This window comes from Hyperoodon ampullatus (genome assembly GCF_949752795.1).
Source record: "Hyperoodon ampullatus genome assembly, chromosome: 3".
Lineage (NCBI taxonomy): Eukaryota > Metazoa > Chordata > Mammalia > Artiodactyla > Ziphiidae > Hyperoodon > Hyperoodon ampullatus.
Genome location: NC_136916.1, coordinates 32,196,621 through 32,484,978, shown reverse-complemented (window position 1 = coordinate 32,484,978; position 288,358 = coordinate 32,196,621). Strand labels below are relative to the sequence as shown.

General features: G+C 49.1%; 2 protein-coding genes across 5 annotated transcripts; both read left to right on the top strand.

The window, feature by feature from the left end:
- Window positions 1-152,963: 152,963 nt before the first annotated feature.
- On the top strand, window positions 152,964-257,131 carry RASGRF1 (Ras protein specific guanine nucleotide releasing factor 1; the record flags this gene model as incomplete). Of its 4 annotated transcripts, none has more annotated exons than XM_079701087.1 (27): window positions 152,964-153,254; window positions 171,404-171,510; window positions 180,053-180,200; window positions 187,347-187,439; window positions 189,972-190,225; window positions 197,925-198,004; window positions 200,538-200,731; window positions 201,215-201,324; window positions 205,299-205,417; window positions 207,215-207,375; window positions 211,342-211,405; window positions 213,466-213,602; window positions 215,121-215,203; window positions 221,616-221,864; window positions 224,632-225,005; window positions 227,435-227,560; window positions 229,199-229,369; window positions 229,938-230,044; window positions 230,466-230,578; window positions 232,872-232,932; window positions 236,699-236,802; window positions 238,304-238,388; window positions 241,729-241,926; window positions 246,102-246,181; window positions 252,324-252,441; window positions 254,294-254,362; window positions 257,039-257,131. In XM_079701087.1, the coding sequence occupies 27 exons, from the start codon at window positions 152,979-152,981 to the stop codon at window positions 257,129-257,131; spliced, it is 3,774 nt and encodes a 1,257-aa protein (XP_079557213.1). The 4 variants fall into 4 exon arrangements, with proteins under 4 accessions (XP_079557213.1, XP_079557214.1, XP_079557216.1 ...); XM_079701088.1 differs by having other exon boundaries at window positions 152,979-153,254; window positions 229,091-229,369; XM_079701090.1 differs by having other exon boundaries at window positions 152,979-153,254; window positions 227,372-227,560.
- An 11,165-nt stretch (window positions 257,132-268,296) lies between these two features.
- Window positions 268,297-288,097, top strand: CTSH (cathepsin H; the record flags this gene model as incomplete). The annotated part of the gene is made up of 12 exons (XM_079700651.1): window positions 268,297-268,387; window positions 271,940-271,971; window positions 272,651-272,756; window positions 274,308-274,378; window positions 274,958-275,062; window positions 277,626-277,712; window positions 278,462-278,517; window positions 280,325-280,406; window positions 281,745-281,813; window positions 284,339-284,445; window positions 286,262-286,387; window positions 287,178-288,097. The coding sequence occupies 12 exons, from the start codon at window positions 268,297-268,299 to the stop codon at window positions 287,251-287,253; spliced, it is 1,008 nt and encodes a 335-aa protein (XP_079556777.1). The 3' UTR covers window positions 287,254-288,097.
- Window positions 288,098-288,358: the final 261 nt, after the last annotated feature.

Below are 288,358 nucleotides of genomic sequence, written 5' to 3'. Positions count from 1 at the left end.
GGTAGGGAACAAAAGAGAAAAGGAAAGCAGGGAAGAAGATGGACTATCTGGGAGATGTTTCTCTCCCTTCACTTGGAATCAGTGGCCACCTCCTCCGCTGAGCCCAGGCTTGTCCCCAGTCAGCACTGCCCTGGCCCCTAAGGAGAGAGCAGGATGGAGGCTACAGCCTTCATCTTGTTTCTCCTCTATTTTCTTGACTGCTTCTAATATATATAAACCTGGCATGTTGTGGATCTTTATAAGTTGTTTTAAATTCTTTGTGGAACAAAACAGAATATAGAATATAATCAATGAACATTTATTAGATTGGAAAATGATGGCTTATTAGATTGATCCATATGACGTTACTGTTTCTGTAGGTAAAAAAATGGTCAAACCATCATCAGTTTCACATGGTCCAACCTGATATTTACAGTGCTTATCTAAATATATTTTAGTGCTGTAATTGCTCCATAATCCAAGCTCTGGAGGATGCACCAGTCATGGTGGAAGGATTACAGGATAGAGAAGCAGGAGATCTGGATTCTAACCTCAGCTCTGCTACTAGGTAGCTGAGTAATTGAGGGCAAGCATCGTCTTTTCAAATGAATAGAACTCCAATTCTGCCTCACAAGATTGTTATAAGGATCAAAGGGCAGGCTATATGTGAACACTATCTACAAAGTCCTCTGAAGAGCCAAGGGGTTATTATGTTGAATTAAACTCATCCAGAATCCTACCTCTAAGCCCTCCCAGCACCCTGTAGAGTGCCACTAATGTCATTACCAGTCCTCTTTCTCTTCCAATCACCTGCTGCCTCCTTTCCTGCCTCCACCACCCAACCACAATTCAAAGTTTGCTGAGTCTTTCCACATTCATGATCTCTTTGACCACCCTCCCCTCACACTTCTACAAGGGAAGCTTTATTATCCTAATTTTACAGATACAGAGTCTGAAGTTCAGACATGTTAAGTAATTTTGCCCAAGAGCACACGTTTGTAAGTGGTACAGCTTTGATTCAAACTCTGTTCCTTTGAGCCCAAGTTCAGAGCTCTTTCACAGTGAGAATTCTGCTCGGACACATCTCCTGACTACTGCAGCCGGGAGTGGAGTTTAAGAACACAGCTCTACCATTGGGTGGTTGTATAAACTGGGCCAAGTTACTCAGCCTCTCTTGCCTCAGTTTTCTCATCTGTAAAATGGGGATAATCACAGACACATTTGTGGTGTGCTATAACAATAAAATAACTCAGGTAGAGCTCCTAGCACAGGGCCTTGGCACATGGAAAACGCTCAATAAATGTTAAAATTTGAAGAAATTTGGGTACACCTTTCCAAATCCAGGAGGCCACCCCGTTCAGCTGTAGTATTTGCGGAAGCTTGGGGGCTATCTTTATACTCCGCCTCTTCCTTCTGCAGTCACGGGAAGCAGTTAGAAGCGGATCAGAAACTGAGTTCCACGTTTGCTCTTGCGATTCGAAAATCCTTTCTCCCAGCTCTAGGGGCGGGGTTAGGTAGTCGCCCTCAGAGGCAAGCCGCGGTGGCCTGGGGCGAAGGAGACAGGATGCCCTGTGCTCACCGGGCGCCGCGCGCAGCCCTTTTGGGCTCTGTCCGAGGTGCTGAACGCCGCGGGCTCCGGGCGCGCGGGCAGTGCGTGAGGGAGTCCACTGTTGCCAGTGTCTGTGAGCATCTTCGTGGAGAAGGCAGAGCACAGGGGTCAGGTGAAACCAGGACGGTAAGTGCTTCTCCCATCATTTCTCTAAAATGCTTAGATTCATACTCTTTACCATTTCTTGCACATTTTCCGGCTCATAACCTCTCACCTCCCGTTCATCATAGGTTTCTGCAGTAATGTGGACTTTGCTCCCCCTTCAATCCCTGCAGAAATTCAGACGCCTGTCTCCAGCCACGATCCACAACCATTTCCTACAAAAATTCATCCCCCTATGCATCTCATCCCCGCGCGTCAATGCAAAAAAAATTTTTTTAAGGAATTTTTTTAACCATCTTTCACTCCTATCTCCCACAATTTCCTGTGATAAAAGCAGACTCTCTCCTACCAACCTCCCACTCATGCGTGTGGCTAAACTGTGCAGACTTACTTCTTAGGAGCTGAAGGTCCCACCCAGGTGACCAGTGGAAACCCCGGGAGGGCGCTTACCTGGTGGGGACGCTCACCAAGCGAGGCCACCTGGGTCCAGGTCACGGGTCCTGTCATTACTCCAAAAGCAAAGTCAGAGGGCGCCCCGCACCCTTGCCTGAGGCTGTGGGTTGGCTTGCCAGGCTGAACCAGCGCCGGGAGCTGGGGTTACCTGGGGCCTCGCAGGTCCTGTTGAGTGACTTGCCCAGAACTTCTTTAAGGTTTATAAATAAAACTTCTGCGTCAGTTCCTTCAAACCACTCCTTGTTCCTCCAAGTTTCAGTGGGAACAAGGGAGGTTTTTTTTTAAAGAGGAAGAAAGAAGCATGAAAGAAAGATAAGAATTGTCCCCCGTTGTGGTTTGCAGATCTCCTGCGCAACCCCGGTCCTCCAGCTCTTTCTTCGGCTCAACTGGCTGCCGAGGCTCTGCTGCCCGCTGGCGCCTGAGAGCATCTCTCCAGCCGCGACGCGAGCCGTTTGTGTGGGTGTGTGTGCTGGGGCGGAAGGAGGAAGGAGGGGGCAGCGGGGGTGGGGATGTGCCTACCTGCAGCTGCGGGCAGAGGCGCCGGCCACCCCGCCCCCTCATCTCCAGCTCTTGAGGGATTAGACTCGCTTAACAACTTAACTTGAGCCTCTAGGAGCCCCAGAGGGTGGGTGCAGATGGGACATGGCGACCCTTGGATCAGGCGAAGTGAGGGGACGCTCCCAAAGTCTGATACTGCAGATCCCAGACCGGGGTAGGGATTTGAACTTCTGTCTCCTTTGCTCTTTCCGCGGCTCTGCCTTCCTTCATAAAACGCCCTCGGATCTCAGGATGTCTGTCCACAGTGTGGGAAGGAGAGGGAGAGAAAAGGGGGCGAGTGAGACTGTAAGACCTGGGAGGAATCTGATTATCACAGACAAATCTTTGGATTCCATTCCAACTCCATCCTTTAGCCCACCTCCTGCTTGTTCCTAGGACTTCCCGGGGAGCCATTCACCAACAATATTTGCTCCCTTTCTAACAGAAGTAATTCGTGGCTTGTATAGAATTCAAAGCACGTGGCATTATATTTAGAAAGCAGCTGCCCCCCCCTCCGCCTAGCTGGTCACCTCCTTCCGTTATTAGTCCCATTCCCCCAAGGTAACCTGCATTTTCAAACCACAAACCCACTGATATATATTATCTATCTATATCTGTATCTGTCTGTCTATACACACACACAAAGTTCTATTTTTCCTTTACAAAAAAGGTCCTACTTCTTGAGTCAATTTTAGTCATTTACATTTTCCTAGAAAATTGTCCATCTCACAATTTCAAGTTCACAGGCACAAAGCTACAACTAGTATTACCTTATAGTGTTTGCTTTTCTCTAAAATTATACCCCCTTTTCATTCTTAATATTGTTGATTTGTATTTTCTCCCTCCCCATGCCAATTTTTTTTCTTACCAAACTTGCCAGAGGGTTATCGATTTTATCGATCTTAAAAATATAAATATTGTTCTGTAATTTGCCTTTGCCACTTAATGTTTCCATAGTGTTACCTATGGAAGTGTTTTCATGTGGCACCCATTATTTGTTAAGTACTGAATAATATAGGGGGGTCTTTCTCTGTAAAGCAGTTACAAGGTTTTGTGTACTCAAATCTGTAAGTTTTATCTTTCATGGCTTCTAGATTTCCTACCTTGCTTAAGGAGACCCAGAATCGCAAGAATAATTGCTTAAATGTTCTAGTAACTTAGAACTTTTTTGTTATTGTTGTTGTTGATGATGATATTGTTGGTTAGATTATCAATTCATCTGGAAATTAGATTCATGCATAAGGTAGCGCAAGGATTTGATGAAGGCGAGAAGCCAGCTGTCCCAACACCAAATCTGAATAGTCCATCCTCTTACTGATTCAAGATGCCACCCTTAATTATACCACATATATATTCCCCCAACAAACTTTATGTGGTCAATGTATGTTCTTTTATTAAAATACACTGTTGGATTGGAATTATTTATTTATCTTAGGGCTTTTAGGGGGCATCTATATTAACAAATAAAATTATTTTTTTTCCTTTTTAGGGGATGGTGAGGTTCTCATTCAAATCTGATACAAGGTTATGCTAACTTTCTAGGATGATTTTGAAAGCATCCTGGTTTTTTCCTACACACTGGTATTTTTAAATTATCAAGATATCTATCTGCTCATTGATGATTTAAAGAATGCATCTACAAAGCAATCTGGACTTGATGGATTTTAGAAGGCTAGATCTTTAATTATTCTTTCCAAAGTTATTGGTAAGTAATGGAGTATTCATTTTCTGATTCTTCTTGAGTCAATTTTGGGTCATTTATCTTTGCTTAGAAAAGAAGTCCATCTCATTTACATTTTCAAATTTATTGGCATAAAGTTACAAATAGAACTCCTTTATAATTTTTCATCTCCTCTGAATCTGTTCTTATATCCCCTTTTTCATTCCTGATATTTCATTCCTGCTTTCCCCCTGTTATTTTTGGTGTTTATAGCTAATGTTATTTTGCTGTGGTCAAATTATATGACCTACATAATTTCCACTCTGTGGCCTATGAAATGACCAATTAAAAATACTCAAAGAGCATTTTTCCCTCATAGTCAAGGAAGAAAAAAATGTACTTTCTGTGTTTTTGGATACAAACAACACAAATCCACCTGTAAACTTAATTGCACATTATTACTCTCTATATCTTTATTTTGTACTGCAAGGCAGTAAAGCATGTTGGTTAAGAGCGCAGGCTCTGAAGTCAGACTACCTGGATTTAAATCCTCACTCAGCCACCTACCTGACATGGGATCCCTGGTGAACCACTAAACCGCCCTGTGCCTCAGTTTTCACTTCCATAAAACTGAGTTCATAATAGTATCTACTTCATAGGATGGGGACCAGAGACAGCTGAGTTAATACATGTTCAATGTTTAGTGAAGTTCCTGGTAGGGAGTAAGCACTATATATATCTTAGCTATGTTTGTCTACCTGATCTATTAACGTTTAAATTAAACTGTGAAAGTCTCCCAGGATGCTTGAATTCATTCATTCAGGAAAAATTTACTGAGTTGAGGCTATAGGATGTGACCTGCTTTCCTTTGCATGCTGGAGAGTCAGCTGTGAACAGGAAAGACAAGTTTTCTCCCTTTGTGGAGGAACCTTCTAAAGATTGAGATTTGTCAGCATCTGTGTGTGTGTGTGTGTGTGTGTGGTGTGTATCAGGGCTCTGCCATCCATTTCATACAAGACAATATGAAACAAAGGCCTTTTGCAACCTATTCCAAGTCTGCCTTCTGGTGGTATCTCAGCCACATCCCCAGAGATGCACCTTATATGCTAGACTCACATGATTAATAACAATACAACAAGTCCCCTACATACAAACGAGCTCCATTCTGAGAGCGCATTCGTAAGTCCAACTTGTTCGTACATACAACAAAGTTAGCCTAGGTACCCAACTAACACAATCAGCTATATACCGCTGCTTTTATTTTTGCTTCTGAACATCCACTGTACTCTATACAGCACTGTACAGTAAAGTACACAAAAGCACAACCACTTGTAGAGGATGCACGCACATGACAATGTACTCCAGACTCGTGAATTAACTTACGTGATTGGACATGAGAACACACGTTCACATCTTTTAAAGTTCGCAACTTGAAGGTTCGTATGTAGGGGACTTACTGTAATAATTATTTTTTAAAATAATAATTGCTGGGACTTCCCTGGTGGCGCAGTGGTTAAGAATCCACCTGCCAATGCAGGGGGCACGGGTTCGAGCCCTGGTCCGAGAAGATTCCACATGCCACGGAGCAACTAAGCCTGTGCGCCACAGCTACTGAGCCTGCAAGCCTAGAGCCCATGCTCCGCAACAAAAGCCCTGCTCACCGCAGCTAGAGAAAGCCCGTGTGCAGCAACGAAGACCCAACGCAGCCAAATAAATAAATTTATAAAATAGCAATTGCTAATAATAGCAATAAATGGTTTTGTATGCTTAATATTGTCAATGCCCTCTAATCAAAGACCTCCAGGAACACACCTGTAGTTGAACAAGTTGGATTTATTACCTGTTGCAGCCAGGGGGAAAGCACACCATGGAAAAGCATGGAGCATCTCAGTAAGAAGGTGTTAGAAAGAACGTGTTATAGAATTTGGGCTTTGGTTGGGAGATTTGGGGAGAGTTCCCTCCACTCTTAACAGAAGAGAATCACATTAGATGGTATTCTGATACCACAAAGAAAATTATAAAGTGATCTCTGGTGCCTTAGTTCCCTGTGCACTCTGGGTTTGTTGTTGTTTGTTTTTTATTGATATAATTATATCATTATGTTGTAGCATTATGTTAGTTTCAAGTGTATAACATAATGATTCTATACTTGTATATATTGCGAGATAAATGTCTGGTTAACAGCGTCACCATACATAGTTACAAGATTTTCTGTGTATGTGGTGAAAACTTTTGAGATTGACTGTCTCAGCAACTTTCAGTTATACAATATAGTGTTATTAACTATAGTCCCCATGCTGTACATTACATCTCCATGACTTACTTCTTTTATAGCTGGGAGTTTGTATTTTTTAACCCCCTTCTCCCATTTCACCCACACCCCCATGCCCTCCCCACTTCTGGTAACCACCAATCTGGTCTCTGTATCCATGAGTATGCCCTCTCTTTTTGTTTTTGTTTTCTTAAATTTATTTATATTTTATTTATTTATTTTTGGCTGCATTGGTGAGCGCGGGCTTTCTCTAGTTGCAGCAAGCAGGGACTACTCTTCGTTGCAGTGCTCAAGCTTCTCATTGCAGTGGCTTCTCTTGTTGCGCAGCACGGGCTCTAGGTGCGCAGGCTTCAGTAGTTGTGGCTCATGGGCTCTAGAGCACAGACTCAGTAGTTGTGGCGCATGGGCTTAGTTGCTCAGCGGCATGTGGGATCTTCTCGGACCAGGGCTCGAACCCGTGTGCCCTGCATTGGCAAGCGGATTCTTAACCACTGTGCCACTAGGGAAGTCCCTGCTCCCTGTTTTTAAGACAAGGAAGTATAGTGTTTATTTCCCATTCTTGAGCAGTTTCCCTGCATAGAGTATCTGTTCAATCAGTCATTGTCCATAGGGAAGAGAATGACAGACTCAGAGATGAGCACTGAGCTCTTTCGCTGGAGCTGCTAACAAGGAGCCTTAAGAATCATTTAATTCCTTGTCACTACACAGTTTGGGAGGCTGAGTACTAGAATGATGAGGTGCTTTCCCAAGATCACACAGCAAATCAATACCAGGACTGCCAGGTCTTGGGAGACCAGCATTGCCGGGATTGGATGTGTTCCAGACTACTATAAAATTTGAAATAACTTTTACTGGATTGTTATTACAAATGCATTACAGGTATATTCTAGAAAATACAGATAAGATACAGACTTATTCTTCCAGTCCTTTTTTTCCACCTCTTAATTTTTTTCAAATCATCGTTTTTATCAGAAAGTTATTATTTTTATTTTAAATTTTTTATTAATTTATTTAGTTTTGGCTGTGTTGGGTCTTCATTTCTGTGCGAGGGCTTTCTCTAGTTGTGGCAAGCAGGGGTCACTCTTCATCGCGGTGCGCGGGCCTCTCACTATCGCGGCCTCTCTTGTTGCGGACCACAGGCTCCAGACGCGCAGGCTCAGCAGTTGTGGCTCACGGGCCTAGCTGCTCCGCGGCATGTGGGATCTTCCCAGACCAGGGCTCGAACCCGTGTCCCCTGCATTGGCAGGCAGATTCTCAACCACTGTGCCACCAGGGAAGCCCTCCACCTCTTAATTTTTTTAAAAAATAGTTTCTTTCAAGTGTTTTTATGGCACATTTAAATCAGTTAGAAATGCTTTTTGCTGCAAGTAACAGAAAGCTCCATCTAAACAGAGGGACTTGTTTTCTTACATAACAAAATGCCTGAAGGTGGGCAGTTGCTACTGATGGTTCAGAGGCTCAAAACTTTCAGGACCAGCAGTGATGCTGGTGGCCTTTCCATTAAGTGTGCTAGAAGGCCGCCGACTATGGCTCCAGCCATAACATCCACATTCCAGACAGGAAAACTGCCAAGAGTAGAGCCAGACACATCTGTCCCTTTTATCAGATGAGCACACCTTCCCCAGTACATCTCACAGCCAACATCTCCTTGAATCTTTGTTAGAAATCAGTCATATGCAAGAGATGTTGGGGAAACAGAAAGCAAGATTGCTATGGTTGGCTTAGACCAAGAAATGTCGCCTTTCTTTGATATGGTCTAATGCCACCCCAATGAAAATAGAATTCTGTTAGCAAGAAAATAAATAGGAAATGGATAATGTGACCATAGCAGTGTCTGTTACTGAAAACTTGGAAAATGCAGATGAGCAATAAAAAGAGACTATATACAATATTTATAATATGTAATATAAGTATAATTTTACAAAGCTAGAATTAAACAGAGTATACTCTATTTATCCTGCATCCTTTCCTTCCTCAAAACATCAGCTATAAAGCTATCAATTTAAATTATATATATTTTCACTCTGAGAACTTATTTCCACATGATTTCATGCTGTTCTTCTACTTCATTGTTAATGGCTACATTATATTTTGATGTATGCTTGAACCATAATTTCTTTATTCAATTCTGCTAAAGATGTGAAGGTTTCACGTAGTCTCTCTTTTTTGTAAATAACGTTGCACTGAAGATCTTTTAGTTAATCTTTTTCAGATTTTAGAATTATTTCCTTAGAGCAAAATATTTAGACTTTACACAAAAAGGTATGCAAAATTTTAATATTTTTCATACAGATTGCAAATGTGTCCCCCAGAAAGATTGTACCAATTTTCATTACCCTTGCTCATTTTTAAATGCATCATCAACCACACTGGATCTCATTTTTATTTTTTTAAGTTTGAATACAAGTCACAGTTAATTTTATTTGACCTGCATAGCATTTTGGAATTTTTCAATTAGTTGCCAACATTTAAAAATGGGAAAATTTCTTATTAAACTTCAGATTTTACTTTTTCTAAAAAAATTTGGAAAATCTGACACTGGGTTTGCTTCCTCGCTTGGCAAAAACGTCTTGGAGGTGACTAATGGATACTTCTTTAGAAAGGATGTGTCCTCTCTGTTCACTGTAGTTCCTGGTCATCCCACTTCACTCATTCTGAGACTGGCCACTCCTGCAGATGCCTGAGTCTTCACATCCTGGACTAGGTAATCTTCCTAGTCCCTGATGGTTCAAGTTCACTTATTCTCTTAACTCTGTCCAGTGGAAGTTGTCACATCTATTGGGCTTTTCCCCACAGCTATATTTTCTCTTTCCAAGATTTTGAATCAGTCTTTCTAGTATGCATCTGTTCTTTTTTGTATCATTTTTTTAAATTAAAATTTTAATTTTGAGGTAATTGTAGATTCACATGCAGTCGTAAGAAAGAACACACAGAGATCCTGGGTGCCCTTCTGGATCTCATTATTATAGAAATGTGCCAGTAGGATCATTTTAAAATGTATCAGTTCATTGTTTTAATTTGTATTTTTTATTACTAGTCAAGTTGATTTTTTTTAATGCTTATTGTCTTTCTGTAAAATTACTCATTATATCTTCTAATCATTTTTCTGTTGGTGTTGGTGATTCACAGTTGATTAGAAAATAGACATAAAGTAAATAAAATTGTTCATAATTTCCCTATCCACAGATAATCACTATTATTCGTCTATTATTCATATGCGTTATATATTTGTTTCTCTCTCTCCCTCTCGCATCTCCCGTCTATCCAACTATTTATCATTCAGTCTATCTATCCACCTACCTAGCTTGTGATTATTTCATTAAAGTTTGAACAGCATTGAATTTCAGCAGTGGTTCTCATGCAGGCTGTCCATTAGAATTTACCTGGAGTATTAAAAAAATAAAAGTATCCATACCTGGGTCCCACCCTCAGAAGTTGTTTACTTGAATGGAGGAGAACACAAGCATGAATTTTTTTTTTTGCGATACGCGGGCCTCTCACTGCTGTGGCCTCTCCCGTTGTGGAGCACAGGCTCCGGACGCGCAGGCTTAGCGGCCATGGCTCACGGGCCCAGCCGCTCCGCGGCATGTAGGGATCTTCCCGGACCGGGGCACGAACCCGTGTCCCCTGCATTGGCAGGCGGACTCTCAACAACTGCTCCACCAGGGAAGCCCGTGAATGGTTTTAAAAGATCTCCAGATGATGTTAATATGGAAGCAGGACTAAGGCTCTCAGATATACCCATTCCTGCAAGACTCCCTAACTCTTTCTGAGAAGCAGGGGTGAAAGTGCACCTGGAGGAGGCACAATGACAATGGTCTGGGTGGCTGGAACCCATCCCCGGCAAGTTGCCTAAAAACCAGATCCCAAAATCTGAATGCATCCACAATTCCCAACTGCCCATTTCCTCCCAACAGAAGGAGTCATTGCCTCCTTGGAACTTCAGTTATTATCCTCTCCCTTTGGGAAGATGAAAGCTGTGGAAAAACCAACAGAGGCACCAAGCTCACAACATTTGTTTCATGCCAAGTTTATGCTGTCACCTCTGTTCTGGTTCTTTAGCTTCACTCTAAAGAAATGGTATTGAATGTATCAGAAAGTGTCACAACATAAATGCTACAGTGTTATGATCAGCATCTTCCTTCCCACCCTCTTCTAAAGTCTCCTACAGAAATTGTTTTTATCTTTTCAGATTTGAAGTGTTTTATAAAAATACTCAGCAAATATTTCAGCAAAAATAAATGTCCCTAAATAGCCACTCTATCCAGCGTAAGTCATGATCACCAGTGTTCCCCTGAAATGCCTAAAATAGAGTCTGTGCTGGCAGTTCCCTCCAAGGAGTGTCCTTGTTTAGCTAACCTAGTTAGAAGCTGTGAGTTTGTGCTTTTGGGTCCTGTGAGAGCCTTGTGTTTTTAAAATAATTTTGTCTGAAAACCCTTCTCATCTCTCAAAGGAGATTCATGATATGCAAATTTCCAGGAACTGGCAGCACTGAGCTGACCTGTTTGTAGAGGTACAGCTCTTGTCTGCAGAACCCCAAGGAAGAGCTGTATTGTTTGTACCAGGAACAGTATCTGAGTAGAAGACCCTTTGGAGCCCCCTCAGCTATGTTTCCTTTGGGTTGTGTTTCTCCGCTGGTGGCGTGGGCAGGTGTGGAGCCCCTTCTCCTGCTTTGACACTTTTGTCAGTCCCTTTAGAGCAACAGATGTGGAGGAAAGTTCCTGCATTTTAATCTGATTCCTGCCATGATTGGGGAGAGAAGTGGGCATGGTCTTCACCTGTTGTGGAGAGAACATACTTGTATCAGAGTGAGGAGAGGGTCCTCACGGCTAACCTCAGAAGTCAACTAAGACAGTGGCAATAAAGCCTATTGGTGCCTGTGATGACAGCAGTGACCAACTCATCCTGATTTGCCCGGGACTTTCACAGTTTCAGCACTGAAAAGGCCATTGTCCCAAGAACCCTCTCAGTCCTGGGCAAACCAGAACAACTGGGACCCTAGGTGGCAGCCCAACGCCACCACTCTTATGATGTGGAAGAGTAGCCCCTGCTGAGTATCATGATGAAATGTTATAAAATTTAAAATTAAAAAACCAAAGATTTCATGTACAGGAGTCAGATGGGTACAGCTATTAACCAAACCCCCATATTCGGGAGAGATGAAGGTAGATCGGCTTCAGTTTCCGGTCTAAAGGGCCAGAGCTAAGACAAAGGACCCCACCCAAAGCAGCCAGCTGCGGAGGGTACTGGGGAGCTGAGGCAAGCACAGAACAGAGCCAGCCAGGATGTGAGTCATGTGAGAGTCAGGGGGAAGAGGGCCAGAGCCATGTTCAGGAGAAGACTCTGGCTGCAGCACAGCAGGCTCACTTTCCTGGTCCAGGAGCCTGCCTAAAAATAGGCAGGCAAAGGACAGATGCCTCAGGCAGCTACTGACTGCTACAGAGACTCTTTGAAGGATGAAGGGTAAAGAAAAATGTTAAATCATGTCCTTCTATACTATAAAAGGAATACATTTATAGTGGAGGAAAATGTGAAAGGTACAGACAAATATAAAGAAGAAAATTAAAATAATACAGAAAGCCACCACTCTGAACAAACCATTTATAATGTTGCCATATATATATATTTTTTTTTTATTGGAATATAGTTGCTTTACACTGCTGTGTCAGTTTCTTCTGTACAGCAAAGTGAATCAGCTATACATATACACATATCCACTCATTTTTGGATTTCCTTCCCATTTAGGTCACCACAGGGCACCGAGTAGTTAGTTCCCTGTGCTATACAGTAGCTATTAAACATAGCAGTGTATATATGTCAATCCCAATCTCCCAGGTCATCCCACCCCACTCCCTTCCCCCTTGGTATGCATACGTTTGTTCTCTACATCTGTGTCTCTGCTTCTGCTTTGCAAGTAAGTTCATCTGTACCATTTTTCTAGATTCCACATATATTCATTAACATGCGATATTTGTTTTTCTCTTTTTGACTTACTTCACTCTGTATGATAGTCTCTAGGTCCATCCACATTTCTGCAAATGACACAATTTCATTCCTTTTTACGATATTGCCATATATGTCTTTCTCCCTAAAAAAGCCAAGAATTTATGTGGTCCAGTGCCAGCAAGTAATCAAAAGCCATTGAGGGCTCCCCTGGTGGTGCAGTGGTCAAGAATCTGCCTGCCAGGGGCTTCCCTGGTGGCACAGTGGTTAAGAATCCGCCTGCCAATGCAGGGGACATGGGTTCGATCCCTGGTCCAGGAAGATCCCACATGCGGCAGAGCAACTAAGCCCGCGAGCCACAACTACTGAGCCCACGTGCCTAGAGCCTGTGCTCCACAACAAGAGAAGCCCCCACAATGAGAAGCCCACGCACCGCAACGAAGAGTAGCCCCCGCTCTCCGCAACTAGAGAAAGCCCACAACGAAGACCCAATGCAGCCAAAAATAAATAAATAAATAAATAAAAAGGATTAGAGAGTTTGGGAAACTTATCCATGCAAGTGGCAGGCCTGGGATTCAGATCTGCTTTACCTGTCTTCAAAGACCCAAGTGCTTTCCACTACCATCCTTTAAGGTATGCATGAGTGTCTAAAGAAATATTGAGTGGACCCTTAGCAAATATTTCTGCCTGAATCTGAGTAGGCGCTGAGGAGACAGCAGAAGCAGACAGCGATGGCAGTGTGCTCCATCGGGCACCTTGGCTCAGGTCCACCCTCCCCCTCGTCCTCCCTTCCTCCCTTTCTCCCCCTGGAGTTCCCTGAGCATCAGCCTGACTCCTTTCCTCTCCCTGCCCTCATCTCTCTCAGGTTCCTGGAGCGCCTGGGACCCCAAGTCCCTTCTCACTGTCCCCTCGTGCTACACCCAAGCACCATGCTCACTACAGGCTCTCCTTCCACCCCGCCTGATTATCTGCCACCCGAAGGACATGCAACCATGACCTTGGCATGTGGAGTCTCCACCGTGTCAATACCTAGGCCATTCAGGCAAAGCAGAGCAAGAATGGGGATGGGGAGAGCACGAGAACTCTGGGTGACACTAGGGCCCTTGCACTTAACGAATGGGGTTGTCAGTGTGTGAGTGTGTATATGTGTGTGTGTACTTTAATGACTGTGAGTTACCGTAGGGGGTATGGCTCCATGTCTGTGGTTCAGTAAATATGAGTGTGGGCATCTATGCAGACAAACACGTACATGTATCTTTCTGCATGCATCTACATGTGTATCGGGGATGCCTTTTTATGAATGTTAGTGTGTATAAGCATATCTGTATTAGTTGTCATGTAGGTGAGAATTAAGCTCTAAGGAGTGTCTTTTGTTTCTGAGAATAAAAAAATACTCTGCAAATATATATCTTATTGCGGGGAGGGGTGGGACTAAGTCTAGGAGCTAAGATTCTTGGGTATGACTGTTTTCCTAGAACAGGATGCCTCAACTTTGGCCTTACTGACGTTTTAGCCCAGGTGTTGTGGGAGCTATCCTGTGCATTGTAGGATGTTTAGCAGCATCCCTGATCTCTTCCCGCTAGATGCCCGTGGCATGCCCATGCTGTGACAACCAATAATGTCTCCAGATTTTGCCAAGCATCCCGTGATACGCAAAACTGTGCCCAGAGAACCACTGTCCTGGACCGGTAGTTCTCATTGCTGGCTGCACATTCAACTCACCTGAGGAGCTTACAAATGCTCAGACTCCACCTCAGGTCACCTAAACCAGGATCCCTGGGAGCTAGGGCCTGAGCAGCAGGAATTTTAGACGCTCCTTGGGACTTCTCTAATGTGATTCTAACATGCAGCCTTGGTGGAGGACCCTTGCCTTAATCCAGTGGTTCTCACGCTTGAGCATGCATCAGAATCACCCCGAGGCTTGTCAAAACACAGCCTGCCCAGCCCACCCTCAGAGTTCCCGATGCAGGTGGCATGGACAAGGCCAGAGAACTTGCATTTCTAACAAGTTCCCCGGATGAGAACCACTACCCTAGAAAAGTGACATTCAGACTTTGGTGTACACAGGGACAACCTGGAGAGCTGATTGAAAATGTCCATCTCTGCGCCCAAATATTCTGACTCTATATATCCTGTGCAGGGCTCAGGAATTAACTTTTTTTTTTTTGCGCAGGCCTCTCCCTGTTGTGGCCTATCCCGTTGCAGAGCACAGGCTCCGGACACACAGGCTCAGCAGCCATGGCTCACGGGCCCAGCTGCTCCGCGGCATGTGGGATCCTCCCGGACCGGGGCACGAACCCACGTCCCCTGCATCAGCAGGCGGACTCTCAACAACTGCGCCACCAGGGAAGCCCTAGGAATTAACTTTTTAACCAGCAGTATCCAAGGTTACTCTGATGCAGGGGTTCTGGAAAAACACTTTGGGAAACTCTGCCACATGTCAGACAGAAATTCAGTGGCAGTGGAAGGTACTGGGCTTGGTCAGTGAGGCCTGTTTTCTGGAAGCAGGCTCAGTAAGGATGGGGGTAAAGTGGCTGAAGCTGGGCTAGGAGAACTATCTCAGCAGCAGGAGCACAGGGACCAGGGATCATCTCTCACTGATTTCTAAACGGGAGGGAAGGGCAATGGCCCAGGTCAAGAATGCAGCACCCGGCCCAAACCCCTCCTACTGAACTACCATATAACCCAGGAACCCCACTCCTGGGCATATACCCTGAGAAAACCATAATTCAAAAATATACATGCACCCCAGTGTTCATTGCAGCACTGTTTACAATAGCCAGGTCATGGAAGTAACCTAAATGTCCATCGACAGATGAATGGATAAAGAAGATGTGGCACATATATACAATGGAATATTACTCAGCCATAAAAAGGAACGAAACTGAGTTATTTGTAGAGACGTGGATGGACCTAGAGACTGTCATACAGAGTGAAGTAAGTCAGAAAGAGAAAAACAAATATCGTATATTAACACATATATGTGGAATCTAGAAAAATGGTACAGATGAACGTATTTGCAAAGCAGAAATAGAGACATAGATGTAGAGAACAAACGTGGACACCAAAGGGGGGAAGTTGGGGTGGGATGAATTGGGAGATTGGGATTAATGTATATATGCCGCTGGGTATGAAATAGGTAACTAGTGAGGACCTACTGTATAGCACAGGGAACCCTACTCAGTGCTCTGTGGTGACCTGGATGGAGGGAAATCCAAAAGGGAGGGGATATGTGTACATATATGGCTGGTTCGCTTTGCGGTGCAGCAGGAGCTAGCACAACATTGTAAAGCAACTATACCCCAATTAAAAACAAACAAAAAAACAGGGAAGTGCTAAGAACTCTAAGAGAAGAACACTTGATGGCTGCTGTCCTGCCCTTCAGATGCTGCCTAATCGATTGAGACCCTCATGACCTCACAGTTCCACCACGGGGGCAGCGCTCCGTGCCCAGGGCAGCCGACATGCCCTCTCCCTGCAAGGCTGCCAGACCCCCTCACTCATCTTCAGAGGCCCTGCATGACCTTCCCTGAGCCTCAACCACCCTGAGGAATTTTCTGGAATCTCCTCATATGCTCCCACTGCACTATTAAGGCATTTTTCTTCTGGAATGGCTTGGTTCCATGTCTTTCTCCTCCACTAGACTGTGAACAGAGACCACCTCTGCTCCTCTCTGTGTCCCCAGGGCCCAGTAGAAGAGGGTCAGCTTGTGCCGACTGCTCTATATGACATGACCTAAGGCAGCGTACACACTTACCCCCATCACCTTCACAAAAGACTCTGGCTGCACCTTGACCTGGAAAGCTCTAGCACTTCACCTGGAGCCCCACACACTGTAGGTATGACTCAGCAATTGAACGAATGGATGTCATCCGCTGATCTGTCACTCTTTCAGTTCTCATCAGAGTACTTACCACTGTGTGAACATGTTCATATTAATTAGCTGTATTATTTTCCTTTCCTTATCGGAATGTAAGCTCCAGGGTAGCAGGACTATTTCCTGCCTTGTTCTGAGCTCTACTTGACACCTATGACAATAAGAATAGCAATTAGAGCAACCTATGGGGCATTGCCTCTTTGTGGTATGACATGGATGAATGAATAAATAAATGAATGAATGAAATGACACATTAGAAAGAGCATTCCTAATTAAAAACTATGCTGAGATAACATCTTTTACACATACTGATGAAAATACAAGAGTTGAATAATACAGGCTGCCGGCAGGGCTATGGAAAACAACTCTCACAGACTGTTGGTAGGGATGAAAAATGACACAGTCCCTGTGAGGGGAACTTGGCAATATCTAGCCAAACTGCATATGTGATTGCCATTTGACCCAGCAAACGCATGTCTAAGAATCGATCAAAAAGATACACTGGCAAATGGAATAAATTACACATGCACGGGCTATTTATTGTAGCACTGTTTTTGCAATAGCAAAAAGGAAAACTGAAACAACACAAATGTCCATCAATAGAGGACTGCTTGAATAAGTTACTGGTTGAATAAGTATGCCATGGGGTTTGATGCCATTGTAGAAATGAATGAGGACAACCGGCGATTCCATTTCTAGGAATCTAGCCAATAGAAATAAAAGTATATGTTCATACAAAGATACATATGTGAATGTTCATAGCAGTGTTATCCATAATAGCCCCAAACTGGAAGCAATCCGAATGCCCATTGACGGGTGAATGGATAAACAAAATGTGGTACAGTCATACAGTGGAACACAATTAGACATTTAGAATGAACAAAGTGCTGACACATTCTGCAGCATGAATGAAGCTCAGAAACATTATGCTAAGTGAAAGAAGTTAGACATAAAAGACCATATGACCACATAAAATATTTAGAAAAAGCTGTTTTAAAGAGAAAAAAAAAAAAAAAGCAGACCAGTGGTTTCCTAGGGCTGGAGCTGTGAGGATTGACTACTGATAGGAACTTTTTGGGGTGATGGAAATGTTCTCAAATGCACCGTGGTTATGGTTGCACAACTCTATAAATTTACTAAAATTATTGAATAATATAATGAGTAGATTTTATGCTATGTAAATTATACCTCAATAAAGCTGTTAAACCAAAATGGTTAAGGAAGACTTCTGTGTTCTACAGTGGAGGGCTCTCCAGGCTACAGTGACAAATTTAAATTTAAGGAAAAAAAAAAAAAAGCACAGGGCTTCCTTGGTGGCGCAGTGGTTGAGAGTCCGCCTGCTGATGCAGGGGAAACGCGTTCGTGCCCCAGTCTGGGAAGATCCCACATTCGGAGCGGCTGGGCCCGTGAGCCATGGCCTCTGAGCCTGCGCGTCCGGAGCCTGTGCTCTGCAATGGGACAGGCCACAACAGTAAGAGGCCCGCGTACCGCAAAAAAAGATAAAATTAGAGTGATGGAAACGGATTAGTGGCTGGCAAGGATTAAGGTGTGCGATGGGGGAGGAGGGAGGTGGGTGTGGTTATAAAGGGCAACATGAGGGATCCTGGTGGTGATGAAAATCCTCTATATTTTGACTGTAAGTGTATCAATATTTTGGTTTTGATATTGTTCTGTAGTTTTGCAAGATATTATTATTAGGGGAAACCACATGTGAATCTACAGTTATCTCAAAATAAAAGGTTTACTGGAAAAAACAATGAAACTGGGGGGGGGGAAACCCCTTTGTATGTAGCAACCCAGAAAAATGCCTGTGATATAATCTGAAGTGACAGGAGCCGATGACAAACTTTCTTGTTTCAGAGTGATGACAATTCTGGAATAAGCATGCTTGTTGGGGGAAAGAGACTGGAAGGCAACGTACGTTGAGTCAGAGGATTGAAATCAACCTGTTATTTATCTGTCTGTGTGTTTGTCTGTCCGAACATTGGTCTCCTTCAGTCCTTCCTGGTTCTCCAGTGGGAGACGGACAAGGAAGAGGGTGGTTGCAGTGTAGGGTGCTGAGTCTGGGGTGGGTCTGTGCACTATGCGTGGAATTATGGGTAATGTTTTCTTCTTATCTCCAAGTTCCAAGCGTGATATAGCTATATTAATTTTTTATGATGGAGGAAGCTATATATTAAAAAAGGAAACCACATGAGCAAAGTAAAGCCCTTCTGCTAGCCATTCCTGGAGAGCTCATAGGGTGCACGGGTTACTGCCCAGTGGTCTGACAGCAGCTCTGGGTTCTAGGGACTCAGCGGGTGGGGTGGGATTTGCTCTGAGCCCTTTGTTGCTGGGGCTTTCCCCTGCATTTCCCTGACACAAGCGCATCCCAGAACCAGATAGCAGGTGGTGGGCCTCACAGGCCAGACACACCTGTTCTAGCCTGTTCTGCCACAAAGCAATAAATCAGAAGGAAATTTCCAGGCAGCAGTGGGGCAGGGACTGTCACAGGAGCTCATGTCTCCGTTCAGCGGTGATGTCCTCACCCAAACATGTTCTGTGATATTGAGATTTATAATAAGAAACATATATTTGGTCTTCCTCTCTGTTTCTGGCACAGAGCCCCTAAAACCTTTGGAATTTCCTAATTGATAAGAGCAATAAAGGTATTTCATGTTCATAACAAAAATATATATATATGCCATGTGACAAAATAAGAAGTATCCATAAAGGAGTTCCCTGGTGGCCTAGTGGTTAGGATTTGGCACTTTCACTGCAGAGGCCCAGGTTCAATCCCTGGTCGGGGAACTAAGATCCCACATGCCATGTGCGCGGCCGAAAAAAGAGAAAGAAATACCCATAAAGCACTTTTGCTACATATCAAAGGATAATTGTCTCAAGGAAACATACTTGTGATTTTATTTGATTTTTGAGCTGAACTAGCTGCTTTTTCCATGGAGCATGATGTTTACTTGCAAAACTGACTAACAGATGAATTACAGTCGATTCAGACTTGACTCTATTGGGTATCTGGCAGACATTGTCCCCAAAATGTACAGTCAGGTGGCACTTTAAGTAAAATAATGGACAAAATTTGATGCCAGTCAAAAAATTTGAACTTCCAAGTGAAAATTAGAATATAAGAAAAGTTATGTCTGCCAGCTTGCTAGAATGTAAAGACATTCTGATGAAATTGGTGATGATATTAACAAATATAAGTTTTTGATATTGTGTAATAAAACGTCATAAAACATTTGGAAAATCTACATAACTTAGTCAACTAATATTTCCCAGATAATTAAGGCATGATGAGACAAAATCAGGTCTGAGTAAAAAAGCCAGTCAAAGTGCAAGAGAGAAAAATGGATTTTAATGTAACAAGTTACAAGAAGCTCACTGATATAATTTCAGATTCCACAGTGCACCTAACATTTAAGAAACCAGTATTTATCAGGTTTCAGTACAGTATCAAAGAGGAATATCCACAAATATCTGAAAAGACTATGAAAATATGCCTTTATTTTCCAACTACGTATCTGTGCAAGGTCAGATTTTCTTCTTGTATTTCAACCAAACAACATATTGTAATCAACCAAATGCAGAAGCAAACACAAGAATTCAGTTCTCTTCTATTAAGAATCCAGTTGTCTTCTATTAACCAGACATTGGAGAAACTTGTAAAAAATGTAAAACAATTCCACTCTTCTTACTAGTTTACATATAGTTATTTTTCCTTAAAAATCATGTCATTTATGTTAACATGTAATAAGTGTTACAATTTTTACATGAATTAATAAGTAAATATTTTAAAGTTGCTCAGTTTTAATACCTAATATAAGTATCAAAAATTTAACTCACATAGGGCTTCCCTGGTGGCGCAGTGGTTGAGAATCCGCCTGCCGATGCAGGGGACACGGGTTCGTGCCCCGGTCCGGGAAGATCCCACATGCCGCGGAGCAGCTGGGCCCGTGAGCCATGGCCGCTGAGCCTGCGCGTCCGGAGCCTGTGCTCCGCAACGGGAGAGGCCACAACAGTGAGAGGCCTGAGTACCGCAAAAAAAAAAAAAAAAATTTAACTCACATAAACCAAAACTTTTGGGGGTCCTTCATATTTTTTGAAAGTGCAAGGGAGTCCTGAGACCAAAAAGTTTGAGAAACCTTGCTTTAAAATGATCTTGATATAGCACAGGGAACTATACTCAATATTTTGTAATAACCTATAAGGGAAAAGAATCTTAAAAGTTTTATATATAAAACTGGATCACTATGCTGTACACCTGAAACTAACACGATATTGTAAGTCAACTATACTTTGGGACTTCCCTGGCAGTCTAGTGGTTGAGACTCTGAGCTTCCAGTGCAGGGGGTGTGGGTTCCATCCCTGGTCTGGGAAACTAAGATCCCACATGCCGTGTGGCCCAGCCAAAAGAAAAAATCAACTATACTCCAATAAATAAATAAATAAATAGTTTTTTTTTTAAAGAATGGCAAAAAAATTAAAAATAAAATAAAATAAAATAAAATGATATTGAACAAAACCAAACAAAAAGGTGTTGAGGGGAAGGAGACTTATATGTATGACAGGAGTGAGTTGAAGTTGGGGACTGGATGCATGGAGATTCTTTTGTACCATTCTCTCTCTTCTTAGTACGCTTCAAATTTCTGTAATTAATTATGTTTTTAAAGAGAGCTTTTCCCTCCCTGGGATGTTGATAACTATACCTGCCCATGCTTTCCTGTGATTTCAGGGCCTGGGAGCCCAGCCAGAGGTAAGAAAATCCTCTGTAAGCAACATGGAGTTCCCAGTGCTTTCCAAGGGTGCCCAAGGACAGGGACCCAGAGGGTGAAGGAAAACAACGTCAGATCAAATGCCCTTACCTGGGGCCAAGACTCCCAGCTCATTGCAGGGGTATCTTTGATGGCCATGCCTAGCGGCCCCCGGGAAATCACAGTGGGAAATGAGAAGGGTCTGAGGTCAATTCTCTGCACCACTAGACATGTGCTGAGGACCACAGACTCCTCTCGGGGCTGCAGTTGGACCAGATGATCTTTGAGAGCCCTTCCAGCTAGAGCACTCTGTGAAAAGCTATTCCTCTTGGTCCCATGAGTTTCCATTCATTTAGTAATTATAAGTGTTGATTGTCTCTCAAGCATCAGGGTCTGCCTCGTACAGGACAAGAATACAAAGCACAGCAGCATCTGTGATTTCAGTGACATCAGAAGACCCAGATGCCCCGGTCACCCTTCCATCTTTGTATTCCCAAAATTCAACTATTAATGTAACACTGCTTTGATTTCTTTCAAAATGACTCACTGACACTTTAACAGGGAGATGAGTCTGACCCTTTCCAAAGATAGAAACCAAAGGGGAGGGCTGTATTAGCAGAGAAGATATTTAATTTTATTTGAGACACATCGATTTTATGGCTCTAGGGGATGTCTTAATGGAAGTGTCCAGTTGGGTATATTGATCGGGAGCTCAGAAGAGCTGTCTGAATTAAGAGGTAGACATTTGAGAATTGACCACATTTACAAAGTAGTGAAGATATGTTTGGGTTCAATCAGAGTCTCAGAGAGGAGAAGAGGCAAGGAGGAAGGCTGAGGAAAAGCACATTCAAGGAGGGACACTTGCAAAGGGAACCAGCAAAGAATGAGCAGAGGGGAGGAGATGGGAGGGAGCCCAGGAAGCAGCAGAGCTTGTGGTCCAGGAAGACAAGGGAAAGAGGGAGGAGGAGGTAGTGCCAAAGGCAAGAGGCCCGGGAAGAATAAAGACAGAGGTGCCTAGTGGATCTGGCAGCAAGGAGGCCACTGGGATCCCATTCCCAAGCAATCTGGGTGGGGCTGTGGGACAGCAACCAGACTGAGATTGAGAAAGGGGGATGGGGAAGAGAGATGATGGGTATAGACAACCCTTAGGAAGTTCGGCTGGCAAAGGAAGTTTGGCTGACACAGCATTCAGCAAGAGTTTTTGCTTATTTATTTAAAAAGGGAGAGACTTGAGCATGTTTTAAAAATCAACACTTTTTAATTTTATTTTATTGATGTATAGTTGCTTTACAATGTTGTATTAGTTTCTGGTGTACAGCAAAGTGATTCAGGTATACATATATATTCTTTTTCAGATTCTTTTCCATTATAGATTATTACAAGATGTTGAATATAGTTCCCTGTGCTATACAGTTGGTCCTTGTTGTTTATCTATTTTATGTACAGTAGTTTGTACCTGCTAATCCCAAACTTCTAATTTATCCCTAACCTCCTTCCCGTGTGGTAACCGTCAGTCTGTTTTCTAGGTCTGTGAGTCTGTTTCTGTTTTGTAAATAAGCTCATCTGTATCATAGTTTAGATTCCACATATAAGTGATATCATATGATATTTGTCTTTCTCTGTCTGGCTTACTTCACTTAGTATGATAATCTCTAGGTCCATCCACGTTGCTGCAAATGGCATTATTTCATTCTTTTTTACAGCTGAGTAATATTCCATTGTATATATGTACCACATCTTCTTTATCCATTCATCTGTCCATGGACATTTAGGTTGCTTCCATGTCTTGGCTATTGTGAATAGTGCTGCTGTAAACACTGGGGTGCATGTATCTTTTTGGATTATGGTTTTCTGCAGATATATGCCCAGGAGTGGGATTGCTGGGTCATATGGTAGTTCTATTTTTAGTTTTTTAAGGAATATCCATACTGTTCTTGGTAGTGGCTCCACAAATTTACATCCCCACCAACAGTGTAGGAGGCTTCCCTTTTCTCCACACCCTCTCCAGAATTTATTATTGAAATCAACATTTTAATTGATTGTATTGATTGGTGGAAAGGAGGCAACACGGAGGGAGAAATTGAAGAGACAGCAAAGATGGTGGATAATCAGAGGCTAAGGGTGGGGTCCAGAGCCCCAAACTGAGAAGTGGCAGGAACACACAGCACCTTCACACAACATGAAAGCATGAGGCATACCCTCCTGTGGACAGAGGGTGCGACTGAGCAATTCCAAGAAACATGAATGACCAACAGAAAACTTCAAATTCAGGCAACAGTGAGATACTGTTTTTCATCAACCAATTTGGCTGTTTACAGATAAGGAAACTGAGGCACAGAAAGGTTCCAATCAAGACGACACAGGTAGCACATAACAGAGCCAGGATTAGAACCCAGGCCTGGCTCCAGAGTCTAAGCTCTCAAACACGATTTGACATCTTTTTTCTAAAAAGAATTACACGTTGCATAAATACGCATTTCTATAAATAAATGTGCGTACATGTATGTGCATGTATAATACATACTCATGCAGAAAAGACTAGATACCATAATATGAAGAGTGATTATCTCTGAGCAATTGGATTATAGCTGGTTCTTTTTCTTTGTTCTTTTCTGCATTTCTAAATCTCCTACAGAGTGTCAATTACTTGTGTTCTAAGAAAAAATAGAAGTTATTTTTAAAAACCAGCCTGGGGAAGAGACTAGGATGATGACATAGATCAGACCCCCATTGTTCAAGTCCAGCCTTCATGTGTAACCTTGCGGGGAGGTAAGGAGGGCAAAGGATGAATGGGTGAGTCAGTCTCTCAGCCACACAGACAGAACCCACAGGTTGTCTCCTTGGTTTTCCTGAAAGTTCCAACTACTGCTTAGATGCTCTTTAATGCTCTGCAAAAGCCTGGAGCATTTTTCCTAGGAATTGTTATCTCCTGTCTCAAGCAAAACTACTGTGACCTGAAGGGACCCTGACATAGGGTCTTCACCTCTCCAATCAGAAGGTCCCTCCAGTTTTCCCCACGACCCCCGGAGGAGGAATCAAGATGCATTCCCTCTGGATATGCTTCTTCCCTCCATCAAGGGCATGCTTCTCAGGCTCTTTGCAGAACCAAGACCAGATGAAAAGCCTCCCCAGGGCTCAGGGCCCTGAGGTCAGGCTTCCAGGCCATGTGGCTCTCCATGACACCACGCAGGTGACCACTCTGTTCCAGCCTTGTGCTCCCAGGAACCACTCCTTCCCCTCCATGGCAGCTCTTCTCCAGAAAGACATCACTTCCTGCCAGCTGACCTCTCCCTGGCTGCAGGCATCATAGAGCTTAAACATTTTATTTACTAGATTGTTGGTTTATTATAAAAGGATATAACTCGGAAACAGCCAGATGGAAGAGATGTAGAGGGCAAGGTACAGGGAAAGGATGCAGAGCTCCCAGTACCTCCACATGTTCACCAACCCAGAAGCTCTCCAAATCCCATCCTTTTGTGTTTTCACGGAGGAGGCGTTGTTACATAGCCATGATGGATTACATCATCGTCCATTGGTGACTGAACTCAATCTCCAGCCCCTCTCCTCTCCCCAGAGTTCAGAGGGGTGGAACTGTTCCACCCCTCTCATCCCATGGTCAGTTCCTCTGATGACCAGCACGCAACCATAGGTGACCTAGGGGCATTTCAAAAGTCAGCTCACTTACATAACAAAAGACACTTTGATCATGCTCAGCCCTTAGGAAATTCCAAAGATTTTAGGAGCTCTGCCAGAAATGGGAAGACCAAATATATATTTCTTTTTTTTTAATTTTTTTTTATTTTGGGCTGCATTGGGTCTTTGTTGCTGCGCGTGGGCTTTCCCTAGTTGCCGTGAGCTGGGGCTACTCTTTGTTGCGGTGCACTGACTTCTCATTGCAGAGGCTTCTCTTGTTGCAGAGCACGGACTCTAGGTGCGCAGGCTTCAGTAGTTGCAGCATACAGCCTCAGTAGTTGCAGCATGCAGGCTCAGTAGTTGTGATTCGCGGGCTCTAGAGCACAGGCTCAGTAGTTGTGGCACACGGGCTTCAGTAGTTGTAGCACGCAGGCTCAGTAGTTGTGGCTCACGGGCTCTAGGTGCGCAGGCTTCAGTAGTTGTAGTGCGTGGACTCAGTAGTTGTGGCACATGGGCTTAGTTGCTCCACAGCATGTGGGATCTTGCCAGACCAGGGGTCAAACCCATGTCCCCTGCATTGGCAGGCGGATTCTTAACCACTGCACCAACAGGGCAGTCCCAAATATACATTTCTTATTATAAATCACAATGTCAAACTTGCACTCTCCATTGGCCCTTGTATTCCTTCCTTCCTTTCTTCATTCAATAAATACTAATCAAGTGTCTACCTGTCCTCAGGGCCTGGTACTGGGTGCTGGGGTACGAGGTGAAAAGACACACAGTCCCGGCCCTCAAGGAGTAAAGACAAGGCAGGGATACAGGTATGTAACTGCAAAGAACCAAGCGACAGAGAAAGCTCCCTGTTTGCATCAGCTCCCACCTCTGCCAGGGAGAGGCAGGCCCTTGACCTGGTCCTGCTGGGGGTCTGGAAAGTCTGGAAACATGGGCAAATGTGCAGAATGTCAAGGACATCACCAGTCTGTCAAGAAAGAAATGATACTGCCTATGTTTCCAGACTTCGTGGAAACTGTAGAAGGCTCACGGGCATCAGCCCATAAAGCAGAGATGGAGGGCAGAGGGTGGGGGGCGGATTGGTGTTGCCATTAAGACCTGGGCGACAGAAGCTGACATGGGCTGGGACTTCCCTGGTGGTCCAGTGGTTAAGACTTCGCCTTCCGATGCAGGGGGTACAAGCTCCATCCCTGGTCGGTGAACTAAGATCCCACATGCCTCGGGACCAAAAAACCAAAACATAAAACAGAAGGAATATTGTAACAAATTCAATAAAGACTTTGAAAATGGTCCACATCAAAACATCTTTAAAAAAAATAAAAAGAAAGACAGAAAAAAATTAACATGTGCCATGCAGAGTGCATTCATGCATTAACGACTTAATTTGATTCCCACAACAGACCCACAAAGGGAGGTGTTTTGTTGGTTTTGGGTTTTGTTTTATTAAAATCCCTACTTTGCAGATGAGGAAGCAGAGTGGTGTCTGGGCTCCAGCTCTGCCAATAGAAGGCAGGAATTTAATGTAGATTATCTCGGCTCTGGCGCGCAGGGGATTAAGTGAGATGAGAGGGCAGCCAGCATCTTGACTGCTGTCAGAAAGGCCACATCTTTCCCAGCGGTTCTCACGCTGCCATGGCGACAGCCAGTTAAAAATAGTTCAGGCACAAGTTGAGGCGTCAATGCGCACTGACACTGGGAAAGCTCCCGTCGGCGGTCTGGAAGGATGAGCGCATTCCCTCCCAGCACGGGGTGCTCCTTACAAAGTGGGGGGTGCACCACATCCTCTGGGCGCTTCCGAGATTTTTTCCTATGGAGATAGAGGTGGACCAGGAACATCCTGCGGGAACGTTGTCAGCGAGTGGATGGAGGGAGCAGGAACTATCGGAACAGCCTCCTCTCGGGCCTCCCTGCCTCCCTCTCCCCCCACGCACCCCTCACACTGTGCAGCTACTGCCCCAGTCACGTGCCTTCCACTAGACTCTTATGGGGGCCTCTGGAGCACCTTTGCTCCCCTTTACCTCACCTGCAGCTACCACAGTGCCTGACTTTCAGTGGGTGTTCCATACATACTTATTGAATAAATACATAAGACCTTGAAAACTACCATTTTTAACTCCTTGTTTTGAGCCATAGTTTAATATTTCTGACTCATGCACTAGCAAGCCCTGACGCGTATGGGTTGGCTAGAATCATACCCAGCACGTCTGGGCCGGGTCTTGACGGCTCATGCAGCTCTACACCCGCATTTCACAGAAATTCAGACAGAGAGACGTGTGCTTAGTTGGACAGCATTCGTCTCTTGAGTCCACCCTCCAGCCCACCCGCCCCGTGCAATGCTTTCTCTTTCCTCATTTTTCTTATTGAGAAAGAGAAATTGACTTTATCTGAGCATTCTCATAGCCAGAATTGTTTTAAAACAATTCTGGCAATGAAGATCATTGTTTTTCAAGAGATGCTTACATCCAGGAGGCCTTCAGATACCTGGAGGAAGAAGGCAAGGGCTGTGTGTTGGCAGCTGCAGACCATTCCAGAATCCTGGGAGAGGCGAGGAAGGAGAGAAGGACCAGCCAGCCCTGTCTGTGCCACAGGACAGGTTATTTGCATAATGAACCCAGTGCATACCTTAGCTCCCAATTCCTCACAGCTCCGAGGAGTGAATGGGTATTATTAGTGTCATCTTATCTAGAACTGGAAAAGACAGACTTTCCAGATGGCTCCCAGGGATCCGACTGTGCTCAAGCACGTTGAAGACACCAGCAAAGGCTGCTGCCCTGTTCAAGCCTGTCAACCATCACAGCCCTTCCTCTAGGAAATAGAGAATCAACCATCCTCTCCCCTGCTGGGCTGGGACCTCTTGCCTTTTCACTCACATCCTCCATTGTTTCTGAACCAAATGGGGTCTGCTTGCCCGGCGCGGCGGACAGCGGGCAGCAAAGGCAATTTGTTGACACCAGGTTGTGGTGAAGGAAAAGACAGTGTTTATTGCAGGGTGCCAAGCAAGGGAGTGGAAGACAAGCCTCAGACCACTCCCACTCGGTCTTTGAGTTAGGGTTTTTTTTTTAAAGGGGAAGAACAAAGAAGCTGGGGTTACTCATATCTTGGGACACTGCTTAATCATCATTTTGGGAGTCAAGGTATCTCTGGCTTGTGATTCTCTGACCAGGTTCACGGCTGGGCGTCCGTTAGCTCATCTTACCCTGGAGAAACAACCTGAGTTTGTACGTTAATGATGTGATCTGTAACAGTAATTTTAGTACATTTACAATGTTATTGACAACAGCAATGGTAGTCATCTGACTATTCAGTTAGCACAGGATTGAGGTCAGAGGGGACAAGAAAAGGAATAAAGTTTTGGATAGAGAGATTAATCATAAACTCGGTAATGGAACTCAGTTTTAGGGGGACTCAGTTTCACCATCAGTAACTCACCCATTTCAATCACCTTGGACTTAGAAGGTGAATGAAAGCCAAATCTTTATCTCCAGGCAACCTTTCTCTCCAAAGTTTCAGGCATTTATATCCCTCTGCCCAAGAGATGTCTCCACTTTGTGGTCCCAGGGCCCAAACAACACAATCAAAGCCAAATGCAGCGTCTACCCCTGAAGCTATTTTCCTCCTTAAGTCCCTGTCTTGGTGGCTGTCACTGTAGCCAGAGCACAAGTGAGTCACCTCCCCCTGCCACACATTCACCCTCAGATCACTGTCCTGTCCATTTCTCTCCACCTCTATGAAACTCACCTGCATAATGACAGCAGCACCCAGAATGGTCTTCCATCTCTCATCGTGGCCTCTACAACACCCACCCAAATCAATTCTCCAAAACTCCACCTGTGTAAACTTTCTGATCCAACTGTGACACTCCCCTGTGTGACAGCGTTCTGGGCTCCCCAAGGATGTGAGATTGAGACCTTGGCCCGGCCCCGGGAGCCCTGTGACCTCTGCCCCCCTCCAGTCTCACCTCCACAGCCCTGCCTGCACAAAGGCATATCCCCTGTGCCCCGGACATTCTCCCTCCTCGCAGACCCCCAAATCCACCATGCTGTCTCTCACAGCACGTCCTCCGCTGCTGCCAGAGCCCTTTGAAGTCTGGGGAGGGGAGAGCTCGGTCTGTTTAAAATATAAAGAAATCCCCATCCAGGGTTTCCAAAATGGCAGCGTATTTTCAATGTTTACAACTAATTCGCTAATGCCTTTGTCACAAAGACCTTATAATGCAATGTAATTGTGCCAGTCAGAGGATAATGAGAATCTTAAAAAAAAATAAATGATACAAATGAACTTATTTACAAAACAGAAACAGACTCACAGACTTAGAGAACAAACTTATGGTTACCAGCGGGGAAGGGTTGGGGGGAGGGATAGTTAGGGAGTATGGGACTGACATGTACACGCCTCTATATTTAAAACAGATAACCAACAAGGACTTCCTGTATAGCACAGGTCACTCTGCTCAATATTCTGTAACAACTAATTGGGAAAAGAATTTGAAAAAGAGTAGATACATGTATATGTATAACTGAATCACTTCCTGGTACACCTAAAGCTAACACAACATTGTTAATCAACTGTACTCCAATATAAAATAAAGAGTTAGGGCCTCCCTGGTGGCACAGTGGTTGAGAGTCCGCCTGCCGATGCAGGGGACACAGGTTCGTGCCCCGGTCCGGGAAGATCCCACATGCCGCGGAGCGGCTGGGCCCGTGAACCATGGCCGCTGAGCCTGCGCGTCCGGAGCCTGTGCTCCGCAACGGGAGAGGCCACAACAGTGAGAGGCCCGCCCCATCTCTCCGGGTCTGCCAGGGCTAAGGGGTTTCCCAGGAAGCAGGACTGTCAGTGGTAAAATCAGGAAAGGCCTGGGCAAAGCAGGACAAGCTGGTCACCGTAAGTATAAAACAGCAGTTGACAGGCGTATGATGGTCTTCTTCCTTCAGAACCATCAGTGTATCTCTGTGGCTGTCTGCCTGATGTTAGATTAAAGGCCACGTTTGAGGCCGTGGAGAGTGGGAAGCCGGACCTCTCGGCCCTGTGCTCCCTGCTGCTACCAACTGGCTGTTCCTTCTGGGCTCAGCTCGCCCCAGTGCTGGCCTGCTGACTGCTCCCTCCCGCGTTCCTTCAGCATCCCCAACACGCCTCCTAGCAGGCGGCGCACTGTGCTGTGGTTTTCTGTGTGCGTGTCAGTTTCCACCTTTAGGCGGTGAGCAAGTTCAGGGCTGGGCTGACCCATAGAAGACCCTCGGTGGGCGATGAACAAACAAGACTGTGCATGGCCCACCAAGCAATCCCATCTGAGATGTCTGCTGGGCCCAGACAACTCACAGGTTTCCTGGGCACCTCCTGTGTGCCAGGCTCGAGCGCAGCCTCAGCCTCAAGGAGCTTAGAACCACGTGTTCTAAAGGCATCCAGGAGAGCAGACAAAGGAAGCTGGCAGTGCTTGTTTCATGCCTGCTTGATGATAAAACACCATCTAATTCCTATGGCACAAGGGATCAGAAGGTTGAAGTGCCCAGGGAGGGCTGCCTGGAATGTGTGTAGATGGCAAAGAAGGCACCTGTACCAGACATAAGTAGCAAGAAGGCAGATGTCTTGTTGTCTAAAAAAAAAAAAAAAAAAAAAAAAAATTTAAAAGAACAGAAATGCCAAGTTACAGGAGAGGTTGCTCCCAGCAGCAAGACATGAAAGCAAGTTCCGATAGCCCCTTCTCCAGAAGGAGGGCTGAGCAACATGACCTCCACAGCTCCTTCCAGATTCTATTATTTAACCTTGGCATTGCCAGCAGGGAGCAAGCCACAGATGCAGGAATTGAGCAGGGGTATTCTGGGTACAGTGCTAGTGCTGACCAAGTGGGTTGGAGCACATGGGAGATAAGTCTGGACGCGTGGACGGAGCTTGAATTGGGACCACCAGACTCCCCTGGACGTGTTTGGTGAAACAGTGAGGAGTTTGGGAGCCGGGGAGCAGCAACACCCTATCTCAGGGGCAGGAACTGCTGCAGGATGTGAATGTCTGCCTGTGTGCCCCCTCTGGTTCCTTCTCTCCTCCTCACACATTTCTCACAGTGGAATTTCAGGGCTTATCACTAACCACAAAGATGGAAATCAATCCAGTCCTTTCCCCCATGGGTCCCCAGCAGTATGACAAAGGAGGCATCAAAGAGCCAGATCAATAGCTGCGAAAGCTCACCTGGAAAAGCATCTTGACTCTGCAGCCACAGTCTGGTTTCCCAATACTTTCCTCTGAATTGGGCTTACCCACTTCAAACTACGGGCACATCCCAACCAGGGCAGAGCCCACTATGGTCAGCAGCATGGAGGGGTGGACCGGGGGGAAACAGGTGCTCGTGTGCAGGGGCGTCAAAGGGGAGGACACTTGGGAGGGGCTGGTGGGCACAATCTCAGGCTCTTTCTCCAATCTCATCAGGTGTATCAGACTCTCCCCTTTGCCCCAGGGAGGAAGAGTAAGAGGCAGGCTGGGAAAGCCTTCAGGGAGCAAGGAGATCACAGCTCACTGTCTCTGGAGGTAGCAGGTGCTGGGTCCCATGTGGGGTCCCCACAGACGTCTTTATGGCTACTGGTGCTCCAGACTCCAGTCTGGTTCTGCCTGTTGGTCTTACCCTCCCACGCATGTGAAGGATGCAGGAGGGAGGCTTTGTTCCATCTGCACAGGCTCTACAGGAACCCAGCAGTTGAGTAGGATTCAGTTATGGATCCAAACAGAGCATTACGTTTAACTCCTACCTTCCCAATGGCAGTCGTAATCAAACGCTGTGACCCATTTCTCTCCAGAAAGCATAGAGAATATCAGAGTCCAACTTGTGACAGGGGCCTTGATGAGAAAGGCATGGGATCATAGTAAACCGAGCTGGGTTTGAATCTTAGACAACTACCAACTTCGAGATGCTGCAGAAGATGTCACTCTCCAAGGTACTGTTTCATCATCAGTACGACGATGATAATATCCCAAGATGCTGTGGGAATTATTGATAATGTGTGAACCTGTCACGTAGAGGTGATTAATAAATAGCAGGTTCTTCCTCACCTGTGTAACAGCCTGTCACTCCAGGCAAACATCATCACCCCTAGCCCTGGGCAGGACTTGACCCAAGTTCTCTGGCCAGATCTCTGCAGCTCCAGCATGGGTTCCAGCATCCAGGCTGTGCTGCCAGATCCTGGGCTGCAAAGTACCTGTGGCCTCATAAGTCTGCAGGATTGAGGCTGCTGCACTCCTTCTGTCTCCTTCCAAATTGGCTCTGGAATGGGGATGGGGTAAGATGTACAGATGGGATCCTCAGAACCTCAGATCCACATGAGGGCCTCAGGGGAGACAAAGGCAGATGCAAGCAAGCAGGGCACTTTATAGCATCACCCTTTAAGCCTGTAACAAGGTAACCAAGCCTATGCCGTAGTGATGATCAGTTCATGCACATCCAGGGATTCCAGCTCCAGCTCTGCCGCCAACCACTGAGCAGGTCCCTGCACCTCCTAGAGCCTTAATCTCCTCATCCACAAAATGGGATGACATGACCTTCCTTGAAGGCGGGTTTCTGTCACCCTGGGTGTGAGCACTTCTTTGTAAGCTGCCAAGATGTATGCAATTGGAAGGGGTGGCGATTATGCAAGTGTCATCGGAGGCACATTTGCTGCTGTGGGAAATGCAGGCGCTGGACCATTTTCTCATCTTTCCACAGGTTGCTAGAATCACAACTTATAATTAATGCACAGTGATACGGCTTGACCCAGTTTCCCAAATTAGAATGTTTCAACTACAACTGATGAAAGATGTGAAATTCTTGTCTTCCTAGAAGAACTAGCTGGATAAACCTCCTTTCCCTGGGCTTCAAGTTTTCTTCAGAGCTAATGAATAAACACACACGTTAAGCAAATGTATAAATTTGCTTATTCAATAAATATCGATTGAGCACCTACTTTGCACCTTTTATTACGCTTAACGCTTTACCTGACTTGTCCATTTAATCCCCACATGAATTCTGTGATGTGGGCACCCTGATGTGAAAATTAGGAAACTAAGGCTCAGAGGGGTTAGGTTACTGGATCAAGGCCGTGCACCTAGAAAGCGACAAAGCACAATTTAACCCAAGTTTTCTTGCCCCCTCGTGCACCTGCTGTTTCATGATACCACGTGGCTTCTCCAGGCCCCTAGGAAGGGGAGTTAAGGTTATGTCTGGTAGGAGGAAGGAGTAGGGATGGACCACAAGTTACGGCTGTTGTGTGCCCCAGTGTCACCACATTAAATATCCCAACCTTTCCTGGGACCCAGCCATTCATCCTGCTTCCCAACTCCAGGCAGGTGGCCCCTGGAATGCACTTGCTGCCCCTGTTCTCCTGGCCGAACTCATCAGCTCTGTACCATTGTGCAGCTGCCTTGTCCTCAACCCTGGTTCTGACTTGTTTCCCTTTCTACCACCCCTGGTCCATCTAGGAATGGGCTGGCACTGAACTAGGCACCCCAATCTCCCTTGGACCCCTTGGGCTGGTGGGCAGCAGCCGGGCAGTACAGGGCATGGAGTCAGACAGAGTGATGCGCTTCTGATGGCTCTCCATTTGAGAAAGTAACTGGTTTCTCTGTGCCTCGGTTTCCTTGTCTGAAAGTTGAGGGTAATCCCTGTCTCACAGGGTTGCTGAGAGTCCTAATGGGATAAGGTAATACATGTGTGGCATACAGTAGGCACTCAGCAAGTGCTATTTCCTTCACCTCCCTGCCCCATACTTGCAAAGTACAGCAAATGGTACATTCTGACTATGCTACTTTTTCCTCTGTGACTTCTTAGTTTTAAATATTTAACTCTCATGTTGGTGAGTAGGGTAAGGTACAAATCTAATTCCTTTTTCAAACTCAATCTTCAGTATTCCAACACGATTTATTAAGTGAGCTTTCCCTTCCATGTTGCTTACTCATCACATATGACAGTCTCTCATATAATTTGGTCTAATTCTTGGCCCTCTTCTGCATAACTTAGATATAATTTTCTCTTTGTAGCTCCACTCCAGCTGTTTTTATTACTTTTTGCTCTAAAATAGATTTTTATAACCAGGCAGATAAATCTTCCCCACCCCTGCTCTCCCATCCCCACCTGAATTATTTATTTTTCTTGGCCATTTATTCTTCCAGCCATACTCTTTTGTCAGGTTCCAAGAGAAGTTTTGGAGCTTTAAATGAGGATTTGCTGGGTACACAGAGGATGTGAGGGCTAGCACTTTGGGGAACTTGTGTCTAAATCCCACAAGCCTTGAAATCTCAAGTGGTCACACACACATACACACATGCACATACACATATATACACACACACACACATACATGCACACACATACACATACACACATGCACACATACGTGCACAATACATGGACATACACACTTACACATATACACACACATACACAGGCAACCCTGTTCCCTGCTTGCCCCTCCAACCCTTACCCACCGATAAGAAGAAGACAGTAAATGACAGCCATCTGGTACCCAATTATGACCCCTTGCCAGGCCTGCCTCGCATTGAAAGGCATAGGGATGAGGCTGGAAATTAGCCCAGTGATGGGCAAGTTCAAGGGAAATCCTAAGAACCTCGGAGTCTAGACCTGCTTTACTAGTTTCCCATTACATTGACCTCTAAGGCATTTGACTAACCCAGTGGATTTCCAGGTGGAGGGCTCCCTACCAGCAGCCCCTGGGAACTTGATAGAAATGTAAATTCTTGGGCCTCACCCCAAGAATTGAATCTGGGTGTGGAGCCCAGCAATCTGTTTTTTTAACAAGCCTCCCCATAACTGAATGCTTGAAATTGAGAGCCACTGGATTAAATAAGCATAGATTTACTCAAAGGCTACCTCTGCTTATTTCTGAGATCTCAGGCATGCTGGTAGCCTGGTCAGCTGCACAGAAGAAACTTTGAAGGATGCTTGCAAATGTAGGAGAGCTGCGACAAAGCCAGATTCGTTGTATCAATAATTGGACCACACGTGACCTACACATGAGCAGGGTCAATATCTTCACAATATTACTCCTGCTTGCCAGGAAAATGCAATTCTCCTTCTGCTCTCTTGCAGGAATCACAAGTATTATGGTTTTCTCTACCCGGTCACAAACATCCTGCATTGAGTTTATTCCAAAGTAGTTACTATATTTTGTTATCGTGAATGGGCTCGCCTTAGCTGCGGATTTTCTAACTGATAATGCCTGGTATTCATCTAGCATCCTGAGCATTCATCGGTAATCACTCATTTTTCTGAGCTCTTTATTTCTAGTTCTTTTTTTTTTTTTTTTTTTTTTTTTTGCGGTAGGCGGGCCTCTCACTGCTGTGGCCTCTCCCGTTGTGGAGCACAGGCTCCGGACGCGCAGGCTCAACGGCCATGGCTCACGGGCCCAGCCGCTCCGCGGCATGTGGGATCTTCCCGGACCGGGGCACGAACCTGTGTCCCCTGCATCAGCAGGCGGACTCTCAACCACTGCGCCACCAGGGAAGCCCCTCTAGTCCTTTTTGACAGCTGGTTTGTCTTTTTCAAGGTGTTTTTTGCATAATAATACTGCCTACTTTGGGCCTAATGTTTATTATTTGCATTTCTGCTTCAGGGTCCCAGCTGGAGGAGTGGACAGATTTGACAAAAGACGGAGGACGGAAGGGCTTTTAGGGGGCCAGACTTGTCCTGGAACACACTTCCCGCCAGGCCACCTACCTGAGCTTAACGTAGCCTTTGGGATTCACCTGGTAAATTCACTTTCGGGTTTCTGGCGTTTTTTTACCTTTGTTTTAATCCAGGTTTTAAATTTTGTTTGCATAGAGTTATACAGACAATTCTGTAATCATTCTTTTACTTTAGCTTTTATGGATCCATTTTTGTATATAACTCTTGGATCCATATGGAATTTCTTTGCATGTGAAGAATAAGGTAATGTTACAGGGAAGAGCAAAATCTGGCTACATGTTCGATCTGTTTCCTTTTACTCCCCGTTGCTTTTGTTCACAAAAAGGATACTGTTTATACATAATGGCCCCCCTTGGGGCACCCTGCCCCTCTGCCTGAATGTTAAACCGAAGTGCCTTTGTTCAGGGAAGCATCCTAACCCTGTCCACCTGTGGACTGCTGCAAGAAAGAAGAAATTAACACATCCTCTTCCGGAGGCTGGCCATTCCCAGGGGATATTTGCAAGACTTATGGTCTTTTTACTTTACTTCCTCAGCCTCTCCCCCTCTCTGATTCTATTAAAGAAACTGGCATCCAGACCCCGATAAGATGGTTTTTCAGAGACACTAATCTGCCATCTTCTCGGTCTGCCGGCTTTCCGAATAAAGTCGTATTCCTTTGCCTCAACCCCTCGTCTCCGATTCATTGGCCTGTCACGCGGCGAGCAGAGCGAGCTTGGTTTTGTAACAGTAATAAATCATTTTTTTGCTTCAGATAACTAACCGGGTTTCCCAATGCGGTTTATTGAATGCCTCATCCGTGCTGATAAATTTAATGATGCCATTTAAATCAAATACTCATTTCCCATACGTGCTTGAATTTATTTTTTGACTCTCTTACATTGATTTCTTGGTCTATTCCTACTCTGAAATGTCTGTGGCCTTAAACAATGGTTTGATATACCTGATAGTATCATAGTCATATGTGTTATTCTTTTTCAGATCTTTCTCTGCTTCCATTCATGTGTTTATTTTACGAGATGAAATTTAGCTTTAATAGATCAAATTCCAAACAAAATTCTATTGGTAATTGGTCTGGGAACACACTGAATTTAGAGATTAAATTCAGGAATTAAAACTATCCTACTGAATAGTCTTCCAAAGAAAAACAAGGGAGGTTTTTCACTTACTAAAATAATTTGTGTAGCTTTTTTTTTTTTCTTTTTTTTTTGCGGTACGCAGGCCTCTCACTGTTGTGGCCTCTCCCGTTGCAGAGCACAGGCTCCCGAAGCACAGGCTCAGCGGCCATGGCTCACGGGCCCAGCTGCTCCGCGGCATGTGGTATCTTCCCGGACCCGGACACGAACCCGTGTCCCCTGCATCGGCAGGTGGACTCTCAACCACTGCGCCACCAGGCAAGCCCTGTGTAGCTTTTAATAGGAATTTAAAGTTTTTAGCATAGGGTTAGGACTACACTGTATTGTATTATATAAGGTTAGGACTGTACTAACATTGATTAGTACATTTGTTCTTAAGTATTTTTATGTTTCTATTGTAAATGGCATCTTTTCTTCCCTTATATTTTCTAACTGGTTATTATTTGTAATATAGTAAAGGTTTGATTTTTGGCATAAACTTTACAACCAGATGCCTCTTCCTTTCTAAGTTTTGTACCTTATGTACCTTATGTACCTAAGTACCTTATGTCTTTCTCATATATGATAGTGGGAGTTCTTGTTTCTGACTTTAACGGGAATGTTTCTGGCTTTTCACATTAAGTTGTGCTAGCTTTTTGGATGGCGGATTATAATATTTTATAATGTTAAGGACATATCCATTAGTATTTATTTTGTTAATTTAAAAAAAAACTGAGGGACTTCCGTGGTGGTCCAGTGTCTAAGACTCCACGCTCCCAATGCAGGGGACCCAGGTTCAATCCCTGGTTGGGGAACTAGATCCCACGTGCCACAACTAAGAGTTCACATGTCGCAACTAAAGATCCCGCATGCTGCAACTAAGACCTGGCACAGTCAAATAAACAATTTTTTTAAAGTGGTCCTAATAACTTCTGCATAAAAATCAAAAAAGGTTAAGATTTTAAATAAGTAAATAAATAAATCAAATTAAAACTGAAATGAAGGTTGCACGATAGCAAATGCATTCTTTAGCATAAAATTTTCTAATATTAAACCATCCTTACATTCTTAAAATTTATCTCTCTTCATGTATCTTTCTTTTAGTGTCTTCTGCTTCTCTTTGCTGATATTTTATTAAGGATTTTTGCATTGGTTGTCATAACTGAGCTTGATCTGTAGATGTTTTTCTTTTTTCTTTGCCTTTTTGTTTCAGGCTTTGGTAAAGTTTTGGGTGAGATTCTCCTGTCTCTGGAAACAGTTTCAGTAGCACTGTGGTTAACTGTTTCTCAAAGGTTTGTAAGAAGTTACCTGTGAAACCTAGGGACTTAGTACTTTTAAAGAGAGTAGCTTTATTATGATTTTATCAATTGAGTTCTGTACCTTAGAACCTTTATTATTTTTTTAACGTCTTTATTGGAGTATAGTTGCTTTACAATGGTGTGTTAGTTTCTGCTGTATAACAGTGAATCAGCTAATACATATACATACATCCCCACCTTAGAACCTTTAAACAGTCATCATAACTCTTTATATTTTCCGTACAGATGGAATTCACCTACGAAACCAGCCTCATCCTTGAGGGGGTGGGATGGTTGAAAGGGGTAGGTCTTAGGTCGCTTTCCCAACTTCTTCCATGGTCTGACTCCTCTTTATTAAATTTTGATGGCATAATTTTTTAAGAAAATTATGCATTTTATCTAGATCTTCTAATGTTTAACCACAGAGGTTGTGCAAAGCACTCTATAATCATTTTTTAAAATTTAAGTTCTTTTTTTCTTAATTCAAATTTTGTTTGAGTTTTCTCCACTTAAAAAAAAATAGGTAAGGCAGTGGTTATTATATTTTATAATTTTTTCAGCAAATCTTCAAGTTATGTTCTTGAACCTCTATCATTTTTTTCTGTCTTCTAAATTGCTTGCTGCTTTTCTCTTCATTAGTGTCTTCCCTCTACTTTCCTTAGGTTAGTTTAATTATGTTTTCTAAATCCTTATATTAATTGCTTAATTTTATTTCATTTCATTCTTTCTTACTTAGTAGTATAGATATGTAAGCTAGTAATATTTTCCAAACACTGCTTTAGCCACATTCTATAGTGTTTAATATGTAGTGTTTATTGTGTCATCACATTTTATTTTTGTGGATATTCTAGAGCAGAACTACCAATAGAAATATAATGTGACATCATCTGTCATTTTACAGTGTACAGTATCCACATTTAAAAAGTAGAAAGAAGAAACAGGTGAAATTATTTTAAATTATAATAATATTATATTATTAAATTATATTAAATTATAATAATTATTAAAATTATTTTAATAATATTTATTTAAGCCAGTATACCCCAAATATTATCATCTAAACATGTAATCAATAAAAATATCAATACATTAATGAGATATTTTACATTCTTTTTTCATGTTAAGTCTTGGAAATCCAGTGTGTTCACACTCACAGCAATTCAGACTAGCCACGTGTCAAGCTCCATGTTTCAATAGCTACGTGGGGCTAGTAGCTACCATATGGAGCTGCACTGCTTCAGAATTTCAGCTTTGGTCTCCTCTACGACAGAGGTGTTTAAGGAAGGGATTAAGACGTAAGCAGAGTTAGGCTTTTTGTTTATGTTTTGTCTTTATAGTTTGATTACACTGGGATCAGGGAATATGATCTATTCGATTGTTGATGGGAAAATATGATATTTTCCATTTTTTGAAACTGGCTGATGTATGTCATATTAATATTAATCATATTTTTAAATAAATGTTCCATAGGTCCTTGCAAAAGAGATGAATTGTCTGTTTTTTGGGTGTAGTGTTCATTTCATTGTTTATGTCTATTATGTAGGGGGAGGTCTACCATGAACCAAGTGATATACGTCTATCTACCATAAAACCACCATGAACTAATGTAACATCTCCTCTTATCATTATTATTATTATTATTATTTGGCTGTGTTGGGTCTTCATTGCTGCACATGGGCTTTCTCTAGTTGCGGCAAGAGGGCTTCTCATTGCAGTGGGTTCTCTTGTTGCAGAGCACAGGCTCTAGGTGCATGGGCTTCAGTAGTTGTGGCTTGCGGGCTCTAGAGTTCAGGCTCAGTAGTGGTGACATACGGACTTAGTTGCTCCGTAGCATGTGGGATCTTCCCAGACCAGGGATTGAACCCATGTCGCCTGCATTTGCAAGCAGATTCTTATACACTCTGCCACAGGGAAGCCCTCCTCTTATTATTTTGTATCTATTCATTTCCCTTTTTTTTTTTGCAACTTCTAAAAAGTTTACACTGATGTTATTTTACTTAGTATTTAAGGATTTCGTTGGAAACCGTAAATTTTATCTGTATGAAATTCCCCCTTTTGTGTTTCTCTTTTTATCTTACACTTTAATTGATGTTAATATACTTCTGCTTTTGTTTGCATTTTCCTGATATGCATTTGTATGCATTTTCCTTTTGTTTGCATTTTACTGATCTGAATTGCTCTTTTAGATGAGTTTTTTTGTAGACAGCATACAGCTGGGTTTTCACTGAGCTGATATATACTGTCCAAGTAACCAGTAAACACAGAGAATATGGTCAGAGAAAAACAAAATAGTTCCTCCACTCCCAGTGAATACAATTTATCCCTAGAAGGAAGATAAGAGCTCTTACGTCTATAGCAGGATCTCAACCTCGGCACTATTGACTTTTGGGTCTGGATGATTCCTTGCGGTGGGGCTGTCCTGTGCACTGTAGGATATTTCACAGCATCCCTGGCTTCTACCCACTAAGTACCAGTAGCACTCCCCCATCCCCACCCCTGGTTGTGACAACCAAGAATGTCTCCAAACATTGCCAAGCGTTTGTTGGAGGACAAAAATCTCCCCTGTTTAGGAAGGGCCCTTCCACACCTAGAAGGGCCGTTCCACACCTTTCTCTCAGGCTTCTCACCCACCTATCCGCACCTGTTCCCTCTAAATACAGGTTTCAGAGTGAGATGTATGGCAGACATGCTGCTTCTCAGCTGTGGAGAAAACCCCGGCTCTGAGTTCTAGAAACTTCCATCTCTGATGACGCCTTTCACATTTGTGGTCAGAGGTTTCAGTCCTTGCCTTACTTGAACATGACCCCTTGATCCTCTGCCGGTGTGCCTCCTCTGTCTCTTTCTTATTAAGTGTGCAGAGCAGGAGGTTACATGTTCGTCTGTACTCCACCATCATCCACAGCCATCTCCCCTCTAGTCCCCAATCTGAGCTCTTTTCCCTGCATGTCTGACAGAGAAATGTCAGGTTTCAGTAAAACAGTAATTAAACCTATAGTCAACTCTGATCAGATGGCATTAAACAGAGGAACACGGAACAAGGAACAATGTTCTCTGAAGGGAGAAATATTTTTACATGAATATTTTGGTATTTGTTAATGTACTGGAATTAATAGAGAGGTGTAGGAGGTGCTGAATAGAAATCCAATTTGTACTGATTATTCCCAAATTAAGATTAGCACAGAAACCTGTCTGGAGTGGGAGGCAAAGTCTGCTGTTCCAAAGAAGAGGTTTTAAAGGTGTAGGTGGGGTGAGTGAGAGAAACTGAATGTAAATGTTCTTGCAAAAAGAATGAGGAAAGAGCCTGCGGATCTCCTGACAGCCAGGGGCATCCCTTTGAGAAGGCCCAGCCCTCAGCCCAGAGATGACCAGCAGGGGCTACTCCCTAATCCTGACCCTTCCAGCATCCCTTAAATTCATTGGGTAGCTTACAGTTTACAAAGAGCTTTTGTATATTTAGCATTTCAAATAAATACACATGATAGCCTAATAAAGGGATTTATTATGGGATTCCTAAATAGATGGAGAGATTTGAATAAGCTATATTAGTTGCATAGAACTATTACTTCATCCCATATATGTCTGTAGAGTGCCTGTTGGGTTTCACATACCAGCTGTGGTGTGGAGATGATTCTTCCACACTCTGCCATCAAAAGGTTGACAGTCTACTGTGGAGACAGAAGTGAAGTACCAATTACAAAGCAGTGTTATCAGCCCCATGATAGAGACCTGATGTCTGTCCAAAGGAAGGGCGCTTAATACTGTTTGGCAGGGAGAGAAGGGAGAGAAGTCAGGGAAGTCTTCTGGGAGGAATTAAGACAGAGCTGAGTGTGAATGGATGAGTAGAAGTTAGCCTAGTGAAGGTGGCAAAGGCATTCCTGGTAGAGCAGTCCACATGAGCAAAGGCACTGAGATCAGAAACAGCATAGTGTGTGCTGGAGGCAAAAGCAGATTCATATTATGGGCGCATCAAGTCCAGGGCAGGCAGTGGCCATGAAGCACCTTGGGTCCTCTCTTCCAAGTCTTGGTATTTCATCAAGTTAGTGATGGGGACCCACTGACCAAACCGTCTTTGCTGAATCACTTTCTGCCCTTGGCTTCTGCACTGGACACTCCTGATTTTCCTCCTCAGTAGCTTCTCTGAGTGGTCTCCTTGTCCTGATCCTTCCCCTTTTCCACCCTCTAAATACGAGCATGCCCCAAGGCTCAGTTTTTGGCCTGTTCCTCTTCTCCATACATACACACTCCCGTAGCTTTCAGTACCATCTCTCTGCGGATGAATCCCAAATTTACATCACTAGCTTCAATCCTTACCTCACAGATCCAGATGCATATATTCAATCGCCTATGCCCCATCTCTACTTGGGTCTCAGAATTAATGTTCAGTTGCATGTAGCAAAGACCCCAAATATCAGTGAATTTAAAAGGATAAAAGCTCAGCTATAAGCCATTTGTGGCCAGCATGGTGGCTCCACAGACATCTAGGACACAAACGTTACTAGATTTCTACTCCAACACACTTAGAGTGTGGTCTTCAACCTCGTGGCACGAGATGGAGCCCCATCCATCGTAACAGAGTTCCAAGCAGCATGATGAAAGAAGGGGTGATGAAGGAGCTGTTGCAGGTCAAATTCCCCAGGCGGCACACTCGGAGACAGTAGCTTGCATACAAGAATTTCATTGGGCTGTACACCTAAGGTCACCCCCTGGGGGTGAGTAACAGAAGTTGGACTGGGCAGAAGGAGAAGTTGGGCTATGATGCATCAGAACAAGACCTCAGTCAATCCTACAGGAAATTCTGCACTCCGAGGGTCCTCAAGAGGTTTCCCAAATGGGGCAAGGGGACCAGATCATTGTATCCCCACTTCAGCCAGTCACCAGATGCAGGCTGCACCAGGAAGGGGCATCACTTGGGATGGGGTGGCTCTCATAGCTAAGGACAATCACTGGAGAAAGGGACTCAGCTGAAAACGGTCAGCACTCACCCTTTCCTTGCAGCTGGGACAACAAGTGCTGCAGTACTGAACATGGGAGAAATCTGGGTGGGAAATGACAGAATCCACTACAGTCCACCCCTTGAGCTACTCAGATCCACTTGCTTTGTATACGTTTTGAGAGGAGCACCTTCAGGATTCCGGTGGGCCTCTTTTCCTGGGGGAAACTTACAAAGAGAAGGCTTTGCCATTGCAGCTTGTCTCAAGGTCATAACTGGTACTCATCAGCTCCTTCCTCTACTACCCCTGTGAGATCCCCCCACTCTGAGGAAGCACCTCTTCTGATCTAGGTGGTTTCCTTTTGTGGGTTACCCTGTGGTCTGAGCTCCTGGTCATTATGCCCTTCTCAGGCTGTAGCTACAACACTTGACCATTTCCCATCAAATTTGGACAGGGGAGACCTAAGAGACGCCCTTGTGGATCACTTTGGTGCCAAATGTATTCTTCTTTGCCCCCTTTGCATGACAGGAGCTCTATTTTCACCTGGTGATGAATCAGTTACCACTGCCAAGACAGTGACTCCTTTTTTGTCCCTGTCAGCATGGAGAGCCCAAAGGGAGCAGGCAGTAGCCATAATTTGAAATGTAATGGAACTCATGTTATCTCCTTTGATGGAATCATTCCCCCCGCCTGCCCCGAGGATCAAGACCTCTAAACCCACTGAGTCCAAAGTTGTGGGAACAGGATGCAGACATTCTGAAAGTGGGTCATGGGACAGGCCCACTCTTCATTCATCTCTTAGTTCCTAGACCTTTATCTTAGGGAATCATTGAAGTCTTTCGAGTAGAGAAATGGCAATTCCAAATCAGCAATGTTGAGGATAGACCGTAAAGGAAAGTATTTAAAGCAGGAAGACCAGTGATGAGGCTGTTAGAATAGTCCAGGCAGGAAATTATGTGGGCCTAATAATGGAATATTATTAGAACTTGACATTTCCTTCAGCAAGAAAGCAAGCACTTAGTATCCAATTAGTGTCTCTGGGTACATCAGGAGGCACACTTTAGGTTAGGAAAGACATTTGTTAAGCTCTCCCTGCACTCATAGAATCAAAACTATTACAGAATCATTCCAAAAATAACCCAGCCAAACCGGTGAACCGTAGCTTGGCTATATGTCAGCTCAATCAGCAGAGACACAGAAATAAGACAGCCAGGCAGGTAGACTGTTTCTCTCAGCCCCACCCAGAGTGGGGACGGGGATTCTTCCCCTAGACCTTGATGTCTGCTTAATTGTCTGTTCCAGAACATTTACCATCATCTACCTGGAAGTCAAGATGTTTACCTATCTGCTTGCCCTGCTCTAGACTGCGATCTCATAGAACAGGAAGTTTTTCCTGCCCTCTTTTGTGCCTATCACAGGCACAAAGAGACAAAGCTCAGTCACTTTTGAATGGAATTGAAAAAGAAAACAAGCTCAGACAGAACAAGCTCAGTCACTTTTGAATGGAATTGAAAAAAAAAACCTTTGCAAGTGAGATGGCTGAACTGCCATCAGTGATCAACAATGTCAACAATAATAACAATGACAGGTAACATTGTGGAGGCCCCTCCTATGGGCCAGGCACACTTCGAAAGGATTTACTTGCATTATCTTATTTAATCCTTCCCAGAACACGATAAAGTAGGTATTATTATCATCCCATTTTCCATAGAAAGAAAATTTGTCAAGAGAGGTGGCGAAGAGAACTCCAGAGAGTCTTGCACTGGCAACTTACAGCTCCTGCCTGAAAATGGCACATGTCCCTCATTCATGATTTGTTGGCCAAAACAGATCACATGGTCCCACTGATTCGCAAGGGAACCCGGAAGTGCAATCTCACAAACAGAGGTCCCAGAAACATCTGAAGACCAGCACTAGTGACAACGACACTATGGAAATGAGATTTCCAGGGCCCCTAAGGGAAAGTTCTGTGAGGTAGGAGAGCAGTAGTTATTGATGCGATTCCCCAGTACAAGTTAGTCTGATTCCAGAGCCCGTGCACCTAACCAAAATCTAGAAGGATACACCAAAATGTCCACAACAGTTATCCCTGGGATAGAACAAATAGGTTACTTTTATTTTCTTCTTTACACTTTCCTGTCTCTTCCAATATTTCTACAATGAATCTGTAGATAATTCATCTACAATGAATTATCAAATTTACTTTGATAATCAGAAAATATGTATCACAGGGAAAATAATATCTGCATAATAAGTATCTTCCCCGGACAAGGTATTCCACTCCCCATCAGCCCTCTTTATTTTTTATTTTTTTAAATAAATTTATTTAATTTATTTATTTTTGGCTGCATTGGGTCTTCGTTGCTGTTGCTGTGCGTGGGCTTTCTCTAGTTGTGGCGAGTGAGGGCTACTCTTTGTTGTGGTGCATGGGCTTCTCATTGCAGTGGCTTCTCTTGTTGCAGAGCACGGGCTGTAGCGTGTGGGCTCAGTAGCTGTGGCTCGCGGGCTCTAGAGCACAGGCTCAGTAGTTGTGGTGCACGGGCTCAGTTGCTCTGCAGCATGTGGGATCTTCCCAGACCAGGGGCTGAACCCGTGTCCCCTGCACTGGCAGGTGGATTCTTAACCACTGCACCACCAGGGAAGCCCCCCATCAGCCCTCTTTAGATGCTATCTCTTCCTTGCTCCTTTTCCTAAAACTCATCCTCAGAAAACATTCTGATTAAGTCCATGACACAAAAGAGGTCCTTATTGGTATTCAGGTTTTACCCATTCTGAGATATTAGCCTTATGCCAAAAGACTTCCTAGATGGTAGCATTTCAGGTACACAATACCACCAGCCTGGATGGAGAGCTGCCTTTTCTAGTATGGAGAATGGAACCATCACAGCATCCCTGAAAACACCCTGCACCAACGGCCATGGATACCAGTTCCAGCCTCATGCCCCCAACCCTGCTACCCAACCTCCAGTCGTATGCTCCTCTGAGAATTTTACAAGTCCCTCTCATGTAGGCATTTATTTTCAAGGAATCAAAGGTGTCATCAGTTTCTCTGTCATCCCTCCTCCACAGCTGCTGCCCTCTTCCCGCAAAGCTTCCAGCACCTCAGCACGGGGTGAATGCACCTGCCCCTAGAAATACAAAACCCACTGCCTGAGCACAGGCACAGCGATTTCAACGGGAGCCCCAGGACCAGAACAGCGTCACCCCACTTGCTTCACCTTGTGACCACCCTCTGTGGTTCTCAGCTTGCCCACTACACGGATGGGTTTGCTCACGCTGTCCTGGACTTTGACAAGGAGCTAGGGCCCCACCCCTTGCTGCTGGTCATGTGACACAGCCATCATCTCCTTCTCTCACTTCCTTCAGAGGCTGAAAGGATGCTTCAGGTAAGCAGCAGTAAAGTACAAACATAAATGTAAGAAACTCCTACAACTCAATAGCAAAATAAATAAATAAATACACAATTAAAAAATGGGTGGGCTTCCCTGGTGGCGCAGTGCTTGAGAGTCCGCCTGCCGATGCAGGGGATACGGGTTCGTGCCCCGGTCCGGGAAGATCCCACATGCCGCGGAGCGGCTGGGCCCGTGAGCCATGGCCGCTGAGCCTGCGCGTCCAGAGTCTGTGCTCCGCAACGGGAGAGGCCACAGCAGTGAGAGGCCCGAGTACCGCAAAAAAAAAAAAAAAAAAAAAAAAAAAATGGGCAATGACTCAAATCAATAAACAGTCTGATGTTCAAGGCCAGCCCACTCAAGTCAACCAGCATCAATAGAGCACCTGCTGTATGCAGAGTCATGAAATGGCCAAGAGTAGCTGCTAGGAGAACTGAAGTGTTCCAGATTTCCCTCCCTCAAAGGAAAAAAATCCAGGCCCTCTGTCTAGACAGCTATCCTCAGAGGCTCTGAAGATACTTTTCCATTTGGAATCTCACCCAGAGAGGCTCTGTGATATTATAGGGCTTGCCTGAAGGTGCACCTGGCAGACTCCAGCTCAAGCGGTTTCCAAGAGGAGCTTAACGAAGACACCACTTTACAGGTTAAAATCATCTCTCATTGCCATGGCAATCCTGCAGGTCATTCAAGAGAAGCACTTAGGGCTGGCGGGGCTCCTGCAGGTCCTGGGACTGGCAGGAACCATGGGCCACGGAGGATGGTAAAGGGGGGCAGACAGAAGATCAGTCAGAAAGGCCGAGGCTGCCCAAATGCCTGTCCTTCTACCAGGAAACAGACCGGAAGTGACTGACATGCAGGACACTCACTGGAATCAATGAACGCTCCAGGGTCGGGAATGTTTGCAGGAGTCATGAAAATACTCCTTATGAGGGGCTGACACAAGGGCTCTCGTAGCAGACCCCTGCATCTGGACACAGCAGAGCATCTAGAACTTCAACCGCAGAACAGGCAACGGGAAACCAGGAGATGCGTCCTCTTGGGTAAGTGTATCATCCCAGAGGGGACTGAGGGCCGGGGGCTGGGGAGCGGTGTGGAAAAGAGGAGTGATAGAGATGAGGAAGGGGTGAGGGAGGACAGCCATCTCCGCCAGGTAAATGCAGGGAACTCAGAGGCCGTCTGGCTCCCAGATCCTTAAGCCTTTCTTTACCGCCAATGGTCCTCAGCATCATGAGTAGAGATAGAGTGAGATTTTGAACTTAGCTCAGAGGCAGAGCTTTCCCGAGGTCTTTCTTTCAGCCTCATTCACCACCCCTTCCCAACTGAGAGCCTTTCCCATCACCATAATAGCTCACATCCCATAATAATCAGTGGAACACTTGATCGAGAAGGATAAGCAAAGTCATCTGCCCCAGTTCAGAAAGCTTTGTCTTCTGGGATCTCCTGGATGATCAGGAGAGTTGCTGAGACTCCTAGCCCTGGGTAATCAGAACTAACAGCTCCTGAACTTGACACAAGGGCCTCTGCTAAGGTATAGATGCTCATCCAGCAGACATACCAATAGGTAAGGTGAACCCCAACATTCTGTCTCCCCTACCTAGCACCAAATGCATAGGCTGCAGAATTCCAAGTGTAACTGTGGCTAATCCTGAAAAGGGTCTACAGAACATTCTGTGATAAGGGGTGCTGCACAAGATGTCATGGAGAATGTGAGCTCAAACAGAATGGTGAGAGTACAATCCTGTGACATAGAAGGGCAGAGGAATACAGGCCAAGCTGGTAGACAGGTTCAAAATAGCGTTGAGTGGGGGCTTCCCTGGTGGCACAGTGGTTGAGAGTCCGCCTGCCAATGCAGGGGACACGGGTTCGTGCCCCAGTCCGGGAAGATCCCACATGCCCCGGAGCAGCTGGGCCCGTGAGCCATGGCCGCTGAGCCTGTGCTCCGCAATGGGAGAGGCCACAGCAGTGAGAGGCCCGCATACCACACACACACAAAAAAATAGCATTGAGTGGAAAACCCAAGAGAGCTCAGTCCAGCTCTGTGCATGCCCCTGCCCCTAGGATGAGCTTCTGCAGCAAAATAGACCTGCTACAGGGCTGGAGGCTGGGACCATGGACAGTGGCCTGGAGGTTGGAAGGACAGGATTCTCCAGAGGACACCAGCTCTTGCTGTCACAATGAGTCAGGCTTGGACACAGAGCATATGGAGAGATGAAGGGATGGGTCCTCTAAGCTTGGTCCCAGAGGACATCTGAGTAGCCCTAGGGGGGCTAAGGTATACTAGGGTATAGGCACGAGGGAAGCCTGGCCACAGACGCAGCTGGTTCTGAAGGTGAATGGCGAGCGCGAGCAGACCCCAGGGGGGGCTCCCGGGGAGGGAACCAAGGTCTGAGGCAGGGTCCATGGCCCAGCCAAGAAACCAAGACAGAAGGCCAGAGCTTGGGAGCTTCACTGCAAGTTTTTAGGAATCCCCCAGATCCACAAAGTGTTCTCTAGATGGGAAAGGGGCCCTGAGCCCACACTGAGATCCCCTCCCAGCACTCAAACAGCTTAAAAGGCCAAGATTTCAGATGGACAGAAGCCTTCAGGATGTATGTGCAGTCCTTGTGGTGGTCGGGATGGGGTACCTTGCCATCTTGTGGGGAGCAGCAGAATTGTACCCCAGCCCCTTCAGGGCCCTGGTAGTGTCCTGTAGCAACAGATGGCACCCTCCGAGGACAGGGGTCCTTAGCTGCAGGGCTGTATTTTGCTCGTGGGGCATATACAGGTTTGAAGCCAGGGGAAAAAAGAGAGATGAGGCTGCACGCCCTGCCCATCCTCCTTCTCTGCCCCTCCCCCACTTGAACGCAGCCCCTCCCCAAATTACTTTTGAACCAGTTGTCTTAGGACCCGTGTTTTAAAGGGGCCAAATTACTAGCATGTGGTGACACCTGCATGCGCAGTCCACCCTGTTCCAGCTGCCTTTGTGCCACTGCGGTGGGTGAGCTGCGGAGCTGAGGCCCAGAGAGATGGGTGGCGTGGAGACACAGCAGCACATCTGGACTCAGAAGGCCAGGATGGCTTCCCCACTCCTTTATAAATGGCCCCTGAGGACCCAGGCCAGTGTCCCAATGGTATACAGTGCCTAACCAGGTTTTTCTTACTACTCTGAAAGGACCACTAAAGCCCACAGCCGAGAACAAGAGGTGGCAACTACCGCACATGTGAAGTCCAGGAACCCCCAGCGCTGGGTCAGTCACCTGGCAGCAAAGCCAACTTAGAGGTACCAGTTTGGCGACCCAGACTATTACCACCCCCAGCCCCTGGGACAGACAGGAGGACAGGAAACGAGGAAAGCAGCTGTGGAGGAGATCCTGCATTTGTGAAGAGAAAGCATTCTGTCTCCCTCTTTCCTGTGAGAGTGGGAAACGGGGTGTGTTTCCTCCCCAAAGGAAAAGGAGGGCGGTCCCAAGAGAACATGTAAATTGGGGGGGCTGTTTTCAAAGGGAAAAGACTAGATTTGGTTCCCTGGTTAGATACCTGCTTGGGCCCCAGACTTCCTCCTCCCCGTGTGACCAGGGCCGGGAGGGACTCTCTGGAGGGAGAGGGTGTAACGGGGCCACAGGCAGGAAGACAGGCCAGGGTCATCCCTTCCGACCACCAAGAGGATGGAAAATGGATCCTGCCTAGTTGTTGCTGGTGGCTTGGCGGTGCTAGCCAGGCAAAGGGACAACTGCTGTGGGTGTGTGAAGCAAACCTCTCTCCTTCCCCATCCAGTCCGAGGGGAAGTGCCAGGATGGTGAGGGCAGGGGCCAGAGGGAGCAGATCTCAGCCCACCCCTCCCCCAACCCAGCCTCCAGCCCTGATCTTAAACCCTTAGCGCTCTCAGTCTCACCAGCTCTGGAGGAAAAGAGAAAGAGCTTTAAATAGATGTGAGGTCCACATTTTCAAGGGAACAGAGCTGAGTTCTTCCTAATTGCAAGTGACTGAACTTTCTGGAAGAAGGCTGAGCCTTCCCTAGTGGAGCCGCTACCCAGAGGGAAAGGCCTTCACCATGACACAGCCAGGGCAGTTCCCAGAAAAAAACAGAGCAATGCATGTCCCGTTCATACCCTGAGGAGTCGCAACTGCTCAATAAACCAGTTATGCTAATACAAACCGGTTGGTTCGGAAGCCAACACCTGGAGGCGGGAGAGTGAGGCACCAGGGACCACAGATCCCAGGGAGCCACGCCAGGAGAGGTCTTGCTCCCAAGGCCAGCTGGAGTCACACTGACAAGGGACAGGAATGCCAGGCTGGGGCTGGATTGGAGTTGGTTCCCACTGAGGAGGGAGGCATAGGGGCCAGTGCGCACAGGTTGGCGTGGCGTTCTCCTGGTGGAAGTTCATTCCAGGAAGGCTGTTGACCACTCTTATGCGCCCCGGTGACCGGTCCTTGCTGTGTAGAAGCCATGGGGAAAGGCCTGGAAGTAGCGGGACATCACACATCATGGTGCCTTTGGTCCAGCCACAGTCGTGGCCTGTGCCCTCCTCTGAGGTCACACAGTCCCAAGGCTGTAGGGTCATTGGCTGCTTGTGACACTCTTTGTCTCCCCAGACTGAGAAGGTCTTGGGCAGGGAGGGCTCTGATTCGTTCCTCTCTCCCCAGCACCCAGCGAAGACCCAGCCCATAGTAGGAACTCAGTCAGTGCTTCTTGAATGAATGGCTGGATGAGTAATAGAATGACTGACTGGATGGATGGATGGATGGATGGATGGATGGATGGATGGACGGACAGATGGATGGATGGATGGACAGATGAATGCATGAATGAACCCACTGGAAAACCCATTGTTTTCCCCTATCATGTTCCCACTATACAAAGGCACCCAGGCCCCAGACTGAGGCCTCAGATAATAGGAGATGTCTCTGTTATGAAATGTCTGTGACCTTCAGTATGACAAACCTAATAACAGGGCTGACTAAAGCAAACTGTGCCCTCTACAATCATCACAAAAAGAGCTTCAAGTGTTCACCCTCTAGTGGCCGATTGCTAGACTGCTCTGCTGCTTAGTTTCTTTTGCTGTGTTCAAGAACAGATTGGGCAGGGCTTTGTCAATTAGGGACATAAGGGGCTCCATTTGGAGGCATTCCACGTTTTTGCTCCTGGAGGGAAAGACCTGGACTTTGCACATCCTATGTCCCCATCAGGGAGCTTCTTGCCAGAACTCAAATTCACTTCCAGCAAGTGTGTATTGAGTATTTGCTGGGGGTGTAATTTATGCATTGGGTGGGGCCTTTGAGGCCTGAAAGGTATTGGAAAGGCAGGGCTGGGGGGCTGGAGTCCCAGAGCAGTCTCCCCAGGCTGCAAGCCCTGAGTGCTGCGGAGAGGTGCCCTCCTACCTGGGCATCTACTGTGGTGCTGAGCCTGGCCTGCCTTTCACAGACCAGGTATGGTAGCTGTATGGTGGGAGGGGGGAGCAGGAAGCTCGAGGCAACCATCCTGAGACTCTGCTCATCTGTGACATCTCTGGTATCTGTAGGTGACGGCTCTAACTATGTGTACACTTTTGCAAAATAGAGCTTCACTGATTTTTCAAAAATTTGATATAGAAAAGTTTGACTCAAAATCCCTTCATGTTAACCCCCCCAAAATTTCAGCAGTACAGGGGTCAAAGAAATAAAAGAAAGGACTGTTAGGTTATTTAAACATAATTTCAGATTGTGACAATCGCTCTTAATTTCGTCGTCGTTGTTGTTGTTCTTAATTGTTTATTATTTACCTGGGTGGGAAAATTTCTAGTCAGTGTTTTGAGTTTAAACATCTTGATCAGAAGTTTCATATTGCCATTTCAGATGTAAAACCTGAATATTAAAAAAATAGATGCAAACTCAAGTTTCTCATTGAGAAACTTGAGGGACTTCCCTGGTGGTCCAGTGGTTAGGACTCTGCCCTTCCACTGCGGCGAGCACGGATTCTATCCCTGGTTGGGGAATTAAGATCCCACATGCCACGTGATGTGGCCAAAAAAGAAAAAGAAGAAAGAAAAAAAAAGAAACTTGATAATATTTTATTTATGTTTTATACAAATCCAATATTTAGTATTTTCTCTAATATTTTATCTTAACCATGTACTCTAAGGAAAATACAACGCTTTTTCACATAGCCCTGCAGATGTCCTCAAATCCCCTCCGTTAACCCCCATGTGCGAGGCAAATGTTACTATGTGTGCCATGCCATGAAAGAATGTTGGAAACCACTGGGATAAAAGGCTGCCTATTCCACCTCAGAAGTGCTAACATTCTTCAAATCCCTGTTAAAAGAATGAAATTCTGGCATAGGCTTGGGTTTTAACAACTCAAAGCTCTTTTCACTGGAAAAATCATATCAGAGGTCAGCTGCCTATTCCACCTCAGAAGTGCTAACATTCTTCAAATCCCTGTTAAAAGTATGAAATTCTGGCATAGGCTTGGGTTTTAACAACCCAAAGCTCTTTTCACTGGAAAAAACATATCAGAGGTCAGGCTCTAGAAAAGTTGTAAAACTTGGCTGCCAGGATTAACATGTGGCAGATTATATTTTCCAAGGATGACTGCAACAATATCTTCCCTCCCACGTGATCTTACTCTATGACTTTGACGTTCCTCCTATAATGAAATGGGGTCTGTGTTTCATCCTGTTAAATCTGGATTTGTGACTACAGTAGAAGCCATGTTGTATGACTTCCAAAGCTAGTTATAGAAAGTGATACATATTCTTCCTGGCAATTTCAATACACTGGTTCTTGGAACTCAGCCACCATGCTGTGAAGAAGCCCAAGCAGCCCCCATGAGGAGGTCACATGTAAGTGTTCCAGGTCAGTTCACAGCTGATCACCAGCACCAACTTGCCAACCACGTGAGTGAGACATCTTGAAAGTGGATCCTTTGGTCCCAGGTGGAGTCACCCCAGCTGACACTGCATGGAGTAGAGATAAGTTATATCCACCCAGCCCTGCCTCAATGGCAGCTTTGTGCACAAAATAAATGATTGCTGTCATTTAAGCCACCAAATTTTACAATTAGTTATACAGAAATAGATAGCTGGCACAATGGAGAAAAAATAATCAGCTAAAATAGGTCAGGGGCTTCCCTGGTGGTGCAGTGGTTGAGAGTCCGCCTGCCGATGCAGGGGACACGGGTTCGTGCCCCGGTCCGGGAGGATCCCACATGCCGCAGAGCAGCTGGGCCCGTGAGCCATGGCCGCTGAGCCTGCGCGTCCGGAGCCTGTGCTCCGCAACGGGAGAGGCCACAACAGTGAGAGGCCCGTGTACCACAAAAAATAAAAAATAAATAAAATAAAATAAAATAAAATAGGTCAGAAGAGGATAAATTAGCAATACTTATAAAAAGCTTTCAAAAATATGTGTACCTTTAAATCCAACCATTCCAGTTTGGGGAATTTCATCCTAAGGAACAAATTTAAAATGTGCTCTAAGATTTAGCTCTAAAAATATTCTTCCTGACTAGAATCCTAAAACAGTAAAAGGACATAGATAAAATCTAAGAAAACCTCAATAACAATGGACTTCAGTTAATGGTAATATATTGATATTGGTTCATTAATTATAACAATGTGTCGTATAACGTAAGACATTAATAATAGGAGAAATTTTGTTTGGGGGGTATGGGAACTCTGTAAAATACTTGAAATTTTTCTGTTAGTCTAAAACTGTTTTAAAATTAAAAGTTTATTTAAAAAAAAAAAACAGCAAAAAGCTGGAAACAACCTAAATGTTCCTTAGAGAATTGGGTACCTCAGTTATGTTACATGTAAGTCTGTTGGTCCAAACCTAATCAATCAGAATCACCTGGGGATTTTAAAGAAAAAAAAATGAGTAGTCCCGTCCCCCCAGTTCCCTTGTTGGTGAATACTAAGATTGTTTCCAGTTTAGGGCTATACAAAGAGTGATGTAATATATTTCTTTAGTCATCAATTCTTAGGTATTATTGCTTTTGATCTTATAAGCTCATTCCTAGAAGTAGGTTGTCCACATCAAAGGTATGCACAGTTTCAACTGCAATAATTGAATAATAATTGTGGATAATTTTCCACAAAACTTGTAGCAATTTACACACACCAGTAATGTATGACTTCCCATTTCTCCACACCCTTGGCAGCCCTGGGTGTTATTAATTTCTTAAGCTTTGTCAATTTGATGTGCAAACACTGATATCTCATTTTATTTCAATTTACATTTCCCTGATGATTAGTGAACTTGAGCAAATGCCTATGTTCCGTTTACATTTCCTCTTTTAGGAATGTCTTCTCTATGTCCTTAATTTTTTCCCCTTCTGAATTATTTATCTTTTTCTTATTATTTGGTAGAAGTTTGTTTTTTAGGGGTTTGTCATAAAAAGTTTTAGGCATTTTTTTCTCAGGCCTTCACTGGTCATCATGGCAGGCACCAACCACCTGTGACTGTATATATTTAAACCCATTTGTTTTTTTCCTTTGGCCGCTGCACACGGCATGTTGGATCTCAGTTCCTGCATCCCCTGCAGTGGAAGCGTGGAGTCTCAACCACTGGACCGTCAGGGAAGTCCCTTAAACCAATTTAAATTTAATTTCATTTAAAATTCATTTCCTGAGTCACACTAGCTTCATCGCAAGGGCCCACTCGCTGTGTATGGCTAGTGAGTACTGTATTGGACAGGGCAGGATAGAACACTTCTGTCACCAGAGAACATTCTACCAGACAGCGCTGGCTCAGACTGCCATTTGTCTTTCATCTTTTCTAGGTGTCTTTGTCTTGGCCATCCCTAATTTGAAATATTTATAGAGTTAAATCTGACAACGTTTTCTTCATGGCTATTAAGTGTATATTTCTTGCTTATGAGAACCAACCCTTTCCCAAGGTTATTTTTTTTTAAACTTCCATTTTTTACTTCTCATATTTTTATACTTTTTCTCATTTAGATCTTTAGCACACAAAGAATTTATTTTCATATAGGGTGAGGTTGTACATCTGGCTTTATTTTCTTCCAGATATGTAGCAATATGATTTGTGAAATAACCCATTCTCTTATCAATGCAAGAGTTTGTTTTTAATGCTCAGTTGTAGAATGTCTGTGTAATCAGACTGTGATTGTTTTTATTTATTTATTTATTTTTGACCCCAATGCACAGCATGTGGGATCTTAGCTCCCCGGCCAGGGATCGGACCCACGCCCCCTCCATTGTAAGCAAGTAGTCTTGACCACTGGACCACCAGAGAAGTCCCTCGTTTTTGTTTATGAATTGGGCTTTGCTCTCATCCCTAGACAGCTCGGTCCCACTGTTGGACAGTGAACACCCAGCTGCCTTTTCATCTAGGTCTATATGGCCAATTAAAGATGGGGAAACTGAGTCCTAGGAATAGCAAGTAAGCAGCTTCAGGTGACAAGAGGAAAGATAAAGGGACAAGGGTGTGATGGTGAGATGCATTTTGAGTGCAGCCGTCTTGCAGGCTGGAGGATGTCACTGTTCCATCTCCATTTCCTGCACATCTGCCACGTGGCTCTTCCACCACCAGTTCCCAGGCTCGGCTGCAGGGAGACAGATGACTTAGACCTGAAGCCCCAGTTCCCTCACCACGTTCCATTCTCACGGGCTCCAAGACCTCCTCCCCGGCTGATACACAGGGCGCTCTCAGCGACCACCCTCTGGGTGCCTCTGGGCACCTTTGGGTCCCTGGCTGCAAAAACGTGCTTGGTACCAGGAAACCGTGCATCAGATTAAAATGAAAGCGCCAGTAGGAGGCTCCCCTCGGAGGAAGAACTGGCTATGGAATTTGCAGGGCCCAGTGGAAAATGAAAATGCAGGGTTCCTTGTTAAAAATTAAGAATTTCAAGTTGGTGACAGCGGAGGGTCTAACCAAGCCTGAGGCCTTTTTTAGCATGGCGCTGCGGAGCCAGCCCTGCTCCTAGGGCATACAGGCCCAGGGAACTGGGCCCCCCACCTAAGCTCCCTCCCCACTCAAATGGAGGCACTCTCATCCGCCTGGCACCAGAGCCCTGACTGCAGAGGTTGGTGGTGCCCCACTCCAGCCACTCCCAAAGCCCCAGACTGTACCCCCCAATTAGGGGCTCTGCTTTAATCCTACTAATTTAGAAACTTCGGCTTCACAGTGAACCCCAGCCTCCGACCCCATCTTCACGACAGCACATCCGAGTGAAAGCCAAGGGTGTGACCTGTGGTTGTGGATACAGCCCCTTGGACCACAGCAAAATGAGTGAGAAGCCGGCTCCAGGCCACAGGAAGCACAGACCCCGGCCTCTGGAATCAGGTAGACCCAGTCCAAATGCATCTCTATCACTTACCGTCTACATAACTCTGAGACTCTGCTAGGGATGCCTAGATCTGCTCCAGGAGCTGCCATAAAGATTAAATGAAGTGAGACCCAGTCCCTGGCACAGAGCAGAGGCTTATGAATAGTCACTTTGAAGGAGAGGCAGTGTAGCCAAGTGGTGAAAGCTCGGCCCCTTACCAGCTGTATGGCGTTAAGTCACGTTCCTAAACATCTCTCTGCCTCAGTTTCCTCAGAAGTAAAGAGATGATTTTTTTTTTTTTTTTTTTTTTGTGGTACGCGGGCTCTCACTGTTGTGGCTTCTTCCATTGCAGAGCACAGGCTCTGGACGCGCAGGCTCAGCGGCCATGGCTCACGGGCACAGCCGCTCCGCGGCACGTGGGATCTTCCCGGACCGAGGCACGAACCCGTGTCCCCTGCATCGGCAGGCGGACTCTCAACCACTGCGCCACCAGGGAAGCCCAAGAGATGATTTTAATAGTACATTCCTCTTTGTGTTATTTTTAAGGATTAAACAAGGTAATGTTAGATGTAGAGAACAAATGTATGGACACCAAGGAGGAAGGGGGGGGATGAATTGGGAGACTGGGATTGACACATATACACTATTGACACTATGTATAAACTAGACAACTAATGAGGACCTGCTGTGTAGCACAGGGAACTCTACTTAATGCTCTGTGGTGACCTAAATGGGAAGGAACTCTAAAAAAGAGGGGATATATGTATACATAGAGCTGATTCACTTTGCTGTACAGCAGAAACTAACACAGCACTGTAAAGCAACTATACTCCAATAAAAATTAATAAAAAATAAATTTTTAAATTATATAAATAAATAGGTTAATGTTTGCCACTCAGGTTAGAACACTGCCTGGCACATAGCAAGAGGTATATGAGTATTTGTATTTATTAGTATTTAGTATTTATTAATGAGATCAAATAAAGAATTGTCTACAGTCGTGTAGGGTTTGGAATTGGCAGAGTTGAGGCGCAGGTCTGCTCCAGCTTTTTCACCGAGGAGCCTAAGCGGGCCCTGTGGGTTCCCCGATCCTGTGCTTGGGTCTTCTGGCCACTTAATGGACCTAATGATTGGGGCCTTTGGGCTGTTGCAAGAATCAGACTTGCCTCTGGCACCAAAATGCTGATAAGCAAGATGCAAATGTTGGCTGCTGTCATGGCGATTCTTTTTCTGGTCGTCAGAATCCCTAACCTCGTGAGGCCCCATAAGGGGCACAGGATCCATTCAGCAACATGAACTGTTAGCCTGCCCTGTGGCTGGCATTGTGCTAAAAGCTAAATATATGGAGGTGAGTTGGAGGCCCTGCCCTCCAGAAGCTCACTTTCTCCTTTTTATGGCAGACAAATAAACACCGGACTTATACTGGACAGAGGGGAGTGTTGCAGGAGATATAGTAGGCTGGGGGGTGGGCATGGTCCCGGGGGCAGGAAAGGCTTCCTAGCAGGGGCATATTTAACTGGAGGCCTAGCTATGCCTCTCACTAGCTATGTGATCTGAGCCAGGGACAGAGACCTCTGTGAGCTTTAGTTTCATCAACTGTAAAGGAGGTAAAGAGTGAATTAAGCAAGATAATGTGCACGCAATGCCTGAGTGGTAAATAATAGATGTTGCTTCCTGCTCTCTTCTCTCCCAGCCGTGAATATCAATGATGACAGAAATGGGAGGGGCTCCTTCCCCCAGATTCAGACCGAGCAAGTTCACCTAGAGGTTGCCATGCGGTGAGGGCTGGAGGCCGGCGGGGCCTGGGATCTGAGCTGTTTAGATCTCCAACCGGGATGAAGGGAATTTCCTGAAGCTGGCTTTGCTGTCCCTCGTTCCTTTTATGAAACACTGGCCTCTTCCTGCATCCATAAAGATGAGGACATTCTTTTGCAGGGATTTAATTTCGGGGCTGCATGCCTGGCCCCTGAGAAAGCCCAGGCTTCCTCCTCCTTTTAAATCTAACCCGGGCAGCTTTGTGCGCTCCAGACAAGACTGCATTCCCCTTAATGCTCCTGGAATCGCTTACTCACACCGAAATCCGCTGCCTCAGGGCTTTTTCCAGCCAGAAATAAGCCTCCTTTTCATGGGCAATCAGGCAGCAGCCTGGAGCAGAGAGGGGGAGGGGGGGCCTGCATGCCCCGTTGGGTCTCTGTAGACAGTGCTGGGCACGGGGCCTTCCGCTCTCCCTGACCCCAGGCGATGAGCCCTGGGGAGGCTCCCAAGCCTGGGGAGAAGACGTGCAGTGACAGAAAAGTTATCTACATCCGCAAAGGGGAAGCTGAGGCTGGGCGTGACCCCAGATCTGCTTGGGTCAATACCTGGGTTTAAACCAGACAGATTTCCTGAATCACCACCCAGAGTCCCCACTCTCTTATGGCTGAGGTCGCCTTCGGTACTTTCCGGGAGCTATGTATCGTGCTGTCCCTGACTCAGTATCTGGGTGCAGGAGGTGAACACACTCAGAAGAGTGGGTCCAAAGGTGGGACACGTCCACCAAACGCCCTCTGCTCCTCTTCTTGGGGAGGTGACACCCAAGCTTGAATCTCTAAAGGTTGCGTTTGGTGGAGGACAGGGTGGGGGGTTGGTGCGGGGATTCATGTTGCCTCTGTGCCCAGCAGGTCTGGGAGGTTTTCCGCCAGCAAATCTTTATTGTGAGCCCACTGTGTGCCCCATATGCCAGATGCCGGGATTCAGGGGGGAATAGGGTCGACAAAGCCCGCCAATCTCTGTAGCACGAGGGGTGGAAGGAGCATGGGCCGTGGATCTGGAAGAGGTGAACTCGGTCCCCACCCTTCCGCTTACTGGCACTGTGTCCTCAGGCAGGTGATCTATTTGGACGGCAGTGTCCTCATCTGCAAAATGTGTGTGACCCTGAAACCTGCCTCTCAGGACTCTCTAGAGGGGTCAACTGACGTTCTGTAAGTGAAAATGTCCATCCGCTCTCTCGCCTGTGGCCGCATCTGTGAACTGAGGTCTGACTTCTGCCGTACGTCCAGGGTCACTCTGGGTAGTACGTGCAGTGGTTACACACCCTGCCCTCACGATCTGACAGTCCTGGGTTCACATTCTGACTCTGCCACCTACTGTGTGACCTGCTGCATGGTACTTAGCCTCTTCGGACCCCTGTATTCCCAACTGTAAACTGGAGATGATAACAGTAGTACCTAGCTCAGACTGTGGGTATGATAATTAAAGGACGTAATTCAAAAGTAAATTTAAAAATTATTAAAATTTAAAAGTAGGGGGCTTTGCCCAGAGATGTTTCCCATCAGCCCTAAAGAAATGTGAGCTATACTTTTAATATTTTTGGGGGGGGCGGGGTTCGCGGGCCTCTCACTGTTGTGGCCTCTCCCGTTGTGGAGCACAGGCTCCGGACGCGCAGGCTCAGCGGCCACGGCTCACCGGCCTAGCCGGTCCGCGGCATGTGGGATCTTCCCGGACCGGGACACGAACCCTTGTCCCCTGCATCGGCAGGCAGACTCTCAACCACTGCGCCACCAGGGAAGCCCTGAGCTATACTTTTAATCGTTAATATTCTTATAATCCAAAGGCTAATCCAAGGTATTTTTCAATGTTGCCACATGTATGTCTTTGGAACGGTGCAAAAAAAAAAAAAATTGGAAACACGCTGCACAAAGACAGAGTTATGAGGAACTGTGGAAACCACCCAACACCTTTGGAGAATTGACTGCAAAGCTAGGTGCTCTGTTTGTATTGTTCTGCGCTCAAGAGTGTCTTGCCAGGTGACCACCAGGTGCTTCCAGCATCCCATGCCATGCAGGAGGATGGGAAGTTCTCAGCCCCCTTTCTACACAGCCCGTTCACTGTCTGGCCAGCCCCTAGCTGGCCTCTTTCTGTCCAAAGGAGGTACTGAGTCTCTGGGCTGTGCTGTCTGCTCCTTCCAGCAGCCTCTGCCCGTCCACCCCACGGCCTCTGGAGCCGTTCTCCATACTCCTGGACCCAGAGTGGAGACCTCCAGGTGCTGAGTCCCCTCTGGTAAAAGAAGAGGGGGCCTCAGCCACCTCTTAGAGCAGGAAGGGCCTGGAGGGGACATTCACTCCGACATTGGCCCCCAGGTTCTACTGAGCTTAAAAAGAAACTGAGACATGATAAAGGTTAAAGATTTCTCTCGAGTCATAACAGGAGTCAAGGTCTCAGCCAGGGCTAGAAGACGGGCCATCGGACGACCAGATTATAGCTATAGATTGGGTCTCCTGGGCACAGCTATTGTGCCGTGCCTGGACTGGTTAAATTAGAATCTCTGCGAGTGGGACCCAGGCATCAATGTCTAGCACCCAAGGCTGTACAGCACTGCATTAGAGTGAAGAGACCCCCCATGTGAACACTAAAGGCCTTGGCTCACATTCTACTCACGCCCAAACCGTATGCCAGAGATTCTGAAGTAATTGACAGCGCATCAGGATCATTCAAGACCCCCAGATGATTCCAACGTGCAGCTACATTTGAGAACCACTGTTTTAATGTAGCATCTTAATGTAACTTTAAAACTCTACTGTACTCTTTAAGGAAGATCATAATACTTCATTGTAGCCAAAAAAAAAAAAAAAAAAAAAACCAAACAAACAAAAAACCGTACCTGTTCAGTCAAGATGCAATCCACTGCGTGTTAATCTGTATTCACCTTCCAGGAAATAGAAGCATTTGTAGTTAAGGGAATATTAATCCCCGATTTTGTCTTTCCAGGAAGGTGTAGTTAGACTTGCTTGCGTGTCACTCGATTAAATCATTTGCCAATTCAACAGGGATTTATTGTTTGCTTTAGTATAAGCAAAGTTTAAAGGATAATTCTGAATCAACAACATAATAAATAACCATCTTTAATATAACAGAAAGAAGATAAATTTAGTTAGTACCATGAAACGTCCTGTGTTAACATATGGTCCTTATAAATTGAGTTTAGTGAGTGTTTGTCATTTGTTGAGGAAAATGTCTGGGATGGGACTTTCTCACGAGTCAGATGGAAATTCCTGCTGTCTCTCTCTTTTTTTTTTTCTAAAGTAAGATTGCGTAAAATTCCAAAGCCTTTTAGCCTCTTTATTACCTCCCAACTATGATGAGGAAGCCTCAGGAATAACCACCCCTAACACTCCACTGCTGTTCTCATGGGGGAGACCCTAAATGCAGTCACAGAGAGCACGTTTTGAATAAGGCAAGTGAAGACCTCCCCGAGAACAAAACCCCAAGGCTGCTCCAGCATCCTCCGCAGGGAGCACTGCCCAGGGCCCCCGATGCCCGCATGGTCCTCCTTCCTCCTCCTAGGATCCCCTGCTGCCCTTGGACATCCAAGCAGGAGCAGCAGGTTTCCCCAACACGCAGGTGATCCTCGGGGCTTCTGGAAGCTGTGAGTGTCAATCACCTACTCTTATCAGTTCTCCGTCCAACACTTAGAGTTACAAAGCTGGCTGGAAAAGTGATAAGGGGATGTGACTGGCTGGCAACAACATTCTGATGAAGTTTTGAGGAACAGGAAGAAAACTGACTTTTGATTTCCAGGTCAAAGCCTCTCCATGCCCCGCTGCTTGGCTCCAGCCTCTCCCCAAGTCTCTCCTTTTGACATTTGGCAAGGCTTTTCTGTTTCTGCACACTCAAATGGAGACATGCAGCCCTGGATCGCTATAGAAAGTCGTGGACTCTTTGCATTTTTCAAAAAAAAAAATTAAATGTTTAAGTTAAAATTTAAAATGAATAAATAAACCAAAGTTAGCAAAGTCTTTACCCAACAGCTCTTGCAGGTCTGAGGCAGGGCACCCAGCATGTTCTCCTCCTCCCGGGCTCTGGGTCTAAGCTCACACCCACATGCCATTCATAAAGTCCCTACTCTGAGTCTCCTCCTCCTGCCAGGATTGGTCCTCCAGAGGTGCTGGCCCCAGGCCAGGACCCATCAGCTGCAAATCTGCTCGAGCTGGATGTGTCCACTGTGCTGTGTGGCCTTGATGGGATGAGGCTAGGGTGGGGTTCGGGTCTAACGGTGAGCTCTGCTGTATCCAAGCTCACTGGCCCATCGTGTCAGATTCTTCCCTCTTGACGGTTGACCATACACACTGATCCGTACACAGACTCTTTGGAAACCAAACACTACTGACATGGCTTCAATTGTGGAGAGGTTAACATGTTTCTCTATGTCAGGATGAAACCAAGAATAACAGCCAGCTTTCAGGAATGGATTTCTACAGAGCAGTGCATTGTGTGAAGTATTGCATTGTATAAAGATCATCAACTTGGGCTTCCCTGGTGGCTCAGTGGTTGAGAGTCCACCTGCCGATGCAGGGGACACGGGTTCGTGCCCCGGTCCGGGAAGATCCCACATGCCGCAGAGCAGCTGGGCCCGTGAGCCATGGCCGCTGAGCCTGCGCGTCCAGAGCCTGTGCTCTGCAACGGGAGAGGCCACAACAGTGAGAGACCCGCATATCACAAAAAAAAAAAAAAAAAAAAGATCATCAACTTGGATCCCAACTGCCTGCCACCCACTTCCTGCTTGTGTGACCTTTAGCAAATGACTGAATCTCTGAGCCTTGGTACCTGATCTCTGAAACAGATAGTACCACCTAACTTCCAGGATTGCTGTGAGAGTTAAATGAGAAGAGGGATGGAAAGTGTGTATGCTTATATTTAGGTTCAAATCCCATGTCAGACGCTTCCTGGTGACGGAGCCTTCAGCAGGTCTCTTAAACTCTCTAAATTTTAGCTTCTTCTTTCTCAAAGTGGGGATTCTAATAGCTACCTCAAAGGGTTGTTCTGAGGATTAAAATAGATATATGGTACAAGGTTAAGAGCATGGCCCTTGTAGTTAATTGGCCTGGATTTAAATCCTGACTTTGTCAGTTACTGACTCTGTGTAAGACACCCAGCCTCTCAGAGCCTCACTTTCCACATCTGCAGAATGGCTGTGACTCTCCTGACAATCCTACCTCAGGGCTGTAGTAAAGGTTAAAAAAACCCTAAGCACAGAGAATTCAACAGAAGTGCAGCTGATATCATTAACAAGATAACACAATCACCGACAGTGACCTTGTCACAGGAGATGCCCACCAGGTGGCAGCTATTTCAACTAATGTCCAAAATGTGCATGGCTTGGGCCACTTGGATGGTTTCTCCAGGGTCAGGCCAGTCAAGTCCTGTCCTGTGGAGCTTCTGTTCCATCTGTGTCCTATAGAGAAGGCACCATATGATGACCCCACAGGGCTTTGGAAACCAGGACCAAGAGATTATACAGTCCCAGCCTTCTGACTCTTGAAGGTGAAGTATCAAGGTCCAGGGCTCAGAAAAACAAATGGAATCAGGGTCTCTGGGCAATGGAACAATAGAGCCAGTCCCAGGACTCGAGGAGGTGAGTTCAAGGAGGCCAGGTGTGTGGGAAGAAGGAAGGCCCTGACCTGTGATGGTCTGAGCTCACTCCAGAGTCCCTAGGGTCAGCCATTTGGGGAACCTAGGACTATACGGTGACAATACACGTGTACCTATGTCGTCCAACTCCCTTGTTTTACACATAGGGAACCAGAGTCCAGGTTGAAACTCAGCCAGAATCCCAAGGATACAGCTCTCTTGTCTTTGAACCTAGATCAGAACATGTATATGGTGCAGATCAGAAGCACGTGTTTGCAGAGAGTGGATAGGAGTCCTGAGCAGTGGGAGGAGGGTGAAACTGGCAACTGACCAACCGCTGGACCCACAGGACCAGGTCAACACCCCCCAAAGACCCAAATTGTGACAGAAGAGAAAATGCAGTGGTTCATTTCTTCTTCCATGAAAGCAGTTGCCCCACTGCAGGGATCCCATAATCCTTATCTTCACAGCAGGTGCCATGGTCTCTGTAACTCTAAACAGGAGCTTGGAAACCAGGAAGGTACTCTGGAATGTTCAAATGTGGTGGTTGTCTAAAAATACAACTCTTTGCCCTCCTCCATGGCCTATCTACAAGCTAATGCTTTGGCAGGTGGAAAGAGCTCAAAGACGCCTCTCCTCTCCTCTTGCTTCCCTCGTCCAAATGATGTTCACAGTTGGATGTGTACATAAATATATATATATATATATATATATAGTCTTATAACCTTTCCATGGGATTCACTTGCATGGGGCTTTTTCATTATCATTCGATTCATCCCACAGGCATTGATGAGACCATTTATTGCCAGGGATGGCTCGAGCCATTGGATGGAGGAGGGGATTCAGTCTCTGAGCTCAAGGAAATGAAAACCCAGGGCTGATACTGACCCACATGCTGAAGAGGGCCATTCACTCTGTCTGGGGGAGACTGAGAAAAGTGACTTTTGACCTCTGCCTAGGAGCAGAGAAGCGGGAATGGATTGAAAGGTGAAGGGAGCAGCTTGTGAAGGTAGGAAGATGTGAAGCAAGGACTTGGTTGGAGACCAGCAAAAAGCCCACTGTGAGGTGATGGTGTAAAATGATGCTGGAGGTATAAGATCAGGGTCAATCACAACACCTTGAACATCCGGTTAAATAGTTTGAGTCCTACCTGGCAGACAACAGGAAGCTCTGGAGTTCTGAGGAAAGTCACATCTGATTCAAGGAAATAAGGGCCAAAGGTTTGGAAAGAGAAGGGCTGCAGAGGGTGGGAAGAGTTGGAATTAACACAGTGGCGGTCGCAATGGTGCCCTTTAAATTTAAACTTAGCACGTTCTTTAAATAACTATATCATGAAAGTAATGATACTTAAATTTGGATAACGCCTACAGTATGTAGGTGTTGCTGGACTCAGCTCATCTTCATATAGTATTTCATTTCATCCTCTCAACAACCCTGAGCAGTGTGTATCTGGGGTGGGCTCCACCCTTCCTGGGGGCAGCAAGGGTCATGGGAAGCTATCAAGGCAACAGAATGTCAAACTCAGAAAACTGTCCCAGGAGAACAAACTCCATTCCAAGGTCCCTTCCAGATGGCAAAGCCACCAAGTGGAAAAGGGGTGACAGTCACAGGGCAACCCTTGTATTATTTACACAGGTCACGGCTATGCCAGAAGGGGAGACCCCAGGCATACACCATGTGCAGGACAGGACACCCATGGGCTGCAGGCTCAGGACAGACCTTTGATTGTCCACCGAAGCTTTGCTCCATTGATCTTATCCCCGCAGCTCCACAACTCACTCCAGTCCGTCTTCCCTGGCTAAGTCATAAGACCATGTACTGCTCTGTCTCAGTTAAGACTTTATCAACACATGGTTTTTATTACTAAAGTGCATCAACACGAGGAAGGGACCCCTAGCCAGAGAGTCTGGAGGGGCTGCGTGTACAACACAGGTTGCCCCCTGGCTCACTCACTCTGTGACCCCAGAACTGAAACACTCTCCAGCCTCCCTCTCCTCCTTTTGTTGTGTTTTCGTGACTTTTTACCAAAAGACATTCTAAAACCACTTATGGACATATCATGGGCGCTCTAAATATATACCCTCTAAAATATACTTTTATGGACATATTTGACTTGAGTTTTCCCACTTCCAATACAATAAATTTTCTTAGGGACTAGTTCTACTCCGAGCATCACCATTTTCTTTTTATAGAATAAAAAACAGATTCAGAGAGTTTAAGCGACTTGCCTAAGACTTCACAGCTTGTCAGAATTGAAGCCAAGGTATTTCTGTCTCCAGAGGTTTCTCCTACATCACCCTCCCTTTCTAAGTGCACAAACAAGTGAATAGGCATCACCTTCAACACTTCTCACAAACATTCCAAGTCACGCATGCCATTTTTTTGGGGGGGGAATTTTAGAATTTTATTTATTTTTTTATACAGCAGGTTTTTATTAGTTATCCATTTTATACATATTAGTGTGTATATGTCAATCCCAATCTCCCAATTCATCCCACCACCATCACCCCCACCCCCCGCTGCCACATTCCCCCCTTGACACATGCCTTTTAAAACAATTTACTGTTCATTAGCCCAGAAACCAAAGGATGGTCATGGTCAAGGAGGCAGGCTTGAGGATGAAGCGAAATAATTGCTGAGCTGCTGCATCACACCGTGCTCATCTTTCATGGGCACCCCTTCCAAGAAGTTCCCCTGCGAATCCCACCTGGTGCTTTCTGTAACTCCTTTGGCCTTGGTTGACTCTCGTGGGTTATGAAATCCCCACCTCCCAGGTCTCCGGCTGGGCGGTCTGTCACAGTCACTTTGCATCTCACATAATCCTTTCCTGCCGGCTGACTGGCTCCACCACAGCCTGTCTGCCCGCCAGGGTTAGTAAGTTCCTTATGGGTGGTGCTGATGGCGACCTGCAACCGGCCAACTCCCTCCCCCCAAAGCTGGAGAGATGTACTTGCCCCACGGTTGGGGGTATAACAGGCTGTGGAAGGAGCGGGCAGCATCAGGACAGGTGGAGGGAAGGAGAATGCTGAGTGCTGGGCCCCTTCCAGAGCAGGCTGCCCTGCCCGGCTGCATTCAGGGGCCACGACCTGTCTCCTCCCCGGTCTCCATCCGGTTGCGCTCACTTCACCCAGTTTAATGCGCTCAGGAATGTGCTCCGTTGAGACACCCAGTGTTTGCTTTGGCCCCTTTGAGCTGAACCGTGCCCCAGGCTCTGCTCATCCACCTGCAGGCTTGCTCGATTCAGTCTTCAGAGAACATCCAGGGGCAACAAGTGACCAACGCCCAGAACAGGGCTCAGTGCCTGCATTTAATATGTTGTGAAGCATGATAAACATCCACCAGGACTGGCCTGAAGAGATGGCACGGACCCCGTCCTGGGAGCCAAGGAAGCCACATGGCTTTGAAGTTGGTTTCAGCTCGGTTCCTCCTGCCTCAGAGCTGGAGGTGGCAGGTCAAGAACCAGCTACTTCCCTCCCTGAATACTGCTCGGTTCTGAGGGACACGGGGAGCATCTGCTCCCTCTGAAGCCCACGTGGCCATCTGAATGCTGGTCTAGGAAGCGCTGTGTGCTGGCTCTGAGCTGGGGTCCTGGGACGCAGCTGAACCAGAGCTCCTGGGCTGGGGAGCACGGAAGGTGGGCAGGCAAAGCAGCACACTCGATGTGATAGAAGAGAGAAATAGGGGCGTGGAAAGGGGGCCCACATTCCCAAATCAAACTTGGGATCTGGTTACAATTTCATCCTAACTCGGGGCCTCAGTATATAAGAAAAGACAAGAAAAAAATTGATTTTGGAAAACCTGGGTCGTCAGCTTGAAAGGGGAACAAAACTCAGAGCCAGTCAAGGAAACTGTGTCCAAGCACAGGCAACTGGACAGAGACTTTGAGCTGGATCTCAGAGGGAGGGTGGGTGGAAGTGGCTGGAGAAGTGGCCCGGCACAGACCGGGAAGTGTCTAGAAGGCCAAGCAGAGGAGAGTGGCCTCTGTCCTGGAAGGTGTGAGGAGCTGTGAAAGGATGTGAAATAGCATCTCACACACCTGTTTGTCCTTTGCTTAGTCTCTGTCTCCCCAACTTGAACGTAAACACCGGGAAGACAGGAACTTTTTCTGTTTTGTTCCTTGCTGCTTCCAACGTGCCTAGAACAGAGACTGGCAGATAGTAGATACTCAATAAATATTTGGTGAATGAATGAATGAGCAGGGAAAGGATTTCTTGAGAGAGGGGCTATTGAGGAAGTTAAGCTTTTGTTAATACTGGTTCTGGTGCCAACACCCTTCTAAAAAAAAAAAGACTCAAATTTGTTGGAGGGAGGCAATTGCTGGGGGGTTAGAAGACCAGGATTCAAGTCCCAGATCTGTCCCTTGCTCTCCAGGAGAAGAAAGAAAGCCAAAGGTACAAGCTGCTTTTCAGAAACCTCCATGCTCAAGACGCCATGTCACTGCCAGCTTACCAGCCACCCTTCGGCAAGCTTCTACACACTTTTTCTCAATGGGTTGCTTCTGAGTCATGGGGAACACTCATAAACGCGTTCTATAAAGACCTCACAGACACATCCCACCTTGTTCTGGGAGCCTCAGGGCTGCCATTGCCCTCACAGCCCACTCCTGTCTCCTCTGCCCACATTCAGAGCTCTGTACACACTGGTCCCCACCCTGATATTTGTCCAAGATATTCTTGCATAAAGCCTACGTCTCAGCCACATCAGAACAGCCAGTGAAACACAAACATGTTCTCAACGTGCCCTTTTCCATACCTCTGTCCATCATGGTTTTCTTCATGCACATTGCCTGTTCTACCCAAATTCAAAGCCGAGCTCAGATGCCTCTGAGATGCCTGCCTGATCCTGACGGTCGGAAGGAAAGCCCTCTGCTCTGTTCTGGCCCAGCCCTGCATTCACTCCTTCTCACTCCCTGTGTAGTTATTGCTCACTACATCTTCTCTTGAGTTTCCCTGAATGTCGAGTGTTCTGTCTGCCATGGTGGATGCTTGCAAAAACTTATCAAAGTGGGTGGTGTTGCACCTTCTAAGATTTCCTTCCCTACAATGACGGCACAGACAGAACGAGGGAGAAAAGGTGAATTTATGAGCCTTCAGCTAATTGGCATTGGCTGGGAGCATGTCCATGAGAAAACCATCAGGCCATCCTCATTTACACAATACTCTTGGGCATCTAAGTTCCACACATGACCTTATTTCCACCCTTGAACTTCTCCCTCTTGGGGTCTCAGTCATTGTTCTGTCCACAAACTTCTCCCACATTCCATAAGTTCCTCCAACATCATGTGATCTCAACATAGTCACACCGGCATGTGTCAAGCCCAGGTCTCCAGCCTCTTGCCGAAAGAGACATCTCCTTCTAATTCAATACAATCTCTGTCTACCAAACACAATGGAACATCAAAAGACTCCTAAACTTGCGTAAGTACATGTGGAATGTCTCTCAAGATATATTTCTTATGCACTCGAATACAATGAGCAGCCAAGAAAATCAGAAAAAATTCCATGCAGCATCAGTAAGAGCAGATGTTGTCAACGCCCCACCCATATCCTCTTGGCGTCACCATTCCTGTACATGCCCGTGGCTGCAAACATCTGCAATGCTCTATCCGAAGGATTTTTCTTGGCTTGCACCAGGGACCAGCTGGACACGCTGGGGAATTAACACCTCTGGGGGGAAAATACCCCAGAGACCTCACCCTCTGGTGGGCAACTCTGAGATACATTCTCCCAGAGGTCTCCAGCAAGACTGAGCCCCAGTTGCCCACGGTAGTAACTTGCTCATACCCTCTGTATTGGTCTCCTTCTCTTCCCTGCCTCACTTCCCCAGTCAGCCTCCTAACTAAACCAATTATACTCAAGTCTTTGTCTAAGCGTGTTCTTTGGAAGATCCCAGCCTAAGACGATCTCCCTGCTGTTTTAAAGCCCTTCTGCCAAGAATATAATATGTGCTTCTCCTCCATGCCCAAGCCCTCATTTCTATCTGGAACCGGCAGGAGAAAGATGGAAGAAATTCTAAAACAAAGGAAGACCCTCAGGGATAGCAGTCCCACATCATCAAATTTTAGAACTATGATGTCTACAGGGATTGGCCAAGTTCAGCTCTGTACTTCTCAAGTGGGGCATCTAAAGATATCCAAGGAGAAGCAAATTGCCCAAAGTCACCCACCAGGTTAATGACAGAGCTGGAACTAAGACTTGAGTCTCTCCATTCTCAATTTCAGGGCTGGATCCTCTATGCCATGTTACTGTGAAAGGGTTTAACCAAGTGGCAAGTCCCTCCCTAGGTCACTGGTTAAGTTCACAGCCAAAGAAAAACAAGTTCTAACATTCCAACTCTCTCCTATGAATCTTGCAAACACTTAAAAGAGAACGTACCTAACCCTTTCCAAGCCCATGTGTCTAGATGACAAAGAGAAGTCAATTCTAGGAGCAATGATCCACACAATTTAGGCCCAGGGAGGGTTTGCTGTCATGGCAGTCATTCAAGCAATAGCCACATCTCCATACCTCTTCTTGGTCTTGTTCAAGGACACCCAGGGCTTACTAGCAGAGAACAGAGATTCTCACTTTCTAGTTGAATGGTCCAATCCGTAAGAAGTGAAAGATGGAGCTCAAAAAAATTGTATTCAAATGCTTACATATTTTCCATAATACACTGCACAAAATAGGGCAGCTGCTGGGACAGCAGAGCCAGAGATCGCATAAGAAAGACTGGCATGGGGACATGGGCTTACGTTTCTAAAAGGCAGCGAAACGCTACTTAGATTGAGTGTGGGTCTGTAATTCCGGAGATCCTCTGCTCAGCTGGGTCACCTCGTGTCCTGTCTGTTTTGTCCTGGCCCCACTGGTGAGGACATATTGGACTTTCACAAAGGGGCAGCTTTCTCCTGCAGCGCATGAGAGCTGCTTTTAGAGCTGTGAACCTATCTGCATCTCAGCAAAATATCTTGATTATGTATCGTGAAGGTGGAGTGTGAGCAGGCCCAAAATACTCCCTGGCCCATGTACACAACAACCCAGGTGTGGAAAGTGGGAATCTTATCATGTCTTCAAATAGCTTTAAAAACAACATATTCTATTAAAAACAATATACTTTGGTTTTCCTTGCTTCTCAGGTTGTCTCCAAATACATTGAAGGCAATCTATTTTAATTTTTATTACATTATTTCTATAAACAAGACATTTTAAAGTGAAAACTGCAAAGTGGATTAAAATGTCCCTACTCTTTGATCCTTCAAGCTCCCCTCTCAGCACCCCCCTCCCAGGCAAGCAACAGAAAATAGAGTAGTCTACGCCCAGAGATGCTTTATTCGGCGTTGCAGATCACAGCCAAAAATAACCCGGAATAACCAAAATGGCCACTAGGAAAAGTTCAGTGAAAGAAACTGAGGTGCATCCATTCTATGTGAAGTGGTATGGATAGTGTCATGGTTCTAAAACATGTCCTCAAATTCTTTGACACGCACTCCAACAAGAGGTGGAGTCCACAGCCTTCCCCTCCAGTCAGGGGATGGTGATCGTGGCTGCCTCGAGGAGGAAAATGAGGAGGAAGGGATGCTGTGTGGCTCCCAGGCTGGGTTAGAAAAGGTCACACAGGGACTTCCCTGGCAGTCCAGTGGTTAAGATTCCACGCTTCCACTGCAAGGGGCGTGAGCTCAATCCCTGGTCAGGGAGCTAAGATCTCGCACGTGGCACAGCATGGGCAAAAAACCAAAAAAAACAAACTCCCCCCAAAAATAAATTAATTAAAGTCTTATTAAAAAAAAAAAAAGAAAAGAAAAGGCCACACAGCTTCTGCCTGTTTCACTTGGGACACTTGCTGTAGGACCCTTGAACCACTATATACGGAGTCAGCTGCCCTGAGGCGGCCGTGTGGAGAACAGGATGCCCCAGAAACCCAGCTGTGTGAGTCTTCCCAGCCCAGGAGCCAGATGTGAGAGCAAAGAAGACTTTGTTCAAGGGAACCCTCACCCCAACTGCCTGATTGACCGCACATGGGAAGCCCGGCTGAGAAAAATCAACATTGTTATTGGTTGAAGACACTGTTTGGGGGATGGGTTGTTACATCACAATCAATAATGGAAACAGAGGTTCCAAAAAGTGTTGGATCTTACTCAAGGTCACATAACTATTAAGGAGGGAAGCCAGAGTTGGAATCTGAACCTGGGTCTTCAGTGTAGGGACATTGACAAGCCTACAGTCTTTTCTGCTACAGCACGAAAGAGTTCATGTTGCTTGGTAAACAGAAGGAAGATGTCGATCTATGACAGAACCCTCCTTGGTTCCTACATGACTTTTCCCAGTGTATCAATATTTGGGACCGGCAAGTATGCAAAGTACAGGAGCACCGCTGAAGGTTGCAGGTTGCTAGGAAAACAGTGCTGGGATGGGATGTCCCTCGTGCCTCTCTTTGCCTCGGGGCTCAGTCCACCACATGGGTTCCTTGGGCGATGTTTCCTGCCCAGGTCTCCCTGGTATTTGTAGATTTTGCTCTTGTCTCCTGACCTCAGAAGGCTCTACCCATCCCTACATTAGGTCAGAAATGCCCGCTCTCCCACAACTGGCTCTACAAGCCAGTCTAAGCTCTATAGACAGAGCTTACATGCCCCGGAGTCCGGCAGTCCCCTGCCTGGTCCAAGACACTCATTCCCCTTACCTGCCTGGCCGTGCAGACATTTGAGCTGGCAACCCTTGACTTATGAACCAAGATATTCTTCAGTATGGAGATGTGTCTGTCTCTACCTAACCCAGGGCATCCTCTACTGGTTCAACCACAGACTAACTCTCAACCCACCTCCTACGTACTGCCGACTGCAGTGTCCCTAAGGAGGCACAAAATAGGAAAAGCTGCAGGGTCTTCTTTTTTTATTATTATTATTAATTTTTATTGGAATGTAGTTGCTTTACAATGCTATGTTAGTTTCTGCTGTACAGCAAAGTGAATCAGTTCTATGTACACATATATCTGCTCTTTTTTGGATTTCTTTCCCATTGAGGTCACCACAGAGCACTGAGTAGAGTTCCCTGTGCTATACAGTAGGTTCTCATCAGTTATCTATTTTATACACAGTATCAATAGTGTATATATGTCAATCCCAATCTCCCAGTTCATCCCACCCCCCCTTCCCCCTTGATATCCATAAGTTTGTTCTCTACGTCTGTGTCTCTATTTCTGCTTTGCAAGTAAGGTCTTCTAATTCTACTTATCAGCACCTGGTTATTAACAGACTCTAGCCTTGGTGAGCTTACTTCCTTCTGTAGATGCCTCAAGACATTTACAGACCGTCTGGTCTTTCTCCTCCAGGTCCACCAGCTGCGTTTACAACGTTGAGATTAACAACCTCTGTCAGGGCCTCTGTGTCTCTTCCATGAGCATTTAGTGCCTCGTGCCCTTCAGTTTACGAGCTGTGCTACCTTCCTAACAGTCAGAGCACCACTCTCCACTCAGTTCATTCTGCAAGTAGCTCTGAGTTGCCCTATTTTTTACTTTATTTTTTAAATTTAATTCTTTATTTCATATTAGAGTAGAGTTGATTTACAATGTTGTGTTAGTTTCAGGTGTACAGCAAAGAGACTCAGTTATACATGTACCTATATCCATTCTTTTTTGGTTTCTTTTCCCACATAGGTTATTACAGAATTTTGAGTAGAGTTCCCTGTGCTAGACAGTAGGTCCTTGTTGGTTATCTATTTTGTATATAGTAGTGTGTATATGGCAATCCCAACAAGTTGGCCTTTGAAAGTAACTATACAACAAGGATGGATATTCGACTTGTGTGCTCCATGTGGTCTAGCTGTGGGGATCGAAGAGCAAGATCGCACTTGCAGAAGGTCTAGAATTAATGGCCTTTCATCCTGGAAAGTGCCCATCCTGAAATGGGAAGTAAAGACTCCATAGTGGGTTAGGAACTGTGGCCTCAAAGAAAGATCTATCTAACTCCTCACTCTTGGTACCTGTGAGTGTGACCTTATTTAGAAACAAGGCCTTTGCAGATGTGATTTTTAAAAATTAATTTATTTATTTATTTTTGGCTACATTGGGTCTTTGTTGCTGCGCACAGTCTTTCTCTAGTTGCAGTGAGCGGGGACTACTCTTCACTGCGGTGCACGGGCTTCTTATTGCGGTGGCTTCTCTTGTTGCGGAGCACGGGCTCTAGGCGCGTGGGCTTCAGTAGTTGTGGCTTGTGGGCTCTAGAGCGCAGGCTCAGTAGTTGTGGTGCATGGGCTTAGTTGGTCCATGACATGTGGGATCTTCCCGGACCAGGGCTTGAACCCGTGTTCCCTGCATTGGCAGACGGATTCTTAACCACTGCGCCCCAGGGAAGCCCCGCAGATGTGATTAAGTTAAGGATCTTGAGATGAGATCATTCTAGGTTAAGGGAAGGGGACCCTAAGCCCAAGGAATAGAGGAATGAGAGGAAGGAGAAGGAGATTTGAGATGCAGGGTGCATGGGGTTGGGTGGCAGGGGAGCCTACATGAAGACAGAGGCAGAGGTTAGAGTGATGCATCTGCAAACCTGAGGAATGTCAAGGATTTCCAGCAGCCACCAGAAGCTAAGAGAGAAGCAAGGAACGGATTTTCTCTCAGAGCCTGCAGAAGGAACTAACCCTGCTGACCCCTTGAATTTGAACCCCAGACCCGTGAGAGAATAAATGTCTATGTTTTCTGCCACCCAGTTTGTAGTCCTTTGTTACAGCAGCCACAGGAGACTAATACAGACTCCAAAGGCAGGTGAGGGAGGAGGTACAATTGCCTCATCTCAGGGGCCACATGGCCATGGGGAATGGAGTAGGGTGGTGAGGGGACCCTGCAGAAAGCCTGCAGGATCGGAGCCAGGCTGGGAGGTCCCTCAAAAAGGGGGGATCCTAAAGAGAGGCATCTTTGCAAGCTCCCACCCGTCTGGGCTTCTCATTCACTCTCTCTTGACTCTCAATAAACCTTCATTAAAGATTAGAGCTCAAGGTCCGCTGGGTAGTAGAAAATTGAGGGAAGGGCCTGAGGAGTAAAGGGGAAACAGAGTCCCTCTCCCCTGAGAGCAGGGTGATGGTAGCAGGAGAATCACTGGAATGGCTGAGCCCCGAAAGGTGGAGCCCATCACGGTCATGGGCATCAGAGGCAGCAAAGGGCAGAGGAAAGAGGGGGCCAGAGTGCCAGGCCTTGACCAATACCACCCTCTGCACAACCAGGGGACCGCACCCTGAGAACCCTCAGAAACAGAGCCCTGGGACTCCTTCGGGGGGTTTTGTCCTAACACCAAAGGCAGTGAGTCTTTATCCTATTTTAATTTGAGTCGTTAAGAGACATGTGACCTTGTTCTGCAATCACAGGCTGGTGAGGCCCGAGACATTCAAGACAGGTGAATATGCCTGCAAAGTTTCCCCAAATAGCCAAGGAATTAGCACCCCCGACATAGCTGTGTGAGAGCAACGAGAGGGCACAGCCTTGTTCTGGGCCGGCCGCTGCTCCTTTACCTCCTCCCCTAATCCTCTCTCCATCCTGCCCTTTCTCCCCACTCTGCCACTTTCCTCCTTTCTCTCCTTCCTCCATTCCTCCCTTTTGCCCTTTCTGTTCTCCTCTGTCCCTTCTGCCTGCCTTCCACACCCTCCATCTCCCCTTCGGCAGGAACCAAGCCCACGGTTTGCATTTACCAGTGGCCCTGAGGCAGCAGGCTGTCTGCAGATGTCCCTGCCAGGGTCCGGTCCCCACCCCCCTGAGGGTATGTGGCTGCTGGTACTAGGTGACCAAGCAGCGTGGCCAGTGCCCATCAGAGAAGCCTCAGAGGACATACGCTCTGAGAAGGGAGGTGCTCTTGAAAAACAGCTCCTCTTATTTAAAAAAAAAAAATGAGGCCATGACATTCACTCATTCATTCATTCAGCCAACGTGGCTAATATAATGTATCGAGCACCTAGGGGTGCCCGCCCAGAGCTGCTGGGGGAGCATACAGTGTAATAAATGCCATAGCGAAACTCTGCACAGGAAGTATGGGAGCGCAGAAGGGAGAAATTCAAGTCTTTGGGGGGAGGGGGGTGGGATCAGGGACAATTTATCGAAGGAGAAGGTGACCATAGAATTCATTGTCCAACCCAAGATACATTTGGACATGGGTCCAACCAGAATTGTCCCAGGCCAACTGGGACACCTGGTCACCTTAGCTCTGAAGACTGTTTGGGGGGGGTCCCCATTTGGAAGATAAGGGTACTGTGCAACAGACAAAGTGAACAACATGACGGTTACAAAAAGTGTGTGGGATTGGGGAGATGCTCGTCATCAGGTGACCTGAAGTGAGGTGGGATTGATGACGGAATGTACTGATAAGACCGGAAAAGTCCATTTAGAGTCAGTCTTTGAAAGGTCTCAGATGCAAAGCCAAGGAGTAGTGCTTTGACTCCTCAGGGATTAAGTATAATGCTCGAAAAATATTATTATTATCACATCAACAGGACACAAAAAAAGATAAAAAAGCATATAATCATACTAATAGATGGTTAAAAAAAGGTATTTTATAAAATCCACTATCTACTACTAATAAAAAAAATACTCTGTGAACTGAGATTAGAATACTTTCATATTATAATAAAATATCTATCCCCAAATACCAATCAATATTAACCTTATCAGAGAAATACTGCAGTTAGAAAATATGATGGGAAAAATATCCTCTACACACTTTCAATATATTTATGTACATAATATACACACATATATGCATGTACATGTATGTATATTTGAAAATAAACTTAACAAGGAATATGTAAGATGTATGAGAAAAAATGCTAACATTCATTGGGAAACATTTAGAAGACTAACAATTAGAATTATAGAGCATTTTCCTGAGACAGAGATAACAGTATAAAGACATCCAGTCCCCAAAAAAATCATAACCAAATTTATAAGATTTTTTTTTTTTTTTTTTTTTTTTTGTGGTACGCGGGCCTCTCACTGTTGTGGCCTCTCCCGTTGCAGAGCACAGGCTCTGGACGCGTAGGCTCAGCGGCCATGGCTCACGGGCCCAGCCGCTCCGCAGCATGTGGGATCTTCCCGGACCGGGGCATGAACCCGTGTCCCCTGCATCGGCAGGCAGACTCTCAACCACTGAGCCACCAGGGAAGCCGTATAAGTTTTTTATTTAAAAATTTTCTGAAACAATAAATGCATGGGAAAAAAAAATGAGGTAACTCTGAAAAAGAAAAGTAAGGAGAGGGAATTGGTCCTACCAAGTATCAATACCCCCTGCAAAGCTACAATACTTAATACAGTGTACTACAGCTGCAAGAAACGACAAATCCATGGAAAGTCCTGAAAAGGCTGACTGTGCATTAAGTGACCAGAGTGAAAATAGGATTTTCTGTTCAACTTCGGTGGGACTTGTGGAAGCTAGAAAATTCCTCAAATGGCATGCAGCTCTCTGCCTCCAAAGGATGGAGACTTGAACTTGACCACTATTTTAGGGCTGCCTGTTTGTTTCCTTCTGGTAAAACTTCCTGAATGATCCTTCAGTAAAGCAAGAACCAAGTCAGTGTTGGGGATTGACTGTGAGAAAAAAAACACCAATAAACTGCTCATCAAATACCCCCCAGCCCTGTGGCCCCTCCCCCAGGTTGCTTGCTGCTGGGTGGGGTCATGTGACAAGCTCTGGCCAATGGGCTTCTAGAGAAAACGACATGTGCTATTTCCAGCCCCAGACAGAGAAGAGCCTGGTGTGACCTTCCAGCTGTCTTCTCCTGCCATAGCAACCAAGGAAACCAACTGTTTAAGATGGTGTCCTCACAAATAAGGATGCCTCTGTCAGAACGCTCCCTGCACGGAGCAGTCTCCCACTAACCCTTCCTGGACATGCAGTGTGATTGAAAAACCAAACTTTGTCTTGATAAGCCACTAAAATACTGGGATTCATTAGTTACTGTGGGATACCCCAGCCTCTCCTGATGAATAAGACCAGTCACCTCGATGTCAACATTTCAAAGCAGTGGTTCTCAACTCAGGCTACACATTAGAATCACCTGGGAACTCTGGGGAAAATGCCAGCTCCCAGACCCCTCTGAGAGCTTCTGACTTTATCGCTCCAGAGCGTGGCTCAGGCAGCAATAGTTTTCAGAGTTTCCCAGACAAGTGTACTGTGCAGCCCCAGTGGAAAACCACTGCTTTCAGTTAAGATGCTAAGCATTCTGTAAGATAAGATCACATGTAGTTCACGGTCAGGTCAGCATCTGCTCTACAGACTTGGTTCTCCCCACGAGCCTGTTTTTCACTATGGATTTCTGCCGCCCTGAGCTTGCATACCGTTGCTGACTTTTTTTTTTTTAATTTATTTTTGGCTGCGTTGGGTCTTTGTTGCTGCGTGCAGGCTTTCTCTAGTTGCGGCGAGCAGGGGCTACTCTTCGTTGTGGTGTGCAGGCTTCTCATTGCAGTGGCTTCTCTTGTTGCGGAGCATGGGCTCTAGGCGCGCAGGCTTCAGTAGCTGTGGCGCATCGTCCTAGTTGTTCCGCAGCATGTGGGATCTTCGCAGATCAGGGCTCGAACCCGTGTCCCCTGCATTGGCAGGCAGATTCTTAACCACTGAACCACCAGGGAAGTTCCCCATTACTGATTCTTGAGAAGCTGTGTGTGTGCTTCTGTGAAGATTTGGTATCCGGCATTCTGAGGCTGAGATCCAGGGGAAAACAGCACCTTTGCCCCATGTTAGAGGCACCTCTATAAATACGAAAGTAGGGCCTGATATGGGAAAATTCAACCTGGAGCATCCAGTCAAGTGTTCTGCACAGAAAGCTATTCAGAACTAAGACCCTCACGGCACTTGGAAGCATGCAGATACTGCGCTGCTGTGTTCTGATGTCATCTTCCTGTTGGGGTCATGAGGGAAGCTGAGACTGAGTGGGGTTTCTGATGCAGTGAGTGAACATTTCTGCTGTCATCAGCCTGGGACCAGGTTTCCGGTAGTGCAGGCAGGCTCACACCCTCTCAGAGAGGTGAAAGTGGCTCCCACTGCATGAGGCAGGCTGAGAGATGGGCAGGGAGACTGTTCTATCAAATCACGACTCTCCCAAATGTTTAGTAAAGTCTCATCAGAAGGCACAGACTGGTTTCTGCACCACTTGGGAAATTAGGGGTCCTGGTCATAATAAACACGTCTCCTCTCCTGTTCCCCACATTCCACAGCCTCGAAGCCCGTGTTCTTCGTAATCCCCCGCGCTCTCCCCAGCATGGGGCTGCCCCGCAGATCTGCAAATACCTAGCCTGCACCTGCTCCCCTCCCTTCCTGGACCAGCGGCAGATACCACGACACAACCCCAGCATCCTTTGCCACCAAGCCTGCCCAAGGCCTTGACCTTCTGATCACAGGAATCCAGGCAGCATCCGCCTGCTGGTCACTGTTAGGAATGGCCACCCGACACGTGCTTTGATTTCAGGAACGTGGTGGTGCCAGCTAGACGCAGCAGTCTCACTTGTGTATCGTCTCGGGCCGCTTTCATGTTGCAAAGGCAGAGTTCACAGTTGCAATGGAGATTCTATGGCCCACAAAGCCTAAGATAGTTACCATCCAGCTCTTTGCAGAAAAAGTATGGCGACCCCGAGTAGGTACTGTTCGTCCCCAGCAGCAGCTTCAAAGCTGCCTCGCCCTTCAGAACACATTACTCATATGAAGCTACACCCTCCCGATGTTTTTCAACGGTGATTTGCCATGCAGATCGCCTGCCTTGTCTGTCACCCACACAGGCACCCCCTCTCACTGCCTACAAGGGGGAACTCTGATGCAGCTCGTAACTATTAGCCCTCACCTGTGTGATCAAGAGACTGGGTTAGGAATCAGGAACCCCGTCCTGCTTCACAAACAAGTGTGTTACAAGAACTGTTAGGAGACCAAGGCTGGTCCTCTTCTTATCAGACAAGTAGCTCAAAGCCTCGCCGTGGGAAGGGGAGGTCCCACCTTGAAGGAAGAGGCCTCCACCCCCAGCCCCATGGCCTGGCGAGCCTGGAGAACCTGCGCAGATTTGAGTTCCTCATCCCAATTGATGACCATTCCTTCCCCTGATCGTCACGTGGGGTCAGATCCCAGATGACTCGAAAGCAAGACCAGCAGATTTGGGCTTTGTCTCGTCAGGGTCCTGGGGTGGAGGGGTGTGTGAACCAGACTCTTCGTTTCTGCAAATTGATCTTTAACGTGCGCAAAATGGCCATGAGCTGTCCCCAAGTAAACCCTGACTCACCCCAAAACACCTGCAGACTTTAAACAGTCCCAAACCCCACGCTCTGATAGTCACAGCGAACGTGAACTTCACGGGGTCGCCACTTTCAAACAGAGCCAATCCCAAGCTCGCTCACCCTGCCTCGCCTCTCACTCCTTCCCAAGGAAACCACCATAAAGGCACTTGCCCACAGCTCCGGTCTCTCCCTCTGCCTCATAACCAACCCCGTGCCTCCTTTGGGTGGCCCTATGTGGCATGCAGTGTTCTCCCCAGGGAACTGAGTATAAAATTATAAAGCTGTACACCTCTTTCTGGTTTCTTTTGCTCTGCATCAGGCCTCACCACACCCCGCCCAAATTCATATGGTTTGAGCAAGTGCAGACCAAGATTCTAAAACTGTGACAGCCAAGGGGTCATTAACAGAGGGACATGAGTGGAGGAAGTGAATTGGAAGTCAGGAGAAAATTCCAAGAAAGAAAAGGATCTTACTGAAAAGAGATGATCACAGACTCAATTCCTTTCCTTGATTTACGAGGCTTAATAGATTAGTTGGGCATTTGCTGGAGATACTTTTCATCCAGATTTCAGGGAGGCACATAATGTGACAAACTTATGAAGACGTTGGGGTGCTGTATATCCTTCCAGGTGGGCTGGAAACCAACTGGACAACTCTAATTACCAAAGACTATTGATGACAGGCAGTTGTCACCTGGAAGGCGGTCGGAGCCACTCACCAGACTTCAACCATGACTTGGGGGAAGGGGTGGAAAGCAAGCTGACCTAATTTGCAAACGCCATGAAGTTGAGTACAGAACTCAACAAGCTGGACGATGAAGTCGGGACCCGTGAGACTCTGACCCGGACAACAGCACAGCCTCGTGATGGAGCACAGATTCCCCAAACTGAAGTCTCCCTGGGCTCAACTCCCAGCTCCGTCACTTACCAGCTAGCTATCTTTGGCAAATTGCTTGGGCTCCAACCATCACTAAGTGAGTATCTCCCTCATTAAATCAATGGGTGGGAGGGGAAGTGGGGGGGCGCGGGGACGGGTAGTCTCTGTTGAAGTGGTGGAAAGCCGACACGGAGGCCCTGTTCTAGACAGGAAAGCAAGGCATCCATGTGACTCTGAGTCCCTCAGGCTTTGTCTATAAAGAGAAGCATGACGTCTGAAAGTTTGATGGTTTTCCATGTTGGCCAGGAAACCCCCAGGTGCAGAAGCCTGGCTTGGAGACTGAGCCAGGTGAGGGGTGGCAGCTGTCACCGCTCATGGGGCTGGGAGCACAGAGAGGGCAGGCGTCAGGCAGGTGTGGCCTGTCGCAGGGGGGGCCAGTCTGAAAGCCCCAGAGGGAGCGAAGAGGAGGTGTGGGCTTCTGCATGGGTGGACTCCCAAACCCAGCAATGGAACAGGGCAGGGTGTGGTCTGGGGAATGTCTGGGTCAGATCCTCGGTCACCATCACCATCCCAGGAAATGAGACATCCCAGCAGAGTCAGTGGGCAATTCTAGGCTGACAGGTTGACAAGAAGGCTGGCCTGGGAGCTGGGCCAGTGCGTAATCTCACTGCCGGGCAGCCCCACCAGCACCCTAGCTCTAAGTGAGGCATGAGTCACCTTCGGGAATGCCACTCCCCATCAGTCCTAAAAGCCCAGCGTGTGCTGACCGCAAGACGTAATTAAGACCCCAGCCCATCTACTAGTTGTATGATTTGGGACAAGTCACTTAATACTGGGCTGGCCAAAAAGTTTGTTCGGGTTTTTCCGTAACATCTTACGGAAAAACCTGAACGATCTTTTTGGCCAAGCTCGAAGTGTGCAACTGTGTAACGGGAATATCCTACCTCCCAGGGCCACTGTGAGGATCAGATGAACCAATTATAGTAAAATGCTTAGCACAGTGCCGGCCACAGAGCACACTCAACAGTAAATGCCTTCCACCTCCTGCTTCCTATTTTGCAGAAGGAGCCAGAGTGGGACACTTAGCAGGGAGTTTTTGCTTGTACACAATTCATTCTTCACAGCTAATTAAGCTGAAGAAGCCTGGGAATAAAGTTTGAAACAAAGGTTAATAAAGTTCTTTGCCCAGTCAAAAAATGGGGCTTTGGGTGTGAAGGGAGTTGAGTGAGACCTGAGACAAGAAGCCCATCACCATGGCCTAGAAGGAGCTGGACCATGAGGACTGCAGTCCTCCAGTTGTGACAGTTGTCAATCCCTAGGGACCCAGGGACCACGGAGTTCCCATCAGGGGTGGGAAAGCCCAGACAGTGCCCCTGGGACCACAGAGGTGGTTGCCCAGGGACCACGGAGGTCCTGGGGAGTTGCCCAGGGACCACGGAGGTCCCATCAGGGGTGGGAAAGCCCAGACAGTGCCCCTAGCTAGCAGAGGTTTGCAGCGCTCCAAAGCTCAGCCCCCAACCTCAGGCCACTGGGGCCAGAGCTGCCTACCCTTGGTTGCTGAGACTTACCTAGGGGGCTTTTGCCTTCCATTTATCTTTGGCTTCCTTAGTATTTCTCCACATAAACTGGTAAACTGGATGCATCTGCCAAATGTCAGCCATCTAAGTTGTTTGAACGTGTGCACCTTCCAAAGGGGGAGATCCCGGAATTCCTGAACCCTGGGTGCCCTTGGAGTTCATCTAGACCTAAGAGACTCCTTCAGAAAGCAATTAAAGAACTAGACCCTCACTCACACATAACTGCCTATTCATACAAAATTTTCTTTAAATTGCAGGGATTTCACAAAATCCCCCACCACAGATCCATAGATCCCACATTAAGAACTTCATTCGAGCCCTTCGGGTTGCAGATTGGGCAGCCAAGGTCACAAAGGGTATAGTGGCAGAACCAGGGAGCAGATTTCTCGCCATGCCTCTTAATACCTGTATCCAGAGAGGTGCCACCCTGGCCAAAATGTGGGGTCATCTGCATAAAACCTCACCTTTGCCTCCTACACCTGGGGAAATAGCTGGGCATCTCGCCAGCTGCCAGAACCCTTCCTCACCACTAGGTGGCGCCTGTGCCATGTGTTAGACTGGAGTTACCGACAAACACCCTGGAAAATCAGAGGTGCTCCACCTACCTACCCCTCCTGATTACAGATGGGTAAACTGAGGCCAAGAGAAAGCAAAGGACTCCTCGAGTTCTTCTGAGACATTATCTTCCTCCTTTATGATATGCAGTCTTCCCCTTCCAGTCCCAAAAGGCATTTCGACTGGAATCAGTTTTCATGATGGAACCTTGAGTTTCATGGAAGTTCCATACGGAACAGGATTGGGGAACAAGGTTGTCCCCAGACCTCCAGACTAAGCGAGCAGGGCACAGGCCTCTGAGCCCCTCGCCTTGTGCTGCCACCAGACCAACCCCATTTTACCTGTTTTATATACTGGGCTACTACACAAAATTTCATGTGAACAAAGGGTTCTGTGGGTAAAACAGTTTGCAAAGCCCTGGTTTCAGTGGATCCTGAGGATGGCTATGGCCCAGGAATTCCACAACTTCACTCCAAGAATCTATGTGGCTTCAGACCTTTAATAGTTTCCAAACTGGCAAAGGCATGCGGCCCTCTGATAATCTGGAAAAATTCTGGGGAGGCACCCAGCCAGCCGGGGCAGAGCTGGGACTCAAAGCAGGGAGGTGTCCTGACCTCAGGCCAGTGCTGGGTCAACAGCATCAGCAATGCAGGTTACATGAGCACCTGCTACGCCCCAGGGCTTGTCACTGTGCTTGCTCAGCGTCGTCATGTCTGTTCTTTAATCCGCTTCTCCCAAGGTTCAGCACTGTAAGAATTACCTCCCCATGTTACAGATGAGGAAACTGAGGCTCAAATGATCTGTTTAAGAGAGAAAAGATAAGTCACATATACTCAGGGATGGAGTTATTTTGGACTCCCAGTTTCTCTGGAGGAACTCGAGAAATGGAAGGCTTATACTTGTGGTCCAGTAACTGCCCTGCCCCATGAGGATGTCTCTCCACCCCTCCACACGTGCTCAGTTCTTCTTTCCCTCCCTCCCACCTGGCCATCCCCAGCCATACTCTTTTGTTTGTTTGTTTGTTTGTTTGTTTTTTTGGCCGTGCTGCTCAGCATGCAGAATTTTAGTTCCCGGACCAGGGATCGAACCTGTGTCCCCTGCAATGCAAGCACAGAGTCCTAACCACTGGACCGCCAGGGAAGTCCCAGCCGTGCTCTTCTTGACATCAGTCAACCACTAACACACATGGACTCCCAGAAGCTTGAGGCCTGAATCAGGCAGAAAGCTACCCAAGCCCCACACGCCTCCCCAACTCACCATGCCTGCAAGTCCACCACTAAGAGTGTCAGTACTTGGGGCTAAAGTCTCTGGAAAGGCACACGTTTTAATCTAAAGTCAGACATCAGTCAGATATTTGAATCCCAGAGTGAATGAGTATCCAGTCTTTTCCAGAGAGCAAGGAGAGAAGAGAAAAACTATATGAAAGTTCCTGGAAAACCAGAGGGGGTCCCTCCTGAAGGAGGAAGTGTGCAGGGTGCAGATGCTCTGAGCACCAAGAACTATCCCCATTGACTCAGAGGGGCACCCTCACTCCCCAACGCTCACATTTTTAAGTGTCTGTTCAGGGCCAGACCCTGTGCTCGGTGCAGCTAGAAACACATATAAGATGCAGCTCTTGCCCTTGGGGAAGGGGGAAGCACATAAATACTAAACTAGGTGAGGGGCAATAATAGAGTGTCCTCCGTGGTCCTGTGAAAACCAAGAGCAGAGGGCATTTCCTCTCCTGGGGACTCAGGGAAGGCCTAGAGACTAGCATGGAATCAGAAAGGATAAGTTTAGGCACTTCCAGTTTTCGTGGGACCTGAAGATCATACAGGGGTGTGTGTGTGTGTGTGTGTGTGTGTGTGTGTGTGTGTGTGTGTGTTTCTGGCAGGGGGAAGTGGGAAGCCTCTTAAGTAGAAGAATACAAAACGAAATTTGAGTAAAAAATCTAACATTGATTTAGAACGAGAAAAGTAATCACAACAAATTACGATTTTTTGAAGCTGGAAAATATTACCAACTTCACAAAAATCAGAACATAGTATTTTTATTAATAGAATGTCTGACATCTTTTAAATACTTTTGCCTGCATAATCTTTGACAGCCTCTGCATAGGACAATAAGTTGATGAGATCAATTTTTTTGGTAGGGAAAATATAGAGATAAATCAGTCTTTCCTCCAGCATGGTGGATAAGAAAAAAATTTTTTTGTTGTTTGATAATGTCACAACTTATTATTTGCAAAGTCAAATAAAATTTTAGGATTGTTACCTATTTGGGAAAGCTTCTATCAAGGATAGCAGGGAAGTCCCTTAAATTCTCTTTATTTTTTTAATTTTATTTTTTTAACATCTTTATTGGAGTATAATTGCTTTACAGTGTTGTGTTAGTTTCTGCTGTATAACAAAGTGAATCAGCTATATGCATATGTATATCGCCATATCCCCTCCCTCTTGTGTCTCCCACCTCTCTAGGTGGTCGCAAAGCACGGAGCTGATCTCCCTGTGCTATGCAGCTGCTTCCCACTAGATATCTATTTTACATTTGGTAGTGTATATATGTCAATGCTACTCTCTCACTTCATCCCAGCTTACCCTTCACCCGCCCCGTGTCCTCAAGTCCATTCTCTACGTCTATGCCTTTATTCCTTGTCCTGCTCCTAGGTTCATCAGAACCATTTTTCTTTTTAGATTCCATATATATGTGTTAGCATACGGTATTTGTTTTTCTCTTCTGACTTACTTCACTCTGTATGACAGATTCTAGGTCCATCCACATCATTACAAATAATTCAGTTTCATTTCTTCTTATGGCTGAGTAGTATTCCATTGTATATATGTGCCACATCATCTTTATCCATTCATCTGTCGACAGACACTTAGGTTGCTTCCATGTCCTGGCTATTGTAAATAGAGCTGCAATGAACATTGTGGTACATGTCTCTTTCTGAATTATGGTATTTTCAGTGTATATGCCCAGTAGTGGGATTGCTGGGTCATATGGTAGTTCTATTTTCAGTTTTCTAAGGAACCTCCATACTGTTCTCCATAGTGGCTGTATCAATTTACATTCCCACCAACAGGGCAAGAGGGTTCCCTTTTCTTCACGCCCTCTCCAGCATTTATTGTTTGTAGATTTTTTTTTTTTTTTTTTTTTTTTTTTTGCGGTACGTGGGCCTCTCACTGTTGTGGCCCCTCCCGTTGCGGAGCACAGGCTCTGGACGCGCAGGCTCAACGGCCATGGCTCACGGGCCTATCTGCTCTGCGGCATTTGGGATCTTCCCAGACCGGGGCACGAACCCGTGTCCCCTGCATTGGCAGGCGGACTCTCAACCACTGAACCACCAGGGAAGCCCTGTAGATTTTTTTAATGATGGCCATTCTGACTGGTGTGAGGTAATACCTCATTGTAGTTTTGATTTGCATTTCTCTAATGATTAGTGATGTTGAGCACCTTTTCATGTGTTTGTTGGCAATCTGTATATTTTCTTTGGAGAAATGTCTATTTAGGTCTTCTGCCCATTTTTGGATTGGGTTGTTTGTTTTTTTGATACTGAGCTGCATAAGCTACTTGTATATTTTGGAGATTAATCCTTTGTCAGTTACTTCATTTGCAAATATTTTCTCCCATTCTGAGGGTTGTCTGTTTGTCTCTTTCGTGGTTTCCTTTGTTGTGCAAAAGGTTTTCAGTTTCATTAGGTCCCATTTGTTTATTTTTGTTTTTATTTCCATTTCTCTAGGAGGTGGGTCAAAAAGGATCTTGCTGTGATTTATGTCATAGAGTGTTCTGCCTATGTTTTCCTCTAAGAGCTTTATAGTGTCTTGGCCTTACATTTAGGTCTTTAATCCATTTTGAGTTTATTTTTGTATATGGTGTTAGGAAGTGTTCTAATTTCATTCTTTTACATGTAGCTGTCCAGTTTTCCCAGCAGCACTTATTGAAGAGGCTGTCTTTTCTCCATTCTATACTCTTGCCTCCTTTATCAAAGATGAGATGACCATATGTGCATGGGTTTATCTCTGGGCTTTCTATCCTGTTCCATTGATCTATATTTCTGTTTTTGTGCCAGTACCATACTCTCTTGATTACTGTAGCTTTGTAGTATAGTCTGCAGTGTGGGAGCCTGATTCCTCCAGCTCCATCTTTCTTTCTCAAGATTGCTTTGGCTATTTGGGGTCTTTTGTGTTTCCATAAAAATTGTGAAATTTTTTGTTCTAGTTCTGTGAAAAATGCCATTGGTAGTTTGATAGGGATTGCACTGAATCTGTAGATTGCTTTGGGTAGTAGAGTCATTTTCACAATGTTGATTCTGCCAATCCAAGAACATGGTATATCTCTCCATCTGTTTATATCTTCTTTAATTTCTTTCATCAGTGTCTTAGAGTTTTCCGCAGGTCTTTTGTCTCCTTAGGTAGGTTATTCCTAGGTACTTTTTTCTTTTTGTTGCAATGGTAAATGGGAGTGTTGCCTTAATTTCTCTTTCACATTTTTCATCATTAGTGTATAGGAATGCAAGAGATTTCTGTGCACCAATTTTGTATCCTGCTACTCTACCAAATTCATTGATTAGCTCTAGTAGTTTTCTGGTAGCATCTTTGGGATTCTCTATGTATAGTATCATGTCATCTGCAAACAAAGACAGTTTTACTTCTTTTCTGATTTGGATTCCTTTTATTTCTTTTTCTTCTCTGATTGCTGTGGCTAAAACTTGCAAAACTATGTTGAATAATAGTGGTGAGAGTGGGCAACCTTGTCTTGTTCCTGATCTTAGAGGATATGGTTTCAGGGTTTTTGTTTTGTTTTGGTTTGTTTTTAAATTTTATTTATTTATTTATGGCTGTGTTGGGTCTTCGTTGCTGCATGTGGGCTTTCTCTAGTTCTGGTGAGCGGGGGTCACTCTTTCATTGCAGAGCACGGGTTTCTCATTGCAGTGGCTTCTCTTGTTGCAGAGCATGGGCTCTAGGCCCATGGGCTTCAGTAGTTGTGGCTCGTGGGCTGTAGAGAGCAGGCTCAGTAGTTGTGGCACATGGGCCTAGTTGCTCCATGGCATGTAGGATCTTCCCGGACCAGGGCTCGAACCCTTGTCCCCTGCATTGGCCGGTGGATTCTGAACCACTGTGTCACCACAGAAGCCCAATAGTCTTTATTTTAAAGTCTATTTTTTTTGATATGAGAATTGCTACTCCAGCTTTCTTTTGATTTCCATTTGCATGGAATATCTTTTCCCATTCCCTCACTTTTTTTTTTTTACATCTTTATTGGAGTATAATTGCTTTACAATGGTGTGCTAGTTTCTGCTTTATAACAAAGTGAATCAGTTATACATATACATATGTTCCCATATCTCTTCCCTCTTGCGTCTCCCTCCCTCCCTCCCTCCCACCCTCCCTATCCCACCATCCCCTCACTTTCAGTCTGTATGTGTCCCTAGGTCTGAAGTGGGTCTCTTATAAACAGCATATATATGGGTCTTAAATTCTCTTTAAATTGATGGCTCCCATTAACAACTTTGTTACCGATAGATTTTGGTAACAGCATATTGTAAGGTTCACATTATCTTTGTCAATGTCAGTATTTATTCCAAATCAGAAAGAAATTAAAATCTTTTCCAAATATTTTCATATGATTGCTCCTCTTCATTAATTGGATGATCAAAACGTCCAAGAACTAATTCATTGCCTGTACTGAAAATTCATCTCTTCATCTTAATGAATTATATGCTTTAATTCACTCCTCAATGCCAGAATGATTTCTGTTAATTTTGTTGCTCATCTTTAAAGCTTTTGTTCCATATTCCATTTATTTTTATTTGAATATTTTCTCCATTCTTTAATTAACTAATTGAATGATGTCAAAAGAAGGATACCTTCCTATATGTACAAATCAGGAGTCTGTGATTTCTCATTTGTTTTATGGAAACATTCCAAAATGTCTTTTCAAGCTACAGTTAAAATGGTGTATTTGAGTTTTATTAAATTGTTAAATAAAACTTTTGTATCTTGTATCAGTGTTTGAGTTCCTCTTCCAAATCTTAAAAAATATGTTTAGATTCCTCAAAACATCCCGAGCCCACCTTGCAAGAACTGAAGCGTGCATTTGGGGGCTCCAACCAAGGAGAACTTGAGTTGGGGTACATTTAGTTTGTGCTAGTGAGGTTCACTATCAATCTGATGTAGAATTAAGTCGCTGCAAGCTGTCTCAGTGTAGGGGGCCTTCCAGGAATATCCCCCTGGCAGCTGTGCCAGCGCCCTCGGTTTCCTGACCCCAGAGTACAGGACCAGGGGATGCATCACAATGGGAATGTGTCAGGTGGCTCCTCCAATGCCATGAGGACTGGAAAATAACTGCTGTTTGACAGCAGAATTTGAGAAGTGTTCCGAATCCAACACCATCTCGAGTTATTTCTGCTCTCCCCCTCTTCAGGCATGGTAAGCGACCCCTACTTGGGCAGTGCTGTTCTCAAGGGTAATGGCTCAGCCAACAGGAGGCAGAGAGACTGTTGGCTGCACGAAGTGACACCATGTTATGTGGGGAGGGTGCTTTATGGTCCAGCAGACCCTTCGCCACCTTTGGCTCTTGGATTCAGCCCTGACATCCCTGGGAGGCAGTCAGATGACTCATGTAAACTGGTTAACAAGGCCCAGATGCCAGGAGTCACCCTCCAGGGCGATAAGAGCTGGGCCCAGTGCCGTCTAGACGATCCTATCAGTTGTCATGGGACCCCTGCCTTGAGACAGTTTCAGAGGCGATCGGCACCACCCACCCTCAGAGGGCCCCCCGTCAACTGTGGGGTCGCTGTCCTTCCCCCCAAAACCCCCCCAGTGCTCTCCACCTTTAGGCCACAGGGCCCTTTCAGAACATTGTGCAATTTCCGTCGACAAAAATATCTTGACTTCTGGTTCTCTGCTAAACCCAAGAGGACGTCGCCTACTAGAAACCCCTGGGGTCACACAATGAGTAAGTTATCAGCATTAAAGAAAATGGATGGTGAAAAAGACTTCAATCATGTATACCTTGAGACCATTCGGCCCATGTATTCAAAATTATCTGAGGCTCAGGGGCACCGCAGCATAATTCACCTCTAGCGGGATCCCCTTTGACATCTCCCAGCTTAAGAGACACCCCTTTCCAGGTGCTGGGCTGCACAGAGGAAAGGGGAGAGGGCTAGCATGTCCTTTGGGAAGCACACAGCTTAAGCTTTGTGAGCCATGAAATCAGATGTGCTCAGCTCTCTGGGGACCTCATCCCAGAAGCTTCTATCCCCGCCCCATGAGAAGGAATAGGAAGAGCGTTACTGACAACTCATTTCCTGATAATTGACGTTTAATTTCCCTGGGTGGGGGTGGGAGGGGGAGTCACCATGTGGTGCTCAGGCAGGAGGGGTGTCTCCAGATTGGGGGTCTGGGGTGGGGAATTGATTGGGTCAGATCACGAGACAGGTAGAGTCCATGATGGCCTTGAATGAGGCCGTGTGATCTGGGGCCCTGTGTGGAGTCCCAGTTGCCATGATTTCTAACCCATCTGAAGCAAGAGAATGTGGAATTCACCCCAGGTTGAGGGCTTCTCAGATGGTAAGGTGCACACCAATCCCTTGGAATTTTGTGAAGCAGATTCCGATTCAGTAGGTCTGGGGCAGCCTGAGAATCTGCATTTATCTCCAGCCCTTAACAGCATCATCTAACAGGCGATGCTGGCACTGTTCTGGTCCAAAGAACACACCCTGGATCTCGAGCCTTGGTATCACCCTTAGCCCTCATTCAGGTTTCCTTCCAAGGCCAAATAGATGGGAGAGCTGGGCAGGATGGTCAGATGACCTGTGCAAATGGGGCCGCCCGTAGTCTCCTGAGATAGTTTGATCTTATAGCATCCCCTGAAGGCATTCAATCAATGATTGTTTTTCCATTTCCTTAGTTCACTTCAGAGCCATACTATCTGAACCAGGTAACTTGAAGTCTCCTGAAGATGGCCACAATCATCCAACGGGAGACATTGGCCCACCAACATTATCACTTTGGAGACAGCATTCTGATGCCAGCATCTGGATCCCTGAGGTTTTTGCCTCAGGGATTTTGCCTCTTACAAGCTCTGAAGCCTTAGGGAACCTCTCTGAGCCTCAGTTTCTTCATCAGTAAAATGGGGGTAGGGCTTCCCTGGTGTCACAGTGGTTAAGAATCCACCTGCCGATGCAGGGGACAAGGGTTCGAGCCCTGGTCCGAAAGGATCCCACATGCCACGGAGCAGCTAAGCCCGTGCACCACAAATACTGAGGCTGTGCTCTAGGGCCTCCGAGCCACAACTACTGAGCCTGTGCTCCACAACTACTGAAGCCTGTGCGCCTAGAGCCCGTGCTCCGCAAGAAGAGAAGCCACCACAATGAGAAGCCTGCACACAGCAACAAAGAGTAGCCCCCTCTCGCTGCAACTAGAGAAAGCCCGTGCACAGAAACGAAGACCCAATGCAGCGATAAATAAATAAATAAACAAACAAACAAATAAATAAATAACATTAAAAAATGGGGGTAATCACAGAGTTGTAGTAAAGAGTGAATGAGATATGTATAAAGCTGGAGTGAATAACAAGTACCCAACAAATGTTAGTTATCATAAGTAGTATTATAATTTAGTATTAGAATCAGAAGCTATACTAAAATTCAATCTGCCATAAAACTGTTCTCCAGCTCCAGGAAGCTGTTTTGGACCCCAAGGTTCATTGCACTCCTGTATCCCCCTCCCCTTTGATATGGGTACTCTTATTATTATCCCCATTTTACAAATGACACCACTGAGGCTCAGAGTGGTTGATGACTTGCCCCAAGGTCACACAGCTAATAGATGATGGTGCCAGAACTGAACTCAGGCAGGCTGGCTCCAAAGCCCATCCCCCTCTCACACTTATCACCTGTTGACTCTTCAGAAGCTCTGTCAATTGGGATTTGTTCTCCCCATTTTCTAGATGGAGAAACAGGCTCAGAGAAGTACAGTGAATTGCCCAAGATGACACAGCAAGGGAGAGCAAGGGAGATGGGACTCAGAATCAAGGCTGACTCCAAAGTCAGTGTTTTTCTACTCAAGGTGGGGCCTCAGACCCAGGGCGCTTTGCATCTTCACAAAGCTAGTGCAGGTTGTTTACAAAGAAATGGAGCCTTTTGGAACGCAGCCCACAGAAGGAAATAAGGTTTGTGCCTTTGTCATCCAACCATGGTTGCCATGGTCTCTGCGTGTTCTTAGCAATTAATTACCACTATTAATTTCCACCATTACCTGGCTTATTGGATTTCTTCTTTTATGTCCATTGCTGGCTCTGCAGCCGGTCTATAGTTTAGAGAAAGGGCAGCTGACCCATTGCAGAGGTGAGTCCCAGCAGGGTCACCTGCCCGCCCCACACAGTGCCAGAGGAAACAGCCCAAGGCCGGGCACTAGGACAGCTAAGAGAATTGAAATCTCCCAGTAGCCACACCTGGGGTGGACTTGATGAAGATTTGCTGGATATAGCCAGCTACCGGCCACTTCCAAACAGTGCTTGTGGTGCAGTGTGGGAGAGCCCTGGGCAGGGAGTCAGGAGACCTTGGGCGTCTCCACTGCTGATGAGCTGAGACTGTGTTCTCAGCGCAAACTCCCTGCCACGTCAGCTTCTGCCCCCACCCTCTGCTGCCCGGCCTGGGGATCTGACATCTGCTCACACACAGCTTTGGGGGAAGGAGTGGGCAGTGAGGCTCACCTTGACCCCAGCCTTGCACGGCCTCCGGGCTGGGCTTTGCCCTCTGGGCTCAGTGGCTTCACTCGGCGCTGCAGAACCCAGGAGGACATGTGGCCTCCATGTCACCGCCACCGTCCTGCCAACGCCCTGGTGTGGCGGGATGAGCTGGTGCCACAGGTGCTGGTGGAAGTGCATTCCTGGGACCAGAGCTGGGTCTGGCTGGTGGCACCCAATCCTGAACAGCTAAAGGGGGGAACGTGAAGGAACAGAGGCTGCCTGGAGTGAAGGGAAAACCCAAAGCCAAAGCCAGCCGCTGGGACAGGGGCTGGCGGCTTCCCCTGTCCCCAGCTCTGCCCTGTGGAGCCCTGTGGGCTCAGGGCCAGGGAGGGGCTCAGGGGAAAGGCATGCCAGGCCCATGGCAGCGCACAGCTGGAAAACCAAGGAGGGAAAATGGGGGACAGTGGAGATTGACCTTTGGCAAAGGAGCAGTGAACCCCTCCAAGGTGGTCCCAGGAGACAGGGGTCACCTGCCAGCCCAGCACGGTGTCAGGGGAAGCAAAACCACATCTGCTTAATTCCAGAAGAGATGGTTCCTGTCCTCAGGAGCCCACGGGGCAGTTGGCTGGCAGAAGAGGGTGGGGTGCCAGGGGTCCAGAGCAGGGTGTAATCCCAGAGGAACCCAGAGTCAGAGTGAGGGACCCAAACTGAAACGGGGGATCCGAAAGTCGAACCGCAGGCCTGTGAGCTGGTCCACGTGGGGTCCAGGGCTCTGAGGTCAGTGTGATCCCAGGAATGACTCAAGTCCGGGGCACCCACAGCCAGGGCGGCGGGCTAAGGGGTGTCTGGTGTTGGGTTGGCTCAGAAATGCAGCAGGCCAGAGCGCACAGGAGCTGGGGAGAGAGAAGGGAGGGCTGACCCCTCCTTCCCCCCAGACACAATGGCCCTCCTACACAAGGAGAGAAGGGTCATTAGGGATGGCCTGGAAAGAAACACCTCGAAACACAGTGGATGTGGGCACCTTCCATGGAAAGGCTCGGCTCTGGGGCCCAGAGAGGGCAAGGAACCCACCCAAGTTCACCCAGCAGGTAAGTGGCAGAGTTAAAGTCAGATCCCACGACACTTGGCCCCCTTGCCTGTAATAATCTGGGTTGGGGAGGGCTGCTCTTTCTCTCACACACAGGCAGCAGCGCTGATAAACCCTTATGTTTTAGCCTCACTGCCTTGCACAGAACCTTTCCCTATCATACTGCTCGTGATTTGTCTTCTGACCTTTATTATTAATATTCATTACTTGGAGCAGCCCCTAGCCTCGATCTCAGGTAATGGAGGCCTCTTTCAACTCTGTGAGGTATTTTGAATCCCTCTTTTGTATGGAAACTGAGGCTCAGATATTTACGGTAACCTACTCAAGGTCCCAGAGCCAATAAGTGGCAGGGCCAAGATTCACACCCTCCTCTGAGACTCCACCAAAGCAAGTCAGCATATCTACATACCTTCTGCCACCGAGGAGAGACCTGTGACTGTCCTGCTCTGGTCCCGTCCTGGCAGTGCAGACAACCAGAATGCAAACCTTCAATCTCTGCTTTTAAAAATTGCTAACCTCAGTGTGAAAAGGCAAACACTCTGATGCCAACCTGCATGAATGTTGAAAATCCTGGGGATCGGGGAGAGGCATGGCCCCTCCGCTCTGGAGGTCCCCCCAAAACAGAATACTGGCTAGACCTCCCTCGGGTTCAAGGGGAGATAATCCCCTGAAACAGGAAGCATCACCTCCCAACAGTCCACTCCTCAAATTTTCTCTGGAGTGGGGACAGGGGTGGCCAGCCCAGGGGTCTGCACAGCAGAGGGTCTTTCCTCAAAAAGGTTGTGTGTATGGCAGGCACTTAAGGCTTCAGGAAGCCTGCATTCAGTCTGGCCTTCGTGAGGAGGCAGGGTGGCCGAGAGTCATGCTCTGAACCTGCCTTGCTTGCATGTCCGAGGGCAAGAGAAAGACCTGCCTCAGAGAACGGAAACAGGCGTGAGTCAGATGCTGCACGCAAAGGCCCCGGGACAGAGGCTGCACTGTCCATGTGTGAAATGAGAAGAGGCATGGGAAACAGCCTCAGGGCGAGGCTGAAGATGAGCCCAGTCCAAACCGTCAAAGATGATAGAGATTTGCCTCTTCCTGAAAAGGGTTTTCAATATCTCTTCTTAAACTTTGAAAATTTATTTCCAATTCCAAAACAACCCATCTTTTAAAAAAAATTTTTAAACATAAAGCATTCAGAAGAGCCCTCACTCAAAGGATGTTAGTAAACATTGTTGCTAACCCCACCCCTTCCTTCTGTCTATGAAGCAGGAGGTGCTCCGTCCACCCCCACTCGCTGCCCCAGAGGTAACAACTCTTACACTCTGGGGGTTCTTTCCAGACCTTCCTCTGTGTTTAAATCAACATGTGTTGACATGTGCAGTAGATCAGTAATGGTCAGAGCATTCTAAGTACCTGCTGTCTCTTAGAATAACAGCCAATACGCATGTTAAATAAAAAACAAATTCTAGGGATTCCTTGGTGGCGCAGTGGTTAAGAATCTGCCTGCCAATGCAGGGAACACGGGTTCGAGCCCTGGTTCGGGAAGATCCCAAGTGTCGCGGAGCAACTAAGCCTGTGCGCCACAACTACTGAGCCTGCACTCTAGAGCCCATGAGCCACTACTGAGCCCGCAAGCCACAACTACTGAGCCCGTGAGCCACAACTACTGAGCCCGCGCACCTAGAGCCCGTGCTCCGCAACAAGAGAAGCCACCGCAATGAGAAGCCCGCGCACCGCAGCCAAGAGTAGCCCCCCCGCCACTGCAACTAAAGAAAGCCCGCGCAAAGCAACGAAGCCTAAATAAATAAATAAATAAATAAGTAAATAAAAATTTTTTAAAAGTCTAAAGTTTTAGAATATAAATGTAGAGAAAGAGTTGCCTATCAGTGGATTGACTCTGTCCAGCTTCCTCCTCCTCTGCACCCCGGGGCAGTGGGCAGCTGGGACCTGCTGGGAGGGGCTGTGACTCAGTCTGACCACTGACCCAGGTGGGCGGGGGAAGGCTCTCCGGAAATGTCAGGAGTGCATCAGGGGAGCGTGGCTCATCTATGTGGCATCCGCACCTGCCTCTGGGGAGCTCCAAGAAGTGCTCTGAATTGAGCTGACAGGTCCATTAGTTGCCAGCTCTGGCCACATCTTATGGGGCTGGCAACCCAGCCCACAGCCAGCAGGAAGACACACCCAGATCTGCAAGGATCCTGCAGGGTGAAACAGGATATCGTACCTATGCTGACGATCACAATAAATACCAGTTGCTGAGGCCTGATACCAGGCCAGGCATTTTTTGGCAGGATTTCTTTTAACCCCACAAGCCCCCTGTTAGATACCTATGATTGAGCCCATTTAGAGCTAGGAAAATTGAGGCTCAGAGGAGTGAAGGCACCGGCCTAAGGTCATATGAATAGGGAGACAGTCCACATTCCCATCACACTCTCTGTGGTCAGAAGGCACAGTGTGCTGTCTTTTCACATCACCCCATAAGGAAGGTACTTTTCTCCCCCACTTGACAGATGAGAAAACTGAGGCCCAGAGAGGTCAAAATCCACACCCTCTCATCCCGAAAAGCCCTATTCCTCCTTCCTGAACCCCAGAGTGGGGATGGTGATGGGGAAGTTCAGAGACGGGCAGGTTGCATAACATCCCTCGTTCTTCGCCAAAAGCTACAAACACCCACTTTCCCCATTCACGAATCTGGGCAATGAGTGGTAGGAGCTGGGAAGGATATTTTAAAAAGTTGTCTTCAGTCAGGGAATCTCACAGGATAATTATATAGTGAGGACACCAAATTAGCAGAGACAGGGGACCACCAGCTGCGGCAACCACGCACCACTGCCTACGTCCCCACGTTCGTAGCCAGCTCCCGGCTGGTCCAGGCAACTCTCCCTCTAGATCCTAAGTACACACAGGACACGCAGAGACCACTGACCACGAAACTGAGGCCCCAGAGGAGGAGTTCCGTCTAGAGGTCACACAAGGACTGGCACAGGACCGAGGGTGGGACCCCCAACTCCAGGTCTCCAGACCCACCCAGCCTCTCCGAAGCCAAGAGCCAGAAATAGACTCTGCTTGGGCTTCGACAGTCCAAAATAAATGTGTGTACAGCTCTTTGCGTTGTTACCATGGTTATAGATAACAAGGGCCAAGGCAAAGCACAGCAAATTAGTTAATGATGAGAGAGAAACTTCCAACAGTGGCACATTCTGCACAAACAGATTGCTTTCCTATTTCGGTGGCGAGCGGGACCCCGGTGGCAGGGCAAGTGTTGGGAGTGAGCGGGAGAGTAATTATGGTGGGGGTGAGAGCAGGCCTAGCGAGTTGTTCCCCGCTGTCCCCACCCCTCCCAGCTCCCTCCATCACCCAAATAGCATGTGAAAAACCGGAAGGCTCACATGGTCTATTTCAGCCCTGCTTCCCAGGCCAGCCGGGAAGGTGGTGGCTGTGTTCTCTCTAGGACCCACAGGGTGGCAGCAGCTGGCCCTTGGCAGGGTGGGTGGTCAGGATTGAGTACGATGTAAGAAAGTTTAAAGACTTAAGACTCTCGGGAGCCCTGGGTTGATCACTGGGGGAATCTTCTCTGTGTCCTCAAGCTCCTAGAGTCACCTGCTTCCTGTCATTATTGTGGCAGTTGCCTGTAAAACCGGCTGCAATGATTCCCCTCCTGCTACCCAGGCCTCTTTGCAACTGATTTTGCAGCTCCTCCCACGAGGAGGAGGAGTCCCTCTTCCCTCCCCTTGAATCTGGACTGTCCTATTGACTGGTTTCCACCAATGGAATGTGTTGTTGGTTCATGAGTACTAAAGTCCTTTGTCTCTGACCCAGGAGTCTCGTGTCTTCTGCAGGCATCCCTGAAATGATAACAGGTTAACTTATTAGCATGTGCATAGGGTCAAATCAAATACAGATCTAACACAAACCGGGCATGCTCTTGCCTCAGGGCCACTGACAGCCTCCATTCCTTCAGCCTGGAACACTTTTCCCTCAGCCATCACATGGCTTACTATCTAACTTCCTTCAAACCTGTGTGACTCCTGGTCCTCTAAGAAGCAGATGCTGAGATGGGGTTAAGGTTTTTTTTTTTTTTTTTTTTGCGGTACGCGGGCCTCTCACTGTTGTGGCCTCTCCCGTTGCGGAGCACAGGCTCCAGACGCGCAGGCTCAGCAGCCATGGCTCATGGGCCCAGCCGCTCCGCGGCATGTGGGATCTTCCCGGACCGGGGCACGAACCCGTGTCCCCTGCATCAGCAGGCGGACTCTCAACCACTGTGCCACCAGGGAAGCCCCATGCGAGGTTTTTATTGAGGGAAATGCCTTTATGATGGGAAATAAGGATGGAGCAGGGAAAGACTGGGGTTGTGGCCTGATGGTGACACAAGTCTGACCCCAAGGGAAGGAGAGGAGAGAAGAAAGAAGGCAGAATGGAAGGGTCCTGGAGTTTGGCATAGTCTCAGGACGTTTCCGCAAAATCCCTGAGCCAAAGTTTGCTGACAGTGGGTCCCTGTCTCCCAGGAGAGGGTAGTCATTGGCAGGAAGCAGCTGTGGGAGACGTTAACCTTCACACAAATGCAGCAGTGGATTTCAAAGCTTAGTGAGCTGTGGCCCTCAGTCAGGGGTGCTCTCTGTAAGTAGAAAACCTGCAAGCGTCATTCTATAGCCCCCATTCAACCTGTTCCAATGCCCCTTTCCAACAGGCCTTCCTTGATCATTCCATCAAAAGAGCAAATCTCCCTCTACCATCCCTGTCCTTCTCCCTCACCTTATGCTTTTTTGATTGCACTTGTCACCCACTCATCACATAATTACTTGTTTACTTATTAACTTTCCCATCTCTTGCCACTAATAAGGTAAGCTTCACAGCACGGCAATTTTTGTCTGTTTTTTTTCACTACTCTATTCCTAGGACATTGAATAGTGTCTGGCACTCCAAAAAAATTATTAAATGAATGAATGAACAGATGAATGAATGAATGAAAAAAATAAATGTTTCCTTTTAGGTATTGAAGGGTCACTTTCAATTTGTGTAACCCCACATTACGGATTGAATGTTTGTATCTTCCCAAAATTCACTTGTGGTAGCTCCAAAGCCAAATGTGATAGTATTAAAACTGTGGTCACAGGGTCAGATGCGGTCATGAGGGTAGAACCCTCGTGGTGGGACTAGTGTCCTAAGAAGGAGATACGCCAGAGGGCTTGCGCATTCTCTCTTCACACACACCGAGGAAAGGCCATGTGTGCACACTGCGAGAAGGTGGTCATCTGCAAGCCAGAAATAAGAGTCCTCACGAGAAACTGAATCAGCCAGGACCTTGATCTTGGACTTCCCGGTCTCCAGAGAAATAATTGTTTATTTTTTTTAATTTGAAAGCCACCCTGTCTGTGGTATTTTGTTATGGCAGCCTGAGATGACTAAGACATCCCCAAGCCCAATGTTAGGTCACATGGTGGAGCATTGGTAAATTTTTAAGACCGCACTGAATAATGTTCTGAAACAAACATACTTTATTCTCCATAACTCTGTGTGTCAACAGGAAGTGGGGTTGCCTTTCTGGTGGCTGCTGCTAGTTGACTAGGAGACACAAAACTGCATTTTGTGGCTGGTCGTGGCAGGTATATATGAGGAAGGGACTGGAGATACTATTTTTTGGTCAAATATCCCATCCACGTAAATTTCCTCTCAGAAAATTCCTGTGTCATCCTGGACACTTTCACACAACAGTGCCCCGGAAGACATGATGATAGAGGGAAGTAGCCTGGCTCTGTGGTCTAATCAGCCCCTGAGCTCTGGGGCAGTTTTCCCTACTTAGTTGCTATGGCAACAGAATCCAGCTACAGGTGCCCACCTGTCGCCAACACTAGGGCCAGACTTCCACTGCATCTGAACACGCCTGTCAGAGTGGGGAAGGCAGAAACAAACATGGAAAGGCTTTGTGTGGCCTCAGGAAATTCCAGGTGGTGGTTAGGAAGCAAGTCCAGGCTGCAGATCTGTGGACTTTCCCTGCTGGATGCCCAGACCCCTGGGTGTGTGCACAAAACCGCAATGCTGCCCTCTCCTGGCGGCAGGCACTGCTGTGCACGCAAGAGGTACCATGACTCCCCTACTGGCAAGCACTGGTGGGTGCAAAATGCAGGCGAGACACTTCCTGCAGACCCCGCCCACCACTGCCACCACCATCCCTGCTTCCAGCAGAAACTCACCACTTGCCGCAGACCTAAGTCCCATCTCCCAGATCTGTTACTTGTTCCCACATCCACCTCCAAACCAAGGTCAGGAATCAGGGCTCTGTCCTGCTCCCGGGTCTGCTGGCCCATGTGATACCTCCCACGACCCACTCTGGTCCCAGCAACGTGACATCGCGAAGGACCCAAAGGGCACGTCAGGATGTATCACTCCCAGCTTGCCAAGTGCGGGATCCGGGCTCTGTGGTCACTCATCACTGAGGCCCTTGGTGGGCTCTTCTCTCCTCCTCCCTTTCCACAGGAAGAGCCAGCCAGCCCCCTCCTTGCCCCCCAGCCACTGTCCTGGGCGAGGCCTCTTTCTGCTCCCCACCTGGACTCTTGCAGAGCCTCCTAACCCATCCCCCTGCTACCACTTTTCCCTGCCTGCTGGGCCCTGAAGCAGCTTGGCCTCAGCTCTGAGCTGGCCTCAGGAGAAAACTGATCCCTAAAACCAGTAGACAGGGTCCCTGTGACCCAACAGCCCCAGTGGTGAATCCAATCGTCCCGGTGTTAAATTCAGAAGACAACAGAAGCTCCTGGATGCAAAGCTGGAAGTCGCCCCGCCCCGGAGAACCCTGCCGGTTCGTAGGTCCGAGGCAGTGGCACTGTGCCAGGCTTCCTGGTCCCATGGCCAGGGTCAGAGACCTGGTACGGTAGTCGAACAGCGCAGGCCTGAGGACAGAGAGGAAGTGGCCAGGGAGTGGCCAGGGACGAGGGGCATTGTCGGCATCCTGTGCCTCCCCGATGGGTGATAGCACCCGCCAGCCGAGCAGTGACAGGCAGGTGAGTTTCATCAGCCCTGGATTTCACCTCTGACTAAGCAAAGACTGAGCTCCCTAAGAAGTTGGATTCAAAATTTAGCACCAAACTCTGGTACCTGGTGAGTTGCCCCCACTGCCCGTGGCACAGTGGACTGTGAGGGTGCTACTCCATTTCTCCCCCTACCTCGGCCTGGACTGTCCGGATGCCCAGAACTCCACTGCTGACTCGCTCAGGGCTGCCACGTGGGCAGAACAGTGCCTTAAAGACCCTCCTCTGAAAGGCTGCTGTTCTTTTGGGGCAGGGATATGGGGCGGGGGGATAAAATCCTTCACGGAGCTCAGTTTCCAAGGCCGGCCAGGTGACACTCCCCGCCCCCGTAGCCCCATCACTGAACATCCTTCATGAACATGACTTCCAGCTCCTGGTCCCACACTCTCTCCAACAAGGCTCTCAGCTGATTCCTCAGAGCAGATCAAGGGCTGGGGGTGGGGTGAGGGAAGGAAGAGGATAATCATTATGTCCCCATTCTCCTCATCTCCCCGTCTCCACCACTACTGCTTGTACCCCAAACCCTCCCTCCTCCTCTAGGCCAACAAGCCCCACACACATTAACACCAGCAAACAGATCTTTGGAGAACAAGGTGTCCCCAGTGCCAGGGGTAGCCACGTGGCAGCTCTGCCCAGCCAGGCCACCTGTCATATCAATAGATGTCATCGTGGTATTTTTTTTAGCCCCATCACTGCCCTGACCCTGCAGTCCCCCTAATGCCCCCAACCCAGGGCCTGAGCTGAGCCTAGTCCCCACTAGCCCTATGCAGGGTGGGGCATCTGCCCCATTCCATCTCAATACTCCGGCTGGGGGGAGGTCCAGAGGCTGGGCAAGGACGACTCCTTCCCCACCATCCAGCCCAAAAGCTTCTCCTCCAAGGGTGAGTGCTGCAGGTGTGCACAGCTCTTGAATAGCAGACTGTAAACAGCCTCCCCGAGTCCTTGATCATCTCCCTTCATCCTCACAAAAACCCTGTGAGGTAGGTACTATGTTGAACCCATTTTGCAGACTGCAGAGGTTAATTAACTTGCCCGACATTATACAGGTGGGTCAGCACAATACCAGAACCCCACTCTGAAGGGCCGCACTCCACACCACGTATGTCTGTGTACAGAGACCTCCCCTGAACCCCAGCTGCTGGAGCTGGAGCTGGAACTCTGCCCAGCTGTTTCTACCACTGACTCCCCACAGCCTGCAAGCTAGAACCTGGGTTAGGAGGAGGCTCAAGAGCCACGATGTCAGAGTGACCCTTGCTGGCCATGTGGGCCTGGGTGTGGACCACAGTTACCACATCCGTGAAATGGGTTAGTCTTGCTAGAGGTCAAGGAACTGGTCTACATGGCATCCTTGTCCTCTAATTCTCTAGATCTTTGTTTCAAAATAAACAAGAAAAGAAGAGGCAGCTACAGAGAAGGCCTTTTAAGAATTGAGATATGATCCAGTCTACAGGGTCGGTGCTCCCTTTATGGGGTGCCCGGCGCTTGCCTTTCCAGGCACTGTCCTTTGGACAAGGTCAATTGTGAATTTGTGCCTACACCAGAAATACCTAGGAAAGCCCTTCGGAAGGCTGAAATGCTAGAGATGAATAGAAGCCATTAGAACTGCGAGGGAAGGTGTGTGCCCAGGACCTGCCGCGTCACCTGGGAGAAGAAAGGATGAAAATGCCCATGATTCGTAGCCTCCCCATGTGCTGGGCCGAGCACCAAGTGCTTCACATGCACCATGTCATTTTACCCAACAGTGGAATAATGCACAGTCACTAAAAATGAGACACATGTGTGAACTTGGAGAGATTGTGTATTTCTTTACTGATTTGCATTTTCTAATTTTTTACGATATACAGCAAAAAAATACTATAGAAACTTAAAAGTGGAAAATACATGATTGTCAAGGAAGCTATTTTTCTCTCTGTGGGAAGGGGCGACTGTGCTCTGAATTCAGGACTCAGCCGTGCATAATCCTGAAGAGCCCTAAATTAATGCAAAGTTAGGCAGTTACTGCACCTGCTGTATCACACAGGGACTGTGATTGTCCCTGTTGCCACGTGTTTGATTTCAACTTTGATTAACAGAAAACAGGCTTGGCTGGAGGCACAGAGACCAGTCCGGAGGCTACTGCAATGGGAAAAAAAGTAAAAGCGCTATTAGACCCTGTTGCCATAGCTACAGCACAGCAAAGCTATTTTGTTGTTAACTCCTGAGAGAAAAGGCAGGACAAAAATTAATGTAAAGTTATAGTACAATTTGGACTGTGGGTATTTAACCTCTTTCCCCCTACTCCTGTGAGTACAGTCAGCATGTTTCCAGCAGCTGTAACTACGCCCTCTCTCTTCTAGTCCAGAAACCATATCCGAACGAGCGACAATGCAGTATTTGGGGATGATCCCTAGAACAGTGCTTTCAAACCATATTTAGAATGCCCTGCGGACTTTGTTAAAATGCCGAGTCTGACACAAAGGCAGGTCTGGGATGAGGTCCAAGATGCTGCATTTCTAACAGGCTTCCAGATGATGCTAATGCTCTTGGTCCACGGCCCACACTTTGAGTGGCAAAACCCTAGTTGAGAGGGTTAAATCTTCATAAAGGAAGAAACCAGAACATGCATGTCTTATTACCTGCTGTCTGCTCCGGGTCTAGCATGGTATCTGGTACAGAAGCGTGGAAGAGAAGGATCAGAAGCTCAGTACATGCTATATGAATGGACAGGTGGATGAATAGATGAATATTGGATTCATTCACAGGTTGATACTGGCCATCTTAATTGAAAAGTTAACACGTACCCATGGCAAAACATTAAACGTTATGAAATAGCAAATCTTCCTTCATGGCTGAGCTTCTGGTCACCTGTTAATAGGGTTTTACTTATTTTATTTTATCCTTCCAGAAATTACAGTTAATATATCGTTTTTTTTTTTTTTCTTGGCACAAATGGGAACACACTACAGGCGTTGCTCAATCTCTCATGGGTTTTTTCTCTTAAAATATATATTGGAGATTGTTCAGTATCTGTACCCATAGATCTACTTTATTCTTTTCAACAGCCATATAGTATTCTACTCCAAATATATTTAATCACTGCCCCTTTGCTGGAAACTCCTGACCTTACAAATATTTTGGCATCTCACACCATGCTACAATAAACACCCTTGTGTATATGTATTTGTGCATATGTGTATATGAAAGTTATATGTTGGATAAATTCCTAGATGTGGAATAGTTGGGTCAAAGGGTGTGTATATTTTTATGATGCTAGATAACGTTTAATTGCCTACAAAAGAAGTTGCACCAATTTTACACTGTCACCAATATTGTCTTAGAATGTCTAATTCCCTGCACTTTTAAATACTATCCATTTTTTAACCTTAGCCTGATAAATGAAAAAAGTCCTTGTTTTCATTCGATTTCATTAAATATGAATGTGGTTGTGCATATATTCATGTTTCTATGCCATTATATTAACTAGTAAAGTGTTATTTTATTTAAGTAAGTTACCGATTTTTGTATATTGAGTTGGGAACCAGCAGCCTTACTGAATCCTCATACTGTTTCTAGTAGTTTTTTTCCATTGATTCCTTGGGTTTTCCAGTTACATAACCATAGCATTTGGAAATAATATCAATTTTGTCTCTTCCTTTACAACTTTTTAAATCATCTTTATTAGAGTATAATTGCTTTACAATGGTGTGTTAGCTTCTGCTGTACAACAAAGTGAATCAGCTATACTTATACATACATCCCCATATCTCCTCCCTCTGCGTCTCCCTCCCACCCTCCCTATCCCACCCCTCTAGGTGGACACAAAGCACCGAGCTGATCTCCCTGTGCTATGCGGCTGCTTCCCACTAGCTATCTGTTTTACATTTGGTAGTGTATATAAGTCCATGCCACTCTCTCACTTCGTCCCAGCTTACCCTTCCCCCACCCCTACAATTTTTGTACTCATTTCTTTTCTTATTGGTTCATACTCTGGAAAAACTATCAGATAACAGTGGTGACAGTGGGCGTCCTTATCTTGCTCCCGACTTTAATCATGTTAATGGGTTTCCATCAGGGACTTCCCTGGTGGTCCAGTGGTTAGGATTCGGCGCTCTCACTGCCAGGATCTGGGTTCGATCCCTGCTTGGGGAACTAAGATCCCACATGCCGTTCAGTGTGGCCAAATTAATAAAACAAAACAACAACAAAAATGGGTTTCCTTCATTAAGAATAATACTGACTTTGGCATGAGATATATATTTGTTTTATTGAGGAAATATCTGTATTGTTAAGAGTTTTCCCAGTTCCCATTTCATAAATCTGTTTTAAAAATCAAGAATGATAATAAATGAAGTACAAGAAAACACTGCCTAATATTGAATCATCTTTAACTTCTGGAGTGAGCCCCTCTTGGTTATGGTTCTTTTTCTTTTTTTAAAGATTTTTTTGATGTGGACCTTTTTTTTTTTTTTAAGTCTTTATTGAATTTGTTACAATACTGCTTCTGTTTTATGTTTTGGTTTTTTGACTGCCAGGCATGAGGGATCTTAGCTCCCCGACCAGGGATCGAACCCGCATCCCCTGCATTGTAAAGAGAAGTCTTAACCACTGGACCGCCAGGGAAGTCCCCTTTCTATTAATTGTTTCCATTTGCTATTATTTGATTAGGATTTTGTATTGCTCTTCATAAGTGCAGTTCATCTCTATTGTTCTTTTTTATGCTTCTTTGGATTTGAAATCCATATCATGGTGGCTTAAAGCAAAATCTGTAACGTTTCTTTTAAAGTCCTCAAACTTTGTTTGAAAAACACTTGTAAAGCCATAAATGCCCAGCAATGGGGGGTGATTAAATTTCTTTGACTAGAATGCTATGAGGCTGTTTAACTGTCTCAGCTGGGCAGACTGGGGAGGGGTCAGCTCTTTGGCAAGTTTCTCATTTCATTCCTTGACAATCCATTGGTTGACTTCAGTTCTATCTATAATACAATCAATTTTGGAAATTTACACGGTCCAAGAGAATAATCCAGTTTTTTCATATTTGTTTACATAAAGATAAGTAAAGCATTTTCTTAAAACTTACTTAATTTCCTCCATATCTATGATTATTTTTCCATTCTTATTTCCAAATTTATATATTTGTGCTTTCTTCCTTCTTGTCCTGCATAGGTTAGCTAGTGATTTACCAATTTCATTATGTGTATATTTTTATTTCAATTTATCTAGCTCTTGGATTTATGTTCTGGTGTCCTATTTTCTGAGCCAGTAATTTGTTTTCATTTTTATAAATCTTTCATTTCTTTTCCTTACATTTGTTTTTTCATTATTTTTCCAACTTCTTGGGTTGTAATAATTAATTCTCACCCCTTCATATTTAGGAATGTAGGACTCTGAGAACAGCTTTAGCTGTCCTCAAGATCTATGCTGTCCGATACAGTACCTACTAGCTATTTAAATTTTAATTTATTAAAATGAAATAAAACTAAAACTTCAGTTCCCCAGGGCATTAGGCACATTTTAATGATTCAATAGCCACACGTGGCTAGTGGCTCCTGTATCAGACATCCCAGATGCAGAACGGTTCCTTCTATTGGACACTGAGGCTACAGAATATAATATATAGTTGTACAGGTTCAAACGCCTCCAGTTACAAGTGACATAAACCCAACTCAAACTCATTGAAAGCCCTAACGAGAAACATGAGCTCAGTACCTGCGAAGACCTGAAGTACAGCTGGCTTCAACACAGCTGGATTTATTGCTCCATTTCTCTCCATCTTCTGGTTCTCTTTGTCCTGGCTTCCTCAAATCATATCATCAGGGTTCTTTTGCCCTCTCCCTCTCCCAGTTCTTTCTCTCTGTTTGGCTTTTCTCAGCCATGCAGCATAGCGTAACAATGTAGCGTAGCAGCTAAAGCCTCAAGCTACGAAGTCAGACTTCCTGAATATGAACCCTTGTTCCACCATGAATGTGATACATTACTTATAGCCTCTTTGTCTCAACGTTCTCAAAATGAGGACATAATAAAAACCTATTTCATAGAGTTGTTGCATAGATTAAATGAGATAAAGCATATCCAGCACTTCGAACAGCACCTGGTACATAGTAAGTACTCACCGAATACTAGCTGTTGTACAAGTGAGTCATGTTCTCTGCATGTGGCAGGCTGTTTGGCCACTGGCATCTGCAGGCTCACATCATCCAAGCCTAGTAGAAAAGAAACAGTCCTTCTCCATTAGCTGAAAAATCTCAGCTGGGGCTCTGGTAGCTCAATTTGGGTCAAATGCTCATCTTTAAAACAGTCACCGTGGTCCAGAGCATGGTTGCTCTTCATGGTAGAGGCCTGGATCATGTGCCCCAACTCTGCAGCCAAAATAATATTAGTCACCATGATTAACAATCCCATCAGGGATTTCCCTGGCGGTTCAGTGGTTAGGACCCCATGCTTTCACTGCCATGGCCTTGGTTCAATCCCTGGTCGGGCAACTGTCATCCCGCAAGCCGTGTGGCACAGCCAAAAAAACAAAAAAACCCAAAAAACCAATCCCATAAAAACAACAGAGTTTGAGGCAGAGATAGTTTTCCAAAGAAAAAGTGAACTACTTTTATCAGAGAAAGGATGTGGAAAATTGTGCTGAGTAGTCAGAAACTCAAGCAGTCTCCTACATCCACCCCTTGAACGCCCAACATGTGTACACACATATACATGCACATATACACACATTTCTTCCTCTGCATATTGTCTTTAAATGCCCACCTAACACAATGCAGCTATCCTACATACATCAAATATATATAAACATTTGTGCATTTCTCGCAGTCAGATCTGGATGTGGCTCCTAATGGTCACACAACCTATGATTAAATGATACATTTAACCACCCCTAAACACAGTATACAATGGTGGAGAAATAGTGGTACACACACACACACACACACACACACACCTGTTGAGAAAAGGAAAAAGGGGAAACCAAGCACAGTCTCCAAACAATAGTGTAGGCCATATCCTCTATACAAGGATTACAAGGGCTCCAATGCCTAGCCATGGGGTGAATTTCTTGGTCTATCACTATGGGTGCCCCCAATTTTGCACACTGAGAAAACCTCCTGTCCATTATTCTCCATGACATCAGAGATTGGGGAGGTATTTCCCTTCTGAAGAATATACTGCCCTAGAAGCCTATTTCTTGTTGGATGACTAAGGGGTCCTGGGAGTTTCCTTTGGGTTTAAGCCGTCACAGAACCACTTTGCCAGTTTGTGGGTATTAAATCACACAAACTCGTTTAAAATTCTGATCTTCTGCCAGAAAAATTGTTTTCTAGTGTCTCCTTTGAGCTGGCATTCCCACAATAGAAATCCTGCCAAGTTATGGTCTTTGAATCTGAAGCCCTCTCTTGTCATTTCTGTCACTTAAAAATAATCCTTCCAGAAAACTTGGACTGAACTGACCTTCAGTAAACAGACTTTTGGTGCATTCTCATGTTGAATCTGAATTTCTTCTGAAATTTTTAAAGAACAACTTGATTTGAGTGCACTTGAAAATAATACAATGAAAACATTTTCTAAGATATCCAAACCTCAGTTCCTTCATAATCACATGGAAGCAGGAAAACCCACCCACTCTCCAGAAGTTCAATGAGGAATAAAGATCTACTTTTTGTACAATATAAGATGACTGAGAGGCACAATCAATAATTATATTGTCAGCCATTCCTGCCATAATAAGTCAGAGTCAAAGTTAGCTAGCACTCTGTTTGAAAACCAAATAAAATGTCAGCGTATTAAACTTTGGGGCACTGTCTGTAAAACTGGAGTTCAAACTTCATTCATGTCCATAAGAGACCAATTTCCCCACCCACCCTGAATCATACATGGGTGTCTGTACAAAACAAATAAGTTCATAAGTACATAAATTAACCATACTTCTGTTGGATGGATATACTCTCATTTGACAGAGCAGTCTGGCAGTTATCTGGTTCTTTTGATCAGCACAGACAACTGTAGTGATCAGGGTTCCTGGCTGTAAGCAGCAGAGACTGTGTGTAGCTGATTAAATAGCAAAGGAGTTCATCAAAGGATGGTGCATTGCTCTCTGACCTGTTGGGAAAGCTGAGCCTGGAGCCTGAGATTCCCAGATCAATGAACAAAACCACACCACAAAACCGTCTTGTTGATGAAGTCTCCCTCACTGCTGCCACCTCCACTGTCCCATTGTGGACACTCCACCTTGCAGTCACCCCACCTCTGAAAGTCAGGTGTCTCGGCAGCACCTGCATTGGTAAAATGGATTCCACCCAGGGCCTCTTCCTCACCTTCCTCTCTTTCCAAATAGAGCCTCAAGTAGATGAGTCTGATTAATATATACGAGGTCACGTGTGTGTGTGTGTCAGACACCAGGCAAGCCGGGGAAATAAGTTTTCAAGGTTCTCATTTAGGGAAGAAGATGGGACTTGTAAGGTTGGAAATTCTCTGAATGTAGCAACGTGGCTCAAAAGGTTACAAGAATCCATAAAATGTGGTCAATGCCCACTACCATCATCAAACTGCATTTTTAGCCAAGAAATCCACATCTGGAAATTTAATCGGATAACTGCCAAAATTCTATATCTTTAGGAGTTATAGAGATCAAGTCCCAGAAGCCTACAGACTATTTCATGGATAAATGCAATCGAGACCAAGAAATCTCTCTTCCTTGTTCCCCCAAATCTTAAGTTGGCTCTAAATAAACCACTATTGAATGAACTCCATGATGAACAAGTTTGGTTTAGAGAGTCCCTGCTCTTTACAAGATGATAACGGGACATTTCTTCCAGTCAGAAAATTTGAGACTTTTTTGGCATTCAGGCCTCCATTTACATCTGGTACACCAGGTTGGTTATTCTTAATGTGGTCAGTCACCTGACTTAGAATCGCCCTCTTTTGGTTAGAAGGGGTCCCTAAAAGCCTGCTTTCTTTGTGCCTTTCTTCCCCCTTCTGAATATCAGAAGCTGCAGTTAAACCTCAGTTTTGATTCCAGTGCCCGATTTGATGAACTGGCTTTTCTTTAGCATCTGGATCGATCTTCCAATGCATTCACCAAGATGGTGGCAGGTGACAGATCAAGACTTTTCTCAGAGTCTCTCCTTGGGAGTCATGGTCACCATGGAAGCCACTGTAAGAGGGAACGCTGTCTTCTACCCCATTTCACCTCTGACTACTGGTACCTCCACAGCCCTGCACTGAAAGTAGATTAAGTTATGGTTGATAATAGAGAAGATTTGTCAGTCCTCCTACGGAGATAGGATTCAATATGAAAGAACAATGTTATGTGAAAAAGAGTGGGTCTTCATTTGCATACCATGATCAGTGAAGGCTCTTCTGGAGCATTCTGGTCCAAATTCGATATGTAGGTTGAAAGAGACCAGACCAGATTCTAATTTCTACCTCCCCTACCTCAATATCACAAACATAAGACAAGAATGAATGAAGTCGATTTGATCATGTATATTGGTGGCCTGGACCACACGAACCTATTTATTTATTTTTCTTTTGTCCTTAAATTAATTTTAAAACACAGTTAATAAAGGCAGCAATCTCCTGCCTTTCCTCTTCCCATCTCTATGTTTTTAGCTTATCTGGCATTTAACTCCATTTCACGATATAATAGGTTTCCACCACTATGTCTTGATTTATCAGTTGATTGCATGGTTGAGTTTTTGCTCTATTAGATGAGGATGTGGCTGTCTAAAACCTTTCCCTTCCCTTCACCCCTCCCCAATGTCTTGATAGTCACAGCACTAGTTAGGGATCCTCTTTTGGTTACTTTTGTAAATGTGAGCAACAAACTGATGCTGTATTTCCTTTTCCATCAGTTCCTTCCCCTTTCTAAGATGAGAAGCTCAGTAACCCTTGCTTCCCTTCAGCTACTGATATTTTCCCCTCCCTCTGTATTTCTATTTTTGCCGACTGTACTTTTACCTTTGCATTTTAACACCAATAGCAGGAGCATCCTGTTCTGAAACAAAAATTAAGTTGTCTTTACTTTGTCTACAGGATGTAACTAAATGCTGAAATTCAATAAGCAGTGTTTGCCTACCAAATGTAAAATAGCTAGTGGGAAGCAGCTGCATAGCACAGGGAGATCAGCTTGGTGCTTTGTGACCACTTAGAGGGATGGGATAGGGAGAGTGGGAGGGAAACGCAAGAGGGCGGGGATATGGAGATATATGTATAGGTATAGCTGATTCACTTTGTTATACAGCAGAAACTAACACAATATTGTAAAGCAATTATACTCCAATAAAGATGTTAAAAACAAAAAGCAGTGTTTGCATTCTTGTGGTTCTAGGACAATCATTCACTGCTGAGTGAGGATTACTGCTCACTCTTTCACACCTATTTGTTTCTCCTGAAGTTTATCAGTTTATATTATTCTCCATTTTCTATTATCAATATTTCCATTTTTTTCCACATGCTCCATAATATCACCTATTCTATCAAGCCACCCTTTTCCCCAAGGATCTGTTTCACAGAGCAGTCTGCACAACCTCCCTCTGACTTTCTCTTCACTGCTTTTCTGGGTTGATTTCCTAAGTTTCCTGGACCCCAGGTCTTTGCATTCTTTGGTTTACTCTTTGGCTTTGCTGAAGCACATTCTCAAATAGCTTCCCCCCAAAAAAGTGGATGTAGGAAGTAACATTTCAGGGTCCCTGATTGTCTGAAAATATCTTAATATTACCTTCTAATTTCAGCTTGGCTGGGTATAGAACTCTAGGTTAAAATTTTTTCCCTCAACCAAAACAAGAAATCACACAGACTGAAGGCAGAAGTAGATATGAGACTCCAGCTGTCTTCTACTAAACCAGATATTAAAAAGATTTCAAAAATGTTATTTTTGATTAAAATGTCATTTATATTAACATATAATGGGTTTATTATTTTTAAATGGATTAATACATTTTAAAATGTTTAATAATAGTAATTTTCCCTCAAAACTTGGAAGGCATTGTTCTATTTGTCCAGAATCCAGTGCTGTAGATGAGAAAGCCACTGCTAATCTAACTCTTGTTCTTCTTGAGATAACATGCGTTATTTCTGGAGTTTTTTAAGCTCTTCTTAGTGGCCTGACATGTCACAACAGTATGTCTAGGTAGTGGTCTTCTTTCCTTGTTCTTGTCACTTGGTGTGCCCTCAGCTCAGGGAAATAATCTTGCATTATTTTTTATTATTTCTGTCTCTCTGTTTTCTCTGTTCTAGGTTTCTGGAACTCCAATTATTCAGATATTGACCCTCCTCAATTGATTCTCTCATCTTTTCCTTCTATTTGTCTTTTTATTCAACCTCCTAAAGTATTTCTTCATGTTTATCTTCCACCTCTTCTTTTGGTGATGTCACTCTTAATTTCTAAGTGCTTTCTTTTTCCCTAACCATTACTTTTTCATGGGATTCTGTTCTTGGTTAATGAATATATCTTCTAGAGTCTCTATGGATACTAATTCAAGGTGTGTTTTATTTTGAAGTTCCCTTTTGTTCCCCCAATCTATTTTTTCCAGGGTCATTTTTTTCTGTTTCTTTGGTCTCTCTCTTTCATTCTGGAGGATTTCTTCAAATGCATGATGGTCCTTGTTTTTCATATGCAAAGATGAAACAATAAGAAAGCTGAGAGAGAGTTCTGTGCAGTCTGGTGGCCTTGTTAGTTTAGGGTAACAAGCAGGAAACCAGTTGGTGATCTACAAGGGTGACTCCTACACACACCAGATGGGATGTTCTTGGCTCAGGGCCACTCTATTTCTTTAGAGAGAGCCCTCCAGGGTATTTTTCTTTTCTTTTCTTTTCTTTTTTTTTTTTTTTTGAGGGTAGAAAGGAGATTTATTGAGTACACTGCAAGGGAGCAGCGGGTGAGATCAAAAGGGGGTTTGTGCCTGGGGGAGAGACACTGGGCTTCTTTTATGGTCCCTTCTGGTCACCCTTGGGTTAATGTTCCACCCATACGGTAGTTAGGTCTGGGTGTGTCGTTGCTCAATCTTCCTGGCATGCTGACTGTTTGTAACTGCTGGTAATTTTCCATTGGGGGAGGATGGGATTGTCTTATCTTGAAAGGACCTCCCCAGCCTAAGTTGGCTGTTCTATTGTTAAGCTCCACATTTCTCCCCTGACAGATCAGCAAAGTCAAATCATTGACATCTAGGTGATGACATCATCTTGGGTTGCTTCCTGCTGAGAAGTGGCGACATGGGGTCCTGGTTGGCTTTGCTGATTAGCCGTGGGGCTATGTGAGTGTGTGTGAATAGAAATTCTGGGAGCACTGTTCAAGAGTAGTCAGCTGTGTTGATGCTAGGGGTTGGAATCCTTGTCTTGTCACCATTTGTAGCTTGATGGAATGAAGTCAGTTTTGTGGCAACTCATTTGAAGTATTAATACCTGGAGATGTTGGCAGATTAGGATGGATGGTCCTCAAGGGAGGGTGGAAAGAGAAAGGGGATCTCACAGCGTGACCGGATTCACCCTGGACAAGCTGCCGCTGCCTACCGCGCCAGGTGTGGAAGTGAGGAGTCCCAAGGCCAGGGCCAAAGGACACTGCCACCCCATCAGGCAGGGACGGCCAGTCGGTATGGGACCAGGTTTCAGGTCTGCCAAAGAGTCGCCTAGTCCAGGACGCACAATCCCTAGTCTCCAGGGACCTCAGGCCATAGGCAGTGTTGAAAAGGAGAAAAGACCATTTCCAGAATGTACCCCTTAGGGAGTCGGAGTCCTATCCCGGAGGCCTTCGGGTCCCACCAAGGAGTACCTTCAATTGACTCGGGGTACCTGCTGATGCGGGGACCTTCAATTGCCCTGAGTCAGCAGGCCAATCGCTACGTGTTGGAAGATGGATCAGAAAGGGCAGGGAGAGGAGAGAGAGGCCTCCCCGTATGGACCACCAAAATGCCACAGAGTTCGGCAATGGCGCCAGCAACGCGTGCGGTAGAAGAATTTACCAAGCCAGAAGTGAGGGTAGAAAGCGAGATTTATTGAGTACACTGCAAGGGAGCAGCAAGCGAGACCAAGAGGGGGTCTGCCCCTCCACTGTGTTTCATTTTCCCCTGAAGGACAGACTCCTGATGTGTGTATACAGTCTGGGGTGATAGGAAAGGGGGGATCACTTCTTATAAATAAATATGTTCACCCACTGAAGCTTAGCCCCCTCTGTCATGGCCCTCCCTGCCCCTGCCACTCTTCTGCCCCCCATGAGCTTGGTGTTGACCCCTTAGCTCCAAAAGGAGATTATACCAGGAGGTGGCACTCAGCAGATGACCGTCTCTTCACGCAAATTGTGTCTGCTCCGTGAAAAATCAAGTCTCTGCTTAAAGTACCTTCTGTTGACAGTATAATGACTTTTATCGAAAGAAAAAAATAGATTCTCTTCTGCCCCCTCTCCGTATTATTTTCTTCTCTTTATCCTGTTTCTCCTCCTCCTCGCCCTCCTCCTCATTCCCTCTTTCTTCTCTGAGCCATAAGCTGGCCAAGAGCAACCGTTGGCACTTGCTTCATTCCTTCTCAGGCCTTCAGAGATTGTTAAAAATAATAAACTCCCAGCTATTGCTGATTGTGGCACTTGCGTGTTCACAATGCATCAGGTGGCATCATTTAACACTGCAACAGCTTCATCATAATTACCAAAACCAAGGATTTTATTATACATTGAGTGTGCTCCTGCCATATGGTTTTGAAAGACAAGTCATTTCTCAGAAGAAAGACTAGTTTAGGAAATGTGAATGTTTAAAATTCCCCCACAGCATTATAGCTTTTTGAAGTTCTTTTGCTTCCTAATATGAGCTTCTGGCAACTTACTTCTCTTGCCTGAGGATGCATTTGGAATGCAATCCTGTATGTTCAAAACATCTCAACCCCACTCACTCCAGTCTTTGGGCAGGCCTGTAACTTGGGGTCTGGGCCAGGCTCTGACTTCAGCCCAGGTGCATATCCCTGCTTCTGGACTCTCCTTGCCGCCCCCTTCTCTGCTTTTTGTCTAAATGTCAACAGCTCAGGGAAGCTCAGTTCTCAATACGTCCCTTGGGAAAAGCCTCACTGGCTTAAGTTCCTGATTCCATAATGTCACAGGTCATCAAGTTTCCCAAAGCTTGAGAAAAGATGCTTCCACCAGGAGGTATCTGAAAAGTGGGAAACATGGGAAATCTGAAACATGAAATTACCTTAGATTCGATTTTTTTTCAAAGATTTAATGTAATTCTATTCAGTGTTTATAAAAGTCAGAATGGACCAACAGCTCAATGTGAAAAGACTCTACCTGAAATATCTGAGGGGCTTGGACGCAGGAAGTTGAGCTCAGAAATACAGAAGTCTCTTTCAAAACTTTGAGAAGATAGTGCTAAATGGCAGCCAAGGAAACAAGAAAACAAGTGTGCTGGTCTCGCCTGTTGAGGGTCTATTGCATGCCAAGCACTGCTGCATGCTGGGGGTTCGGGAGTAAACAGGAAGATGAAGTTGCTGCTCTTAAAGATCTTGTATTCTACTAGAGAGAGGTTAGGAAGAGAAAGGAAGGAAAGAAGAGAAGAAAAATGTCAGCTGGAGACAAAAGAAGCAGAATCAATTCTTGGGATGTTGGAGTTTTCTGTCTGGACTTCTCCCTGGATCCTTCTCAGGCAGTGGCAGTAGGCGGTTATAGATGAACTGAACACAGGGTTTCTGAAATAAACTCTTTAAGGGACATGGCCACAATATAGAGAGATGCAGGCTGGCACCGCAAGACCCCAGGGGTGTCATCCACACAGGCGACAGTGGGAATGGCGCCCCCTGGAGTTGTGACTGGTACCTAGGTGTTCCCTAACTTGTGAGATGGGTTGCAGAATTAGCATCTCAGGTCTAGGTGCTGATTCTTTGTTTTCCTAAAAAAGCAAAGGAAAAGACCCTCCACTACTATCTGGTCCAGAACTGCAGAATCTCCCAAGGCTGTTTTCGGAGGACCGCTTCCAGGGCTGATTCTGAATGGAAGCCTCACCTTCCTTGGGGCAGAGTAAATGAAGGGAAAGCTGGATACAGTTTCCTTCTCCTCCTATAATTCCCTGGCAACTTCCTCCAGAGCTTTTAACAAAACCTCATAATGATATCCTCCATGAGTGCTGTTTTGAATGTTTGGTTCTGGTGGGCGTTGGGGAAATAGAATTAAAAACAAATTCTCCTCCCAACCCAGAAAACCTCTCCATCAAGGCAGAAAAGAAAGAAAACAATTTTATTATTGAATAAGCATTAAATCAGAATGCGATGCGCCTCTCAGGCAATCCGCTAGGAGATGGCAAAGACAGAAAGGAATCTCGTCCTTTTATACAGTCGAGCAGATACAGCCAATTACATACATGGTCTGAAGATAAACAATAACTAGCCCTCAAGTAAAAAAGACTTGACAGCATCACCGGTCACACATAATTCATCTTAACTTAAGATGAATTCACTTGGTAGTTGGGGTAACCACCTGTGTTAGCTAACTGGATTTATCCAAAGGAAAAATTAACTTCTCCTACCTTTATGACAGGAGGTAGTTTTGCAGCTTGGAGGCTTCTGTCCTCCCAGAGAAACAGGGAGATAAGGGCATCATCTTCCCCAAGGCTGGCATTTCAAAGAGATGGTTCCCAGGTCCTTGAGAAAGACATTCCTGCTCATAAACCTGGCAAGAGGCTTATTTAGCTTTTTAAAAAGAATTGCATACATTTCAAAGAGACAGAGGAACAATTACAAGTTTCCAAAGTAAATGCTCTAAGAAAAGGGAAGGGGAGAAGTCTCCTCTTGCTTCAACAGGGAGGAGTAAGACTCTTGTTTTAAATTTGTATTTGCCTTTACAAGGGCATGAAGAAAGTACTGGCAAAACTTTGGTTTAAAATGGTTCTTTTAAAACTAAATTATGAAATTCTTCTAAGGGGGAAATTTTTAAATTTCTTAAAGAAGACTCTCAAGGGGAAAGGAAAGCCACTACTCTAGGTGATGTAAAGCCACTTTATGCAAAATAGTTTGCGCATTTTTAAGTAGCTTTGAAAAGTCGGCTATTGCGCAACCAACAGCAGTTGCTATGGTAGCAAAAGTTAGTGTTATTCTAATCTACTTGGTGATGAAGTGTCTGGAGCTGCTGCTCAATGCAGGAAGCCATGTTCTGTGTGTGGAGTTGTTAGTTTTTGCACCATATTATGGGAGGAATAAGCTGAGCAGACTGTGGAAATCAGGGTGGAAAAGGAGGGCAGACACAACATGAGGTCTGAGCAACCGTGAGTCAGAAATGAGAGAAACCCTGAAAATTAGAAGGGCTTGGATTCCGTCTCTCTAACCAGTCCTTACTGAGGACCAGACTAGGGTTGGGATGGGGAGAGCGACTGAAGGGTCCCCATGTGTTGCACAGAAATGTGGTGATTGTACACACAGGGCCTCCTCCAGCCCCTCCAGCGACTCAGCAGGATACACATCATTGCACCCATTAGGACCTGAGGACTTGTGAAAGCGAAAGGGACATGTCCAAGCTCACAGAGCTGGTGGCTGAGTAAGGAACAGAATCTAGGATCTCGCTCTCAGAATGGGAGGAGCTGGCATACTGATGTGAGAGGAAATTTGGAGAAGAAACCCGTTTCACTGGAGGAGGGAATGGTTGGTCTCAAAGTTAGAAGAAAGAATAGAATCAGTATCATTGGTGAATTTAGGTTCACGTTATCTAGAGAGAGAGAGAGACGGACAAAACAAAGAGAGAAAGCCAATAGCACAGATGAGTGCTTCACTAGAATGTAAGTCACAAGGGGGTGAGGATTTTGTCTGTTTCAGTTAGTCCTGGCCTTAGAAGAGGGCCAGGAGCACAGAAGGGCCTCAATAAAAAGTGGCTGAGTGACCGTTAAAGGAATTCTTGCAACAACAGAAGGCTGAGGGAAGAATACAGTGGGAGTTTAACTAGGTGGATTTAGGGTCTCGGTAAAGACTAAAACAGCACATATCAAGAGCCGTGAAGAATTGTCTAAGATTTTATCCTACTTGCAATCTACCAAGTTAGCCTGTCACAGTTCCATGGATGCTGGCACAAGACACAGGTCTCCTGGGTCAGAGCAAAGGACTTTGGGACTCATAGTAATAGCAATAGCCAGACAGACAGTGGGGGTTTTTGCTTGGTTGGATTTTTTGCTTCCACAGGATGACATAAAGAGGTCGAGGTGACAGAAAGAATGCCAAGTGACACCTGCATTTGAGGACAGGAACCCTGAACTTAGGGAACCCGAATCTTTTTTAATTGGCAGTAAACATGCCTGCCCTTTGCTCCAGAGGCAAACACAGTCTTTATCTTCCAAGGCCATTCACTGGGTAGATATCATTGAAAAACAACAGTCTGGAGCAAACAGAGAAGCCTCGGCTTGTAAGACAGGCAGAAATGTCAAAGTCCCACAGAGAATTAACTGCCAACAATAAACTAGCACTATTTTCCCTCGCTGGAGGATCACTGCTCTATGTAACGATATTGAGAACACCCATGTGCAGAGGAATGTCAGGGTAAACGATGGAGCCGCAAAGTGGACAGCTTGCCTGAGGTCTGGGGAGGAGTTTGGGAAGATCTTGAGCTTTGATGTTGTAACCATTCATCAGTCAGATTCATGTGAATAAAAGGAAGGAACACAGAAATGACTTGTAATGGAAGCTTAATTCCATAAGTGCATGGGACCTTAAGTATCTTAGCCTGGATTCCCCCAAAGCTTCCATGCAGATAGTCTATTTGGGAATTAATCCCAAGAAACAGAAGTGAAGGACAGTGGAAGTAAAATGGGGAAGAGGGGAAAGCTGATCCAAGGATGTGTTATCAAGCTGGCCACCTATGTGGGCAACAGTGCTCAGTCCCATGGGGCCTTCTGAGGAGCTGATGAAATGCATCCAGAATGATCTTCCCTGGAGATCAAAGAAGCCTGTATCCATTGGCTCTCTCCCCCACTGATCATGAGAGTCAGCTTGCCTTGATCACCCAGGTTACACACGTATGAGCCCTGAGCAGGATCCTTGGGTGTCCTGGGCCTGTGGCAGGAAGCAAGAAGCATTGGCACAGGTCGCAGGAAAGGAGCCTTCAGGTTGCACCTTCATGAAACTGGTCAAGCCAGTGTGGAACTGCCGGCCACAGCGGGGATGGAGTAGGAGATGAGGCTGAGGCTGAGAAGATCCGAAGTGATACACGATGGGCATAGCATCCAGGCTGCCCCCCGTACTACTCAGATCCACACAAATCCTCCAGCAAGGTCACTTCCTCACAGAGAACCCTTCAAGGTGGTGGCCAACCACGGTCTCTCCCAAGATATAATGCAGCTGGTCCTGAAGCCATAATCCTCCTCCTCTACCAGTCAATCTAGATTTCCCTCACCCTCAGCCAGCACGCTGGTCTATGCTGCCTACCTGTTGGGGAGACCCAGCTCTTCACTGAAGGGTCTGAGCCCTTAACTGCCTTGCCCTGGTGGGATTCTGGTCGCTGAAACTCCCCACTCACCATTATCACCAGGCTTGGAAACACTATGAAACTCCAGTGAATTCTCTGGGCTCCAGACCTGCTCCCCACTGTCCCCAAAGTATAGCAGCAGCCCCAGTACCTCGTGGTCATTAGGGTCAATTACACACACCCCAAGTCAGACATGTCATATCACCTTAACAATCACTGTCCCGTGTACTTGGGCGGCTTCTAACCTCCAGCCCCAGAGACTCCCTGCCCAAAGGCTGGGGGAACATGTTCAGCTCACTCTCCAAGAAGGTCAGAGGCGCTGAGGAGTGGGCACCTTAGGGACAGTCTTGACTACTGATGAATAGGAGCGGGTAGATAACTACCCCAGCCATGAGGTCCTTCCAGTGAGACTGGAGCAATTCCAAGGCATGTTCCACATCATCTCCCACTGCCCACAGTGGGGACCTGTGGTCATTAACACACACCGTATGGACTCCCTTCCCTTCCCTTCCCTGTCTCACCTTCTCACTCCCCTGCTGGGGTTTCCTGGAATCACTCCCAGATTCACTTCTCACTCTCACAGTCTAGTCTCAAGAGTCTGCTTGGTGGGGAACCCAAATAGGATGTTTGGCGCCAGAAGTAGCCCTAGGAAGCAGACCCCCAGGCTGGGATTCTGGAGTTGGATCTCTCACTGGGCGGGGGGCAACAAGGATCTGAATTCTGGTGCTAAGTGTGGTGGTGAGACCCCCCCTGCCAAGCTGCAGCATCCCAGCACTACATAGGAGGAAGGGGATGAACAGGCTGCAGTGCTGGCTCTGGCGCTTGTAAAAACAAGGAATGACAGTCATTATAAAGATAATGGCAATGACAGTGTCAACAGACATTGAAGCCACAAAGAAAGAAAACAGCAGCCTCTCCTTTCCTCCCAGACCTGTGTATTCTAGCTACTGGCGACACAGCTCTGCAAACAGCTCATCGGTTCATGGTGCATCCTGGAGCGCGCCCTGCCAGCACTACAGGGTGTTGTCCCAGAGCCAGCACTTTGGCTAAGACTTGGACAGAGCGCTCCACTGTTACATCAGGCTGGCTCCTTCCGGCTGATGGGGTGTGGAGGAAGACCAGTGGAACCCATTGTGTGTGCCACTGTCAGCCCTCCTTTTTTCCAAAAAATGAGTCACTCACGCTGAGCCCATGTTATTCAGAATATCATGCCAGTTCTACCAGTCCACAGATGGGAGTGCTGGCAGACATACTGTAGACAGGGCAGGCAAACCCTTATCTGCCGTAGGTAAAAATCTAAAAAGCACATATTGCCGTCCCTTTAGGCGAAGAAGGGGTCTGATGTGATCAACATATTACCAGGCCTCTGGCAACTTTCCTCAAGCAATGGTGCCTTCTCTGGGGCTCAACATCCATCTCATCTTTATTCCTATTGGTCTGTGACAATTCTTAATATACTGATATTAACAACTTGGCATATATGCTATAAATATTTCCCCCAGTTCTATTTTGCCTTTAAGTTTTGTTTTTGATGGGTTTATAGACAGAAAAATGTCTCCTTTTTGCTTTTGGTGAAATCTATCAATATTTCCTGTATGGTGTTTGCCTTTGTTGCTGTGCTTATAGAACTTTCCTTATTCTGAGGTTGTATAAATAGTCGCCAGTATTCTCTAATCTACTGATGACTTCTTTCTCCTACTCTCTTTCTTTTTTAAAAAAATAATAAATTTATTTATTTTATTTCATTATTTATTTTTGGCTGCATTGGGTCTTTGTTGCTGCACGTGGGCTTTCTCTAGTTGTGGTGAGCGGGGGCTACTCTTTGTTGTGGTGCACGGACTTCTCATTGCAGTGGCTTCTCTTGTTGCAGAGCATGGGCTCTAGGCACGTGGGCTTCAGTAGTTGTGGCTTGCGGGCTCTAGAGCCCAGGCTCAGTAGTTGTGGCACAAGGGCTTTGCTGCTCTGTGACATGTGGGATCTTCCCGGACCAGGGCTCAAACCCATGTCCCCTGTGTTGGCAGGTGGATTCTTATCCACTGCGCCATCAGGGAAGCCCCCCTTTCTTTTTTTAACATTTAGATGTTTCATCTTCTGGTGTGAGGTAGGGATCTGACTTCTTTTCCCCAAAAAATGATTAACCAGGACTCCTAACACTGTGTCTTGTATCACCCAATCTTTCATCACTGGTCTGAGATGCTATCATCTTCATATGCTAAATTCTTCCAGGTTCTTGCTCTATGTCAAGACTTTCTCTTCCATTCTACTCATGTACCATTCTGTGTGCCAGTTCTAAACTGTTTCAGCTGTCACAGCTTGATGCACTTTAGTATCTGGCTGGGAAAGCTTCCTTCTTTATTAACCATCCCTAAAGTTTCCTGACTATTCTTGCACATCTGTTTTAAAGAGGATTTGAGGGTCTTCACGTGCACCGAGAGGCAAGAGGGGTGACCAAACCACAGCTTAGATTATTCACTCTCCCAGCAATTATGGACAGCTCAGGAACCTCCAAAAAGCTATTTTTGCCTAAATCTGTAACTGCAGGAGTCACAAAGGCTCCATGTCCAAAGCGGAGCTAGAGAAGGACTCGTTCAGAGAGAAGGATTCAAGATACGCAAGTCCCTTGCCCCACTGGACTCCTTTAAGAGAGCTGGAGCTGGGTCCCAGAACAAACAGAGACCCGCTAAACTTAAGGGAAAAAACTGTCCACCCATGGAGTTGACCGGGAAATGGCCACCAACTCACAAGCAGGCAGGTCTCCAGCTTGGGCTGCGAACTGCCACTAAGTAGGGAGCTACCAGATCCGAAGGGGAATATGGACCAAAAATGTCAGGCCTGGACAAGATGGAAGAGTATATTGAAAAATCCATCTTTTGAATCGGTTGGACATTTTGACATGTAAGAGATATTCACAGTGTAAGAGTTGTAACTTCCCAGAAGGAAAGAGGGAAAGTTGAGACCCATGCTGCATCTAAAGATGTGTCTGACTTTTTCCCTTTCAAGTAGGAGTTAAAATTGAGAAGAGAACAAGAATGCTGTTGTCGCAGAAGCAGGCTGTGCAGAAACAGAGACCACATGCACCTGTCTCATCCATTTGTTCGTGATTTAGCAGCCCTTCCAAAGAATTGTAATACTGCTCAACTGGAAAAAAATGGACTCACTGTACAAACCTTGGGAGACTTTTTTTTTTTTTTTGTAGTACGCAGGCCTCTCACCATTGTGGCGTCTCCTGTTGCGGAGCACAGGCTTCGGACGCGCAGGCTCAGCGGCCATGGCTCACGGGCCCAGCCACTCTGCGGCACGTGGGATCTTCCTGGATCGGGGCACGAACCCGTGTTCCCTGCATTGGCAGGCGGACTCTCAACCATTGCGCCACCAGGGAAGCCCACCTTGGGAGATTTTACTGTGAGTGTGTGTTTGCTTTAAATGAATACAACAGATTTGATTTTTTTTTAATGTGCTTTTGTTTTCTTCACAGGCTATTACTGATTAGGAAATAATTTGTTTCTTAAGCGATTCTTTGTGGGACTTCCCAGCTGGTCCAATGGTTAAGACTCCACGCTTCCACTGCAGGAGGCCCGGGTTCAGTCCCTGGTCGGGGAACTAAGATCCTGTAAGCCGGCGATGTGGTCAAAAAAATAAAAAATAAATTTAAGAACAAGTGATTCTTTATGTTTTCAAAGTCATAATGTTAACAGCTTTTTGAACATTTTCATTATGAAAATAAAGAAAGAATTTAGGAAATCTAAATTCAGCTTTATAAATCTGTATGTTTACTGGATTCTTTTTGCACCTAATTTAAAGGCATGTGGACACACACGGCGATTTGTGAATAAAATGCGGGAACATTTGTTTTATAAACTCTGTAAAGGGACATGAACAAGGATGCTTAGTATAGTGTTGTTTAAAGTGGCCAGGGGTTGGAGGCCATCAAGGTGTCCATCCCTGGCAGAATGAAAAGGTGGAATGTGGCGGATGCATATCATGGAATGTTCTACAGCAGTTAAAATCGAAAGGTCAGTTGTTCATATAACTACATAGATAGATCTTAGAAACACAGAGCGAATGAAAATAAGAAAGAAACAATGGGATTTATAACATAACACCAGTAACAACAATTAAAAATACATATGTACCCAACAACAGTGCACATTTACAGGATGCATACATATAAAGCAATACACAATAAATACACTAGAATGGTCTCCTGTGGGGAAGAAGGTAATGAGAGTGGGGAATGGGGATAAAAAGGGAATAAAAGAAAAAAAGACTATTTTATAATAATTTTCCCATTTCTTTTTCCTTTATGTATACTTCATATTTAAATTGTGGTTTTTTTCCCCTTCTAAATCAGGAAGAAAGCTTCCCACCCACAATATTCTAGGGAGAGAGATGAATATTCACCATCTAACTTTTGAAATTGACATTTATTTTGTGATTCAAGAAGAAAAGGTGGTGGGAATAAATAACATAACTGGGGAATTTAATCCATAAAATTGGGAAAACAAATTAGGTTTTATTAATAAAATTTGAACTGGGTACATTCATCAGTTGGGGGGAATTTATTTAGTTGATGATCTTAATTTGGATAGGGAGAGATTTTCATTACTGACTTTGCTCATTTTTATGGGAATTAAGATTTTTTTCCTTGTACTTTGGGTATGCCTTCACCACTGGATGCAAAACCCGTCACTCAGACATGACATTTCCATTCGGTGATGATTTTTGCACACCAATAGCAAAGGAACTCACTGAGAAATCCCACAGGATGATTAGTCTCTAATACTGCTTTCTGCTTCTGTTGTGATGCGGCCCTGGGATTTCAGCCGCGTCTGTGTCTTTTCTGAGCTGGGCTCTGAGATAAGATTGTTAGCAGCACCTGGGTCCAGCCGAGCCTCCTGAAGAGGTGGGGCCTCCAGCTTAGACAGGTTGGGGGAGGGATCTTGAGCTGGCCTATGACTCAGGGCTCCCTGTGCCTGGGCCAGGCTCACAGAGTTGGGCATCCCATTCTCGTTCTTGGGTGAGAAGTCAGCACTCCAGAGCGAGGCAGAGAACTCACCGCACTCCTTGCTGAGACACTCGGTGGCATTTGTGGGCAGCGCTGCAGGGCAGCACCATCAGACATGCTGCTAGAAGGCTTGCCGGGCCTTTCAGCAGGAGAATGCCCTGCCACAGGAGAGGCACTTACCTCTCTGCCACTCCTATCAAGCCCAGAAACAGGCGGTGTTTGTTGCCCTCATTCCCCACTTCCTCGAGCTGGGTGTAGAGTGTCTTTGGGTAAGTATCCCCTCGACTTACAGAGGAAGGGGGGAGAGAGTCAGTAAATTTCAGGAGCCACAAAGATGCTTATGGTATGTGGTATGGTACGCCACTAAGTTTTATGCGAAAACTTGGTGGCGTAAAACAAAAACATCTTTGTTTGCTTGAGATTCTGAGGGTCAGGGATTCAGATACAGCATAGATGGGTGGTTCTTCTGCTCACGTACTATCCTTGCATTGGTGACTGGGCTGACTAGGAAAGTACAAAAAGGCCTCACTCACCTCTCCAATGGCCCAGTGCTACTCCGGGTGGCTTTTTTCTTTCTCCGTGTGTTGGTTTCTTCATAGGATCTCTCTCTCCAGCAGGATGGCTTGGACTACCTTACAGCATTGCAGCTGGGCTGCAAGAAGAAAAGCATTTACTTATCAAGCCTGTGTGTGCACCACGGTTGCTGATGTCCCACTGGCTAAAGCAAGTCACATAACCAAGTTCAGGATCGATGTGGGAAGGGACCACACCAGGATATGAGTACAGTAAGTCTCCTACATATGAACCTTCAAGTTGCAAACTTTCAAAGATGCGAATGTGCCCAGAGAAAGGACAAAGAGAGACAAGAGGAAGAAGTAACTGAAGAACCAAAGAGATTCACGACGCAGGAAATGGCAGGGGATTTTCTGTATTTGAGGAGGCATCGTTCATTTTTGAGGCACAGGACCTGAACGCAGAACGGTATACAAATGTTGCAGCAGCCATTCAGAATGCAATCCAGTGCTACCGCGTCATCTATGACGAGAAAATGAGAGCTACTACCCAGACCTCACTGGATCGTTTTTTTCAAGAGGGTAGATAGAATTGAATCCAGCAAGGAACCAGAACCTGTGCCATCCACGTCAGGTGTGAGTGAAATTACAGCTCGCCCTGTTGCTCCTGTTGCTGACGATCCTTCAGCTCTACCATCTCCCACCTCCTCTCCCTCCTCCACTCAGTAACTCTTCTTGCCTGTTCACTCGATGCCAGCCCCTGGATGCCAGCTGTTGTACTGTGCTACTGCACTTTTCAAGGTACTGTACTGTAAGAGTCAAACTGTTTATTTTTTGTGTGTGCTTCTTTGTTTTTTACGTATTATTTGTGTGAAAAGTATTTTAAACCTATTACGGTACAGTACTGTATAGCCGATTGTGTTAGTTGGGTACCTAGGCTAACTTTGTTGGACTTATGAACAAATTGGACTTACAAATGTGCTTTCAGAATGGAACTCATTCGTATGTAGGGGACTTTCTGTACTGGGAGGCATAGTTCTTTGGCAGCCACCAAAGTACCAGTCTACCACAAGTTCTAATTATAGATCTTACAGCCAGGCAAGGACAGCCCAGGGATACAAGCAGAAGGAACTACTTGCTATCCTGGAAAAGTCTGGAGTTTTATCATCTGCTAAAGAGCTCAGCCAGCTTGTGGCATGTGGCTCCAGGGTAAGCACCAGTATGGCCTCTCTAGCCAATAAGAAGCCTCTAGAATGGGCAGTGAATGAAAGTGTCCTGAACCAGCCCCAAAGCACCAGTTCCATGAGCCTGGGATGAGATCTAGGCACCAGAGTAGGCAATGGGAGGATGAATACCCCAGCTTCCTGCCCCTTAGGGGCGTTCCACACCACCTCCCAGAAGTCCCCCGGAAAGATTGAGCTCTAGTTGCCACAATGTCATCTGTTTATTTAATGGTTCCCATCCTTTCCCCGTCTTACTCCTCCACTTACCTATCAGGGCTTCTTCCCAATAAGCCACTGATACTCAAATTGGGCCTCAGGGTCTGCTTCTGAGGACCCCCAGGTTAAGACATTGAGGGTTGTGGGCCACTGCATGACCTCAAGAGTCATTTCCAGCTGGAAAAGTCCATGATCTGATCAGGGATGTGGAGATGTGGACTTGGCATTATACAGGCATAGGCTTGAGCCCCTGCCCTCCTGCTCACCAGTTCTGTATAAAGAGCTTTTGTTTTCCAAGACGGTCCCCAACAATCTGTCTCATCCTTGTGTGCACACACCATTCCTCCCATCAAGAGATGAAGTCTATTTCTCCTCTCCTTTTTTTTTTTTTTTTTTTTTTTTTGTGGTACGCGGGCCTCTCACTGTTGTGGCCCCTCCCGTTGCGGAGCACAGGCTCAGGACGCGCAGGCTCAGCGGCCATGGCTCACGGGCCTAGCCGCTCCGCAGCATGTGGGATCTTCCCAGACCGGGGCACGAACCCGTGTCCCCTGCATCGGCAGGCGGACTCTCAACCACTGCGCCACCAGGGAAGCCCTCTCCTCTCCTCTGATTCTGGGCTGGCCTTATGCCTTGCTTTGACCGGGAGTGGGGCGGGGGAGGGATATTCCAGGACTTCTGAGCCCAGACTTTAAAAAGCTTGTACCTTCTACTCTTCTGTCCTCTTGGAAGTTAGCCGTCATGTAAAAAGCCCTGCCACCCTGCTGGAAAGACCAGCATGGAGAAAGAGGGGCCCAGTCAGTCCCCAGCTATTCCAGCGGCTGGGCACTGGGGGATTTTGAGACGTCCAGTTGAAGATGTCAAAAGGGTAGTAAGATACAGTTAACTCCTCTGTATTTCTCTGAATAAGAACCAGGGCCTTTCCTTCGTTGCTTGGGCAAAGAGGAGGAGCTTACGATTGTAAACGGCAAGGCTGTGTGCGTGTATGGGTATGCGCGTGTGTGGTGTGTGGGCTGAGTGTTTGAAACAGGCTGTGCAGTTTCCCGCGCCCTCACAGCCTCCCTCCTACAGACCAGGCCTCAGCCACACCTGCCCCCTCGATGCCCAGACTACTAAGTCATCAAGCCTCCAGCACGGCCAGGACCTCACTGTGCCAGCAGCTAATGTAGCACTGGAGCCCAGCAGGGGAAGCCTTTCTTCCCTCTGGAACCATCCTAGGATGCTACCCGCTCCTCTAATGCGGTCAAGGTTCTCCTGGAAGATGCCCCTCCCTGAAGCCCCTGGAGGGGTCGCTGCTCAACCCTGCACACACACACCTTAAGGTCTGGAAGTTGGGTCACTGTCCTCTGTGGCTGGGTATCCACCGCTCCACCACACCACCCGCTGCAGGGCCGGTAAACTGGAGTGGTGAGTCTAAGCCAATCACAGAGCTCCCAGTCTCTTGCTAGTGATTGGTGTAGGAGTGAGCATGTGAGCCAATTCTGGCCAATGAGATGTGAGGGGAGGTCTGCTCAGGGAGTTCTGGGAAAGGATTCTTTTCTCCTGGGAAGGAGACTCCCGGAAGGCGTGGCTCTTCTTTACCAATGAGCACTGATGGGCGTGGGTGATTCCTGGAGCTGCCGCCGCCATCTTGGAATCATGAGGGTCAACAGTGATTGGAGGAGGCTGAGGCAGAGAGATGGGAGGAACCTCGATAATATGATTATATTTTTGAGTCATATTAACCTGAAAGGCTCTTACTTCTGGACGTTTTATCAACCGAGATAATACAAGGCAGTATTGTTTGTTTGTTATCTAGACTCAAAGACACCCTAGTGAGGCAGCCCTGGGCTTCTCCCACCTCCAGGGGGCGCTCCCCTGGGACCCTCCCCTCTGCACTCAGGCACCTATGTAGATCCAGAGGGTCAGAGGCCCCCTGTGTGTCCTACTGCCAAAATCTGCCTGCCAGGTTGAATACCCACTGCAGAACAGGTGTGACTCTGACCCTGAGGTCGTCCTCCAGCCCAAATGGGTGATGGCTGCTGATGCCTGTCTTCCACACCCCCTTGCATGGCACTACAGGACCTGGCATTTCTCTTTAGCCTCATTTTCAAATCCGCTTCACCTCACTGTCTCTGCTTCAAGCACACTGTTCATTCATTCACTTAACAAAACCTTTCTCCAACCCTTGACCTGTGCCTGGCATTGTGTGAGAGGAGAGGACACATAGGAGAAGCAGGAGTTGCCCCAGCGTCCAGGGATCTCAGGCTCTAGTGAGAGAGAAGGGGTGTACATGACTGCAGTATGAGGTGCCAGGTGCTACAAGAGACGAGTGTGTGCACGTCAGAAACGTAAAGGAAGAGTCTTAGGGAAGCAAAGGTAGGTATCACAGAAAAGGTGACATTGAGCTGGGTGAGTTGGGTGGGTGGGAGAAGGACATTTAGTGCATCCTTAGCAGCCTCTGTTCCTCAGCCCCATCATGCAGACTCAGGGCACTGTGCCTTTGCACTGGCTCTTCCCCTACCTGGAATGCCTTTCCCTTGCTTCACTGGCCTGGAAACTCCTCCAAGGCCCAAGTCATAGAGTATGTTCTGTGAGAAGCTGTTCCTGACTCCTGTGGGAGTGTCATGTGCTCCCCTCTGCTCCCGCATCTTTGCACTCATTTCATTGTGAGAATTTGTTCCTGTTTTATTTGCTTGTCTGTTCCTTTCATCAGACTGTGAGGAAGGACCCAGGTCGTACTCACCTTTATATACCCAGCACCTGGCCCAATGGCTGGCACATACTAGACATCTGAAAGACAGTTGCTTTCTGCCTATGCCCTTTGTCCCCTCCCAGCCATGTTTTCCAAAGGGCTGAGCAGGCTCTAATATGATTGAGAGAAGCAATGACAGACTATAGGAAGTCCTGTCTGCTGGGCAGGCCCTAAAGGAAGCGGTCCAACTACCAAGGCAAGAGGAACAGTCCCCAGCCTTCAAGACTTTTCCATTCAGGGCCACCATGTACAGTGGTTCAGGTTGTTTACTGCACAAAGACATTGAACCAAGGGGTTGGGGTGGGGGTGGGGGGATGAAATAACAGCCAACTCTCCATCTGCCAACCTTTTTGCCTTTGCACAGTGTTGCATCCACCCAAAGGGGCACCTTTTCTTAATATCCACAAAAGTTCTATGCAGAATAGCCATAGCCCGTGTCCGCTCGTGGCAGAACCCTCACTTGTCACAGGGCTCCCCTGCCAGCCCCAAGCCTCTAGGGTATCAGGGCCTAACCTGAGAATTCTTGCTGAAGGACAGTTCCGATGAAGAGAAAACATCATTTGCCATAGCGCTATTGCTCTTGTTTATACTGTTCTGTTCTCTGGAAATTATACAGAGATAATGTTGCCTAGCCTGCAATGTACATCATGTTTACTTTCAATCATGAGGGAAAGTGTGATTCTTACCATAAATGATAAGCATCAGTTACATGGGTCAATACAAAAAAGATCCATGGAGGGAGGTGAAGTCAGATAAAAAAAATAAGCACACAGAAATGCTCATCTTAAGGACCTAGACAGTTACTAAACCTGCATTACAAATTTAGCTCTGAATTTCCTGGAAGCCAAAGTTCAAGGGCAATCTTTATCAGTTACATAATTTTTCATTCAATCAACCAAACATTGTACCAATATTGATGGCTATCTACTTTCTGCCAGGCACTGGGGTGGGTGGAGGAGGAAAGGCAATGGTCACAAGACAAGCGTGAGTCTTGTCCTCATGGAGCTTACAATCTACTGGGGAAAATAAATTTTTGAAAATACAAGTAAACAGACAAATAAGTAAAATGATTACAAATTCTAATACATATAATGAAAGCAACAAATAAGAGGCTGAGAAAGAGAATAAGGGATATGGGGACTTCTATTTATAACAGAGTGGTCACAGAAAGCCCCTCTAAGGAAAGACAAATAAGCTGAGGCCAACTGGACAAAAAGGAGCCAATCATCAGAAAAAAGGAAAGGGGGGGCCAGAGATGGGAATAGCATGTGCAAAGGTCCTGTGACAGGAGAGGAATTGGATAAAAACCTACCATTTACTCTAGGTCACACATTTGATAGCACTGATCCACTTCATCATTCTCCTTACCATCAGTAAGAGTCTGATTCCCTTGCTGCTCACACTTTAAGGCATCCTGCCGTAACAGGATATATTCAAGAAGCCTCATGTCAGTCTAATCACCCCAGATCCCCTTCTGCAGATTCAGCCAAGCCATGCCCCAGGCCCTGGCCCAATTCAGATTGGAGGCAAGGGAGTCTCAAGCAGCTTGGATCCCCACAGGGTGAGGTTAGATATGCAATCACCATTCCCATCAGTCTAAGCCAGTGTCCAATCTTTTTTTTTTAATTAATTTTCATTGGAGTATGGTTGCTTTACAATGTTGTGTTAGCCTGCACTGCACAACAAAATGAATCAGCCATACAGGTACAGATATCCCCTCCCTTTTGGACTTCCCTCACATTTAGGTTACCACAGTGCATTAGGTAGAGTTCCCTGTGTGATACAGTATGTTCCCATCAGTTGTCTATTCTATACATAGTATCAATCATGTATATGTGTCAATCCCAGTCTCCCAATTCCTCCCACCCCACCCCTAAGCCAGTGTCCAACTTTTGACCCCTGGGATCCCAAGTGACCCAGGCCCAGAGCCCAGGAGTTCTCCTAATTAGGATAATGGAATATTTATAAATAATACAGGGGGGTTTCCCTGGTGGTGCAGTGGTTAAGAATCTGCCTGACAATGCAGGGGACACAGATTCGAGCCCTGGTCTGGGAAGATCCCACATGCCGCAGAGCAACTAAGCCTGTGAGCCACAACTACTGAGCCTGCGCTCTAGAGCCTGCAAGTCACAACTACTGAGCACACGTGCCATAGCTACTGAAGCCCGTGCACCTAGAGCCCGTGCTCCACAACAAGAGAAGCCACTGCAATGAGAAGCCCGCACACCACAACGAAAAGTAGCCCCCAGTCGCCACAACTACAGAAAGCCCGCACACAGCAACCAAGACCCAATGCAGCCAAAAATAAATAAATTAATTAAAAATAAATAAATAATACATAATGCCTGGGGGCCCCTTGTAAGTTCTCTGCATTCTTGCCCCTCAAACCATGTATGCTTGAGCCAATAACACCCAAACCAGCCATGCAAAGAAACTAATTGGAACAGAGAACCCTGAACAGAGTTTGCTGTGACTTTCCTTCCTTCCTTTCTTCCCTCCTTCCTTCAATCAATCATTATATGGTACCTACTCTGTGTAAGGTCCTGTGCTTTCCATCCTGAGAGGGTGTGGATAGGGTGAACACTCAGCCTGCACCTTTCTCCCACCCAGGCTCGCCTCTCCATCTGGAGTGGCTGCCACCCATCTCCTCTGGACCAAATTCCATTCCTCTTCCAAATGGAAGCTGTCATCTTTGGCTCAGCAACCTCTCTGTGTCAGCCACTGGGGTAGATCAGAGAGACATGGTCTGCCTTCAGGGAGCTTAAAGTCCAGTGAGGAAGGCATTACACTCATCACTTGACAAAGCATGAAGTCACTCCACCTGTGGTGTGGGCTGCCCAAGGACACCACAGGAGCCTCTGAGAGTATAATGAGGCGTCTCAGCCCCTCTGGGGGGTGCAGAGAAGGCTGTGCAGAGTCTTCAGTAGGTGCCAGCACATGGGGGGTTAATGTTCCCATACTGGGTCAAAAAATAGAAAATATAACAAATAGAAACAAAAAAGAGGGGACAAACCCAGACCTGCGTCGTTAGCTTTGTTCCCCCACAGCTGAAACTTTGCAAGACGCAGACCCCAGGGCTTCACAATGTGTCTCTGTAGAAACGATTCCACCATTAGCAGCGGGTTCCTGGGTTCGGGTCCTGGTGTCAGCCCTTCCTCACTGTACTGCCCTGACTTGTCAATTATCATCCTCTCTGAGCCTCAGTTTCTCTGTCTACAGAATGGGGGCAACATCTCCCCCACGGGGTTGGCAGGAGAATCAAATGAGAGAGGCTTTCTACACGGTACAGGGTACGGGACTGGGCTTCATTCCTCCCAAGGTTCTGATCACTGTGACAGCCACATGTTCCTTCTTGTCATTAAAGGCACTCTCTTCTGGAAAGTCCCAGAGTGTCGGTTTTGTCGACCCCCGGACGTGCTGGTGCACAGCGGTGTTCTGAATGTGCCCGTCACAAAGCTATGAGATTCCTGCTTCAGCACGAATCCCCTGTCCTCTCTGTCCAATTCTGATTTGACAGCCTGCACCAAGTATCTATTTGATACTGTTGACAACCAAAATAGAAATCCCATCTCCAGCTACCCTGGATACAGCTTGTCACAGTCTTTAGAAGACAAACTTGGTGATGGGCTCGCTTAGAATTCTTTCTAGTAAAGGAAGGAGTCACAGAAGCTAGACATTGTGTCCCTGCATCCAGCTGTGTGGCAGAGGGAGGTGTGTTAATAAACTGGGGGACAGGTGGAAAGTCCCCTTTTGCCAGGCAGAAAGCTGTTCGCTAGTCATGCCTGTACCGCGCTCCGGCATAATCTTGCTCAGATGAATAGAAGCCGTCATTTAAGACAAGTCTACTCTGAGCCAGGCCCTGTGCTAGGCCTCCGTGTCCAACACCGCTCGTGCTTGCAGCCACCCTGCAAAGCCAAGACTGTCATGTCCATTTTATGGATGAGGAAACCGAAGCTTCAGAGAGGGTTAATAATTTGTCCAGGGACTTCTCTGGTGGTCCAGTGGGTAAGACTCTACGCTCCCAACACAGGGGGCCCAGATTCGACCCCCGGTCAGGGAACTAGACCCCACATGCTGCAACTAAGAGTCCACATGCTGCAGCTAAAGATCCTGCATGCCACAACTAAGACCCGGTGCAACCAAAATAAATAAATATTTTTAAAAAATAATCATTTGTCCAAAAAGTCACCCAACTGCAGAGTGCTAGGGCTGGTGTTTGAGCTCAGGTGTCTGGCTGTCCCTGCCCCAAGCTCTGCTCACAACACCACACTCTCTCTGCCTCAGTCATGGGCATTGCCCGTCCCTCCCTCCTGTCCTTGGCCTCTTTGGGTCCTGGCAGGCACAGCTGGTACCCGACCCCTGTGAGAGCCATCGTTGTTAGACAGACTCAGGGAACGCTGGGCTGAATGTCCCCAAGGCCCCTGAGTCCTTGCTGACCCAGTCCCTGCTTTGATGCCGACTTCTTAGTCTGACCTTTGCCCTGCTGAAAAAATCTGGAAGCCTCTGGAACCCACAAGCTGGAGTCTGCCCCAGGCCACCTGCTGATCTCCATCTGCCAGTCACCACCCCTCAAGCCTTCTAACTGGCCTATACTTCCAGTCGCCCTGCCACCAGGATGGCCTCCAGCATCGGGGCATGAGCAAGTCCACGCTTTGGACACTGGAGCTCAGGCAGCACTTCTGTCTTGTTTCAAGTCCCAGACTCGTGTTAGCAGAGGTCCCCCTTTAGAATACCCTGCCTTTGCTGACATTTCTCTCTGCCTATATCCAGCCCCCAGGTGTAAAGGCAGGAACCATCGCCTGGCAGGTGCTCTGCAAGGAACGGTACTCACCTAGACTGCTGATGCAAGAAGGGTCTTTACACCCATCCTGCCCACCCCTGCACTGCAGAGAGGAGACTGAGGTCCAGGGAGGGGAAGAAGCACAGGGACAGGGTAAAATATAGACCTAGTAAAATCTAGAACCCAGATCAGGTGGCTGCTGTTGATTATCAGGACATCTATTTATGATTAGCATCTGGAATGGTTTACAGAAGATAATGCTATAAAAATGTGGGGCTAGGGTCCTGTGGCCAGACCAGGGCTTACCTATATATGTTTTTCACCACTAGAAAAAAGTACCCCTTCTTCAGGCAGACCCAGCTCCTCACCAGGGCAAAGGCCCAGCAAGCAGACCAAGGACTAGATTTCAGGTCCTACTTGCCCATTCAGCTGAGCACGTTTGTGCAGTGAAGCACCTGAACAACTGTACATGACCGCCTTGCACATGTAACGCTGAAATAATTTGCTTAACTGTCCGCTTCTTCTACCAGAATAAGGGCTCTTTTTTTTTTTTTTTTTTTTTTTTTGCGCTACACGGGCCTCTCACTGTTGTGGCCTCTCCCGTTGCAGAGCACAGGCTCCGGACGCGCAAGCTCAGCGGCCATGGCTCACGGGCCCAGACGCTCCGCGGCACGTGGGATCTTCCCGGACCAGGGCACGAACCCGTGTCCCCTGTATCGGCAGGTGGACTCTCAACCACTGCGCCACCAGGGAAGCCCAGAATAAGGGCTCTTTGAGAGTGGAGTCCTGTTTCATTAACCGTTGTATCAGTCTCCATCTTGGCAAAAAGCCTGGCACATAGGTGCTCATGGAAGCCTGCTGAATAAATGAATGGATGAATAAATGATTCACTACTTCCCTTTGTAAATATTCACTTAAGCGACTCTCATTTACATATTACTTAATTTTCTTTAAGTTTTAATAATGTCCTCCGTCTCAGGGTACCCATGCAACATGAAAGCACTAACTTCTGTTTGTTACCCTCCTCACAGGAGTGCTGAGAAGGTAGCTGGAAGCAACAATGTTTTCTTATCTCCTTGGAGAAGGATACCAGCTATTACTGGGGTTTTATAGATGAGATCCCCACTGTTCTCCATAAATTCATGTATCTGAGCTTCTGTCTCCCTGGTTATGCATTGCTGGCTGGCTGAAGTTATTCTGGGCATTTCTTCAAGTGTCACTGGTAACTTAGAACTCACCAGTGACAAGCTGGCAGATTCACTTACAGAATGCAGCTCTTGAAAACTACTAATGATGCCATGAAGAGACAGGAGACAGGAACCAGCAATATTTGGTCTTCGGTTTAAAGCATAAATATCTGAAAATGAGAAATTCCTTGGAGCCAGCCTCCCAGATGGAACATTTAGTTCTTGGTTACATAAAGAGCTACAGAAGCCAAGAGGTCAGGGCAGAGCTGCAGCAAGGGGGGTGCTTAGGACCCAGGGGGAGTGTGCACTGCAGGGGTGGGGAGGTGTCTAGAGCATTGCCCAGTTGACCGTGAGCGGTGAAGGTTGAACTTCCCCCCATCCACTATCCATTCACTCTGCTCAGATCAGAGCACAGTGCCAGGCACTGCGGGGAGGACTTCGAATGTGGCAGGATTTTTAAAATGAGCAAATTGGTGGTGTTTTATGAGATTGCAGACTCATCTGAAAGAGGAAGCTGCAGAAAACAAAATGAGAGGAATCTCGCCTTTCTTCTCTCAAGAGAGCCAGCAGAGCTCTCCATGAGGTCTGCCCCGGGGGAACGAAGAGAGGCTTTTAATTTCTCAAGACTAGGCTCTGGGCACAAAGAGCTGGCTTGTCTGGCATGGGCAGGGGGTCTGGGATGGACAGGAAGAGGCTCAACCCTCTGAGAATCCCAGGTCTCCCTGAGACAGGGAGCCAAAGGGTGTTGGGAGGGGTAGTGCTATGCTGGTGAAGCTAACGCCCTGCCTTCGGGGCAGTGGGGATGGGTCTTGATGTGCACTGTTGACCAATTTCTGTGGTGTAAATATTTCCACCATGACTCATGTCTGGCCACCAGCTTCATGTCACTGCATAGGAAGCTGGGAAGAGGGGAGCAAACAGTCGGCTCTCACAAACCAGTACAAGCCTTCTACAGCACACCAATGACACGGCAACATGCACCCACCTCCACGCAGCTCCTCAGGAGGGGGCGAGACCCTTTACAGGGTGGCCCATGGGTGCCAGGGACTGAAACCCAAGCTCTAAAGACCTCGTGAACTATTGCAAAAGATCTCAGAGCCTGGCTCGGACTAAAGGAAAAGTTCCACCCTTCCTTGGAACGAAACATTTGGACTTGAACCTGAGGCTCCAACAGTGACCATATGGGACTGAAGAACACAAGCTTTGCTGAAGTTTCTGGTCTGTGTAAACCATCCTTGCTCACCGTAAGGAGGGGGTGCTCCAGGCAATGATTCAACCATGGTGACTGGGAGCTCATAGCCATATTTAATTTGATTTACAAAAATAAAATAGCGGGATGGTCCTTGCATATGACCGTGGGGATACAAATTCATACAGCAACAAAGAGATGGCTGAGTCCTTCCGACTTCCAAGGGTTTATACCTTCACGTTTCTCAGCTTACAAGAGAAAATGAAACAAGTATTCAAATACGCCCAATAGAATGTGGTGTGGACCACAAGGAGGATACCAATATAGTAAAGAAGACTGTCACACATTTCTATATGACTGCATTGGCAAAGAGCTTTCACACACAGGATCTCCTTTCATCCTTCTCAGGGCCTTCAAGATTTTGCAAGAAAATCATTTTCAGTCTAAAAGTCTATTCCCAGCCAAATTATCAGTCGAAGGACAGCAGATTCAAGACACTTTGAGACACCCAATACCTGACATGTTATACCCCCTACACACCTTTTGTTTAGGTAGCAAATGTAAAAACAAGAAAGAGAAACACACAGGATCCAGAAAGCAGGGGATTCAATCCAGAAGAGCAATAAGGAGAAGTCCCAGGAAACTATATCCAGTTGTCCTAAAAAGCAACCAGGAGAGAGAGCGTATGAGAAAACCTGTAGACATTGGTAGGGAGAAAAGCAGGCAAATGAAAACAAGGCAACTCCAGGACAAACAATGGGAGGGTTGTAGGAGAGTTCAGTACACACCTACCACAACAAAACATGAGCCAATGTCTATAATTGATAAATGATATAATATCCATGTAAACGTATTACTTAGAGACATGGTAAATGTAGGGGAAAGAAGTCAGAGGATTTGAGGGTAGTTGCCTCTGGGGAATGGAGCTAAGGACATGGAGAGAGGTGGGATACTACTAACTTTTTAAACTATGTACATTCATTATATCATTAAACAGAAATAACAGCTTCGAAAAACCTATAGGAAAAAGTATCATGCAATTTGTAATATGTTACACAACGAATTTTAACACACTACAGAGCAGCAATATAATCTCTGTATCTGTAATCCGTAATAAGAAAACGTTATAAATTTGAATTTATAAAATCAAATTTTAATCAATTTTTTAAAGCCAAGGCCCTAAAGGCATAAACAACAGACTTAGAAACATTTATGATGGGTCAGAGACTGTTTTTCTCTTGTACGTAAATATTTTAAATTTTTTATTTCAAAATAATTATAGACCCACAGGAAGTTGAAAAATATTAATATTATGAAGAGGTCTGGTATATCCTTCACCCAGTTTCCTCCAATGGTTATATCTTGCATAACTATCTTACAATATTAAAACCAGGAAATTGACATTGGTATAGTGTGTGTATAGTTCTATGCCATTTTAGCACATGTGTAGATTTGTGTCACCACCACTATAATCAAGACATAGGGCTTCCCTGGTGGCGCAGTGGTTGAGAGTCCGCCTGCCGATGCAGGGGACACGGGTTCGTGCCCCTGTCCGGGAAGATCCCACATGCCGTACCGCAAAAAAAAAAAAAAGACATAGAACTATTTCACCACCACAAAGACTTCTCTTCTGCTACCTCTTATTCATAAAACATGGCAAACACTAATCTGATTTCTATCTCTATAGTTTTGTTACTTTGAGAGCATTATATAATGAAATCATATAGCATGCGACTTTTGAGATTGGCTTTTTCCATTCAGCATAGTGTCCTTGAAGTTTATTTGCGTTGTTGGCTGCATCCATAGTTTATTGCTTTTCTTTCTGAGTAGTACTCCATGGTATGAATGTATCACAGTTAGTTATTCACCTATTGAAGAACATTCCAGGTGTTTCCTGTTTTTGGCTATTGCAATAAAGCTACCATAAGCATTTCTGTACAGTTTATGTGGACATATGTTTTCATTTCTGGGGTTAAGTGTCCAGGAGTGTGGTTTCTGGGTTGTCGGGTGAGCACATGTATAGTTTTGTAAGGAACTGCCAAACTCTTTTCCAGAGTAGCTGTAACATTGTACATTCCCACCAGCAATGTATGAAAGATCCAGTTTCTCCACATCCTTGTCAGCATTTGGTATTGTTACTCTTTTTTATTTTACCTCTTCTAATGGATGTGTTGTGATAGCTCATCAAGGTTTTAATTTGCATTTCCCCAATGGCTAGTGACTTTAAACATCTTTTCATGTGCTTATTTGCCATCCATATGCCCTCTTCGGTCTTCAGTGAACTATCTCTTCATGGTTTTTGTCTATTTTCTAATTGTATTGTTTGTTGTTTTACTACTGAGTTTTGAGAAGTTTTTTGAAATATATACTCTAGATATGAATCATCTGTCAGATATGTGGTTGCAAATATTTTCTCCCCGTCTGGCACTTATCTTTTATTTTCTTGATAGAGCCATTTTCAATTTTGATGCAGTCCAATTTATTGATTTTTTTTCTTTAATAGATCATTCTTTTCTTGTCATATGTAAGAACTCTTCACCAAGCCCTATGCCTTATTTTATCCTATGTTTTCTTTTAAAAGTTTCACAGGTTTATATTTTACAATTATCTATGATCCATTTTGAGTTAAACTTTTGTACACAGTGTGAGGTTTAAATTGAGGTGTCTATTTTTGCCTATGGATATACAATTGCCCCAGCACCTTTGTTGAAAAGACGATTCTTCTTCCATTGAATTGCTTTGACATCTTTCTCAAAAATCAGTTGATTGTACTTGTTTGGGTCTGTTTCTGGATTCTTCTGTTCCACTAGTCTATGTGACTATCTCACCACCAATATCACTCAGCTATATAATGTCTTGAATTTGGGTGGACTGATTCCTCTCACTCTCTTCCCCTTCCTCCTCCTCTTCTCCTCCTCCCCCTCCTCCTCCTTCTTCTTCTTTTGAATTGTTTTAGCTATTCTAGGTCCTTTGTCTTTCTGTATAAATTTTAGAATGATCTTGTCTCTACTACAAAAAGTCTTGCTGGAGCTTTGATAGGAATTGTGTTAAACCTGTATATCAATCTGGGGAGAACTGACATCTTAATAATGCTAAAATTTCCAACCCAGGAATATAGCATGTCTTCATTTATTGATATTTAGATATTCTTTGATTTCTTTCATCAGCTTCTGCTGTTTTAAGTATACAAGTCCTGTACATATTTTGTTAGACTTATACCTAAGTGTGATGTGTCAACTTGGTTGGGCTAAGGGTTGCCCAGATAGCCGGGGAAACATTGTTTCTGGCTGTGTCTGTGAGAGTGTTTCTGGAAGACCTTAGCATTTTGAACCAGTAGACTGAGTGAAGAAGATAGACTGCCTTCACCAGTGCTGGTGGGCATCATCCAATCTGTTGAGGGCCTGAATAGAACAAAAAGGTAGAGGAAAGGCAAATTTGATCTCTGCCTGAGCTTGGACATCCGTCTTCTCCTGTCCTTGGACATTGGTGCTCCTGGTTCTCAGGCCTTCAGGCTCAGACAGGGTCTTGGTCTTATGCCATTGGCTCCCCTGGTTCTCAGGCCTTTGAATTCGGACTGAATTATACCACCAGCTTTCCTGGTTCTCCAGACTAATACACTAAGCATCTCTCTTTTTTGGAGCAATTGTAAATGACACTGTATTTTTAATTTTGTTTTTCATGTATTTATTGCTATTTTATAGAAATACAGTTGATTTTTTTATGTTGATCTTGTATCATGTGACCTTGATGTCCTCACTTATTAGTTCCGAGATTTTTTTTCTTTGTAGATTCCTTGGGATAGTCCAAGTAGACCATCATGTCATCTGCAAATACGTATAGTTTTAGTTTTTCCTTTCTGATCTGTATGCCTTTTATTTCCTTTTCTTGCCTTTGAGCAATCTAGGACTTCCAGTACTATGTTGAATTGTTCAAATAAGAATTAACACCAGTTCTATACAATCTCTTCTAAAAAATAGAAGATGGAACACTTCCCAATTCATTTTCTAAGACCAAAATTACCCTTATACCAAAGTCAGACAAATACAATTCAGAGAATGAAAACTACAGATCTCCTTCATGAATAGAGAAACAAAAATTCCTAAAATATTAACAACAAAAATTCAGCAATATATAACAATAATTACATGCCAGGACTAAAAAGGGTTTCTTCCAATGACGCAAGGTAGGTTCAATACTTGAAAGTCAATCAACCATATTAATAATCTAGCCTATCAATAATCTATCATATTAACATGCTAAGGAGAAAAATCACATTGTAATACCAACTGATAGCAAAAAAGCACTCATTTGGATGTATATTTGCCTTTATCACTTGCCAACCTATTGTAGAATGACCAATAAAGAAACCTAGAGAGCTCGATTTTGAGATGTCAGAATCTTTTGACCCACTTTGGTGACCCTGGGGATGAGTAGAAGGAGGAGGGAAGGGTAAATGCTCTGGCTAAAAGCAAGATAGATGGTGGGGATACCCTTACATTCTGGACATAACAAGAACCCAGTGCCATTCTGGACTTGAGTCCTAGGGGTCCATAAAGCTTGGAGGAAAGTGTTGGTTCCTAAAAGGAGCCCAAAGCTCTCTTCTGCCCACTCTTTCCTACCTCAGTGCTCAGAATTGCTGGAATCCAGTCCCCTGCAAGAGAAAGTCCATGCTTTTACTTAAGAGGCCATGCACCAGAATTCATACCAGGAAACATCAATAGGATGTGAAGGGTTTGAACAGTCTGAAGCAAAAGCCTCTTATCTCCCACACGGGCCTGTGACTGATTCAGTAGCTGCTTAAAGATTGAGAGGTCCCAAGTCTCAGGCAAACATCAACCCACCACAGCTAAGAAAAGTCCCCTCGCAGATTCAACCTTCTTCCCTGACAGATGGCAGATGGCAACCAGTGACCCAGAAAAAAGACAACTGTATCCAAAGCTCAGAGTTTGTTTTGACACAACTCTGGGTTCTGCCATCAGGTTCGTGCATAGAATGGCCCTTAGCATACCTCTGTCATATCTGTCATCCAGGGCAGACAAAGCATCCCACAGTGAGGCTCTGAAATCCCATCCCAGGGATCAAGAGCATTTTTTCCCACAATATGTCACACCCCCTGGGTGTGGTGGAGGGACACAGCAGGGAAGCCATCAGCACCTGGCACAGAAGCTCTGTGGACACCTTGAAGTTGCTGTGTCTGGACATCACCTGCCACACACTCGCAGGTGGGCTGTCCCAAGCAGTCACTTCCCCCTTTCTGAGCCTCCATTGCTTTATCTGTCAAGTGTGGTTGGCAGGAAGAGGGATCTCCAAGGGAGCCTGCAGCTTCACCGCTGGATGGCTCCAGTTTGAGCCACGCACGGCACATACAGAAGGCAAAGGCATTCCGTTCACAGCCCTGGTACTAAGGCGACTCTGGACTATTACATGAGCAAGAAACAAATGTCTACTGTGTTTGAACTAAAATCTTTTGGATTCACGTGTTACAGAGCTCAGTCTATACCAACGCAGGCTCTGAAGCTGACCTGGGGATTCATTCTCAGTGCCTCTGGGCCGTGAGAAAAGGTTCCTCTGATATCGCCCAGGGTTCTTGGCCTTCCCCAATTAATAGAAATTGACTAGAGTCCAGACAAGAAATTCAGGCAAGGCTTTATTGGGGCCCCTGCTGCAACGGGTGGGGGGGGGCGGGAACAAGAACAGCAGTTTCCCTTGCTTGCTCGCTCCCTTAGTGGGAGTGGTGAGCTTGCTCCTTATATGGGATGAGGGTAGGGGTGTGTCCAGGGGTCCGGCCGGAGGGGTGGCTTAGGTGTTTTGCCCATCCCTTAGGTGGTGTTGTGTGCAGGGGGCATGCACAGTACCCTGCTTTTGCTCCCGACACCCTATTTTTACGCCCGGCTCTTCAAAAGTGACAGTTGGGATTTTGGGCCTCTTTGTATCTTTTGTCCAGAATTTGACCCAACTGCGTATGCACGCAGTTATTTTCAGTCCCTTATAGTTTCGTTATATTCAGTTGCTGGAGGAGAGGTGTGTCCAGGTGCAAGCACTGCAGCAAAGGGTCCCAGGTCCCAGCCTGTCTCACCTCCTCCTTCCCCATGTGCTCCAGGAATTGTACAAAGTGTAAGGTTCAAAAGGGTGGGGACATCCTGAAAAGTTATCAAATGATTATTCAATTTGGTCGCCTCAGTTATAACAAAGAATTCCCTCCTTCGTTTTTCTTTCTTTAATCAAAATACTGAAAAGAGCCTAATGACACTAGATTGATTTTTAAACCACTCTGAATTCCATTTCTTAAAATCCTCTCCTACTTTGGACTCTGCACAAAGCTACCCCAAAGAATCAATAATGGAAGCTTGGAACAATTCCTCATCTAATAACTCAGTAAAATCTCTCTTCCAGAACCATCTAGAACATTCTAGAACTGTACCACATGGAAAGATACATTCTCTAAATAGCAGAAGATGTGCCTACTCTTTTAAGCACCAGAAGTTTTTGACCGAAGGCATTTCTCAAACCTCTTTTCCTGTGCCTTTCTTATTTCTTTACTATAGTAACTTTTTTATTACAAAAAGTAGAAAATTAAGATTTAAAAAAAAGAATATTGAAAGAAAATTGGATCAAAATGAGAAGCAGAGCACATATGCCTCCTCCCCTCCCACTCCTCTAAAATGATTCAATCAAAAGATCAGATTAGCTGGGCCTGATTCCAATGCAGGGGGTGGTAAATCTTTGGCTTATTGTTCATACTCCTCCATGGTCATAAGTCAATCCTAGCCCTCTGTATGTCACAAAATTTGATCCAAAGAAAGAATACTGGAGAGGTGAGAATGGTAAACTAAGATCCCAGAGACCTGGATTCTGGTTCTAGCCAGCCATGGACTATCTGTGTGATCTTGAGCATGTCACTCTCCCAATCAAAAGATGAGGAGGGGGCTTCCCTGGTGGCGCAGTGGTTGAGAGTCCGCCTGCCGATGCAGGGGACACGGGTTCGTGCCCCGGTCCAGGAGGATCCCACATGCCGCGGAGCGGCCGGGCCCGTGAGCCATGGCTGCTGAGCCTGCGTGTCCAGAGCCTGTGCTCTGCAACGGGAGAGGCCACAACAGTGAGAAGCCCGAGTACAGCAAAAAAAAAAAAAAAAAAAGATGAGGAGGTTGGATTGAATTATTCTTAGGTTTCCTATCAGTTCTGAATCAGTTGAGGTCCAGCAGGAAACAGAGAGAACATTCAAATTGGGTAATTTGAGAGAGGAGTGCAATAAAAGGGACTCTTTCCAAAGGTTTGGGCTGGGAGGAGGGAAACCAGAGAGAAAGCTCCATCCTGGAGTAAGTACCACCCCAGGTCCCGAGGAGCTGGGAGGGAGGGAGCTGGGAGGGGAGGGAGCTGTCACTGGAACCCAGAGGCAGGGCTGAGTGGAGAGCACCACTGACAGCAGGGATGCTACAAGAACCTCACTCCCCCCTGCAACCAAACCAGAAGCCCTTGACCAAAGACTGATGCCAGCTTCCCGGGGCACAGAGCAGGCCGGGGAAGAGTGGAGAGCAGGTGTGAAGTGGCAAATGGGAGATGCCCGGCACGAGCTTCTTACACTGGTGGTCGGACTGCCGCACTGTACTCTGTGCTCATGGAGGAATGGATGGGCAACCATATGCTCAGCTCACACATTGGCCACATTTTTGCTCCTGATTCTCGATGGGCTAAGAAGGCTAACAGTCAAGTTCACCAGAAGGCAGTATACAGTGTATATGCAGAGGTGATGGACGACGGTCCGGGGGGCTTGTCTCTGGTTAAATCAGAGCCTTAGAGCTGTGGGTTTCCCTTTGGCTACTCAGAGGCCCTTTATGTTTGCTTCCTGGTCTGCTACTGAGCTCTGGATGTTAGCAAGTCCCTGAGCCACAGGGACACTGGACTGAGTTAGAAGGGAATATTGGCTTTTTCAGCCCTGGTGCTCACAACCGTGCAAACAGCTGTAACTTCTGTGCACAGCTGCCAGCTGCCCTGAACAGAGACCAGAATTAGAGATTTGTCCTGAAATATAACTTATTAAATTAAGCTGCTAGATATTTGTCAAGCTCCATACCCTGTGAACAGAATATGTATCTTCTTTCCCAGGGGCCATAGAACAATCACTAAATTGACCATATACAGGACACAACAAAAACAGTGAGAAACTTCAAAATGTAGAAATAATACTGACCACGTTCTCTAAGTACGATATAATAGAACCAGAAATATGCCAAAGCAAGCAAAAAATCTACCTGGAAGTTCAGAGACTATTCAATTAAACTTTGAAAACTATCTGCCTAAAAAATAAACTAACTTCAGAATATTTTAATGGAGTGATAATCAGAAATTTATATAGCAATCCTAGTGGATCCAGAAAAAGTCTGCACTTGAAAGAAAAGGTGTGGGCTTCCCTGGTGGCGCAGTGGTTAAGAATCCGCCTGCCAATGCAGGGGACACAGGTTCAAGCCCTGGTCCAGGAAGAGCCCACATGCCACGAAGCAACTAAGCCCGTGTGCCACAACTACTGAGCCTGCGCTCTAGAGCCCGCAAGCCACAACTACTGAGCTTGCGTGCTGCAACTACTGAAGCCCACGTGCCTAAAGCCTGTGCTCCGCAACAAGAGAAGACACCACAATGAGGAGCCCTCGCACCGCAACGAAGAGTAGCCCCTGCTCGCCGCAACTAGAGAAAAGCCCGCACACAGCAACGAGGACCCAACGTAACCAAAAATAAATAAAATAAAATAAAATTAGTTTTAAATATATATACATAAAGAAAAGGCATAATCTTAAATAGCTACTAAGCAAGAAATAATAAAAATAAATAAATTAAGCATTCAAATAAAGCATTCAAGAAGTTAGGAGAAAACAACAAATCTAAAGAAAGTGGGAGGATAAATTTAATAAAGATATGTGTATATTAATGAGCCAGAAAAAGGATAGAATTAACAAATAAATTTAAAGTCTTAATAATAATATAGTTAAAACCTTTGCAAGAAAAATCAGATAATATAAAAACACAAAATCAGCACCTATAATAGAGAAGTAACATAGATGGAGAAAATTAGAAAACTTGTGAGAAAATGTTTGGTTCAGATCTATGTAATAAATTGGAAAATATAAATAAATGGTCTTGGAAGCTTAAATTACCAAGACTAACTCAGGAGAGATAAACAAGCCAAGTAAACCAGTGATAATGTAAAAATCCACCATGGCCAAGTGGGTTTTATCTAAGAAATACAAGAATGCCTAAATATTGGGGAATCTATTCCAATTGTCTAGTTTAAAAATTAAATTTTTAAAAACTAGAAGAATTCAGGATAGCAGCAGCCTACAAAATAAATAAATAGCAATAGCTTTCTTATATACCAACAATTCCTTTTTTAAAAATAGGAAAAAAGATCATATTTTCATTAGCAACCAAAAAATATAAAATACCCACAATAAATTAAACAAGAAATGTGCAAGATATATACATAAAAAAGAAACACATAAAATTCTATCCGAAGATTTTGAAAGACAAAAGAATTGGAGTGATGTACTTCTTTCTTGAATAAGAAGACAAAACATTGTAAAAGTATTTATTCTTCCTAAATGAATAGATATTTTCAATGTCATTCCAGTCAAAATCTCAAAGAGACTTTTCTGGAACTTGACAAAATGAGTAGTAAGTTAATCTTGAAGAATAAATACAAAAGAATATTTAGGAACACTGTAAAAAAGAAAAATGAGGAGGGTGTTTCTCTATGGCCAGATTTCAAAATGGTTGGTAAAGCAGAAAGAAACAAAAATCACTGGTATTAAGAACAGACAGACAGAACAATGGGACAAAAAGCAGCATCCTGAAATAGTCCCAAGTATTGACAAGAATTTGGTATATGATAAAGATGCTACTTCCTATCAGTGGTAGAGTTTGGATTATTCAATCAAGGGTATTAGAACAACTTGCTAGATATTTGGGAAAAATTAATAATAAGCCAGATCCCAACCTCACTCAAACACCAAATGAAGTAAAAGTATAAATTGAAAAAATACAATTATAAAATTGAAGAAGAAAATATGGGCAAATATGTTTCAATCTTGAAGGAACTGGCACAAGTGGGCAGGGAATCTAAAATCAGAAACCATAAAGAAAAAGATGTTTACACCCAAGTTTTAAAATTTCTTACAATCCATATAAAGACATATACAATATATAGATATAGATATATAGCATTAAAGACAAGCAACAGACTGTGAAAATTATTTGCAACACATATAAAAACTGATGGTTAATATCCCTCATGCATAAAGCACTGTGACAAATGTACATGAAAAATATAAACACAACTGAAAAAAATACATATTAACAAGAAATTCCCAAAAGGAATGTAAATAATTATAAACATTAAAAAAGTCTAACCTCACAGCAATTTAAAAAATGAAAATCAATACAAGAAAGGAATATCATTTCTGTTCTTTCAAAACAGGCAAATATTTAGGAGATGGATAATATCAATATCCAAGATTGACAAAGAAATGGAGAAATGGACAGTCTCATCCCTATGGACAGCCATGTAAAGAATAAAAGCTCTCTTTGGAAATCTATTAATAGGTACTAATGTTTCAAACATATGTTCTTTTAACCTAGAAATTTCACTATCAGGAATTTAGCATAAGGGAGGGAAATGTATATACAAAGATATTAATTGCAGCATTATTCCAAAAACTATGACTTGAAAACAACCTAAATGCCCAGTCATAAAGAATCTGTTAATTACAATTTGTAGTAATATGAGAAGATGTCCTTACATACTGTTAAGTAAATAGAGAGTAAGAGAGAGATTGAGATTATAAAATAGCGTGTGTTATAGAAGCCCATTGTGGTAAATATATTAGCAAAGAGAAAAGTCAAGGACATTAAGTAGCAAAAAAAAAAAAAAAATCAATGGAGAAGTTATCTCTTTATTTTCTATAATGCCTTAAGCCTGCATTACACTTATAATCCAATGGTATAATATGGCTATTTTCACTGGCCAGAAAGTAAAGGTATAAACCCCTGACATCTGCATGTGGATCCTGGGGCAAAGCTAACCAATTGAGCCCAAAGTTGGAGTAGTGAGCCCCTATCAACAAAGCTTCCATTTCCAAAAGTCCTCTGACTCCACATACTTAATGCTTCATTGTTTTAAGTGATGTGAAAACTACATTTTTCTTTCAGAGTATGTTGTCAAAAAACCAAAGGTTCTCTACATGTTACACACACACCATACATACACCTCTCACGTGCACATCACACCACTCAGATATTTCCACACACACAACAGACACACACGCACACACACCACAGAGATCCTCTCTTCCCAGGGCCTAAAGGCAGGTCAGACCCACACAACACCCATGTCAACAAATGCCCAAGCTGACCTCTAGTCTGAAGGCTGGCAGAAATCCCCCCATGAAGACTTCTTAGGATTTCCTAACCAATTAGGTCACCACAGAGCACTGAGTAGAGTTCCCTGGGTTATACAGCAGGTTCTCATTAGTTATCTATTTTATACATAGTAGTGTATATATGTCGATCCCAATCTCCCAATTCATCCATAGCTGATTCAATTTGCAGTGCAGCAGAAACTAACGCAACACTGTAAAGCAACTATACTCCAATAAAAGTTAAAAAAAGGAAAAAGACTTAATAGGACTTTGGACTAAGTGATGTCCTTGTCATTAGCTGGCCATTTCTAAATGCAGATATCAAACCCACCAAAATACTCCTTAATCCTCCTTCTTGTTTCCTTATCTGCAGAGACCTCAGCCCAGAGAGCTGGAAGTTGGGAGACCCAGAGAGGAAGGTCCCCTGGGATGAGCTCTGGTCGAGCAGTTAGGACACCCCATCACAGTTCCTCCCTGTAAGACTCTGCGAACATTGCTTCCACTCTTTTTTTTAAGCATTTACAAATATTTACTACATCCTGGGCCATAAGACAAGTCTCGATAAATATCCAGGAAATAATATTACATCCACATTTATAGATTTGTACAAAGCTATGATTCAGGGGAAAAACAAGCTAACCCTATCAGTAACAGGTAGCACTAGGCTTTATGATGATCAGTTTTTTTCATTTTTAAATTCATTTTTATTGGAGTATAGTTCCTTTACAATGTTGTGTTAGCTTCTACTGTACAGCAAAGTGAATCAGCTATACATATACGTATATCCACTCTTTTTTAGAGTTCCTTCCCATTTAGGTCGCCACAGAGCACTGAGTAGAGTTCCCTGTGCTATACAGTAGGTTCTCATTAGTTATCTATTTTACACATAGTATCAATAATGTATATATGTCAATCCCAATATCTCAATTCCTCCCACTCCCCCCTCCCCCCTTGGTAACCATAGGTTTGTTCTCTACGCCTGTGTCTCTACATCTGTTTTGCAAATAAGATCATATATACCATTTTTCTAGATTCCACATATACGTGTTAATATATGATATTTGTTTATCTCTTTCTGATTTACTTCACTCTGCATGACACTCTCTAGGTCCATCCATGTCTCTACAAATGACCCAATTTCATTCCTTTCTACGGCTGAGTAATATTCCATTGTATATAGGTACCACATCTTTATCCATTCCTCTGTTGATGGACACTTAGGTTGCTTCCATGTCCTGGCTATTGTAAATAGTGCTGCAATGAACATTGGGGTGCAAGTGTCTTTTTTAAAATTTATTTTATTTAATTCATTTTTAGTTTTGGCTGCATTGGGTCTTCGTTGCTGCGTGCGGGCTTTTTTCTAGTTGCAGCGAGCAGGGGTTACTCTTCATTGCTGTGCACGGGCTTCTCATTGTGGTGGCTTCTCTTGTTGCGGAGCACGGGCTCTAGGCACACGGGCTTCAGTAGTTGTGGCTCACGGGCTCAGTACCTGTGGCACATGGGCTTAGTTGCTCCGCAGCATGTGGGATCTTCCTGGACCAGAGCTTGAACCCGTGTCCCCTGCATTGGCAGGCGGATTCTTAACCACTGCGCCACCAGGGAAGCCCCACATGTGTCTTTTTGAATTATGGTTTTCTCTGGGTATATGCCCAGCAATGGGATTGCTGGGTCATATGGTAGTTCTATTTTTAGTTTTCTAAGGAACCTCCATACTATTCTCCATAGTGGCTGTATCAGTTTATGTTCCCACCAACAGTGCAGGAGGGTTCCCTTTTCTTCACACCCTCTCCAGCATTTATTGTTTGTAGATATTTTTGATGATGGCCATTCTGACCGGTATGAGGTGATACCTCATTGTAGTTTTGATTTGAATTTCTTTAATAATTAGTGATGTTGAGCATCTTTTCATGTGTTGTCCAGGACCAGATGGCTTCCACTCTCCAGCCTCAGTTTCTCCATCTGTGAAATGGGGTTATTAACCCTTGTCCAATAGCCTTATTGGGAGGATGCAGTGAAAGAAGGCAAAGCCCGGATGCACTTTGTGATGCTCACATGGACCTCTTTTCCACCTTCAGGGAAGAGTTGGTCTCTGGCCTGGTAGACAACGCACATGACAGCTAGACGTGCCCACCTCTGCATGCTATGGCAAGACATGCCTACCTGCTTCCTGGCATCCCCACCCCAACACAAGCTGGATCCAGCCTGGTAAACGATGTCTCCTTAACCAACTCCCCTGAGGGCCTTCCAAGGGCCCTCTGGCTGGAGACCAGGGGAATGACCAGGGGGCCCATTCACAGGCTCTGCTCAGGTTTCTGCTGACAGAGATTGGAGAGAAAGCAATATGAATGGAGCTCAGATGGACATAATCAAAGTGCCAGGCTGCTGTCTCCTCCTCTCTCTGACCTGGATACTTTGAGCCAAGCCCAACCACTCAGTGTGGCCTGACCCACCAGGAATTCCTGGAGTTCCCACCAGGAACTCCAAAACCAGCAAGAGGGGGCCATTTGGCCACCTCAGTGCCAGCTGTGGGGAGGGAGGAGGTTGAGAGGGGATTTTCTTCGTCCAAGCTTCAGATCAGTGGTTCTCAGCCTTGGCTGTGCATTCAAATCACCTGGGGAGCCTTCAAAGTACTGATGCCCATGTCCCACCCTCAGAGGTTCTGACTTAACCATCTGGGGTGCAGCCTGAACACAGATATTTAACAAATCTTTCCAGGGGCTCTAAGTGCACCAAGGCTGAGGCCCACGGAAGTGGATTCAGTTCTTTTCCTGATTTACACCTCTTCCCCAAACCCAGGGGAAAATGGTTTCCCTCCTGCCAAGGGCCCTATACAGAAGGAACCCTTGAGCTGGTCTAAGCTCCAGGAAGCAGGGGCTGTGTTTTGTTTATCACCATGTCCCCAGCGGCCCAGCCTAAGTCCTGGCACAGACTAGTGGCTCAGTGAACAGCGGTGGGATGAGGTGTATGTAACTGAATGAGTGAAGTAATGGATGAATTCCATCACTTCCCACCTCCTGAGCGCCCGAAATCCTCCAAAAAGTGGTCTTCAGACGAGCAGTGCCACCTCACCTGGGAGCCTGTTAAAAATGCAGATTCTCAGCCCTAGACTCAGTCCCAGAATGAGAATCTGCATTTGAGCCCGATCCCAAGTGATTCATGGGCAACAACCGTATCACTGGTTCTGCCATAGATTAGCGGTTCTCCAACTTTGCTACACATTCAAATCACCCATGAAAGTGTATAATCTGCCTGTGGCCTTTTGGGTCCCCAGGTGATTGTTAACTGTCCTCAAGTGATTCCAGTGTGCAGGCCAAGTTCAGAACTCATGTACCATAGGTCTCTCTGACACAGCAGCCTCCAAGCAGACCCAATCTTGGCTCTGGCCCACAAGGAGAGGTCCTGCCTGCTTTGAGGATAAAGGTGAGCCCCCTCTGCCACACAGGGACCAGCCACTCAACTCTACAAAGCCAGTGGGGGCAGGCTACCAAGTTCAAATCCCGCCCCTGCCACTTTCCAGCTGAGTGACTCTGCACAAGTCACTCAACCCCTCCACGCCTCCGTTTCCCGCTTCTGTACAATAGAGCTGATGAGGGGTCGGGGCGGCGGGGGAGGGGTGGACACTACTCCATAGAGTTATGTGAGGATTAAACAGCTTAGCGGATCTGAAGCACTTAGAACAGTGTCCCTTCCCTGACCCTTCCTTGGCCTCTGTATCAGGCTTCCTAATAGAAGAGTTTACACTAAGAGAGCCTGGATTAGGAACCTCACTTCTGGAAACTCTGCTTCCATAAAGAGGGCAAAAGAGAAGTAAAGGTGGTCACAGTACAGGGACCTTCTTGGGAAAATCGAGACTAAATGAAGAAGCTTAGCCATCTCCCTTCTTTGCTTTCATTATTCGGGAAGAAAAACCAGCCTCACCGCGTCCTTAGACAGTTCCCAAGCCCGGAGCGTGGGAACCGAGAGGGAAGACTAAGGTTAACACGGTCAATCTCTCCCTCGGAACTGTCCCCACCTAAAAAAGGCAGGTTTGCGCCATCGTGCCCAGGACCGGGGCAGGTCCAATTCAGCCACAGCCGAGTGTCTCTCCGTGGACTTCCCTGGGCCTTCCTAGGGCTACCTGATTCCCAGGCCCTTCCTTCGCTCCAAACCAGGGTGTGTGCATGTTGCCCGGGGTGGGGGTGGGGGTGGCCCGCAGGTTCTGAAAAATGGTGTCCTTTCTTCCTTCCTCTTGAGGGCTACGCGGCCGCCTATCCCCGCTGCAAACAGGCCAGGCCGGGCTGGGCGCCGCTCCCGGCCCGAGCGAGGCCGCTGCCCTCTGCGGCAGACGGCGGTGCGCGCTCCCCGCTCCAGCGCCCCGGCTGCCCGGCGGCCCGCGCGCCCTCCCGGTGCAGCAGGCGGGCGCTGTGACGTTCTCGGATAAATGCCGTGTAACTGTGTAGGCGAATGGGAGCTAAAAATAAGAACGGAAAATCTATCATTAAGGTATCATTGCGCCAGCGCAGCTATTTGAAGGCTCCCATGGTCCCTGGCGCCTGCGTTTGAAGCCCGCCTTCAGGCTTTGGAGGGTATTTGCAGAAAACTCCCAGCAGCGGCTCGCCGGCCAGACCGCAGGGCGCAGGGGGTGGCGCCCGTAATTATGGCAACACTCATAATAAAATAAAATAAACGCTCACCTCCCCCTCCACATCTCCGTCTGTATTGTCCTTAGGTCGCTGGGGAAGCCACCAGAAGTGGGGCTGGATGCTGAAATGAATGTGACCTGGACGATTACGCAAATATTAGAACTGAAAGCTCTTTCAGCTCTGTTTCGCCATCCACCTTCCTCCATCCACCACGGATTAGAAAAATAAAGTACCAGGAGGAAGCCTTTGGAGGAGAAAATGACAAATGGGACTTAACCCCAGGTCTACAGTGCGCCGCGGCGGGGCGCAAAGACGCAAACTCCCGGGATGGCGAGCCTCCGGTGTTCCACTGGGTTAAACGAAAATTGATCTGATTTGCTTTTTAACACCCGAAGGGGAGAAGAGGAGATCAGGGGAGGGAGGACAGGATTTGTTTATGCGTGTGCGTCTGTGTGTCCGGGGAGGGGGAGGAGGCGCCAAGGTGCAGCCTGCGCGCGGCTCTGCGCCTTGGCGGGCTGCGTGCGTGTGTCCCTGTCCGCGCTGCTAAAGCGGGCTCTTCGAGGGATCGGCGTCACATGACTCCGCCTGTCCCTCGCCAGCGCGCAGCTCGCCAGTCCTTCAGTTTGCCCGGCGCCAGGGGAGGGTCGGGAGGCATCTCCAGGGCCCGGGGGCTCTGCGAAGCGGGGAAGAGGTTCTGGAGGGGAATGGTACATCTGGATTCCAGCAGCCGCGGCTCGGCGCCAGATCCCGGACTGTAGAAATTTGGGGGGAGGGGAGAGCGAGAAGGAGCGAGCGAGCGCCTGAGAGAGGCAGCGCGCACGGACAGGGGCTGCCGGGTGCCGCGCGGAGAAAATGTAAGCGCGTGGAGTCTAGCTGGCCTCCGAGCACCATGCAGAAGGGGATCCGGCTGAACGATGGCCACGTCGCGTCCCTGGGACTGCTGGCGCGCAAGGACGGCACGCGCAAGGGCTACCTGAGCAAGCGGAGTTCGGACAACACAAAATGGCAAACCAAGTGGTTCGCGCTGCTGCAGAACCTGCTCTTCTACTTCGAGAGCGACTCGAGCTCGCGGCCCTCGGGGCTCTACCTGCTGGAGGGCTGCGTCTGCGACCGCGCGCCCTCCCCCAAGCCTACTCTCTCGGCCAAGGAGCCGCTGGAGAAACAGGTGAGGCCAGCGCCGCGTTTGACCTCCCAGCGCCCGGGCCGCGGCCCTCGGGGCGCAGGCCCTTCCGCCGGACGAAGGCGCCCGAACTTTAGTCCCTCTGCTCGGCGCCCTCGGCGAGAAGGGAGGGTTGGCCTTAGCGGGCGGTGACCCCGCGGTGGCCAGAGGGGTCAGGGACTGCGGACAGGGAGCGGGTGTGCGCTGCGGCTGCCCTTCACCCGGCGAGCTCGGTGGGAGGCGGGCGCAGAGCTGGCGAGACGCGGAGATGCGGAGGGGGATGAGGCGCGGAGAGAGATGGGCTCCCGCGGGAGACGGAAGCAATGAATGTAGACCCACATCCAGCCAGAAATGGTGCTCCCACCTCCACTCCCACCCGGGAGAGCCCCGGACCCGGGAGGTGTAGTTCCCCGCGCTTAGGCACGGGAAGGGCGAGACGCAGGCGTGCGAGCGCCGCGGCCCCTATCTCACCGCCGCTGGGAGCGAAGAGGAGCCTGCGCTCTCTCTGCCAAGTTGGGGGGCTGCGAGGCCGCAGGGGTCGGTTAGGTGCCATCGACCGGTGGCGCACTCCCAACCGGCCCCAGGCGCAAGCAACAAACCGAAGGGTTCCAGGGACCTTTCTGATGCGCCGGGGCTGGGGCCAGGGCCGCTGCGGAGGCCGCGGGACAAGTGGGCGCGTCTCTCCTCCTCCGCCCCCTGCGCCTCCGCCACCGCCGCAGTCGCGGCTCTAGCGCTGCTCTAGCGTTTCCGGAGTTGCGAGGCTAAAAGGCCAGGCCTGGATCTACCGGGGGCCTGGCCGGGGTGCGGGTGTGCCTTTGGTGTGGAGGGATGGAGTAGCACCTGCGGGCGCCGAGTGAGAGCACCAGACAGCGGGAGTGTAATTTTTAAGCTTGATGCACTCTCCAAAGGCATCTAGTCTGTCCCCCTCCTCTGGGAAGGTAAAGTCAAAGATAGTGGATGCTAAAATGTCACCGCTGGGAGGACCTGCGATCCATGGGGACCCAACCAGCTGGTTATTGCCTAGATGAGGACACTGAGACCAAAAGAGAGAAATTTACTTGCCCAGTGTCATGCCAGGAGTTGAGGCCACCTTAAGGTTCTGAGAAGATAACTGAGGGCTCAAAAGCCATTATTGCAGGCAGACTGGTGGTGATTGAACTGGCTGAAATAAAAGCATCCTTGAAGTCGCCCTCCTAATGGTCGAGACAGATCTGAGCTCAGTCCCCGCAGCACATCTCTTCCTTCCCTGCCCTCAGCCCAGAGGTACTGTGAGATGATTTCGAAGGCTGAGAAAGGTGGACAGGAATATTTGAGGGTGGGTCTCTGGGGTTGGCAAGCCGTACGGCAGGTCGGGGCTCCCAGATGGCAAAGCAAAGCAAAGCAAAGAGCAGGCAGCTCCTTAAGCTAAAGGCACAAATGGGGCCTGGAAGACTCACCTGGGAGACCCAGACCCAGGCTAGGCCAGAGATGCTCTCTCAGCCCTTGATAACCTGCCCTTTGCCAGCCTTCCAGAACATTATCAACACTTGTTGGCCAAAGTCCACCTGTACTACCAGTGGCCTATAGCCCCAACTGGCGCCCATCCTCGGCCCCCTACCCCAGAGCACAGAGCTGAGGTCCTGGGCAGGCAGGGAGAGAGGGCTGAAGGAAGCTGAGTTGTTGTTGGGCACACAGTGTGTGCTCTCAGCCCCTTGGACACAAAGCCAGAAACAGGCCTGAGACTGAATCACAGCTCTGCAACTTCCTGTCTGTGTGACCTCAGTTAACATACTAAACTTCTCTGAGCCGCTGTTTTGTAAAGAAAATGGAGGTAATATAACACCTATCTTTCTGGGGTTTTGAGAACACAAATAATGTGTATGGAAGTATGCTCACAATCCATTTTAGTTTGACATGATAAATGTTAATTGAATCTGAATTATACCCACCTGGACAAGGAATAGAGGTCTAACATAAAATGTTGAAGCTGAAAGGAACCTCAGAGAGATTGTACAGCCCACTCCTCCCATTTTACAGATAGGGAAACTGAAGAGCAGATTGGGAAGAAATTACCTACCTGTTTCTGATTCAGTGGCAGAGTCAGACCTAGAATTCACCCAATGTCTAAGAATTCCTGAAAATGAGATCTTACGTTGATTCCAGATCATTCACCTCTTGGCTCGGGTGTTGAATCTTGCTAGCAGTGGATTATGGGAGGGACAGGAGTGCAAAACCACTTGACCATGTGCACACGTGGTCTGAGTTGTTTCCCCAGAACACCAACAGTCAGAGATCCTCAAATGTGGTCACAAGAGTAGCCCTCCCGGCACAAGAGAACAGAAGAGGGTTGGGAATAGTAGGGGATGGTCTGGTGCTGCCCAGCTTACGTGCAAATTTCTGTTAAAGACGTGTGCTTTGTTTTGTACACTTATAGAGATGTTCCATTTGACTCCAGACCGAGAGTTTGGCTCGTATGGAAAAGTAGATCCTGTTCCTTTTCTCTGCACGTGTCTATAAAAACTTATATCTTTTTCTTTTCTAAACCTTTGAGTAAAATTGACGGCCTCCGCAGCTGTTCCATGTTTCTCCTTGAGGGGGAGCCCCCATTGCACCCACAGAGCACCCTCATGAGAGGCCCAGCTCCAAGCCATTCTGTGACTGGGTTTGCCTTGTAAACCACAGGAAACCTTGATTCAAAACCTGCTGGGCATGTGGCAGAGAACCCATGTTAGGAGGCCTCAAAGAGGCTATCAGTTTGGACTGGCCAACATCTAGTGAAGACTTGGTTTTAGCAGGATGTCATTTTTATCCAGGCCTAAGCAGGCAGCTTCCATCTGGAAGGGCCAGAGATGGTTTCTCAAGAAATAGAAACGAAGTCTTGGCTGGGAACCACCCGAATGACAGGGATGAGTCAGGGACAAAGCACATAGTATGTGCTCAGGAGATACTAATTGAGCTGAACTTACTGGTGTAGCTTGTCAATTCCATATTTCATGTCCTGAGGACTGACTGTGCACCAGTCCAGGCCCAGCGTGGGGTCATAGGCCCAGGAAGCTGGATGTCACATTCCCCGGCCCCCAGGGAAGATTAACACAGATAAAGATGGCACCTTACACTGTGAAGATGCTCTAATAGGATAGGATGCTCACCTTACACTGTGAAGATGCTCTAATAGGAGGGGCTCTCAGGGTGCTCTGGGAGCTCAGGCCCATCCTAACATGATGTGCTATCCTCTGGCTGCTTCTACACTGCTCTGACTGCCCCTGTGGTAGCTCTGGCCTGGAATCCCAAGGCCTCTTGAAATCAGAGGGGCACAGCTGCGCTCCTATGCTGACTGGCAGTTGCAAGCACCCCTCCACCTGCTGGCCTGAGCCCTGCTTGCTCAGCCCTGACCTCCTCACCTCTGACCCTACAGCCCACACACTGAAGGCCCAGAGGCCCTGGACTTAGAATTTGGGCTCAGAGATTGACCCTTGGGGTTCTTGCCCTGCTTTGGCATGGAGTCATCCCACACTGGCTTCCCCACCCTCACTCCCAGCCCCCCGAAATAGAGCTTCCAGCCCCATCTTCTCAGTGGTGGATTTGACCAAACCAACTCCAGCACTCCCCTTACCACCCCTTCCCGCCCCAACCAGAAGGGATCAAATTGTAGACCCCAGACTCTTCCTGATTCCTGTAAAACAGAAGGGACACAGATCCCTTCAGCCGGAACCTCAGCACTGATGTGGGCAGAGGCTCCGGAAGCTGGGGGTGCCCATTAGCACCTGTTATCCACCCAGTGGATGCCTTTCCCTGGAGACAAGAGGAAGCCCCTCTCCTGGTCCTCATTCGCAGGACACATTTCTGGTTGGCCTGGTGGATACCTGTTCACAACAGCCCTAAAGCCATGAGTGTGCCCGGTTTACAGTTGAGGAAACAATCTCACCAGCACCACCCAGCAAGGCAGCAACTGAAAGGCTCTCTGGCTTTCTCTGCAGCTGCGCTGTCTTCACCACAAAGCCTGCCTGCCTGTTGCTGTAGCACATTCAGCCCTCTGGGCCAATCAGAAAAACACAAACCTGAATGTAGGGGAATAAGTGTACTTGAAAAGCAACACCCCTCCCGACACACACACAGGGACACAGGGACGTCACGCACGCACGTGGTGCCAGCAACTCAGCCCACGACCCTTGCACCTATGGAAGGGCCAGCAGGGCTGCCCCATGGTTCCGGACCAGGCCCAGCCCCGCAGGTGTGGGACCCCAGGGGTAAGTGTGTGGGGGTGCCCATCTCCCCACCCAGCCCCCAAATATTTCTAGCACTGAAATGAGGTTGAAGCAGCTCAGTAATGACGCCTTAATTAGGACAAGGAAGTACCAGGTCCCTGCCCCTCTGCCTGGCGACAGTGGGATGACGGTCAGAAGCAGACTGTACATACACAAGCCTACACTAACATCTCACTGCCATTTGTGCGTGCCGTAAACATTTTGGCTTTCGGTGTGAAGCCCATGCTGGGTCTTGTGGATACAGAGAAAAATCAGACTTAATCCTTGTCTTCAAAGGGCTCACAGTGGAGAAGGGCACTCTCCCTGGACTCACTCCCACAGTAAACACCAAGTGCCAGGAATTCTCCATCCTAAGGAGTCCGGACTCTCTCCCTGCCCCTGCCTTGGTTCAGGAGCTCACAGTGTCAGGCTTGATGGGTTGAACTCGCTCACATGGTCCCATCTCGCCCCACGCCAGTCCCCTGCCACACAGCAAGCCACCAGAGTGAGCTTCTGAAGGGCACACCTGACCATGTACTAAGCCACTGAAAGTGTCACTGGCTCTCTTTGCCTTTAGGAAAAAATGCAGATTCTCCTGCATGACCTGGAGGCCCCAGCGGGCCCCAGCCTCTGCCTGCCCTGCTGACTCTGCCCCACCCTCCCATCCCCCTCCTTCCTCACCCTACGCCTGCCTCCTCTTTCCCACCTCAAGGCTTCTGCAGCAGCTGCTGCCTGTGCCTGGAATGACCCCCGACTCCCCCCAGCCTTTAGTGACCAACTTCTCCTCCTCCTAAGACCTCCTTTTAGGTCTTAGCCTAAAAGTCACCTCCTGAGGGCCTCCCCTCACCGCAGGAGCTAGAGGAGCCCCAGGTCCCCCATCACAGGCAGGGACAACGCTCTCTCCTTCATTCCCATCGCTTATCAGGTTGGGATTAATTGATGTATTTGGCTGGTGGTTTGTGAAGGGTCTTCCTTCCCCTTAGAACTAAGGGCCAGAGTGCATGTTTTACATACAATACCTCCCCTAATCATCCCAACAGCCCTGTGAGTTTATACCTGGCAACCCATTTTTGAGATGACCAAACTGAGGCTCAGAGATGGTAAGTAACTTGTTCACGGTTACGGAGAGCATACGTGGCAAAGCTGGCATGGGAACCCAGGCCTACCTGACTCTAAAACCTGAGCTCTCCAAGCACAAACACAGCATAAAGACTTGGGCTGAGGGACTGTGTGAGTTTACCATCCTCTGCCGAGATAAATGAAAAGTGAGAGAGAGAGAATTAACAGCAAGCGAAATGATGCCACTGCCTCTCTGGTGACATCTGTGAAGCAGCTTTTGTTTCTGCTTGGGTGGGAACCTTGCACCTTGAATTCCAGGAGTCAAGGATAAACACCCCAAGGCAGGCATCCACACCCTGCAGTCCCGTTTCCCTGGAATCCGTGGGAGCCTGGAGCCGGCGCCCATGTGTATAGAGCCAAGAACAGGACTCAGCCCCCGATGTTTATGCAGGAGAGTTAGTGACGCGTGCACTTGAGGGGGGCCCAGAACACTGCCAACGCCCAAACACCTCCGTAAAGGCGGCTGTCGTGCAGGGAGCAGCTGGGAGCCTCGGCCTCCCCCACTGCCCATCATCCGCTGCTCGGAGAGGAGGGCGCAGCCTCGACTCCCAGCTCATTCACTGAGGGGTTTCTCTGTCTCTGGCAATGACGCAGCCTTAGGTAAAAGTTGTGGGTTTTGAGCCACACAGACTGGCTTTGGATCCTGGCTCTGTCACCTCCTACCTAGGGAAGGTCTTATTGCTCTCTGAGCGTCAGTTTCCCCATCTGTGAGATGGAAACCGTAACACAGCCTACCCGGCAGCCCTGTTCTGAGTGTTGTACTCGATGCTATTTGTAAAGCCCTAGCGTAGCACCGTAGGTCCGATCAATTCACGGTAGCTGTTGTGGCTTCAGCTTTCACCTTTAGGACAAGGCTCTTCCTGCATGAAGCAATGACCCAGATCACCTGGGTCTCTGGCAGGTTTGAAGTGAGTCAACACGGAGCCCTGACCCTGGATATAAAGGTAGGGTGGTAAATCTTATCTCAAATAACCTATGGGTTTCTGAGAATGTCTGAGCAAGCATGCCCCTGAAAGAGAAAAAATGGCTGCAGCAGCTTCCTTCATCCCTGGCAGCCACACCTTCACCCAGCCCCATCGATTTCACCTCCTAAATCTCTCTCAGACCATCCACTTTTGTCCCTCTCTTCCTCCAAGGCTCTAGTCCAGACAGCCATCATCTCTTGTCTGGACTTAGGTGGGGGCCTCCTAACAGGTGTACTGGTCAGCATGAGTGGCATCATGCTGCAGTAACAACCAAGCCCCAGATCTCCATGAACATGACAGAGGTTTATTTCTTGCTCATGCTTTAGGTCCCATGCGGTTGGCAGGAGGGCACTGCTTATTGTGATCGCTCAGGGACCCAGCCTGATGGAGATTCATCCTGACACTTGCCTTCACAGCCGCCACAGCCAAGGGCAGAGAATGTGGCAGATCTCTCCCTGGCTCTTAAAGCGCCCCCCGGAAGTGACCCATGCTGACCACATGACCACAAGGCGGGTCATGTGGCTTCAGTTCAGCAGTGGTGGGGACGTGCAGACCCACCACGTGCCTGAAAGCAGGGCTCTAGAGATGCTGGAAGAACCGTCTCCCTACAACCGCTGCGTCCCGCCATCCCCGTGCCTCTCCGCAGCCAGACCACTTTCCAAAATGCAGATCTGATCATCACACACACACACACACACACACACACACACACACACTCGAGTAGCTGAGGAGAAAGGCAAAGGCACCGTCTTGATGGGTTTAATGACAGAAAGCAGAATCTGTGCTCACACTTACAGGGGCATCTCCTTCCAGCCTGGGGGCATCAGGGAGACTCCACCAAGAAAGGCACAAGTAGGACAGGAAATGTAGGTTGCAGGGTAGGCAGAGCTGGCCCCTAAGGCCTGTGTGAAGGCTACAGAGCACAGTGGGGAGCCAGCACAGGTCTCTCCACTAGAGACGGACTGCTGTGATCTCTGTGCTGGAGAGATCACAGCAGGGTGAGGAGAGACAGAAGGATGACCCATCTGGTGGCAGGAGGTCAGGTCAGAGGAGGCTGTAGAACTGAGCAGTGAAAGGGGCCTGAATTGGGGGAGTGCCGAGCACTGAAGGTCCCCCCTCCACTCCCATCCCAGCCGGTCACTGCGTCACCATGTCACTGAAACCTGGGCTTGCGCTGTGCTACAAAAACCATCCCTAGCTCCTGCATGCCCAGGATGCACCCCACAGCCTCTGGGGCTTCCCACCTCCTGGGCTCGGTGGGCAACGGCAGGGAGTGTCAAGTTCTCATCCCTTGAAAGCACCAGGCGCTGTCCTACCATACCTTCTCCTCCAGCCACCACTCAGATAGAGCACCTTTGCAGCTTACAGATTACAAAGTCCTTTTCAGACTTAGCATTTCCCATAACCACCAAAGTAACGCTACTGTTACTGCAGTTCTACACAGGGGAGAGAGAATCCCCATTTGGCAGATAAAGCTCAGATAGAGGGAGCTCATCTCCCAACAGATACCTGAGTGTCTGTGTTGTGCCAGACCCCGAGCTGTCACTGCTAATAAATGTCAGCCCTCCTTGTTCTAGATTGTTCAGGTCAGTGGACATCCAGGCCAACTGTTAAATTCAGCAATTTATACTTAAAGAGCAGATCTTACGAATCCAGCAAGGCTAATGCAACTTCTTTGCCCTGAAAAAAAGAGAGAGTTCTTTTCAAGAAGATACTTCCTAGTTGAATTTTGATTTTTTTTTTCGACTTGGAAAATCTAACTCAGACCTTAAAATAAAATTCATTTTAGAAGAGTGAATGAATGAATTTTTAGCAACCTTAGCCAGTGTTCCAGAAACCCATCTAGAAATTCAGACGAGCTTGATCTAGATTGACTTTTCCTCTGTCAGACTATACGAGTAAAATATAACCAACTTTATTTAATTCTCTTAGACTCTTAGCCACACTCAAGAAATGAGTGAAGTAGTTTGGAAGCGCTTCGTCAATCATGCAGCATTCTCTGCCTGCCCACTCGCCTTGCCCCGAGCCTGCTGCTGCCCTTTTACCCTCTTTCTCCCGCAAGGGGCCTTACCTGCCCTCCGGCCACACTGGTTGTCACCTGGGCTCCCCTCACCCCTGGTCAGATCCACAGGCTTTGGGGACCTGGGGGAAGGGCTGGTGTTCTCAAAGGAAAGCCCATATGGTGTGGGCACAGGTGAGGAGAGGCAAGTAAGTAATTACATCTGAGAACTTCCTGGTAGCCTGGACAGAAAAGGGAAACAAGCTGGTTATGGGACACCCATTGCCTCCTGGAAAGACGTGGTGCACTTCCTCAAGCAAGATCGCTTGTGTATCCAGGGGCTTTCATAAGGGGGACCAGTGGGGAAGTGATGACGATCTCCAGGGCAGAATCACTGCAAAAACAGGGGCCCACCCCATCAGTGGCTCCCGTGGGCTCTCAGGGCAGGCTAAGCATGTTTGGTGGAGATCACTCTCCAGGACGCTGCACCGCTGGCGTCCAAAAGAGGAGTGTCCTGGTGACCAGGAGTGCAGGGTGCAGGTTGGAGAACCTGGGGAGTGGATGGCCGGCTGGGCCTCTCAAACAGCCACTGCCTTTTATTTTAAAATTTTAGAATTAGGACTTCCTTGGAGGTCCAGTGTTTAAAACTCCACGCTCTCAATGCCGGGGGAACAGGTTGGATCCCTGGTCAGGGAACTAAGATCCCCACGTGCCATGTGGCATGGCCAAAAATAAATAAATAAATAGGTAGATAAAATTTTAGAATTGGTAATATATTACGATGGCTCGACATTCAGAAGTTACAAAGAAGTGTACACTGACAATGCTCGTTTCTGTTGCTACCCCAGCAATCCAGTTCTCCTCTCCAAAGGATTTTTTTTTTTTTTTTTTTTGCGGTTCGCGGGCCTCTCACTGCTGTGGCCTCTCCCGTTGCGGAGCACAGGCTCCGGACGCGCAGGCCCAGCGGCCGTGGCTCATGGGCCCAGCCGCTCCATGGCATGTGTGATCTTCCCGGACCGGGGCACGAACCCGCATCCCCTGCATCGGCAGGCGGACTCTCAACCACTGCGCCACCAGGGAAGCCCCTCTCCAAAGGATTTTGATGTTACCAGTTGCTTATGCATTCTTCCAGAGACATTATATATGCAAATATATGCAAAGATGTATAGATCTATGGCCATATATATGCACATCTGTATAATTATACAAGTGGTAACGTACTACAAACACTATTCTACACCTGTTTTTCTCACTATATTGTGGAGATAGTTCTCTATAAGTATATGGATCGTCCTCATCTTTTTTTACAGCTGCATAGTATTCCACTGTGTGGATGTGCCGTAGTTTATTTAGCTAATCTCCTCTTGAGGGACATTTGGGTAATTTATAGTCTTTTTTAAATTACAAACAGAGCTGCAATTAATAAACACCTTTGTGCATAGGTCATTTCTAACAGCAGGTGAAAGGCAGACATGTCCAGACTGGAATTCATTCCTTCTTTCAACAAATGTTTAGAGAGGCTGTTGGTGGGAGGGGGAAGGGCAGGCTTGTTGACTTGTGACGACAGATTGAAAGGTGTTCGTGCAGGACCAGCCAAGCATGACATCTGTGGCTGTGGCTCATGGGGTCTGGAGTAATGTACATGGAAACACGGACCATTCATCAGCAGAAGCTTGGAGGATGACACAGTCCCCCAGGCCGCTGGTCAAGCACTGCCTAGTTCAAGGCTGACTCTGGGAGGGAGGGACTTTCACTGGGCTCTTCAGCTCTGACATTCCTGTCTCTTCTCCCACCTCTGTTCCTGCCCCCAGGGGGTAGGCAGGGAGTAGAAGCAAGCGAATGATAAGGTGTCCAGGAGGTCAGTCCCTGGCAGCAGCTCTCAGCCCTGGGACTCTTAGGAGCCCATAGGAGACCGGGGTCTGAGACAGGCGCTCATCCCCGGGTCAGAGCAGAAGTCACGGTGCAGTAACCAGGCCCTGGGAAGGCCAAGACTTGAGAACCCAGAGGCAGAGGTCGGTGAAGCAAGGCCACTCAGAGCAGGGGGGAAGAATGTCATGAAGTGGGGTGTCCAGACCCTGTGCGGAGCCATACCAGCTGAGCCACAGCCATAGGGCAGGATAGGTAGGTCTTTTCTGGATTGGTGTGGGAGCACCAGTGGGCCTGCTCGAAGCCAATACTTCTGTTGAGCAGGGCCATTTGGGACATACTGTGCCCAGTGAAGCCCCTCTGTGTGGCCAGCATGAGGCTGGTGCAGCCAGAGCGGGGAGGGAGCAACGCTGAGAACTGTGCACGGTGCTGCAGAAGCCCTGAGAGAGGGCAGAACACACTCCCAGGGTGGCCCGGCCCAGGTAAGAGTGGGATCTCTCCTGTGAGAGCCAGAGAGCAGACAGGCTTCCCCTGGGATCTCAGCGGTGAGAGGTGGACAGGGACCTCAGGTGATGGGGAGCCTGGATGGATAGCCCCTTATAGAGGGAGAGATGGACTCCAGCCAGAGCATCTACACACACACACGCACACACACACACACACACACACACACACACACACACACACACCGCTAAGGCCCCTTCAGGTTCCCTCTGGCACTGTCCCCTCTGCACTGGGACTTCGGGAGCATCGGACACAGAGGACTGCCAGGCCAGGGCCATCTGGGACTGTGGTCCCAAAGATGGACCAGGAGGAAGGAGCCAGGACCCAGTGGGGGAGAAGCTGACCCTGCCTGACCAGGCCACCAGAGTGGACCTACTAAGTGGAAGGGGTGGGGTTGACCCAGAGTGATGACATCCATCCTGCAGCTGACCCCAGCCCACCTCCCTCTTGGAAGAGACAGCAAGCAGGGGCCCAGACAGGACAGTGGGTCTGGATTCTGGTCAAACAGGGTGAATCAGAGGGGGCAAGACCAGGGGCAGGGAGACCAGAGGGGGGCAGTTTAATGGCCCGGGTGGGAGATGAGGAAGCCTGGAAGCAAGCACGGCAGTGAGGATGGCAGAAGGCAGAGTTCCAGAGATATCCAGAGCAGAGACCCTGGTGACCAATTGAATATCAGAAATGAGAAAGAAATAGGAGCTGAAGGTGATGGAAGGAATGCCCCAAACTGCTGATTCGTAATCATCCTTCAATCTTGGCACAGCTATGACTCCAGTTTCTGAGCCTCTCCCATGCCTCCTGTGTGTGTGCATGTGCATATGGATTGGTTTGGTTTTTTTTTTTTTTGAGGGGGGTTAGTTTAAAACAACAGAAATTTATTCTCTCACAGCTCCAGAGGCTAAAAGTCTGAAACCAAGATGCCTGCAGGGCCATGGTCCCTCTGAAGTCTCGAGGGAAGAATCTTCCCTTGCCACTCCTAGCTCCTGATGGCTGCCAGCAGTCCTTGGTGTTCCTTGCCTTGTAGATGCATCTCTCCAGTCTCGCCTCCCTCTTCACGTGGCTTTCTCCCCTGTGTGTCTGTGTCCACATTTCCCTCTTTTTATATATTAAGGCCTCTTATTATTAATCTGGTATGACTTCATCTTACCTTGATTACATCTGTAAAGACCCTATTTTCAAAGAAGGTCTTTTTCTTAAAGTTGTGTGCAAGTAGAGTTCATTTACAATGTTGTGTTAGTTTCAGGTGTACAGCAAAGTGAGTCAGTTACACATACACATATATCCACTCTTTTTTAGATTCTTTTTCCTTATAGGCCATTACAGAGTATTGGGTAGAGTTCCCTGTGCTATACAGTAGGTCCTTGTTGGTTATCTCTTTTATACATAGTAGTGTGTATATGTCAATCCCAGTCTCCCAATTCATCCCCCCCCAACCTGTCCCCCCTTGTAACCATAAGTTTGTTTCCTACATCTGTGACTCTGTTTCTGTTTTGTAAACAGGCTCATTTATACCATTTTTTTTAGATTCCACATATTTTCACATAAGGTCTTCTTGACAGATTCTGACAAACATGAATGTTAGGGGGAACGCTATTTGTACACACGCATGCGAATGCACATGTATGTGGTTTTCCTAGTAATTGTCCACTGATAGGTTGATTAGACCCATCTCTTGGACTTTGCAAATGATTCAGTTAGTTTAAAAACCATCATGAGCCCTTTTATGGACCAGGAGCTTTCACAACATCATCTGTTCTACAGAACCCTGTGAGATGGGTAATAGCCTCCCCTTTTTGTGAAAGAGAAAACAAGTCCACAGAAGTGAAGAGACACACTGGAGACACCGAAGCTAAATAATAAATAATAAATTTAAACCCAGGCGATTCCAAAGCCTGGCATGTGCCACAACTCCAGGGTCCCAAAGTCCCCGGAACACTGGTTTTCTGGAATGTTGGTAGATCTTCCCAAAAATGAAAACAAAAGTGTTCCATGGTGGGATAAGTTCTGGAAGAAGTTCCTACATTGCAGGACTGTTCAGTGCCTTTATGAGGTGAGTGGGCCTCCTCTCCCTGAAGAGATATAAGCCTCGTTCATGAAAAGCCAGTGCCCACACCCTTCCAGCCAGTTCACCTGCCCAGGCCTGAGAAGCAGATTCAATGCCACCTGCTTTATGGCTTTTGCTATTAATCAATTAATGAATAAGCTGGGCTCGCATGCCATGCTGACAAATGCATTCAGTCACCCATTCAGCAAATGAAGGCTATTCCACGCCCAGGCCGAGGAACAGTGCCAGGCTCTGGGGATATTCTTGATCAGGAATCATTTATTTGAAAAGAACAGGAGCCCATTCAAAGCAGCTTAAGGTGTTTGCTTAAGGAGGACTCTTAGAATAGTTACAGTGATAATTAATGAAACCCAAGGATAAAACATGTGTCTGGGTCTCCAAGGCCTGGACCAGGAGCCATGTCTCTCTGCCCCACCTTCCCCAGCTCCCACTCTAGTTACCAGGTCTCCCATCTCCGCTTTTCTCTGAGACACTTCCACTTCCTTCTTTGTCATTTGTACTTAGAGTTCAGCACACACAGCTCATTCATTTGGTCTGTCTGTGTCACTTCCAAATAACTGGGAACTCCTGGCTGCATAGTATCTATGGCGGCTCCAGGCATCGGCTCCAGGACCGTGCATCTCTAGGAGAACATGGGGGGATGGGGGGAGGGGAAGAGGTGCTTCTGCTGCAGACATTGCTCCCTCTTAGGGGTTCCCAGCACTGGGTGAACACTGGAACCAACTGGGGGACTTTGAAAAATACCAGTGCCTGAATCGTGGTCTCTCCCTGTTCCCCTTCTCCCACGTTCTGCTTTAATGTGTCTGAGAAGGGGGCTCAAGCATCCGTGTTTTCTCAGATTCCCAGGTATCCCTAATGTGCAGCCCAGATTGAGACTCTCTGCTGTGGTAGGAAAGACAGTAAAAAGTCATTACAGAACTTCCTTGATGGTCCAGTGGTTAAGACTCTGAGCTTCCATTGCAGGGGGCGCGGTTTCCATCCCTGGTTGGGGAATGAAGATCCCGCATGCCACTCGGCATCCCAGAAGCGGGGAAAAAAATAAATCATTACAAGTGGATAATGGCTTTGATGGGGAAGGTCGGGGGCAGTACGTCTGACAGTCTAGAAGGAGCAGAAAGAGATACGCCAAGACCCGATGATGTGGAGTGCCCGTACCCTGCAGGAAGCATTCAGCACTGTGGGCTTTCGTGTGTGTCGTTGATTACCACGAGGTGGACAGTGTCTGGGTTATAGTGGGGACTGAAAAATATGGGTTGAATTCACGAATGAGATATCATTCAGGTAGAGAGTTAAAGGTGGAGAGAACTTGATTTTTCATGATTGAGGCCACTTGTGTGTAGCTGACCAAGGCAAGTGTTAGTGTCATGCCCATTGGCCAGAGGGAGATGCAGAGGTTGCCCAGAATCCCTGGCTCTGAGCAGCAGAGCCAGACCCAGACCCGGCTATTGGGACTTCCACCTAGCTGTGTTGGGTCTTCGTTTCTGTGTGAGGGCTTTCTCTAGTTGCGGCAAGCGGGGGCCACTCTTCATCGCGGTGCGCGGGCCTCTCACTATCTCAGCCTCTCTTGTTGCGGAGCACAGGCTCCAGACGCGCAGGCTCAGTAGTTGTGGCTCACGGGCCTAGTTGCTCCGCGGCATGTGGGATCTTCCCGGACCAGGGCTCGAACCCGTGTTCCCTGCATTAGCAGGCAGATTCTCAACCACTGTGCCACCAGGGAAGCCCCTCCTCCACCTTTTGTAGGGTGACCAAGCATCCCGGTTTGCTCGGGACTGTCTTGGTCTTAGCGTTGAAAGTCCTGTGCCTGCGGAAACACCTCAGTCCCAGGCAAACTGGGATGGTTGGTCACCGTACCTGTCAGTGGTTTCCCAATGTTCTCCGTCCTGTGGAGGTGCCGCAGCCCTGCCAGCCGGCTGGGACAGGCAGAAGGCAAGGGGAAGGCCAAGCAGGCAGGGTTCCAAGCCTACCTCCCCAGCCCGCAGAGGCTCAGGTCTGCTTTAGCTGTCCTAGATAGAAGTTTATTACCATACAGGCACTTGGGACTTTGGAAACAAAGGCCCATCCTGAGGCAGGAGGGGACGTATATCCAGCCCACACAGGCATGGGGCAGCAGCAGTCTGTTAGTGGTCAGGAGATACAGGGCAGGGAGAGGGAATCCTGGGGACCAGGCCTGAGCTGAAGCCCAGGATCTCAGCCTGGTGAGGCCCCAATTCTAAGGATAGTACCTCGAACCCAGGTGAGGCCACAGGTGTGCTTCTAGAACATTTCCTCCAGCCAAGATAAGGACCTGAACATGACTCTGGTCTCGGCACAACCCCAGGTGTGATTTCTGAGTCCCTTCCTAGGAGTTTGGTAGTCACAGGTGTAGTTTCTGGATCCATCCCTCTTAACCTGCTGAGGCCTCAGGTGAAGGTCTAGACCAGCGAGTGGCTCTCCACCTTGACCACACATTCGGATCACCAAGGGACACACAGGCCACACCCAGACTAGTGACAGCAGAGCCCAAAGTCAGGGTTGAGACCCGCTGGTGGAGATACTTAGCAGCCCAGGTGAAGCCCCAGGCTCTGCCCTGAACCTGGTACGGCTCCTGGAGTAGTTTGGGATTGTTCTAGGGGTCTGATTTTGATGCTTAGAGGGTTTCGGGATCCATCTTGGGACTCCTGGTGGAGCCCCAGGTCAAGGTATCCATCTCTCACTTCAGGTCTAGGGAAGCTCTGTGGAGGCCCCAGGTGGAGTTCTGGGCCCATCCCTGCAGCCCTGGTGAGGCTCCAGGAGTAATTTCACCAAGTCTTGCTTCTTCTTTCATGAAGCCAAGGATGGTCCATTGGTGGTTTCTGCTTCTGTTGCATTTCCAGATATGTTCCAGCAACTCTAGCTGGGCCTGTCAGGATTCCACATTCGAAATGTGGGTTCCCGGAGGAGGCCCCTGGGTTTATTTCTGAATTTATCCCACATCCTTGATCACATATAGTGTGTGAGTCCTGATCCCGTCAGTGTCCCAGGGAGGCCTCAGATGTGGCTCTGTCTTGACTGGAGAGTTCTAGAGTGCCCCAGGGCTGATTCCAGAACAATGCTTCTGTTCTGCAGAGGGGTCCAGCCAGCACCCACATGAACCCATACGGTCACATCATTTTGGCAAACGTGGCTAAGCTCTTGTCCCATGGTCGTGCTGAGGCCCACGTATTGTTCTCAGTGAGTCCTCCAGACTCTGAGAAGCTTTGAGGGAGTTCTGGTTGGGCAGAATGCCCAAGGTGTGGTCCTGGTCTCATCACAGCAGCTCTAGTGGCCCCAGTTTGAGCCCGGTGTCTATTCTGCCACTCTGCCACTCTGCAGTGGCCCACCTCTGGCCTCGGCACATCCTTGTAACTCTGGGAAAGCCCAGGGGTGGTTCAGCTTTCAAGGGTGACCTGGGGTCTGTCAGAGCTCTGATCCAACACCAGCTGAGGTTATGGGGCTGTCTCAAGAGCTCTGATGGTACCCAGGGTCACTGTTCGTCCCTAGAAATGATGGATATTGATAGCATTTCCCCAGAACCCCCAGAAACACCCCATTCACCTGCTAGACCACCAGCCTTGTGAGACCCTCAGGCGGTTGCTGGCAGTGGAGCTCCAAGATCTGAGTGGACGGGAGGTACCCAGGGAAGGTATGTTATTCCGGCTCCTCTTCTTTCTAGCCATGTGGGCTCAGGCAAGTGGCTTGACTTTTCTGCACCTCAGGTTCCTCTGCAGTAAACAGATAATACCTGTTCCACCTGGTGAATATGGGAATAAATGAGATCACGGGAAACAAGCATCTGCGTGTTCACCACCTCTCGAGAGATGGGGAAAGTGCTTAGGTGGCCACCTCAGCTCCGGCTTTCACTTGCTCCCTCGCAGGGGGAGGACAGCCAGTTATTTGCTTCCTAGGAAAGAAGTGAGAGACATTGACTCTGCAAAACACACACACACACACACACTTCTGGCTGCCACCAAGAACGACAATTAACAGAAAGACAGTCATGTCAGCGGAAGCTAAAAACAAGTTTACGTGCCTCATGCTGCTGTCCCCTGCTGCCTGGGCCCCAAGGGAGGGAGGGACAAGGGACAGCGCCCACTGACACAAGACCGCACCGTGGCCTGCGGTGCATCTTCTGAATGGGCAGGCCTCGGGGTCCCTCTCTGCACCTCACTGTCTGCCTCTCTCCTCCTAGTTTCACCAGGACCAGACCCAGGAGGCCTCCGCACATGGGGCCCCCAGCACTTTGCCTGTGCACCCTCTCTCTGGCTGAGTCTGCTCCCAGCTTTCCTCCCCGCCCCAAGTCTGACACCCCCGACCCCTGTCTGCAGCCCGCAGAGACGTGGCCTACAGGCACACAACGTCTGCATGTCCACCCCCCACCCCTGACCCCCTGACACCTGCCCTTTATCCTGCCCATGCCTCCCCCAGTCTATGGCATCCCCACCCACCTAGTTGCTCCCGGCCGGAAACCTGGGCTTTCTGCTCTCCTCCACCCCATCCCACCACTCAGCTCCACCACCCAGGCCCCGCCCCCTGCCCAGCCTCCTCCCTAACCCCACTGCACGGCCCCTCCTACCCCCAAGCACGCTGTGCGCTCTCGATGTCCATGCTCCCCCCACGTTCTTCCATCAACTGAAATAAAACATGGACCAACCAACGCCTCATCCTCTGGGAAGGCCTTCTGCTTTCCCTGGGCTGAATCAGTGGCTGGCTTTCTCTGGGCCCTTTTTTCTTACCTCCATGACAGTAGTGACCGTTGCACTGCGTTCATTATAGCAAACACTTGTGCTTACTAGATTTCGGGCATCGTTCTAAGAGCTTTACACGTATTCATTCATAGAACGATATCACAGATGTGTGTGTCTCGTTGGCCCCTCTGCTTCCCTGGGAGCTCGAGCAGCAGACCCCACCTTTGACCAGCTCTAAGTCGGTCACCTGCACCCAACACGAGCTGGCTTCCAGTGGGCTCTGCTCGGGTCTATCTGCTCATTGCTCTAACTCCAGGACCTAGAAGAGTGTGTTGAAACATTTGTGTGGAGTGAATTAAATGCATGCTGCCCTGAATTGATACCCAGTCCCCAAAGGGGATGTTCTCTTGGTGTGTTTTCTCTGCCTTTCTCCCAGCATACCTGATGGTTTAAAACTGGCTTTTTTTGCAGTTTGTTGGCAAATAGGACTTTGTGGGGTTTGCTTCCTTCTTACAATAGCCTAAGCATAGGTTCTGTTCCATGGTACAAAGCCTGCCTTAATAGAGAGTTTGAAACCGCTAAATAGAATGGCATTCCGATGATCACAAATAATGAATCCTTGCCTAGCAGATGTGGCAATGAGTGCTTTGCAAAACAGCCAGGTTGTTAACAGGAGACGCTGCCGGTTCCGTGCCGATCGCCCTGGTAATTGGAGCTGTCTTCTTCTTGGTGCAGCATTATTTCACGGTTAACTTCAGCCACGAGAACCAGAAAGCCTTGGAGCTGAGGACAGAGGACGCCAGGGATTGTGACGAGTGGGTGGCAGCCATCGCTCACGCCAGGTATGCCTCGCCCACCCAAAGGCCCCGTCCTGAGCAGACTCACTCCCCAGGAGGGGAAGGCATGGAGGAGGAGGAGATAGGGGGAGGATGGAAGCTGTAAGAAGGGCATCTTGACAGGCCCGCCCTTAGAGCCCCGGAGCTCTGGGACGTGACTCCCTGGGGTGCACAAGGAACCAAGGGCCCTGAGGAGCAGCGTTATAGCCTCCTGCCCCCTTCAACCAGATGAGCTCCTTTTTTCATACTAGGAGAACTGGGTACAATTTGGTTGGATTACAGGGCTTTATAGCTGCCAAAGGCTAAGACCAGCAGGGTTCTAACCCAGATGCTGCAGGAATGGACTAGTCCTGTCTTTTCTCTGGGCCTTGGTTTTCTCATCCATAAACTGAAATTCTGTAAACCTCTCTGAGCTTGGATGTTCAGGGATTCTAGACCTGCTCTTCCCTTCATTCCCAACAATGTGTACCCCTCTCTGGAGGGATTCACTGGGCCAGGTGGGGAGAAAAGCAAAAGGAGAGTGTATGCTGCAGAGAAAATGGGGGCTCCAAGCTGCGTTGAGTCTTCCTGGGTCTTGGGGAAATGATGGGCTTGTGGGTTGGGGTGTGGCCCCCAAGCTAACAATCCCCTGGCAGAGCTAAGTACTGTCAGGGGGGATGGACACCCAGACTCACTCCTTTGAGCAGTAGATCTTTCTGGCTGAGTGGATAATGGTGTGTTCCTGTGTCTACTTTCCGGTAAAATGTAAGCTCCTCGGGGCAGGGACTAAGTATGATTCTTTGCATCCCCAGGGCCTTATAAAGGTATAGACAAGTTCTCAGCAGTGTAGATGGGAAGAATGCAAGGATGAATGAATGGATAGAGGTTGGATGTTGAGTTTATATGTGGAAGGTGAATGATGGATGAATAGAGGGTAAATGAATGATAAATGGATGAGTGTTGAAAGTATATGTGAAGGACGGATGGATGGATGGATGGATGATAAATCAATGATGAATGTTGATGGGTAGATGATGGATCCATCAGGTGATGATGGATAGATAGATGGATACCAGAGTCCTTCCTTGAGCCTTGGATCAAGCCAGCTGACCAGAAACCATTTATTATGGCTATAGCACTGACCTTGACACTGAGGTCAAGCCACCTCCATCCCTATCTTCAAGGAGTGTCCAGTCTAGCTAATGGAGACCAGGTTCTCACCTATGAATCAATAGAGTCAGGCTCTGAGTGTGGTACGGTCTGTGGGCAGACAGGGATGGATGCAACACAGGTATTCCCCCAGGGCTACCCCAGCCTAGTCAGGAAGACACTAGACAGATGTGCAAATAGCTCTGGTACATGAAGGTGGTGTAAGTACAAGGCACCATAGGAGACATCTTCAGAGAAATGGGGGAATCTGGGGGATCTGGAAATAGGGTGACATTTGACTTGAAAGGGGAGATTGGCGCCTCATATCTAATGAATTTAGCTATGGGCACTTCAGCCCCTCCTCCAGCCCCCAAAAAGCCTTAAATAAAGGCAGTGATCTAGGAAAGACAATTCCAAGAAAAATGAAGAGACAAAGTTTGGGTGTCAGAAGGTTGATGAGGTTGGACATTGGACTGGAACCAGATCAGAACGATCTTGAATACCCAGCTGAGATGTTTGAGCTTTCCTCTGTGAACAGTGGGAAGCCATCGAAGGTTTTACACTGGGGGAGCAACATGATCAGAGCTATGATTTGGAGCGGAAATTGCTGGCATTGTGGAGAATGGAATCAAGCAGGAAGAGCCCAGATTCAGGGAAAGCAGTTGGACCTCAGGCTCCCAGCACTAAACTAGAACCAATAGCAGGGTTGTTTTGAGAACCAAATGAAATTATTTATGTGACGGGGCTTTGTGAGTGTTGAGGTATTATAGAATTCTAATTTGGTATATATTCTGGATAACCAGGACTACATTGACTTCGAAAATCAATTCATACCAAAATTTTCTAGAGACAATGAGATACCACTACCTGTAGAATCTACAAGGGCTGAATTGAAAAAGACTGACAGTAGCAAATATTGGAGAGGGGGTGGAGTAACCATAAATCACATGATGCTAGTGGGAGCATAAAGTGCTTCAACCACTTTGAAAAATTGTTAGGCATTTCCTTTAAAAGTGAAACATACACCTACTCTGTGATCCAGCAGTTACACTTCTTAGTATTTATCTAAGAGAAACGAAAAACATCTACAAAAAATCGTGTATGCAAATGTCCTTAGCAGCTTTTTGCACAATAGTCCCCAAACTAGAAATAACCAAGGTGTCTATCAACAGACAGATGTAGAAAGGAACCTTAATACATCCATGCGATGGACCACTGCTCAGTAATAAAAAGGAACCCAATGGGAGGGAGACTCAAGAGGGAGGGGATATGGGGACATATGTATGCATATGGTTGGTTCACTTTGGTGTACAACAGAAACTAACACAGTATTGTGAAGCAATTATACTCCAATAAAGGTCTATTAAAATATATATATATATATAAATATGTAACAAAACAGATGAATTTCAAAGTCAATAGGCTGCGTAAAAAGAGCCAGACACAAAATAGTACATGCTGCCTGATTCCTGTTATATGAAAGTCTAAAACAGGCAGAACTCAACTGTGGTGATAGAAATCCAAACAGTAGTTGCTTGTGGGGTGAGGATTGACAGGGAAGGGGCACGAGGGAACCCCCTGGGATGATGGGAATTTTCTTTATCTCGATTAAGGTGTATGCATTTATCTACCCGGATCAAACTGTATATTTAAGGTCTGTGCTTTCCATTATATGGGCATTAATCCTCAAATTTTTAAAATAAATTCTATTAGAGTGTTTTAGTTCTCTACTGCTGCAGAACAAATGATCACAAACTTAGCAGCTTAAGGGACTTCCCTGGAGGTCCAGTGGTTAAGACTCCACGCTCCCACTGCAGGGGGCATGAGTTCGGTCCCTGGTCGAGGAACTAAAATCCCACATGCCATGTGGTGCAGCCGAAAAAAAACCCCTACAAACTTAGCAGCTTAAAACCATACCCATTGCTCACTTTTGTAGGTCAGAAGTCTGGGCTTGGCTGTGGTCTCTGCACAGAGACCCATGGGCTGAAATCAAGGAGTCAGTCAAGCTGGGCTCTTACCTCGAAGTTCTGGAGAAATCTCTGCTTCCAAGCTCACTCCTGTCATTGGCAAGAGTCAGTTCCTTGTAGGACTGGTGTCCCTGTTTCCCTGATAGCCGTCAGCTAGGGATGGCTCTCGGCTCCACGAGGTCCTGCCTTCCTTGCCCCGTGGCCCCCGCCATCCTTAAGCCAACAACGGCTCACCAAACCCTTCTCCAGCCCCAAATCTCTGACCTCCCCTTTTGTAACCAGCCAGAGAAAACTCTCCATTTTCAAAGGCTCATGTGATTGGGTCAGGCCCACCTAGAGAATCTCCTTATGTTAAGGTCAGCTATGCCGTATAGTATAGTCTAGTAAGAGGAATAAAACCCATCATATTCATCATCCCAGAGATTATGCAGGGCTTCGAAACCAGGGCAGGAAATCTTGGGACTATCTTAGAATTCTGTCTGCCACAGAGAGAGGACAATGATTCTTTAAGCAACTCACTAAACTGGAGATTGGTTCCAAGTAGCCCATAAAATCTTAATTTTATGTTTGACATAAGTGCTTCCAAGTCTGCCTGACAGCGAATGTTCACATCTGGGGGTACCTGTGTCCACTGCACAGTCCTCTAGAGTCTGTGAAGCCCTTTCACACGGTGTATTTGCTCCTGATGACCACCCAGTGTGTGGGTCCCTTCAGGCCCACTTGACAGATGTAGCCAGTGAGACCCAGTGGCACACAGGGGTGCGGGCTCCTGAGTAGAAGGTGGGGTGCCCCAGATCCTGGCTCCCAGTCTAGGTCTCTGACTCCCAAGTAAGGTAGATGCAACTCAAACCAAAAACCTGCTCTTCCCCAAAAGAGGCGCCATTGGGCAAAGTGACACCACCTACCTTTGAACAAAAGCTTCTCGGTACTCACCATCCTTTAGGAAGCCAGGGGGACATGCCAGTTGGACATGGTTTGTCTTCCCTGATCAAGCCCAGTGGTCTGAGTCAACCCACTGGCCTCAGAGGAATGTCCTCCTTTGGGCCTAGGGCTGGGACGGGGGCCCCAGTGATGGTCACCAATAAGGGAAACAGTGTGCCCTTCCCTAGAATAGTTGTCACCAGCCAGTCTGGCTCAGGTTCAGCTTGTCAGGCACTTCCTGGGCCAATAGAAGCCACAGGCTCTTCCCTAGGCAGCTGGCTGTGTGACCAAAGGACAGACTCTAGGCTCTGAGCGTTATTTAACCTCAGATCTTGTATGTCATGAGAGTATGTGCGTGTGTGTGAGTAAAGGGAGAGACCGGCTCTCTTCCACAGCAATATTGAGTAGTAGGTATGCTTGCATGTACCTAATTTAGTTTTTATTTACATATACATAGTAGATACATGGTATATACAAAAATAAGCACTATAGTGTATGAATAGGCATAGAGATACAATGTACTCTCCCACCGTATGCACAACAGTCTAGTATTCTGGGATGCCCCTGTGGTATGTGTATGTGTATGTACAGCAATGTATAAAATGTAACACCGAGTGTGGCTTATGGTCTGTATCTCAGTGAGGAGAACTAGATGCAAACCAGGCAGCCATGTGGGAGTCCTCTTCAGGGACTGGAGCCTGATTCCGGCTCCAGCTTTGACGCTCCTTGACTGTTATTTGGGAGCAACTCACTTCCCCTCTCTGGGCCTCAGTTTCTTTATTTATAAAATGAGGCAGTTGGTCTTTCGTGATTCCTGAGTATCCTTCCAGCCCTGCGAATCTGTGCATCTATAAAGTCAGTGCTGCACAGAGATGTGGATGGACCTCGAGACTGTCATACAGAGTGAAGTAAGTCAGACAGAGAAAAACAAATATCTTATATGAACGTATATATGTGGAATCTAGAAAAATGGTACAAATAAACCTATTTGCAAGGCAGAAATAGAGACACAGACGTAGAGAGCGAGTGTATGGATACCAAGGGGAGAAGCGGGGGTGGGAAGAACCGGGAGATTGGGATTGACACATATACACTATTGATACTACGTATAAAATAGATAACTAATGAGGACCTGCTGTATAGCACAGGGAACTCTACTCAGTTCTCTGTGGTGACCTAAATGGGAAGGAACTCTAAAAAAGTGGGGATATATGTATACGTATAGCTGATTCACTTTGCTGTTTAGCAAGAAACTAACACAACATTGTAAAGCAACTGTACTCAATAAAAATTTAAAAAAGAGACAGTGCTGCACAAAGAGGTGCTCAATAAATCTGTATTGATGAGAGGGGGGAGGGGAAGGAGAAGAACGGAGAACAGGGGGAGGCGGAGTGGGGAGGGAGGGAGGCAGGCAGAGAGGGCCGGTGAAGGGAAGAAAGGGAGGTGCAAACAGACCAAACTGTCCTGCAGATGAGACTCTGCCTCCCCGTTTTGAAGCACCAGGGCGAGTGCCATCGCTAAAAACAAACTACTGAAGGCTCCGAATTTTCACACCCGTGGAGCGAGGAGAGATGAGGTGGTGTGAAAATGGATTCCTTCATACTCTCAGTTGAAGTTCCTTTGCAAGTAAAGACAATTAAGCCTCTTGGGAAGTTGGGAAAACATTAAAACCTGATAATTCTGGTTTAAATTCATTATAATAAGAGATGCACAAAAATCCTCATTTTAACCCAGTAGTATTGCAGACCGAAGAATTCTCTCTTATAGCTTGTTATATATCTTTAGAAGGGGGTGGGAGAGAAGCATGGAGCTTTGATTTTCGGATCAGGTTTTTTCTTCAGGCACGTGCTCCAGGTCCGCTGCCCGCCCTCTGCTCCTGTCATCCTCCTGCTGGGCTGTCTCCAGCCCTGCCCTGCCACACCCTCCCACCTTCAGGGCACAGCTGGGCAGCCTCCTTCTCTGACACCATCAGGGGACCACTGCCTACGACTTTGCTACACAGCCTCTTTCATAGAGCAAAGCTGTTTCCCACCCTCGGCCTCCTGGCCTCCTCGCCTCAAACCTGGGGGTTTGTAGGGAAGCTATCATTGTCCCATTTTGCCATGAGGGTCACAGGGACTTAAAGAACTTATGTAACAAAGCTTCTGAGTCTGTGACAAAAGCCAGTGTCCCTAAACTGGCACCCCCCTGACTAGCCACGTCCAGGGTACCTGGCAGGTCATGTCAGTAGATTCCAGACTGAAAAGTGTCCCCTCAATTTAAGTGGGAGATAGTTGGTGACCCCAGAGAGGGACCCAGTTCCTGTGGGTGCTGGGGCCAAACGCCAGCCCGCCGAGGGCTGAGGGGTGACGGGGAAGAGGGACCATGGGGATGATGAGTGCAGTTGCTCTTCCAACAAACCTCACCTTGAAGGTGGAAAAGAGGGGCAGGAGTTCAGGGGAGGGTGGGGGAGGGCGAGGGCACGTCCTCATCCTAAGTGGGGAGTGACTTGAGGCTTCGCGTATGCTGAGGAGAAAGAGCCAGTGGAGCTGTTAGGCAGAATCTGATGCACAGAAATCCTGAGGAGGGGTCAGGGTCTAGGGATGCGGAGGGGAGGGAGATGGTAGTTACCACAGCACTGGCACACCGCACAGAGCTTCATGTGTGTCCACAGATTTCATCCTCATGGCAACTCTGCAGGGTATGGACTGTCATCATCCCCATTGTATGGATGAGCAAACTGAGGCACAGAGAGGCTGAGTGACCTATCCAAGGTCCCTCAGCTAGTGGGTGTGGGAGCTGGGGCTGAGCCAGGCAGATTAGGTCCGAGCAGGGATGCTGCATTTGAGACAGGATGAGGGTGGGCGTGCCGTGGGGCTGGCGGGAAGTGACGGAACAGCATCGCACATCATGCAGGCTGTGATGTCAGAGCAGGACCGCCTGCAGAGGAGGGGGCGGGTGGGGGGTGGTGAGGAATGAGGTTGAAGGGGGCCGAAGCTCTGGGGTCGGTGGGGAGCTGGCAGGGACACCAGAAATGTTTCAAGGCCCCACTGAGGTTGGAAGGTGGGAAACGGGGGGCTGCCCACTGCTGAGAGGGGGACGCAGGAAGGAAGACAAGGGTGAGCGCGAGGAGGAGCCGAGGCTGCGGGCAGAGGGGAATCTTATGAGATCCTATCTGGTGGTCCTGGGCTGAAGCAAAAAGGGAGAGGAAAGATGGGGGCCAGGGAGAGGGGGGACTGGAGCCCCCGGCCCCCAAACTTCGTTGCAGACACTCCCAGAGACCAATAAACCTGCCCTCCGAATCTGTGCCTTACAAGTCTCCTGCCCCTGCCCAGGTGGGCACCCCTCCCTGGAATGGTGAGATTCCCTTTCACAGCCTCTCTGCCCTCTGAGACTGGACCCCATTTATAGAATCGGGTTTCTCCCCAGCTCTGACACCTTCAAATGCAGGTGTTGTGGGTATCAGGGAGAAGACAGGCCTGTGACCTTGCGCAGCCCCCGGTCCAGCTCATCTTCCAAGTCCCACCTTCCTGCCCGCCCCCTCGTTGTGATGCTCAGCAAATCTGAGACGTGTTCATTTACACAAAGGCTGGGGCCACTTCTTCTACCCTCGGATCCTTTGGGGTACTGTCTGATCTGGCCCCACCTAACCATCCAGCCCCATTGCTAATTACCCCCAGCACAGGCCTTCCACCCGAGGCTGCCCTTGGATGGGCATGTGCCCAGAGCACTGGGTTTGGAGTCCAAAGGCCTAGATTCCGATTCTGGTGGGAGAGAGAGCTCCGCCTCCAGGAAGTCTTCCCTGATTACAGGTCCTTGTCGCTGGCCTGGCCCCTCTTTTGATTCCTACAGCACTAACAGCCTTTGGTGCATGAGTTGGCACCCAGGTATACTGCGCAGGTTCTTCAGATGTCTCCCAGCCAGTGAAATATATGTGCCTGACTCGCCTCTGTGTGTCATCCATTCACTCAGTTGCATCCATGCAACAAATGTTCACTGGGCTAGGCCCTGGGCAGACAGGAGTAAGCAGCACAGGCATAGTCCCTGCCATCAGAGAAGGCAGGGTCTCCTGGGGAAACAAAAGTAACTGGACACCCCCAATCAGTCTGGCCAGCGCTATGGTAATAGCAGCCCGGGAGTACTGCAGGAACACCCTACACAGTATGGGGGGAAGGGGGAGGGAAGACTTCTTGGAAATGACATTTCAACTGGGACCTACTCTGGGAAAGAGGATGGAGCTAGCCCAGGGGGAGGAGGGAGGAGGCATGTTTCAGACAGAAGATCTATCTGCGCAAAGGCCCAGAGGGTGAGGGCGGTCAGGAAAGGTGAGAACAAGACCGGGTGGAGGAACCAGATGTCAGGGTGGGAGTTGGGAACTGGGGAAGGGGCCAGAGCGATCAGTAGCAGCACAGCAGCCAGGTTAAGGCCTTGGGCACTGTGTCTGGCAGTCAGGACCTTCTCCTAAGTGCAGTCTGTGGGGAGCCCCACTTCTGGTTGGATCTCCAGGGGACCAAGGAGGCTGTTGCTTACCTGCCGTGTTCCTCTGTCCACAGCTACCGGACCCTGGCCACGGAGCACGAGGCATTGATGCAGAAGTACTTGCATCTGCTGCAGATCGTGGAGACTGAGAAGACAGTGGCCAAGCAGCTGCGGCAGCAGATCGAGGATGGGGAGATTGAGATTGAGCGGCTGAAGGCAGAGGTGACCGACCACCTGGGGAGCGGAGGAGGCTGGCCCGGGGGCCCGGGCCTCAGACTTCAAACCCGGGCTCCCGCAGGGTCAGGGAGGCACATGATGGGCAAGAGGGACCCGCTCCAGCCACGGCTGTGCCAGCCTCCAAACTTAAAATCAGTGATGCTGGTAGAGTGGGAAGGTCCTGGGGTCGGATCTGGGTTCGAAACCCACCTCTGCCACTTACCAACTGCAACCTGGAGCAAGGCCTCCAGCCTCTCTGCACCTCCATCCTTAAAACAGGCTGTTTTGGGCTTCCCTAGTGGCTCAGTGGTTGAGAGTCCGCCTGCCGATGCAGGGGACACAGGTTCGTGCCCCAGTCCGGGAAGATCACACATGCCGCCGAGCGGCTGGGCCCGTGAGCCATGGCCGCTGAGCCTGTGCGTCCGGAGCCTGTGCTCCGCAATGGGAGAGGCCACAACAGTGAGAGGCCCGCGTACCGCAAAAAAAAAAAAAAAAAAAAAAAAAAAGCAGGCTGTTTCTCCCTAGCTGACAAGGTTGTGAGGATCAAGTGAGACCCTTTATGGGTGAGTTCCTGGTTACTCTGCTGACAGCCACAGGGGCGGAGGGTGGCTGGCAGGTCCTTAGACTGTGGCTCGGGCTCAGCTCCAAGGCAGTCCCTTCCCTCTGCCTGTCACGGCTGTCCAGAGGCTGAGCCGTTGCTAGGTTAAGCCTTCTAGAACTTCACTACTCAAAGTGTGGTCCATGAAACAGCAGCCCATTAGACATGCAGAACCTAGGGCCCCACCCAGATCTCCCAAATCAGAATCTGCACTTTAACCACATCCCAGGAGATTCTCATTTACGGGCTGGCCAAAGAGTTCGTTCAGGTTTTTCCGTAACATCGGAGGAAAATCCCGAACAAACTCTTTGGCCAACCCGATACATTAAAGCTTGGGAAGCGCTGGCTTTGAGCCCTTAGACACCCCTTGCCAGCTGTGCACGCTGCCACACGGTGATCTGATCGCCTCTCACCCCCTCACTTCACCAGCGCGCTCAGAACCATCTGGCTACCTCACACAAGGTCTGTGACTCCGAGCCGAGGAGGGGAATATGAAAGCACAGATCCCTGCCATCGGAGCTAGCTGCATAATTTGCAGGGCCTGATGCAAGGTGCAAATGCAAGGCCCCGGCCGGGGTGGCAGAAGTCAGTCTCCCCTTCCCACTCGCCACGGCCTCCACCCATCGTGGGCAGGCCATCCACGACTTCAACTGCCAACTCCCCTAACCTCTGCGCCATGATGCACTCAGTACCTAGATTCAGGTGGGCAAGGGATCCTTGCCAAGTCACCCACCTAATGCACCAGGCAGTATCAGCCCAGGCAGGACAGTTGTCTCCTCGCCCTGCCCTGTGACACCACGGGTATGCACAAGACCCACCTTCTCTGTACCTACACCAGGCCCTGCAGAGGGCGGAGGTGGACAGTGAGATGTGTCTGCTGGGCTGACTTGACCCGTTGCCACCCAGACAGAGGGTTGCAGAGGCCTGGGTCGCAGGGTGCCGGGGTATAAGGAATAGGCAGGGAGACAGGAACACGCGTGAACTGAGGCTCCAAGCCCCTGGGGTGTGCCCCATGGTCCCATCAGACGTCACTTACAAAACGCAAATTCAAAGAGAAGATTCTTAAGAATTTCAAGACAGCAACTGCTGAGCTTGCAGGCCCAAGCACCTGGCCTTCTGAACACAGGACCCCCGCCACCCACCCATGAAGCCAGCTCTGCCTTGGATGCTCAAAGATCTGAAGACACCAGTTCCACCTTGTCACGCAGCTGTGAAGCTCTGAACTCACAGTAACGTCAACTTGGAATTCCAGATTCAGTAAAAACTTCAGATTCAGCGCCCTTCCCCCCAGCCCCACACTGGGCACCTTCAGATGTGCTTCCTTAGTCCCTACAACCACCCTGATAGGATCGAACGAGGGGCCAGGCTCAGAGAGCTCAAGTCACCTGCCCAAGCTCACTCACCTGGGAGGTGTGAGAGCCGGGACTGGAACCCAGGTCTGCCTGTCTGCCTGCCAGGCTCTCCCCTCCGCTTGTAGCCTCTTCCCACATGGCTCCCAGGATGGGGGCTTGTCCCGTCTCTAAACCACCTGGTTCATTCTGGGCTCTATCCTAGCCCAACACACATCCCTGAATCCAAGCTGAGCCCCTGTTGGGGAGCAGGGAAGAGGTCTGGTCCCAAGACCGGGTTATTAGCTTTGTGATCAAAGGTGTCCAGGAGTCATTCATTCATTCACTCACGCATGCACTAAACGCCCTAATCACCTGACCACTGCTTCGTCCTCTTCCCCAGGCTCCTCCCCTCCAATCACTCGGGGCTCCAGCTAGTGCTCCATAGCAGTGAGCTGTGCACCCCTTGGCCTTTGCACATTCTGGTCTCCTGTTTGGAATGCTCTTGTCACCTGCATACTTCCCTGCCTGCTGAAATTCTCCCAAGCTCAAATGCCTCCTCCTGGAGACTTCTGGCCTAGCCAGGCGTGTGCTGCCTGCCCCCTGCTCCCACCACTTGCCCGCAGTCAGCATGGAACAGCAGAGCCAATGCCACACGTGTCTGTCCCCCACCGGGCTGGTGGAAACTCCCTGAGGACAGGGTGAGTCCTTTGTCACCCCCTTTGCCTGGCATATAGTAAGTGCTCAGTAATGCCTTGATGAATGAATGGACACTGGCTCTGTGGTAGACATTAATGATAGGGAAGCTTCTACCCTTACGGTCTGATTGTGGTAGAGTGTGGTCGGTGCTATAATAGGGCTTGCAGTGTGAACCCAAGCAGGAGGTGAGTCATTTTGCATCCACAGGCGTGGGTTCATGTTGCATACAACCTTAAAACCCTTTCAGGGGTCTGTAGGCCAGAGAAGGGGTGGGTACAAAGGGCAGAACCCCGTTTGGTGCTGGGGAGCAGAAAGCAGGTCAGTTGTGAGTGATTACATATGTGTGTGTGTGTGCGCGCGCGCGTGTGTGTGTGTCAGAGTGGCAGCAGAGGCCCATTTGGTGGGAATTTGGAGCAATGGTTCCAACTGAGTGCATTACCGTCCAGGGCAAAAGATTTTCTTAAAAAGACTTTGAAAGAAAGGCCAGCTTAGTAAAGCTTTCTGGCTGTACCCCACCCCCCACCAACACACACACACACACACACACGTGCGCACACGCACGCGTGCAGAGCCAGCAGAGCCAAAAAGAAATTAAATAAATAAATAAATGAACTAAAAACATTAAAAAAAAAATTTAGCCATGGGATCGGTTTTGCAAACAAACTTCAACATGGTACCCCACTTCATAAACTAGGTCAATGAAGGGACTACTCTGGGAGAAGTAAGAAAGGACGGCCGTGACCCCTCCCATGCAGCCCCTCCCCAGGCCCCCTCTCCAGGGCCCACCCTGCATGCCTTGAGTCCCGCTTCCCATCTCCCCCTTGCCATCCTCTCCCCCGCCGCCCTGGCACACAACACCCTGTCATACCTGTGGCTTTGTTCACACACCCCCTCTCAAATTCCCCCCATCCTGTAGCCCACCTGTTGCGCTCTTTGTCCTTCAAAACTCCTTCCAGGTAGCCCTTGCTGCTTTCATGGTGAGATCTTCCCATTGCAGTAGGTACATACCTCGCTTCTGGCCTCTCCTTGTCCGATTATAAATTGCCTCTCTGGGGGTCTGACCCCCTTCTCAGGCTGGAAGCTCCTCCCGGGAAGGGATCTGACTCATCCACCTTACCCAGTGGCGAGCTGTGTCTCACCAGTACCCAACCCAAAGACTGCATCAGGATCCTCTGGCGGTGTTGGCACAAAGGCAGACAGAGATGGGCACCCGCTGGGCTTGGCGGAGGCCAGAAGAGATCAAGGAGGAGGGAGAAAGAACTGAGCTGCATGGCAAGAACTACAGAGACCTGCAGGAAAAGCAAGAGCTACAGAGATCTTTAGTAAAACCTTGGAGGCTGGGCTTCCCTGGTGGCGCAGTGGTTGAGAGTCTGCCTGCCGATGCAGGGGACACGGGTTCGTGCCCCGGTCCGGGAAGATCCCACATGCCGTGGAGTGGCTAGGCCCGTGAGCCATGGCCGCTGAGCCTGCGTGTCTGGAACCTTGGAGGCTAACAAAAAAGGAAGAACCTGGATTAATTCCACGATCAATGACTGCACGGACGAAATGCATTCTGGATGAAAGACACTGTCTCCAGAGAGGGGAGTAGGATAGGGCAGAAGCCCATGCGCTATGCCTCGAAGAGGTGTGGCAAGCAGGGTTTTCCTCTGATGGGTCAAGGAGGCCAGACCATGGGTGGCCAGTGGGCGGGGGCCAGTGGAGACACCAGGCCTTGAGCCAGGTCAGACAGCTGGAGCTGGACTCTAGCTGGCAAGTTGGGTGTGAGCCCAAGTCCCCACTCTGCATGGCCTTCATTGACAAGGGTCAGCTGAGCAGACCCTGAACGTCCAGCAAGCAAACCAGGGTCCAAGGCAAATCCATCTCCAGAAGAGACCTGCCAGGGTGAGAGAAAGGCTGCCTCCATGAGCTCACCTGACACTGGCTCCTGGCAGGGATGGGCTGTAGCCCAAGACTTCTGCAGGGTCCCCAGGCTCACAACCCTCTAGAGTTTTGCCCACCAGGCCTGATCCTTAAACAAAGACTCCAAGGCTACTGGCACTGCCTGTGCACGTAGCATAGTACCTGACCTAATTGCATCTATTTTTTGCCCTGGTCCCTGCTGAGTAGATGTCCTGGAATGCCTCTCTCTGAGACAAGCGCCAGTTTTAAATATAGACCACACACACACACACACACACACACACACACTGCCATCCAAAAGGAAAAAAAGGTTTCCGTGTGCAAATCTCAAAACTGGCAAAGAAAGCAGACTGGCAAGGAGGTGACAACATCAGACCAAAGGTGGGCATTGACTGGGCATCCCTGCATCTCTGAGCTCCTCAGTAGCCTGCCTCTGTGTGTGTGTGTGTGTTCGTTCCTTAGGCCTTTAGAATACAGATCAAAGAATCAGCCTTTATTTTAATGTGCAGATGTTCCCAGAGAATGGAAGGAAAAGGTGGGGGGGAGAGAAAAAAGAAAAGCCCATGCCGGTGCTGAATATTTCTCAGATATTTTCAGCCTCTCTCCAAGCACAGGCCAGGGTAATTTTAGCAACCCGCAAGTGGAGAGCGGGTTACTGTTCCATTTTGCTTTCAAAGTGCTCAAATTCGCTCAATTGTGAGAGCCCATTCATTCTGCAGTTCAGCAAGTGGCCTTGAGGGGACAAAGCCACGCACTCTGAAGAGGAGCGAGGGGCTCTGGCTTTGTGGCAGTGTTTGTGGATTCCCCCGAGCTGCTATCTTTAGACGTGTGGCGCTTGATGACTGCAGTGTTTTCTTGTGGTTGAGGTTTTTGTCGCTGCTGTTGCTCTGATCCTTTTGAAAAAAATTTTTTTAATGAAACCTCTTTTATTATTTTTCATTTATTTATTTTTTTGCCGAGCTCTGCGGCACGTGGGATCTCAGTTCCCTGACCAGGGATGGAACTCATGCCCCCTGAAGTGGAAGCGTGGAGTCCCAAACCACTGGACTCCCAGCCAGGGAGGTCCCTGCTCTGATCCTTCTTTAACTTACTTACTTATGTAGCCAACAAATATATGTTGAGTGCCAGCCGAATGCTAAGCACCGGGAGCCCAGGAATGAATGAAACGGGGGGGTCCTTCGCCCACAGAGCTCACAGCCGCGATGGAATAAATAGGCATTGCCTGCCTTTTCCCGGGGAAGTCCGCAGGCCGTGGGAGCCTTGGTGGAGGACCCCCAGCAGAGACTTGCGGACTCGGGGTGGCAGGAAGGAACCCACCCAGAGGCTATACCACAGGCCCGTCCACCTGAGCAGTGCCAGAGGCTCCGGCCACAGTATGGCTAAAGGCACCCCTTCTCCTGCTCACCACCCTGTTGGTTTTGTTCTTGCAGCTGGGCCGACCTCTCTGATCCCGAAATCTGGCAAATGGAGATTCTTAGATCAGCTCACACATTCGTTTCAAGGGCTGTTCCATTTTTCTAGGCCAGCAGTTTCCAGGTTGTGCTCCAAAGAGGGCTCCAAGTCAGAGAAGTGCTTCAGGGTTGTCCCAGGACGGGACAGCCAAGCCAGCAGTGCTTTCATCTGAAGTCCTGCTGGGGTTCCAGGACGGTTTTGTTTGAAAAAAATAATGGGACTACCCAAGTGCCCATCGATGGATGAATGGATGGCGACATGGGGTCTGTACATACAATGGATATTACTCAGCCTTAAAAAGGAAGGAAAGTCTGACACATGCTGTGACATGGGTGAAGTTTGAGGATGTTATGCTGGTGAAATAAGCCAGCCACAGAAAGACAAATACTGTCTGATTCCACTTAGGCGAGGTCCCTAGAGGAGTCAAATTCACAGAGACAGAAAGTAGAAGGGCGGGTGCCAGGGGCTGAGGGAGGAGGGATGGGGAGTTAGTGTGTTTTGTTCTGTTTTGGCTGCACTGTGTGGCATGCGGGATCTTAGTTCCCTGACCCAGGATCAGACCCACACCCCCTGCAGTGGAAACGCAGACCCTTAACCGCTGGACTGCCAGGGAAGTCATTAAACTCATTATTAAACTCATTAAACTCATTATTGTTTAATGAGTACAGAGCTCGGGAAGTTGAGAAAGTTCCAGAGATGGATGGTGGTGATGGTTGCACAACGATATGAATGTACTTGATGCCACTGAACTGTGCACTTAAAATTGGTTTAAATGGTTAATTTTATGTTATATATATTTTACCACAGTAAAAATTCAAAAGTAAAGGGGCTGATGGTTTAGGGAATAAGGAAGAGAATCACAGATTTGGACCAAAGCTCCCAGATTACAGGTGGGTTGCCTGCAGCCCAGAGAGTGCCTCGCCCAGGATCACTCGGAGTCAGAGCCCAGCTGCCCTGGACCCAGGTGGACAGGGTCCCGGTCCAGTGCTCACTCACCGACGTCTGGCTCGAAACCTCCCACAGAGCAAAGGACACGAGCTGCAGTACCACTGGTCCTTGGGGAGCACGTGGCAGGGCGCTCACTCACCACACCACGCCTGGTGGCAGCCGGATGGGTGGGACTTCCGCCAGCTGGTGCCGCTCGCCCCCTGCAGCTGACCTGTGTTTCCGTTGCAGATCGCATCCCTGCTCAAGGACAATGAGCGCATCCAGTCCACCCAGACTGTCACTCCCAACGACGAAGACAGTGACATCAAGAAAATCAAGAAGGTCTGTACCATCTCTCGGGGCTGGCAAAGCTTCCCTGGTCCTCTTTAGAGAGCCCCCTGGCGCAGCCCAGGGTCTGCAGTGTCCACCTACTGTCCCACTGCTCCCGGGCATGCCATTCCCACCTCCGCTCCAAAGGCAGAATCAACAGCCCCTCACCCCTGACCAGCATCTCGTCGAGCCATGTCTTCTGGTTGTCTCTGTGAGGTAGGGTGGTTCAGCCCATTTGATAGATAGGAGAACTGAGGCTCCAAGAGATGAAAGAGTGGATAGAGCCAGGGCAGGAACCCAGGCTGTGAGACTCTCAGCCGAGAGCTTTCCTCACAACCCTGGGCAGCCTCCATGAGACCCCAGGCCACATATCCACTGTCACAGCCCTGCATGCCCGCCCTCCCCCCAGCTACTGTCCTGCAAACACCTCCTCCTTTCATCCCTAGCAGAGGTCAGCATGGGAGCCGGCCTCTGTGACACCCCTTAGCTGGCCCCACTGGCTTTACACTATTAGAGGCTCGGAGAGACATCTCAGAAGGTACCAGAAAGCTGCCCGGTGGGCCACCCCATGAAGGGGCGTGTGGAGGGGAAGAGTATGGTCTGTGTCTGCAGCTTGCCAGACTTGAAGCAGGGGAGCCTGACTCACCGTAAGAAAAACACACGAAACCAAAAAATCCTCCTTGTTGAGAGCGTAAAAGGACACCAGCGCCATCCAGACCAGAAAACTGCAAACTGGCATCCCACAGGCCAAGTTCAGCCTACCAGCATGTTTGGGGTTCTTAGCCCACACGGTGTTTCTTTTTTCCCTTTTTAATTTGTTGCCAGTGCTTTAAAAGCTAAACATTTCACATAAAAATATGTATTTCTGGTTTCTCAAAAATAGGAAGAGCTAACATTCATTACGCACTTTCCATGTGCCAGACACTATTCTAGGAGATTTATGCAGATTAATCTGTTCCTAACTAAGAGCCCTCTGAGGTTTTATTATTAGCTGCGTTTCACATGTGGGGTTGCTGAGGCACAGAAAGGCAAAGTGACTTCCCCAGGTCACACAGCTAAGTATTTGCAGAGTGACATTTAAACCTTGGCCACCAAGCTCCAGAGCCCACATCCTTCGTCACTGGGACGCACGATCTCTTGGAAAAGCAGAAGGTCTCGCAGCCCTGGGCCCACCTCCTGCACACGGTGACTGCTGGCCCCAGGCCAGGTGCTGTCCTATTAGTGCCCACCCAGCCGGCTTCAGGATCTATAGGACCTGCCAGGCCCCCATGGACATTGGGATTTGCCACCAGTGCCACCTGGGGTCTGAACCAAGCCCCGCCCAGGCAGGGATGCACTGGCCTTCCTTCTCTGCCATGGCCCCACTGGTCTTCCCGGCCCGTTTTGCAAAGCCATTCTGGTTGGAATATTTTTTTAAGTACCACCTGAAAGGCACCTCCCTCCTTTTGTTTTCACCCTCCTGGGGCCTCAGAGCAAGGCCCTCCTTTATCCAGAAAAGCTTCCTCTCTTCAAGGAGATCTGTCGTGCTGAGGCCAGGCCTCTCCTCCCCAGGGCAGACGTCCCTGGCCAAAGGTCTGCACCCGGATGGTTGCACCTGCTGTGCATGGCCGGTGCCCTTTGCAGCTGATAATATTTTGATGAGTGCCTTGGCAGGTGGCCCCTGGATCTCCAGGTGCCCCCACCCCAGCACCGCTCAGCACCCTTGCTCCTGGGGCCCTGGGGCCCTCCCTGTGCAGCCCCTGAGCTTGCACACAGCTCAGCAGCAGGAATGGTGGGGGGCTACATGGTGCCTTGATTGGAAGCCTGCATATCTTAAAACAGTTCTCTGTGTCTGTGAATCGAGGCCCTTCCCAAGTTCTTGCCAGAACGAGACCAGGCTAAGCAGCCCGACTCCAAGTCGGGCAAGTCAAGTGTCTGTGTTCATTTCCCTGCGGAGGTAGAAGAGAGGCTCCAGGCGGGCGCTGATGAGGCCCAAGCATGAGATTAACTAATTTGCTGCACTGAATTTGATAATCGCCCTCTATCCAGACGAGCTTTCACTGAAACTTCCAGGCTTTCAGGACAGTCCTTAGGCAAGAAGAGGTGTGAGCCGTGCCCAGCACAGCCTGGCAACCCGCTATGCTCAAGCCCCCTCCCGTGATGGGGACTCGGGGCCACACTTTTCCTCCTTCAGAGGATGCTGCCAAAGCAACCTGGGGGATCTGGTTTAAATGCAGAGGGCGGGGGCAGGGCCTGGGGATTTGCATTTCTAACAAGTTCTCAGGAGATGCTGATGCTCCCGTGCAGGGACCTCACTTTGAGTCCAGCCGTCATCTCATTAGCCCCATGGCACAGATGGGAAACGGGCTTAGAGGAACCAAAGGGCTTGCCCGGCACCATGCAGGCAGAAGCACCAGGCCTGATCTTTTGCCTCAGCTCTTTTCCCTACGTGCCCGGCATGGGGGACAGCAGGGCCTTGGCCCCTGCCCTTGGGGCACTCACAGCCTGGAAGGACCAGAGCCGCTGAGGCTAACAGGAGACTCTCCCGCTGGTCTCGGCGCCCAGGTGCAGAGCTTCCTGCGGGGCTGGCTGTGCCGGCGCAAGTGGAAGACCATCATCCAGGACTACATCCGGTCGCCGCACGCCGACAGCATGCGGAAGAGGAACCAGGTGGTGTTCAGCATGCTGGAGGCCGAGGCCGAGTACGTGCAGCAGCTGCACATCCTTGTCAACAACTTCCTGCGCCCACTGCGGATGGCCGCCAGCTCCAAGAAGCCTCCCATCACCCACGACGATGTCAGCAGCATCTTCCTGAACAGGTGAGCACCCTGAAGCTCAGCACCCCCCGCCGGAGCCCTTGGCTGAGGCGGGAAGAGGGAGCCTAGCCGCCACTGAACTTGGACACGAGCCCTTGACTAGTTCCCGCCAAGTGCAGAGGAGGAAACTGAGGCCCAGAGAGGAAGGAAGCTGCCCGAGGTCCCATGACGAGAAGTCAGTGCCCCAGCTATTACAGGCAGGAATGCAAATAGAGGCCCACGTAGTATATGTCTAAACTAGTGGCTCAACTGGGGCAATGCTGGGAGACTTTTTTTTTTTAATTTATTTTTTGCTTCAGAAGGATCAAGTAGGATCAATGGCTGGCAATCCCTGGGAGGCAATTTTTTTTTTTGAATTTTTGAATTTTATTTTATTTATTTTTTTATACAGCAGGTTTTTATTAGTTATCCATTTTATACATATTAGTGTATATATGGGAGACATTTTTGATTGTCAAAACTTGGCGGGGCTGCAGGGGAGGGTTTGCGACTGGCATCTGGTGGGTAGAAATCAGGGATGCTGCTAAACATTCTACCGTGCACAGAGCAGTCTCCCACAGCAGAGAATTCTTCCACCAAAAATAATCGTGCCAAGGTTGAGAAACCCTGGTTTAAATGTTTACAAGTTATAAATCAAGCTACAGAAAACCAAATGGGTTCTATTCTTCTACCTTAATATCATCGTCATAACGATCTAGAAGCCAGGTCTAAATTTTTAGAATTCTGACTCCCCTTAGAGTTGGGCTCTGTATCACACTACCCACATATCTTACGAAAGCAGTTACTTTTCCCAAATGGCGACTCTGGCCATTCGTATGGGGTTTGTGTTGCCTGAGAAGGCTGAGCTGATGGCTGCCCTTCTGCTGTCAACCTCTTTTTAAAGTCTTAGGAAATGGTTTAAATGAGCTTTTTGGTAGGCATTAAAATTGGGCAAACTAGGTAAAAGCAACAAATATGAAAACATATCAACAGAGTGCTATTTACAAATGATTCTCATTCGCGAATTAAAGTAAATCACTACGTGCTCCAGGTTGTTCATTCAGCTGCATTTCTTTTTTTTTTTTTTTTTTTTTTTTTTTTTTGCGGTACACGGGCCTCTCACTGTTGTGGCCTCTCCCATTGCGGAGCACAGGCTCTGGACGTGCAGGCTCAGCGGCCATGGCTCATGGGCCCAGCCGCTCCGTGGCATGAGGGATCTTCCCGGACCGGGGCACGAACCCGTGTCCCCTGCATCGGCAGGCGGACTCTCAACCACTGCACCACCAGGGAAGCCCAAGGTTGCTTTTTAATATACATTTTGAACACAGTTTCTAGAGAGTAAATAAATGCTTTGATTTCTTTATTCAAACAAAGAAAATAGGTATTATTGTTTTGTGAAATCAGGTAAGATTTTCTCCAGAAACTACAATTGGGTCTTTTAAACTCAATGACCTGGAATTTGGCTGAAAAGTGTGAAGAACTTGTTTCTTCCTGAATAAACTCCGGACAGCTCAGCTGGAGTCACAGCTTCTCAAACATGAGCGCTGGGCCTCACCCCGAGCTTCTCAATCTGTAGGTCTGGAGAAGAGCATAGGGATGGCATTTCCAACAAGTTTGTAGGTGCAGCGGCTGCTGCAGGTCCCAGAGCACACAGAAATGAGAGGCTTGAGATAACCGCAGGGGACTGCCTGTATTGGAGGCTCGGCCACGGCCCTACTTGAGAAATACTTCAGGAAGCATTGTTATAGTTCTAGGTTGTTTGTGCTTTCTTTGCATTTTAGGCCACAGTTGCAAACTTTTGGTGACCGTTTATCATAGCCACTAAGAGATAAATGTGCCCTTTTGTATTTATTTAATCTTTGCATAATTTTGTTACACTGCATTCAATGGAATTCTTTTCACCTGTAATCTTTGGTTAAGAGTATTCATACCAACTCACAGAATGTGTTCAAAAATTGTTTGAAGAAAATCACAACATGGTTTTATATTTTTGTCTGTTAATCACTGCATGGATCAGATCAGATGCCTTTAACTGAGAATAAACAGGAGGGAAGAAAGTCCCCTCTTTTGCCGGTGTACTTCCAGGCCCCTGCAAGGCCTGTTTCTCCTTTTCCACAATGAGCCCAAGGTTGACTGTTTCCCATCTTAGCAGTCTCATTGATCCTGGTCAAAATAGCCCCAGTCTGATCAATCGTTAAGGCCTCCAGAATATGGACTCTAGTGGTCCTCGGAAACACTGACCAGGGAATGGGACCTGCCGCTTGTAGGTGTTGGAGAATCAAAGGAGAGCTCATGTAAAGCATCTAGTACAGAGCCCAGCATAGCCCAAGTGCTCATAAGAGCTAGACATTATTACAACAAGAAAGCTTCACTATGACGCACCCTGTGAAAAACTGAATTCAAATCTAATGTGGAGGGAACACTTCTCAACTCATTCTGTGAGGCCGGCATTACTCTAATACCGAAATCAGACAAAGACATTATGAGGAAAGAACACTGCAGACCCATATTGCTCATGATCATAGATGCAAAATATAAAATCGAATCCAGAAATATATAAAAAGGATAATACATCATGACCAAGTGGAATTTATCCTAGGAATGCAAGGTTGGTTCAACATTGAAAATTAATCAAATATGTTTTACTATATTTTCTTACAATATTAAGTAAGAAGAACCAATGATCCTATCAGTGGATACCAATCTGATGTGACTGGCTTCTCTCTACCCCCTGGCCCCTGTTCTCAATCGGGAGCAGGCTGGAATTCTCTCCTTCCCCTGGGGCTCAGGGTGGAGCAGGAAGAGCTAGAAAATGACTGCCTTCTAATCGTTCACCCCTCACTATATGATCCACTGGGCACGTAAGAGTGTAAGCTTCACTGTCTTAACCTCTGTGCTTTTTTTTTTTTTTTTTTTTTTTTTTGCGGTACGCGGGCCTCTCATCGCTGTGGCCTCTCCCGCTGCGGAGCACAGGCTCCGGACACGCAGGCTCAGTGGCCATGGCTCACGGGCCCAGCCGCTCCGCGGCATGTGGGATCCTCCCGCACCGGGGCACGAACCCGTGTCCCCTGCATCGGCAGGCGGACTCCCAACCACTGCGCCACCAGGGAAGCCCCACCTCTGTGCTTTTTGTGAGCACAAAGAACAGCTGAAATTTTTTTTTCATTAACTGTATAGCAACCCTGCACAGCCCTTTGCGTGACTGAATGTTTTGGACTACACTCACCACGATAAGATGGTGTTTTGTGGGGCCTGCTTGGTGCCAGGCTCTCTGTAAGCACTTGGCCTACGTAATTTCCAATCCTCAGAGACGCCCCATGAGGCTGGCACCAGAGATCAGAGAGGTGACGGGGTGTGCTCAGGGTTCGGGTGGGCTGTGATTTTAACCCAGTTCTGTTTTATGTGAAGGCCTGTGCTTCCCCCCTGCTGCCCTGTTAAATAATGGGCTGGAATCTTCACCGACCCCCATCTTCCTTACCCCCATGCCTGCTCATCACAGCCCAGGTCTCAGCACGTGCTCCTGCCCACGCCTGCACTGTCGAGAACGTTCGATTGTATGTGAGCCCAGCCTTCCCTCTTACCGTGTAGGTGCTGTGGAGGCCGGATCCGGGACATGAACCGTCCAGGTCTCCCTGCCTCGGACCACAGCACAGAGTCTGTATGTGTCACAGGTCAAGGGCGGAGGCTGCCAGCCCACTCACTAGAAGGCATTTCTGCACATAGCTTTCCCCTGGATTTACATTTAGGCTGAAATGTATAGCCACATTAGATACCTGATGCTAATTTGGTGATTTCATTTGCTGGAGCTCTTTAAAAGACGTCCTTAAGGGCTTCCCTGGTGGCGCAGGGGTTGAGAGTCCGCCTGCCGATGCAGGGGACACGGGTTCGTGCCCCGGTCCGCGAAGATCCCACATGCGGCGGAGCGGCTGGGCCCGTGAGCCACGGCCGCTGAGCCTGCGCGTCTGGAAAAAAATTGGCATATAAAAAAGAAGTCCTTGAGAAGAGAGAGGCCTCTCTCCAGGTTGGCAGATTCACGGAGGATGCTGCAGAGCTGGGCAGGGGGTTAACTGTGTGCTTTTCGAATGCTGCGGGGGGAATCTTTGAAGTAAACATGTGCGCCAGGTTTCGTTTACCCGAAGCAATGAGCATATACTCTTGGGCTATTTCCCTTTAATAAAAACCATGCCCAGCAACGTGTGCTGGGAACCACAGGCATTGCCCCGTGATGAGAGGCATCCCGCCTGGGAGACAGATGGTTCCTATCTGGATGCCCGCTCTGATTGATTGGCGGTGGTTGCCTGGAGTCCTGGGTCGAGAAGAATGATGAGGCTCAGTGGGGGCGTGTGCTGCCATCAATTCATCTTGTCTGCATGGGCTGGGGAGTGAGGAGGGACCGGCACAGGGTGAGGCTGGAGTGAAGAGGCCTGGTTTTGCCCTCCACGGGCCAAGCCCTGTGTACCTAGGACCAGCCTTGGGCAAGTCACACGCCTTTCTGTGCTCAAGAAGGGAGCCAGGCAAAATGAGCACTTGCCAAAGCAGGCAAGTCACTTCCTCTCCCTAGAATTCTTCCCACCCTACTGTCCTTCCTGTTTTCCTTATGACAGCTGTCTCCTACTCTTTTTTCATGTCTTTCCTTGGATGTCCCTGACCACCCCCATGCCCCTTGTCACCGTTGGCTTATGTTCCCTGGTTGTGTGCTTCCAGGGCCCCCATGCTGCCCCTTTTGTAGCATTCATTGCACTTAAATAATGATTTCTTCTGTGTATAGATTCCCTGCTGGACTATAAGTGTGCAGGGCCATAGAATATAGTTGCCCCGGCTGTGCACTGCACAATTCAGGGACAACATTCACATAGACTAGGGATCAGCAAACTTCTTCTGTCGAGGGTCAGATAGTAAATATTTTAGGCCTTGTGGGCCAGAGGGTCTCTGTCAAAACTAGGTGGTCTTAGGCAATCCTAAATGAATGGGTGTTGCTGTGTTCCAATAAACCTTGACTTATGGACACTAAAATGTGAATTTCATCTAATTTTTACTTATCATAAAATATTCTTTTGATTTTTTTTCAACCATTTAAAAGTATAAAAAATCCTTCTAAGCTTACAGGCTGTACAAAAACAGAAAGTGAGCCAGCATTCTGGATGGCAAGATTCTGTGTCGTAAAGATGTCATTTCACCCAAAACATGCTATAAACTCAATATAATTCCAATCGAAGTGCAGCCTAGCAGAGTGATTTTAATGTTCAACTGAAGGAGTAAAATGCATGTAAATAGATAATAATGTTCTGAAAAAAACAATGAAAGAAACATTTCCTACATTAATTAAAATGTATTATAGGCTTATAAATATATTAAAAGTAATGAAAACAGCATGAGAACTATTGCCAGAATAGGCCAATAGTCCATCAAAATAAAATACAAAGTCCAGAAACAGACTTAGGCATGTATGAGAATTTAGTAACAAAAAAGGCAGCCTAGCAAAGCAGTGAAAGCAGCAGGAGTATTTGATAAATAAAATGGAGCAATTGACTAAACAAACTGAGAGAAAGATTACGTTTATATCCTTTACTCACGTCCTACACCAAAGTAAACTCTAGTTAAGTATTTATGTGTAAAAATGAAATAGTAAAATAAAATATAGGTGAGTGTGTATGCAGTCTAAGAGTGGGAAAAGACATGATGCCTGAAGCAAGAAAACAGAAAGAAAATCTCATAGGGCAAAATGGAAAAACTTCAAAAAACACCAAACACCAAATCAGTGAGCAAATAGCTGAGCAAAAAGATATCTGCAATGTATATGTTAAGATTATACGCTTAGGGCTTCCCTGGTGGCGCAGTGGTTGAGAGTCCGCCTGCCGATGCAGGGGACGCGGGTTCGTGCCCTGGTCCGGGAGGATCCCACATGCCGCGGAGCGGCTGGGCCCGTGAGCCATGGCCGCTGAGCCTGCGCGTCTGGAGCCTGTGCTCCGCAACGGGAGAGGCCACAACAGTGAGAGGCCCGCGTACCGCAAAAAAAAAAAAAAAAAAAAAAAAAAAAAAAGATTATACACTCAATATGGAGAGTTATTTTAAATTAATAAAAGTGAAAATAGTAAATGGACATGACTTGGCAGTTCCCAAAAGAAGAAATTCAAATGGCCAATACAAAGGAAAAATGTTCAACCAACCCACTCACAATGATTTTGTAAAGCAAATCGAATCAAAATGAGATCATTTTTTTCTTATCGGATAGGTAACAAGGGTAGTTTCTGAGTCGTAGGATGACAAGTGAAATCCTCACAGTTTATAGTACTTTAAAAACAGAGGCTTCATCTACTATATTTTTATAGTCCCAGCTTATGATGTTCCTAATGTGCTACCCTACAAGTCCATGCCGTGAATCCTGCACAGTGCATCCTGCAGCCGTCTGTGGGAGCTGCCCAGGAATGGGGCCCTGAGTCTTGCTGTGGTGGTGCTCGGGGTCATCCAGAGCCTTCCAGTTCCCCAGGAACCCCTGAAAGTCCTCCTACCTCCACCCTCCCCTACATCAGGGCCCACGTTCTCCCTTCTGTGCACTTTCACGCACCCCTGGACTGGTCTCTTTTGAATTTTTCTAAGGGTCTTCCCATGTGGACGACTAAAGTTCTTCACATTGGTACAGTACATGTTTATCTATTCAGTAACTAGTTCAGGGGCCACAGACAGGAAGAAACCAGCCCTGTCAAGGGTGAATCTGTCACAGATTTGTTACCTGAAAACTGCAAATGACTTCAGCCATCAGGCGGGGCCCCTAGTCCAGAAATCACGGAGTCATCACACCTGGGGGGGCCTGTTCTTTCGGGACTTTAGGGAGATGACAGTTAATTCACGGTAATGAGAGGACCCACTCTCAGGAATGAGAACTCGGAGTGTTTCTGCTACTTGGATACTTGTTAAAGGCCCTAGCGGTTCCAGCCCTTCTGCACATCCTGCAGGTGTGATGGAGTTACAGGCTCTGCTCTTCAGCCGTAGGTGCTGTGTTCTGTTCTCTCTCCCCACCACCACCTCTCACCTCCCTCACCCCTTTCTCTCTTGCAGCCCTCCCTTCTTTTCTTTTTCGCACCCTTTTTCTCCCCACCCACCCTGTTTTCTCTGCAGAGTGGGGTGCTCAGGGCATTTCAAACTCCTCTGGGGTCAGGGAGCCCCGTGCCTCCCAAGCCGACCGTGAACATGAGGTCCCAGGCCCCCATTGGCCTCCTGTGCCTCACAACTCAGGGGCATCTCTGCGCCCACCCAGTGCCTTCCACTCCCTGCCCTTGTCCTGAGAATGTGAGACCCCAGGATGGGGGTTTGCCTTCAGGACACAGACTCCTGGGAGAGGGGACAGCACCCAGTGACAGAGCCAGTGGGGACTTGAGGGGGCCAGGGAAGCCAGCAGCCGGCTTCACGGGCATTTGACTGCATGCTTAGAAAAACCATGATTAATTTGAGGCTCTGCTGTCACCATCCTGAAATTCTTAATCATTTGTTAACAAGGGGCCGGCATGTTTGTTTTGCGTTGGGCCCCATAGACTGTAGGGTCCATCCCACTGATGGGGTTTCTCGTAAGGTCTCATCTGGGAAGGTTTGCTGCTATAGTCCCACAGGCAGTGACAGCCCCTGCCCTCTCCCCTGGGGCCCCTCAGCTCTACTGAACTTGGGGGGAGGGGACACCTGGAAGGAGAGGAACTCCTGGCCGGAGCTTACCCTGTGCTTTCTCTTCCAGCGAGACCATCATGTTTTTGCACCAGATCTTTTACCAAGGCCTGAAGGCCCGCATCTCCAGCTGGCCCACTCTGGTCCTCGGTGAGTAGCAGCCCTGGCAGAGGTCTCCTGCCTCTCCGCCCCCAGCCCCACCTGAGAAGTCCCTGTGCAGGGGCCACACCTCCTGGCTGGTGGCACTTTTGTCCTTCCCGAATGTAACAGAGTGGCCCCTGAAAAACTCACAGAATCCCCCAGAGGGAGCAGAAGAGGAAAGAGAAGTTGGCAAAAGCTACACTTCTCGGAGGAAGTGATATATTTTTAGTTTCTTATCTGCTTTTCCCTTTTAAAAATAATATATAGGTATCCATTTGAGAAAATCTGAGAATCCAGAAAAGTAGGAAACATTTAAAAATATCAACGTTTCTGCTTCCCAAAGATAACTACTGTAAACACTTCGGTGTGTTTCCTTCCAATTTTTTTTCCTATGCATAGATCTTGGGGTTGTTTTTTTTTTCCATTTTACATAATTGCAAACATACTGAATATAGAATTTGAATCTTGCTGTGGGTTTTTCTTTTTTTTTTACTTAACATAATTGCATAAGTGTTTTCTCAAGCTGAAAGTATGCTTTTTGATGGCTGTATAATGTTCCAGTGCCCCGTGAATCTGCCACCATCTATGTAGCCATCTCCTTTCATCAACTCTTAAAGTTGTCCTACCTTTTTGCTACTAAAAATAATCATCCCTGCATGTGAAGTTGTCTCCATATTAGAGAGCATTCCCCTGAGACAGGTGTCCAGAAGTAGAATTACTGAAACAATGGGGATGGACTCCCCGCTGTGTACACATTGTCACATGGCTCTCCAAGCCCTCACTCCTGTGAGTGATGTACAGGAGTGCGTCCCACATCCCGCCCCTCCCACACGGGGTACCATCTTCCTTTCACTTAATTCAATAGGAAAAGGTGAGTGTTGGTGTCACTTCCACTATGGGGTCGAGGGAACAGGCTCAGGGAGGTGAAAGGACAGCTGAGGCTGAAAAGGCTCCTCTGCCCACGGGCCAGGAGACTTCCAGGGGGAGTGGCACCATTTTGTTTTTCTCCAAGGTCAAAATAAGAAGCAGCCCTAGAAAGACAAAGGCTGCACTTTCTGTAGTCATACAGCTGAAGAGGTTGTCCCCTGGGTAGTTGGATACCCTACATGAGAGCTCCCACTTAGAGTTTGTTCCAAGGAAAGCTTGTCTTTCTTTTTTTTTTTTTATTTTATTGAAGTATGGTTGATTTACAATGTTGTGTTAATTTCCGCTGTATAGCAAAGTGATTCAGTTATACATATATATACATTCTTTTTTTTAATATTCTTTTCCATTATGGTTTATCATAGGATACTGAATATAGTTCTCTGTGCTATACAGTAGGACCTTGTTGTTTATCCGTTCTATATACAAAAGCTTACATCAGCTGACCCCAACCTCCCCTTCCTCCCTCCCCCACCTCCCCTCCCCCTTGGCAACCAGAATTCTGTTCTCTATGTCTGTGAGTCTGTTTCTGTTTCGTAGCTACGTTCATTTGTGTCGTGTTTTAGATTCCACATATCAGTGACACCATATGATATTTGTCTACTCTTTCTGACTTACTTCACTTTGTATGATCATTTCTAGTTGCATTGTCTTTCTTTTTAATGGGGTTGGTAAGCAGAGGTTTTAGAGGGTCCGTCCCATCCCATCAAGTGTTGAAAGGCAGGTTTGGGCTTTGGGGAGCTAGAAGGACAGGATGTTAGATACCCAGGAGGTTGAGACAGACGGGGGGTTGAGCAGGGGGTCCACCTCACTGAGCCAGGGGCTGCAGAGCTGGGGAGGCCTGGAAGGACAGGGACAGAGGGACAAAGGGGACAACAGGTGAAGGGACAGAGACTCCGGAAAGCATATCATGGGGCGGAAAGCGCTGGAATGGGGGAGTTGGAAAACCTGGTTCCAGGCCAGCTCCTGACTCACCTCGTGACCTCTGACAGGTCACAGTCACAGGTGGGACACTCTGGGAGGGGGGGCCCCTGGGGACCCCTCAGCATAACAGCCTGGCAGAGCCAGGGCACTGGGGGGAGTGGACTACAAAGCATTTACAACAGGGGCCTCAGCCAACCCAAGGGAAGCTCGGGAACTGAGGTGGCCCTTCAGGGACATCCCCTATCTAGCCAGGGGCCGGCCTTCACACCCAGACCTGGACCTGTCACTGGGTTCCAGTTTGTGCAAGGCAGCTTCCTTCAGCTGAGAGCAGTTCCCAGCAAGGGAGAACCCAGCTGAGAGCCACCCACACTGGTGGCAGCTGGGGAACAAGTGCCTGGGTCCAGAAGGGGTTCCAGGGGGGCACACCGCAGCACCCTCTATACCTCCTTTCTCTGACCTCCAGTACACAGGTGTCAGACTAGACAGGGCTCTATCTGAAAAACCTGTGAATCTGCTGTGGTCTCAATGCCTGGGGCCACCCTGTCTGGCCTAGGAGAGGGCAGTGGTGCCAGAGTCATCTCCGAAGGCAGGGGTCTCTCTGGGATGGGGCTTGGAGCTGCGCCCCGACCTCCCCGGGTGGGGCTCGGGGAGCCGAGGGCGCCCCCGCTGCCCACTGAGTCCCACCTCCTTCCAGCCGACCTGTTCGACATCCTGCTGCCCATGCTCAACATCTACCAGGAGTTCGTCCGCAACCACCAGTACAGCCTGCAGATCCTGGCGCACTGCAAGCAGAACCGCGACTTCGACAAGCTGCTGAAGCACTACGAGGCCAAGCCCGACTGCGAGGAGAGGACGCTGGAGACCTTCCTCACCTACCCCATGTTCCAGGTGTGCCCTCCCCGTCTGCCAGGGCGCATGCGCCAGGAGGGCTGCGGCTGACTGGGGGCCGGGGCGCGGAGTGCCGAGGGCCACGGCCGTGCAAACCCCCGGTGGCCCGGAGAACGAACAGGGTTAGGACCCTCCGCCGACCCTGGCTGGTGGAGGCCGTGCAGGAAGTGAGGGGCAGCTCCTGGTCCTGAGTCCGTCTCCAGGTCCTGCCTTCTGCGGGGCAGAACCTCAGGCTCTGGGCTCTCGTCCCAGACAAGACCCTGGAAGAGCCTCCAAGTTAAGAGAGTCTGGGATCAGAAGTGCAGTGGGTGTCGTTCCTCAGCCCCGCTCATGGGGGTCCTCGGAGCTGAGAGCCCCCTTCTCTGCCCACCCTGCCCCCCCTCCATCTGTCTCTCCGTCTCTCTCTTGCTTCATCGCTGTCTCTCTCTCCCTGCCTCTGTCTCTCTGGCCCTCTGGCCCTGTCCCCGCCTCTCCCCACTGCAGATCCCCCGGTACATCCTGACGCTGCACGAGCTCCTGGCCCACACCCCTCACGAGCACGTGGAGCGCAACAGCCTGGACTACGCCAAGTCCAAACTGGAGGAGCTGTCCAGGTGAGCCCCGCTGGGGTCCCACACCGGTGGGCAGGCCCAGGCTGAGGGTGCCCCCACCCGGGGTTTGCTGAACCCCAGATGGGAAAAGCTCGTGCTCCGGTTAGGATTCCGAGGTGAGGGCACCCACAGCTCGTCCCACCTGGAAGCCGGCTCCCCAGGAGCAGTCTGAGGGGTTTACAGCTCCAGCCCAGGTGGGCACCCAGTGAGATGGGATGGGGAGTACGCCATCCCTGGCACAGATGGGGTCCGAGGAAGGGCCCTGGGCACTTAGTGGGCCCATCTCCCAGGTCAGGGATCTGCCCAGGACTCGCAGGCACTCTCTGCCCGTTTCCTCGGTTCTCCAGTGTCCATGTGTCAAAACCGGTGGCTTTAGGAGCCCCAGGGGGGTTCTGGGTGTCGGGCTTTCATGTGCCTCAGGCTCCGTTCAGCAGCAGGCAGTGTCCGTGGGTGGACAGGCCATGGTTGGGCCACCGTCAGAGGCCACAGCCCCCCTAGTCAAGGCCCTCCCCTGTCCTCCCTCACTCCCCGAAGCCCAAGGAACTTCCTCGCTGCACGGGCAGGAGCCGAAGGACTGGAGGGAGGCATTGCCACAGCCCAGGCAACAGGGGACACGGCCACACCAGGGGGTGGCTGTGGAGGTGAGGACTCTGGAGTTCTCTGAAGGTGGAACCTCCAAGAGTTTCTGATGGATGAGAGGTGAGGAGAGAGAGAGAAAATGAGAGTCGAGGGTGATTCCAGAGTTTTCTGCCGAGCAGCCAGAAGGATGCATTGCTGTTGTGCAAGATGGAGAAGGCGCCAGAGGGGCAGGTTTGGAGGGGGGAGTCTTCCTCGCCACGTTGGAGTTTTACTTGGGGGTGTGTTGGACCTGAGAAGGTCAACAGCGGTGGAAATAACAAAAAGGGAGTCGGTGTTTGAGTCTGGAGTTCAGGGAGCCAAGATATACCAGATCGTCAGCTCGGAGATGGTATTTAGAGTCACAGGGCTGGTGAGATCACCAAGGGAGTGAGTTTAGGCAGGAATGAGGTATGAACCAGGGGCTGAGCCTGGGGCCTCCACCGGTGCAGGCCAAGAGGTGGGGAGGGGGGCCTTGTGGTCAGAGGTAGGCGGCCAGGAGCTGCAAAGGAGGATGGGTCTGCAGGGTGTGGGGTTCAGCCCTCAGCCCTACCCGGGGCCCTGCCGACCACTCAGAGCCCTAAAAGGCTGCCCAAGTCCAACGAGTGGCAGCCGGTGAGGCCATGGCTCCCGGCTGGACAGAGGGAGGACCAGGCTGGACCAGGGCAGGGCACAGGCCCCAGAGCGGAGGATTAGGGAGGAGATGTAATCAGGGCGTGATTGCAGACAAACAAAACCATCATGGGGCGTGGACCCCGATTCCCTCATGCCCCAGGGAGCCAGATCCTGCGTACTCTTCCCCAAACAGAAGACTTGGGACCCCCTTGAGGCTGTGAGTTCCTCGACACCGCGGGATGCCCTGTCCCAGTGCAGGCAGGTGTGCAGGCAGCACCCCAATCCCCTCCCCCGCACCCCGGGTCCTGGGTGTGCAGCCTGCTGTTCTTTTGTCCCCCATCACCTGCACCTAGCCCTGAACCCAGCCTGAGCGGCACAGAAAAGCGTTTTCCCATCACGTGACAACAGCCCTTTCTTCCTCCTGGCGCCCTCCCCTGGGGCCTGAGGAAAGCTCCAGCCCTGACAGGAAGCCAGCAACCAAGCCCTCCCTGGCAGTGCTCAGAACCCTGCACCCCTCTCCCCTCGGGACTGGATGTCTCCTACCTCTGGCCTTTGTCCCACTTTGTCTCCAGAACCCCTAACTCCTGGGCTCACTGATAACCCAGGTCCTCACTTCCGGTTCCCCCAGGAGCCTCAGGCCCCAGAACCCCAGGCTACCTTCCTGGAGCCCCGCCCAGCACCCCAAGATGCGTGTGCAGTGGCGGCCCCTCCAGCACAAATCCCAGCCTGGGGCCACTGACCCTGAGCAGCTGAAGTTTATCCATGTCTAACAGCAAAACTAGTTTTGCTACCTTGGAATCACCCCCTTATTTTTTAGCAAATCTAGCCTCAGCAAAGTCCCCACCCTCATCAAGAGAAAGGGTCCTGATTGCCTTGGACTACTTCCAAAAATGAATCCCTATCCATGGAACTGCAGATGCCCTGAAAGGTGCCTCCCTGTCCCATGTCTTTTCCAGAAAAAGGCTAAGGCCTGGGCTTCTGAGAAGAGCATCGCTGGGGCCCGGGTGGGAGGAGGGGCATGTGGGTGGAGAACCGAGGCTCCTAAGGCAGAGACCCCATCTCGATGCCCCAGTCTGATACGCAGAAGAAATTACGAGTTACAGTATATCACCTATTTTTTTTTTACAATACCATTTTTGCAGCCCTGATAATGGCAATGATCACCACCCTTTATTCCAGCACCTGTCATGTGCTAGGCATGAGGTCAGCCCATGAAATGCATTATTTTCCATCCTCACCCCAGCAGTCTACAGATGGGGAAAGTAAGGATTAGAAGGGTTGAGTAATTTGTTCAACACTGTGTTGATTCCACTAATCACAGCTCCAGCTCCACCAGTGTCTCTCATTGTTGGGGGGTTTAAACTGGATAATGACTGTGAGAGAACTTTGTAAGCCACACACACATTAATCAGCTCTCTTAGTGGTCTGAATTGTGGAATTTCATGCATCAGCAGACAAATAGGAGGCTTTGTGCTTTCCTTAGCGTAGGTGGGGTACTTTCTCCAGACCCCCTCCAAAAAAAAAAATAATAATGATTCACTACTTTCCTAAGACTCCTGTAGACCTATCCTGGGTCTTAGCAAAGTTGGCAGTTCACACCTACCTTTTCCCACCAACGCTCTTTAAAAACAAAAACAAAAACAAAAACAGTTAAACAGTGCCACCTCCTGGAGAGGAGGGGTGTTGCAGCAGTCAGAACAAGGACAAAAAGTTGTCTGTATTCTCAGATGAAGGGGCAAGCCGTGTCCTGCTTACTTCCCAGTCGCGTCAGAGCCTATAGAAGTAAACTGAAGTCAGTCTTCCCCTGAGCCAGCTGGATTGCCAGGTGCTCCAAAAATAAGCCATTCCAGAACCCAAACATTAAGGAAACAACCCTATAAAGAGTGTGCAGGGGGAAGAAACGGCAAGTACAAATTGCCCTGAGGCAGGAATGAGCTTGGTTTGTACTCTGGATGGAAATAAGGCCAATAGTGGGATGAGGGACAGGGTTATGAACGAAGGATGTCCCCTCGACTCCCATCTTCCTCCAGTTCTGCTGTCTCTCTTCCATGTGGTTCAGACTTTTTTTTTTTTTTTTTTTTTTTTGGTACGCGGGCCTCTCAATGTTGGGGCCTCTCCCGTGGCGGAGCAACAGGCTCCGGACGCGCAGGCTCAGCGGCCATGGCTCACGGGCCCAGCCGCTCCGCGGCATGTAGGATCTTCCCGGACCGGGGCATGAACCCGCGTCCCCTGCATCGGCAGGCGGACTCTCAACCACTGCACCACCAGGGAAGCCCCAGACTTTTTTTTTTTAAGTTTATTTCAGCTTCACAATCATTATTGGTAATCACGTGCCAATTTTTAAAAAGTTTTTATTTTATTTATTTATTTATTTGGTTGGGCCTTAGTTGCAGCACGCATGTGGGATCTAGTTTCCTGACCAGGGATCGAACCCGGGACCCCCTGCATTGGGAGCGTGGAGTTTTAACCACTGCGCCACCAGGGAAGTCCCCGGTTCAGACTTTTTAAAATCAGACAGACCTGCTTCTCAGCCTCCTTGGGCTGTCAGAGGATAAAATGAGAGCACGCCTGTAAAGTGCACACACACAGCGGGCACTCAAGAGATGCACGCTCTCCCCCCTTTCATGACAACAGGTTCCACCTGAGGATCCAGGCTTTCTTCCGAGGTCTAGCCAGAGACCCAGCATTCCCTCCACCCTGGGAGGTGGGGGCAGCCTGTCTCTGATTGTCTTTTCCTGTCCCCACAGGATAATGCACGATGAAGTCAGTGAAACAGAGAACATCCGGAAAAACCTGGCCATTGAGCGCATGATCATTGAAGGCTGTGAAATCCTCCTGGACACCAGCCAGACCTTTGTGAGACAAGGTATGGCCTGTGCACCCTGCCTCTCCCACCCCCCGCCAGGTTGGCCCCGGCAACAAGAGGCAGGCGGCACTCAGGACACCACCAGTTGGTTGGGCTGCTGCGTGCCAAAACCTGCAAGCGTGATTGCAGAGTATTCCGGGCCTGCCGGGGGAATGCGACAGCTACATGTAGATGTCGGTATCTATAGATATCGATGCTGGTATTATTGGTTTTCACAGTTTCCTTCTCTCCAGATGTAAACATAATTCTTCCCAGATGGTCTTGGTTTGTCTATTGTACATCATAGTAAACATTGACATGTCCTTTTGGGGAGAGAGTAGGGGGTGGAGGATGAGGACAGATTCCAACTGGCCCCATGAATCACAATCATTTTCAGGGTCCGAGATGGAGTTGGCGTGGGTCAGTCCCTCTGTCCTTTGCTCAGCATCCTTCGCCTCTTGGGGCAAGCCATGGTCCCAGTGGTCCTGGGTAGGGTTCCCTTCACCCTTGGGCCTCAGCTGACCTTGGGGACAGTTTTGAGGGTCACAGCCCTATTGAGAGGGGCAGGAGAGGCTCTCTGTGGCCCAAGGGACTGACTTCCAAGTCGGGGATGTCAGAGCTGCGATGCCTTTAAGGTTCAGATTCCATGTCCTATGGGAAACTCAGCTTCTGCTCACGTGCCCTAGAGATGACTCCACCTCAGGATGGACCTCCCGCCTTCCTTCCATCTAGTTGGGGTTCTCTGACTAGATGAAGAGTTTCCCAGCACCTCCTGCTGGCCTGTGCAGCTGCCTCTGGCCCCTGCTGCCCTTGGCCTGAGTATCCGCAATGTGGAGTTTGTTCTGAGCCCCTGTGTGTGGTCCCTGTGTCCTTCCCACAGGCCCACCCTGGGATCTGCTGAGCCCAGAGCCAGCCTAGCCTGACTCTCAGCTCCCCCTGAGCTGTGCTGTGCCCAAGCTGGAGGTGGCTGGAAGAATGACCTCTCTTGGGGTCAGCAGTGTCCCCAAAGACCAGGAATCTGCTCCATCACCCTGAGCCAAAGCAGTTCTTCCCCTCCTGAGGGGTGGGGCTGGACCTGGAGATCAGACAGGGGAACCCAGCAAGCCCTTTCTCATTTATTCAGTCATGCTGCCACCACCAAGGACATCTGCCCTATTCATGCCAGGCCAACTCAGGTCTCCAGGGATGCCCAGAGAATAGACTCTGCCCTGCCCTCCAGAACTGACTGTGCAGGGGAGAGGGAGTCAGGATGCAGGAAAGGGTTCCGTGCAGTGATGAACGTGGGCAGGAGGCAGATGGTGGCCCAGAGCAGGGCTGGGGAGAGTCAGGGAGGGCTTCCCGAAGAGGCGGCACTGGGCTCTGCAGCAGGGCGTGCTGTGACCAATCGGTCATGTCTGCGGTGGCTGCATGTGGCAGCAGGTGCCCAGTGGATCTTGTTAATCCCTCTGGGCCAGAGCCGACTCCCCGCTTGTTCAACATCCTGCTACCCCCAGACCCCAGCCCAGCCCTGCATTCTCACCTCATGGGCCATGTCCTTTGGGGTTCCTTTGCCTTCCAAGGCCCTGGCCCTGGCTGGGAGGTCAAAGGTCCTGCATGGAGCTCCTCTCATCATTCTCCACCCCCCAGACCCCACCACCCGGCCCTGAGGAGGGGCTGGAGGGAGGGTCCAAGGTGCGTGTTTGCTACCAAGAACTAGGATTGCCTTGTCCCACTGCCCTGGCTGCTGGCATCGCAACCCCACCTGCAGCCTCAAAGCCAGGTCAGAGGCGGAGGGTCATTCCGGTAGATGCACTCAGGCTCTCTCTCCTCCATCCGCAGGCTCTCTCATCCAGGTGCCCATGTCTGAAAAGGGCAAGATCACCAGGGGGCGCCTGGGGTCTCTGTCCCTAAAGAAAGAGGGCGAGCGACAGTGCTTCCTGTTTTCTAAGCATCTGATCATCTGTACCAGAGGCTCTGGTGGGAAGCTTCACCTGACCAAGGTAGGGACGGCAGGAGCGAAGCTGCTGGGGCTGGAGGTCAGACACTGCCCTGACCCTAGGGGTCCCGACTGACCCTGACCGCGGGGCCCAGGGTGGACCAGGGTGTCAGAGACACGTGAGTGTGCATGCACGCGCCCCGGTCTGACTGGCAGCTTGGAATGAGAAGACCACAGATGGATTTTCTACTGGAGAAATCGTGGGAAATGGGAAAGTGAGCGTGAAGACCCCTCAAGGAGCCCCCAGAGTTGGGGGCTGGGGCGGAGGAGCCAGGGGGTCCAGACAAGACCTTCAAAGGCCCGTGTACGTGTATCTGAGGGGCCGGGGAGGATGGTGGCACCTGGCTGAGGGCAGAGCAGCAGCCAGAGCCTTTGTCTCATTTCCAACCAAAAAGAGCTCAGAGGGCTTCCCTGGTGGCGCAGTGGTTGAGAGTCCACCTGCCGATGCAGGGGACACGGGTTCGTGCCCCGGTCCGGGAAGATCCCACATGCTGCGGAACGGCTGGGCCCGTGAGCCATGGCCGCTGAGCCTGCGTGTCCAGAGCCTGTGCTCCTCAACGGGAGAGGCCACAACAGTGAGAGGCCCGCGTACAGCGAAAAAAAAAAAAAAAAAAAAAAAAAAAAAAGCTCAGATAGCGCCCCCTCTTGACACCCTCAGGCACTCACTCTGCCAGCACAAGACTCTGCACCCGCCGGCAGAATCTCCTGTTCCCCAGCACAGCACACGGCTTATCCCACTGCTGTGAGCTCACGATCTGGTCCCACCTCTGTCTCCTACATATGTGTGACCCTGGAAACATCCCGTGCCTGTCCACACCTCACTTCCTCATCTGCAAAACAGGGATGACTGTCCTCAGCAGAGGCGTGCACAGATTCAGGCAGGTGCCCGTAAATCTGCTCTGGGAAGTATGAAGCCCCTGCCTCTGTAAGCAACAGTCTCCCCGGCACTGCATCCATCCCCGTGGAAGCTCGCTTCTGGAGATTTTAAATCTGAACACGCTGTGGCCTGGAAAGGGCCAGAAGGTGCCCTTAATTAAGCCAGAGCAGCAGGGAAACCATTCTTCCAGACCCTGGATGCCTGGCCCGTAATCTCCTGCAGAGCTAATTGATCAAGCAGTGGCTTCAGGGAATATACTGCTTATGTTAACATGTCAACGCATTAGTTGGTCGGCTGCACAAGGGGAAATTAATTTACAAACACTGAAGACTCCAGTTTCAACCAAATTATGTATCAAGGAAAGCCTTCATTATTTACTAGCTCTGGAGTTACTCCTGGGAAGATCTCTGTCCAGGCTGGGGGGACGGTTCCCCCAACAGGTGGGGGTCAGTAAGGGCAGGTTGAACTGGAGACTTCAAGATGGCTTTTTAGTCTGAAAGCATGTGCTTTTATGTTTGTTAGTTTTATCTTATTTTGGTTTGGGGGGTTGTTTATTTGTTTGTTTGAGTTTTAAAAGTCTCAGCATATTGGTAAAGAACATGGAATCTGAGAGCTACTCAAATTCTAGCCCTGCCACTTACCAGTGGGTGACCTCACCAAGCCTCAGTTTACTTACCTGCAAAATGGGAGTGAACGGCTTCCCTGGTGGCGCAGTGCTTAAGAATCCGACTGCCAATGCAGGGGACACGGGTTCGAGCCCTGGTCCGGGAAGGTCCCACATGCCACGGAGCAACTAAGCCCGTGTGCCACAACAACTGAGCCTGTGCTCTAGAGCCCACGAGCCACAAGTCCTGAGCCTGCATGCCATAACTACTGAAGCCCACGTGTCTAGAGCCCGTGCTCCACAACACGAGAAGCCACCGCAATGAGAAGCCCACGCACCGCAACGAAGAGTAGCCCCCGCTCGCCGCAACTAGAGAAAGCCCACGCACAGCAACGAAGACCCAACATAGCCAAAAATAAAATAAATAAGATAAATAAATAAATTTATTTTTTTTTAATGGGAGTGAAAATACCTACTTCATGGGAGTGCTGTGAGGCTCAAGTGAGGAAGTGGGTACAAAACACATGGCCCCATGCCTGGTACATAGTAAGTGCTCAACAGGTAATAGTCTTTGTCACTCTTAATTATGTAGTATGAACTTGTAATAATAATAGCAAGCCTTTGCATAATGATTCCTATGAGCCAGGCACTAGCCCAAATACATCATGTATATTTAATTCATAGAACAACCCACTGAGGCAGATAACTGTTACTTTCCCTATTGCATAAATAAGGGAACTGAGGCTTCTAGAAACAGCCAGCAAGTGGCAGAGCGGGGATTTGAACCCAGGCAGTCTGGCTACAGAGTCTGTGTTCTGAAACCAGAGCTAAACTTCAAACCACTTCTTGTTAAAGACTGCCATTGGAAATCGAATGCCTTCAGTCCTCCTAAAAGGGACCTGCTACAACTCCCCAAGATCTAAAACTACCAATAGAATTTTTTGGGACTTAAAGTAAGAGAAGGTTAGAGCTAGATGGGCTTTGGAGATTATCTAGCCCAGTGACATCAATGATCAGGTTAAAGCACAGCAAGGCCTGGGGGGCTCCCCCAGGGCCACCAAAGAGCCAAACAAGAAGCAGAATGCAGGATTCAGGGGCCCACTGTTGATACTTTCTCCAGGTCTCCCTCTGCCTTCCAGGTGGCAGCCTGCCCTGCAGACATTTTCACGTATATATTAGCCACCTGGCCAGGTTTCTGTTATTGTCAGTAATTATGTTATTTATCTGTTGCTGTCCCCCAAATGGAGTGCCTTTTTTTTTTTTTTTTTTTTTTTTTTTGGCTGCACCACATACGGCATGTGGGATCTTAGTTCCCGGATCAGGGATTGAACCCACATCCCCTGCAGTGGAAGTGTGGAGTCTTAACCACTGGACCACCAGGGAAGTCCCCTGGCTTAAAACAAACATTTGTTGTCTCAAACAGTTTCTGCACGTTAGGAAGTCAGGACAACTTAGCTGGGTGGACATACGTGGCTCAGGGTTTCTTATGAGGTTGCAGTCAAGGTGGCAACTGGGGCTGCAGTCATCTGAGGCTCGACTGGGGCCGGGATCCTTTTCCAGCGTGGCTCCCACACATGGCTGTTGGCAGGAGGCCTCGTCCCTCATCTGTAGCCCTCTCCTCATGACATGGCAGCTGGCTTCCCCCAGAACAAGTGGTCCAAGAAACAACAAGAGAGCAAGCAGGAGGCTGCAGCCCCCAAAGCTGGACACCATCACTCCTGCTTTATTCTCTTAATGAGAAGCAAGTCACTAAGTCCAGTTAACACTCAAGAGGAAGGGAAACAGCCTTCACCTTTTGAAGGACGGGGTATCAAAGAATTCGTGGACGTGCTTTACAACCAGCACAGTGGTGGTTACTTTCATTTCTCACTACAGGATCAAGGGATCTCACACCTAAAAGATGCTCAGACACTCAAGGATAAGAGGCGTCCTTCCAGATATTCCTAATAATTAAAAGCCAGCCACTGACCTTGAGCTGGGAACAGGCCCATGAGGCTCTTTCCAGACTCTGCCACTTACCTACCAGGTGACCTTGGGCAAGACGCTTAACTCCCTGATTTCATTTCTTCATCTGTAAAATCGGAATAACAATAACTGAGACAGGTCTGTAAAATGGTCCTGTTTCCCTATTGATAACATGCAGGGTTTAGCCTAGAATGAGGGAGTTCAAACTTCAGACTTAGGGCTACCAGATGATGCCTCAGAGCCGCTGTAGGGCAAGAAAAGGCCGTGCAAGCCAGGTTCTAGCCCCTCCACCCCCAACCCGAACTTGGCCCTCCTTTGAGCAATCCCATTTGAGCCACTTCACTGGGCTTCCTATATGGAGATAAAGTTCTTCAACTTGAAAACCAAAATACCCACTTGGCATGTAATGTCCACACACATATGTGGGTGCTCACTTTTCGAGCCGTTCCTCACCGTGATATTCTGGAACTCCGAAACTAGCACATCTCTCGCTTTGATTCAAGGTGGCCCCTGCTCTTTTTCAGAATGGAGTCATATCCCTCATTGACTGCACTTTATTGGAGGAGCCAGAAAGCACGGAGGAAGAAGGTAGGTGTGCAAGTCACGTGCAAGCCTGTGTGTGCTCACACAGATGCACGCACACTCACTCTGAAAGGTTGGGCCCGGGCATTGGGTTTTTTTTCTTGGGAGACAGGGAGGATGCTGGACCCGGAGAGGCTGGTCCTGGGTCTTTAGGGAAGGAGCTTTCTGGCCCTGCAGGTGACAGCCTCCTCCCCCTTCCTGGTTCTTTCCGAGCTCCTTGGGTCCCTGGACTCGGTGCCATTGGGTTTGGGGGTCACACTTCTCAGTGAGCACCCCTTCTTCACGCATCCATGTGCTACATGCACAGTGGCTCACTGGGCCACGAGGAAGAGGCCGGGAGGCGCCGGGCCTATCTCTGTCCTACAGTGGAAACAGGTGGGGTGTGCAGGGACACACGTGCCACCACCAGAGGGAGTGCAGGGGAACGGTCCCCCGCAGTGGAGTGACCAGGACGGGAGGCAAGACTAGGGGAGAAGGGAGCATGTGAGTGGGGCCCCAGCAAACCAGAAGGGGCTGGGCGGGGAGCTGGGGGAAGGCGGTGCCCAGGTCCTTGGAAAGCCGCCGTGTAGGAGTGTCCATGAGATCTCTCTCCCCGGGGAATCAGAATTGGGGGATGGGCTTATTATTTTAGGTGAAGGGGTGGGGTCACTACTGTCTCTTGATTGGACCAAAGTTGGTCCTCGTCTCCCTCCTTCACTGGCCCCCCAGCAAGGCTCTGGAGGCCCTCCCCTGGGGGTGCACCAGCTGGACTCTCCATCTTTACCCTTCCCCAGGTTGGGGCTCCTCGAAGCAGGGCTGTGTCTGAAGGACCCCAGATCCCAGTCCTGGCCTGGCTTGGGCTTGGGCTCAGGGTTTGCTGGGGGCTGGGGGCGTAGTCCACACACACACACACACACACACACACACACACACACACACACACACACACACACATGCCCTGGTCAGCCGCAGCGGGATCTGGGCTCTGCACCGTTCGTGACGCCCCCCAACGAGGGCGGAGCCAAGCGCCCCCACCACCACCAAGGCAAAAATACATGTGCAGCAATTTACCCGGAGCTCTTACCAGCATGATCTTCTTCAGTCTTGGCCACAGCTAGTCCCGACTCCAATGGAACTGTCAGTCCCCAAAGCCCTTTTCCCTCCAGGCCCAGGAAAGGGAGAGGCGTGGCCCCATGCATCCCCCACTCAACACACAGACACCGCACTTATGGGGAGCCAGCGTCATCCCATCCTCGAGTCACAACATGGAGCGGGCTCTCCAGTGCCCTCACATTCTCGAGTGTCAGCACTGGAATGGTCAGGGACCTCAGAGCCGTCACGCCCCACTCTGCTTGTACAGGAGGACGTCTGAAGCCCAGAGCGGGAAGGGTATCACCCCAAGGTCACACAGCCAGCAAGCAGAGACCAGAGCTGTAGCAGACCTTCCACAACGTTCCGCCCCATTCAGGGGACCCCTGATGAATGTGGCCGTGTTGCAAGGAATCTCTGAACCGTGATCTTAGTCTTTCCAAATAAAGAGTTCAAGGAACCCTTCGGGTTAAGAGCAGTAATAAAAATACCTAGAATTTACTTTGGCTTTGGGGAGCTCTCAACTGAGCTAAACGTCCAGCTGGGTCCATAAAAGCTCAAGATCTAAAGTTCTCCTCCTGGCCCCTGTATCACCTTGGCGTAGCTGGAGGGCCCAGCTGTGAGGCCAGTTCTAGACCTTTCTTAGCCGCTGCCCGGCTGGGGGTCTTATGAAAGTCCTCCCCGGAGACCTCAGCTCCCCATTGGCCTAATGAGGGTAGAGCCGACTGGTGATTCTGAAAGGGTCTTCCGACACGGAATTGGAGCTGTCCCTGTGCTGTTGTAAGCTACTGTGCACTCTAGGTCTTAGTTTCTCCATCTTTGAAGTGGGGATTCCTCACCTTAAGAAAAAAAAAAAGATGTTCTGAAACTAGCAAGTGGCCTGGTGCCCTACTGATGCCATGCCTTCACCAGTGGGGTGAGGCAGGTATCGTGCAGTCGTTTTCCAACTCAGAAAGGCCCACACTCATTCGGCTAACTCCGTGTTTTGTACCTGGAAGCCAAAGGATCCAGCCAAGACATAGACCACTTGGATTTTAAGATCGGGGTGGAGCCAAAGGATTCCCCACCCTTCACAGTCATCCTTGTGGCCTCATCCAGACAGGAGAAGGCGGCGTGGACCAGTGACATCAGCCAGGTGAGCGGCATCACTTGTCCTTGAAAGCAAGTGGTCCTTTCATGCCTAAGCTGGTGGGGGGCGGGAGGCAGCTACAGGGTTCTAATGGAAAAGGCGTGAGTATCTCTACCAGCCAAGGCTGAGCCCAGCTAGCTGTCCAGCTCGCAGAGTCCCCTGGGCCACCCGTAGAGTGTGGTCTAGGAACCCCTTGCATCTGGATCATCCCTAGGGCAGTTTTTAAAACTCCAGATTCCTGGGCTCCCCTCTGGTCCCCTGCAGATTTATTACATCCAAGTCTCTGGCACGAGGCCTGGGAACCTACGTTTTGGCACACGCCCCAGGCCATTGGTACCACAGAAAAGTCTGAGCACCATGACCCAAGGGTGCTGGATGTAGCAGAGCCAGGAGAGAAAGCAAAGGGCCCACAAAGCCCGGAGTCCGCTCTGCAGGAGGGAAGGTTTGCCTGCACCAGCGTTAGGGTTGTCACCCCACTGGGAGAGTCACAGGAAGCACAGACCTCCCAGGGACCAGAGAGCAGACCCAGAGGGCTGCGGTCACTTGCAGGACCAGGGCAGAGGTCTGAGTCTGGAAAGAGCCTGTCGGCAGCACCGGGCTGCTGGCCCAGGACAGGCCTCTCCTTGGGCCAAGCAAGGGCCTGCCATGGGTCAGCCCAGCCCCGTCCCAGGAGCACAGGAACCTCTCCGGACCGCCTGCTCTCTGCACAGTGGAGGAGAGTATTAGCAGAGCAGCTGATGGTGGGAGGAAGGGGACAGCGAGGCTGGAGATGTCCCCCTTTCGGGGGAGGGGGCCTGGGAGCTGTGTTTATGGAGAACTGGGGGGCAGATCCTTTACTGTATTTCAGGGCAGTCCCCCCCACTCACTCCCTGCCCGTCATTTTTAGGCCTCACACCTGGGCTTCCCTGCCTGCCCATCTCACAGCCCCGCAGTGTGGCAGGGTGAGGCTGACTAGTAGCAGACATCTGCTCTTTCTCAGTCTTGCCCTCCCAGCTTCAAACAACCAGCGTGCCCCGGAGAAAACCAAAAAACTGGAAAGTCCTCAGGGAGCCATCAAAGGCTCAGGGCTGCTCGCCTGGAGAGCACCCTGTGATGAGCAGAGGACATGGGGGCAGGACGGCACCCGCTGAGCCGGCCTCCCAGGACAGAGGCCCCAGGTCACTGTGGATCTGATCTTGTCCTTGGTGCTGGACCTCAGAGGTCAGCCACAGAGTGGCCAGGGTCGGCCACTTCCATTTTTGCAAACACTCCGAGGAAGTAGGAATCATTATCCCCATTTTGTAGGTAGGGAAACTAAGGCCCAGGGAAGTCAAGTAAATCCCCAAAAGGTCACCGAGCTGGGGACTTGACTTCCCATCAGAACCCAAGGGATGCTGTGCATTGACCCTCCCTTGCCTGGACAATGCCCTTTGACCCTGTGTCAGGCCGGGACCTGCGAAGCCTCACTCGGCAGAGCCCCTGCTGGGCCTGGGTCTCGGAACGCAGACGGAGGCTCTGACCCGGGGGTCCTCTCTCTGATTGCAGTGTGTGGATAACATCCGGTGCAATGGGCTTATGATGAACGCATTTGAGGAGAATTCCAAGGTCACTGTGCCACAGATGATCAAGTAAGTGCCCTGAGCTCCCTCTTGTCCGGGCTGAGCTCCAGAGACCGAGGGCCACACAGTGACCACAAGGGGCTCAGAAGATGCTGGGTTTCGTCTTTGGGGTGTGTTAGGTGTTTGATTCCAGTTAACTTCTATTTGGTTGATGGCTTTGGCTTAGTTTTTGTAGTTGTTTGTCTTGAAAATGTGGATTTTCGTATTAGGCTGTTTAAAATAAAACATCAGGAATGACATTTCATGCACTCTATTTTTTTTAATAACTATTTTTCTTTTGTTTGGGCAATGCCAGGGAGGAAGGGCTAGGGGGCTGGCGTCCTGCTGAGCTTAGCTCTCTGAGCGCCGCTGGGCAGTGCAGCCTCGTGGCCTGCACCAGCCCTGCTTCTCCTCCAGCATCTGCTCGCCTGACCCCCTCACGGTGCCCCCCAGGTGGCCCGCTGGCTCCCTGGCCTCCATCTGAACCGCTGAATTCCCAGCTGCTCTGCCCACCTGGCATACGCCAGGACCCAGCTAACCAACCCCAGGCGTGTTGTCCTGCCCAAAGCAAACCTTGGGGACCCACTGCCTCTTTGCTACTTGAAGTGCGCACTCGGGGGAACTGCAGGCCATTATGTAGTGAGGGTGTGAAAGGTCCCACCCACCCCGTTTCGACAGCCAGCCTGATGAAGCGAGCACGCCAGCAGCTAGGAGCTAACCCAGGCAGTGTCGTGTATGCCAGAGCTTTCAAGCATCTGGCTGAGTTTATGAGGAGGAGCCCCACCCCACCCCATGGCTACATTGTTTAACAGCCAAAGGTGCTGGAGCCCAGAAGGAAGGTCTGGACTTGAAGGCACGAGCCCTGGCCCACAGCTTCTGCTCTGTGTATGACTATGGACAAGTCACTTAACATGTCTGAGCTTGGGTCTCTCACCTGTTAGTGGGAGATGATAACACCCACCTGCCTACCTCCTGGATTTGTTTCAACGATGAATTTTTAAAAAACACATGTAGAATGATGGTTAAATGTATAGTGGGTACCTATTTATCTTCTGCAAAGAGTGCTTATTGAGGCAGTAAAAGTGAGCAGATGAAACCAAAATAAACTCACCTGTGAAAGAAAAAATAACAGCATTTTAAACTATGATGGTGATAAAGGGAATGGAATATCCACATCAAAGTGACAACTCCAAGGACTTGTCGGCTCCCAGACTTAAACGTGGCCTCGTTGGCAGGAGTAGCCCATGGGCAACGCCCCCCTGCGAGGGCGCCAGGGAGCAGAGATGAGCAGACGTGGCCTCCGTCCTCAGGGAGTTCACCATTTAGTGAGAGAAAGACACATAGAAATCGTAAAACACTAGCGGGTGCTACAAAATATAATTTGTATGATGCTACGAATGAGGGTTCAGAGAATGAGTGACTCGTTCACCTGGCACAGCGAGGGAAGACTTTCCCAAGAAGAGGACATCAGAACTGACCTCAAAGGATAAGTTAGGGTTTGCTAAATGGTGGAGGGGGAAGGGCATCCTGGGAAGGGGGAACAGCATGTGCAAAGACGCAGAGGCAGGGAAGCACATGGTGTGTTTGGGGAATGATAAAACGTTCCATGGGGCTGCAGGGTTGGGAGAGTGGTATGTCCTATGGGAAATAACCTTGATGCAATTGTGGCCTCCAAGTTCACTACCAGATAAACCATCCCAGAGGTCTTGGAACAGAAAGGCTCGCAGACCCAATTAAGATGCTTAACCACACAGTCTAGTGAATCAATGTTAAACACTTAGTGAGAAACCAGGGGAAAGAGAAGGCACAGTAGGTTAGTGCCTGTTACACGTAGTTGCATGAGCTAGTTACACCATGGTCATTGTCCAGCCTCTCTCCCTGCCCCATCTACCTTCCTTGCTGATGGAGCAGCTACAAGGACCAGAGTTGAAGCTTTATCAGTGGATCCAAGGGCACACGCTTGCTCTGTCTGAGAAGTCGGGGCAAGTATGTCTGGCCACAGTGGCAGCTCACCAGTTAGACTGAAGAACAGCTACAGGTTTATCTATAGTTCTGGGACAGAGGGTAGAGAGTCAGAATGGATGTCGCCAGTGGGTGGCTGACTTAAGACATGAATATTGAGTGTATGCTATGCCTCATGAATATTAAGTGTAGCTTGAATATTTGGTGCCTTGTGAATACTTAGTGCATGCTTGGTCCTTCCACCCCTCCTGTTTACATTTGGCACATGAATGCTTTACTTAGTGTATATATATGCCTGCCATGGCTCACAAGCTGTTTGCCCCTTCGTCTGTCCTCCTTTTTTGTTTCTCTTATTTTTTATAGCACAACTGTATTTTCTTAAACAATACAGCGGGCTGAAGAGGTGGGCAGGAGTCAGATAATAGTAACGTGACAGGTGAGGAGTTGGGTTTTTTTCTGTAGGTGTTAGCGTTGCACCCAAGGCGGTGACAGGCGCCCCCTGGTGGCCAGGGATAGAGTGGCAACAGAGAGCCTGGCCGGAAAAAGGCGTCAGTGGTATAGCTGGAGGGTCCGTGGCTCCCAACACACTGCATCCCGGCCCTCTGGTGGGTAGATGCTAGTGGCAGGGCTTGAGAGGAAGGTCCCAGAGAATGAAGATCATCAACCACCAGCAGCCCAAAGATCCAAGAGGTCTCATTCCATCTGCCCTGGTCCTGAGGCTCTGCCCCAACATGTGACCTCGAGGACAGGTAGACCCAAGGCGGGACACACCCCCTGCAGAAGGAGGAAAAGGGAAGCCCTTTCCCATCAAGCCCAGGCCTCTCGATGCCTGGGAGATGGCAATGCCACTTGGAGTTTCGTCAAGAAGCATTAGGGGGGTTCCCTGGAGGTCCAGTGGATAAGACTTCGCCGTGTAGTGCAGTGGATATGGGTTCAATCCCTGGTCAGGGAACTAAGATCCCACATGCCTCACAGCCAAAAAACCAAAACGTAAAACAGAAGCAATATTGTAACAACTTTAATAAAGACTTTAAAAATGGTCCACGTCAAAAAAAAAAATCTCAAAAAAAAAAGAAAAGTATTGGGAGAGCAAAGAGAGAGTCAGGGCTGAATTTACAGTCAAAAGATGCTTGTGTTGTGAGGGACCGAAAACCCCTTCTAGCAGGGCTGGCAAATATCTTAACACATGAGCCAGCCATTTGGATCAGAATCCAGAATCCATGGCAGACATTACTAATGGGTCACGGCAGTCTTTAAGGCTGAGCCTGTAATGGTCAACACAGCCCCAGGTAGTTACTCCCAGTCTGGCAGAACTGGTATCCAGGATGAAAGCTGTTTTTATCACTGCTTTAGTGTGCCTTCCCATTTTACAGATAGGGCAACTAAAGTCCAGCATAGGTTTACGTAACATTGGAGTTGCCAGAGGCACCATCACCAACAATGATTGTGAGGTTTGCGAAAGAGAAGAAGGGGGCAAGGGAGGTTGATAGAAAAGGGAGGGCTTGGGACTTCCCTGGTGGTCTAGTGGTTAAGACTCCCCACTCCCAATGCAGGGGGCTCGGGTTCGATCCCTGGTCAGGAAACTAAGATCCCGCATGCCACATGGTACTGAAAAAAACAACAAAAAACCAAAAACAAATAAATAAATAAATAAAATAAAAATAAATCTTTTAAAAAATTCCATTAACCCTTGGGAAAAAAAAAAGGGAGGGCTTTTCTCACTTTCTCTACCCCCCTCCAGTGGCAGAAGGAGCCCAAAAAGAAGGTGCTAGAAGCAAACCCTTGCCAGAAGGGTTCAATAATCACCACTGAGGATGTCAGGTCTAGGCTGGACGCTTCAGGATCCATGGTGTGTGAGGAGTTGCACTGTCCTTCTAGAAGGTGCAGTCCCATGGTGGGGACCTGGCTTGAGTTAAGGGAGTCCTTTCACCCAAGGGCCGAGGGCAGTTCTCCAGGGATGGTGCCACTGAGTCCTTCCCATCTGCAGGTACTTTCTCTTGTCCACTGTCTTTCAGTTTTGCTTCTCTGCAACTTTTCTTCTTCCTTTAGAGGTTTGTAGTCAACTGGCTGGATCCCTGTCTGTCTATTCCATGCTGATTACATTTTCTCTCCTCACTTGAACCTCTCCACCTTCTCTGCATTCTGGGAAAATTTCTCAAGTTCGCTTCTTGTGTCACTCATTTGATTTTCTGAGTCTCTCATCTGCTGTTACTTGCATTCATGTCCTCTGAACACTCTTGTCTTTCGTTTCCAAGAAATCTTTCCGATCTCAGATGATTTCCTCTTCCTGGTTGGTTCTTATGGTTCAGTCAATGCAATATATATTCTCCTGAATCTTGGTGAAAAATAAAACAGGTGTTTTCTAAAATGTCCTGTGTCTTGCAGCAAAGCTACCTTAGAAGGAATCATTCCTGTTTCTTCAGGATTGTCTCTTTTCAAACTGAAAGAAGAGAGACCTGTGGATGTTTAGACCCAGCTCAGGTCCTCAGCCCACTATGGTCTGGTTGACCACCAGACGCCTGTCCTCACATGTTGGCAGCCTGAGAGGAATGGGACTTGCTGCCACCAGATCCAATTTGGAAGGTCCCAGAAAAGGACTTGGACTGCTCTGGCTTGGATTATACCCTCACCCTATGCAAAAATCACTTTGGCCAGGGATGAAGGACTTTGATAGATCTAATCCAGGATGACTGCTCAGCCCTGAGGGTTTCCCTTTTAGTCCAGCTGATGTAATGTGGGCTATGTTAATTGACCCTAATACTTTAAGAAGCAGCCGAGGTGAGGTCAAGGAGGAGATGACCTCCCCCTACAAAGACTGAGAAGGTTGAATAAGCTGCTAAGAATTCTGCCCCGCCTTGGCACAGGGGCCGGAGGTTTATAATGAATGACCGTCGCAGCTTCACCCTTTGTAGCTCTTCATAACTAAGGGAGGAGAGATGTCAGCAGATTGCTGGCAGCAGGAGCAGCTAGTAACAAAAATGTGTAGGACTTTTAGACTTAGAAAAAAAATTAGACCCTTGGGGATTGAATTAAGCTATTCGTCATATCTGCTGACACTTGCTCATGCAGTTTTTAATTTTGGATTGTGAGCTCAGTTTCAGTGGGGGGTTTATCTTTGAATGTCTTGTAGAGCCTGGTTGACAGATGCCCTTCCAGAAAGGTCTTGCATTTGTTTCCACCAGTTGCCCCAGGAGCATTACATCCTGTGACTACACTAATACTCTTTGGGCTTCTCAGACCACAAAGATAGTAGGTATTTGTCTTCCAAAACCACTGGAAGGGCAAATAACACATTCTCAAGGGAGCTTGATACGCTCCCCATGCTGCCCCCTCACAGCCTGGGCTAAAACAGAAAACTTGCAATCTTTCTTTCCTGGTGGGTGGATATTTCTAGGCCACCTTTCACTGAGTCTATAACCCTTCAAGGGTCCCAGCTTTACATGGGGGTCTCACTCCAACTCCCTCCACCCGCAGGCCCAAGCCTGGTCTACTTCTCTGTTGAAACCAAGGCACTTGGTTTCCAAGAGCAACAGATGCCCTAAAGGCAGCTAAAGCATCAACTCGTTTCCAAATTTCGCTTCATTTTTGGCCCCTGGAAATTTCCCGTATATTTTTTGCCCCTAGTTGTTTTTTTTTTAATTGAGATATAATTCATATAACATAAAACTCACCATTTGAAAGTGTACAATTCAGTGGATTTTAGCATATTCACTGTGTTGTGCAACCATCACCACTGTCTAATTCCAGAATATTTCCATCACCCCAAAAAGAAACCACATGCATATTAGCAGTCACTTCCAATTCCCCCCTATTTCTACCCCCTGGCAACCACCACTCTACTTTCTGTGTCTGTAGATTTGGCTCTTGTGGATATTTCATATAAATGAAATCCTACAATGTGTGGACTTTTGTGACTAGGTTCTTTCACCTAGCATGTTTTCAGGAGTCATCCATGTTGTAGCATATATCAGTATTTCATTCCTTTTTATGGCTGAATAGTATTCCATTGTATGGATAGATCACATTCTGTTTATCCTTTCATCAGTTCATAGATATTTGGGTTGTTTCCACTTTTGGGCAATTATGAATAACGCTGCTCTGAATATATGTGTCCATGCTTTTGTGTGAACGGATTTTCTTCATAGCTTGTGAACGTGACAGCACATTATTTTTAAGTTTGTTATATTTCATCCAGCATTTCTAAGAGTTTTATAATGTCAGGTCTTCAGGTATTACTGGGAAAAAGAAGTTGCAGCCCATTTTTCCTCAACGTCAGTCTTCCAAAGCTTTCCTTGCTCAAGTCACAAGCCACCCTGTCCTTCATCAGTCCCTCCATCCTTGGCTGTTGGTGCGCTGGGGAGATAGTGATGGGTGTGCTGTGGTCCAGTCCTCGGGGAGCTCGCAGCCCAGTCGGGGAGACAGCCACGGACTCAGACACCTTCAGACCCAAGTGCTTTCTCGGTCCCTCCTCCCTCCTCAGGTCCGATGCCTCCTTATATTGTGATGACGTGGACATTCGCTTCAGCAAAACCATGAACTCCTGCAAAGTGCTGCAGATCCGGTATGCCAGCGTGGAGCGGCTGTTGGAGAGGCTGACGGACCTGCGCTTCCTGAGCATCGACTTCCTCAACACCTTCCTGCACTCCTACCGCGTCTTCACCACCGCCGTCGTGGTCCTGGACAAGCTCATCACCATCTACAGGAAGCCCATCAGCGCCATCCCCGCCAGGTGGGCAGGCCTCCTCCTCCCAGGCCGACCCGCAGAGCTTCTGGGCCCAGGAGGGAGACCGAACTTGGCAGCGGGCTGGAACCTGAGCTGGGGGATGAGGGGCGCCCCCGCCCCAGGAACCAAGCCTGCCCTTTGCAAAGAGGTGGGGGAGGGCTGACCTGCCTGACGCTCCTGCTCAGCCCCAGCTTTCTCCATCTCCCACCCCGGGCTTCTGGGGTAGGGTAGAGTTTGCGGCGGGGGTTGCCTCCTCCACAGGACAGGGTTTCCCCACCTTCCCCATTTAAGAAAGGAAAACAAAGAGGAGGGGCGGAGTCAAGGGAAGAAGGGAGGGAGAGAAAGAGGCAGAGGGAGAATCATCCCCTCTCTGCTTTGACCATGTCCTGCTCTGAAGAAGAGAGAGAGAGTGTCCCTGTTTGCACACTTGGGGTGGTTTTCCACCTATGGAGGGCTGGCCACCTTAGCCTTGGCTTCAAGGCCATCTTTTCCATCTGCGTTGTCACAGCTCAGCCCTGTGGGGGGCCAACTGGGACCAGAAAGGTCAAGAGGCTAGCCCCAGGGCTCCTGGAAGTCTGTGGCAACGCGGGGACTTGAACCCAGGGCCCTGGTCTTGTTGAGCCCACATGGCCACCCCTGTCTGAGTCTGGGTGACAGGCAGGGCGGAGGTGCCCCCCTTACATTCCTTTCCCACCCGTCCTCCTCACATCCCTGCTTTAACCAGCCTTCAGCTGCCCACCCCCAGCCCAGCCAAGCTTTGAGGGGCCTGGTGGGGTCACTGTGAACCCAGGGTCCCTGCCAGGTTAGAATTCTAAGGGCAGGCACATCCCACATGGCAGGGTCAGGCGCTAGACTGGCCGAGACCCGGGGCCAGCCCAAAGAGCCAGCCTCAGAACTTCAACATTTACCAGTCCAACTGCTGGGGACCCAGCTTAGTGAACAAAGACCTTTACCCCCATCTCGCCAGATGATTACCCAGCCAAGGGTGGTACCGACAAGGAACCAGGGGGGCAGGTCAAACCCAGCAAGACCCTACCCGCAGCCCAGTTTGAGATGGCTGAGGAAGGTAGCTATCAATCCTCACCCAGCAGAGGGGAACGTGAGGCACAGAGGAATGAAGGACCTGCCTGAGGCTACCCAGCAGTAGGTCAAGTTCAGGGACCCTGATCAACCTCAGGGCTCCAGGAGGGGCCTGCCAGGAAAGGAGGAAGGCCCACTGGTGCTTTCCTTTTCTGCCGGAACCTCCGCCTTGGACACGCTGGGTCCTCCCCCACCACCCCCCACCCCCCACCCCGGGTGAGAGTGGGGCTGGGGCCTCAGCTCTAGCGCTGCCTGGAGCAGAGAGCTCCTGAGCCACACCAGCTCCCACAGCCGCCTGGGGGCCGGGCTGGTCCCAAATGGGAGCCCAGGATACAAGGTGGGGGCAGGGAGGCCTGCAGACTCTAACCATCCCCCCGCCCCGCCCCACGACTCTGCTGCCAGCACAGGCCAGCTGCCCAGAGTACACCTGCGTCCCCTCCCCCAGCCCCTCCCTGTCCCCATCCCCCCCCAGTGCTGCAGTTCACCTGCTAAACCTCAGCAGTCGGCTTCCCAGGGCTCTGAGAGAGCAGGAAAAACTGCCTCATCCAGGATGGAGTCACGCCTGAAAAGCAATTGAGGTCATTCCTGAGGGATCCAGCAGGTCACCCCCGCAGGCAGAGCCTGTAGTGGGAAGAGGCAGGTTCAGATCCCTGCCCTCAGCCCTACCGCCTTGACCAAATTCCTTCACCTCTCTGAGCCTGTTTCCTGTCTGTGAAATGGGAATACGAGCACCTTCCCCCAGGGGCAACCGTGAGGATTAAGAGATGAGGTCTGTCCCATGCTGAATACATTCCGGGCACGTGAGCTGCTGTTTGTGTTATCACGTATGTATCACCTGTTCCCAACCTGGCCCTGAGCTATGGGCCCTGCCTGCAGATGGTAGGAGCATGGCCAGGGCTTCGGGGAGCCTCCTCCCCGCCACGTTTACACCTGAGGCTAATCAAGCACCCAGGTTGCGTGGAAAGGGCACTGGGTTTAGAGTCAGGAGGCATCAAATGAGTCATTTCCCATCTCTGAGTCTCAGCTTCATCCATAAACTCTCTGGAACTGAGTGAGGAGGACATCAGAGGTGTTGGTGACACCGAGCCCGTGCAGGGGACAGAGAGAGGTTTCTCAGAAGCCTGCAGGTCAGGAAGACCCACAGCATCACAGGTCAGCCACTGTCACCACAGGGGTACAAAGATTGGGCTTCCCTGGTGGCTCAGTGGTTGAGAGTCCGCCTGCCGATGCAGGGGACACGGGTTCGTGACCCGGTCTGGGAAGATCCCACATGCCGCGGAGCAGCTGGGCCCGTGAGCCATGGCCGCTGAGCCTGCGCATCCGGAGCCTGTGCTCCGCAATGGGAGAGGCCACGGCAGTGAGAGGCCCGCGTACCGCAAAAAAAAAGAAAAAAAAACAGGGAGCATCAGGCAGACCTACCGCGCCACCAAAGTCCCTGTCCCCCTCCCGGAACAGGACACTTGGGCCTATAGACACCTGGGCACAGACCATTTAACTACCCGGCCCCTTTGGTGTGGCCTTCTCTCAAACCTGCCCACTCAGAGGACCAGCCCGGCGGTCAGGGAGCATGAGGATGAGGGAGCCGTTGCTGCACCACTGAGCCTCCCAGGAGACGGGGAACCCCCAGACCTGGGCCGGCAGCCAGGCGTACACTGACCATTTGTTTTCATCCCCTCCCTGGCCCTCCCCACAGGTCATTGGAGCTCTTGTTCGCCAGTGGCCAGAACAACAAGCTCCTGTACGGCGACCCCCCCAAGTCGCCACGCGCCACCCGCAAGTTCTCCTCACCCCCACCCCTGTCCATCACCAAGACGTCATCCCCGAGCCGCCGGCGGAAGCTCTCCCTAAACATCCCCATCATCACGGGCGGCAAGGCCCTGGACCTGGCCGCCCTCAGCTGCAACTCCAACGGCTACACCAGCATGTACTCGGCCATGTCGCCCTTCAGCAAGGCCACGCTGGACACCAGCAAGCTCTACGTGGCCAGCAGCTTCGCCAGCAAGATTCCAGATGAGGGCGATATGAACGCTGAGAAGCTCGAAGAATCCTCAGCTCCCAGCAAGCAGAGTGAGTGGATGCGAGGGCCAAGCTGCCCCCTTGCTCACGGGCCCAATGAGGCCGGCCCAGCCCCACCGGGAGGCTGGGGGGTCCTGGCCAGATGGTGGTGGCAGTGCAGAGACTGGGCGGGGGACAGGCAGGCAGAGATGCCCAGGAAGTGGGATGAGTGTCCCTCCCGCTGCCCTGATGACAGCTTCCTCTTGCATCCTTGTATCTGGCCATCTCTGCAGTGGACGTGTTCTGGGCCAGGCCCCAGTCAGGGCCTAGGAGAGAAGAGGGCATCAGATGGGGCTCCTGCAGCCCAGGATTCACAGTGTGGCTGAGGAGCAGGACCAGACACGGAAACATGGGCGCCTGATGCATGTGGTGTTAGAGGGATGCTTGAGGGACCCCAAGCATGGAGTGGGGATGCCATCGGGAGAGTCTGAGAAGGCTTCCTGGAGGACCTATTAGATCTAGATTTGTCACCAGGAGGAAGGGAGAACATTCTAGACAAAGGGAATGGAGTGGGCAAGACTGAGAAGCAAGGAAAAGCATTGTGTGTTTAGGCAACACCGTGAAACCCAGCACACCCGGAACACTGGGTGTGGGGCAGTGGCCGGAGGTGATGCCGGGCAGGCTGGGCCCTCCCTGCTCTCAGAAGCCCGACCATTCTAGAATGGCATTTGTTGGGAGGATTGTCTGGCTGTGTCTTAGGTTGGGTCAGCCCACATCCTGGGTGACACCAGCCTTGTCTTGGTTAGCACACATGTGCATACATACCTACACACGTGCGTGTACACACACGAACACACAACCCTGGGCTGGATGGAAGCCCCAGCCTTCGAGGAGGAGGCCTTTGAAAAAAATTTTAAGATGGTTGGAAGTTCTGTCCTCTGAGTTGAGAAGAGGGAAGTCAGCAGGGCCACCAGCAGAGGGCAAAGCCGGGGAGGGGTAAAGCCCCCAGGAGCTTCTGGTACCAAGTGACATTTACTGTGGCGCATACAGTAAATAGGGGACATGCGCAGCCGAAAGTCAGTAACCAATGTAACAGCCAACCAGAGAGCCCCAGATGCCGTCCCGCAGGAGCGAAGGATGGAATCCCTGGCAGGGCAATGTCAAGGGGCACAGAACTCCATCTGCCACAACCTGCAGTGGGTCCAGGCCTGGCGCGGGATAAAATGTGATGCGAGACAGTCCTGAGAAGTCATCATACACCGGGCTTCGTTTTTTTTTTTTTTAATTTAAAAAAAAAATTATTTATTTATTTTTTGGCTGCGTTGGGTCTTTGTTGCTGCGCTTGGGCTTTCTCCAGTTGCGGCGAGCGGGGGCTACTCTTCGTTGCAGTGCATGGGCTTCTCATTGTCATGGCATCTCTTGTTGCGGAGCACAGGCTCTAGGCGTGCAGGCTTCAGTAGTTGTGGCTCGCAAGCTCTAGGGTGCAGGCTCAGTAGTTGTGGCACACGGGCTCAGTAGTTGTGGCTCGCGGGCTCTAAGGCACAGGCTCAGTAGTTGTGGCTCGCGGGCTCTAGAGCGCAGGTTCAGTAGTTGTGGTACACAGGCTTAGTTGCTCCGTGGCATGTAGGATCTTCCTGGACTGGGGATCAAACCCATGTCTCTTGCATTGGCAGGTGGATTTTTAACCACTGTGCCACCAGGGAAGCCCCTCATACTGGGCTTCTTGACCAGTGATCCAGGCGACCCTGAACCTGTCTAGCTGTGCACCAGAGTTTGTGTGTGTGTGTGTGTGTGTGTGTGTTTGTGCACGCACACATATGGACATTCTTTTCTAAAGAGAAGACCTATAGCTTTCTTTGGTTTCTCACAAAGGTCAGGTGTAACTCTACTTACTTTCTAGTTGGGGAAACTGAGGACCAGAGAGGTGAAGAGTTTTTGACCAAGATCTCACCATGCCAGAGCTGGACTTTTGATATAATTCATCCACTTTCCCTGAAGTGTGTAAACCATGAGTCTCCCAAGATTTAGGGGGACTGCCCAAACCAGGACACTTTTGATAGTGACCGGGTGCATGGGACAAGAGGTATAAAGCAGGATTTTATATCCTAGACGGTCACCCTAACTAAGATGCTTCACACACACACCAAAAAAGTGGGGAGTGGGGTAGTACCTTGCTACTCAAAGTATGGTCCGTGGACCAGCCTCGTGGGCATCACCTCTCTTGGGCCCCACCCCAGACCTCTGAACCAGAATCTGTATTCTAACAAGATCCCCAGGTGTGACCATTAAGGAGCCCTGGCAGAGCAAAAGCCACCTTGGAGATTGACAAGCCCATCAGTGAGTAAAAGGTCTGATGGGGCCCTGTGGCAAATGAAGCTGTTAAACTGTCCTCAACAGGTATATCCCAAACCTACTCCGTTTGCTTCATTAAATTCTAGACCCACATTTAAAAGTCACTGATGATTTGAGAAACATCAAATTGTTTCCTTCTTTTCTCCCAGGCTCAGAAGTCTCCATGAGGGAAGAGTCAGATAACGATCAAAATCAGAGTGACGAAGGTGACACTGAGACATCACCAACCAAATCGCCAACAACACCAAAATCGGTCAAAAGCAAAAATTCCTCAGGTACAATCCACCAACCCGAAACCACAGGTCAATTCCAGAGGACATGTGCCATCCAGGCGGGGAGAAGGTGGCGGGTCAGGCTGAGGGAAAGCCAGTGGGGGTCACACCTTCTGGTTTATGAGTGACTCCTAAGTGCAGGAACTCAGCTGCACTTCACAACCCCGGGGGCTGCAACACCGGCTGGAAAATCCTGCTCTTCAACTCAGCAGAATCACTCCCCTGACCTCAGACAAGACTACCTAACCCACCCAACGCAGATGGGCAGGAAGGCCCAGCATTTGGCTTCATTCATGGAAAGATCCAGGTTCAGAAGGTGTTTCCTGAGCTGCTGCTACATGTCAGGCTCTGGGCCAGGCTCTTTAATAATATCCGACACCTTGCAGCAGGGCCAGGGCATTCCTGTTTTTTCATCTAAGGGAAAAGTCTCCGAGAGGTTGTGGTGATGCCCACCCAAGTCTCAGACTCATGACCCTGGAGGGTTCTCGGGGAGCCACTGGGTCTCTGGTTCCCATAAAGCACTTCCCCACATACAGGGGTACCCAAAGGTGAGGCATAAGCTTATGGAAGCCCCTGGTCCCACATACAAGGTGCAGCCTGAACCCCGAACTCCCCAACTCCCCAGGCCCTCTGAGGAGACCCAGTAAGTCACAGGGTCACCCACCTGCAGAGAGAAACTGCCCAGACACACTGCAGGCCTACCACAGCCTCTCAGGTACACGGAAGCAGATCTCACAGGCAGCCAAATTCCAGAAATCAGCTTTGAGTTTTAAAGTCAGTCATTTGCGCCTCACTGCATAAGTGCTGTTACTTTCTCCTAAGGATGGATTGCTCTCCAGAGATTTATAAGCTGAAGCTTAAGGTTTCTGGAGTGAGATTCTGCTACGATTACTGCTAAAAAAAAATAATGATTATTATTAATTGCATTGATATTCCATGGCATATATATTGGGTCGGCCAAAAAATTCATTTGGGTTTTTCCATAAGATACAAGCTTTTCACACAATCCTAAGTACTTTCATCTGTGTTAACTCCTTTCATCTTTACATCCACCTTTTGAAGCAGGTGTTCATATCCCTATTATCCAGAGAATTATTTTGACTCAGAGAGGTTAGGTAATTTACCCAAGGCCACACAGCTGGTACAGGGGGGTGAGGACTCGGAGTGCCATGCTCTTTCCACCCCACCATGCCAGGGAGACTGTCAGTATGAGTTATCCATGTCAGACACTGGACAGGTTATGTGTTCATTCCAAATAGACTGAAAGGGAAAGAAAACTCACGATGCTGTCCTCAAGCAGGGCTGTGCCCAGCTGTGCCTAAGAGGTAAAGGGTTTGGAGCTGCAGCCCTCTGGAAGGGGCGGGGGGTTGGTGGGAGCTTCTCATCTCAGCAGGAGAAGCAGAGGGGGACAGGGGCTTTCCCTACTCTGAGGCAGCCCTGGGGTGACATGACATGGCATGAGCGTGTCCCTTCCCGGGGACCCCAGCAGGGGAACAGACCCCGCGGCCACCGCCTGACAAGCCGTGGGTGCAGTGAGCACAGCCAGCCCGTCTTGGGCCCCTTCTAGCCTCAGGACCTCTGGTTTCCTGAGCCGAGGGCTGGACCAGGAAGAACTGACGAGCGGTTCTGTGCTCTCCACAGAGTTCCCGCTCTTCTCCTATAATAATGGCGTTGTCATGACCTCCTGTCGCGAGCTGGACAGTAACCGCAGCGCCCTGTCAGCAGCCTCCGCCTTTGCCATAGCAACTGCAGGCGCCAACGAGGGCACCCCAAACAAGGAGAAGTACCGGAGGATGTCCTTGGCTAGCGCAGGTACGGGGGATCGCTCACGGCTGGTGATGACAGCCGTGGCCCCAGGGGCTTGTCCCCCTTCGAATGTGGAGCGCCTGCTGCCCCAGGGCTTGTTGTGTGCCAAGCCTCCTGCCTGGAGGTCCCTTCCTCCACAGCCATCCCCTCTGCTACTCCAAACCTCTGCTCGGAGTCAAGCCCACTGCCCACAGGCAGCTCGGCCATCCCCACCGCCTCCCACTGCTACGACATTGGTCCTGCAGAGAAGGGGTCCCGGAGGGCTCTGATCCAGTGTGGCCCTGTCTGGAGAGGCGGCCAGACGCCTCCAGCAGCCCCTGAAAGGTGCCGAGGTCCGGGAGAGAGGCGGGTGTGTATGGACTGTGTCCACAGAGAAGTCGTGACATCCAGTCTCACTGGTCAGAACCTGGGATGGTTGTGACATATTTTCTCATCCCCTGCCCATAGCCCACCCGCCAGCAGCCAGGCGGGGCAGCCCGACTTCCCCGGATCTGGGGCCTGAGTCTGGACTAGAGGCCAGTGCTGTTTCTTATCCTCGCGTCCCCACTCTTGTCTCTGCCACGTGTGCCGCCAGGCTTTCCCCCCGACCAGAGGAACGGAGACAAGGAGTTTGTGATCCGCAGAGCGGCCACCAATCGCGTCCTGAATGTGCTCCGCCACTGGGTCTCCAAGCACTCTCAGGTGGGTGGGACTAATCCCGGGACGGGCTGCTGGGAACCCAAGGCCACTGACCCCAGGAGCCGGCCACCCTGATATTCTCAGGAGGGCCTGCTCAGATCCCCTACAAGGGGACCTAGGACATTCCAGGGGACAAGGGGCCTCTGCTCTCCACCTCTGTCTACAGCAGGGATACCTCCCAGAGCCTGGCCCAGGGGTGTAGCAGTCAAGATCAAGGGATGGTCCTTGATCTTGCCCAGTGCCTTCTGCTTCTGGGTCTGGAGGCTCCACTGACGCCCGGCCAGGCAGCTAGGGAAGAGGGGAATGAGGCGGGCAGCCTGCCGTGGGCAGGAGTCGAACCCTCAGCCTCCTCCTCTGGCCGGTCCGGGACCACTCCAGGGCAGCTGGAACAGTAGCCACAGCCGCTCTCCCTTCTTCCCCACAGGACTTTGAGACCAACGACGAGCTCAAATGCAAGGTGATCAGCTTCCTCGAGGAGGTCATGCACGACCCAGAGCTCCTGACCCAGGAGCGGAAGGCTGCGGCCAACATCATCAGGTAAGGGCTGAGGTCGGCCTGCTGGGATGGGGCCCTGCCCTCGGCCTCTGGACGGCTGGCCAGAGGCAGGGAGGCAAGGAGGGACAGTCCCAGGCCGAAGGACTGCCTTGGGCGGGTGTGCTGGGAGGATCTCGGGGCAGCCAGGCTCTGGAGTGGGCTATCCATGTGTAGTTCTCCCCTCTGCCTGCCCCCGTCAGGCCTTGAGCCCCTTGAGGCAAGAAGGGTGTCTGCTTCTCCATCCACACCCACTGCGAACACCTATCTAGCCCATGTCGTCTTGCGTGGTAGCCACTAGCGACATATAGGTGTGAAATCTCAATTACTTTAAATAAAATTTAACATTCAGTTCTGGGACTTTCTGGAGGTCCAGTGGTTAGGACTCCGAGCTTTCACTGCGGGGGGCTTGGGTTCCATCCCTGGTCGGGGAAGATCCCACATGCTACCCAGACAAAAAAAAAAAAAAAAAAAAGAATATCATTAAAAAAAATAAAATTAATAAAATTCAGCTCCTTGGTCACACGAGCCACAGGTGGCTGGTGCCTCCATACTGGGCAGCATAAAGAACATTCCCGTCATTGAGGAGGGCTCTGTTGAACAGCACTGGCAAGCCCCTGTTTCTAGGTGCTCAGGGAGTGTCGGTTGAATTAAGTTAAATTGTCCCCAAACCTGTCCTTTTTCCTCCTGCCCCAGACTGCCTCTCCTGATGGAGGTCAGAGGTCAGGTGGCCCCACGTCCAAGCCCTGCTGGCTCAGTGACTCGCTGTGTGACCTTGGGCAAGCCCCTTCTCTGAACCTCGTTTTTCTCCTCTGTAAAATGGGTGAACAACACCCACTTCCAGGGCTGTGGTGAGGCGGTGGTGAGATCATGCTGATGCCTCTGCAGGTCTTTCAGGGGTGTCAGGCGCAGGCCCCAGTCCACCCACCGCTCCCATCCTGCTGACTCAGGCTGCCCTCCGGACCTGCCCAGGTGCACGGGCTCAGGGTCAGGCCTCACCTCCTCACCTATTGCCTGGCTCTGGCTGCCCCTGTCTGTCCCGCAGTCATGGTCTCTGACCCAGACTAGCAGCCACTTTCCTGCCGACAACCCAGTCTGCAGTCTTCCTCCAGCCAGACCATCCACTTTGCTTTCCCAAGGCCTGTGCTACGGGCCCCATCATTCCTGCAGGCTCAGCGTCCTAGAATCTCTTCCACACCTCCCTGCCTTTAGTACCCGCCCCCTAGACACACATGCACACACACACGCATACGTATGCATACGCACACACACACATGCACAGAGTCAGCCACCAGGTCCCCGAGGCTTCTCTTCCTGGTCCCCGGGAGGCTTGCAGGGCTGTGCCAGGACCTTGAGCCTATCGGCCAAAGTCACCCTCGGTCACGGAGCTTGTTGGGTTGCTGCCGGGGTGCAGGGGAATGAGCCGGCTGTGCTGTTGGGCAGCCCTGGTGTGGACGGTGGACCCACCGAGCCCCAGCTGCGGGTCTGCAGGTGAGATTCCTCTGAGCCACTGCTTCCTCGGAGGGAGAGCACCAGTGACTCAACCAGGCCCCGCAGCCTCCTGAGTGTCCCCCCAGCCCGAGCTTGGCTCTCAGGCCCATCCCTGGGATTCACGATCGCTGTCGGAACGAGGGTGCAGCACTTTGGCCTGACTCCAAGGGTCCACCCTCATTCCCCACCACTGCTTGGGACCCACTCGACTGTCCTCAGCCGCCCATCAACGGCGTCCCACCTCCGGGCCTTCGGCCCCCACACTGCTGCCTCACACCATCCTCCGTCTCTCCCGTTTGGATGGCTTCCCAGCCCCTCCTGGCCTCTCTGATCCTCCAGTCCTGAAGCTCCTTCCCCTCCTTCCCCCCATCATCCCACAGGCACGCAGGAGCACGGACCACGTGCCCAGCCCTGTGCCGGGTACCAGAGCTACAGGGACAAATCGGATATCCCTCTGCCCTCAGGGGCTCCCGGCGGGTCCAGCAGCGGGGGACAGGCACATACACAGCCGCTCCAACATGGGGAGCCTGAGGCTGAGACCACAGGAAGCCCGGGGGCTGAGGGAGCCCTAGGTGGGAACCTTGCCCAGCCAGGAGGGTCAGGGAGCTGAATCCTGAAGACAGCCCGTCAAGAAGTCAGTGACAAGAAAGGGGAATGGGGGCTCCTGGCGCACGAAATGGCGGAGCACAGACAGAGAGATGGGGGGCGCCGGGACCGCGGGGCCTTGCGCGCTGGGGTGAGGAGGGCGCTGCCCCAAAGGCAGGGGGGGCCGAGCGCATGGGGCTCGTTGTGCTTTCTCGTCCCGTAGGACTCTGACCCAGGACGACCCAGGGGACAGCCAGATCACGCTGGAGGAGCTCACACAGATGGTGAGCCAGGCCTGCCCTCTTGCTCGCTGGCCAAGTCTGTCCTTCCCTGGCCTCCTGGCTCCCAGGATCCCCACCCAACGACCCCTTGATGGAGCTCAGTCACCACCTGTATTGGTTTCCTAGAGCTGCCCTAACAAAATACCCCAGACTGGTGACTTAAAATAACAGAATTTTATTCTCTCATAGTTCTGGAGGCCAGAAGTCTGAAATTAAGGTGTCGCTGGGGCCATGCTCCATCCAAAGGTTCTAGGGGAGGATCCTTCTGGGCCTCTTCTGGTGTCTGGTAGCCCTGGGCGTTGCTTGGCTTGTGGCAGTGAATCTCTGTCTCCATCGTCACATGGCCATCTTCTCCCTGGGTGTCCCTGCGTCCTCCTCCCTCTGTGTATGTCTGTCCCTGTGTCCAAACTTCCCCGTCTTATGAAGACACCAGTCATACTGGATTAGGCCCACTCTTAGTGACCTCATCTTACCTGAGCACATCTATAAAGACCTTATTTCCAAATAAGGTCAGTCACAGGTACCAGGGTTTAGGACTTCAGCTTATCTCTTTTTGGATGGTGTGGAATTCAACCCATAACACCACCACCTCCATTTTCTTCATCCTCTGTCTCCCATCCCTCCCCTGACCCCTCAACTCTCTCTGGTCACATTGTCCCTGGAAGGAGGAGGGTAAGAAGTCAGGCCTTCAGTGGATGAGCTGCCCCTATGCACTGGAGCTGTGCTAGAGTCTTAAAGACGCTTATCAATAGTGCTGCAAGTTTATATCATTATCCCCACCTTCCAGAGGAGGCAGCTGAGGCAGGGATAGGGGGACGACCCAGCCCAGGTTATGCTAAGTGGCGGAGCTGGTGTTCGCACTCAGAACTCATTGCACACGCCACACTGCCTCACCTGGAGGGGACAGGATGCAGTTGGCCACCTGCCTAGAAATGAGGGGACCCCAGGCAGAGCTCACGGTAGCGTTCCATGCGGTGGAAAGGGACGATGGTCTGTGTGCTTCCAGGGCCTGGCTGGCCCCACTTTTATTTCCAGGTTGATGACATGCCACCACGAGCCACCCCAGATCCCCAGGCCCCTGCCGTCCACCACTGCAGCCAAGGAAGCTCAAGGCCAACTCTGACCTCCCCGGAGGTGGAGACCGTGCGGGCCCCTCGGCCCCTGCTGGCTCGCTTCTCAAACTGGCCGAGTGACGTCCATTCTGTCCCAAGTAGCCAGTGTGAGGACTTAGGCCTCTGGGTTCTGAGCCCGCTGCTCCCCTCTTGTCCCCTCTCCTGACTCCTGGAGCTGGTTCTCCCTGCTCGGGGGATGGGTGAGGCCATCCATGGAACACTGGCACCCTGCCTGCATCTGGCCCCCGAGAGCAGCACTGCAGGCAGGGGCTGGCACCCCAGGAAGCCACATGTGCCCCCTGCAGGGAAGCTCAGGGGAGCAGCTACACTCTGCTCTTGTTTCCCAGTAGGGGCCCGACTGGAATGTTTACCCCTCAAGAGCCTGAGGGCCTCCTGTTCCTTCATGAAGAGCTGAGGCTCTTCCAGAACAAAGCACTGCCCGCCGAACTGCCCCCAGCCCTGACCTGGTTCCCAGAGGCCAGAGGGCCTGCAAGGGGCACGTCCAGTGTGGAGGAGGCCCCACGGCCTCACCAGAGGGCAGAAGGGCTTCCTGCTGTGACGGCTTTCCAAGCCTCTGCTGCCAGGCTCAGCCCTCACCGGGCCACGCCAGGAGGAAGCAGGGGGAGCCGCCCCTCCTCCTTGCCTGGCACTCCTCCTGCTGGGCCTCTCCGCAGCGCTCAGTGCCCCCGGCCACTGGGCCACCCCACCCTGGCTCGCAGGCCACTCCCCAGGCCCAGCCCAGCCCTTGGTCCTGGCAGTTCAGCCATCCTGGGCCTTCAGGAGTGGGCTGAGCTCCCCGCCTGCCGCCCCTGCTTCAGAGGCTGGGGGCTCCTCCCCATGAGGCTCCTGACCCTGTAACACGGTGTCCCAGGTGGCACCTGCTGCTCTCGTCCCCACGTCTCTGCTGCCTTCCTGAGAACTTGTCATCCCCTGTTGGCATCGTGTCCCTCACATCCGGGCTCCTGCATCTGGGCTTCTGCACAGAGCATTCCTGGCCCGGGGCAACTGTGTCAGGGGGGATGCAGGGACCCTCACCACACACACACACCACACAGACACACACACCACACACGCACACACCACACACACACCACACACGCATCACACACGCACCACACACACACGCACATGCCACACACACTACACACACACACACCACACACACCACACACACCACACACACCACACACACTACACACACCACACACACCACACACACACCACACACACGCACACCACACACACACACACACCACACACACACACCACACACACCACACACACACACCACACACACACACACACACACACACACACACACACACACACACCACACACACCACGCAGGGGCTGGAGTAGGAGCCCTTTCCTCGGCTTTCCCACACTCTGTCCCTGCTCTGGTCCTGTGACTGGAGCTCCTGAAGCCAGGGACGTGTTTTCTGGTTTTTCTGTCTCTGGTATCTCGCGAGGACCTGGCAGGGCAGTTCTGGATGACTGTTTGCCAAGAAGTGGGAGGGAAAGACTCCGTCCAGGAGGGGGGACTTGTTCCCTTGATTGGGGGTCACCCCACTTTCCTTGTGATCAGTGCAACTTCCAGGGGTTCAGCTGGCTGGCCGGGCCCTCTGGGCAGGGTAGCTGGCCCCTCTCCTCCCACACAGCCCAGTTGGCCCCAAGGGGGAGAACAGGGGCGTCCTTGGTCCTGACTCTCTTCCCAGGACTGCACAGTTGTCCCCTCCCCCTATTTTCTCTAGCTCCCTCCAGCCTCTCCCAGATCCAGCAGACTTTCCAGAGGCCTTTGTGCCCTGGGCCTCCTCTTGTCTAATCCCTGCCGTGGGGACACTGGCCCCCTCGCCAGTGCTTGCTGAGGATTTCCCCTGATCGGGGGGCTCAGGTAGTGGTCACCTTTAAAGCTGGTGTCCATGGTGGCCCTGGGGTCAGGGGCATGGTACCCAGGACTAAAGCAGACAGTTGTCTTCTGGGCACAGGATGGGGGCACTGTCCCAGGAGGTAATCACACCGGTGAGTGTTTCTCTGCTAATGAAGTTTAAAAGGAAATTTTATCGGGAATTCCCTGGAGGTCCAGTGGTTAGGGCTACACGCTCTCACTGCCAAGGGCCCGGGTTCAGTCCCAGTTGGGGAACTAAGATCCCACAAATCCTACAAGCTGCACACCACGCAGCACAGCCAAAAAAAAAAAAAAAAGAAATTTTATGGAGCCAGTTGTGGACCCAGACAGGACCTGAAGGGAGAGACAGATCACAGCCTGGAGTCAGGTGGCCTGGGTTCCGGCCTTAGTCGGCCTGTTTCTGGCTGATTGCCTTGGGCTAGTCATTAATCTCTGGATGCCTCTGTTGTCTTGTCCATGCTCTGGGGGCAAGTGATGACCAAACGAGTGACCCTGAAGCACAGCACAGGCCTGCACGTGCACGCATACACACACACACACACACACACACACACACACGGGGCACGACAGTGACTCCCAGCCCCCTCCGTCCCATCCTCATCTCCCCTCGGCAGGTCTGCCAGCGGGGGGCCTCACCAGTCATGCCCCACCCACCCACTCACCAGAATCGAGGTGGAGATGCCCTCCAAGAAGTGGCCAAAAAGCCAGAAGGTGTCCCTCATGGGCGTAACTGGGACCTTGCTCCTCTCAGGCTGAAGGCGTGAAGGCCGAGCCCTTTGAAAACCACTCAGCCCTGGAGATCGCGGAGCAGCTGACCCTGTTGGACCACCTGGTCTTCAAGAAGATCCCTTATGAGTGAGTGGGTGCAGGTGCCAGACACCCCGCCCTTCCTCCTCGGGCACCGTCTTTGGCTGAATCCCCATCCCTGAAGCATGCGCAGTAGATTTCCAGAGCTGCATGGATTGATTCTCCACAGCTTGAAACAAAAATGCATGTGCCGGCAGGGATGAGAGAGGATCCCTATCCCCTTTCCTGTCCCCAAGTTCCATCCTTACCTACCAGCTACATGCATGTGCCCGCGTGCGCGCGCACGCACACACACACACACACACACACTCACACACTTTTCCAGAAGCATCTCTAATTCGGCGCTCCTTTCCTGGAGGTCTAGAAAAGGAGTATGTGCTCACATATGTGCACACATGTACATGTGAGCAAATGTGCACACACGCATGAGTGTGTGTTGGTGTGTATGCATGTGCAGGAGCAGACTCTGGGGGGACTCTCTGGACTTTGAAGCAGCCCCAAGGCCTGGTTGTTATCTGCTCTGGTCTGTGGTCAATCACCCCCAGCTGTTCGTTGTAACTATACCACCTACATAATTTTGTACCACCCTTTATTCGCCTAACGATACATCAAAATGGTATCTGTAAAGACACCGTTTTTAATAAGTGCACAGTATTCCCCAGCAGTGCACTAAGCCATGGGCTTGTTTCCAGGTTTCACTTTTATATTTAAAGCTGGGGTAAACCTCCTTGTAACTAAATATGTCTCTGAATTTCTGACAATTGTCCTAGAATAGTCTCCTGAAATTGGAATCACCGCTTCTGAGGTTATGAATCATTGTAGGAGTTTTGATCTCTGCTTTCCAGAAAGGTAGCCCCACGTGGCACACACAGAGGCCCCCACTGACTGGGGCACTACCTCACCTAGACAGAGAGTGTCGACATTTTAGAAACCTGCCGCATCTCCTGCATGTAGAGACAGCAGTTATTTCTGACAGTAGTTATTGCTCCCTCCTGCCCATGGAACTCTGTCCAGGTCACTCTCACAGTCACTATCAAATAAGGAGCTTCTCCTGGAGGCCTGGATGGTCTGTGGTCCCATGAGGTCACCATTACCAGAACACACTGCTGGCTTGGCTTGCAAGCTCCTTTATACTTCCATCTGGCCCTTTTTTGTGGCCTGTCCGCCCTGTTCTACAGACCAGCTTCTGCAAGGTGACTTTAAAACGGGAGCTCTCCCATTCAGAAACAAGATCCAAAACAAAATCTGATGTGCCCATCGCACCATATCTCATTTCAGCCTCACGATAACCCTGTAAGAAAAGTATTGTCACTATTCCCGTTTCACAGATGAGGAAACTGAGGCCCCGAGATATCAAGGGCTTACACGAAGCCACACAGCTGGTATGAGGCAGAGCTAGACCTGACCCCAGGGTCCCTTCCTCTCGAGGGCTCTGCAGAAAGTTACTCCCCAGAAATGACAACTTCAAAAAGCAGAGAACTCAAAGCAAAGAAATAAGCAAGGCAAACCTAACCTCATCCACCCGGGATTTCTCCCTTACTTCCTACAGGGAGTTCTTCGGACAGGGATGGATGAAACTGGAAAAGAATGAAAGGACCCCTTATATCATGAAAACCACTAAGCATTTCAATGATGTGAGTATGGGGGTAGGGGAGCGGGTGCAGTGCCTTTCTCTGCAGGTTTCTCTTCGGTGAGACCCTCTGAACGGGCTGTACACCTGGCTAGAACCAGACCACCTGGGTCCTCTCCAGCTCTGTGATTCATGGGCATGATACTTTCATTTAAAGCTCACGCCCATCCTAAAAGATGGGGGCTGTTATCACACTTTAGATACAAAGAAACCGAGACTCTGAAGGGCAGATGCCTGAGGTCTCCTGACCAGTGTCTGGTAGCTCGTGGCCTTCCTCTGCTGTACAGCCCCAGCCAGAAGGAAGAAATCTCTCCCGGCAACTTCCCCACATTTACCCAAGCTCCAACCCCTGCAACCGCAGGGACCCGTCCACCCCCAGCCTTGTGACAGCCTTGAGGGCATTTGCACTCAGCATCTTCATTCCTCTTTTGATGAATTTAACCATCAACACAAGAGCTTTTGACAGCCAGAAGTGGAGGCACGCGAGTCCACTTGTCCTGACCGCCTGGTCAAGGCCGCATCATGTCAAGGGCGGCCAGGGGCGGACCCTCATCCTGGGAAGGTCCTCGGCAGCCTGGAGGAAACAAGGAGGACCCAGGTATTGCAGCTCAGGGGAGGAGCTCGACAGGGAACACAGACGCAGAATGGAGAGCAGGATGTATAGCAGGAGAGAGGAAGCGATGGATGTGGGTGAAGCCCCAGGAAACACACACAAGGCCTGAGTCCGACGACGCCTGACCCAAAAGTCCAACCACAGCACCAGGCAGCAAAAAGAGTCCCTCTCCAGGGACTTCCCTGGCAGTCCAGTGGTTAAGACTCCACGCTTCCAATGCACGGGGTGTGGGTTCCATGCCCGGTTGGGGAGCTAAGATCCCACATGCCACACAGCACGGCCAAAAAAGAAAGTCCCTCCCTCTCCCCCAGTGTGTGGCCAGGACTCAACATAAGTAAAAGGTGAGACTATGAAGTGAGCATTTATTGAATGCTGACCATGTGCCAAGCACTATGCCAAGGGTTTCGTAAGCATCATCTCATTTAATCCTGTTATTCTCATTTTTGTCTAATTCTCTGTTATGGATGAAGAAACCGAGGCTCAAGGAAGTTAAATTTCACCCCCAGTCATCAGCAGGAGAGCCTGCTTTGAACCCACACAATCCACCTCCAGAGGGCTACCCTCATCGCTACCTGGCATTTGGCCATCTCTGTTAAAATCCACCTTTCTTTGTTTTCAGGTACACAGCATGTGTACCTCTTTGAAGGTGATATTCATGGCCTGAAACTCTGTTTCTTAATCTCTCCCTGACACAGGGTTTGGTTTGGTTTTGTCTTTGCTGTTTCCCAGTCCTGTTGTCTTTAATTCTTTATCTTATTGATTGGTACTGGCTAGGATCTCCAGTATCAGGGCTAGAACTAGGGTAAGTTGAACGAGGTGCTCAGGGGGCAAAATTTAAGGGACTGTTCACCCTCGGGTTCATGCACTTGCACCCTGGGTGCCTCCAGACCTGGCCCTTTATGACAGTGTTCAACAGAAATGGTGATAGTGAATCTTGTTCTTGGTTTTAAAGAGAATGCTTCTAATATTTCCCTGCTTACTATAATGTTTGTTTCTTTATCAAGTTAAAGAAATTCTTTTTCTTTTCTTTTTTTTTTTTTTGCGGTACGTGGGCCTCTCACTGCTGTGGCCTCTCCCGTTGCGGAGCACAGCCTCCAGACGCGCAGGCTCAGCGGCCATGGCTCATGGGCCTAGCTGCTCCGTGACATGTGGGATCTTCCCGAACCGGGGCACGAACCTGTGTCCCCTGCATCGGCAGGCAGACTCTTAACCACTGCACCACCAGGGAAGCCCAAGAAATTCTTTTTCTTATTCCTTGTTTGCTAATAATGGTTTTTACTATAAATGGATACTGCATTTTATCAAATTTTTTTCTGCATCTATTGAGATGTTCATATGGTTTTTCTCCTTTAAATCTGTTGATGTGATGAATGACAGTTACAGAGTTTTCTCTAATATTCAACCATCCATGTGTTCCATGGACAAATCTAAAATATTCATGTTATATTAAACAAATGGATGTGTAATTTTTCCTTCTTATATTTTCTGTATTTGGTTTTGGTATCAAGATTGTACTGGCTTCATAGAATAAATCGGCAGGTATTCCTTTTTTCTCTCTTCTCTGGAAGATTTGACTACTCTATTCCTTTAAAAAAGTTATATAACATATGTAAAACTGTTTTGAATTCAGTGTTTTCTTTATGGAAAAAAAATACTACTTCAATTTAATTAAGGCTTATAATATGTGTGCTATTTTGTACTACCATTCCTCCCTGATTCTCTTCAGTAGTTTTCTCTTCTTAAATAGTTTTATAATTCATTCTTCTTTATATACATCCTTTAGAAATTTTTCTAAAGAAGAATATTTCTGGGTGGTAAAGCCCTACAATTTATATTCATCGGTAACTGTCCTTTAATCACCTTAATTTTTTTAATAACAAGTCGTGTTTTTTGTACTTTTTATTTTTAAATAATTATTGATTCATAGGAAATTGCAAAGAAATTGCAAAGAAATGTACAGGGAGGTCCAGTATTTCCTGCTGCCCCAGTTCCTTGTGGTTGTAGCTCCCTGATGTTTTGGCCCCAGCTTCCTACCCGCTGGCTGCTCCAGGTCCAGCCTACATTTAGTTTGTTTGTGTGTATGTGATTGTTTGCTGTGCAGGGGTAGAGTAGTCCTTGGGTATGTGAGACCAGGGATGCCCCCACGTGTGTGTCTTATCCAAGCTTTAGCTGTATGGTGGGAGTTTCCCTCAGAGCTTGGCTCTTCTTAACTCTCTGTTCTTCCAGATAAACTTCAGAATTACTTTGTCAAGTTTTCAAGATAACTCCCACTGCATGTTTTATTGGATTGCATTAAACTTGTATATTAGTTTTGAAAAAAGACATATTTACATTTCCATTTTGGAATCTAATCTTTTTCTTCATTAATCAATTCTTTTATTACCTTTGGTAATAAAAGGTATTTTTATTTATTTTTCATGTAGCATCCTACATAGTTCTCATTACAGGTCCCAGGTAATTTACAGATTCCCACTGGTATTTTGAAGATGGTATCTTTTTTCATTGTATTTTCTAATTGGTATTGCTAATATATTAAAATATATATTTTTGTATATTGAGTCTTTAACCAGCTACCCTAATGAGCTCTCTTGGTTGTTCTGGCAGTTTTCCAATTCATTCTTCCAGGAATTTTCAAACAGACAATCATTTAATCTGCAAATAATTGTGATTTATCATGTTTACAATACTTACTCCTTTTACTTTTTTCTTATCTTATTTCATGGGCTTAAAGATCAGTAACTTGATTGCTTCAGAAATCATCCGCAATGAGGACATCAATGCGAGGGTGAGCGCCATCGAGAAGTGGGTGGCCGTGGCTGACATATGCCGCTGCTTACACAACTACAATGCTGTTCTGGAGATCACCTCATCCATGAACCGGAGCGCAATCTTCCGGCTGAAAAAGACGTGGCTCAAAGTCTCTAAGCAGGTGTGGGCAGGAAGCCAGCTTGGCCTGATGGTCTGGGCTGGGGCTGGGGTGGAGAGACCAGAGGGCCACCATCCATAGGTGGATGAAGGACAGGGTGAGGGCCAGTACTCCAAGGTAAAACAGAGAACCTCTTCTCCTATTTCACCTGGGACCAGATGTCAGGCCAACGGATGTGGGACTAGGACCTTGTGGGACTTTAATTCCCACTTGAATAATCAATACGCCAAAGTGGGATATAGGACAGTGATTATTGGTTCCAACGCTCTTTTCCTTGAGTCGGGACAAAAGAGTGGTGACTTCTTGGGGATCTCAGTCCAGATCTGCATGTTACCGAGATGGTGGCCAGATGATCCTGCAAGTCCTTTCCTCGGATGTTGATTTCACCAGCCCTTCTGGCCCCCAGAGAGTTAACTTGTCCCTGTTACCCATTAGATAGTATGTGATCTTAAATATGGGCTTGATCTTTATTCACTCAGAACCTGATTCTGAAAAACCATAAGGTGGAATCTTCCTCAGGAATAAAGTTCCTTGCCCTGGGGTTATGAGGAGGCAGCTCTCCTGAAAGGAGAGCACAACGGGACACTTAGGCCACCTACTTTCTGGGTGCACTGGATGTCCCAGCCCCAGCCTGCATGTTGGCAGAAAGCTGGACAGTGACCACCAAGGGACAGGGTAAGCCTCCAAAGGCACCAGTAACTTGGTTATAGTGTCTCTTGTCCTACAGCCAGGTGGGCTGTGTGGGGCCCAGGGTCTCCAAGGGGTCTGTCCCATCTGGACCGTTCTGGATTTACCCCCCTCATAGTTCTGTTTCTCCCCTGCCCCTCACTACTCTCCTCGTGCCAATGGCAGGGCATGATTCTACTCCCCAGGCAGGCAGCAGGTCCATAAATCCCTCCTACTTAGATAAGCAGCCAATCTCAGGACAGCCCTGGGATGTCCCTGCTGCCCTTCCGCTGCCAGCCAATCACTGCAGCTCCAGATTATAGCAGGACTGCAAAGTACCCCTTCCATCCAATGAGGCTGGGCCTCTTGCTTAGCACACAGAGATGCCAGGGTCAGGACGAAAACCAGAAGATGTCTCTCTTGTGAGCAGGCTTCTAGAAAGAACAGAGGCTGGAAGTGCGGGAGCTCAGGTGAGCAGGCACATCTGGCCACACGTGGCACACAGTGTCATGAACTCCTGAAGTCAGGGGTCGAGCAAGGCTGCCACAGAACCTCTAAGTCATCTAGGCTGATTGGCCTGTTGAGGTTAAGACATGGCTACGGGCAGAGTCTGAGGGACCCGTTTCAGGTCAGCATCTTTCTTCTCCTGCCCTATTCCATCAGAATGACATCATCTTTTCTAGAAGCCCACAGACCAGGCTCCATTGTCCTATGCCATTTCTGGGGGTGCGGGAATTTCTTGGCTTCATTCCCCAGCATCACCCTTGTCATAGAGTTGGGAGGGAACTGCCTTGACCATCCTAAAGTCTTCCATTCCCTTAGGAGAGTGCAAATGGAGGGCAGTTAGAGGTCAAGGTGTGTGATCTGGCTTGCCTTCCAGGATGTCATTCAAGACCTAGGGTCAGCCAGCCTGGTCCAAAAATCAAAGATGCCTCTGAAAACACATCTAGGCCTGCACCCTCTGTGGCAGACTGGACCACACTGGCTTCTCCCAGCCCTTCCGTTTGTGCTATAGTTGTCCGTGCGCATAGTGCCCGGCTCCAAGAGCTTCTGGGTAGCCATGGCCGTGGCCTGGTCAACACCAACCAGGAACAGTTCACTGCCCCTCTGAAGGTATCCCATAGGCCAAGATGGCCACATTTCTTAGACCAACCTGAAATGTAGCCTCAGCAGCTAGTTTTTTTTTTTATCATTCCCTTCAATGTGCCGGCCCAAAGCAGAAAAGCCTGTGTCCAAGTCCAGTCTAGCCTTGGCAAGCGTCAGGGAGTCAGAATTAGTTTGGGATGTCCAGTGCCTCCCCTTTCTTCTTCCAACCTCTCTTCCCATCCTCTTTGAAAATAAAAACTTTCCCTCGGGAAAGGATCAGATGATGCACCTCCATAGGATGGTGCAGATGACTAATGCAGTTATATGTGTTTCCTCTCCCTGGAATGGCTGGATTTCGGTAGAGACATAAGCCTCTCTTTGACTAACTGTACTTTTTGGCTTCTTTGGAAGGAGCCGCCTTGGCCATCCAGAAGTCTTGTTTGGTGAACAGGAAAGGATGGGATTTAAAGGGCCATATATAATCATCTTTCTTCCTGACACTATTTCCAAGGCAGGCTCCTTGCTTGGTCTCTGGTTTCAGAGACATATTCCCAGTGCCCCCATATTTTGGCTCACTGGTGTCCAGACTCCAGCAGAGATGCCCAAGGCCCCAGGGGCCCTGCTATCCCAGTGAGCCTCAAAGGATGGAAGCTCCTGGCATGGCCAGAAGATGCTTGAGCTGCTTCAAGTCAGAACACACTTTCTAAGCAGCAGCTGGGAAAATCCAGTGGCCTCCCAGGATACAAATCTCCTTCCTGGACAGAGAGCAACACCCCGAAGAGGAGCAGACACACACCTCAAGTAAGCACACAGGTGCGGAAGAAATCAAAGTGTGCCCAGCTCAGAGCCACAAATTAGCCCCAAGTGTATGCAAAAACCCCACCCACCAGAATATCCTTTGTACATTTTCATGGTCTCTAAGCGTGGTGATGCTTCACCTGGAGCTATGTGGCTGTGTAGCTTTTACATCACCCACAATTCTGGACTGTCTGAACGAGTATTGCCCTTAAGGAACACCTGGACCTACCCTCCCATTTTCCAGATTCGAAAGTCAAAACCTAGCAAAGTGAGTGGAGTGGTAACTTGCCCACGGGCATGCTGAGGGTGGGTGACAGAGTCCACTGAGGGCTCTGGACACTCAGACCCCACATCTGGCCTCAAGCTGCAGCATCTCATGTCTCTGCAGGGGGAGGGGAAAGAAGAGGATGCAGGAGCACAGCTCTGGAAAGAGATTAAGTGCAGGAGGGCAGTTGAGAGCCTGGGGTGGAGGTTGGCCTGGGCGTCTGAGAAGGGTCATCTCAGGTGAAAGCAGAATCATCTGCCCTTGGCTTGGTGGGGCTCGTTCCATCCTGGCCTATGGCTCTTTCACCAGATCCAGAATAAAGTTTTGCTCTGAACAGGGTCAGTCCAAACCAGGCGACAAGACTTCAGATTGATAGGAGGGACCGAGCAGATTGATGCTCTCTGCCATCCTTTCTCCTTGAAGAGTACACACTGACCTCTTCTTCCATCAGAAGGAAGATTTAGCTTGTTGTTTTCTTCAGGCAGTTTTCTCAGATAAAAATTAGACCCAAAGATCAGGGGTGTACTTGGCCTCTGTGGCCAGTGTCCCCTCCAGGCTGACTAGCCCCTCTGGTAATAAGATGCATGGCTGGTCTCCGGCCCGGTTTCTCAACCACATTCTGGATTCTGAGGATTAGAGCTGGAAAGGTGGTCACTAGTCATCTCCCCGTTTTATGAATGAGGGCGCTGAGGACCCCAGAGGTGAAGGGGTTTCCCCAGGCCACGCAGGAGAAGAAGCCAGGCTCCACCCAGGACACGCTCTGTGACACACACCTGGTCCCTTAAGACAAACTCCAGCCACCCAAGTTGCTCCGGCCTGATACGTGGGCAGGGCCTGGCCTGGTCATTTGGCAGATGGGGACCTTTGCTGCAGGGTTTCCTCTTCTCCATCAAAGTCTTTTCTCCTTTGATGATCAGTTTATCTGCCATCTTTTTTTCTCGATTCTTAAATTTGGGTGGTGCTCCTGATATATCAAAGTGAAGGTATGAGAAAATGGTCACATCCTTTGGGTACAGTCATGAGAAAGATCATGATGATGAAACATCAGCCGTGCCCTGTACCGGGTCCAGGTCCTTGGAGCTACCCCTGCCAAGTCCTTCCCAACCACCCAGGTCTCAGGACCGTGACACTTGGACCCTCCTGACCCTACTCCCATGTTTCTGAAAGATGTATGAACATGGGCAAGCAAAACAAAGATCCATGTCTGCCTCCTCAGGAATTCAGGGTCAAGTCCCCAGACCCAGGAAGTCCCCAAATCCCCGTGCCCTATCTGGAGGAGGCAAAGCGAAGCCCTGGAGTGTGGGCCAGAGTCGCGGGCCTTGATGTGTGCTGTGTGCTAGTAAATACTTCTAATTCCTTCTAGACAAAAGCTTTGATTGATAAGCTCCAAAAGCTTGTGTCGTCAGAGGGCAGATTTAAGAATCTGAGAGAAGCTCTGAAAAAGTAAGTGTGTGTCATTTTGTCACCATTATTTTTTAAATTGTAGAACCACACTGCAGAGGCATTCACGTGCCACCCCTGGCTGGAGGAGGAGGTCTGTCTGTCTGTCCATCTGTCTACCCACAAGACCAAGCCCTACACATCCCAGACCCCCAGGTCAGGTCAGCTTTGTCCTCCATCATCTACCAGAGAAATTCCAAGGTGTCAGGGCATTTCCCAGGAGAGGCACAGGAATAGTCTTGAGACGTGCAGTAGCTGTGATGATGATAATAGTGGTGCCGGATTCCTTGATTCCAAAATGCACATTTTAGTTTACATTTTACCATTTCTGACATCAGGATACATCTCACAGTCAGTGTATTTATTTCGTATGATTGTGTTTCCTTTTTGTACTGGATAATTAGTCATCAAGCCAAGAGTGCATTTTACACACAATGGCATCTTGGAATCAAAGAAATATGGTTTTACCAGTAATTTACACCTTACAGTTTGCAAAGTTTGTGCCCTGCCTGGCCACGGTGTGTGCAGCCCCATTAACACCGCCTGTGAGGTGGGCCTTCTCAACCTCGGCCCTCTTGTCCTTTAGACAAGGATTTTTTTTTTTTGGCCACACCACACGGCATGCGGGATCTTAGTTCCCCAACCAGGGATCAAGCCTGCGCCCCCTGCAGTGGAAGTGCAGCTTCTTAACCACTGGACCACCAGGGAGGTCCCTAGACCAGGACAGTTTTTGTCGTGGGGACTGTCCTGTGCATAGAAGGATGTTTCTCAGCATCCCTGGCCTCTACCCATGAAATGCCAGTGTCCGCCCCGCCCCCCCAGTTATGACAACCGAGAAGGTCTCCAGACATGGCTAGATAGCCTCAGGGAGGCAAAATCGCCCCCGTTGAGAGCCACTGTTGTGAGACAGATTCTCCCATGATGTTTCTCCAGACAAGGACACTGAGGAACTAGTGGCTGGCCCAAGGATTTGGGGCCGTGGTGATAGAGCCGGGCCTCAGCCCAGGCTGGCCTCCCAGGCCAGTGCTCTATTGTTTGCCCGAGGTTACCTCCCACGAGGGTCCAGGCCAGCTCTCCCAGGGCAGCGGTGACTTGGCCTGTTGGTACATGCTGTGGCCACATACGCACGTGAAATGTGGGTTTGCTCACTCTGGTTAGACGTGCACTTGGGGTTTCTCCACTAGTCTCTGCCACTGTGTTCCCCTCAGGCACTTGAACGTGTGCCCCGTTGGGCTGGCCCTCACCCTCTCTCTCCCTGCCTGGCTTGCTACTTGCTGGACTTTGGAGAGACCCTGGGAGACCCCTAGGGTCCCGGCTCCTTATAGAGCCCAGGAATGCCTTTCTTTCCTTCCGCGAGGGATCACGTGATCACTGCCAGTACAAGGCCACTGAAGTCCGCGACCACCCAGCACCTCCAGCCTCGCCGGTGGCTCTGACACACCACACACCCGCCCTGCCAGCCTCGTCTGCCTTTCTCGTTTTCTTCCTGCCGTACCTGGTCTGTCCCTTGTGCCGGCTCCGTGTGCCATTGCCTTGACCATCTCCACTTTATTTGTGTCCTCAGACAGATGTTCCACCCATCTGTGCTGTCCGGCCGTCTCTCCTCCGCCTGGGCTCCGCGGAGCCCCCGTGGACTGTGCTTGCGGGGAGCTGCCCCCCCCGTGCATTCACCAACCTGTCCGTCCGCCCGCAGGGTGCTGCTCCATCAGCCTCCTTCACATGGCTTCCTCGCCCACCGCCGCCGCTGCCTCCACCGCGTCCGTGGTCCCCCATTCTGTCCAAGTCCCCATCTTGACTGTCTTCCCTCTTTCAGGTTACCCGTGGGCCTATGTAAGTGTCTCTCCCAGACGCCTCTGCTCCCAGCCACACAGGGGGCGGAGGTGGCCTTCGGGCATCTGGGCGCTAAGACTTTTATGCAAACCGGGTTCCTGCCTTATGGAGATACAGGCCAAGGCAGGCAGGGGAAGGACAGATTCGGGTAAACGTTTCTGTACTCTTTCTTCGGAGACACTAAGGTTTATACTTAGAGCGGTGTTGTGTCAGGGTTTGGGGGTCGTCTCACCAGGCAGGGGACGGGCCGGAGGCAGTGGAGTGAGGTGGTGGGCACAGCTGGTGACCCACTCAGACAAGGAGCCCGTGACGGACCCCACCGCGTAGGTCCTCAGACCCATTCTGAGGTCCTGGGCATCCTTTTTCACCTGTCATTATATCATTCAGCCTTGTGCCAGCAGCCGGGCTAGCACGTGACCTTTTCCCTTTACCCCCAAATCCTCCCTCCTGTCCCCGGCCACTCTCTTAAATATCCCCTGGCCCACCTACAATGCTTCAGTCCCCTGCCCGGGCGCCCCCAGATGGACGTTGTCTCTCCTTCTCATTCCCCAAACCACACCCTGGTCCAACCCATGAGACTGTCCCCTCCTCTCAGCCGCCCAGGGACCAGAACCTTCCCGCAGCTCCCGCCAACAGCATTTGGTTGAGGACTAGCTGCATCCGGCAGTAAAATGTGGTCACCAGCTCTTTGGGGGCCAGTTCCGGTTTTGCCCGTCTGTCTCCTCCGACGGGCTCACCTGCATCTTTGTCTTTAGCTTGAATAGGATGCCCACGGCAGGAACGCAGGGGCCGGGCTCTCACTGCCAGCTGCTGCCGTGAAAGCCCTTCCCCTCTGTTCCCGTCAGTGGAGGATGGGAACAGCTCTGGAGGGGCGAGTCTGCTAGCGGACCCGCAGGTCACCCCGAAGCCACCTCCAAACGAGGGGAACATCCATCTATCTAAGTGGATATGATGGATCCAGAGTCCTGGAGTTCCAGAGTCTCAGGGGCTCCGACAAGGCCAAATACCCGTTTCCATCTTTATTTTCTGTCTGTGGCCACAGGGCAAAGCCCAGTCTCTTGCTAATGAGACAACAGAGCAGGGAGTATCCAGGAGGCAGAAAGCAAGACTGGACCCCGAGGCCCACCCACACTGCCAACACATTGCCAAAAAAAAAATTTTTTTTTTCCATAACCTGAGTACCTGATTTCCCTGCACCCCATGCCAGAACTGAGATCTGTAAGAGAAAGCAGCCCATCCCACGGCTGGGACAGGGTGAAGGAGAGGGCTGATCCATGCCATCACCACCCGTTTCCTGGGGTCGGGTGGAGCGCCCCTGGGGCAGCTGCATCTCGCTTTCAGTCGCCGGTACCAGTTAATTTCTTTCATCCCCCTTGACATCAGCAGGAATTTCTTGGTAGAAACATCAAGTGCGGGGGCCCCAAACAACCACAGACAAGATCCAGATGCCAGGTGTCACCACGTCTAGGCCTGCCCGGAACGCCAGGGGCAGCTTTTAGCATGGGGGACGGGGCACTTTTCTTTCTGCTCCCTGAAACATCAGACACAGGCATGGCGGGGCTCTGCCAAAAGAGGAAGCGCCCCCCCACACAATTTCAGCCTTGTTGGCCCCACCCTGATCCAGGGCAAGGCTGGATGCCTCCTGACAGGGCCCAGATGCCCACACGGAAAGTTCAGAGCTAGCCATAGGTTGGGAGTTTTGCCTACACGAAGCCCCTACTGTGCTCGCTCAGATGCTCAGCATGGTCTGTCTCCACGTGGTGGTGCCCTTTGGGGGCCCTCCACCAGACCCATGTACCCCACACCTGTCCCCACCGCCCCCTACACTGGCCACTCCGACAGCCCCATATATTTACTTACGTGGCTCTGGATTTTGGTTGGTTGGGTGTGCGTGTGTGTGCGTGTGTGTGTGTACATGACTGAATTAAGGGTGGTGTTCCCTGGACCCCTCACCGTGAAGGTAGTAAACAGGAACAGAGTTTGGTGCTGGGGCTGACAGTGCCACTTGCAGTGACTAAATTGCCCGTCCATCACCTTTCCACAACTGGATCAGAAACCCCAGTAAACACCTCAGGGAGATCCACACCTCAGTGACCAGAGGACTCCCAGACTTTTTTCCACTGGTCTGGGTGGTCAGAGCCCCTGTGAGGCATCCAGAAACACCCTGCGTCCTTTAGTCATTCACAGGCAGCGAGCAGCACCCGGCCTCCCCTTCTGCCTCTATCTGAGATGAGAGGTCCTTTGAGCTCTGCAGGCTACCTGGTTCCCATCAAGGGCAGGGGGAGTGCGGCGCCCCCCAGAACATGCCGGTCAGCACACTGCCTCAGCCGTCCAGCTCCAGAGCGGCTGCTCAGACCTTTGAACTCTTTCTCCGTCAGATCCACCAGCCTGTTCTCCAGACTTGGAGTTTGACGGAAAGGAAATGAAAAGCCAGGCATGTAGCAATCATGGAGTATAATGGCCAGAAGGACCCAGAGAGGTCTGCCAGTGACCAGTATGATTCTTGCTTTTTTTTCTTTTTCACAACTCACAGTAAAAAAAAAAAAAAATTACATTTGACAGTGTGACCCTATATACAAATGCATATATGCATAACAGGAACAAAAATTTCACAAAGCAATTTCAGTCCATGCAATGAACCCAGATATCCTCTATTCTCTCTTTTTTTTAATTAAAAAAAAAATCTGGTCAGCACTCACCAAATTGGTTTTAACACCCATGAAAGGGTCAAGACCGACAGTTCAAAAAACATTTCTCCTGCTCACTGTTTCCCAAACTCCAAGCATCCACCTCCTTCAGGACTTTGCCATACCCATGTGTCAGCTATATTTGCATTTACTTAATAGTCTCCTTTAAATTAACTATTTCCAAGAAATACATTTAAATAAGAAGGAAAACTCTATATCATGACAGCAAATGGGAAACCAGTGTACTTGCCATAAATACACAGGTTACCATAAAAAATAAATACAGTGAAATCAAAATAATATTATTAAATTCTGGCCAGATCCTAGTGTTTCCTGAGTGAGACCTGTTACTATTTGTTCAAAAAGAAAAAAAGAGGAAAACGGCACGTGTTAGAAAGTGACAAAGCTATGCTGTCACCAAATGAGCTCTCTCCTTGAGCAGTGGCGGGGGGGGAGTGAAAATTTAATGTTTCTTATCATATGAATCAATTTATATAAACAGTGTCTGGGCATCACCTAAAATCAACTCAAATCACCTAAAATTGTCTTAGCTAACATCAGTTCTCTGGTATGAGGGGAACCTGAGGACCAGAGAGGGAAAGAACTGGCCTAGGGTCACACAGCAAGCAGGCAAGGGCCAGGCCAGGTTTCTGTTCTTGCTCTACCATCCTCCCTGCCTCCCCTTCCTCTGGAGTGGCAGGACTGCCACAAGGAGACAAAGGTGAGATGGGCTAGAAACGCGGGTCCCTGTACCTGTGTGCTGAGCTGAGAGGAGGCTGCGGCACTGTATGATGAGTCCCCTGGGCGAACTATCTGGAGCTCTGCCAGAGTAGAGTGACCACTGGACCCATCACAGAGTCACCCCCTTAACCTAGCACCCCACCCAGAGGCACCAGGACAAGTTGTGCAGGAACAGTAACAGGAGCCCCTGCTTCAGAGCCACAGATCCGAGAGGTCCGGCCCATAGTGCTGAGTACCATCCCCACGAAAGCCATCCCCCAGGAGCCACCGATCTTGGGAGCTGTCTCACCCAACGCCTCCGCCCAGAAGCCAAATCCAGGATGGTGATCTCAGAGGGCAAGGATTTCCTGTGCTGGCAGCCCAGTGCTTGGGTGGGCAGAGATCCCAATGGGGAAGAAGTAAAGGCAGAGAAGTCTTGGGGAAAGAAAGGGACAAGGGGCTCGGTGGGGTGGCTGGTGGTGACTGGCAGGAATGGGCACAGTGCTGTGAAGCCCCCCAGGATGTGATTCTAGGGCGGGATTGGGATGGAGAGTTTCAGTGGAGAGACAGAAAGGAAAGGCGAGCTGGGAGGGGGCTGGCGGCCAAGCCCCGGGGCTCCATCTGGGAGGGAGAGCGGAGAGGTAGAGGAGGGCCTTCTGGCTTGGGGTGGGAGGGGTGATTGATGGAGACGCCCCAGGCCCCAGCGGGCACCATGTCACCCCCACCACCCCGGAGGACTGACCCTCACACCCAGCTGGCAATCCGAGCCCCAAGAGCTGCTATTACTCTTGGCGAATAGAAATCCCTTTCCCTCCAGCAAAGCAAGAGATGCATGCGGGGTGTTCTGTTCGCGGCAGAGGCTCGAGTTTTTAAGTGAAAAACTTCTGTTAATGCCATTTGCTTCAAAGTTGTGACCCGCCCTGTGTCCCTTACCTGGGGATGTACCTCACTGACCTGGCCTTCATCGAAGAGGGGACGCCCAACTACACGGAGGACGGCCTGGTCAACTTCTCCAAGATGAGAATGGTGCGTTCCCCACAGCAGAGCGGGCCAGGGGTGGGGGAAACATCAAAACCCAGACCCAAGCCCCGGGCTCACCCGAGCTGTGCCCGACAGTCCTGGCCGACTGGACGTGGCACACGCACTGGGGAGCCTGAACCCGGCTTCTCCACTTCCTCAAACGAGCAGCTAGCCTCTGGCAGGCCCTGAGCCAGCTCTACCTGCGTCTCCTCCTTTAATGCCCGCAGTCTGAGGGGTGGGTGATCTTATTATTCTCCACCTTACAGGTGAGCAGGCTGAGGCTTGGAGTAATCACTGACCAGCCCAAGGTCACCCCTAAGGAAAAGGCAGAGCCGGGTCTGGGGCCCAAGTCTGTCTGACTCCATAGCCTGCCCCTTTATTCGCACCCCATCCATTATTGTTCAGAGAAGCACTTGCATTATGTGGCCGCAGCAAAATCATTTCTGCAGCACCTCCTAAGCAAGTAGGTTTCCAATTTCCCCAGAGGAGCCTAGGCCCTGGGAGGGGAGATGAGGACCCTTCCAGCAGGGAGCCTGCTTTCCAGCCTACCTTCTCGTCTTCTCACTCCAACTAGAGAGCCTCTATTTGTATCGGTTCTGTGTCGTGGGGTTCCTCCTGAGATTTTGTTTAATAGGTAAGGTTTCTCTGTCAAAGGCAAGATGGCAGCACTGACCTGGGAACAGGATGGGGGAGCCCCTTTGTGTGGTCTTGCACATGGTGGGCACATAGAAAGTGGCAGAGGCCTTTAGCTGTTGCTGGAATTGAGGGGGGCTGTTTTAGGATGTTGGATAAGCCAGTACCACTGATGAAATGATATGTTTTTCTCTTAATCACATAGTATAATTAACCTATAGATTCTTTTTTTTTTTTAGCAACCAAAATCACTCATTTATTTTCATTACTCAGAGAAAATGACTGGTAATTTTCTTTTACTGTATTATCTCTGAGTCTTTAAAACAATTCTTTCTTCATCATCTATCATGTGATCCTACTAAATATACCTTTTACCTTTCAGAATAGGCATCTTTTTTATTGAAGTATAGTTCATTTACAGTATTGTGATAGTTTCAGGTATATGACATAGTAATTCAGTATTTTTATAGATTATGTGACTGGATAAAGAAGATGTGGTGTATACAAACACACACACACACACACACACACACACACACACACACACGGAGAAAGAGGAATGTTATTCAGCCATAAAAAAGAAGGACATTCTAGGAGGTACAAACTATTGTGTTGGCCAAAAAGTTTGTTCGGTTACTGAATACATTGTTCAATAAAGTTCTTGGTAAAAATGAAAAATGTGTCTTTACTTGAAACCGAACGAACTTTTTCGCCAACCCAAATATTATGTATAAAATAAGCTACAAGGTTATGTTGTACCACATGGGGAATATAGCCAATATTTTGTAATAGCTATAAGTGGAGTATAACCTTCAAAAACTGTGAATCACTATATTGTGCACCTGTAACTTATATAATATTGTACATCAACTATAGTTCAATAAATAAATAAATTGCATGAAATTCTGCTATTTGCAACAATGTGAATGGACCTAGAGGGTATTATACTTAGTGAAATAAGTCAGAGAAGGACAAATACTCTATGTTATAACTTATAACCTGTAGATTTATAGATTCTCACCAAGTGTCAGCCTTTGAGGCAGGTTGCTGGTTTAAAGAAACTCTTGCTGCCTCAGTGGGGTCTCCCAGGAGGTGAATTAAGAGACTGACTGCAGACCTGGCTGTTGATGCCCCTTCTGTTCTGTGGCATGTGTGTGTGGGGGGGGTCGGGGGAGGGGGGTACTAAGAGAAAACTGTCTTCCAAACCTCTCCTTCCTTCCCGCAGATATCCCATATCATCCGAGAGATTCGCCAGTTTCAACAAACTGCCTACAAAATAGAGCACCAAGCAAAGGTAAGCTGGCAGCATTTTCAGTCACTTCCGCTTTTTCACAGTGCTCTGGCTGCACTGCCTTCCTTCCTGCCTTTTCCGCTCCACACCCAACCACCTTCTGCCCCTGAGTTCCCTGGGCCCTCTCTTTTAGGAAACCCTCCTTGTCCCCTGTGCCCTGACCCGCCCTGAGTTCCCCCTCCTTCGGACTGCGCTTGTGCTAATCTTTCAGCTCCTGTCTGGTTTTTACCTGCCATGGGATGGTTTATAATCATGTCTGACCTCCCCTGAGGCAGGAGAGGCAGTGTTTATCACACCTTTTCGAAATGTTCACCAGTTTCAAAATTCACAGCTAGAAAGGGCACACAGCAAAAAGTCCCCCAGCCTCCAAGTTCCCCTCCCAAAGCCAACTGTATCACCCATTTTTTGTGTGTGTATGCAAACACACCCCAACATTTTTTTACTATAATGTATACTGTAGCATACTATACATTGCTTCATTCTTTTTTGCCTTAATATATCTTGGAGATATTTCCTGTTGAGGCAGAGGCATTCTCCTTCTTCCTGATGGCTGCAGAGAAATTCATGTATTTATTCGATCCTCTATACTGATGGACATTTAGGTTGTCTCAGTCTTTTGCTGCTATAGGCAAGGTGGGGGAAAAAACACCTTGTACATTCGGGAATCAGAGAGTGCTGTGAGAGTGTGAATCCAGGGACCTGTATCGGGGTTGGGGGACAGGGCCCATCTGAGAAGCACAGAGACCACAGACGACTGCTATGAGTAGCCTCAGACAAACCTGAACCAGATGGGACTGTGGGCTTCTAGAAGGATCTAGAGCCATGTCCTAAGGCGAGTGGGAAGCCCTGAAAGGAGCTTACAGGACTGGATTAATATGCATTTTTTAAAAGATGGTGGGGCTGTATGGAGAGAGGTTGGCATGTTAGTCTCATTTCACTACTCAAACCCTCTGCTGTTAGCCCCATTTTACAGTTAAAATAACTGGGACTTGCTAATCCAGACTCTGGCTCTGAATCCTATGACTTTTTTACGCTGCCCAGAGATGTGTTTGCTTTCCATCCAGCTTCTTAACCTCCTAGTTTGAAGTTCACAAAAAATATCCAGCTCCAGACACTCCTGAGCATACCAGAAAATCAAGCTCTTAGTATTTTTCCCTTCTACTTTCCTTTGTGATAGACTTGCCCTGTTTCCTGCCATGTTCTGTGAACTCACTATCTGTCTTATAGCTGATAGCCACAGAGAGAAGAAAAATCAGTGGGTTAACCAATTGTGCCACTTTTTCCTTGTTCATCCATTCGCTCAAGTATTTACTGAGCATGTACTGTGTGCCAGGCACTGTATTAGGCCTTGGCCCCTTCTTAAACTAGCCCTCGAGCTCCATATGCAATACAAATAAATGTTACTTCCCTTCAGACTCTTTTCCTTAACAGCTTTGCAGTGGTGGTATTTGATGCCAGTCTCCTGCTAAAGCAAAATTTTTAGGGAAACAAATGCTCATGACGGAGGAAACTAACTAACCAGTCTGCTGATTCCCAGAGTGTTTGGGAGGGTTGAGATTTTGTGCTCTAGAAAGGGCTGTTCACAGGAAGCTACTAGCTATTTATAAAAGTCTGGTCTATTTCACATGGCTGTAAAATCGCCATATCTTTATCAGTGGATATGAGTTCATCTAGACGGTGGTATCTGAGGTTGTCTTCCTAGAGGTGCTGGGTGAGAGCCATTAATCAGACACAATAATCATTTCATCTGTGACTGATGATCAGCATCCTAGGAAGCCGGTTCTGTCCCTCACAGTAGCAGAGGGTCCATTAGCAAAGATGCTCGCAACAAAGACTTGGTTTTTCTCAAGCAGCTATCAGAAGATTCCCAATTACGTGCTAAGAAATATAATATGTTTTCTTTTTTCTGCTCTGAGTTTCTGTGGAAAAACATGAACCTTCGGCTCCAAACAACTGACAAGTCAATGAGCCTTGGAAAGATTCTTTTCGAAGGGCGGGTGGGGTTTGCCTATGAGATCTGGGCTCTGATCTGTCATCGTACATTTAACACACAGGAATCCAGCAAAGCACTTGAGAGCAGTGTGAAGTGGGGAGGGAGGAGGAAGGAGAGTAACTGAGTCCATGTGGTGACTCTTCCTGATTTTCCACTCTGAGATTTTGCCCTGGAGTGAGCCTCGTGAGACGAAAAATAAGGGAGCCTCTTTCCTTAACGGCCTCAGTTTCCACTGTCTTGTCTTGGGTGAATCTCTCTCGGTGTTACATAAACCTGGTGTTTAAGTATGTTTTTCCAACATACAGAAACATTGAAAGAATTGTGAACACCCGTACATCCACTACCTAGATGCTACAATTGACATTTTAGATATTTAGATAGAGATGATTTTTTAATATGAGCCCAAAATATTTCACCTAATGTTCAACCAAAGAAACGGTGGTCAAGAGTAATTTTGACTATATGTGATTTTATATTACTGTGAAGACAAAAAAGGCAGAAAATAATACTAAGAAAAATAATACAAAGACACAACACTGCTTAATGCATCTTTGCCTCATGTGCAAACCTGACACCCCTCCCTGCCTCCACCCTAGTGCCTGATTCCCGGGAGACACCCGACGTCCACGTAGTATTATGGAGGTCCCATCGCCCTGCCGTTCCTTTTTCTCTTTTCCTTTTCTCAGGTAACCCAATATTTACTGGACCAATCTTTTGTAATGGACGAAGAAAGTCTCTACAAGTGCTCTCTCCGAATAGAACCAAAACTCCCCACCTGAAGCCGTACCCAGCCCGCCGCCATGGACACATGCTATATGATATTGTACATAGTCGTTTGGTTTCTCTGGGTTTTCTTCTTTAGTATGTGCTTCTCCAAGGATACAAATACGTTCTTGTTCTTAGATTCCTGTAGAACCAAAATATGAATCTCTGCACTGGTTAGGACTTGGTCCACGCACCCCATCCCTCGTTTCCCGCAGTGCCTGTTTCTTTGAAACAACTGTACTCTTAGTCTGTTCTTCCCAGCCCCTCACTCTCCCCCAAAGGGAAAACAGAATCCGTGCATACACGAATCTTTGGCACCAGTCCTGCTTCTGTCTGTCCCCAGCCCAGGCCCCTGGGTTGAGTTGGCCACCCAGCATCCTCCGGCATGTTCCACATAGCTGTTATAACAGGGTGGGGGGTAGCGGGGAGGCGGGAGGGGAACCGTACCCTCAAGTCCAGTCAGCGACAAATCTTCCCGCTGATGGTGATGCCAATTTCCAAAGCAGCTTTTCCAGCCAAAATCGCAGGTCTCAGAACTCCGTGTCTCCCAGTGACCTGGAGGGAAAGGAGTCCTGTCCGCTGAGAACCACGCCCTGCGACACTGAGGCCACCACCTCGTTCAGGCACCACGTCGCTCCTGGCTCTGAGAATAAAACCAGGTAGCGTGACTAGCAGCCTCGATAACCCTGGACGAGGCCCTGGAACATCCTGAGGAAAACAGAATCACAACACAAAGTCACGTCGACTTCTGCCGACGGCTGCCCAGCATTCACTGCAAGTCGGGAACACACAAAGATGTCACTTTTCCTCTTTGAGCTGCCTAACGGTCACTACAAGCTTACGTTGAGATGCTCCAAGTCTGTATGCCTTGTGAAAAATAGTACCACACTGTAGAATTAGGAAATCAATAACCAAGTGTTTTTATTGCATATACTGTAGTCCTGTCTAAATGCCTTCTAGCAGGAATATAGTACTGTAGTGCTTATTCTGTGAATATTACCATCTATTTTTTACATTGTACAGTATAGAAAACACAGGTTAACTCTGAAGTGGCAGGCATGTTCCACTCTGACAAACAGACAACTTTTGCTGTAAGCAATACCTAGTGGTATGAGAATTCTATTTCAAGTCCTACAATATTTCAACTTACAGCTTGTTTGGAAAAAAAAAAGAAATTTCCATTTTTGTAAAAATATATGTTTCCTGATTACCTCTTGCTAATAAATCTATTCTATCTCAGGGTGAACGGTGGAATTTTGATGGATTTCATTTATTCACGCAAGGGATATTTGATGAGCACTTGGTCCTTATCAGGCCCTGGGCTCAGACCAGAGATCTGGAGTGATAAGGGCAGAATCCCTGCTTTGGGGGGTACTCATAGTCTGATGAGGGAGACTGTTGATGTTCTCTATTGCAGCAGGAACAAGTAGCTCCAACACTTAATGTGATGGCTGAAAACAATCTTTCACAGTTCTATGGGTTGACTGGGCCCAGCTGGTGGTTCTTGCTTGGAGTCCCTTGTGAGGTGCCAGTCACAGAGCAGCTGAGGCTGGAGTCATCTGAAGGCTCGACTGGACGAGGTGTCCAAGATGGTGCTCTCCCATAGCTGGGGGCTGAGCTGGGGCTGTCAACCAGAGCGTCCACACGTGGACTCTCCACGTGGCTTGGGCTTCTCACAGTGTGGCAGCTGGGTCTGAAGAGCAGCCTTCCAAGAGACTCAGGCAGAAGCTGCAAGGCTTCTTCTGACCTAGGCTCAGAATTCCCAGAACATCACACCCACAGTGTTCTATTGGTCAAGCACTTCACCAAGGCCAGCCTGGTCACAAGGGGAAGAGAATCAAGCACCTCCTCTTGATGGGAAGAGCCACAAAGAATGTGCAGCCATCTTTAAGCTACTAGAGAGACAGACCGTTTGAGCCACACTGTCATAGGGTGGTGCAGGAAGTGCCTTGGGGACACCACGGAGGAAAGGAGAGTGGTGGGGGGATTGGAAAAAGTTCCACAGAGGTGTGAGGAGGGTGTGGGATAAGTAGGGATGATTTTCCAGAAGAAGGTGGCGGGGAGGGCATTGCTGGGCAGGGGGACCAGCAAAATCCCAGAAGCATGAAAGAATACACTTGTTTGGGGAAGAGCTAGTATGGGCGTGCCCCCAGGGAAGGCACCCTGGTCCTCCCCAGACCCCTCCTCACAACCACCCATGAAGGGTTGGCCCAGAACACGACCCTCAGTGACAGGCATGAGGCCCGCTGGGAGGCAAGACCCATTTCCCTGGGACCTGCAGCCAACAGGCTCCATGACTGCTTGTTTTCTTCGGACACAGAAAAGCAGTTAAGGTTGCTGGGAGGATTCAGTGTGCTGCTACAAGCTGCTACCCTGAGGTGATGAGCACGGGACAAGCACTTGCTAACCATGAACTATCTGTAGAGCCCTGACTGTTTCAGGTCATCTTAGGCACTGCGGACTTAGCCATGAACAATGCAGTCAAGGTACCTGCCCTGGGACTTCCCTGGTGGTTAAGATGCTGTGCTCCCAATGCAGGGGGCCCGGGTTCAATCCCTGGTCAGGGAACTAGATCCCACATGCCACAACTAAAAGATCCCACATACCAGCAACTAAAGATCTGGCGTGCCACAACTAAGACCCGGCACAGCCAAATAAATAAATAAATATTAAAAAAAAAAAAAGGCCGCCACCACCACCACCACCAAAAACAAAATTTCCCTGCCCTTGCGAGGTTTACATTCTGCTGGGTGATAACAATGGACAATTTTAAAAAATACCCAGGGCAGCGTGACAAGTACCACAAGCACAGTCCAGCAGGGCAGTGTTGAGGCCACCTGAGGCTGGGACAACTGACCTGAAATCTGGATAATGAAAAACCATGATGCTATTGTTAAAGAGGCTGTGAGGTGAACACTCACCTGAGTGCAGGTGTTCGTGCTCTGGTTGTTGTGAGGCGCTGGGCAATTCTCTGAGGCTTTCTCAGGGCCAGGATTAGGGTGAGACAAGAGAAATGCCCACCTTGGGTGTGAAATATAAGGGACTGCTAAAAAAACGTAGTCATAAAGGTATCAGTCTAATGCAATATTTTTTAAAAGTCAAAATCAGGGACTTCCCTGGTGGTCCAGTGGTTAAGATTTCGCCTTCCAGTGCAGGGGGTGAAGGTTCCACCCCTGGTTGGGGAGCTAAGATCCCACATGCCTCACAGCCAGAAAAGCAAACCGTAAAACAGAAGCAATATTGTAACAAACTCAATAAAGACTTTAAAAGTGGTCCACATCAAAAAAAATCTTAAAAAAGAAGTCAGAATTAATGTAAAAAAATCTGTGAAGAACAAAATATCAATTTTTTCATAAAGGCAGGATGGGTATTACTGATTTTCCCTCTCGCCTCAGGTTCCATCCAGTGTGGCTTGACAAGGCTACCTGCCCCTTTTACAAGTGAACTGTAGGATGGCTCTAGTTCCAGAAAGGAAATAGTATTGGTCCAGGCCGTAAGCTCATCCATGGGGAGGGATGGTGAGTTTGTTTACCCTCTCTGCTTGTTTGTGTTCGGACGGTTGGTTTTGGAGGGCGTCTCTTGATCCCAACTGCACGAAGGAGCTTTTTTTTTTTTTTTTTTTGCGGTACGCGGGCCTCTCACTGTTGTGGCCTCTCCCGTTGTGGAGCACAGGCTCCGGATGCACAGGCTCAGCGGCCATGGCTCACGGGCCCAGCCGCTCTGCGGCATGTGGGATCCTCCCGGACCGGGGCACGAACCCGTGTCCCCTGCATCGGCAGGCGGACTCTCAACCACTGTGCCACCAGGGAAGCCCACGAAGGAGCTTTTTAAAAGGTCAGTACACAAGAGAGAGATTGCACCTGGTCCTCTAGCATCCTTTGGGGTAAGTGGGTTTCACGATGGCAGATGTGTTGCCCGTTGGCATCCGGCTGCCCCCTCTCCAGCTTTTTGCTCTCACCCTGTGTCTAATGATCATGGTTTCCTTCCCAGCAGTGGCCCTGCCAAGACCTCTCTGGCTGCCGGGGAAGGAGTGTCTGGAGAGGTGGGTGGTGGTTGTCTCGGGTGTACAGCAGTACCCCCAGACCTACCCTCGCCCCCCCGCAAGAATGTACCTGACACCTGGGTGTGCATACCTCGGTAACCAGCATCCCGCCCCGCTCCTGACCTCTTAGAGCTCATGACCCAGCTGAAGAGAAGAAACACAAAGCAAACAGCCCTCAGGTTTCTAACTCCAGCTCACGCCTCTCTCCAGTCTCCTCAAAAAAAAACTACCTAGAAGGTGCCTCCACCTGGGTGCCCTACTGCCACCTTACTCGACTGGACCAAACTGGCCTCATCAACTTCCCCACCACACCTGGGTCTCCTCAGCACCCCTACCCACCAGTCATGCAAGGTAGAAGTCCAGAGGTCACCCCTGACTCCCACTTCAAAGGGTCACCTGATCCATGCAATGTTAACCTCCTAGTTATCTTTCCAGCCAGGTCACAGTTCTTCATTGCCTCTGCCACTACCTTGGGTGAGCAGTTCTCAGCTTTTTGACCTCAGGGACCCCTCTGAGAGGTCCCCCCCAGAAAAAACCATATAACTGGGTTCTATCAGTAGATATAATTGTAGTACTGATTTTTTATTTTTTTTATTTTTATTTTTGCGGTACGCGGGCCTCTCACTGTTGTGGCCTCTCCCGTCGCGGAGCACAGGCTCCGGACGCGCAGGCTCAGCGGCCATGGCTCACGGGCCCAGCTGCTCCGCGGCATGTGGGATCTTCCCAGACCAGGGCACGAACCCGTGTCCCCTGCATCAGCAGGCGGACTCTCAACCACTGCACCACCAGGGAAGCCCTGAATTATGTGTTTTAAAATGGGTAGTTGTATACAATATTGATTTCACTTCATTTGAAATTTAAAAAAAAAAAACAGTAAAAAAAAAGAAAGGGGGGCAGGGGGTTGTTCAGAGAGAGCTTCTTAGAGGCACTGTCCCAAACTGGGCCTTGAAGGGCTAGAAACCCAAGGTTTCTAGCTGAGCAAAGAGTGGGGGGCCTGGGTGTCTCAGCTAAGGGACAGTCCGAGCGATGGCTGAGCAAGTCTGGTGAGGCGTCCATGGAGAGATGGGACCAGGCAGGTGGCAGGTGGGAGGGGCCTGCTGGGGTCCCTGAGTGGCTGGCCGGGGAGTCACCCAGAGGTACCACAACAGGGCTTGATGGCGAAATCAGGCATACTCCCTCTGGCCCAACCTGACTCTATTTTCATTCAGACAGTCCCTTATCAGCACTGATCACAGCATACGCCATAATGTATGTTTAGTGTGCAATTACTACCCACACTCAGATCAAGTGACTCATGGCCCAGAGACAGTCAAGGCCCACTTCTTATTGCCGGCAAGGGAAGTCAGGTATGTCCTGCTCACACAGGACAGGGTCCTGGCAAACCGGCTGCTCGCCTTCCAGGTCTGGAGCCTCCCCACGGCCCCGACTGCTGTGCTTTCTCTTTGGTTCCTGCCAAGCCTCGTGTCCACCCACAAACCCATACACCCATTCTTGCTTCTCTCCAGCCCTCTCATGGCACCCGGAAGCCTCATCAGGAGGGGAGTACAGCACCTCCAAACATCTCTCGGCCAGGATCCGAAGCCCCTCACATATCACCTTTAAAGCCACCAGTGTTCTATCGTCTGACTCAATAAATAACAACAACGACTGCTACTGCTACCATTTCTGCCCAGCTTGCAGCGTGTCAGGCTCTGTGTCTGAGCTCGAGCTCCTGGGTATTTTTACCTCCATTTCACAGAGGAGGGCAAGATACAGGAAACCTGATTTTCAAAATATTTAACCACCAGTATGGCATGAGTACTGACCACTCAGACTAACGGCCAAAAGGGTGCAAACTGGCTGAAAGTCAACCAGCTCTGCAGGACGCTCTCCAAAATAGTAGAGGATAAAGCATAACAGTGTGTGATGCAGGTGATTAATTCAGGAGTTCAGGAACAGGAAGTTTCTGTGGAGGCAAGAGGGACAAGGCAGGAGGAAGGGCGTGGAGGTAGGGCTGTGCCCAGGACAGGGAGCTCACCTGTGGACTGCTGAGGAGTGCAGTGGCAGTGGATGCTACAAACAGAGTAGGGATATATCATAGAAGGTCTTAAGTGAAAACAAAGGAGTGTAGGGTTTCCCTGGTGGCGCAGTGGTTGAGAATCTGCCTGCCAATGCAGGGGACACGGGTTCAAGCCCTGGTCTGGGAAGATCCCACATGCCGCGGAGCAACGAGGCCCGTGAGCCACAACTACTGAGCCTGCGCGTCTGGAGCCTGTGCTCCTCAACAAGAGAGGCCGCGATAGTGAGAGGCCCGCGCATCGCGATGAAGAGTGGCCCCCGCTTGCCACAACTAGAGAAAGCCCTTGCACAGAAACGAAGACCCAACACAGCCAAAAATAAATAATAAATAAAATTTAAAAAAGGAGTGTAGACGGGGAGAATGTGTGAACAACAAGTGATTGAAGGAGGCCCTGGAGGCAGACACGCTCTGGGCTCCAGCCCCTGAGTTCCTGCCTCCCGCAGTTGCAAGAGTGAAGCCAGCTGAACAGGGATAAGTTTCCCGTGCACAGGAGTACAGGGGCTTACAGAAAAGTCCAGAAACTGGTGCTCTGTCATAGGGCCAGGACGAGGGTGAAAGAAATGAGACATACCCCCTCAGGTGCAACATTTAAGGGAGGGCCAAAAAACTCAGTCATGGTATTTTTATTGCATAATATTTTAATGCAATATTTTAAAATAACAAAAATTAATGCAAAAACCTATGATGAACAAAATACCACACATGAAGAAACAAAACAATGACAGGATCAAACCCTATACTTGCTCAACATAACCTTACTGCCTTCACCCCAATCCTGGCCATAATGAAACACAGCTTCTGGACTTTTCTGCAAGCCTTCACACTTTCTTAGATGTGAATACAGCACCTTCAGGGCTTAAAACCAAACCAGTGTTGGTTCCCATGTTCCTTGACTTCTTAGGGGACAAACAACGCCTTCCCATGCAGTTGGAGGACATTGTCAGGCTGACTTCTCTGACTCGGGGCAAGGGACATAACCAAGATAGCTAAACAGGATGTCTCCTCATCAACAATGGAACTAGCAAGAGGTCCAATTCATATTACGATCCAACCGAAGTTGCTCTTTGATGCAGACTTATACACCTCCTGCATACGTTACCTTTCCCACTCTACAAACTCTCTGGTCACTCATCTCTATATCCACTGATTCATCCTTCCACCCATCCCCATCTACCCATCCATCCATCCATCCCATCCATCCTTCCACCCATCCATCCACCCACCCTCCCATCCAATCCATCCATCCACCCATCCAATCCATCCATCCACCCATCCATTCCATTCATTCATCCATCCATCCTTCCTTCTTTCCAACAAAGCATCCATTTAGTCTTTCAACCATAAAGCCATTTTCCCATATATCCATCCATCCCTACTTCCATCCATTCATCCACTTATGTATCCTTACAGACCGTCATCCACCCAAACCACTTAACCAAACCTCTGCTTACCTATTATGTAAAAATCAGCATATGGGTGTGAAAAGAGCTCCATCACCTACCAGCAGACCTACTTAACTTCTCCAAATCTAATTTCTTTATCAAGAAAGTGGCTGTGTGTATTCTCAAAGAAACTTCACAGGGCTGTTATGAGCATTAAAGAACAAAATCCCTGTAAATGGTAGTTATTGTAAATATTACATTATAGTGGCAATGATTATTATTATTACAAGATGTTAGAGGTAGAGGGCAGAAATATAATAAATCTGGTGAGGGGCCCAGTTTTCCTGCCAGGATGTTGACTCTGACAAGTGATCTGGGAAACCAGTTAAAGCCGTAGGTAATAGCTGGGGAAGAGGGGGATGACCAGCAGATTTGGCCTAAAGAAAAAGGATCAGTGGAGGCGGGGTGGGCAATAATTCCCAGCACAGTAAGAAGGAGGCGCTGACTGAGGATTCCAGGAGCTGTGGTTGGCTGGATGCCTGAGCTCTGCTGATGCCTCAGGGAACTCTAGGCCTGGACAATCAGGAAGGCAGGCAGGCCTCCAGGCTCAGTTTCATTCACCTGCTTCCATGGAACAGGTGCCCACTCTTGTGGAGAACTCTGGACTCAGTTAGCCAGGGGTTCAAACCCCAGCTCTCTTACTTATTAGTTGTGGGACCACAGATGAGTTACTTAAGTGTCTCAGTCACCTCATCTATGTCATGGGGGAAAACATCAGTAGAATTAAGAAAGTTTATTCATGTAAAGCACTCGGCACCGAGTCTAACACATCCCTAGAGGAGATAATGACTCCTGGGTGTGGAGGATAAGACCTGCTCTCCCCTCTTGGCCTCCCCAGACTCCGGAAGTGCAAAAATGGGGCACAGGAGCCCGAGACCAGGCCCAGCCCTCTACCACCAGAGACACCAGTCAGCCTGAGCCTTTCACCTGATGTACTGGTTTCCCATTGCTGCGGACCAGATTACTACAAACTTAAGAGGCTTAAAACAATGCAAATTTATTACCCCACAGGTAGAGAGGTCAGAAGTCCACGTGGAGGTACTTCCCTGGCAGTCCAGCAGTTAAGACCCCCATGCTTCCACTGCAGGGGGCACAGGTTCGTCCCCTGGTCGGGGAGCTAAGATCCTGTTTGCCACGTGCTGTGCCCGGAAAAAAAAAAAAAAGTCCACGTGGATTTGGCCGGTTCCTCTGCCCCAGGTCTCACACAGCTGAAAGCAAGAGGCCAGCAAGGCTGCCTTCCTTTCCGGCGGATGCCGCAGGACGAATCTGCTTCCAAGCTGATTGAGGTCGTTGGCAGAATTCAGCTCCACGTGGTTGTGGGGCTGAGGTCTCCATTTCCTCACTGGCTGTGGGCTGGGGTCCTTCTCAGCTTCTAGAGGCCACTCACAGTCCTTGGCTCATGGCCCCCGTCAAAGCCAGCCATGGTGGGTAGAGTCCTTCTCATGGTTCAGAGAGCTCTGATCTCCCTCTCCCTCATCTCTCTGAGCCTCCCGCTTTCCTCTTCTGCTCTGAATGGCCACTGTGATTACATCAGGACCTCTCAGCTAATACAGGATAATCCCCCCAAGTCAGCTGATTTGAAGCCTAATTCCACCTGCAAAGTCCCTGCCCAGCAGTCTGTAGATTGTGTTCGATCAAATAACTAAGCGATGGAAACTAGCATTCTGCCCACCATCCCTGGCTCAGCACTCTGTGTCCAGCACCAGTCCTCAACCTCCCCTCTGTGGGAATACAGAGGACCAAGACTACAGAGAAACCCTCACAGAGGTGACGCCTGGCTGGAGCCAGCAGAGTAGATGAACTCACCAAGAAAGTGGCTGCAGGGAGCGAAGGACGGAGAGAGAGCCCAAGACTGAGCCCGTATTTGGGGTGAGTCACTATTATGGTGTCACGCTTGGGACCAGTGTTTTACCTGTAACTAAACTGTAAAACTATGTTTAACCACTCTGGGAGGCAGGGCACCTACTCCCATTTTACAGATGAGGAAACTGAGGTCCTGCGGGGGCAAACCACTGGCCTAGGTCACATGGTGAATCTGTAGTAGGACTAGAACCAAACATCAGTCTATAACTGACCAGGCCAGTGCCTTTCACATCTCAGGCCTTCTGGAATGAACCACAAAGGAGGGTCATTGGAGACCCAGCACAGGGAACGAGTTTGGGGTCTGAGGTCTAATACTAGGGCCTTCGGTCCTGCCACTCTCCAGGTGGCTCAGATGGGCAGAAAGATGAGGTGGTTCCTGCACACCTGAAGGATAGGCCATCACAGAGGCTGGACACCTTTATCCCCAAGCCAGGGGCTTAACTTTCCAAATAGCAACCATGCAGGGTCTTTTCTCAGACATTTGCCTCAAAGCACACCCAAGGGGCATCCAGACAGGGGCTGATTTATAAACTGACAAAGATCTGCTTTATCTGAAAAGACAGTGTCTGCTGGCACTGCTAACTTTCAGGCAGATTTAGTGCCCACCCTGAGTGGTTACCCTGAAGCCCTGTAAGTGCCGATTCCAGAGCCATACCCAGACCTGCTAGTCAAATCCCAAGACAGAACTCCAGGAATCTGCTTCCCCAGGAGCCTCACAGGCAGAGTCTGGGTGAGAACTAGGTTTCCTCCTGTCTGAGGGAGGGAGACATAAGACAGCTCACATCTGAGAGGCCAGCCCTAACAGGCTCTGACCACACCGAAATGCCTCGGGCTGCAAAAGAGCAGGGCGAGCAAGTGCAGTAGGTCAAACCTGGGTTCAGGCTCCTTCTGCACACTTACTGGGAACGTTACCATCAACTCTTGGAGCCTCAGTTTCCCCATTTGTAAAATGGCAGGTCCACAACCTGCCACTTGGCAGGGTGACGACCTAAGTGAAGAACCTGGACCCACTGGGTGCTTGACAGGTTGCTGCAGGCAGGTCTGATCATCCTCTCCTCTCCCTTGAAGCAACCCCTGTGCATGTTTCCTTCATTGGAGATGTTCATTGCTTTATTTATCTCACACCCAGACTCATAAATCATATTCTTCCTTTTTTCAGATTTGCAAAAAAGAAAACATGGCCCTACAGCTGCTAATAGGACTTTCTCAGCAGAAAGACTTTAGACTTTCTGCGGGGGGGGCGGGGGTAGGGGTGGAACAAGCTCATAGAAACAGCTATCTACTTCCTCTAGTTTAAGTTCATTCCAAGGCTCAAGGGACAACCAGGGGAATGTGATTAATGAGGGTGGGAGATGGGGGCTCTGGGGTGGGGACAGGCACCACCCTCGCCCATAGTGACTGCCAGTCCCGACAGACCGGCAGATCTAGGACCCCGCCGGACGGAGCGGTCCAACTCTCCTCTGCCCTTCCTTGCGGAGAAGGAGAAAGGGGAGTGATGTGGCCAGGACGGGAGGTCGAAGGCGCTCCACTCCCATGAGCCTGGCGCTCCGGGCAGTCCTGCAGGGTCCCGCCTCCTCCCGCCTCCTCCCGCCTCCTCCCGCCTCCTCCCGCCTCCTCCCGCCTCCTCCCCCCGCCTCCCGCCTCCTCCCCCCGCCCTCCCACCCCCGCCCGGCCCCGCCCCTCGCGCCCTCCCGCCCCCTCGAGGCGGCTTTTGGCTACCTGCCCCGCGGCCTTCGCAGCCAGTGCGCCGGCCGGGTCGCTGCCATTGCCACGATGTGGGCCGTCCTGCCGCTGCTCTGCGCCGGAGCCTGGCTCCTGGGCCCCACCGCCTGCGGCGCCGCCGACCTGGCAGTGAGCTCCCTAGGTACGGGGACGAGCGCCCCCCGAAAGGGGCCCGGCAGGTCGGAGACTCGGGGGACCTTGGGCGGGTGGGGACTCTGGGCTCGGGAGCAGCCGGGCAGCGCATTTCCCAGGCCCGAGGCTCAAGGGCTCTGCGGGTCGGGAACCGGGTTCCAGCCAGGGTGACCTGTGTGACGGGGAGGGGGCGGGAGGAGGGGGAGGTTTGGAGGGCGGGCGTCTCGCGTGAGCCGAGGAGCGGGTGGCTAGGTGCCCAGGGTCCCCCTTCTCGGGGCGCTGCCGAGACTCGAACGCCACAGCAGTCCGCGGCCCCTTCTGCCCTCCACCCCCCACCTGGAGACTTAGAAGACGTTGATCTGCCCCTGCCGGAGGCAAGCAGGGACTTTCCAGCCTTTCCTCGTAGCTTCGAGGGACTTGGCACATAGGGGATCCCCAGAGGCGCCTTGAGAGTCTGTCTGTACAATGGGCTGGACGGGCTGTTTGGAGGAGTGACCTGCACTTAGACCAATAGCAGTTTTAGCCCCTGAAGACGGAGGGTGTTTGTTCCAAGGGCTCAGGGTGGTAAGGTCCAGCCCCAGGGCTCCCCTTTATGGCCAGGTGGGCTGTGAGTGGCCCAGCTTCATGCTGCTCTTACACCCCTTCTATTGCTGGGGGTCCAGCCACCTCCCCAGGCTGAAGACTCGCCCCTGCAGCCTCCCTCCTGCCCTGCCACTCCCCACCCTCAGCCTCTGCCCACTGCCCACAGGCTCTGACCTCAGCAGACCACCAGCCCCCTCACCCTGAGGACAAAGAATTGTAGCCAAAGAGCAGCCTGGGGATGGGACAAAGATCACTGGGGCTGAATCTTTTCGACCAGAATCTTGCCTTATTCCTCCCGACCCATTTGTCCAAGGAAGTCCCCCAGTCTTGCAGACCTGGGAGGATGCCCAGCTCCAGCTCAGTCCCAACCTAAGGAAAACCCAGCTGCCCCCAAGCCAGGGCTTTGCTTTACCCTGGCTGTGGCCTGCGTGGAGGAGGAGGGCTGGTGCTGGAAGCCGTCTTAACACCAAAGCAGGGCTTGGCAAACTTTTCCTTATGTAAGGGGCCAGATAGTAAATATTTCAGGCTTTGTGAACCACACAGGCTCTGTAGCAGCTACTTGTGTTGAAAGCAGCCATAGGCAGTGTGCAAATGAATGAGTGGGTTGTATTCCCGGAAACTTTTACTTATAGACACTGAAATTTGAATTCAAATGATTTTAAGGTGCTACAAAATGTCATTTTTTAAAAACCTTTTAAAAGTGTGAACACTTTTAGCTCGTGGGCCGTACAAAAACAGGCTAATGCCTGTTCTAGATACTCCCACGTGGTCCCCGAGACAGGGCGGTACATGAAGGATGTGTGCTTTCTTCCAAAAGTCACAATGGATTGAAATGGATCTATCTGAGATTGGGGTGAAGGGTCACCAGAGATCTTTCTCGCCCAAGATCATCTCTGGCTTTTTCTTCTGCTGACCTCCAGTGAATGAGAACTAATACTGGGTTTTCACACCTGCTTGTTGCTTTTGAAACCTCTGGAGGCAAGCACTGGTCAGTTGTCCTAAACTCCATCTGCCTTAAACCCTGGTCCTAAGTTGAGATCTGTCTTCCTCTGAAGCCATCAGCTGTAGCAGGGCCTTAACTAGGATTTGCAATCCTCTGAAACCCCACGCAGGGCATATATTGGGGAAATGTGTATTTCTTCTCCAAGGAAAATGGCTATCACTTGCTTTCTGGAACAGATCTGTGACCCACAAGGGGAGATCCTAAATTCCATACAACAGTGATCTTCAAACTGTGGGGTGTGGATCAGTGGGGAAACACAAAAAGTTCCAAGTGATACCGGCACAGACAGGGAATCTATTTCCAAACCCTTTACTTCCAAGAGAAGAGAGGACCTCACCGAAGTATCAGCTGCCAGGGTCCTAGAAATAATGTTGCGTAATGGAGCACCATGTGATTTGGGGCGTAGGAAGGAGTGCAAGGAATTGAGTGACATTGCTCTAAAAATTGCCTTCTGTTCCCAGAAGCAATAAGCAATGAACAATCCTGTTTATTTGAGCAGAATTTCTCAGCCCTTTTAAAGGGCTGAGACAAAGACCAGAATTAATGCTAACCCATTCAAGAAAATAGGTAATATTCACCCATGAATATATAAATCCATGGGGAGGGGGGTTGTTAGTAAAGTTTAATTTACCTCATTAAGAGATGACTTTCCAATACAAGTTTACTTTTTATGTTTAACAAATACTTTTCATAAGGTATATTTGACATGTTTTAATCAGGGTTAATAATGATGGTGATGATGATGACTTAATCCAGAATAAATTTTTATAATAGAGGTATATGGGTCACAGGAAGTAAAAGTAATTTAAATGTATACTTTCTGTTCCTGTTGTTGCATAAAAGGATGCTAGAGCGACCAAGTATAAACACATGCTCCCTTAGGGTAAAATTCTGTGAGATGTGGATGGAGATGGGAGTTCAAGGAGAAAAAGAAACTATCTAAAACATCCAGCTCTTATAGAAGGACTTGTTCATGTTATTGATGGTGGATATCAAATCATGATGGTATCATGGATCCTTCTGGCCAGCTTTAAAAGAATGATGTAACAGTCTTATTTTTATATGTCATTCTTTACAATAAGCTGGAATACATCCTTTGCAGCTATGAAAATTTGAAGTGCAGTTTTTAGATAACTTAAAAATGTACAAGGGTGGATATAGTAGGGGTGTACAAACGACTGGCCAGCCCGTTTTTTGTAAATAAGTTTTATTGAAACAGTCACACCCCTTCGTTTTCACACACAAGGGCAGAGTTGAGTAGTTGTAACAGACTGTAGAGACAGCGAAGTCTAAGATATTTACCATCTGTCCCTTTAACAAAATTTTGCCCACACTTGGGATATATAGGTTTTTAAATTAACTTCTTCCTGCAGTATGGCGCAGAAAAATGCACAAATCATTAACTATGCATTTTAATGAATTTTCATAATCTAAACATACTCGTGAAACCAGCACCCAGATGAAGACATACAACATCACCAGCACCCCAGAAGCCCCCTCTGTACCCCCACTAAGGATCACCACTATCCTGACTTTTAATAGCATAGGTTAGGGGCTTCCCTGGTGGCGCAGTGGTTGAGAGTCCGTCTGCCGATGCAGGGGACGCGGGTTCGTGCCCCAGTCCGGGAAGATCCCACATGCCACGGAGTGGCTGGGCCCGTGAGCCATGGCCGCTGAGCCTGCGCGTCCAGAGCCTGTGCTCCACAACAGGAGACGCCACGGCAGTGAGAAGCCCGCGTACCGAAAAAAAAAAAAATACCATAGGTTAATGGCATGTAGTTTTTCAAAATTAATTTGGAGTACAAAAGTGGTAAGAGTTTGAGTTCCTCTTCATGTTCAGCATTAGATAACACCATTTTTGATGTGTTAAATTTAGCCCAGTTCCCTAAAATGCAAATCAGTTCTGATGTGCCCTACTTGGCTATAGACGTTACTGCAAGACACCCAGGCCTAATTTTTTTTTTTTTCTTTTTGCAGAGAAGTTTCACTTTAAGTCATGGATGTTGCAGGTCAGTGTCCAACTTCTTTCTGAAGTTTTTCACTTCACTAAGTTTCCTGTTATCAAATGAAACTGTGCTGGATTTGAGATAACGAAGAGGGATTTTCCAACCCCATCTCCCTGGGTCTTTCCCAACTGGGAATCGGTCGTCTTTCCCAACTGGGAATCGGTCAAGCACTGGGCAAGATTCAGTTAAGTGAATTCCTTCCAGTGGTCCCCAGTGATGAAGTTGGCTAGGAGCCTTTCAAGCCTTGAGATTTGTTTCTGTATTTTGTATTCACGTCACATTGTGTGCTTGCTGCAAAATCAGTTGGAAAACACTAGTGTGCGTATTTTTGAAAAATGGTGATTTCTGCCATTAACTTGACCTAGTACCAGCTGTGGCGTCCAGAGGTGACCTGCACTTGGCAGGTCCTTCACCAGGGCCTCTTGGTCTCTTGACTGACTCTCTGGCAGCTGCATGGGCTTCATTCTGGCCACAGGTCCCCAGAGGCAGCGGGGGGTTGCTTTGTAACTTCCCGACTTTCACCACAGAGACCCAGGGCAGTGTCCTGCCTGTGATACAGATTTGGCCTGAGAATCATGGCAGAAAGAAAACCTCCAATCTTCCTCTTAGAAAACAAAACTGTCTCCCTCTGGGTGAGCTGCATCCTGTTTCTGTGACTTATTGCTGATGTGTTTTGTTTCAGCACCAAAAGAAATACAGCTTGGAGGAGTACCACCACAGGCTGCAGGCGTTTGTCAGCAACTGGAGGAAGATCAGTGCCCACAACGCCGGGAACCACACATTCAAAAGTACTGTGGGGACACCTTTCCTCCGGGCTTCTCGCCCATGGCAGGAGGGAGCACCTCAGATCTGGAAGGAAATCAATGAGTGGTGCCACTGATTAAAGGGCCCACTAGGGGCTTGGGGTGGACGGAGCAGCAAACCAGGCTCTGAAGCTGGGCTTGGCTGACCTCAGATTCTGGCTCCGCCATTATTCTCTGAGATTCAAGGGGTTGTAGCTTTAGGACGATGCTGGTACCCCTGGATGGTTGTGAAGTTTACGGGAGGTGTACAGAAGCCCTGCCCTGTTCCTGCCATCTGCGGGTCCAGCCCAGATGCTAAGCCCCTGGATTGCTGTCAGGGCAGCCTCTTTAGAGACATGCCCTGGACTCATGAGCAGCCTCTTAGGACATCTGCCTTCCCTCCGGGTTAGTTTCACTAGAAACACACACAGAGTGCGTGTATACCGAGGGCTCAGAAATGACGGCAGTGTCAGCTAAGTTGGTATTGTGGGCAAAAGCATGAGGTGGAAGGAAACCTGAGCTTGAATCTCACTTCTGCCCAGTATTGACTGTGTGACCCCGCTCTGAAGTTTTACTTGACTGTAAAGTAGAGAGGATAACGCTCCCCTCGCGGGTTAGGAAGACTGAAGGAGGTGGCAGGTGGGCAGGCACTTGGCGCAGGTGTGCTGGTTCTGTACGCTGCCGTTCACCAGACTCACTGATGGGGTATCTAAAAATATGGGTGCCCAGGCCCCACCCCAGACCCATTACGTCTGCATCTCCAGGGTGCAGCCCAGACATTTGTACTGTTGAAAAGCTCCCCCACGGGACTTCCCTGGTGGCCCAGTGGGTAAGACTCTGTGCTCCCAGTGCAGGGGACCCGGGTTCAATCCCTAGTCAGGGAACTAGATCCCGCATGCATGCCACAACTAAGAGTCCTCATGCTGCAACTAAAAGATCTCACATGCCGCAGCAAAGATCCCGTGGGCCACAGCTAAGACGTGGCACAGACAAAATAAATAAATAAATATTACAAAAAAAAAAAAAGAAAGAGAAGGCAAGCTCCCCAGGGAATTCTGAAGCAAAGTGAGTTTGACCTTAGTATATTGAATTACAGTTGACCCTTGAACAATGCGGGGTTAGAGGCACCACACAGCTGAGAATCTGAGTATAATTTATAGTCTGCCCTCCACATAGACGGTTTCTCTGTACACCCAATTCCTCTGTCTCCACAGTTCTGCATCCAAGGATCCAACCAACCTGGGATCATGTTGCACTGCAGTATTTACTATTGAAAAAAATCTGTGTGTAAGTGGATCTGCCCAGTTCAAACCATGCGGTTCAAGGGTCAACTGTAAAATCAACTATACTTCAATAAAAAATAAATCAAAAAAAATTTTTTTGAAAGGGTCAACTGTACATGACATTTAAAAATTTAAAGGAGCCAAGTTGCAGGGGGCTGTAAATTGGACACACATGAACGTGGGGTTTCATTATTTTTTCTCTTTATTAGTGACTTACTGAGCTCCTCTTTTTTGTTGTGTTTTTTTGTTTATGGTTTTTCCTTCTCTTTTTCAGTGGGACTGAACCTGTTTTCAGACATGAGCTTTGCTGAATTAAAACACAAGTATCTTTGGTCAGAGCCTCAGGTGGGTGTTACTCATTGTGACCAAATCTGAGTCTTTTCGCTCAAACCTTTGGAATCAGCTCATAGCCTGCTCTGCTTCCAGAGCGGTTCGGCCCCTCCCCAGCTGCAGCTGGGGGGCCCCCAGGTTCTTGGGGGATCCAGACATGTCAGCTCTCAGCAGTTCGTCAGTCCATGCTCATGGCCTCATGCAGACCCCAAACTTAGAGTTGCTGGAGAAAATACAGTTGCCCCTTAAAACTGAAGTTCGGATAAGCAACAAATAATATTTTAGCGTAGGTATATCCTAAATATTGCACAGGACAGACACTACAGACTTATTCATCATTTATCTGAAATTCAAATTTAACTGGGTGAACTGTATTTTTATTTGCTAAATCCGCCTACCCTGTCCTAACTACCCCCAATCTGGGCTCCCAGAAGGACCTGTCATTTAGCATTTGGAACCGATGGGTGGAGGTGGGATGGTCTGACAGCTACAGTCTTTCTTATTCTCTCTTGGTGATTCCACTTTAATTACATACTTTTCCATCAAAACGGTTTCTCTTCTTCCCCCTGAAAAAAATGTAATTCGTTGTTTCAGAATTGCTCAGCCACCAAAGGTAACTACCTTCGGGGTACTGGTCCCTACCCACCCTCCATGGACTGGCGGAAGAAAGGAAATTTTGTCTCACCAGTGAAAAATCAGGTATGCCTGACAATCCCCACCTTTCCCCCGCCCCACACCAAATAGCCACATTTTCAGGCAGTATGCCAGGAAGAAAAACTCAAAAGAATCCCCAAACACAGAGAGTATATCCCCAACTCTATTTTTTTTCTCATCATCTCTCTAGCTGCCTTCCTCTGAAAGGCTGGGAGGTCATTGTTTTTATGGATGGCTCTGGGGGATAAAAGCGTATTTCTTCACTGGGCTGAAGTTTACCCATCCCCCGTGTTCCACCCCACTGTGTAAAGTTCCCCGTTGGCCCTAGGTCTCTTCTACAGTCACCCAAAACATCACGTTCTGTGTGCCCTTCAGTAACTGCACACCGGTACCCCGTTCCTACTGCCCACACATCTTTTCTTCCCCGTCCTCCATACGCTGCACAAGGCACCAGGGCCCAGCCCCTCCCTGGCTGGCTGCTTTCCCATAAGGGAGCTGCAGGAGGTTAGTGAACAGAATGGAACCCAGCATTTCAGACGTGCTCTCAGGAGCACCCCCTGCAGGGCACAGCATGTCTGGCAAGGGGAGTGGCGGCGTCTTCCCCGCACTCACAGAGGTGAGGACCGGGCCGCTGGCTGGAGGGTCCCAGCACATTGCTCAGTCCTGGAGAGTCTGGACCCACCCCCTGCTGTCCCCTGGAAGTGACAGTGCATGGCCTTCTTCAGGAAGATGCCGACCTCTCGATCCCAGGAAATAATAGGTGAAGGTTTCCCTCCTGGAAGCACTTTGCTTTCCACTGAAACTCTTCATGAGAAACATTTTCTCCCTTTCCTTAAATCCACATGGCACAGCTCCAAATCCTCCCAGGCTCACTGGGTTCCCAGAACCTGCCTAGTGATCTAGACGTTTAAACCAGCACCCGGAAGCCAAAACAAGTCTCCCGTCCCAGCAGTCGGAGGGGTAGAATGAAGTCGGCCCTCTGCCCCAAGCCCCAAAGGCAGCTTTTAGACCATCTGAGAATTCCATGACCGTTCAAAGCAACAAGCGTTAAATGTGGAAGCCCGAAACCTGCTCACCCTTTGGGCAGGTGAGAAGGGGAAGTCTGCCAAGAACGTTCTGGGTCCTTGTGTTAACTGACCCTCGGGCAGGACGGAGCCCCGGGGCGGAGGGGCCAGAACAAGGCGATTACCCTCATGGGTGTGTGTGGTCTCTCACTGTAGACACCATGCGGTTACAGATATGGTGACCGGATCTGACATTAGCTCAGCAGCCTTGAGGGTTTCTCACTTTACAGAGGAGGAAGCGCTGAAGGTACAAGGCAAGCAGACGACAGAGGGCCCTTCCATCCAGGTCTCTGCTCAAGGCCAGTGCTGGCCACTCGGCCCTGCCCTGCCTCCTGCAGTGGTGGCCAAGCCCAGCCTCTGACCAGCCAGAGACGCTCTGACCAGGCCCTCCCTCCCTGCCGAGGGAAGGCTTTGAGAGGAAGAACTGGGGCCCGGGGTAGGGTGAAGGCTCTTTCCAGGGAGACAAGCAGTGAGGACTCAACAAGGACAGTGAGGAAGGGAATCTTAGGAGACGCTTCAGAAGGAAAATACGGAAGACTGAACCATCAAGGGGCAGAAAAGAGACCAAGATGCGGCTGAGAGAAAAACACAAACAGCAGCTGATATTACAGAGCCGGTGGGGTAACTGCACGACCGGCAGGATCTCATCTGCCCCTCTGACAAACAGCCCTGTGAGGCAAGCACGGCTGTTCCCATGTTACAAATGATGAGACCGAGGGTCAGAGGGGGCAGCAGCTCGCCCAGGCCAGACGGTGGGTGTGGGGCAGAGCTATGATGTGAACCAGGCTGGCAGGCTCCAGCGGCCGACTCTGAGCCCTCGGGAGGCGCCGGGAGGAAGGTGGCCGGGCAGCGGCAGTGACCGTGGCAGAGGACGGGGAGATGGACGGATGGGGCAGGACACGCAGAGTCTGAGGGGTTTGGGGCGTATACGGGTGGGATCATCTGGGAGACAGGGTGTCTGGGCCTGGCTGGGGGTCAGGGCTGAGCATTTGGGGAGTTGTCAGTTTAACAGTTGGGACTGTGGGTGAGATTGGAGGTGGAAAGGTGAGAGAGAAGGTTCTAGAAACAGGACTCTGGCGAGTCCTTCTGTTGGAAGACAGTGGGAAGAAGAGGAGCCAGCATAAGATTCAGAAGTAGAGGGACCTCCCTGGCGGTCGAGTGGTTAAGACTCTGCGCTTCCACTGCCGGGGCACGGGTTCCATCCCTGGTCGGGGAACTAAGATCCGGCATGCCAAAAAAAGATGCCAAAGAACAGAATAGCACAGAATGGGGTCGGGAGGGAGGGCTCTGGTCAGGTAGGCCGGTGGGGATTGGTAGCGAGGGGCCAGGGTTGGGAGTGCACGGGCGCTCGTCAGCGGTGGCTGCTGCTGCTTCCCCTGTGCGAGCCTCGGCCTCCTCATCTGCAACACGGGGAGAAGGATGCCGGCCTCGCGGGCCTCATGAGGGTCAGGGTGGACAGTGTGGGCCAGGGCTTTGTCAGCTGAAGTCACGGGAGCCTAAGGGGTCCTGGTCCCTGACCTCCCTCCCCTCCCCTTGGCCTCTAGGGCAGCTGCGGCAGTTGCTGGACCTTCTCCACCACTGGGGCCCTGGAGTCTGCTGTCGCCATAGCAACTGGGAGGCTGCCCTCTTTGGTGAGCGGATCAGCCACGATGCTGGGGGAGGGTTGCGGGAGAGGGGTTACAGCTTCGCTCCAAGGCCTGTTTCGGAGGGCCAGGCCTGGGCCGTCAGGCTTCTTTGTGGCTTTAGCTGACAGTGCCATTTCAGTTGGACTTCAGGTGTCCCAGCCTCACGGACATGCAGCGTGCAGACCTCAGCTGACACTTCAGAAGGAATGAGGCTTGTTGAGAAGGTGGCCCAAGGGCTCATCCCTGGGTGGGTCGGGGTGTTCCTCGGTGTGGCCACCTGAGGCCTTCCGAGAGCAGAGGCTGCCTGGGAGGCAGCCCTGTAGGAGCTGTGCCCCCTCTCCAGCTGGTCACCTTCAGGCAGGGAAGAGCCCCTGAGCCCCTGGAGCGAGGGGTGACTGCCCAGCCGCTGCCTCCTGTGTGGGGAAGAGGGGCCGGCAAGGCTGGTGAGGGCCACCAGGAACCGGCTTGACGGAAGGCCTGTCCCCTCCCCCTCCCATCTGCCACCACGGGACCCCAGGAGCCACACGTACGTGCACACGTCCAGGGCCCCCCGTGCCCTCTCACCTGCCCGCTTGGCTGCCAGGCCGTCGCTGAGCTTCTCGCCGACAGGGGCCGGCTGCTGGGGAGACAGCCCTTGTGCTCCGGGAGCTTACCATCTGGTGCCCTTGGGCGCGGGTGGGCGGGGCCGCAGGTGTGGGTCAGCTGGCCCAGCGCTGGAGGCACTCAGCTCACCGGGTGTGCGTTCCTCCCTCCAGGCCGAGCAGCAGCTGGTGGACTGCGCCCAGAACTTCAACAATCACGGCTGCCAAGGGTACGGCCCTGACCGGTGGGGGTGGGGTGGGGGGCGAAGCCCCTGCTCATTTCCCGGGGTCACTTCTGTCGGGCCTCATACGGGCCGGGCACTGCCACAGCCTCTGCCCTCGGTGGGAGCAAAATCGGCCCCGCTTGTGGAGGGGAAGGTCACCTCACACGCCCAAGGTCCCTCAGCTGGAACGGCCAGAGCTGTAATGCAAGCCCAGGCCTGGCTGGTTCCAAGATCCGTCCTCGTTCCCTGGTGTCACCCGGATTTCACCCCACAGCACGTTTGGCCTCACCGGCCACCAAGGCCTCTGGGCGAGTGGCCGAAAGAATTAATAGAATGAGAAGCACATCATCCTCCAAAACCAAGATCCACACACAGGTGTCTGGCTGGCCTTTCCACAAGTTCTCTAAAGCTCTAGCCACCCCAGCTCGGCAGGCCGCGTGGAGGAGCTTTCCTGTAGATGTGGTGCAGGGTTCAGGCATAAAGGCAGCGTCTCTGCTGGGCCTGCTTTCCTGGCTCTTTTTTTTTTTTTTTTTTTTTGATTTATTATTTTGGCCATACCACGTGGCTTGCGGGATCTTAGGGCCCCGACCAGGGATCAAACCCGAGTCCACAGCAGTGAAAGCACCGAGTCTTAACCACTGGGCCGCCAGGGAATTCCTCTGGCCCACAGGTTCTTAGGGATTTACCCACGTTTCTCCGTGTCTCCAGCCCTCGTCTCCTCCTCACGTGCTCTGAGACCTTTCCTCGGGATGAGTGGCTTTCCCAGAACATACGTGTGTAAAGCCAGGCCCTCGTGGTCCCCTAGGGCACGCTGCCGGCCTTGCCTACCTGCGGCCCATCCCTCTCCCGGGTGAGTCCTGGGAAGGCCTGGTGCTCCACCTGCTCTGACAGAGCCAACACGAGGGCCTCCACACTCGGGCTGCGTCTGGGAGTCAGGGGTGAAGCCACGGCCTAGTTGCTGATCCACCATCATATCATGGTTAGCCTCATGGCTTTTTGGTCTCTTTCCTCTTTGCAACTTATAAACACCACCCATCACAAGTCTGAAAGGGCATCCTGGAGCCCCACCATTTTTCCGAGGGATCTGTTTGCTTTGGTTTACTTCATTTTTTCGTTCATTCAGCAAGTACAACAGCACCTGCCCTGTATGTAGGCACGAGGGATACAGCAGCTGATGTTCTAGCTGTGCCACAGGTGGGGTGGTGACAGATGCTCTGGACAAAAACCAGAAGGGACAGGAGGTTGATGGGGAGCTGTGGCTGGATAGCTGTTGAGTCTTCTTTACTCCAGGAGGCAACACGAGGTAGAAGAAAATCCACCTTTGGAACCAGATCCTGGCTGTAGCTTTGGGGCCCTGGGCAAGTTGTTCAGCCTTTCTGAGCTTCAAGAAATAACAGCAGCTACCTCCCAGGGTTCTGAGGGGTTGGAGAGTCATGTTTGCAGAGCGCCTGCCCAGGCGGGGCCCAGTGGGCACGGTGGTGGCAATGACAGTCAGCTGGGAAGATCCTGTCGGGTCCTGTTCCTGACCGAGCAAGGGGCCTGGCTTCCAGAGGTCTCTGTCCCATGGAAGCACGTGTGGCTGGACCTTGGACCCTCCTTGATGGCCTCTTCTGAGTCTTTTGAGCTGTATCCTGAGGCCGGGCAAACAGAGTGGTATTGCTAGCCCCTCGGAGACTTCTCTGCCCCTGGGACATGCCCCAACCACGGCCTCCCAGCCCTGCCAGGGCAAACGTCTGGCAAGCTCCAGCCCCTGCAGGCCCCACCTCCATCGGGGCCAGTCTCCGGTGGGCACAGCTGTGTATGCTTCTTGCAGGGGTCTCCCCAGCCAGGCCTTCGAGTACATCCGGTACAACAAGGGCATCATGGGTGAAGACACCTACCCCTACAAGGGCCAGGTAACTCTGGGCAGCCTGGGCTCCGTCTTCTTGATCTGCAGTGCTCCCCATCTCCGTTCTTGTCCCAGCCTCGGAACACATCTCTTCCCCCGCAGCCCCCTGGAGGACTCCCCACTTCCACCTGGATTCTCAGAATTGTCTCTTGCAGCTCACTTTCTCCCCTCCTCTGCTTGCCCAAGCCCCACCTGTCAGCCAGCCGGGGGCCTCTTACCGCCCTGTGTGTGGCAGCACCGTCAGGCTGCCCCGCCCTGCCGTGAGTGCACCGGACGCCATCTGTTGGCTTCTTCCCTCCCCGTTCATGAGGACAGCACTCCTGGGCCCACACCCACTTTGTCCAGGGCCTCCCCTGCCATCACCTCAACCCCGCCTGTGCACGGCTGGGCACCTCGACTGTCCCACAAACCCGGGATTCCTCCTGTATCTCCCCTCTCAGCGACGGGAGGACCACCCTTCCCTAAAATGTCTTGGCAGCCAGTGGTCCGTTCTTGGGGCGGCCCCCTGACCCAGACCTCGCCTCAGTCGGCCTTCTGACCATCCTAGACCTTCTCGCATCTGCCCCTTTGGTCCATCCTGTGTCCCTGCCTGCGCTCGGACCTCGGCTTCCCTTCACCCTAGATCACTGTGGGTGCCCTCTCCTTGGGCCCCCCCAACCCAGGGGCCGCCAGAGTGGCCTCTGAGACTCAGCTCTGACCACACCCTGCCTTGTTCAGAACTCTTCAAAGGCTCCTCAGGGCCTGCAAGAGAAACTCCAGACTCTTCCGCCTGCCTTTCGAGTCCTGCCCTCCCCCACCTCACGCAGATCTGTCTTCCCAGTCTTGGCTTTTACCTCACTCTCCCCTTCATAAGCCTTCTGCTCCCACCCACCCACTTGCTGGTTCCTAAACGTCAGGTCCTGCCTTCTTGTCATCCTGACCGTCTCTCCCGCCTCAGAAGGGCTTGATCTTCCCTCCGTGTGTCCTGTGCACCTGCCTCTTGTAGGTGAAGTTCCTTGGGCTGAGACTGGCCCGCCCTTCCCCTGCTGTGCAGGCTCTTACTCGGCTCCATTTCTCGGCAAGCTTCCTTGGACTGGGCCAGGCCCCTTCCTCATGCTCCCAGCAGGTGCCATGCGAGCCCACCTCTGCCAAAGCCAGCTCAGGACCATTCCCTCCCACTAGACTGTGAGGTCCTTGAGGGCAAGGAGGCCTCTAATTCTCTCATAAGTGACCTCATCACCCAGGCCCTGGGACCTGTAGCTTTTGCTTTATAAATGTTATCAAATTGCATAGAGGAGGCCTGAAGTCTCAGCCCGGGGCCGAGCATCCCTAACCTGTATTCTATGACCTTTGCCACCCTGAACAGGATGGGGACTGCAAGTTCCAGCCCAGTAAGGCCATTGCTTTTGTCAAGGATGTAGCCAACATCACAATGGTGAGTACCGATCCTTCTCTCGGAGAGGGAATGTGTTCTGATCTGGAGGCCAGTCTCCACTGCCGTCAGATGGCCAATGGGCACTGCAGGGCAGCCTTTCCGAGCAGCACATCACTTTGATTCAAAAGTTTTGATTATCCTTGAATCTCAAGCACCATGACGGGGGCAGGGTGGAAGACAGAAGGGAAAGAGCAAGAGACTGGCGGTCGGGTGCTCTGGTTCTGACCTGGGTCTGTACAACTCTTCCGTCTTGTGTTTCAGTTTTCTTGTCTGTAAAATGCAAGCAGTAATCCCCATCCTACCAAAGAGGATGTGAGGATGTGTGTGATGTCAGGTATGTGTGTGCGAGATCGAAGGTGAACGCACAGAGTATGAATGTGCGTCAGTCAGGATAAACCAGGTTATGCTGCAGGAACAGCTCCAAAATCTGGATGGCTTAAAACAATCAGATTTTATGTCTCATTCATGTGACGTCTCTTGGTTTAAGCAGGGCTGTTCTCTGTGTCATTGGCTTCACTCCAGGACCCAGGCGGAAGGAAAGAGAGTGGTAAATTATGCACTGGCTCTTAAAGCCAAAACAAGTTGCACAGCCACACCTAACCTCAAGTGGATGGGGAAGTCCATACTTCAGTACAGTACAAACCATACTCTGTTTGTCCGAGAGGGATCCGGAATAAGTGTGAACAGCCCTCGTGACTCCACTGTTTGCATGTTTGCAAGCATGGGCAAACATGCATAAGGAGTGAAAGAATATTTCCACGGGTGTGTGTAGGTGTGACGTGTGCTGATGAGAGCAGGAGGCTGAGGGTGTGTGCCCACAAATGTGTGTGTAAGTCACAAACGTGATGTCTGTGTAATGACAGTAGCTACCATTTAATTAAAGCATGTGCCATGCAGTTAGCAACAGTAATGAAATTTATGGAGTGCTGACAGGAGCTATACCAACCACTTAACATGTATTATCAAGACAACCCTAGGAGATAAATGTCATTATCACCTTCATTTTATAGGTGAAGAAAGGTTCAGAGTGGTTAAGTAACATGCCCAAGGCCACAAAGCTAGAAGTGGAAGGTGGATTTGAACGGAGACCATGTCATTCCAAAATCTACACCCTGTATTTGGGATGTTTCTGACTATGGTAGATTTATCTTCAAACAAGAGCCAGTTTCTCTTAGATACACTCACCAAGGGCTGACCCACTCTGGCCCATTTGTATCCCATTAGGCAGTGAACCAGGACCTCAAAGGTATCCCTTTTGCCTGGTGCCCATGGCACCTGCAGGGCCCTAAGAGCAGGCCAGCACTGGCGTCCGGCCCTCCTTGGCAGGGCCGAGGCATGGCCACAGGAACGGCTGGCCCCACGACATGCTCTCCCTCTTGGTGAGCAGGCCTCCGTGCCTTCCTGGTCTCATCTGCCCTGACCTGTCTGCGCTCACAAGGCCTTTTCTGAGCACAGGGAAGGAAGCGGCTTGCTTACCAGGCAGCCATTTTGCTCTTTGCAGCTGGGTCACTGCCTGCCCCTCCAGGGAGGTAGGACGGAGGAAGGGCTGGTGCCCCAGCCCCTCCAGCCTGACCCTCCCTCAGCAGAGCCCTGGCCTCAGCTCACCCTCATTTCAACTCCCTAAGTCTCCAGCCAGGGGAATGGCCTCCTTAGCTCACGCTAACCCAGTAGGTCCCAGCAGGGATGCTTTAAGAAATCCTGCTGCATGGGCCCCACCCTGGAGATGCTGATGTAATCGTCTGGGGCGCAGCCTGGGCACTGAGATTTTTGTAAAGCTCCCCCGGTGATTGCAACTGCTGCTCTCGCCCAGTCTCCGCAGCTCTGTTCCAAAGCCGCAGGCTCCAGGAAGCCTCTGACTTCCTCACGCCACCTTCCCCATTGGACGGGGATGCATCCTCCTCGGGCACGCACACACATTCCTACCACCGTCTGGGCCTTATCTGCTCATCGACTTCTAACCCCTGAGTTCTACCAAAAAAAGCTCCTTAGACTGGCGTTGTGGGTGCAGGGGGTCCTGCGGGTGGGAGTGGGGGAGTCACACCCATCTCTGGAGCCCCTGGAGCCCCTGGTCCGTCCATGGGAGGGCCTTGGCATGTGGCTGTGAGCGAGTGAGCGAATGAGTCCACGCTGCACCCTGGGCCTGACCCGGAAGGGTGCAGGATTCCCTCGGAGCAGAGCAGGGAGGGGGAGAGAGAGGAGCGCACGGTCCAGCCCAGCAAAGCCAAGGGAGGTCACAGGGGAGCCAGGGTTTGGGAGGAGGGGCCCACAAGCCAAATAAAAAACCCCAAGGATCCCGGCCATTCAGGCGCAAGAGGGCAAGTACCCAGGGCCTGGCTCTGCTGTAAGGAAGGGCGGCTCCCCCTTGGCGGCAGCGTTTTGGTCTAAAACAGACTTCTCTTCCCTCCTCAGAACCATCGCTTTGAGCCTCTGTCCCCTACTTTGGGGCAAAGGGCCGTATTTTCACAAGTGGGGTGGGGAGGTGGCAGAGGCCACGTGTGTCCACCTGTCGGCCCCTCTGTCCACAGAACGACGAGGAGGCGATGGTGGAGGCGGTGGCCCTGTACAACCCTGTGAGCTTTGCCTTCGAGGTGACTGATGACTTTCTGATGTACAAAAAGGGTGTCTACTCCAGGTGAGCCGGGGAGGGGCTGGGTGGGCGTTCCGCACCTTCCGCCAGTGCATCAGCCTGCAGCCCTGAGGGTCAGGATCCACGGTCCCCAAGTGGGAGGAGGAGAGGCAGTCACATGGCTGGTCAGGGCTGGGGTCCCGGCCCCCATTTGAGCCCAGAGCTCACCCTTCCTCAGCAGAAGAGCTGCCTCGTGATGAAAACCTGTGTTCAGAAATTTGAAGATGTGAAATAGGAAATAGCTGCTTTCAGACGCCAGAATCCCGTGCTGAAGCCTCCACCGCAGGGTTTTTCAGGAAGCCCGAGTTCTCTAACACTGGTGTCGTCTCACCCAGGCCTCTTGCCTGTTTTGCAATGTGAGTTCGGCCACACTTCCGGTAGCGTCTCCTTCATGGCCTCTTGTCATCTGGCCATTCCTAAGTGCAGGTGTTCTCCAGGGCTTTCTCCTCAGCCCACTGCCCTCTTCTCACACACTCCTTGAACTCCACGGCCAGCTGTTTGCTGAGAAATTCCAAGTCTCCATCCGCCAGCCTGGTCTCTGCCGGGCGTTAGATGCACAGATCTAAGGGCCTCGCCACCGCATCAAGCTGGATGGCCCGGATGGCCCGTGGAAACCTCAGATCCTGCGTGTTTCCGTCCCTCACCAGACGCTGCCCCATTAACACTGCTCAGAAGCGTGCTCTCCGCTCCCTCCCCGTGTCTCTGCCCACCCTTGCCTCCTTCCTGCTCTGTCCTTGTGCCCTCACCGCTGGTCCATCCTCCACTCGGAGCCAGAGTCAGCCTTCTGGAACACCCTTCTTGCCACACCAACTTCTCCATCCTCCAGCATCTCCCCACCGTCCCGTGTCTTAGCTCGGCCGGGGGAACCCTCGTGATCTGGTCCTTCTTTCTCCAAGCTCATGTCCCGTCAAAGCCACCCGCGTCCTCCCTGTTCCACCCTGTGCCCCTGCCCCACTGAAGAGCTCATAGCTTTATGCGCGTCCCCTGCCTCCCCAGGGAAGCCCCTGCCCCACCCCGTTCCCACCTGGCTGGATCCCCTCCCTCGGGCTCCTGTCAGCCCCCCAGCCGTCACAGCCCTCGGTCCACTGTATAGAAGTAGCCTCTCTGCCATCCTCCCTGCCGAAGGAGGCGTCCTAAATCCAGGAGCAGAGTTTTGCACGCTGCTGGTGTCTTGCACCTCGTCCCTGGGCCTGGCACGTACCAACAACTCAGTTACACGTCGTCTCAGTGATCACACGACCACTGCAGTTTGTCCTCTTGAAATTTTCAGAATTTCCTCATGAGAACTACTTCACCAGCTAAAATGAGAAACCTATGTAACTGTCCCAAATACAAGGTAATCTTAAAATTACATACAGTGGCAACAAAGCAATGCCACGTGAAACTCCAGCCGGACACTGTTGCCCTCAGAAGGTGCAGCAGGAGGGCTGCTCGCTCCTTGTTATGAAAGAGGCATCGGAAAGCGCCAGGTGTCAGAGCTGGGCCGGCACCACGCTAAATCGTGCTCCTTTGGGTGAGAAGAACCCAAGGGGCTGAAGAGAATACTTCTCTTGCCCTGTGACTAAACGAGAGTTAATTCACCACCTTAAATGCCTCCCAGTCTCCGCTTTGCGAAACCTTGCTCTAATTCACTTGTTGGATGTGATCGAATCACCTTTTTTTTTCTTTGGCCGTGCTGCACGGCAGGCCGGATCTTAGTTCCCCGACCAGGGATCCAACCCACATCCCCTGCAGTGGAAGCGCAGAGTCCTAACCCCTGGACCGCCACGGAAGTTCCACATATTTTCCATATTTTCAAGCCTCTTTCATTTTCATTTTCCAGTACTTCCTGTCATAAAACTCCAGATAAAGTAAACCATGCAGTCCTGGCTGTTGGGTATGGAGAAGAAAATGGAATACCCTATTGGATCGTGAAGAACTCTTGGGGTCCCCAGTGGGGAATGAAGGGGTAAGCAGCTTCCAGGTCCCATGTGATGGGAGGGGGCGTGATTGCTCAGGTCTGGGGGCCCTCGGAGTGTGCGGGGGGGCCTCCTCCACCTCAAATGTGGCTTCCAAGAAGGGGCTGCTAAACAGAGCCTTTAGCCCAGGCCAGGGAGAGGGCAGCATGAGGATGTAACCCTCACACCCCCAAGAACCCTCCAGCAGCCCCTCCCATCCTGGACCCCAGATTTTGATGACTCTGTGTCCAGAACAGGAGTCCATTTGGCTCAGGAGGTTCTATGACCACCACTAGGAAACAGTTCACAACACAGGGCCCTGCTGGGACTAAGCCAGCGTCTGGAAGGGCCTGTGGGTGAGAAATCCAAGCACCAAGTTTACCCGATGGCTGACAGCCCCTCCTTCTAGAATGGGGCTGGAATCAGGTGGCCTGGGTACATAACCTTGATGGGACTTTGTCCCTGTCTCTTCTCTGACTCTGTGTCGTCATCTGAAAAGGGGGTTTTCATCTGTTACCCGAGGGGTCCCAGTGGTGATTAAATAACTATGTGAGGGCCTAGGCAGTGCTAAGAACGGGGCCCTCAGGAAACTCTGGGACAAGTGAGATATGGTTCAGGGGGCAGCCAGGTCGAGGGAAGAAGTTACTCATAGGTCAGAGATTTCCTGGTGGTCAGATAAACCCAGTACTGCTGTTTTGTGAGTAAATTCAGAGGGCCTAATCCCTAGAGTCAGACCTTGGTTCTGGAAGGGCCTGTGGAGAGGAAGCCGCCAGCCAGGCCTCAGCCCGTCCCTCTGTGCAGGTACTTCCTCATGGAGCGCGGGAAGAACATGTGCGGCCTGGCAGCCTGCGCCTCCTACCCCATCCCCCTGGTGTGAGCCGGGGCGGCAGCAGCAGCAGCAGCGACTGGTTGGTGGATGGAGGGAGGACTGGGCAGCCTGGGGCCTAAAACCCTGCCCTGGAGGAAGTGAGCGGTGGGAGACCCCCCAGGGCCCCGAGCCTGGAAACCCAAAGAAAACCACGAGGAAGAATTCCATGGAGCAACAAGCCCACGCACGTCTTCTGACACAGAGGTCACCATGTGCCTTAAGCATGGTTTTTAACTGACTCAGCACCACATGGACAAAGAATGTTCTTTCTTTCCAGAAGGGCTGCTTTTCCCATTTGGAGGAAGCTCCACTGACAGTCTTTTCTGTGGTCTTTATTGAATAAACCTTCAGTGAGCACCTCCCCAAGTCAGGCTGTGTGCTGGGGCCTGGGCCTGCCTCCAGGCCCTGGACTCCTAAGAGGGAGGCACCAAGGGGTGGCCGGCTCTCTGGCTGGGAGGACGGCGTGAGTGCTGGCGCCACTGTCTCCCAGAGGTGGGACCCGGGAGGAAGAACAAGGAGGAGCTAGTGTGCCAGGCCCTGGCAGAGCCAGGATTCAAACCCACAATACCGGCCCGGAAGCCTGTACTTCTCCACGGGGCCTCCCCCGTCCCAGCTTCCTGCTCCTACTGCCCTGCCCCTCCGCCCGGGACTGCCCCCATCTCTTCCTCCCCTTATGCTCCCGCCACCTCCACCATCCCTTCTCTTGAGAAAATGGGGTCTCCAACCAGAGGGTGGCCGTGGAGTCTCTGCTGCTTCCCGATGCCTCTGGGCTCCAGGGAGTAGGGTCTGAGGCACGAGTTGGTGCTGTTTGTCCTACAGTTCACAGATGTACCTAATAAAATCTTTCATGTCATTTGGGCCTCCTGGAGAGCTAATGGCTTGAGACTTGTTATTTTCATGACAAGCCCTATTTAGAGAATGCAAGTGTGGTTTAATCTGTTACAAAAGTCTAGTAACATAAGACACCACAACAATAAGTCAAGACAAAAACTTAATAAACTTAACAGTAATCGGATGAAATTCAATCTATTTTATTCTAGTTAATCTACTCTACATTTTTAAAAAACACTAACATGAAATGAAAGCATAATTCCTTAATACAATAAAGATCCCC